General features: G+C 38.3%; 2 protein-coding genes and 2 long non-coding RNA genes across 10 annotated transcripts in view; 2 read left to right on the forward strand and 2 right to left on the reverse strand.

Annotated features, from left to right (window-relative positions):
• Positions 1 to 45,714: 45,714 nt before the first annotated feature.
• LOC113928907 lies at positions 45,715 to 180,562 on the reverse strand. 5 transcript variants are annotated; one of them, XR_003522000.2, is made up of 7 exons: positions 180,299 to 180,434; positions 179,543 to 179,654; positions 165,508 to 165,629; positions 164,422 to 164,524; positions 97,745 to 97,875; positions 53,542 to 53,642; positions 45,715 to 47,424 (listed from the first exon to the last, which is right to left on the reverse strand). It is a non-coding gene; the product is annotated as an uncharacterized LOC113928907 (long non-coding RNA). The 5 variants fall into 5 exon arrangements; XR_003521998.2 differs by lacking the exon at positions 53,542 to 53,642 and adding an exon at positions 122,738 to 122,826; XR_003522002.2 differs by lacking the exons at positions 53,542 to 53,642; positions 180,299 to 180,434 and adding an exon at positions 180,445 to 180,562.
• LOC113928909 lies at positions 180,511 to 188,455 on the forward strand. Of its 2 annotated transcripts, none has more exons than XR_003522003.1 (3): positions 180,511 to 180,651; positions 183,769 to 183,914; positions 187,890 to 188,455. It is a non-coding gene; the product is annotated as an uncharacterized LOC113928909 (long non-coding RNA). The 2 variants fall into 2 exon arrangements; XR_003522004.1 differs by having other exon boundaries at positions 180,537 to 180,660.
• A 5,992-nt stretch (positions 188,456 to 194,447) lies between these two features.
• NR2F1 (nuclear receptor subfamily 2 group F member 1) lies at positions 194,448 to 204,338 on the forward strand. Its single transcript, XM_027605205.2, has 3 exons — positions 194,448 to 195,242; positions 197,659 to 198,186; positions 203,267 to 204,338. Exons 1-3 carry the CDS (start codon positions 194,780 to 194,782, stop codon positions 203,545 to 203,547), a joined length of 1,272 nt encoding a protein of 423 aa, XP_027461006.1. The 5' UTR covers positions 194,448 to 194,779; the 3' UTR covers positions 203,548 to 204,338.
• A 20,679-nt stretch (positions 204,339 to 225,017) lies between these two features.
• The window catches only part of FAM172A (family with sequence similarity 172 member A), a 405,199-nt gene continuing 341,858 nt past the window's right edge, over positions 225,018 to 288,358 (reverse strand). For both annotated transcript variants that reach the window (XM_027605628.2, XM_027605625.2), the window contains one exon: positions 225,018 to 230,972. In XM_027605628.2, the coding sequence (XP_027461429.1) occupies positions 230,830 to 230,972 (143 nt within the window). In that variant the 3' untranslated portion in view covers positions 225,018 to 230,829. The remainder of the gene's footprint in view (positions 230,973 to 288,358) is intronic.

Consider the following 288,358-nt stretch of genomic DNA (forward strand, 5'->3'; position numbering starts at 1 on the left):
GAGCCAGCACAGAAGACAGCTGTTTCAGATGGTTCAGAAAATGCAAGCTTGAGAAAGCCCTCCAGGAAAAGATGAAGAGGGGGGAAGGAAGAAGCAAAGACTGGGACAAAGAGAGGAAAAAACAGGCAAACGCCGCTGCTCTTGCCTTTGAAAATGCTTGGCCGTACTGGCTTCTGTGGAGTCTGCTCTTAATGCCTCTGCTGCCGAACGGGAGCTGCTGGGCAGGGTGACAGGGCCCCCCAGGAACTGACACCTGCTGTGGCTACATGGTTGTTTCTTCAATCGCTTCACCGTACAATGACTTGAGAGCTTCCCAACAGAGAACTTTTTTGTAGACATCAATATGGAGAAAAGGCAGAAAGAGAATTGAGACTGAATGCTAACAAAAAATAATTTTTAAACATTTAAAATTAACCAGTGGCAACAGAAAGAGTGTCCTAATTTCCATTAGCTTCCAGAAAGTTCTCCTGTAAAAACAATCCAGGAACTAGTCCTTACACATGAATGCCGTATTAGTGTGTGACTGGAGGAGCTGTATGTGCTCAGAGTCTGAGAGCTTCTCTTAAGTGGCTAAGATCTGTCTCGCTAAGGTTTGTAGGTAAGGGAGAACTGGGGAAAACCCAGAAAAAAAAAAAAAAAAAACTCACTAAGGCTCTCTGACCTCATCCTTGAGCTAGATACACACCACCTACAGCTGAGTCTGCCAAAGCAGTGGGCTCTCAGGGCAGTGGCCAAAGGCTGCTACAATCTAAAAAGGACCCTGGATCTCCCTGATGGTTGCAACAGTCTGAAAAAAGGGAGAGAAGGAGAAACATGGATACAGAACTCCTCCCATGAAGACTACCACATATAGTTGGAGTACATTATTTGACAAACCTACGGCAGGAAATAGTTGATGTCTAATACCCAAGCTGAGAAGCCTGCATCCTCTTAAAGTAGTCAGATGACTAGGTTTGGGCCAATGGGGCCTAAGCAAAGCCTTGAAATCATGCCCATAAAAAAGAAGAGAAGTGGCCTCTCCCTCCCCCGGCCCTTTTGCTCCTTCCCATTGGATGGAGCGTGGATATGGTAGGAAGTCATCCTGGACCATGAATATGAACATCCTGCTGTAGGAATGGCACAGCAACAAGCTAGAGGGAGTCTGAACCCCTAACACTGTGGGGACACCATACCAGCCCTGGACTGCTTACATGCTCAACTTTTATGTGGCAAACTTGCTATTTGCAGTCTCTGTGGCCCTAGCTTCATCTACGTTCTAACTAAAACAGTTTCATTTGGTGTGGGAAGGTGGGGTGAGATCACAGGAGATGTACATGAGTTATAATAACCGGGCATAAACTGCCTTCAAAGGAGGGAAGGTGCCAGTAATGCAGGGTTTTGCTTTGCTTTTCCAAAGGAGAGTGAATTGCCACGAACAATAAGGAGGATGCTGAGTTTGTGTAACATCCTCCTTTTCGGCTCTTCCCACAGGCAGTGCCCAGCCTAGTCTTCATATAAATGTGACTAAATATTTACAAAATATTGATTTGAAGGCAGAGGCCCTCTGTGCACATCTCAGTCTCATCTTGCCTTCCAGGCAAAGTTTTTTCGAGATGTGAGATGTTTGTGAAAGCACTTAGCAGAGTGCTTGCCAAGTATTTGGGGCTCAGTAAATGTTAGTTTCCTTTCTTCTTGACAGCTGCCTCCTTTTTCTCATAACATACATGGGGTTTCTAATAGAGGACCTCAGTCAGTACTCAAAAATGCCTCAGAAGTTTCCTACCTATAATTGCCTATCCTATGAAAGATATAAATGCAGCCCAAGCCACCTGTGAATTACTGAAAGGCCAAGTAAAAATGTTTGCTCCAATTTACAAAGGATGAATGAGGCTTTCTGAAAATTTTGTTTGGGAACCAGTGGGTGAAAGGTTAACCCCATGCCAGGAGATGAAATTATTAATTAAGGACTCCTCTAATTTAATTATTTTACATTATTCTCCCAAAGTTTCTCTCCTCGCTGTACTGAAAGGAATGGTCTGGGTCAATGAGCCCGAAAGTCCAAACTGTGGGAAAAAAAAGAAAATATGACATAGGAAAGTGTCTCTCACCCATTTTGAAAATCGTCCTGCTGTAGTTTTACTGGTTCATCCCTCCATCTTCTAGTCACGGCTTCCACGATTCGTCCACCAGAACTTCATGAACACTTCCTGAGAGCCAGATCCTGTGCCAGGCTCTGAAGATACAAGACAAGGCCCTTGAAGAGCTACAATCCACTGGGGGTTCAGACCAGGAGCAGGAACTGAGTACAGCACAGGCGCAATGGCAGACAGCGACTTCCGCCTCCACAGAGACGGATTCACCATTCTGGCTAGGCCTGGAAGACTTAGAAGGACTTTGTGAAGGACAAAAACATTTTGACAGTGACTGATTACAGACCAATTTAGAGCAGCACAGACACTGAAGAGGACTGGCGAGAGAGAGACAAGTTAGATTATTATAACCGAGTAGTCAAGAATAAAGGCCTCGTTTAAGGAGGCGGTAAAAAGGATGTCAAAGACACAGAATATAATGACCATTAGATGTAAAAATAAAGAGCGAGGACGTGACTCCACCATTCTTGGTTTGCTATGTTAGGTAGATGGTGTCCAAATAAAACAAGACAAATAACAGAAGATATAAAACCAATTTAGAAGAGAAGACACCGAGTTCAGTTTTGAGACAGTAAGTTTGCAGTTCTGCAGGTCATATCCAGAAGGAGATGGCAGGGAAGCTGTTAGAAGGAAGAGTTCAGGCTGCAGGTTTGGATTGGGAGGTCTCCCCCACAGTCCTGCTGGCTGAGACAACGGGAGGAGACGAGAGATACAAGGAGAAGTTATGCAGAAATAAGAGGTAAGGACCAGAGACAGAGCCATCAATATTCTAACATCGAACCAATGGAAAAGGAATGAAGAAAAGACTCAGGAAGAGAACACAAAAATGGGGAATCCAAAAAGTAGAGAGTGATCAGTGGTCTCACAAACTGCAAAGAGGTCCCTGAAAAGAAGAACTGAAAACGGGCCAGTAGATTTGGCCACTAGGAAGACCCTGGTGACCTGTGAGAGCAGGTCTAGAGGAGCCATGGGAGGCGAACCCTGACTGTAGGGGGAGGAGGAAGGAGTGGGCATGAAGCCAATTTGGCAAAACTGAATTACTCCTTCAAGAAATGTGGTGGTAACTTGAAGGAGGGAAATTGAGTAACAGCATGATGTAAGGTTGTGTCAAAAGAAAATAAAACGAAAGAGGGAGATTTAAACGAGTCGGCAGGTGGACCAAAGCAGAACGAGGGGATGATGATGTGAGAAGAAAGGAACTGAGGGAAGGAGATCTGGAGCAGGCGAGAATGGAGGGGGTGTCAGGCCTTCATCTGACTTCTGTCTTTTAGCAGACACGAGTCTTGTGTTCCACAGCTCTTCTTTAAGCAGACTGCTATTTGTAATAATAATAACAAAAAACTAACGTAGGTTGGATCCTAGGTGCCCAGCATACCGGATTGCAAGATACCACCTCACGAAATCTAGAAAGTCTAGTTGCCTTCTAACTCTAGGAGTTTATGACTTTGACTTGAGAAGCCAACACTGTTTCCCACCTATACCTATACCCGTCTCTCCTTAGCATCATTTGTCACCTTGCCCCTCAGGTCACCCTCTACTCTTCACTCTGGTCTAGTAGGTCAAACACAGGCTCTGAGTTTAAATCCGGATTTCACCACTTACTCTTTGTGTGATTATAGGCCAGTTATATAATGTCACTGTGCCTCAGATTCCTGCTATGTAAAACAGAGATGTTGGCATGCCTCAAAGCTTGACCTTAGTTTTCATGGCAATTCACTAATAACTATAAAAACACCTTTATTTCCTAAACTCCTACAGGAGGAACAACCATGTTTTTGTGATTCAGGAATTCCCTACTTCTCCTATTGAAACTATTGTTTCTATATCATAAATTTTTGCAAAAGCAAAAAAATAGTCGGATCCCTCTCTCGATACATGACCCTGGCCCTACTATTTTTAGAAAAAGCTCAACAATTGTTGTGGTAGACTTAATAGGGGTTCACCATGTATTCAGATCCTAATCCCTGGAACTTGGGAATATTATTTTATATGGCAAAAAGAGACTTTGGAGATGCCATTAAATTAAGAAGCTCAAGATAGGGACACTAGCCTGGATTATCCAGGTGGGCCCAAAACATAATCACAAGTGTTCTCATAAGAAGAAGTCAGTAGAGATCTGTTCACAGACAACAGGAAGGCTGTGTAACAGAAGCAGAGGGAAGCTGAGTCGAGAACAAAGATGCTAGTCAGTGCTTTGGAAGAAGGAGGAAGGGGCCATGAGCCAAGGAATGCAACTCCAAGAGCTGGAAAAGGCAAGGAAATAAGTTCTCCCAGAGAGCATGACCCTGCTGCCATCCTGACTTTAACACAATAAAACTAATTTTGGACTTCTGACCTCCAGAACCGTAAGAAAATAAATTTGTATTGTTTTAAGTCACCAAGTTTGTGGTCATTTGCTACAGCAACAACAGGAAACTCATACAACTGTTTTCCTCTTGCTGATACTTAGAAGGCAAGTTATCAAGCCCTCTGCTTTCAAAAGAAGAAGGCATCAGTCAAGTTACTGATCCTCTTTTACTTCTAGACCACGAAAATGGATCCTCTGAGAGAACCTACCAATAGTTTACCCCAATCAGAGCAGCCTCTCAGTCTCTGTGGTGGAGGACTATCCATCCTCCTCTAAACAAGAACCAAAGAGGAGATTCATATGTGGTAGGGAGAACGGTTTTATGTTCTGATCAGACGAAATTAAAATAATCAGTTCAAATTTTACCTACAGTATAAAGGGAATCAGACTAAATTAAGGTTCCACTTTTTATTTGCCCAAGAAGCAGGGAAATTCAAGTTTATTTTTAAGTACTAATAAAACCTGCGGTGTAAGGAAGTAGTTTGCAAACACAACCCATAAAATAAGGATGTATTTAAAATGCTATTATTAGATATATGCCATCCCCACAAACTTCCCCTCATGCAACCTGACAGCCAATCACACTCTGAAGCAAAAGGAAGAGATGGTTTTATGAATAGTTTTTTTCTTGTGACATTTTGGTGAACAATAAAATCAGGAAACCAATAAAAACCTGCTCTGTGAAAGAAAAAAAAAAGCATTTAATTTTTATCAGGTGGTCCTAAGAGAACTCATGAAAAATGTACTTCTTCCAGGAGGGACTCTGGGAACCTTAGAGATACAGCCAGAACACAAAAGCCTGGAGATCTCTGTTTTTTACAGTTTACCTTCTTCCTGAGCAGTAAGGAAATAGCATTTTGTGGGTTGTCCTAAGGTGTGGTTCATGTGCCTGGATAAATGCCTATCTCTGTTTGTTCCTGATCTCACTTGGAAGAAAGATAAAACTTGGTTTTCATGTATCCTCATTCAGCATCCCAGAGACTTTTAATGAAATTTCATTTTAAACATTACTCACATAATTCTCTCTAGCTGGAAATTTACCATGAAACTTTACCAAGGAGATTTGACTCATAAGGAACATCTAGGTCTTATTCTCAATTTGATATATCAAACAAATTGAGCCCCTACTGTGTGCAAAAAAAATAAGCTAGATGTTGAAACTGGGAATGAAGCACAACAGTGAATAAGTCGCCTGTCCTGAGTGAGCTTAAAAGTAACCTTTTCTATTTTTTAAAAAAGATTTTATCCATTTACTTGAGAGAGAGAGAGAGCACACGAACAGTGGGGGAGGGGCAGAGGCAGAGGAAAGAAACAGACTCCCTGCTGAGCCCCACTTGGGGCTCAACCCCAGGACCCCAAGATCACGACCTGAGCTGAAGGCAGACACAACCTTTCCTAAAATAAAGATAGAAGGAAGCAAGTAGTCAAGAATATTCGATTCAAACTTCAGTTTGGTGCTTATTGGGTTGTACTGTGTGTGTGTTGTGTCACTTTGTGTTAGCCTCTACTCCCCACTCTTCTAGTAAGAGCTGTGATACCAATTTAGGAGATTCCATTTTTCAGGCTCTTCGTACATCTGAAATTCCCAGGTATTGCATATTTCAGCTGTTCCAGACCCACTCCATTCCAATACCATAAAGAACGAGGGCTAGCTTATATTTTTGAAGTGTGTTGAAAAGGGGTTTTTAATTCTTTGAGATCACAGTTCAAGTTATATATATCAAAAATGGAAATCAAATATATACATGCTGGCCTCGAATATAGTAAGAATAACCCTAGAACAAGGGTTTTGTTTTTTTTTTTTAATACAAATAAAAATTATAGAGTAAACATCCTTTTCCTGGGGGCACCAATAACCAGACGAATCAAATTCTAGTAGCATTAGTCTGGCCCGGTGGTTAAGAGCCACATTCTCAATTCCAAAATCCAGCAACAATCCCATTGAGAGTCTTCATGAAAATCTAGGCTATCCTTTCTGGACACTGACACACAGAAATACAGCTGGTTTATCTTCTGTTTGCTTTAACTGGATTCCAGGTTTTCTTCAGTATTTCTTTCTCCTGGTGGGTCTGCATCAACTCTGCTTCAGTTTTTAGTGTTCTTGTGTAACTTGTTCTCCTTTTTTTTTCCTTCTGTGCATCTCCCCAGCCTCACTAGAAGGCAGCCCTTTCTCTCCTTTCTCATTTGGCTTGTCCCTTTTGACTCACAGGTAGTCTGGGACAAAGCCAGGTCTGGATAGTAGCTCTGGGCCTCCAGTGCACCTGCTTGTCTGATAACCAAATAGATCTCCTACCTTTAAAAAAGATTGCCAGTTCAGATGTCATCTTTCTTGGTTCTTTAAATTTAAATTTTATATTTTAATTAATTTACAGATAATCTTGCTAAATTATCAGGCTTCTATGATGGTAAAAGACCCAAGGTTAAGGTTTCTATTTTATTTTCTTTCTCACCAATTGCTCCCGGCAAAAGAAGAGAAATATGTCAAGATTTTAAGACCTTATGAATTGCTGTGTAAACAATGTTATGTACTATAAGAAAAAGAAAACTTTGTGAAAACATTTTTAAAACACCAAATGAAATTAAACTTAACAAAGAGAGGAAATAAAGCAAGCGTTAGTAAGTTTAGTCACCTATTATTCCTAAGGTTTTACATATCGATACACATTTTTGGAGTGGCATGACCAGGTATTATAAATCTAAATACATATAAAACAACCTTTGGTTAAGTTTACTCCTAGGTATTTTATTTTTTTGGTGCAACTGTAAATGGAATTGTTTCCTTAATTTCTCCTTCTGCTACTTCATTATTAGTGCATAGGCACACTACCATGTCTGGGTATTAATTTTGTATCCTGCAACTGTACTGAATTAATTTATTGCTTCTAATAGTTTTTTGATGGAGTCTTTAGGATTTTCTATGTATGTTATCATGTCATCTGCAAATAGCGGCAGTTTATGGTAGCTACACTTGGGGTGAGCATAGCATAATATATATAAACTTGTCGAATTTCTATGTTGTACACCTGAAACTAATATAGCATTGCATGTCCACTATACATACGTACATACATACAGAAAACAACCCTTGGGAAAACTGTGTTAAAGAGAAGCATTAAAGTGAAATTAGATTTAGTGAATTTTGTGACAAAGAAAAATAGATATTTACTGGTCATTTTTTATACTCTTTTCAATAATTGAAGTTATATATAAATATTCTTCTTGGTAATAATTGAGAAGTTACAGGGCTACTGGGTGGCTCAGTGGGTTAAGCGTCTGCCTTCAGCTCAGGTCCTGATCCCAGGGGCCTGGGATCGAGTCCTGCATCAGGCTCCCTGCTCAATGCGTGGCTTCTGCCTCTCCCTCTCCCTCTGCGACTCCTACTCGTGCTCTCTCTGTCTCTCTGTCTCTCAAATAAATAAAATCTTTAAAAAAATAAAATAAATGAAGTTATATATAAATATTATTTTTGGTAATAATTGAGGCAGGAGACGCCCAACATTGCTTTCATTTGACCAAATGAGAAGTCTAATTTGGATCTCTGTTCTAAGAAATAGATACTATTTTTATTTGCCTATGGTCTCTGTAACTCCCTCTTTGTATATCCGGTCTTCTGAACAATTTTATTCATTTCTAGAGAGAAAGTTGTGGAATGCTCAAGAGCTAAAAGAGAACACAAATTTGAGTGGGACATTAGCCATGTACAGCATAGAAGGGGGTAGAGTACCAAGCCGTGTGATGTTGTGTGTGGATTAGTACACCGCTTAATAAGCTTGATCATCTCTTAAAATCGTTTTTTCGGGTGCTCCACTAACTAGTATGAAAGGAGCTCTAGAAAATCTTTCGTATACAGGAGGTGTATGACTCGGTTTTAGAGCCTCCTAAATCACAGATATTAACACTGCAAAATAATAGAATTTAGGAAGCTAATGATGCATCCTGGGATCATGGCCTTCTGACAAATACCCAAAACATACTGGATCCAGAGAGATAAGCAAGTGAGGTTGTAATTCTCACCCCACCCAGTGTATCCTACTCTACCTGAGTCAACAAAAAACGGAGAAATAACACGGATAGCACAGGGTAGGATATCTGTGTGCGTGGCTGCAGAATGCATTTCTTTCCTTTTCCTGTTGATGTTGTCAGTTATGAAATGCTGAGTTGGAATGTTCTTATGCTGAAGACCTGTCCGGTGTTTTCTCTTTTTCCTCACATTTCTCTTAGCCTTTTCCTTTAATTATCTCGCCGTTGTTATTCTTGGCAAAGCTGCCCTTTCCATTATGGTGTGTTTACCTTCCAAACAGCCCCTACTTCCTCCTTATCTTTGTGAGCGTATTAAAACTTCCAGCTCCAATGGCTCACTTCCCCTCTTCAGCATATCCTCACCTTCACAGCTCACTTCTCTTTCGTTCTTTTCAACCCTTCTTTCAGATCTCACCCCAGCCCTCTCACCCCTTTGGAATAACAAGTTATTTCCTCTTTCATTTCCTCTTGCAGAAGATGTTTTTGGACCCATTCCCGAATGTCTTTGGCATGAAACCCATGCCGCTCTGTGTTTCCACTGGGCACATTTCCAGAGGTGTTTCAACGGCCTGGAGCCCTTGGCCTTCACACCAAGTTAGGCCCAGCTCTGTCAATCATGTCCGCCACCGTCCGGCAGTCCCGGCCAGCCACCACGGTGGTTGACAGGACTGGCGGGTCTTGCTCCCCCTGGCAACAGGCTCTTGTTTCCGTATCCTTTTCAAAAAGTCTGTTTGAGGTAGGAGAATCTGGACTTCTTTTCCTGCAGCAAGTGAAAAGGCGAAGAGGTGGAGGGAGGGAGTGCTAAGTCAGCAACACCTGCAGAGCTGAGACACGCTTGGGAGTCTATGCAGTAAGTCTGTTATCCACCTGCTTTTCAGTCTTTACAGGTCAATGCAGAAGTAAACTTGACAGCACCGTCCAAGCCAGAGGAAAAACCTGTGAAACAAGAACTCTACCTAAAATTAAATGTTTTCCGTTTTAAGGTGAAAAAAGTTGAGCAGAGGAGAGTCATACTAATTTGTCCCTTAATGGGGAATGGAGTGTTATTCCGAGTAATGAGGCTATTAAACAGCCTAGAAACTTTACTATTCGTTCCCTGATAGTGTATTGAAGTGAACAGTTTCATAGCACATTTTGATGTTTGTTCTGAATACTTAGGTACCTCTAATATGATAATTTAAGAGCTAGAGGACACTGTCTTGAGAAGGTTTTTCTCAGGCCCTGAGACACAAAGACAAGAAGCCGTGATGGTGTCCTGGGTCCTGTAACCCTAAGCAGTCTCCTTGACATTTGATACCTTGTGCTCTGGCAACCAAGTGAGTAAACATGTGTGAGAACACACTTTTGAACTAATGGCATTGGAATCTGGTACCCATAAACAGATGCACTGAAAGTGAGAAAATAAGGAATTCCCCTTGGTTCAAAGCATTCTAGATTCAAAATCCAAACCTGGTCTTTTTTATGAAGCTTGATTGGTTTGGTTTGGTTTGGTTTGGTTTGGTTTAGTTTGGTTTGGTGCAAAGGGCAAAGGGCAGAGACAGACTAGAAGAGTCTGTGAATTTTAATCTAACTTTTAAATGCTGTTTAGTAAATAAGGCCATCAACTGGACCAAGTTATAAACATTTTCTAAGTCACTCCAGTACAATGTTGTCAGTACAATTAAAAATGCAAAGTCAAAGAGACTTCCAATTCGAAATGGTATTTGCCAAGCTGTTCTAATACAGCATCTCCCTTCAATCTTAGCCATATACTGATGAGGGCTCAGAAAAGATCACATTGCTTGTAAGGCCTGTGCTCAGGACACAAATAAATCTGCAGGAGAGGAAGGAGGAAGGGGGGATGTTTGTAGATCAGGGAGCACTAGTAAGCGCTTATTTCAAGGATGACTCAGTGCCCATTAAAATCCACCTCACAGCCCTGGAGCTGAAGAGGAGACCAGACCCCACACGTGGGACTGGAGAGCAAAGCCCAGAACAATCCACTTGCCCTCTCCACTAACAATGTCCAGTCTGCAGAGTTCACTCCTTGTGTGAGGATGAACAAAAAGGGGTGGGAAAAATACTGCTGAACAAAGGAAAAAGAGCAGCTTCCACAATACCCAAAGAAAGAGCAAGCTGGGTTTGTGTTTATCACTTGCTGGCCGCCTGAACTTGGACAAGGTACTTAAAACTCTCTAATCTTCAGTATTTATGAGAATTAAATAATGTATAAAAAGCAAAAAATGTTGCATCTAAGATACGGTAAGTACTCAATAAATGCTGATTAGTATAATGATTATGATGACCAGATATTAAGATGTACTATCAAGTTATCATTCACTCATTCAGCAGATATTACTGAATGCCTATTCTGTTCTGACACTGAAACCATACCGTGTTTCCTTTCTTATTATCATGCTGCTTGCATTCTAGCATAATTAATGATTAAAGTAGTTCTGCTCCAAGAATGATAAGCTAAGTGGAAAGCAATATGGTAATACTATCAGTTGAGTTCTGGGAGAAAGGGTCATAGGAATCTCAAAATCAGAGTCAAAAATCAGAGTTTAACTACACAAACTGTGTTACAAACTGGATTTAATATAAGCTTATGTAATTCAACTTTTACAGCCAATATTTAAGAACAAAATTACTATTGTATCTGCAAACATAAGTGCAACAATCTCTGAACATAGACCCCACATCAATTGTTTAATGTGGAATTTGGAACACTGAAGGAAATTAATTCCTTAAGATTTGCTATAAAAATACTAGGCCATCAATACAACAATATCAGTTCTAACTTTCTAGCAATCCTGATGTTCTGTAAGCCACTATGTCGGACATTATCTAATTTTACCCTCAGAGTGTCTTTGCCATTTCATTTAATGTTATCACATTAGTCCTTTTACAATAATTCAGCTAAAATTGATCTGTATCGATTTTCTTAGAGAAAATCACAACATGAACATCATTTTAAGCTGATTTTAGAATATGGCTTAAATTCATTGATCTCTTTTTTCCGTGTTGGGGCTAAAGAAGTAAGTTATCATACATTTGCCTCAAAGTAAACCCATTCTTCAAGTTGCTTAGAATGTTGTATGTTACCATTTCTGTTCCTCGCTAATTTAACAGATCTAGTTGAATTTGTTCCAAAAAAATCCTTGAAGCTGTTTATTTTGTTCTACGTATACGGAGTCCTCAAGCAGATTGCCACCCTAATAAAGTACGCTCGAATCCTGCAATCAAAGTGTTCTTAAGGTAAGCTTGCTAAAACAATCTCAAGTTGTCATTCAGACTATTTCATTTAATAGGAAAAATTGGGGATTTTACCTAATTGTGAACATTGAACTTACATGATTTTGTGTCCCCTGAGAAGTTCTGACTACATAGGTATTCAAGGAAACATAGCAGAGTATATAACAATTTCTAAGCCGTACATTGCATCAGATACTAAAATAGAATCATCTTTTGTTTCTAAGATGATCTGTCTATCCTTATTTAGAGAAGCTAAAAAAGAAAAATAACTTTTTGCCCCACACTAAGTACCTTTAAAATCATGAAATGCAAAGCCCCCTTGGACCATCTCCTATCTTTCTAACTCTCTCTCTCTGCCAGTAAAGGCTTTTAAAAAATGGAAAGGAATATCTTTATGTTCTTCCTAACTGTTCCCCACTGCCTCCTTCTTTTTGATGGGTAGGTTGGTGCTACTGTCAGCAGTCCAATTCTCTATCAGCACATTTTAAACTACACTAAAAAAAAAAAAAGAAGAAGAAGAAGAAAAAGGAGAGAGTAGGTATATCAGAATCCAGAGAGCTGACCACACTGGCTTCAACTTTGCTAATTGAAACATGACTCCCTGGAGCCACCGGTCCACAACTTTTATCTCCATAATTGCGTCTGTAGAGTTTGAAGAAAGAAAAATAGCGGGAGAAGAAATACCAAATACTCAGATATAAGTAGCTGACCACAAAAGGTTTCTACAATGTTACCAGCCAGCATCTTACTCATGTATGGAGTAGTGGGCAAAAAATAGTCTTTGGGAGGTGCCTGGGTGGCTCAGTTGCTTAAGGGTCCAACTCTTGATTTCAGCTCAGGTCATGATCTCATGGGTTGTGGGATGGAGCCCCACGTCGGGTTCCAAGCTCAGTGAGGAGTCTGCTTGAAATTCTCTCTGTCCCCCTCTGTGCCTCCCCCCGCCCACCTCTCTAAAATAAACAAATGAAATATTTTTTAAAAAGTAGTCTTTGGAAGCAAACAGTCCTAAGTTATAATCATGGCTCTGTACCTGGACAAGTTGCTTAGCTTCTCTGAGCCTGTCTCCTTATCCATAGAAAACAGATAATACCTCGCTATTTCTGTTGTTATATAAATGAAACTAAAATAAAATATGTGAGGTCTTTAGAATGGTAACTGACCCCAAAATAAGTACTCAGTAAGTATTAGCTTTTAGTATCATCAGTCCCATCATCATTATTTCTTTTAATTGTCTCTCTTGTGCATTCCTTGTTTCCCTCTATCATGTCAATCATTTCAATGAACATGTTTAAGTACATACCATGTGCCAGAGAAGCACTGTAGAGGGATTTGTGATACAAAGAATAACTGAAATGTGGAGATTCTGTACACAGGAGCTCACAATCCAGAAGATGGGACAGAGATGTAAACACATTAGCAGTCTACCTGCTAGTGAACTCATGACACTTTTCTGCCCTTATTTCTGTGTATGTCTGCATTTGCTAACAAAACACATACCCCTCATTGTCAAGGCCCATGTCTTAGTCTTCTCAATAGCCCTAGCAGCTAATCTGGCCCATGATTACATCCTTGTTCAAAACATGTTTGCAGAACAAACAAATGAATAAATGAATGCTTGCATTCAGAGCAAAAAGAGCTTACTTCACCTAGAGATGGGGTGGCCTCACCAAGGAGATCTCATTTGAGCTGGCTTTTAAAGAATAAATTGAAATTCAATATGTGAAAAGGGCTGACTTGTGAAAGAGCTTTCTGGGGGAAAAGGAACCATATAAAAATTCAATTATAAATTCTTTGAGGGTTAGAGTTCTAGTTTTAAATTCTCTTATAACAGCACACAGGACCTTGAAGAGTGCCTGAACAAGAAAAGTTATCCTTAGACAACTGAATATCAGCAACAATTAATATTTGTTGAACGCTTAAACATGCTGGTACTGTACTAAATGCCTTACAGTATTAACTCATTTCATCTGCAAAACACACCTATGAAGTAGGTATTCATCCTACTTAGGAACAGAGAGGTTAAGTGAATTGCTCAAGGTCACACAGCCAGGGACTAGCAGAGCCAGCTTTCAAACTTGGACAGTCTGGATTGAGAGCTTAGAGTCTTACAGGCTCTCTCACCTCTGTATTTGATTCACTCCATCATTCAATAAATACTGATCACTGATTTTGTGCCAGGCACTGTTCTGAGCACTAAAGCAGTGCTTACCATTGTGAAATTTGCATTCTAGTATGAGAAGAAAAACAATAAACTAAACAAATAAGCAAATAATATAAAATATGAGATGATAGTGCTATGAAACAATATGAAGGAGAGAAGGGGAGTGAGGGGTGTCAGATAAGGAGAGGTGTTCAGTTTTAACTACAAAACTGGCCTGTTGTGGAATCACAGGCCAATGTGGCTGAAGCCGAACAAGCAAGGAAAGAGGACAGAGCATGCAGAGTCTCCTAAGCACTGACTGATACTCAGTGGGGAAAACATTATTCAGTGGTTGATTTTGTTTGCATCACCACTCACCCAGCCTTCTTCCCCAGCCTGAGCCAAGCAATGGCACGGAGTTTTACAGCTGGCCACACCACCCATTCTGTTCTTTAGACCCAAGGAGAATGAGTCCACTTTGTGGCTCTTACAGACCTATCCCATCTTCTTCGGATCCCTTTCCACATACAATAAAATAGAACCACGGACAGAATTATTACTGACGTAGAAAAAGTCTCTGGACCCTTAAATAAGATTGCTGAGTTTAATAGACCAGAAGATTGGGGGCAGAGTAGGAAAGGAATGCCTACTTTAAAATAGCTGCTCTGAACTTGTAACCATTTTTTGATGACAATTTTCATGACTTTATCTTACCTCCTACACAGTGCTTGTGGGTAGTAAGTTTCATTTAGTTAAAACGGCTTTTTTTTTTTCAGATATTTTACAAATGTTTCAAATAAATACCAATTTTTTGGCTCCTAAAATTAGATTATTTTGTTTTATCTCAATTTCCAATTTGTAATTTGATACCAGAGTCCCATTTTGAGTGAAAATATTCTCCAAGGAAGAACCCCATTCACTGCTCATACAAAACCACAAAGAGTAAATGTGACAGGGAAACTTCAGAATAAGATAAAAGCAGATGTGAGTTATCAAGAAATTAATAATCTTAAAATCTATAATCTTAATAATTGTTATTTATAGGAAATCTGAAATCATTGATTCAATGAAATTTTTAATTATTTTTATTTAGGTAAAATTTACATATAACAAAATCCACAGACCTTAAGTGTGTCATTCAATAAGTAAATGTAAACATTCACATAACCAACAGCCTTTAAGTATAGATAAAGAAAATTTCCATCTTCCCATAAAGTTTCTCACATATCTTACTGATCAGCCTCTCCAAACTCTAAGACAACCACTGTTTTAATTTCAAAATCTCACTATAGATTAGTTGTACCATTTCTTGACTTTCACACAGATGGAATCATACACTATGAACTCATTTGGGTCTTGCTTCCTTTCCTCAACATATTGAAATTCATTCATAGTGCTTACTAGCCTTAGCTCATCATGTTTATTGCAAAGTCATATTCTGTTGTACGAATATGCCACAGTCTGTTTACTCCTTCGCTTGTTGATGGACACTGGGTCATTTCCAATTTTTTTTAAAGATTTATTAATTTATTTATTTATTTGAGAGAGAGAGAGAGAGAGAAAGCGAGAGCACACACATGGGGGTAGGGGCGGAGGGAGGGAATCTCAAGCAGAGTTCCCATTGAGCACAGAGCCCTACTCAGAGCTCGATCCGAGGACCCGTGACATCATTACCTAAGCCAAAACCAAGAGTCAGACACTCAACCGACTGAGCCACCCAGTGCCCCAAGGATCATTTCCAATATGAGGCTATGCTGAATAAAGCTGCTATGAACATTCTTGTAGAATTTTGTGGACAAATGTTTTCATTTCTCTAGGCTAAAAACACCGGAATGTAACTGTGCAGTTATAGGAGTTATTTATGAACATTTCACTTCATTAAAAAGTACCAGACAGCTTCTGCAACTCATGCCATTTTCTACTCCCACCAGTAATGCATGGGAGATCTAATTTCTACATATCTTCACCAATATTTGGTGCGTTGAGTTTTTTGGATTTTTTTTAAAGAAAAGACATTCTGGTCATTCTGAAAGGCTACCTTATTGTGGTTTTAATTTGCATTTCCCTGATGAGAAATGATTCTGAGCTCATTTTCAGGTGCTTATTGGCCATTTGCCTGTCTTCTTTTTGAAGGGCCTGATCTAGCTAGTCTTTTGCCCATATTTATAGAATTGCTTGTCTTTTTTTATTGATATGAAAAAGTCCTTTACATCTTCTTGTTTAATTTGGCAGTATATTTTAAAAAATGATTTACTTCAGTCTGTTGCACGCCTTTTCTATTCTTAATGGTGTTTTCTGATCATCAAAAGTTTTTAATTTTGATGAAGTCTATTTTAATCATTTAAAATTTTTTTGTGCTTCATGCTTTTTGCATTCTAAGAAGTCTTTGTTTGTCCCGAGTTCACAGTGATATTCTAAGTTTTCTTCTAGAAATTTTATATTTCTATCCTTAAGTTTATACACCATCTCAAATTAATTTGTATGTAGGATGATGAAGGGGTCAAGATTCACTTTTTTCTCCATACTTCTATCCACTTGTTCCAGCACCGTTTGTTGTAAGTATTTTCCATTTCCTCACTGAACGGCAGTGGCATCTTGGTCAAAAATCAATTGACCATATATATGTGTACCTATTTCTAGACCTTTCTGTTCGAATAGTTTTCTATCCTTATGCCATAATAATTGTCTTGATTACTGTAGTTTTATAGTAAGTGTTGAAATCAGGCAGTTTAATTCCTTTAACTTGGTTCTTTTTCAAAATTGCTCTGGCTCTTCTAGGCTCTTTTTACCTCCATACAAATTATAGAATTGGCTGCTTTCTGAAAAAAGCTATTGTAACTTTGATTGGAATTGTGTTGACCCTATCTATAGATCAATTTGTGCAGAAGTGACACTTCAACAATACTGAGTCTCCTTTCCATGAACAAGGCATAATTCTCCTTTATTTAGGTTTCCTTTAATTACTGTCAGCATTGTTTTTGAAGTTTTCAGTGTAGACATCTAGAACATCTTTTGCTAAATTTATGCCTATTAATGTTGTTTCCTTAAATTTTATTTTCAAATTTTTTGTTCCTATAATATAGAAATACAAATAATCGTATCTATTGGCCTTGTGTCCTATGACTTTACAACTGCACTTATTAGTTCTAGTAGTTTTTCTGTTAGTTTCTGAAGATTATCTACACAGATACAGATGCTATAATAGCATCTGCAGACAAAAAACAATTTGATTTTTTTCTTTTCAATATTTATGTCTTTCAGTCCCTTTTATTTAATTCATTTTCATTTCATTGCTTTGCTTCTTTTTTAGTTTTATTGTAGTAGCTAAGACCTCCAACATAATGTTAAATGGAACTTGTAAAAGTGGACATCCGTAAGAGTGAACATTCTTGCCTTGATCCTCATCTCAGGGTAGACCTGTTCAGTTTCTCATCATTAAATGTTGATGTTAGTGCAGGGTTTCCTTCTCTTTCTTTTTTGTTCTTCCTTCCTTCCTTTCTTTCTTTTTCTTTCTTTCTTTCTTTCTTTCTCTCTCTTTCTCTCTTTCTCTCTTTCTTTTTTCATTTTTTCTTTCTTTTGAAGGAACTGTTCATCACATTGAGGAAGTTTTCTTCTGTTCTTTCTGCATTTTTTTCTAGTATGAATCTGTTGAAAATGAAGTCTCGCAAATTCCATTCATCTAAAAATGTCGTTATTTCAGTACAATTTTCAAAGGATATTTTCCCTACATATTGAATTCAAGGCTAACAGGTTACTTTGTTTTCTGAACTTTAACAGTATTTCATTGTCTTCTGATCTCCATTCTTTCTGATGAGAAATCAGTCATCATTCCTATCATTGTTCCCCACCATGTAATGCCTTTTCTTCCCTCCTTCCTCTCCTCCTTCCCTTCTATCTTCCTTCCTTGTCTTCTTCCCTTCCTTTGTCCCTCCCCCCATCTCTCTCTCTTTATTTCTTCAAGATTTTCTCTTTACCACTGGTTTCCAGCAAGTTTATTATGCATCTAAGTATAGGTTTGTTTTGTTTTGTTTTTTATCATGCTTGAATTGGATCTATAAATGGATGCTTTTCACCTAGTTGAAAAATTTAGGACCATTATTTCTTCAAATGGCATTTCTGCCCCATTCTCTTAAGTCATTCTCTTAATTCTCTTAGTTCAGTGTGTCCTATACTATCGGCTATTTTCCCACAGATCATTGGGGCTCCATTCTCCCCCTGCCCATCTTTTCTTCTTTGTATTCTTAAGCTGAAGCAATTTCTATCAATTTTCCTTGAAGCTTACTGACTCTTCTATATTGTCCAATATACTGTTACACCCACTTAGTGAAGTTTTTTATTTCATAGATTTTATTTTTCAGTGCTAAAATTTCATTTGGTTCTTTCTCATATTTTCATTTCATGCTGAGATTCCTTTTCTTTTTTTTTTCTCCCAAGATTTTATTTATTTGAGAGAGAGAGAGTGCACAAGCAAGGGGAGCAGCAGGCAGAGGGAAAAGCAGGCTCCCCGCTGAGCAACGAGCCCGATGTGGGACTCAATCCCCAGACCCCAGGATCATGACCCGAGCCAAAGGCAGATGCCCAACCAACTGAGCCACCTAGGCCTCCCGAGATTCCTTTTCTGTCCATTCATTTGACCACCTTGTCCTTTAAATCCTTGAAAACATTTCTGATAGCTTTTATAAAATCTTTGTCACTAATTCCAACATCTTTACTATTTTAGGGTTTGTTTCTGTTGATTTTTATTGTGGATTATAGTTTATTGCTTCTTCACATATGTAATATTTTTATATGTTGGATATTTTGAATAATACATTGTAAGGAATTTGTCTCCCTTTAAAGTATGCAGAGTATAATTGTGGCAGTTAGATAATTTACTGGGAGATTCTCTTAGTCCAGTCAGACTTGATTTTAGGCTTTGCCACTGTATTTTCTAATTGAGGATGTGGCCCTTAGTCTAAGCTGTGGTCCTAATCCCTAAAGCATGGCCTTTTGGAGGTTTTAACTGAATGTCAGACAACTTTGGCCGGGCTAGAACTTCAGTATCTTTCAGCACTGCACAAACTGTGGGAGCTTCATTCAGCCTTCTGACCCACTAGCCTCACTTTGCTAGGCCTTACAGATTCTCACCCTGTGTATGTATAGCCAAACTCTTGGCAAAGAACCGACGGAGAATGTACCTACAGACTTCTGGGGCTCAACCTTTCCAGCATCCTCCTCTCTGCGACCCTGGACTGCATATTCCAGCCACCTTAGCAGACATGAACTCTGATCTTTGCCTTCTTAGAGCAAGATTCATACTCTCCACTTGGGCTTCACCTCCCTGAACCACAGTCTGAAAGGGGCCACCAACCAGAAAGTTGGGTTAAACATGAAACTTACCTTTTATCTTTTCTTCCAAGGATCACAGCCTTGTGCTGCCTATTTCCAATGCCTGAAAAACTCTATCTTCATATAGTTTGTTCAGTTTCATAATTATTTACAGTAGGAGGTTAACTCTAATACCAGTTACTCTAATATATCCAGAAAAAGAAGTCCGATTTACTAATAACTCATCAATTTATTATCTTGTGCCAAAGTTAATTCCCTCAGCCTCAGTTTCATCATCTCATAAAATTATGGGTTGCCTCTAAGAAGTCTACCTCCTCTAAGATCCTAAGATTCAGTAATGTCTTGCTTCAGAAGTTAGAGAATATCTCGGGTCACAGCCTCATTCCTCACACATGTGTAAATGGATTTAATTAGTGCCAGCATTTGGACTGCCACTTTGACCTTTGCCCATCAACACTGGTGTGGTGTGATTTTTTTCCAAAGGCTGAAAAAAAATAAATCATTTCCTTAAAGGCATTATAGTCAGCAACACTCTTACAAATCTCCTACATCATTGTGCTAGGGTAGAAATAAAAATTGTCCCAATTTTTCCCATTTAAAATGAAAAGTTGACACCAATTTAATAGAGAATTGTATAGGCTAATGACTAGAATATTGGGAATGTGCCTGGAATTTCTTGAGTGAAAAGGCCCCAGAAATATAAAAGAAAATTTTCCATACTCAAGAACTGTAATACTTCACATATGTGCCATGGGGTAGAATGAAGATGAAAAAGTGGGAAATGGTTAATAATCTGGCATACTTTCAAATGTTCCAAGAAAACACACACACACACACACACACACATACCTATTTTATATGCCTTTCATGAAACGATAGAATAAACTTACTATAAGCTACCTAACAAATATCCGTTTCCCCAATTTCCCTTTTTTCTTTTCTTCCTTTCCTTAAAGATACTGATAGTTACATATAAAGTATATTTAAAGGGTTTTTAGGCAAAAATAATTTTGTACCTATAAAGCCCTTTATTTAAAAGCTCTAAACTTTCTTTTGTTTAAGAGCACTTGAAAGTTGTCTTGATAAACATTATGTGTAGAAAACAATTTTTTTCTTGCATTAAGCATTTTTAATAAAATATTTTTAAACTTCATGTAGTCATTTCAGATGATCTAAAAGAACCCCAGAGACAATAAAAGAAGAGCACATCTGTTATCCTCTCTGTTAATATAAGTGTCTGATTGTTTCATGTCCCACAAGGCATATTCCCACATAAAACATGACAGGGAGAATGAGTAGTAATGACTAGAGTGCAATGACTGGATTTGTGAACATCCCACACAATGACCATCAGTCCACTTATGAGATGATGTGCAAACAATACCAAAAATGAGCAACGGCAACCATTGTACCACACATGACTATTAAACAACAGAGAGGGATATGTGAACACTGAATGCTTGTTGGATACAAGGCATTTACTAACTCTGCTCCTAGGACTCCCAAGGCCTCAGATCCCACTTTACAGCACATTTTTCTCTTTCTCTGTCTACAGGATGAGAATACCAATTTCGGGGCAACTCTTGACCTTGGGAGAGAATTTTTAGTGTGCAGTTTTTTGAGATGGTGAAATTTTGAGGTTGATTTTACATATACAGGTAAAGGAACATTTGCTCCATTCTGTATACAAACAGTGCTCACATTGCACAACAGTGGGGAACCATAAAAGTGGCCATGCAAACTGAAACCATGCAAGTCATTTTAATAACCATTGGAGGAAAAATCATGATTGCTCTGTGACCTCTAAAAATTTTTGTCAAAACAAAAAATCATCTCTTACTATCAGTTATAAATATAGATATATGAAAACAATAGAAAAAAATACTGTTTTATACATTCTAATATAAAACACTTCATTGAAAATTAAGGTTTTTATCTTTGTAAAAATCTTATCAAGAGTAGATTAAACAGTGCTTTCCCTCTTCTTATGGTATAATAGGATATGGAGTATATGTCTTTTCTGTCTTACTGAATTTTATACTCTTTCTTAAGATTGGGTCAGCTTTTAATATTTTGTTCCTTGTGATTTAAACATGATGTAATATCTTCAAGAGTACTTTAATGGGAGTTTTTCTGTTTTGGGGCTTGAGGTTTTTTGCCAATGTCACTTCCTCTAGGACACCTTCATCTTTTTCTTCATAACCAGTTTCCAATTTCACTTCCAGAGTCATTATTTTTTTGTTTCTATGCTGCACTTTCATCTTTGTTGGCCAATTCCCTGTTTCAATGATGTATACATGTAAAATGTCACATGGGTTCATCACTTAGGAGACAAAGACACAACACCACTATGCACTTCGCTGTCTGTGCATAAACTGAGTAATCGATGCACACTGACCAATCACCAACAGGCACTGAACAAGGTGATGTGATTGGTTACTGATCATGATGTGCATCTGCTTTTAACATCATGATTTTGGGACTGAATGGGTAGCAGTGAAATTTGTACATTAGACAATTACTCGAGGTTAATACACTGTGGGTAACTGAAATTTCGACTATTTTGTCAAGGGACTGGTGTTATTTAATTATACTGTGATAACTGAAATGCATGCGTATCTGAACCATGCAAAGTGAGGACTGCCTGTATTTGGAGAATTGGTTTGCCCATTGATTTGAATTGGCCTAAATTTAGTCATTGGGTATTTTCTTTCTGTTTTAATGGATTTTATTAAACTTCTAAGCAAAGGGCTTGTTGTTCTCTTCAGAATGTAGAGGAAATAAATCTCAGGCAAAACAGTTACATAAGAGATAGAAATATTCCACTTCTTACAGAACTTAATTTCTATTTAAACCCTATTTCACCAAGTGGCAAAATTTAATATTAGTCAATACAGAATTCCCTTTAAAGTACCTGTCTAGAGGGCACCTGGGTGGCTCAGTTGGTTGAGTATCTGCTGTCAGCTCAGGTCATGATCCCAGAGTCCTGGGATCAGCCCAAAACAGGCTCCCTGCTGAGCAGGGAGCCTGCTTCTCCCTCTCCCACTCCCTCCGCTTGTGCTATCTCTCTCTCTCTCTCTCTCTCTCTCTCTCTATCAAATAAATAAATTAAAAATCTAAAAAAATAAAATAAAATAAAATAAAAATAAAGTACCTGTCTGGAGCTTGTGTCTGAATTCAAGAGGCTTATATAATGCCAGAATTTGGTGGGATAGTAGAGTAAGTGAATTTCTGGTCTGAATTTCTGGAAAGCTTTTCTCAACACCAACATACAATGAGCTACCATCTTCCTGCCTGAACCTTGCTCTCACAGAGCCACATGTCTTCCCCTCCTCATCCTGACTACACAGACTTCAGGTGCCCTGGTTCTTTGGGCACATCTAGCAGCTTTCTGTAATCTAGAAAAACATTCTGTGGATCTACAAGCTAGGCTAGGATGCTCAGGGTCTCTTCAGGAGTCTCAAATTCAGATATCCCATTCAAAAGATGTTCTGTTCTCTCACTATCAATGAAAAATAAAAACAAAACAGAGTCTTGTTCCCTTTCTGAACCCTGCCTGAAAGAGGACACAGGCTTCTTCGTGGCTTTCCAAACCAATCTGGGTATTCTTCCAATGCTCTCAACTCTGTACTGGGACTCAATCCAAGATTCTCTTCTCAAGACTCACAAACATCCCTTTAGCTTCAGCCTGATTACCTTCTCTTTTATATATAGTCCCTCCCCTTCCAGCAAACATTACAAGAGGGGGTGGATTCTGACTACTATGTCTAGCATGAGGGGTTCTACTACAATGACCCCTTCTCAAGCAGTAGATGCTTCAAGAATGCAGCTTGAGTGGGAGAAGGGCCATGAGATAAAAAGAAATAGAGGAAAAATGAGCTAATGTACTTCTTAAATTTTATTCTATAGCAAAACAAAAAGAAACACAATGTGGTATGGTAGTTATGAACTTGAGCAAAGGTCTGACTGCTCCCTGAGTCTAAATCCAGGTTTTTCCCTGTATATATTACTTTATTTCTTTGAGCCTCAGTTTCATCATCTGTAACACTGGGAAAATAATAGTACAGACTTTGAGATTTTTGTGGAAATTAAACTTTGTCATAAAAAAGCATTTACCATAGTGCCTGGCAGATAGCAACTGTTCAATAAATGGTAGCCCTTGTTACTCAGGGAGACGGCCACCTGTGGATGATGGTAACTCACATTTTTGAGGCTACATATCCCCCCAAATACCCTTCGAATTATGCCAATTATATGTCACCTATGTGATTGCCACAGGTTTGCAAAAGACAGTTGTCCCAAAATTCTGTTTTAAGCTAAAGAACTAAACTTTGTTTAGAATTTTCTTTACACAAAATTAAAGGAAGGGGATTTGCTGCTTTTTAAGAAGGATTCTGCAATTATGTATTGCATGCATCCTGTGGTCTAGGATGGAGTAATAAATTGTATGAATTTCAGTGAAAAGCATTTTCTTTATCATCAACAGAGTCAAACATTTAGAAGGCTGCCAACAGGGCCAATCATGCTAAATCCTATTAGCTAATGCATGCCATTAATTCCTATGAACTAATAGATTGAGAGTAGAGTCAAGAATCACCAAAATTCAGATTTTTCCCTCCTCTACTTTGATGATTATTATGTCTGTGGCCCTGAGAAACACTCTGTTACTGCCTTCCATCATTTCCATTTTGTGTCTGGAACTGCTTCCCAGAACTGTGTGTCTGTGTGTGTGTGTGTGTGTGTGTGTGTGTGTGTACATGTGTACATGTACACAAAGACTGATGGAAGGAGAAATAAAAGGTTTTGAAATGATCGAATAGGATATAATTTATTGAAGCATGAAACGGTATCGACAGCTTTCCTTAGTTTTCCTTACAAGTGCCACACATCTGGATACAAAACAAAATCAAGAAAATAAATAAATGATCAGCATCTCCTCAGCAACTGCACCCACTGAGAAAAGTAACATTTATTAAAGCTGAACGCAGGGGTAACACAGTTAAAGAGGCACTAAGTAGGGACAAGCCCAGCAAATAAATCATAGATTCCAATCTATCCTGGGACGGGAAGAACCATCCTCTCAGCTCCTGCCTATTATTTCCAACTCTACATCTGTTTCTCTACCAGCTTGACCTCTCTCCCCCTTCTGATGGTAGCACCTCAGTTTTGCCTTGGGGAACTACCACTCCCCCAGGGCATGAAGCCTTGGGTGAAGAAAGCATCTCCTCCATTGTTAGCTAAAAACACTCAGACCTCTTCTGTAGGAATTCAGTCTTGAGCAGGAGAGTGTCCCAGAGAGCTCCTCGCCCCCTCTGCCATGTGAGCACACAGCAAGAAAATGGCTGTCTATCAACCAAGAAACCAGCCCTCACCAGACACCAAATCTGCCAGTCTTGGACTTCCCAGCCTCTAGAACTGTGAGAAATAAATGTTTGTTATTTAAACCAGGCAGTCTATGGTATTTTTGCTATAGCAGGCTGAAATAAAAATACAGAGAGTTCTTAACCTAATATTACATTTCCTTACCAAAAACACTTGGGTTTTTCTCCACATTAAAATAAACAAAAACAAACAAAAATAATAATAACAACAGAAAACACCACTTGTCTAGAGATTCATGGCTAGTGACAACTTGGTCAACCATCTTGGACTGAGATGTTGCCACAGCAGTTTTTAACCCATATTCTCGTACAAAGGAAAGGCAGGACTTGAGAGTCCCTGAGTCTTGTCTTAGCTTCCTAGACAGATGTCCCTCTCTGCCTCCTTGGCACAGATATGCTTCTTTATTTCTTTCACGTAGCTTGACTACCAGCAGCTCCCCTTCAGTTGGCCAAAGAACACTGTGAGGTGATCTTCCACCAATCCCCTGTGAGCAGCCCAGTACACTGTGAAAAACCAGAGCAGCCTCTCTTTCAAACAGCAAGAGGAGCTCTGGACAATATTTTTTTTAATCCTTCATTCCAGAACCCTTTGAAGCTGTAAAAGTTACTACTATTCCCACAAGACCTTTAAAGGGGTTTAACGTTTTTCCAAACTCTAAACAAAGTTGAGCCAAGCAGAAGTTTTGTTTTGTTTTGTTTTTAAAGAGAGTTACACAGCAGTTTTTTTCCCATTTTCCAAAGTTACTGCCTTTGGTAACTAATTCTGATATTTAATAATTCTCAGCTTGGTTTCTCTCTTAAATATGAAGGACAGTGTAGGCCAGTATTTAACTAACTTTTAAAACTACAACAGCTCCCCAACCCTGCTGAGTGAGAAGTGAGATGCCATACCAACATACTTTTTTCCTGACAGGCATAATGCTACCCCTTTTAATGCAGACACCTCAGACCCTCATTCACAATTGTCCCCTAGTGCAAATGACCATTCTTATATCAGTCTGGAATTCAGCAATCAAATTCCATATTAGGTACCTCTTATATACTTGCCATTATTTTAGGCACTCTGTTGCATATAATAATAATAGAAGGTAATGTTTGCTTGTAACATTGTAGTGATCCCACCAAATTTCAGGACTGGTATCTATTATTTTCCTGGGAAGACCACATCGTTCTCTTTCTCTGAGCTCAGAACCCCCTTGGATCACCAGCTTTTTCAGTGTCTTCCCATTCTTTGTCAAAGAAACAACAAGACACAGAAATGGCAAAGGCAAAAAAATAGTAATAATAGTAGTGAATAACGAATCACAAAAGAAAGGAACCATGATGCAGAAGAGCTGACTCGAACCCACTTGCTTTCCAAAGATATCTTGAATTATAGTGACTAATGTGTTTATTCTGAGACTCACATTTACCTATGTGATCACTTATTTCCTCATCCCTTTTGACTGACTTCAGGTATTCCCCACTTTTTGGATACAGAAAACCCTGTATCTAAGATGGGTAAAAGTAAAAAAAAAAAAGGATAGGAAGTCCACAGTCTTGTTACTCAAAGTGGGTCCCGGACCAACAGCATTAGCATCACCTGAGATTTATTAGAAATGCAGAAACTCAGGCTCCATCTCAGACCTACTAAATCAGAATCTGCATTCCAACAAGATCCGCTGGCTAATTCCTCCACACATTAAAGCTTGAAAAGCTCTGGTCGATAGTATTTGATCATTTGAAAGAGTTTTCAAAGCTACCTGGAGTTCCTGGTTGTAATTTCTAGAATATGAGAGAATTTATAATGCATGTGCACGTCTTCCTTGTGGTAGAGCACGAAGCCCTTCTGATTTGTGACTGAAGTAAGAAGACATAAGATCTGTCTCTACTGATATGAATTGCCCCACAGTGAAATTTTTCAACCATATACACATCCACTGAAAGAGAAGAATTTATGTGCATATCAAATTTAAAATAGTTACATTTATTTTAATAACACTTAACATGAACATGAATTATGCAACCACATTAAGGAAAGAATAAGAAAAATAAAACCAGTTCCTATAAAATAACTTTGTCCCCCAAATGTGCCCAAAACAAAATCTTGGCCCAACATGACTTTTCTTTGTCTCTTTTCCAAAATATTCCATTAAACAGATTTAACTTTGTCTTTCAGGCAAACTGCCCTTGCCAAAGAATGATTCTGTGGTATACTTAAATCCATATGGCTCATTCCAATACAAAATGACCATGAAAAATGAAGGGAAAAAGCACAGATTTCTTCTAAAGAATTTATCTGAGATGCCAAAATAGACTACAGTGAGGCTATTGCAAGGGTTAAACTTACATTCCATGTCCTCCCAAAAATCTAATGAAATTTGGGCCTTCTGGGAAGGATGGAGAAAATTTTATAGAAAATGAAGACTCTTAAGGAAAACAATCTCCACAGGTAGTTCAAGATGAATGAGAACCTATCTATAGCATTCAGGATTTAGGTTAAAAATATGGAAAAGTTTCCTGACAATTAAGATTATTAAATGCATAAATTATCATTATATGGGAAGTTAAGAGGACACAATCTTTTTTTATTGTTATGTTAATCACCATATATTACATCATTAGTTTTTGATGTAGTGTTCCATGATTCATTGTTTGTTCATAACACCCAGTGCTCCATGCAGAATGTGCCCTCTTTAATACCCATCACCAGGCTAACCCATCCCCCCACCCCCCTCCCCTCTAGAACCCTCAGTTTGTTTTTCAGAGTAAGAGGACACAATCTTAATAGAGCTTGCCTCCTTGAAATCATGGAGTTGATTTATTCTCAGTGAGGCTCTTCTAATAATAATTATAATTTGTTGTTGCTTTTATTACTATTACTATTATTATTATTACATCAGTGCCAATTGAGCAGCAGCAACACAGCAGGCATGGTGCTTTGTATTTTACATGCATTGTAGGTGCTATTTTTTTTTTGCTTTTATAAAATACTTTTTGAAGTATAATTGACATATAACATGTACCAGTTTCAGTCATACAACTGTAGATGCTATTATTATACTCATTTTACAGCTGAAAAGAACTGAATGTTTCCGGTTAAATGACTTACCCAAGGTCACAAAGGCAGTGTGTGGTAGGACCAGGATTCGTACCCAGGCAGCTTCCCTCCTGAGTCAGCACCCTGAACCACTCTACAATACTATTCTGCCTCCTAATACCCATACATCATGACAAGTCAGACTGGGACCCCAAAGTTCAGTTAACTTGGTTTGCTCTGACAAATGGACCTAAAGGGAAACTGTAATCAATATTGGGAAAGGCACTAAGGAATAGTAAGATAACGTCCAGTTAACCAGGTAGTTAAAGTATCAGATTTGTTCCTTGTCTGTTCAATGTGTCATCAGTCACCAGGAATAGCCCACCAAGCTGGGAGCTGATTTAGGCTGCCTCTGGATTTCCATATGCCATCCACATGGCCCTCACTGTATGGACACCCTCACTGTATGGCACTTCTGGAGACATTCTGACCCTCACTTCCCATTGCACTAACCAACCATGATCTGCCAACATGTACATGCACAACTAGGACAAACACATTCTCTCTCCCTTAATTACACACAAACCAAATCACAAAAATTTTCTTCAGAAGGTAGCTTCAAAGAGCCTGGAACTGAATCAATACCATCATAATATAAATACAGTGGAGGTAATGTTTCTAGTATCTACCTAGATCACATAAGATTACATATGGAAGGTCCAGCCTTTGAGCAGTACATCAGAGGTACTCGACAAATGTCTGTTCTTTCCTTTGCCCCCTCCTTAATCACATGGCTGTGACATATTTTATTTCACTTCTCAAATGCAGAGTGGAAAGGCATGGTCCCTTTAGAAGAAACCATGTGACAGCCCACTGTGAAGGAAACAGATTGGCGTTAGGAGTGACAGGGCAAGAATGGAGCTCTTTATAAGGTGTCTCCATATTGTAAAAGGCAGCTCAATTCCACAAGAGAAAAGGAAGGTAAGCATATATCAAGACTTAATATAAGATAGCATAAAAGACCAGAGAGGTATGCAAAAATTTGATGTCTATTATAAAACTACCTTGTGCAGGAAGAAATCATGAATTGTTTGAAAACACTGAATGCCTGAACTTTACTGAACTATTACCGAACTGACCAAAAGCCATGGAAATACCAAACGGACCAAAAGCCATGAAAATGACCCAAGTGTTCACAGGAATGTCCAAATAGGCTGATTAAAGACAGTTCAGATAACATTTTACTTTTGTCAGAAGGTACATTATTTGTCCTTACAGGTTTCAAAATGGATTCCTTGGTTATAGGAGAAATTACCAATTTATGTATAAATTTTCAAATTATATTTTATCTTATACAAGTCTTACTATAATAAGTGAGATGCCCTGTTTTTCTCACTGACCCATATTAGAAGCAAGTCTAATGTCTATGCCTCTATGCTCTAGTAAATCAGAAGGCAAACAATCTAAAAAGAACGAGAAATTCTCTCTAGCAAGGTATCTTTCACATTTTTGAAACTCACATCCTCTTTTGATCTGTATCAAAATCTCATGCCTTCTTTTAAGGTTCTTTAAAATTCACAACAAAATGAATATTGTTATTCTCATTGAGTCAAAGCAGTAGAACAAAGTGATGCTTTGTTTTTAATCCACATGGACACTGCCTCCAGTATGATATTGGAGGTAGAAGTGAAGGGGGGCAACATGCCCCCGCTCACTTCTGCTTGAAGATTCATTGCTCTCAACCTCATCTTCAAATACTGCTGGCTTTTACATCAGATAAATATCTCACTGACCAAATCTCAAAGTTCCAATCTGGCTCACTTTCACTGAATACTCGTGGTCTTAGAAGAAGCCTAATTAAAGTGCTAAGCAAAATACATAAACTCTGAAATAATTAAATCTTAGCAACTGTATTTGCAACCTTTGCAAGGTTTCTGTCAATCACTCTAACTCTTGCGAAGCTTTTCTAACATCGCCCATATTTTATACATGTTGCTGGAACATTTTATAGGTCACCATTTCCTGTCACTATCTGGATTTAGGCCTTCCCCCCACCTCCCCAGGATCACACTCAACACATTCATGCCTCTTGTGAGCTACCATCATTTGTTTACATGGAATGAGAAGGCAGTATGGAATGGTGGAAGGTTCCAAAGGCCTTTGACAGATACACATACATTCAAATCCTGAATCTGCTGCGGACTATCCAGGTGATCTTGAGCATTTTCCTTAATATCTCTAAGCCTCAATTTTCATATCTGCAAAATGAGTTTAATAATTTCCATCTCTCAGGACTATTGTGAGAATTAAAGTATATATTTAAAGCTCCCTTGCACAGTACCTGGCACCGGGCGGGTACTTACTATACTTTTTTTAGTATCTATCAAGCTTATGGAAAAAAATTTATTAGCATTATGATTTTTAGTACTGAATGATATTGAATATTCCTTTAAGAAAAACAAATGAGTTTGGGTTTTTAAAATGAAAAGTACTATGTGTCTAGATTTAATGAAATTTGATCTTTACTATCATAATAGTGATCATTTTGAATGAAATTGAAATATTGTTACCTAGGCAATACCCAAAAGCTAATTCCCCGAGACAGAGTGAAAAGAGATGCAAAAATTGCTTCAATAATTACCAATTTGTTTCTAAATGCTAGTTTTCTTGACACGTTATATAAATTAACCATAGTGTGCCTGCCACCAGTATATCAAATTTTTGCATTTTCTAATACACCAACTAAAATTAATTTAAAACAGTTATCTATGATTATCAAGACACCACCAGCTTCATAAACTTGGATCTTTTTCATTTTATCTCCTCTGCTCACATGGTGTGGTCTCTCACTGGTAGTGGGGGAACTTAATTCTCCTAGCATGGATCCTGCCTTCTTACCCTCACCCATAGGCAGTATGCTCTGCTCAAGAGCAAGGCAGGAAATGCCCACTGAAGGAGCAGGGCCCTGCAATTCCTGCTTACCACACCATAAGGTAGTGGAAACACACAAAGCATTACAAAGTAGAATCTAACTGTTTTAACCAGTGAGAAAAATTTAAGTGACAATTTCCTATCAACCCAGATAAACTCTGATTAAGTCTATGTTTACATACTGCCAAATGTCCAGAAGAAAAATGACAAATTCAATCATCTTAATAGTTTACAAATAGGAGAGTAACCATTGTATGGCCAAAAAAAAAAAAAAAATTACATACCTGAGAGATAATATCATATGGGTAAAGTATTCTAACATTTGATTAAATACATTGGGGAAATAAATATCAGCAGTTTCCCTTAGGAGTTAAAGTTTGACATATGTGAAAGTTCCTGGCATAGTACCTACCCAATACAATTGCCTAATAGAGAATATTTGAATGCCAGCCCAAAATATCCTTAACCTGCTGTTTTATGTCTAATGTACTAATTTATTTGATTAATCTTATAGCTACCTAGTTTCTTTAATATTCTGGTAAGAACCTATCCATATTCTTCTGCTCTGAAAAGAACTCTCAGTTTTCACATTTTAGTATAAACCAGTAACAGATACGCAATTTCTTATGAATGTTCATGGAACCAGAAATGTGCTGGATGCTTTGAACTCGATCTCAGCTCAGTGATGCGTCCAAAATAAAAATCTAAGTATAAAAAGCACTAAAAAATAATGGTAGTTTTTACTGTAGGTCTGGAGTTAGTAGCATAGTAGAATTGCATTGCATAATACACAGCAGACCTACTTCCTTAAAAATCTTCTTAACATTACCTAAAGTTACTCATAAAGGCAGCCTTTCCTTCTCTCTACCAATTCCCCCAAACTAATCCCCAGTCTTACCCTTGTGCTAATTCTCTCCACCTCTTTACTTTTCTCTCCCCTCTTTCATATGCTTGAGAAGAGAACAAAAAGGAAAAATTGCAGAACTGTTCTGAGCTTCCTTGTCTGAAATCCTTGGGGCTTAGATACATTCTAAACTCAGAACTTTTCAGATTTTAAGGTTGGTATAATGCATATACTGCAATTTATATTAAGGGAATGGAGAAGTACCCTAAAATCAAACACATTAATATTTTGGCACTGAAATATGTAAATATTCATATTAAGTGGGATAAATAAATATCATACATAAGACTATTCAAGCTCAGGGCAAGTTTTGGACCAAATGGATTTGCCAGAAAAGAAGAGAGCTTTTTGTTTTCAGAGCTTTGGTGACTCCAAAATTGCACAAGAAATTAATAATCTATACTTCAAAACTACTTTTTAAAAAATGTATTTTTCTTTTATTCCTAGCACATTTAATTTTATTAATAGTCAACTAAGGGTATTAAGAATGTTGGAATTGCATTGGCAGAGGATGGGTGATTCACTGAGCACCCACTCTGTGCTGAGCACTATTCTGGGCTCTGTACCTGCTGAACAAAGCAGATGAAAGTCCTGCTCTCATGCAGCTTGCTTACGCTTTGGGAAAGGCAGGGGGTAGGGACAGATAATAAACAAACAAGCAAAAGAAAATATAATCTGAGATCTAGAAGTTAAAGATGCAATGAAAAAAATAATAAAGCAGAGAAAAGGCCTACAGAGTGATAGAGAGTGGGGAGATGATAAAGGAAAGCCTTTCTGGGGAGGCAGAACTTGAATGGAGATGTGAAAGGCATGATGTAGTGAGCCTTGTGACTTTCTGGAAGAAGGCTACTCCAGGCTGAGGGGACGATAAGTGCAAAATTAGGGGTTAGTGTGGGAGAGGGTAGGGTGCTTTTTGAGGAAGCCAGTGTGGTAGAATTCCCTGACGGATTAGGAGAGACAAGGGAAGTGAGGTCAGAAGAAAAACATAGTATCTAGGCATGGTTCTTAAAATTCAAGAATGAGGGTATGGGACAGGTGATTGGAACCATCATTGACAGCAGATGACAGGAGGAAGACAGCCAGACAAGGTTGGTGAGTGAGAGGTACGAGCCCAGCAAGGAAGATAATGAGGTGAGCAAGGGGCCGCCACACTGCCAAAAGGCTGTGCCAAGGCTCTAAGCAAGCATGGTGGGGCAATGCCAGAAGGCAGGGGAACAGGCAGCAGAGGGCAGAGCCCCTTTCTTGAGAAGAACCGTGGGAGAGAGTGAACAGACACACTCATGGAGCTGTCAATCAAGGGGAAGCCCTGGCTATAGGACAAGGAAGAACCCACTGCCCAAAGGTGACATCTCAAGCAAAACAGGTCTGGCAGCCTGGGGTTAGCTGAGTTAGCTGAGTTAGCTGAATATTTACTGTCCTCCTAAACAGAGCTGGGATCAGCTCTGCTGGCTAGGGCAGGACCCAGGGAGGTGGGAAGTGGGATCATTACAAACCTCCCCTCCTGCTTCTGAATTCATGGGTAAAGTTTCTTAATATTTTCCTTTTCCACATACCTAAACAGTCCTAAAACAGTCTTAGACGCCTGGAAAGATCAGAAAAAGTGCTCTGCACTTACTTATGAACAATGGTACTTGGTTACAAGGAAGGAAACAGCTGTGGTAGTAATACAGCAGGAAGGATAGATTTTTGTAAAGAGTATGCTAGTCCATAATAGATGAAAATGGAGGAAAAAGACTTGCCAGCCCAGAGGAAGAATGATGCCCCCATGACCACTGTTAGTTGTGATAGAAAGCAACCATGACGATGATCATCATTAACTTAGCACTTACTGAATTACCCCTATTTGCCAGGCACAGTGCTAGGCACTTTACATATGCCTTCCAAACCTCACAGCCATGGAAGTATTAGAAGGATGGATAGGTGGTGCTATTCTTGGTGTTTTTATTGGCTGCTGGCACTCTGGGTATAGATGTAATTAAGAAATAAGACCCAAAGATCACACCAATGCCGATTAAAATGTCCACTTTAATCCTGAAAAACAGAACTAGAAAACTTGACATGGATTTGCTGTCAAATGGGCTTCTTAATTTATCTCCCCAAAATGAAGGCTTCCTCCTCAAGCGTAAGACTATTTCTGTAAGCTTAGTCCAAAGCAGAAAAAGAAGAAATGGAAGAGACAGAGAGTGAGGTCAAGCAAACACCCACTCAATAAAAGATTCTTTGTCCCAATGGGAAAAGTGAGAAAGGGAGAGGATGAGTTTCTCCCTTTTATCCTAAGAAGGGCAAATTACCTCCTTCGTATGGAAGAGTGAGGAATAATAATCATTTTGGTCTTATTATCCACACTTTACAGACTAGCCAACTACAGTTCTAAAGTGCAAGTAACTAGCCCAGGTCATAAAGCTAGGAAGTAAAAGAGAAGTCAGTATTTGAATTCAGGTTAGTCTGACTTAGAAATGCTAACTATTTATACTATGTCATCTAAGAAATTAATTTATAGAAAAAAAAGTCCTAAAATTTGTATGGAACCACAAAAGACCCCGAACAGCCAAAGTAATCCTGAGAAACAACAAAGCTAGAGGCATCACATGTCCTGACTTCAAACTCTATTCAAAGCTGTAGTAATCAGAACAGTATGGTACTGGCATTAAAAACAGATACAGATTGATGGGATAGAATCAAGAGCCCAGAAATAAATCCATACATATATGGTAAACTAATATTTGACAAGAGAGCCAAGAATATTCAGTGGAGAAAAGAGTTTCTTCATTGACGGTGCTGGGAAAATTTGATATTCACATGTAAAAGGATGAAACTAGACCCCTATCTTATACCACTCACAAAGAACTTGAAATGGATTAAAGACTTAAATGTAAGACCCAAACCATAAAACTCCTAAAAAAAACAACATAGGGAAAAAGCTTCTTGACGTTGGCCTTGGCAATGATTTTTTGGATACAACACAACCAACAGAATCAAAAATAAGTAAATTGGACTATATCAAACTAAATAGCTTCTGCAAAGCAAAAAAAAAAAAAAAAAGAATCAACAAAATGAACTGGCAACCTACAGAATGGAAGAAGGTATGTGCAAACCACACATCTGATAAGGGGCTTATATCTAAAATAATTAAGGAACTCATACAACTGAATAGAAAAAAAAACAAATAATCCAATTTAAAAATGAGCAGAGGATCTCAATAGACATTTTCCAAAGAAGATATGCAGATGTCAACAGGCACCTGAAAAGATGCTCAACATCACTAATTGTTAGGAAAATGCAAATCGAAACCACAATGAGATATTACCTTACACCTCTGAGAATGACTATCATCAAAAACATAAGAGATAATAAGTGTTAGTGAGGATGTTGAGAAAAGGGAACCCGTGTACACTGTTGGTGGGAATGTAAACTGGTGCAGCCACTGTGAAAAACAGTATGGAGATTCCTTAAAAAATTAAAAACAGAACTACCATATGATCCAGCAATTCCACTTCTGGGTATATAGTCAAAGGAAATGAAATCAGTATCCCAAAGAAATATCTGCACCCTAATGTTCATAGCAGCTTTACTTACAGTAGCTAAGACATGGAAACAATCTAAGTGTGTATCAAGAGATGGATAAAGGAAATGTGTATATATATATATATATAATGAATATATATATATAATGAAATATCATTCAGCCATTTTAAAAAAGAGGAAAATCTTGCCATTTAACAATGTGGATGGACCTTGAGGGCATTATTCCAAGTGAATTCAGTCAAAGACAAATACTGTTTGATCTCACTTATATATGGAATCCAAAAAAAAAAAAAAAAAAAAAGACTGAACTCTTGGAAACCGAGAACAGACTGGTGGTTGCCAGGGATAGGGTATGAGGGGTGAGGGATTAGAGTGTAGATGGTCAAAAGGCACAAACTTCCAGTTATAATATAAATAAATTCTGGGGATATAATGTATAGCACGGTGACATAATTAACAATACTATACATTTGAAAGTTACTAAAAGTTCTCATCACAAGAAAAAAATTCTATTACTACATGAAGTGAAGGATGTTAACTAAACTTGTTGTGGTAACCATTTCACAATATACACATAAATTAAATCATTATGTTGTACACCTTAAAATTATACAATGTTATTATTTGAGTATATCTCAATAAAACTGAGAAAAACACCAAATTTTGAAAGGAGACTCACTTATATTTTCAATTCTTACAAAGGTAATAAGGGATCACTGTACAGAATACATACAAATTAAGAGAAAGAAAATTAAGAACACCCATAATCACCCATAGCCTTTGTAAATATTTTGGTATAGAGCTTTCCTGCCTTTATATGAGATGCCTTATCTGAAATCAGGCTTGAACCAGGTTATTACTGGAAAATTTCTGAGGGAGTTGGAGGTCAAGAACTGTCAGGGAGACAGGGTTCAGGACTCAGAGAAAAAAGCTAGTAAATAGGTCCTGCAGACTCCTGAGACACACCAATCTTCAACAGCTGTCTACCAGAAGTCGGCGGTCGCTTCGGCAAAGCCAGAATCCAATTCCCTCCTGTGTTTGCTCCACCTGTGTATCTGACTGAGGTCCCCCGCCCCCGCTCTGGCACCTGAAGTCAGAAAGCTGCCTCATCTGTCATCCTTTTTGTTTCCAAGCTCTCATACCTGTGCTCTTGCTCTTTGGCCATTCTTCCTCAGCTCCCCAGGTGACTGGTTGCTGGCAATTGCCTAGTTTTGGACTACTTCCTCATTTGGACATCTGGAATTGGAGGCTCCCCTTGTCTTAATGTCTACCTGGCTTCCAGCTCACTGCTTGCTCTTATCCTCATTTTTTTTGGCACTCCCACGGATAGTTCTAATACCTGGCTTTCAGAACTAGGACATTCCCATTCCAGCCTGCTGATCTCTCAAAACCAGGTTTTACCCAGAGTCCAACCCATCCTTGCATCTACCATCAATCCAGACATTTATCCAGATCTGGATTTCAGAGTCCCAATGCCCATTCAATTCCACAATCAACAGCTATCAATGTCCCCAGAAAGACACCAGTCTTTTCCATTTCTACCAATAGGCTGATTAGAAACAAAGGACCGAAGACATTTCCAAACCCATATACCTTGTACAATAATTTGTTCTTATGGAGAAGGGGCATCTGTTGCCTATCACCAAGAGGTGAAGTCAGACCATTGCTGCCCAAGGCATCTTAGTATTTGAGTTGCCAAGGAAAACACAATGCAGTCAGGTACCAGATGGAGCAACATTTTAGTCACATGAAGAAGAGACACAGCAAGCTTAGCTTCATCGGTCCCTCATGGCCATGGTTATTGTGTCTATAAATACGCTGTCATTTCTCTTCAAATAACAATATAAATATATCTCATTAAGTGTAACATTTTTATAAGATATGGATTTAAAGAATTTTTTTCTGAATTTGTTTTCAGCACCAACTCTGCATGACATAGATTCTCTTAAAGTTACCTGAGGCCATACCTTTCCCTCTTCCTGAAAATAAACCACCAACTTGGCTTGAGACCATAACTCGAGTGGTTTAGACTGTCATTTACAAGACAATAAACACCAAGTGGAATAAATCTTAGCAAACAAATTAGAATGATCAGAAATAGAATGATTATATTAGAGTCAAATCAATCAATTAAATTAGAATTACTGATTTGGAAAATTAGCTATAAAAAATGTTCAAACCAGTGCCTTCATTTAGAACTTGACTAAAATGTCTACAACTTTTCTAGAAAGAACTTAAAGAACCGGTCCCTAAGCCCACACCATGACTATGTTCAGGGCAATGAAGAACTCTTCTGTTGACAGGTAGCAGATAGGTAGCCAACGTACATATAAACTGCCTTCCTCCTTCTGAGACATGTTTCCATCCTGACAGCAAGGAAGATAAGCATGGGTTTCAATCCAAGTGGAGGAGGGGATGAGTCTTGAATTCCCTCAGTGTCCAAATGTTCAGATTCATGTGGCTTTGGGATGTGTACCAAAGTTTTTAAGAAACTTGGAAAAGATCATCAAACCACTGGAATGTACTTTATCTTAAATTCACCTTTTGAAATCACTTCTTGTAACTTCACTAAATAGGAACATCTTCAAACCTGCTAAATACAAGCACATATAATTAGGTAAGCACCAGATTTGTCCAGACTGTAGCAGAATAAATGAATAGTATGATTTTACCGAGTTAGCACATTGCATGTTAAAGCCTTCATCCCCGAAACATCACCAGCAGTGTAACCATCTCTAGCATCAAAGTGTTAGTTAGCAAGAAGCTAAAAACACAAGCTTCTGAAACCAGTGAAGAATCAAGGATTTTTGAAAACTAACAGATTAACTTGTCCTCAGGCACTATTGAACCAAGCTGAAGAAGGACCTCAAGGAGGTCCTTTTTAAGCCACACAAGAGACCAGCAAAGTGGGGCTCTAGAAAATCATATGGTCTTCCAGGCCAGGAAAGTGGCCCTTGTCCCATTATCTAACACCAAAAGCACCATATTCACCCACATGGTAGGGACTGATATACAAGAGGTTCTTTATGGGGCAAAGAGAGAGAGAGAGAGAGAGATTCGGGTTGGTTTTTTTTTTTTCCACTTCAAATGTGTGGGATTTTATAGCACAGCGCTAGACCAGCTCAATACCTGATTGAAATAACCCAAGAGAAGGATACAGAGGGAAGGCTGAATTCAGAATGCTCTGTGAGAGTACATCTGTTTTATATGAGACACACAATCTGTCTCATTCCAACCTGCATTTCTGGGTCACTTGAGACATTTAAACTGCACTTATAATTAACAGCTATTTTTAAACAGTGAAAAAATAGAGCACTGGTAAGGTACAAAAGCATTAAAATTGCCCCAGTTTCGCTTTTGAATAGGACACACCACTGCAATATGCTTCAAGATCAAAGAGAGCTCAGAAAAAGAGAGAGCAAGAGAGAGAAAGAGAGAGACAGCCCGATCAGTGGGGATAAATTGTTCCCATTATGATGGTGTAAGAATAGGGTTCTTTCAATTGAAACAATTTAATAACCACATTCATTACATTGGTGTCCACTTGGTTTTATCTGAGCAGTTTTTGCATAACTGGGGAGCAAGTTCAATTGAGCTTATTCTCTAGAAATTAAGATGTGCAGGGTTTGACATTCAGAAATTAAGCACTAATAGCCGGCCAAGCAGTTGTCTTGAGATTCCCTCTGGATGTAGTGAGATCTGCCTACCACTAATTATGTCAAATGCAAATGCATTCTCTAAAAGACCTGCCCCAAATTTTCATTAGCTCATTTTAAAGCAGTTAAGGTTATATTGGGGTGAAGATGGGATAGCAGAGTCTCTTCCTTGGAATATGTTTACAGAATCACTTTGTAAAGCATCACTTGCATAGTATAAGTATAGCATTGCCATCTGTAAACTTGCTTTTCCCTCAGCTATCAACAGAGGAAATCTTTCAGAGCACTTTTCTAATATTCTGTGAGATCAAGACAACCAAACAGAATCAAGACAAACACTTGGAAGCGCTGATTTTGATGAACAAGGGGATCATTGATATCAGAGGGGAAAAAAGGACTAATTTTCCAGGGTTCACTTCAACTGTGGATAGCTCTCTGCTAGGAAAAGGGTTGGACTTTTTGCCAACTAGCTTTCCTGAGAATGGTTACATTTGCCAGTTCTCAACCGCACTATGGGGCATAACGTGTCATTTGAAGTGTAGTTTATCCTAACGAGCTGTTTAAGAAGATATTAGGACTGGAACTGCAGAAAGGCATACGGAGGAAAACTCAAGGTTTACAGATTATGTATGAGATATACATAATCCATTCCTGTCTGCTAACCTCACTAGGAGCTAAATCGTGTACGGGAACATTTAAAAGACATCTCCCAGTGTACACTAAACCCTTCTTTGTTTTCTTGCTGCTGCCAAACAAGGGAGAGAAGAGAAGTGTTGAAACATACATTGGGTGGCAACTTCCTAATAGCTGCACTTCTTCTTTCCTTTTTTCCAGAAGACAAAGTGTAAAAACTAAGAAGTTGCCTTACCTCTACAAAAGCTTTTAAATAACGGCTTTTCCAGGAGCAACTGCACTTCTCTCACTAGACCGTTTCCCCAGATGGGATGTGCAACATAAAAACCACCATACATTGGCTTATTGAGGAAAGGAGATAGACTTGTACAAATCACTGGAAAGATAAATAAGCTATAGAGATCAATAAATAAAATCCAGGCGGAAAAAAAATCAAACTCCAGCATTCCAGACCAATTAAGATGTTATTTACTGCCCATGTGATTGTAACTTCGATACTCTCCTTCCTTGTTTTCACACCATACGCATCTGTTTTGCTCAGAGAAAGATATATAACTGATGTGTAAATAGAAAATGATATAGATAGATTTTATGTCCCATAAAACTGTTAATCTGTGCTCCACATTAAATATAAAGTACATGTTTTATTTAGACATTGCACTGGTATAATTAAAATAAAGTATGCTAGCTTTATTTTTTTCCATAAGTCACTTCCAACCATAGAGATCAAATAACAGTACAACAGCAGCATGAAATGTGGTTATAATAGCCTGAGACCACATTTCCTGAAACTAAAACATGGGAGATAATAGTGTGAAGGTACAATTAAATGCAAATAAAACAGATTCCCTATTGTGGCTAATCCCTGTATTGGGTTTCAATGGGGAAATTTCACTCTAATGTTTCTTTGTACAGTAATCATTGACATGTTATCAGTTACATTTTGAGATGTCACTGATGGAAACTATCAGTGAAGGATTTAAGAAGACTACCTGACCACCTTTCAGAAAGAGAATGGAAGTGCCTAGAAAAAATTAAACAAAAATATACTGCCCAGACTGCTTCTGGGACACTTATGGCAGTTGGCAAACACTCACTGACTTGTTTCCTAATTGACGTACATTTTTGTGGCAACCTACTTTAATTTGCCAGCAGAAGTTCTTTTTTATTTCAGAGGTGTGTCAGCATATCTTAGCAAGATCCCATTTTTTGAGGGTGACTGCTCTAAAAACATCTCACATTTTAACACAAGGGGATTTAACAAAGTCCCCTTGTGTCACAATTTCTGGTTTTCCTATGTTGTCATAAGCCCATATGGCATGGAGATCAAGAGTGGCTGGTGTGATATAGATGTTTTCAAAGTCGAAAACTATGATTTAAAATGAACTTAGCAGAATCACCCTTTCTCTCAGCTCAGTTTTACATGGACCTTGCCACTAGTGTTTAAAATGGTCATTGAGCAATTGGCTTCTTGGGATTTTCAACTGAACTGACATGAGTAGCTGTTTGACGAGATGCAGTCTTATTCTAGAGCTTTTGGTGAACAATCTCTTTCTAGTCTTTTATAAAATGGCATATGTCTTATAATTCTGTAATTGACAGGTTTCAACTTTCAGGATAGTTTTGGGTATGTTACATTCCACACTGTTATACTCTGCAACTCCTCACTTCCAAAAACGACCAGAGACTACCAAAAAGTCTCTGTAGTCCCTTCCTCACTTTGAAGACTTCCATTTCTGAAAGAATAAAGAGCCACATTGACACAAGTTAAACCAAACTTCATTCTTTCCTCCTTCTCCTCCAAAATTAGGGGCACAAAGCCCTGGGGGCATACAAGATGAGGCACTGAGGTGCAAAGAAACCATTAGAAGATTTGTTTTTATTTATTTATATACTAAAAAGAAATGAAGCTTTACTAATAGTATATATACTATTAATATAGATAATGGAGGTTTAGAAGGAAATGTACATATACTGGGGTACATAACTGAAATTTTCAAACTATTTTCATGCATGATTTTGAAGTTTGGAGACTCCTAGGAACTGCAATTAACTCTCCAAATACTGGTACGGGAAAGAACTCAGAGACTCCATGTGGTAGGCAGATTAATGCCATCAACCCCACACCCCACTTAAAGATGTCCAAGTTCCATTCTCCAGAACCTGTAAATATTATATCTTGCATGGCAAAAGAGATTTTGAAGATGTGTTTTAGGATATGGACCTTGAGGTTGAGAGATTATCCTGGATTATCTGGGTAGGCCCAATCTAATCACATGATTCCTCAAAGGTACAGAATATTTTCCAGCTGCAGTCAGTGAAAGAGAAAGGTGACAATGGAAAAGAGTCAGACTGCTGCCATGTGAGGAGGATTCGGCTCACCACTGCTAGTTTTGAAGATGGAGGAAGAGGCCATGCGTCAAGGAAAGCAGGCAGTCTCTAGAAGTTGGAAAAGGCAAGGGAAAGGATACTCCCCTAGAGCCTCCAGAAGGAACGCAGCTTTGTCAACAAGTGACTTTAGCCCAGTGAGACCTCTGAACTACAGAACTGTATGCCAATAAACTTGTATTACTTCAAGCCACTAAAGTTGTGGTAATTTGTTATGGCAGCAACAGGAAACTTTACTACATCAAACGGATTCAAGCTGCCATCATTTAAACATTTTGGGTCAACATCTGAATTTGCCTCACTAGAGGAACAAATAACAGTGAAGTAAGTATGACATGAGAAGCTGTTGAAATATTACTTGCAAAAATGGGAAGAGAAGAGGAACAAGCTCTTTGGTCAAGAAGAGGTGAGAGTTTTCAGATATGATCTTTCCCATTATCTGAACATTATCTATAGTGTCATCAAATACCAAAAAAGAGTAAAAAAGTTGACCTTGGAATAAGCTGCATTTTCCCCCAAACTTAAGGCACTTAGAGAATTTTAAAATTCATTCTTCAATATTTGAACTTCAAAAGGTAAAATTTCCAGGAATGACAGTATCGTGCTGGAAACATTAATGTGCCAGCATGAAATAATATCATTCTGTAGGAGGTAATAAAGGTATGAATTATGTCAAATTGTATTTGGCTCATGGATGTTACTGTGCTTCTTATGGGCAGATACAGCTAACAGGCACAAGAACACCTGCTTGTCTCCCTCAGAAAATTGAAGTCATGTGCACAAACATCAGTCTATGAGATTAGGGGACCATTTGTTGCAAAATGAAAATGTGCCCTGTTACAGATACACCTCCTAGGAATGTGGAGTATCTCTTGTTACAGCAGAATATAATTTTTCTCCTGGCCTCGCTCACTATAGAAAGAACCATTAAGCCATTTACATTACAAGTGGTGGCTTCTACTCCTGTTAGGTAATATAATATGCTAAATGAACTTGCTGCTATGCTATATAGTGCTCTATTATGGGCTCTCTCCATTAATTGGTTTGGGGTCATTGGCCATCTCAGTTAATGTGAGGAATCTACTGTTCTTTAAGTAAAATGTTCAATAGCATCTCATATTGAAATGGGCCAGATTCAAATGATATGCATCATTATGCATGTGCCAATGTACAAGTGTATATGGGCTTTCCTGCATTTGTATTTAGGGTAAGAAAACAGAGTCCATTTTTTAAAGTTTAAAGAAAATATTTATAGGGGCCATTGTGTACCAAAGTTGTTTAAAAGTCTGAGGAAACGTGGCATGAGGAAAATACAAAATCTGTAGGCCTCAGGATGATGTAACTCTTTTGGAGCTAACACACTAAGGGGAGAAAGCTGCCTTTCTCTTCTTTGCCCCCAGCTGCAGATGCATATGGGTAACACTGCAAACAGAACCATCACTTCTGCTACAACCTGGGTAATAACGTGCTCAGTTAATCTACACAACACAGAGTCATCCTCTCAAAAAGTAATTCACTTCTTTAAAAACTGGAAGGAAAATAAATATGGTGCAGTAAAATTGTTGAGTAGAGGAATCTATCTGGACATTTCACAAAACATTTCATTATGCTGACAATTCCCAGAAGTACTCTCAAGAGTGCTTTAAGCTGAGGATTACTGCACTGGAGCTGATGGACTTTTTTTGTAGCCCCTTTAAAAGGCAGTGAACCGTTTTTCTATTTTATTTAAATAATGCCCCTTAAAATGGATTTTTAGAGGTATAATAACTCCTTAAGAGTCAGTTATGCTAAACAGTTTCTCTTGATAGAAATGTTGTAAAACTCGTTAACTGCACAATTTCAGATGCCGGCTTGGTGAACACTAACTGACATGTGAATGACCAGAGTTTGTAAAATAAATTGCAATAGTTGTTGTATCACATAGCTAGCATTGCACAAGCTGGAGGCCACGAGGGGCTCCAACCTGACAGAAAATTACTTCAAGATGAATGAAAAGTGCTTGTTTCTCTTTATTAGTTTTTAGAGAACAATGAAAATGTTGAATTGTTTACAGAGCGCTGATTAAATGTGGTCAGTAGGGCCATGTCCCTACTGCTAACTGTTGGCCTCCTTCTCCCGTTGGCCCGCAAACTACACACTCACACACCACCCACTCCAAGCACCCAACCCCCACCCTTAGCTCCCTTCTTAGAGGCTATTATGGCTGCACATCTGTGTGTGAAATGTGCTCATTCTGACATTCCACTGCTGCTCAGAGCTGCAGAGGCCTTTGTTAGGTAAAACACTATTGTCAAGTCTAACAAGTAGGTCATGCAATTTGCTGGACACTGCAGCAGAGAATAGCCCAGGATGAATTGCTTTGGCCTCAAATAATGCTCAGTTCCATATTGGAATACATATGTATTCTTTTCATTGGGCAGTACTATCAAAAGTCATAACATTTTTTTAAGGCTTTGATTTAAATATGTATATATATATTGCTAGGGTTAGACAACCACAAAATAGCCTATTTGTTATATTTACTTAGGATAACTACTGTCTTATGGCTAAAGGCAAAAGGCATGAAGTGCTTTAATTGCTCATTTGTGGTTTAAATCTCATTTATGTTTTACCAGAAAGCACAGTGAGAGGAAAGGCACTAGCTACCATTTTAGCTGACTATTTGGTGTACTTAAAGGGGTGGTCAAAAACCATGGCATTTAGGAGGATGTTGTGGAGAATGATTCTCACTTTATATTTCCTCAAAGTAAACAGCGTTTGATGGAAAGAAATATGAGAACTCATTAATAAGCATATGCCAAGCAGGAAGAAAAAAGTCCTTTTACCAGACCAAGCTAAATGAATCAGATCCAGAAGATGTTTTGGTAAACTAAAAAATTAAGGAAAAGCAAACCACTGTCACTCAGCTCAACAAACAGCCTCCCATGGCCCATCTCCTTCCTCACTCCTAACCTCACCCTTACACATGCACACACACACATGCGCACACACACGTTAGGGAAATAAACAGTAATAGGGAGCAGTTCAAATGCTATTTGTGGCATTCTGACACAATACATAGCACACACCCCTAATGTGCAAGCAGGATTCTCTTTCCCTCTGTGCAGAATATGCATTCTGAGCCTATTATGTGTATAAACAATGGCATATGTAATTACCTTTCTAGGGTGGCAATTATTCCTCAGAATCAACAACGAGAGTTAAAGCATGTTCCCCCAAAAGACATTTGGGGATCAATTCTGGGTCAATTACGTCAGGCTTTGATTTATCACATGGTGTCAGGCCATGTTAAAAAAAGAAAGTTAAAAAAAAAGGCATTATGAGATAAAGGCTAAAGGTTTGACTCAAATTGGTTTGTCTCCAACTTTGCTTTCTCCCAATTGCTCTTCCCTCCCCCTTTCTCAAAACAACTGTGATTTGCTGGGTTTTATCTGTTAGACAGTTTGCTGTTTGGGAATACTAAATGAAATGAATCTGGACTACATCCAGATTTGATCTGCCCCCACACCACCAGGCACTGGAAATTTCTCCTGGGATGCAACCGAGGGGAGAGGTTAATAGTTCAGGCTTTAGAATCTAAGAGATCTGGATTTAGATCCCTATGACTTAAGCAAGATATATACATATCTCTGCAGTAGATAATACCTACTTCAAATGGTTGCTGTAAGGTTTAAATGAGATAATTAAGTGAGAGGATATGTGTAAAACACTTAGCTCAGCGCCTGGCATGTCGTGAATACCCAGTGACTAGAGTGATTGCTCTTCTAGTGGTAGACAAGCCAGAGGAGGAGAAGCAGAACAGCCCCCCCAAAGGCCCACCCCTATGGAGCTGGCCAAGGGCCAGGGGAAGCAGAGTGGATGTTAGTACAAATCACAGGGCTAAACTGATGAATCCAAGACACCCATTAAGAAGCCCAGTGGACTAGACTGAATATAATAAATCTGGTTAATTTGGACTTACTCTAACTAGATTGACTGTAAACCGATGAAGGTGCTACTCTGTTAGCAAGACCCCTCTGTCTTTTATAGAGCCTTAGGAACCATAGAAAAAAAGCTACTTTACATGATTTGATCACCAAGTGTTTACTCAAACATACCTATTATGCACCAGGCACTGTGCTAGGTCCAGGAACACAGAGATGGTCCCTCCAAAAAATTTCCCAGAACAGGAAATAAATGTCTACAATTTAGTACAATATGGTTTTGGAACTCAGATTAATGAATAACCAGTAACACCATTGGAGTTTCGGGGCAGCACGATTCATCCTACTAAGGATGGATCATATAATTAAAGTCATTAGAACGATTCTTTACCGAGCAGCAAAATAAAGGCTTTTGGAAATTAAGTAAAAAGGGAAGGTATGAGAATTCTCATCAAATTCTTTAGGGAGCAATATATGTCCCATTCAAAGAACACTTTAAGTCCATTTTATATGGGGCAACATAAGAGGGAAACAGCACTTCACAATTCATTTCTCAAATGATGCGCAGTGCTGTTGGCAGTATTATTGGCAGCTTAATTAAGAAGTCTGTCGATGATATTTAAAAAAAAAAAGCTGGCACATTTTCCATTCAGATGGACACTACTCAAGACAAAGACATGTCTATCGTTACTTCATACATACTAAAATGTGTTACAAACACTACATAATATGTCTAGTATCTATAGTCATTTTTGTGTCTTCACACTGGAAAAATCATGACTTATACCCAGATCAGAAATAAGTTTTTCAAAAAACACCATACAGTAATTTTGGAGCATAGAGGACAAAACATGAATACTGAAATAGCCAAATTTTCTGACGGAGTCATTGCCTGGGTCTGTTTTGCTCCTATCTCTGCCCTATCTTGGCTCCATGAACAATATTTCCAAGTTTGACCCAAATCTTCCCCTTCCCCACACTAATAACTCACACAGGATGTCAGGCTCCTAGGGCACAGAAGGTAGAGGCCTATAGAGACAAAAGATGTAATTCACCTACTCACTCTGCAAGAAATGTACAAACACAATATATTTTTTCAACAGACAATCTACACCTAGGAGGGAAAAAAGAATTTAATTCAATTAATTCCAACTCTAATGTGTTAATATCTCTAAAGTCTACCAAATATTTACAGAATCAATAAAATAAATCCTACCTATCAAAGTCCAAAAAAAATGGAATTAAGATGTCCTGAGTTGCCCACATTAGATTGTTTTGTTTTGTTTTTTATTAAAGGGATTTAAAATACTTGTAGAATACACTTATGCATTCATTTGTTTTCTATCTTAGAAACACACTTAATTAAGAGCAGAAGAAAAAAAAAAAGGGTCCTGAAACTAATTGTAAATCCATTGAAGGCAGGAAACACAACTTACTTGTCTCCCTCATTTTCCCTCCCCTATTTTGTGCAGTGATCCACCCATGGTAAGTACTCAATTAAGTTGAAAAGGCAATGCAGGTTTCAACCCTCACTCATCTGGAGGGCTTGCACAGGTTTAAGAAACAGCTGAGACAAAAAGGATAGGTTCAGTCTTCCCTGATTTCCCTGATTTCCCTGATTTCCCTGATTTCCGGCTAGTGAGGCACACTGTCTTGAAAACTTTGCTGAAGCTTGTGTAACACTGGCATCGTTAACTGTCGGCCACGGTGGCATTCTTAATGTCTTGATTTGTTTGCCTTTTTGCTGATGGTAACAAGATGATTCTCCAACGGTTGTCTTTCCAACAAGAAAATGTGAAAGGTGCTGTGAAGCAGGTAGTCAGTGAAGCAGGTATTCAGTCTACCCCTGTCCTACAGACAGTACATCTGTGAACAAAATGGAAACAAATTATTAATCCAAGCCTTTCTAAGAACAACTTTTCAGAAGTACAACTGTTGGTCTCCCGCTGATCACTAAAATTGTTTAGCTCAACCTTTCAATACAACCAGGATCTTTTATGGTAAGCATGTTGGTTCAAGTTTTGTTTCCCTACCTTAAATAATGACTTTGAAATCCATGCCACCCCAGATGCAGATCCAAGCCCAATAAAATCAGAAACACCAGGTGTCTGTACATTTTGAAAACAAAGTTTCCCTGTCCAGGTAAGGAATCTGTATTTTCTTTCCTCAGCTCCATAGACAGGAATAAAACCCCTCCCAAAGTTCCAAGCCCTATCCCTTCCTGAAGAGTAAAGTCCATGCCTGTATCCCATCGTGGTGCCGCAAAGCTGCTGGCTGGGAACCACCAGATGCAGACAGCCTCCTGTAGTGAAGCAATCTGGCCAGGCAGGAGCACTCTTCAGTCAGCAAAGGCTCTGAACTAACCAGGTGAGTAAAAGAGGGACTCATAATCCCTTCAAACATCACCTCCAGCAACCGAAGCCCCGTGAGAGCAACACAGACAGATACAGGTAGGCCCCACCTGAGGCTTTTCAGTCATACTCATGTCATGTACATGTACACTACTAATACCATCTTAGAACAGGAAAGAAAAGCATCTTGGCAAAAAACATTTCTATTCATTCACATGCTCAAGGGCTCTTTCTCTCTGAAATGTCTCACTGCAGACCCACGGCAATTGAGATTTAAAGCCAACAAACTCACAAGTAAGCTTGGCCTTGACACACTTATTTATTAATTTACTTTATTTATTTGGGTTTTTAAAAAAACAGGCCAAAAGTATATGTGTTTAAAATGCCCTTCAGCTCTATCCGAGTTCTCAGTGGCTTGGCCTACCTATTGCTGTGGGAACGGGGGTTGGTTATTTAAGGAGAGGGAACTTTGCTCTCTGTGAGTGGGCAAGTTTCCTAGGCTCTCTCTTTTGCCACCCCACCCCCTCCTTGCCTGTCTCAGGGGATCAGGGATCCTCACCCTGCTGAGGCCCAGCTTGGAAAGAAAGAACACAGGAGCTTCAACTAATCTTGAATCTTGAATCTTGTTTGCCCAGCCTCTTCTATCCCACCCATGTCTGTGAGCCCAGGTCTGGTGTGAGTGTAGGAAGATGCCTACAGCAGGGGATCCTGGAAGTGTACTGAAGTGGAGTAGGACTTTTCCTTCCCATGGTACACTGAGCAGTAGAGGTGGTGAGCGGTGAGGGAGCCATGCTGCTGAATTCTGGTTGGCATTCCCCCCTTGTGCAAGATGGGGAGGCTGCAGATGGGGCAGCCTCTGCTTGGTTTGGTTGTGAGATAAACCTGGAGAAGCAGCACAGTTATCCCACTGAATTATTTGAGCAAAACACTGCTGTAAGTAACTTATGTTGTTGTCTTTTGTCAAATACAATTGGTTTGGTTTAAAAAAAAAAAAAATACAACACCCTTCAGCTCATGAACAAAAATGTCATACTACACAAGCATTTAAAATTGACCTGGAATTGTTTTAGGTTCTTCCTTCTCTATCCATTATATCAAACTTGTCACTGACGCCTCTTCTTAATTTGAAATGTCTTTTGCAGCCCCCTTTTCTTCTGAATTTCTACTAAATCCTCCCCACCCCTTTGACAAGGCCTGTTCTCCTCAGCCTGGACTATGACAGGCTCCTAGCTATGCCTACGTCTCCTATGCTGTAGTCTCCACTCCTTCCAAGTGATGCTACCTCCACAGGGCCTCCACTTCAGCCATTCATTCGAGGTTCCATCTGAGGTGGGGCCCCTGAAGGATCTACTTAAGAGGCTCAGCACATCTGTGACCTTCAGTGCATCTTCATCAGGCAGGCAAAAGAGAAGCAACCTCAGCCCACCACATAGCAGGAATGGTATTCCTTTCTTGGCCACAAATGCACTGAATCACACTGAGTTTACTCTGCACGGCTTCATCATCGTTCCTCCATTTCCCTAACTCCACACATGTTGGCTCAATCTCCAGAACTGGCTTTTGCCCTGACTAGGTTTCCTTTCTCCTTCAAGACCTTGTGCCTTGCCCTGAACTTCAATCTGCTTGACTAGGGCCCTGACACTACCTTTCCCCAGATTCTATTCCAGAACTCCAGCTGCCAGCTGGAATCCAGCTATGATGAGATTGCCCAACTTCCATGGCACCACCATTCCTGATGCAATCTCACCTGCTATCTATATTCTAGTTAACCAGATCTCCTGATGAATTGGATCTCCTCAGATCCAACACTTCCTCTTGTTCACTGAGGCCTAGACTGCTGGCTAGCCCTAGTGCAGCCAGGCTCCCAATCCCTGATAACACCTAGTCTTGACTTCTCTTGTTCCCTGGCAACCTATGTTGCTGAGATCCTGCGTAGGAACCCCATATTCCCAGCCTAGACAAATTCTACATAAGAGGCTAGTTTTTGTAATATCTACAATGTCTTTATAATTTATTTATTCATTCAGTCAGTCAGCAATTTATTAATTTATCCTCCCTTCATTCCATAAAAACTTAAAGAATTAACATTAACTTAGTTAAAAAAAAAAAAATCTTACCTGACTACCTACAACTTAACCCCTGCCTGATTCTTGAAGTATCCCACTTTCCTATTCCACTTCATTCCCTAGTCTCCAAAAGGAAGTCTCTGCTTCTGGCACATAGGTTCACTGACCTCTAAGCTCATTATGAATCTTTTTTCACTCCCTCTTTTCTGCCTTCTTAATTAGTTCCTTTAAACTTTGGCACCTCACTTGTGACATGATCTAGAAAGTCTTCCCCAAGAAACAAATCCACAGTGACTTATCCCTTATCTGGATTCTTCTGGAGTAATCAATAACACATAGTTCAAGTACTTCAGTTTTCACTAAATGTTTCCTATACATTAGCTCCCCAGACAATTAGTTCTTTGAAAACTGGGATAAAGGCCATGTCCTGTATTCGTTATAGTGCCTTCTAGAGCAAAGTTCCACTTCTGCTTCTCCCCAACCTTACTCCACTCCCCAAACCCATGCTCATGAAGGAAAAGAGGAAAGGAGACTGAATCAAGTTACTGAAATCAACTAAACCTCTTAATAGGGGCTGGAGCTTTGGGTGTATGGAGAAAAAAGGTTAAAGTTTTGACTTCTGTAGGCTGTGACCTCTTTGGAGTTCATCTCTTGGGATTCTCTCTCTTTAGATTGCTTCTCTCTACTTCCACGTGGCCAGTGAGGTAAAACAGGTCTAGAACTGCCTCCCACTTAGGAGATGCTTCCCAATAACCTTTACCCAAGATAAGGCTTAGGGTGAGCTAATTAGACCAGCTCTAACTTCAACTTTTATCTTTCTTTTTCTTGTTTTTCTCCTGCTTCAACCAGCCACTAGTAAAGTAGGACCTAGAGAGTTGGACCCAGGAAAAAGGACCAAGGACATCTATCTGTGTGCAAGACACAATATTTCCAAGCAGCTCCATGTGGACAGCTGAGTTCATCAGAGACTGCATTAGGGTTTGGGGTTGGGGGTTGGGCAGCACCTAGGTAACAAGAGTATATGTATATGTACTTGAGGTCTATTCTGTGCTTATCTCCTCCTGTGGACCCAGAAGATACCAAAGTAAGGATCTGTGGGTCCTTCTCAAAAGATATTCCCAATCCTTGTTAATTAATTTTTCTATAGTAAATATCTAAACTTTATCAGTATAGACCAAGAAGGGGCATCTGGCTGGCTCAGTCAGTAGGGCATGCATGATCTCAGGATCATGAGTTTGAGTCCCATGTTGGCCTGGAACCTACTTAAAAAGAATAAATTAAAAAGAAATAAAAGAATTGACCAAGAATTCTAAGAAACTCTGAAGTTCAGAGTCAGGATTGTTTATGATTTATGTATTGAGTACATGCTTCACTAAATTTAGAGCAATTTTATTTCTATAAAGCCATCTCTCTATGAACTCATCTCTTACAACATAGATCTCTTGAGTTTGAGATCTTTTTGAGTGAGGATGCAAGCAAGACAAATCCCAAGGATTTTGCAAGGCTTTCTGCCAAAGATTAAAGCCAGTGGACCTCTTGTATTATGAAATTTTGAATTAGCATTTGTAGATGAACAGAGCCCACTGAAGAATCATGTAATATTCATGATGTCTCACATATTATATTTAAGTAATTAAAATATATCATACACATGCTATATACATGTGTTTGTGTGTGTGTATATATATATACACACATATATATAACCTTGATATGCTACTTGGAAAGAAATGTATAATGGATGTAGGCGTATCCCAAAGTCATGAGATCATTCTTCACTTGTCTAAGTCTGTGGTCAAAACTCCATTTTGAAACAATGTCGTTAATTAGCATGGGATGCAGAGACTGCCAACTGTCCCTAATATCCCATCCTCCCCTTTTTCCTTTATTAATAGAACCCCTGAATTTTGAGAAGTACATGGCCACAAAAATATACGTTCAGACCTTCCTGGCAGATAGGTATAGCTAGTAGGATGTGAGTAGAAGTTTGAAGTGCAATATCTAGGAAATGCCTTTACAAAGAACGATTATAAGGGCCTCTGGCTGGCTCAGATGGTTAAGCAACTGCCTTCGGCTCAGGTCATGATCCCAGGGTTTTGGGATCAAGCCCTGTGTCAGGCTCCCCACTCAGTGGGGAGTCGGCTTCTCCCTCTGCCCCTCCAAACTGCCCCCGCTTGTGCACACGCACGCATTCTGTCTCTCTCAAATAAGTAAATAAAATCTTTTAAAAAAGGACAAGAATGATTATGTACTTTGGACATGTGAATGAAGCCAACACCCAGGAATAGCTGAGTAATAAGATAGAAGTTTACTTTTCCCTTACTCAACAGTATAAGCAAAAGCAGTCCAGGGTTGATATGGTATCTCCAGGATGTCAGGGAGCTCCCCCTAGCTTGTTTGAGCCACTATATTTTGGAATCTCTTAACCAAAACATACGCTAGGCCCCTGTAGCAAATATAGCACTGTAATTCTAGCTCTGACACTTATTACCTATCAAAACTTGGATAAATTATTTTAAATTCTATGAATTTGTTTCTGTCTATACCTACCTCATAGGTTGTTAGCAACATGAGACTGTCCTTTTTTTTTTTTTTTTTTTTGCTTCCCACTATATCCCCAGCTTCTAGCACAGTGTCTTCACATAGAAAGAATTCAATAAAAAATAATTATTATTTCTGTTCCTGTTGATATGCCAAATCTCAACACATAATGCCATACCTTAACAACTAACCATTAGGTTCTTCCAATAAAGATCTGAATAATGCAACTAATCAACATGGTGTGCATTAGAGTGATCACATTTTCTGACCCAAATCTTGGAAAACCTAGTCTGACAAAAGGTTTTTTCTTACTTGTGAATTTATTTATATGAAAATTCTTATACATTAAACCATTGGCTGTCAACTTAATAACTGACTTTACTTTTAAAAAATTATCTGCTTAAGGGGCACCTGGGTGGCTCAATCCCTAGGCATCTACCTTTGGCTCAGGTCATGATCCCAGGGTCCTGGAATCAAGCCCCAAGTTGGGCTCCCTGCTCGGCAGGGGATCGGCTTCTTCCTCTCCCACTCACACTTCCTCTGCTTGTGTTCCTGCTCTTACTATCTCTCTCTCTGTCAAATAAATAAATAAAATGTTTTTAAAAAATTATCTGCTTAAATTGGGCATCCCTGGAAAGTCAAAGGCACATAGCCCCAACATTAATGGTTCTGCTCCCTCTAGTTTTTATTACAAGGTTCCACTGTGCATGCAGATGACGGGGGGTGAGGGGGAAACAACCCTGATTTTTATAACACGTTTAGGGTTGTGAATGTGTATTGCAGTATTTCAGAATCTCAAGAAAAATCATTCTTATGTTTTCCCAAAGGAAGATGGGCACTTCTTGCTTCTGCAAAAATAGCATGGATGGTGCAGGTAAAATAAAGCTGTAAACAACACCTAATCTTGCCCCCATTCCCACCAATAAAGAAAGAATAAACTCGGGGAAAAAAAATAGCATGAATGAGAGAGTTTTCAGTAAAACACATTTTTTTTCTATTGAAGAGCACTTAATAAACACACACACCTGGCTGCTTTCACTTCTCCACGAGTGCCACCCATTTGCCAGTCATCGGAGTAATTCAGTCTGATCTGTTAAGGTGATGGATCTTGACAAACTGTGTAAGCCTGTCATTAAGGGGAGGATAGATTACAGTCTCTATGCAGGACATTATAGTGCTTACATTTCTCATCCATACAGCCTGTGAAACATACAGGGGAACGCAAGATGAAAGTAAAACTGAACATGGCCTTAACTGCTACTCTCTCCAGGGAATGATAAGAGCTGGTGACCAATCCACACTTTCTATCATATATATATATAACCTCTCACAAAGGACACAAAGATTATGCACAAAACTGACTATTCAGTAATTTAAGTCTAACTTCAGGCCTGTGCTTCCACTTTTAAAATATTATTCTTTCCTCTTTCGCCCTACCTATATATAGTCATTTTGCTTCTCTATAGCTTTTTACTTATGCACTTAAAATCCTCATCTAGAATGGGGATTATATCAAGAGTGAAATTTGTTAGTTAGGTGAATTGAAGAAGATGAGTCTGAATTAATAAAAAGTGTAAAGTATGGGCTGTTGTCCAAAAGATCATGACAATAACAACAGCTGATGTTTTGAGAGTTGACTACACGAAAATCAGTAGGCTGAACACTTTACATGCGTTATCTCATTGATTCTTCATAAAAGTCCTAGAGCAGGTATTATCATCCCATTTTTACAAATTAGAAAATAAAACCTGAGAGATATTAAGTAATTTGCCTAAGTCCATGTAGCTAATGAGTTACAAAAATACTTTCAAACTTGAGTTTGCCGGGCTCCAAAGCTCATGTTCTTTATCACCACATCAAACTGCTGGGTGTTTCCTTCAATCAATAATAATAATGATAAAGCAATACTTCAGATTAGCTTAACAAACTCTAAAGTGTGGAAGAATACTGCTTTAGTGAAGAAATGAGAAGTGTTTGAAATCAGCTCACCAATTATTTTAGGAAGATAGTTACTACCTGCCATTTATGGAGTATGTACTTCACATCAGACACTTTCTATACATTTAATCTAATCCTCACAGCAGTCCCATGAATTAGGTAAACTATCTCCCTTTTACACGTGATGGAAAAGATACTCAGAAAAGCCAAGTAATTTGCCCAAGGTCACATAGATAGAAAGTGGCACCGTCCTTGCACTATGCCTTTTCCCACACGACCTCCTTACCTCTCTTGCAAAGCCTTTCTCTAGAGTGCTTGAAAAGCTTGCTTTATAAAACAATAGTGCCATCCCCCTTTAATTGTACTTAATACTATTTATTAGCTCAGCAAAGCTTTAATTCAGAGACAATGCAAAAGTAAACTTTAACCCAGCCCTGCTCTCATTATCATATATTCCAAATTTAGTGAGGTCCACATTAATGGGTTTTACTGTATATAGAAAAGAGTTTAATAGTCACTTAGCCCTCCTCTATCTCCATTAACAAAGGTAAAAAGCCACACAAAGGTAAAGGAAGGAAGAACAGTGACCTTAAAACTAAAACAGGTAAGTGTCTGTAATTTGTACTTCAGCAAAAAAATCATAATACATATGCCAGTAAAACAATACAGTACACACATATGCCAATATGTAACAACAAATTCAACTCTACAATTTTAAGTGCCTATTCATCAATTAAAGAAAATTAATCCTAATCAGATGTTCATATTAAGGAATATAGCCATAGCAAATCGGCAATAATAATTAAAAGTCCATTTCAAATCTCTTTGGTGAGCAGGGAAATGATCTAACATAGCCAGGCTGCCCTAGTCCTTTCGGCAGCATTGCATAAATGTGCACATTAAGTGAAAATTCCTGGATGTTTAACATGGTCATCTTTGCTACTCACACTGCACTTGTTTCTAATGAAGACATGCTGCCATGTGCACCATGAACGGGGAAAATGTACAAGTTGTGACAGTTAAGCACATGTCTGATCTGAGAGTCAAGTCCTTAATACACAGAATTTTCCCACCTAGGTCATCACAGTGTTACAAAGATTCCAAACAAACCCTACCCGCTTTGGACTGAGCTACTTGAAGCAAGCTACTCTGGTTGCATCATGTTTTGTTTTGTTTTGTTTTCTTTAGGTCAGCTTGTAAATGAACTGTTACATGGCTCTCTCAAGGCAAAAGAAATAGCCTTGGGATAGAAGCAAAACAATCCAGATGAGAGACAGCCCCCCTAGTCTTTCAGGCCCAATGCTGTGAGGTGGGTAGTGGAACCCGATTTAAGATCATTGGTAGTTTGGTTAGACTCAGCAGGCCCCGTGCTTCCTGGTGATAGTCAAGGCTAAAGGGGGTCGGTGTGCTGAGCCATTTTGAAGGAGAGGTTTGCAGTCCTGGACACCCAGAGTGAACTAATCTCCCATTGCTACACTACATGAAGTATAAAAGTATAAACTTCCTACCACAGGAATGGAAATTAATACAAATATCTGAGACTGCCATAACTCTGATAATCCTCTATCTTGTGTTGCTTGGTTGGTTTGAAAAACAGGCTCACCAGAGTAGTACCTCAGGATTCAGTCTTTCACTTTCACTTTTGATTCTCTTGGCCAGAGCATTATAACTATGACTATTTCTTTTACAGTCTATTTCAATTTCAAGTCACTGGAAGGCATTACTGGAGAGAATATGGAGTCTCATTCTCTGAGCTTTTCAAAGTCAGAGCAAGAAAACAACATCCTTCCTGGATAAACTCTGAGCTCTCTCAAAATCCTCCCCATTCTGAGTCTCTGATCACTACTAATCAATTAAATCTTATGAGACAGCCAGCAATTCCAGTTCTAAGAATCTTTCCTACGGAAATACTAGCACAAGTTCACAAAAATAAAAACAGTACCATATTCACTGCAACACTATTTATAATCTCAGAAGTGTGAAAGGATCTAAATGGCCAGCAGTTGAGGAATGGTTTATTAAAGACCACTTAAACTAAAGAACACTGTGCAGCCATTAAAAATAATAATACAGGTTTCCACTTACTGATATAAAAATGAGTTAGTGGAAAAAGGAAGGTATAGAACAAAATGTATAGTGTGTTACTATTTTTGGAAAAAAATATAGCTGTGTATGTATACAAATAAATGTATATAGAGAGAGACTATATGAAACAAAAATATCTGTTTTAGAGAGCTATAGGTATAAATATATAGCTATGTATATTTCTGTTACATTACATTCAGGTAAAAATATTTCTATTATATACTTATACATACATTTGCATATGCATAGAAAAATCAGAAGAATTCATCAGCTTGGGCTGCTAATAACAAAATATCATAGACTGGGTGACTGAAACAACAGACATATATTTCTCACAGTTGTGGAAGCTGGGAAGTCCAAGAGCAAGGTGCTGACAGATTTAGTTCTTAGTAAGCGCTGCTTCCTGGCTTATAGACAGCAACTTTTTTCCTGTCCACAAAGGTACAGAAACAGAAAGAGAGAGGCCAAGCCTCTGGAAAATGAAATTGGGAAAGAAGACTAACTTACTATTTGTACACTGTTTATTTATTTAGGTTTCTAAGCAATTCCCTTCAAATTGAGACTCTCTTCTTCTCCTGGGTTGTAATCAAATTAAGAAGTAATACAAAAATAAAACAAATGAGAGGCTAGAATATATCCATCATTACTGACTGAGACCAGGGTAGAGGGGGTAAAAGCCAAACAAGCCTAGCTGTCCTCACTACAGAATTAGTCCATGTCCCCAGTGCTGGGCTAGGGTGGGCTCCCAGCCTCAGATAGAATGTAGGCTCCTGGTAGGGAGGCCCTTCCCCAAATAGGAGGAAGGTGGCAGTAGGCTAAGCTGGACCACTTATTCCAAATTTACCAATTAGGTAAGTCACTCTCTCCTTCTAGGGCAGAATGAAGAGTACAGTCTTGAGAAAGTAGTGCCTATGGTGGCTAAATCTAGACTACAACAGGTGAAAGTGTGAAAGAAGGAATGGTGAGAAAGCAAAGAGAAGAAAGAAGTCAACAAGAAAGAAAGGAAATAGAGTAGGGAATACAGGGAAGGATTTTTCTTTCTTTTTTTTAAGGAAGAGGCCAACAAAATGTCAAATGTAGAAAGTGGAAGGGGCAAAATCATTTACAGCAAGAGTCTAAGCACATTGACAGCATTACGAACACAAGTGAGGTGAATCCTTACTGAGACATGAATGAAAGGGAAGGGACAGGAGAAGTCACAGAGATTTGAGGCAGAGATGAAGGAAGGGAAGTTGAGTTCACAGCACGGTACCAGTTTTGTGAAAGGGTAAAAAGAATCTAGGGCTAACGTCAGGCAACAAAAATTAAACTTGCAAGGTGCCACAGGGCCTGGTTGTGCTAAAGTCCTGACAAAATTCAGCAGAACCAAGACCCACTTGTAAATGTTATATCATACTGTGAAACTTCTGAGAAATAGTGATTTATTATTTGTAAGACATCGCTATCTAAGCAATATATAAATATAGATAGATACTCTCTATATCATTCAACATTGTTCATCATAACATTAGTTGATTCACATGCTCGTCTCTGGGAACCCTAAGGAAGAAAGTTTTTCATAAATAACAGTTTTAAGCTTGACTGGCCCTGTGCAATTTTTCGTTGCAATTCTGGCTACCATTACAACCGTATTTCCCAAATCACAATGCAGTATAAAGTAAAATCAAACAGAAAGAAGAAGAAATTGGTGGAAAAATTCATAGTCCAAAAGTCTGGCTCCATACTTTTGACTGATAGAAACTAAAAGCTCTGCACTGGAGATGTTTCTGTATTCCCACTGATCTATTTTCATGCCATGGTATCAATGGCCATAGAAGTTCTGGCAAACTGATTCTTCCGGTAAACTGATTTCTGTGAGCTAATAAAAGAAGGAAAGCTGTGTATCTTTCAATAGTCCCCAAAGTTATTTTTTTTTTTTTAATCAGGGTTTAAAGCTATGTTCCGAGTCTCCATTTCTCTGTGTGATTTAGCTTTACAACCAGTTGCCCCCTCTTAACAGCTTTTGAGGTCATTCGGGTTTTGCCAAATGTGTGCCACAGCCCCCTGCTTGGGCTCCTCTACTGCTATTAAAGTCATACTGCATGGGGTTCAGTGTGAGAGCTGTCGCCAGAAAGGATCCATAAGGCTGATTATCAGGCAAATCAGCCTCCTCAAGTCCAGTATCTCCACAGAGGGCTTCCAGTTCTGCTTCTGCAGTGTCGCTTCACTGTCCCCAGGATAAAGTGAGCCATCTTCACTGCTGACACTAGACGCAACTGAGATTGGTTCTTCTGACAGAGATTAGTGGGCAGCAATGAATCTTTCACTTGGGGTAGAAATAGGATTTTATTTAAGAAAATAACCATACATAATTGGGCTTCTGTCACCTTAAATTTTAATGGTGAAAGTAATATGGAGGCTTCTGGTACTGTAAATTATGGCTTTCAGAAGCGTCACACTGAATCTTTCAATTATTCTCTATAAGTACTTTCTCAAAGCATGTGCCACCATGACATTGATATCACAATTCAAATCTAAATTCAAAACTGACTGCAAGGCTATGAGCTATGGGCTGGCTGCCTCATTTTATCTTTGAACATCTGACGAGGTGAATCAAGAGGCACTCTCCCAGAGCCCAGCCAGCTGTATGCCAAATAGTCAAATACCCTGGCATGCAGATGTCCCCATATCACAATTCGTGAAGACCCCCTATATTTCCCATTAGTTTCCGGCTCACCTACATCCTTTCACACAGGCCCAACTGGTCCACTCAGCAAAGTGTCCACGCTTGCTCGCTTGCTCACCTCTCGGGTTCTGCCACTCCAGCAACTGGATCCAGTATGTGTTGCAGAATGGCAGCCAGTTCAGACAAAACCATGGGGGAGAGTTTTCAAGTCTGTGCTTCCTTGAAGTGGATCTGAAATAGGGGCTGAGCTGATATTTGTGGTGGTAGGCAGATAAAAAGCAAAGAGGTGCATGTATTTTTACTTAAAATGCATTCCATTTGGCTGAAGTAAAAATGGGACTGGGAAGACAATAAGGGAAAAGTGAAAAGGCTTTCCTCTTTTATACTGATAACTTCCTTGTTATATACCTATTTTGATCATTTTAATATTTTTATATTCATATGAAAAGTAGAAATGAATATTTAATTATTTGTAGGTTTAGCTTTAGACTGCTTCAATTAGTTTTAAATGAGTCCCCTATCTCAGCAAAGGCAATGCCAAATTTACAACTGTAAATAACTAAATCCAGCTGCACTAATGAATCCACAATGAAAGACAACCCTTATTTCATATTTTAAAGGTCCTGAAGCAGTCTTCCTCAGCTGGATGACTTAGAACAAAGGCCATGGACAGCACATGGGAGTTCAGAAGCAGAAGGGGACAAAGGTGCCACAAGACAACAGCCCCTAACCAAATGGCTAGTCAAATTTCCTGAAGCTGGACCCCAAACCCCAGGATTCCAGCTGGGTAAGGGGATCCTGGTTCCTTCCAGAAAAGTTGGGTCTTTATTTGTTCATTTCCTGTGATGTGTTTACACTTGGACAGAAGGGGCACAGCAGGGATGCTTTCAGGGCACATTTGCAGGGAAGCCAATCTCACAGGAATCCTGACTGCCAGATGTCAAACCAGTGTGTGCTGCTGAGCATGCTCTAAGCAGGATGCACAGGCACCGAATCATGGTCTGAAGAAACCGCTAGCCCGATCTAGGGCCTTTCCTGAGATGCAGGGAAAGCCTGGTAGAAACTTATGTCATTTAAAAAATAATCATTTTAAAAGCTGATATGACTGTAAAAATTACCTAAGAACAAGACAGGCTGATGAAATTCCAGTTCTTCCAGTCACAGATATTCATTCCATCAACCCAAATCATCATAAGGCAAATCATAGCAAAACACTCCCAAACTCTGGGAACCACGGGTGGCAAAGGTGAGGAGGCCCACGTGTGAAGTGACCATAACAAAAATGGTGACTCTCATCTCTTGAAAACAAGCTCGGATGCCTGGGTGACTCAGTCGGTTAAGCACCTGCCTTCGGCTCAGGTCATGATCCCAGGGTCTTGGGATCGGGCTCCCAAAGTGGGCTCCCTGCTCATTGGGGAGTCTGCTTCTCCCTCTGCCCCTTCCCCTGCTTGTACTCTTTCTCTCTCTCTCAAATAAATAAAATCTCGAAAGAAAGAAAGAGAGAGAGAGAGAAAGCAAGCAAGCAAGCAAGCAAGCAAGAAAAAAACAAGCTCAAACATTGCTTTGCACTATGATCAGGACTATGGTGCCCAAGTGAGAACTCTTCTAAGACAATGACCATAGACAGAGAAACAAAATATTTTCAAATCCACATTGATTTTAAAGTCCAAAACAGCACAATTACAAATCTTGTCTGACTTGAATATTCAAGGCTCATGGAATGTTTCACACATAAAACAGTTCTTCATAAATCATTCACCCAAACATTTACTGTGCTCCTATTAAATGCCCATACTACAGTTTTGATTAAAGAATAATCCTCATACTACTGGACTTCTCTGACGAATTTAGTATCATGGCTCACCCCTTCATCAGTTCCTTCACTTCTGTAAAAGTTCTATCCCTCTTAAAGATGTAGATCTCTCAGGCCACTGTCCCTTTTTTCTAATTCCTCTTCTTCAGCACTGTCCTCATTTCACTCTAAATCAACAAGGGGTGAAAGGTAGTATATCAAAGTCACCTGGGAGAAGTTTTTCGTTTTCTCAAGTTATATGATGCTTTCTACCCCCATTTGAGAATCTTCACCTATAGGAACCTATTCACTATTTCTAGCTGGGATAAATCACATGTCTTAAGAGTTTGGGGATGAAAAAAAAAGCTGAAGATCTCTGTACTAAACACTTTCTAATAAACACATCCTCTTGATCTTACCTACTTCTGTAACTTGAACTACCTATCACCTATATGTTGATGATTTCAAAAATAACATTTTAAGTTCAGACCCACATATACAAATGCTTAATGGACTTCTGTTTTCAAATGATCTGTAACTCAAACTCAGCGCAACATATTATCTTTTTTTTCTCTCCCTTTCTTAATAGTATCCGTTCAGTGGATACTTCACACTCCCTATTCCCACCCCACATACATCAAATCTGTCACCACGTCCTTTCTCTTCCAGAACACATCTTAAATCTGTCTGCCACGTGCCATACCCTACCTGGCCCTCTACAGTAGCCTCCTCACTCCTCCCAGCTGCAGCCTCTCTACTTCAAATTATTCTCCACATGCTCCTGATTCATACTTAATAAAGTAGGTAATCCTGGAACGCAGCATTCATGATATACAAGATGATTTTTGATAGCACACAATGTTTTAAATATTTATAAATTTTAAGTTTTAGAAAAGTAAAAGTAACACATCAAACTGGGGTTCTAATATTAAGTTTGCTTTTAAAATTAATTTTGGTATAAAAATCAGACAATTTAAATAAAAATCTAGTTCAGGGAGTATGCAGATATCTTTAAAGAGATAAAAGTGGTACATTAATCAATAAAATTTGGGAAGTCTGGTCCTAAAAATAGATCTAAACTTCTCAACATGATGTTGCAAATGGTGTATGTCCTCTTCATCTTCAGCCACTGCCTCTTCCCACATTCCCTGCACTATTCAGACCCTCTGTATATCCGCTTTGCTGCATAGCAAAACACTCCAAACCCAGTGGCTAAAAGAGCATTTTATTTAGTTCATAATTATGCAAATAAGCTGGGTCATTCTGTCTGGGCTGACGACAGATTTCCCGTGGATTCTCCCATGTGTCTATGGTCAAATGATGGATCAGCTAGATGGTCCAAGATGAACTCACTCACATCTCTAGTGGTTAGGAGATGTCAGCCAGAGCCTCCATTTCCTGCAGGTGGCCACTTTATCCTCCAGCAAGATAACCTGGACTCGGGGCGCCTGGGTGGCTCAGTTGGTTGGGCGACTGCCTTCGGCTCAGGTCATGATCCTGGAGTTCCGGGATCGAGTCCCGCATGGCGCTCCCTGCTTGGCAGGGAGTCTGCTTCTCCCTCTGACCCTCCCCCCTCTCATGTGCTCTCTCTCCGTCTCTCATTGTCGCTCTCTCAAATAAATAAATAAAATCTTAAAAAAAAAAAAAGATAACCTGGACTCAATCACAATATGGTCTCAGGCTTCCAAGCACAGAATCCCTAGTGCATAAGCACTTTTCAAGTCTCTACTGGTTTCACATTTGCTAACGTCCATCAGCCAAAGTAAGTCATGTGGTCAACCAAATGCAATGATGGGGAAACAGACTTCAGATCTTAATGGAAGAAACTTCAATATCACATTGCCAAGAGTTGGACACAGAAAAGGTAAGAATTCGTGACCATTGTTACCATCTACCACTCTTGTCATATCCCAAACATGCCAGGCATATTCACACATGTGCTCATGTATTCCCATCACCTGAAATGAACTATCAACCTCCTTCTGTCTTTCTGGCAAATATTTATTTCTTGTCCTTCAAGGTTCTGCCCAAATACAGCATTTACTGACATCTTTCCTCAAATTAATTATTCCCTCCTATGCTCCCGTGATCCCTTGCATATGTCTCTATTATAGCATTCAGTGAATTGTGTTATAATGTTATAATGTCTCCCTAAATAGACAGTCTTTGTACCACTAGCACAGTGACTGGCAAAGAACAGGCATTCAATAAGTGTTCACTAAATTGAATTTAACTAAATAAATCCAAAACAAAAATTAAAATCTCCTTCAAATAAGCCTACATTTAAACAACTTAAGGTGCAAATATACAAAAATGGCCTTATGAGTTGGTAAGACTAATTAGATCCACCACATCTAATTTGAAGGGCACCAGGGCAATGCTCCCAGTCAGAAGCATTTTTGTTGTGCAACTGGCACAAAGCCTGACCTTTCAGCATAGACTATTCTAGGTCTTAAAATGTTTTGCTATAGTGCAAACAACATAGGCTTTGGAGTCTGAAACACTAGGACTCAAAACCTAGCTACTTGTGTGATCCTGACAATTTACTTATTACATTTCTCTGCACCACTCTTTTAATATCTAGTGTTGCAATAAATTATGCAAAGCACCTAGCATGGTGCCGACCATACACCCAACACACATCAAACCCCAGGGTCTCCTATAAGAAAAGTAAATCACCTGGGAGGAGGTAACCTCAAGCCTCTTCATTAACATCTGAGGAGAGTGGGAGAGGGAGAAGAAGAGTGTGAAAGTAAGTAAGGGGTAGTCAATAATTTCAGTGTTACTGAGAGCCAGAACTGTAGCTAGTATTAGACAGTTATGTCACTTGTCAAGGACCCAATCAAGGACTAACAGTTTCCCACTCCCCAAGTTATATAATGACTATCTCTCGTGATACAGGAATATGCAATCAATATTCATACGTCTACTAAGGAAGAAAAGAGGTTTCTCAAAATGATGCTACCCTAGTCTTTTAATGGATATTCCCTCACTCTTTTAGTTATTACATTTAAAAGGAGTAGTTACAGTAAACAAGTTTTTTTTCTCCCTAAGGATATAATTTTTAAGTGAAAAAAATGAAAAGCACGTGACAAACACACAATTCTAAGCTTCAAATTGTATCACTTCTGAAGGAAATGTTACCACTGAAACCAATATAAAGTGAGTTTTAGACACACTGAAGTCGTTTCAAAGTAAAGCCAAATTTAATACATTTTAATAAAATATTTAAACTTCCAAAATCCAAGTAGGAACTTGCCTCCTATAAGATGTCTCTACAGTTACCCTTCCTGAGGATGTTCTCATATCTCAGGGGCAGCTCTGAAACACTTATGTACTTACTGTTCACTAAATCAATCTACATTTGTTGATACCTAGCCCTGTAAATGAATCTCCATCATTTCCCCTGCAATCTTTCATACTAGCTACACTGCAAACTTCCTGATACCCATGATTCTACTTTCTGTATTTTCCTAATCCACTTCTCCCCACTCCCAGCACCCTGATTGTACTCAACAAATGTTAATTTATGACTGACAAGAAAATGTACAAGCATTTGCTGATGGTAAATTCATTGGTCATTCAAGTTCAGATCAAGACCTCTAGAGACCGTAAAGACTGAAAAATTATGGTACCCACCCATCCACCTGGAAATCAGAATGAAAATAATACTAAACCATAAAGCACAAAACTTAAATATAATGTCCAAAATTACATATATGTTCAAATTAAAATAGATTCTGCTGGCAATATTTTAGGTAAGCTCATCAAACGTTGAACAACTCTCTCATTCTCCCTCCCCTCCCCACTGTGAGGTGAGCCTGTGTGTGGGAGAGAGGAAGATATAGGGGCGGGGGGGGGACAGACCGAAGCAAGCATATATCTCTAATTTCCTCATGCTTGGTCTCCTATAGAATACTCCAATTCTTGGTGCAATTCATAAAACTATATCAGAACGTTAATTATGGTAAGTATGCTACAGAACATAGAAAGAGGAATCAAATGTTGGCCTAAATTCATACGTATATTCACTGTTCTCTTGTAAGTGCCCAAAGTCTATTGCAGATGTGTAGCAGGACAGCTTAACATAATATGAATAGAAACAACCTAACATATTGCCTTGCCTGCTGTTACGACGGTATTGTGGTTGTGTATAGAAAAGAAGGTACGATAAATGATTGTCAGCACAGCTCTCAGAAGCATAAGTTTTTGCATTTTATTTCATTAGACTTCAACATTTGATAAAAGCAACAAGCACCAAATTATATTTGGATAAACCTTCCATAAATAATGTTTGCACAGCAGTCAGAGTCTAGAATGCAGATGCTAATTACAGAGCCAAATCAAAACTACCATAGTTGCAATTAAAACTAAAATATTTTCACTTATGATTCTCATATTCATAGTAATAGATATTGGTTAATATTTCCATTAAATCTGAATACTCTATGCTTAGATATAATTACTTCAACTAATCTGTTTCCACTTTTATATTTTAAAATCTTAGTGTATTCTGTATGGGTTGAATATGGAATTTGATTATTTTAATGTACCCAGGTAGACCTTCTGCCTTTTGATGAAAAATGTTTGGATACCTAAGAACATGGTATAGAGAAATAAGGAAATTCTTATAATTATAAATGTCCTTTACATACAGTTACTTTAAAACACTAAGTTTTTAAGACCTATGCTGATAATGAAGTATAAGAATGCACATTTAGGAATGCAACTGAATAATTCAGTTAATTGTTATGTGATCAGATCTCATTGGCTCTAAGATGTAGTCCAATTAAAAAAAAATGTCCCTTGGTGACTTTGATCTAGGAGTAGAAAGTGTATTACATCCATTAAATAGTAAGCCAAGGATTACTTGAACAAATAATATTACAGGTCTGCAGAATGACTGATGGTCTTTGCAAAGGTCGAGACTGGTTTCATCTTTCTTGAGATTTTTATCACTGATTTGTTCTTAGTCATGTGCAGTTACTAGGGCCAGCAGAGGTAACAAGTGTTTGACATATGATAGTTGGGCCACTTTTGTCAGACTGCATTTATTTTAAGCTATACTCATACTTGGTACTCTTATGTGTATATGTTCTTGGGCTTTAGTTTTTTCTTGTTTCCAGCAATGGGTCAAACAAATATTATAATAACACTACCCTCTAAAGCTCTACAAAAATAATGTATCTGCTTCCTTGCAAGTGATGCCTTTACATTGCAGATAAAATAAGTGACTATAGAGCAAGCAGCTAATGTAAAGACTTACTCTTTGTTCACTGCCTTATTTGCACAGCTTACAACATATCCCTTACCTTTTAGCATATATTATCCATCTCAATTCAATCCATCTTTTACAATCTGCAGCAAGCCATGGAAGTTCTCAGTTAGTTGAAAGGAAATTTCAAGGGAGGAGGGGTGTGGAAAAACACATTTAATTTATGCTACTGAAAAGGGACTGTTCTAAATGGTTTCTGCACACTTTTGCATCTTCTTACACACTACAAATCAGCTCAGATATCTTAATCAGTGGCTAGAAACATATCCTTATCAGTAACATATTCATGAAAGATGGTATGTGAGCTGCAAAATGTTTGGCAGAGAATGAGGAATAAAAAAGAAAAAGAATATGGTAAATAGTTGATGGAATAGCTTTGTGTTTCAACCCTATTCATTTAGGAAATTTTCTATCATCTGTTTGTTCTATTTAGAAGGATAATAGACAAACCAAAAGAATGTCAGCTTTCTATGGATTTGATTTCACCTATACATCGATACACTTACTGTACAATGATCCAGATGGAAGCATATCTACACACAGTGGTGAATGTAAGAACATGTATACATTTTCGTGTCTCCTAAATTTTCCTATTCATGGTATTACCTTATGCAAAGTTCAGCACTTTTCTGTTTTGACAATCTAAGCACTGTCTAAACATTATTTCACAAAATCAAGAGTAGTTCTTGACAATTAATTTCTGCAGTCAATGGTCTTCACAAACTGGGCAACTCCCCTTGGAACTTAGGAGCCACAACAGCAGACTGCGTGCGTGAAAGAGCAAGACAATTCATTAGCCGATTCTGCAGCAACTCAAAGTGGCGGGGGATGTCAGCCCCTGCTCTGGCGCTTCAATACTAATGAGAGTCATTGCATATTCATAACCCCAAATACAGTCAGCTTCTTGTAAAAACTTTTGTCACCCAGGCTTCATGGCAAGAGCAAAGCACTGCACAATTCGTGTCGTGGCACTTCCGCCAAGTGAGTGCAAGAGCAAGATTGATTGTTTTGCAACGTAGCCTGACGGCGAACTAAAAGATGCTGCCCCAAGGGTCCTAAAATTCTGCTTAGTTTGATTGCAAAGCCCCAAATAATCAAAGAAACAAAAAGGAAGCGGTGGTGGTGAATGTATATGTCTATATATACAAATACCCACATATACACCATACACAAAAAATATATAAAAGAATACTTCAAACAAGGAATTTGGCTTATTGAGTGTTCAGAGTAATTATGTCAGGAATGTAAAACCACTCCCATCAATTCTTACCATGTTGAAAGAAGAATGGTGTGCCCCAGTAAACTTGTTCTTGAGTTGCAGAAACACCATGGCATATCTTAATAGAAACAGATTTCTAAAACTATCTGAAGTTTCCTGTCATTATCGATACCAAAGCTTAGTGAACTGAACCTGTCAGCTCTGCCAAATGTAGAGCAACTTGGAATCCAATTCCTCAGGCAGCTTTTTAAGTTGTTGTCAGTGCCTCCCTTGCTTTATCATCATCATCATTATGGTTAGTTTCCAGAAATGAGCCATTCAGTGTGCTTGCCAGGAAATCCTAAGGGGCCAGCACAATACCTACTGACCCCAAAATACTTGTATGTTTGGGGTAGCTACCAGCATCCCCTGGAGTCAGAGAAAGGAAATGTCTATTTCAGCACCCGCTTTGAAAAAGCCTTGAGCATTTTTTTTCACTTGTAATGATGTCTTCGACCAGAATGCCAGCACACTTCCACATTTTTTCTGACAGGCATACAGTCTATAAACTACACATAAAAATTAAATAAAACAGGACAGTGAAAGAAAAGTTTCTAAATTTGATCACACTTGAGTTGTTAAAAGTTATTTCCAGATGCATCCTGTGTATAAATATCTGCATAGCTAAAGACAAATCAGGAATATTGGGGAAATGGTGGGGGATAGATGATGAGGTGTTGTGGGGGAAGGGGCTCACCCAACTGGTTTACATCTCAGGCACAGACACACAAGCTTCGAAAATAGAAGGATTTGTGTTTATGATTGATTGAGGTAACTGATTATCCACAGATATTTTAAGTGTTGAGACATTAAATTGTCAGCTCTATCAGTTTGATTGCAGTAAAACATGAAAACATTGACTTTTGTCTAGTTAGAGAAATTTATTTTTCCCAGAATGACAATCCTTTAAGTAGAAGCCAGGCAGCTTGCCAGCTTTCCATGTCATACACTGAAGTTTGCAAATGCAACCCATATTTTCAAGTGTTTTTCAAGGTTCAGTGAATGGTGCATTGGTCTTTTGCAAATAGTCTTGTAATAAACAGATTCCTGCAGTATGCTTCACTCTTTAAGCTTGAAAGAAAAGTATTTATTCATTTTGAAGTAAAAAAAAATTGTAGCTTTGCATTCATGTTACCAGTGCTCTTCAGTTATTCAAAGTATCTCTCAAAAATAAAATAAACCTCTTTGGACCACCATGCTGTGAACAAGTTTGATTAATATGTTTTATAAGCCTGAAATAAATGCTCATCATAACTGTCAGTTAGCTGACAGCTTTCAAAAGTCTTTGTTCCCAGAATGAGTAATTTGTCTGATCTTTAAGATACCATATTCCAGCCGAAAAGGAAGATATAACAATCAAGTAAATTCTACTAAAATTTGATTGCTCTTAAATCAGCCTTATATTCTGGATCCTTGCATGTACTATATGTGTGCATACTATTTTACAAAATAAAAATACATCTTATTTGTTATTATTTCTTGTCAGAATACCTGTGCTTTTTCATTGGGCAGAATTGTGTGTCCAGTGTTTAAAATCTAGTCCATTACAAGAACTAAAAATGTCAGATACAGTCAATCCTTTTGTTTTTTTAATTTTTCATTTAAATTCAACTTAGTTAATAGTGTATTATTAGTTTCAGGGTAGAATTTAGTGATTCATCAGTTGCATATAACACCCAGTGCTCATTACATCAAGTGCCCTCCTTAATGCCCATCATCCAATTACCCCAACCCCTACCCACCTCCCCTCCAGCAATCCTCAGTTTGTTTCCTAAAGTTAAGAGTCTCTTGGGGTGCCTGGGTGGCCCAGTCAGTTAAGCGGCTGCCTTCACCTTGGGTCATGATCCCAGGGCCCTGGGATAGAGCCCCACATCGGGCTCCCTGCTCAGCAGGGAGCCTGCTTCTCCCTCTCCCTTTCCTGCCACTCCCCCTGCTTGTGCTTGCTCTCTGTCAAATAAATAAAATCCTTAAAAAAAAAAAAAAAGAATCTCTTATGGTTTGCTTCCCTCTCTGTTTTTATCTTATTTTTCCTTTCCTTCCCCTATGTTCATCTGTTCTGTTTCTTAAATTCCATAAATGAGTGGAATCATATGGTATTTGTCTTTCTCTGCCTGATTTCACTTAGCATAATACCCTCTAGTTCTAACCATGTTGTTGCAAATGGCAGGATTTCATTCTTTTTGATGACTGGGTAATATTCCATTGTATATATAGACCACATCTTTTTTATCCATTCATCTGTCAATGGATATCTGGGCTTTTTACACATTTTGGCTATTGTGGACATTGCTGCTATAGACTTTGGAGTGCATGTGCCCCTTTAAATCACTATTTTTGTATCCTTTGGGTAATACCTAGTAGTGTAATTGCTGAATTGTACGGTAGTTCTATTTTCAACTTTTTGAGGAACCTCCATACTGTTTTCCAGAGTACCTGCACCAGTTCACATTCCCACCAACAGTGCAAGAGGGTTCCCCTTCCTCTTCATCCTTACCAACATCTGTTGTTTCCTGAGTTGTTCATTTTAGCCATTTTGACTGGTGTGAGGTGGTATCTCATTGTGGTTTTGATTTGTATTTCCCTGATGCCAAGGGATACTGAGCATTTTTTTCATGTGTCCGTTAGCCATTTGTATGTCTTTGGAGAAATGTCTGTTCATGTCTTCTGCTCATTTCTTGACAGTCAATCCTTTTAATAAAATATGTGACTGGGAAATCAATACTAGGCCTGATGATTTAAATGAAAACACCAATCAAAAGACAAATGTGGTCATTAATTCTACTGAAATACCAACATTTCTATATTTGTTGAATATTTTCTAAGGATTACAATGATTATTAAAATACAGAATGTTCTAAAGGTCAGCAGACCGGGCGCCTGGGTGGCTCAGTTGGTTGGGCGACTGCCTTCGGCTCGGGTCATGATCCTGGAGTCCCGGGGTCGAGTCCCGCATCGGGCTCCCTGCTCGGCGGGGAGTCTGCTTCTCCCTCTGACCCTCTTACCTCTCGTGCTCTCTATCTCTCATTCTCTCTCTCTCAAATAAATAAATAAAATCTTTAAAAAAAAAAAAAGTAAAGGTCAGCAGAGCATTGGCCCCTCCATGTCTGAATTCTGCAGAGAGCAATAGATAGTACCTGGAACAGAGGGAACCTGCGCAGCTATCCAAGTCTACACCAATTAGATTAACACTTCTTCCTGACTCTTAGCCAACCACCTCATGTTCTGGAGCACTAGATTTGACTGCTCTTCTTATCATATCTTAGAGAGTAATAACTATTCTAAGTGGTCATTAAATTATCTCTTCTCCTCCTTTATTCCAACCACCACAGATGTTTCACTCCTTTTCTGTAACAGAACTTTAGGAAGCACCCTGTTTATACACTGCCTACATAGTTCCTGTTGTCAACATGCTTTCCTCCTTGATTTAGTCATACCTACTTTCATATTGTGCCCACAAAGATTAAAATTACAGATCATTTTACATTTAGCATCTTTTTTTAATTTTAATTTTTCCTAATCTCTAAGAAAGGATCATTTTTATAACAATTGTGCTTTTACTCCTCTATCACCTTTGTCTATAAGAAGTCGTTTTTCATTTTATTATTTTCCAAATTGCCCAAAAGCCACAGGTTCTGTACATACTATCATTGGGATAAGCATTATTACTCTTCTTAATTTTGATATATCCATTATTAAACTTTTAATGAAGTTTATGTTCATTCTTTATCTGCTCTCTATGCCATAGCCACCCCTTATAATTTCTAATATACTATGGAAGTTTTGAAACTTTGATCTTTCTGGCTTATATAAAAATTTCCTCACTTTTATTATATCTCATAATTATTTTATTATTTATTGGTTGCCAGGAACATTTATTCTGATGAAGAGGATGTTCAGGCTATAAGCAAATATTGCCTTCCTGTGACTAAGCTTGGGATAGGTGACTGGTCTTACATCTATCTTTTCTTTTTGATTTCATGACACTCAGTAAAGAGGTCTCTTTTTTTAAATGCCTGATGTTCACACTTAATTCAGGTAAATTAAGATGATTGGGCTGGAGAAAATTCAGATGAGCTTCATCCTGGCTTTTTGTCTGGTTTAACTCCTCTTCTTCATGACTTAGCTTAGATTTTCTCTCTCCCAGGAAGCCTTCTCAAACTCCCAAAGTAGGGTTAGATGTCTCCCCTGTGTGCTTACTCATGTTTTAGCATTTAATACACAGTATTTAAATTACCTATATATTTATTTATCTCTCCAACTAGATGGCAATCTCCTTGAAGATGTTGTGTAAGACTCATTGTATCCTCAATGGTGGCTTCATGCCTGGCACATGGTAAGTACTAAATAATTTGTTTAGCATAAATTAATAAATAATCAGATCAGGCTTTTAAAAATCAGAAAGAGAACTGTAGTCTTTAAAAAAAAAGGAGGAGAGGAATTTAGATTGTAGAACTTTTCTTATCTGCTACCACATACTCATATACACTGACATGCTGTATCACTGATGTTTTGCATAATTTCAACTGCCCTCCCACTCCTAGGTTTACATTTTCAGGGCTATCAGAAGTTTTGATGAGAAAAGAGAAAGTGCATTTTTTTCCCAAAGATCTGTTCGTATAAGGCAGAGTTTAGTATAATCTCTTAAATAAATCAAGTTTGCTTCCAGGCCATGGAGCACTAAGACAATGAAGGTAAGATGACAGCTCAACTGGACAATTTCTTCATTAACTTTTTAGGATCAAATATCCTCATCTTTGCCGTTATCCTCTCCAAAGAACTGAGATATTTCTGGCCTCTGGTCTGAATTTTAAGAAAAGAAACTTAGAATGCCGCTAAGCTTTCTTTCAAGACCGTACCCAGAACAGCCAATGTAGCCCTCCAACAAAGTAAAAAAGGAGAGACCTTTAAGGCAACTGGTACACCATGGAAGATTTCAAGAATGCCTATGATCCCAGCAGAGAAAGAAACTGGTGTCGTGGAAATTGGTTATAACAATTTAAATTTTCAGCATTTTCTTAGCCAATATCTGAACCATCAGCTATAAAATGATTTCCAATAAGATCACTGCTGCTGAACTTTATATTTTAACCAACCTGGTTCTTTTAGAATATAGAAAGCAAAATTCTTAAAACCCACAAAGCATTTTCTTTTATATAAAGAATAGCATCACATTTGGAGATAAATCTGGGTTCCAGTAATGACAATGCAACTTGCTATGTGACCTTGGAGTAAATAATTTAAAACCTTCTGAGCCTCAGCTTCCTCTGTTGTGAGGATTAAATAAATAACAATGCAGTGTGCTTTAACATTGCCCACTATGCTGTTAGTGCTCAATAAATAGTAGTGATAGTTTTTGTAAGGTTCTTCATAACAGGGGTTAGCAAACTAGAGCCTGCAGGACAAATTTGCTCACCACCTGTTTTTATAAATAAAGTTTTATTGGAACACAGCCACAATCCTATGCTTATATATTGCCTATGACTACTTCTGCACTATAATGACAAGAGTTAAGTACGAGGAAGATTAATGACAGAGTTACAGCAGAGACCATATATCCCACAAAACCTAAAATATTTACTCTCTGGCCCTTTACAGAAAAAGTTTGCTGACCCCTACCTATACCAGAGATTTCACTACAATTTCTAAAATAAAACATCATCTCCTTTTAGAATATTAATAAACCAAAAAAGCCTCCTTGGCTTTCTGTTCATAGAGTCCAAAATCACCTGACAAGATAGACCAAAATTGTTTTCATAGGGTGAAAAAAAATTTAAGAGCATTTTAAGGGTTTTCAGTATACTTAAAACTGTTATTAAATGCAGTATATTCAATTTCACAAAGAAAATGACTAATCTCATGGCCCTTCCTCTTCATCTATCCTCAATAGTGATGTGACATGGCTAAAAATAATAGAGATGGCTAAGCAAAATAATATGCGCCTGGGTGATTCAGTTGGTTAAACGTCCAACTCCTGATTTTGGCTCAGGTCATGATCTCAGGGTCATGAGATCAAGCCCCATGTCTGGCTCCATGCTGGGGGTGGAGCCTGCTTAAGAGTCTCTCCCTCTCCTTCTACCCCTTCCCCCAGCTCTCACAAAATTCAACTCTTTATAACAACCTGATAGCTTAAGTATACTACTTGCATAGCTCAATTCTAGGCTTACTCAAATAGACAGGAAGGCAGATATATTAGTCTGGGTTCTCCAGAAAAATAGAACCACTAAATGAGAGAGAAAAAAAAATTAAAATAATGAATTGGCTCATGTGAGTATAGAGGCTGAAAGGTGCCAAGATCTGCAGTCAGCAAGCTGTAGACTCAGGACAGTCAACAGTGTAGTTCCAGTCCAAGTCCAAAGGCCTAAGAACCAGAAGGGCCAATGGTATAAGATCTAGTCTGAAAACCAGCAGGTTTGAGACCCAAAAAGACAGAGCCTATTTCTCAGATCCAGTCTCAAAAGGAAAAGATCTATGTGCCAGCCTAAGCATTCTGGCAAAAGGAGCTCCTTCTTACACACTTTTTTTGTTCTATTCATATCTTCAACTGATTACATGAGGCCCACCTAAATTAGGGAGAGCAATTGTTTTTTCTTATTCAAGTATAATTACCATACAGTATTACACTAATTTCAGGTGTACAATATAATGATTCAACAATTCTATACATTATTCAAAACTCATCAAGATAAGTATGCTCTTAATCCTCTTTTTCTGCTTCACCCATACCTCCACCCACCTCCCCTCTGACAAACACATGTGTTCTATGTATTTTGGAGTCTGTTTTGTCTTTTTTTTCTTTGTTTATTCCTTTTTATTTCTTAAATTCCACATGAGTGAAATCATATGGTGTTTGTCTTTCTCTGACTTATTTTATTTAGCATTATACCCTCTAGATCCATCCATGTTGCTACAAATGGCAAGATTTAACTTTATGGCTAATATTCCATCATATATATATACATATCATATCTTCTTTATACATTCATCTGTCGATGAATACCTGAGTTGCTGCTCTATATTCGTTATTGTAAATAATGCTGCAATAAACATAGGGTGCATATATCTTTTCAAATTAGTGTTTTAATATTCTTTGGGTAAATACCTGGTAGTGGGATTACTGGATCATATGGTAATCTTATTCTTAATTTTTTGAGGAACCTCCATACTGTTTTCCACAATATTTGTACCAGCTTGCATTCCCACCAACAGTGCATGAGGGTTCACAACTTCACCAACACTTGTTCTTTCTTGTGTTTCTGATTTTAGCCTTTTTTTTTTTTTTTTTTTTTTGACAGAGAGAGCACAAGCAGGGGGAGCAACAGAAGGACAGGGAGAAGCAGGCCCCCCGCTAAGCAGGGAGCCTGATGCAAGGCTAGATCCTAGGACCCTGGGATCATGACCTGAGCCAAAGACAGACGCTTAACCGACTGAGCCACCCAGCCGCCCTGATTTTAGCCTTTCTGACAGATGTGAGGTGATATCTCATTCTGGTTTTGACTTGCATTTCCCTGATGATTAGTGATGTTGAGCATCTTTTCACACATCTGTTAACAGGCCATCTGTATGTCTTCTTTGGAGAAACATCTGTTCATATGTTCTGCCCATTTTTTTTTATGATCTATTTATTTGAGAGAGACAGCATGAATGGGGAGAGGAGCAAAGGGAGAGGAAGAGAGAATCTCAAGCCGACTCGCCACTGACAGCACGAAGCCCGACTCAAGGCTCAATCCCACGACCCTGAGATCATGACCTGAGCCAAAATCAAGAGTCAGCTGCTGTTAAGCCCCGAGGCATCTTCTGCCCATTTTTAATTGGATTATTTGGTTTTGGGGGTGTTAAGTTATATAAGTTCTTTAAATATTTTAGATACTAACCCTTTATTTGATATGGCATTTACAAATATCTTCCCCCGTTCAGTAGGTTCTCTTTTAGTTTGGTTGTTTCCTTTGTTCTGCCGAAGCTTATTATTTTGATGTGGTCCCAACAGTTTATTTTTGTTTTTTCCTCTTGCATCAGGAGACATAACTAGAAAAGTGTTGCTGCAGCCGATGTCAGAGAAATTACTGCCTGGCTCTCTTCTAGGATTTTACAGTTTCAGGTCTTATACTTAGGTCTTTAATTCATTTTGAGTTTATTTTTTGTGTATGGTGTAAGAAAGTGGTCCAGTTTCATTCTTTTGTGTGTAGCTGTCCAGTTTTCTCAATACCATTTGTTGAAGAGACTTTTTCTCCACTGCATATTCTTGCCTCCTTTGTCATAGATTGATTATATAATCATGGGTTTATCTCTGGACTCTTTATTCTGTTCCATTGATCTAGGTAGGTGTCTATTTTTGTGCCAGTACCATACTGGGTTTTTTTTAAGATTTTATTTTTTTGAGAGAGTGTGTGCATGCGTACAAGCAGGGGGCAGGGACAGAAGGAGAGAGAAGCAGACTCCCCACTGAGTGGGGAGCCTGACAAGATACTTGATCCCAGGACCCTGAAATCATGACCTGAGCCAAAGGCAGATGCTTAACTGACTGAACCACCCAGGTGTCCCACCATACTGTTTCGATTACTACAGCTGTCTAGTATATCTTGAAATCTGGAATTGTGGTCCCTCCAACTTTTCTCCTCTTTTTCAAGAGTGTTTAGCTATTCAGGATCTTTTGTGGTTCCATACAAATTTTAGGATTATTTGGTCTAGTTCTGTGAAAAATGTTGGTATTTTGATAGAGATTGCATTAACTCTGTAGATTGCTTTGGGTAGCATGGACATTTTCACAATATTGGTTCTTCCAATCCCTAAGAATGAAATATCTTTCCATTTGTTTGTGTCATCTTCAATTTCTTTCATCAATATTTTATAGTTTTCAGAGTTGAGATGTTTCACCTCCTCGGTTAAATTTATTCCTAGGTATTTTATTATTTTTGGTGCAATTGTAACTGGGATTATTTTCTTAATTTCTCTTTCTGCTAATTCATTATTAGTGTATAGAAATGGAAAAGATTTATATGTACTAATTTGTATTCCACTACTTTACTGAGTTCATTTATCATTTCTAGGAGTTTTTTTGATGGAGTCTTTAGAGTTTTCTATAATAGTATCACGTCATCTGCAAATAGTGACAGTTTTACTTCTTCCTTACCGATCTACATGCCTTTTATTACTTTTTTCTTTTCTGATTGCTGTGGCTAGGACTTCCAGTTGACTGTGTTGAATAAAAGTGGTGCAAGTAGACATCCTTGTCCTGTTCAGGACCTTAGAGGGAAGCTCTTTTGTTTTTCACCACTGAGTATAGTGTTAGTTGTGAGTTTTTCATATATGGCCTTTATTATGTTGACATATGTTCCCTCTAAACCTACTTTGTTGAGAGCTTTTATCATGAAGGATGCTGTACTTTGTCAAGTGCTTTTTCTGCTATTGATATGATCATAAGGTTTCTATCCTTTCTCTTATTGATGTAATGTATCACATTGATTGATTTGTGCATACTAAATTATGCCTTTATTTTTGGAATAAATCCCACTTGATTGAAGTGAATGATTTTTTAATGCATTGTTGCATTTTGTTTGCTCATATTTTGATTTTTTTCATCCATGTTCATCAGCGATACTAGCCTGAGTTTTGTTGCTTTTGCAGTGTCTTTATCCGGTTTTGGTATCACGGTAACGCTGGCCTCACAGAAGAAATTTGGAAGCTTTCCTTCCTCTTTCATTGTTGGTAATAGTTTGAGAAGGACAGGTATTAACTCTCCTTTAAATGTTTGAATGAGGAGCACCTGGGTGGCTCAGTCGTTAAGCGTCTGCCTTCAGCTCAGGTCATGATCCCAGGGTTTTGGGATCAAGCCCCACATCCGGCTCCCTGCTCAGCGGGAAGCCTGCTTCTCTCTCTCCCGCTCCCCCTGCTTGTGCTCCCTCTCTGTCTATTCCTGTCAAATAAATAAAATCTTAAAAAAAAAAATGTTTGAGGGCGCCTAGGTGGCTCAGTCGTTAAGCGTCTGCCTTTGGCTCAGGTCATGATCCCAGGGTACTGGGATCGATGCCCGCATCGGGCTCCCTGCTCTGCGGGAAGCCTGCTTCTCCCTCTTCACTCCTTCTGCTTGTGTTCCCTCTCTTGCTGTGTCTCTCTCTGTCAAATAAATAAATTTAAATTTAAAAAAAAAAATGTTTGAATGAATTCACCCATGTAGCCATCTGATCCTGGACTTTTATTTGCTGAGAGTTTTTTGATTACTGATTCAATTCCATTGCTAATAATCAGTGTGTTCAAATTTTCTTTTTTCCTGATTCAGTTTTGGAAGGTAATATTTCTAGGAATTCAACCATTTCTTCTAGGTTGTCCAATTTGTTGGCATATAATTATTCTTAACATTCTCTTATAATCCGTTTTATTTTTTGTGGCATCAGTTGTTATTTGTCCTCCTTCACTTCTGATTTTATTTACTTGAGTCCTCTCTTTTTTGATGAGTCTGGCTAACAGTTCATCAATTTTGTTATTCTTTAAAAACAAAACAAAACAAAACAAAAAAAACAGCAATCTTCTTTACCCAGTCTAACAATTCAAATGTTAATATTAATCTCATCCAAAAAAACCTTCACAGACACACCCAGAATAATGTTTGACCAAATTTCTGGCACCTCGTGACCCATTCAAGTTGACACATAAAATTAACCATCACAGCAGGCAGGCAGCTGAGAACAAACACTTCTATCAAGTAGAAAATATAGGAATGATTCTCATATACACAAATATATTCTGTAAAAACTTTTTATTGCTGCTACATAAATGGATACAAAAATTAGGATTTAAAAAACTACTTATATAAAATATCTAAGGGAGCAACTCTACACACTAGAAAACTAGAATTCAATATAAGAATTAGTACTTCCTGAAACTACAATATGTAAACAAGCATATTCATGACAAGACAGTAAAATTTACCCAGGGCTTCTTGAAAATAATGGGTTATTGCAAAACTAGATAACCCTCATTTTCTTGTAAGCATCATAAAGTAAACCACACCAAAAGCTCTCATTAAATCTGAACAGAGTCTATATTTACCAAAATATTCTCTTTCTTTCACCTAACACTCCAAATATGTGGTATAATTGTTAAGACCTAGTTACAGCCACAACATAGATCACCTTACCTTTCTCCTTTGTTCCTATAACTCAGTAGGAAATGTGTTTTAACCTTATAAAATACTAACACCAAGCCATTCATTAACTATCTTTTCCTAATGGTCACATCCTAATGTGTTTATTAAACCTAACATTTCTTCACTTTTACTTGAGAGATTAATAAAAAGGTACTATGATTATTGAAACTAATCAATTACAATTTATTATAAATCTCACCACTTTATAACAATTTTATTGTAAATCTTACACAAGAGCAAGTGTTTTACAGAATTACAGTATTTTCTGCTCTACTGTTTTGAATCCAGCAGAGTAAACACAACCTAGGAATTCTATTTCGAGAGGCCTGCTGGCATTACTGGTTTGTTCTGCATAAACAAAGAGATACCTATTGGAGCTGTGTACTAAGACCAAATATAAAATTGCTGGAGTGGGAGGCACCTAAAGGAAACAACTTTTTAAAGACCCTTCTCTGTTCATCAACAAAAATAAATGAAAAACAAAATATCATTTCTGTATTTCTGGGAGATTAGTGATCCAACCTGGAATTTCAGCAGATAGTTCTGATAAACCATTAAAAGTGTCTTGAGTAGACTAGTAACCTCAAAAAACTTGCTTTGCAACATATCAAGATCTGTGAAGTTGGGGCACCTGGGTGGCTCAGTCAGTTGAGTGTCTGACTCTTAGTTTCAGTTCAGGTCATGATCTCAGGGTCATGAGATCAAGGCCTGTATCAGGCTCCATGCTCAGCAGGGAGTCTGCTTGAGTTTCTTTCTCCCTCTCCCTGTTTCCCCTCCCCTATTATAAAGATAACTAAAAACTGTTTCTATTAAAAAATATACTGCTTTAAAGCAATTAATTATACTATAGTGTGGAATACATTAAAACTTTATTAAAATTCACAGATATTTTTATCAAAAGTACAAAAAAAAGATAATAACATAGTTACTTTTGAAGAACATTAACAAAACAGTTTGACAAGGACTTTGACTTCCACCCATGAAGGAAAACTGCTATGGAAATTGCCCTATAATCGTAAATATTAGAAAACTGAATAAAATATATAAAACAAGTTTTCAGACAGTGGGTAACACACAGCATAGAACTACAATTACTAAAAGAAGGAAAACAAACTAGTTGAGCCCTCCAGTTGCCCTTACTACCTGGAAGCATTTTCCAGGCTTAAGAGCAAAAACAAGGAATATAAACAGGGCCTTAAGCAATTAGCTTAAGAGATAGACAGAAAGGCATCTGGGTAATCTGACACAGCTAGAATCTGTGGGGCAGGAGGTAGCTAAACAGAAAGAGAGCTCTGATGTGCAGAGAATCTCCCCAAATCTTTGCATGAATACTGATCCACATTGGCATAAAGTCAAACTCCCCAAGGCAAAGGAAAGAAACACCAAAAACAACACAGTCATATTGAGCTAAGAATAGTTCATAAAGGCCAGAGTGGAAAGACAACTTAACACATGAAGTATCAGTAGAGTAGCATTGAGACTAACTTAGCAAATTTAAGTTAGTGAGACTAACAGCTAGACTAAAGGCCTCTCTAGAAACTGTAACAAAGTTCAAAAGCAAACCACTAAAGTATAAAACTGATCCCAAGTAATTTAATTGCATGCCAGAACAAAATCTAACATTCTTTAAAGAACATAACAAAATCCAGCACCCAGCATCATAAAATACATTATGTCTGGTATCTGATCAATAAGATTAAAGAAGTAGGAAAATATGGCCTATAACCAGATAAAAAGTAATCCATAGAAACATAAAGAAGGGAAAAAAATCAACAGAATGACAGAGATGGTGGCATTAGCAGAAAGGTAGATTAAAACAACTATCATATGTTCCTTAAGTTCAAGAAGGTAGTGGAAAACATGAACATATCGAAGAAAGATATAAGGTATTTTTAAAAAGACTCAAATTCTAGAAATGAAGGATAAAATCTGAAATGAAAATTATACTGGGTGGGATAAATCACCAAATAAAGATCACCAAAAAACAAAAATAAAACAACAACAACAAAACTCTGTGAACAAGAAGACAGCAAACCATCCCAAATGAAGCACAAACAGAAAAAGACCTCACAAAATGAATGCAGATTCAGTTACCTGTAGGAAAATATCATGCAGATTAATATACATGTAACTGTAGTCCCAGGGGGAACTGAGATAAGAGAAAAATATTTTTTAAATAATCACCATAAATTTTCTAAATTTGGTGAAAAATATAAATCCACAGATAAAGAAAACTCATGAAATCCTGAGTAGAATAAGCCTAAAGAAAACGACAAGTGATCATCACAAACCACAACATAATCAAGCTGTCAGACACAAGAAATAAAGAGAGTCTGTAAAACAGCCAGAGAGAAAGAGAGAGAAAAGACATTTTGTGCAGGAGAATAAAGGTAAGAATGATGGAGAACTTCTCATCAAAAACTAGGCAAGCCACAAGACAATGGAGCGACAACTTTAAAGTACTGAAAATAAAAACAAACCCCAAAATGAATTCTGTACCCAGAAGAAATATCTTCAAAAAATGAGGGCAAAATAAAGACCCTTTGTAGGCAGGTAAATACTGCCTGAAATCAATGCTAGCAAACTGGCACTATAAGAAATGCTAAAGTAAGCCCTTCATCCTGAAGAAATGATACCAGAGGGAAATGTAATTTTACAAAAAGGGATTGGAAGTATCAGAAATGTAAATGTGTAAGTAAAAATAATAGACAGTTTTTCACATTTTTAAATCTCTGTCAAAGATAACTGATATTTAAGTCAAAACAATTACAATATATTCTAGGATTTATAAAATATGAATAAGTAAAGTATATGACAATAGCACTGTGGTAAAGTTCTTACCCAAATGTGAAGTGGTATAATATTATTTACAGGTGGACTCTGATGGGTTAAAGAGATATATTTTAAACCCACAGTAATCACTAGAATTTTAAAGCAGAGAGGTAGATAGTTAATAAATAAACAAAACAGAGGATGAGATAAATAGAAAAAATATTAAGATGATATATTTACAACCATATCAATAATTAAATTAGAGGTTGCCAGACTGGGTTTAAATAAAGGAAGGAAAAAAAAGAGAAAATCTACTTGAAATATAAAGACACACATAGTTCAAAAGTAAAAAGTGCAAAAGATATACCATATAAGCATTAGCCAAAAGAAAGCTGGAGAGTCTGTATTGATATCAGATAGGGTAGACCTCAGATCAAGGCATATGACCAAGGATAAAAATAAACATTTCATAATGATAAAGGATTACTGCATCAAGAACACAAAACAATATTAAAGCTGTATGCACCTAATAACTGGGCACGTAAATACATGAAGCAAAATTAATAGACTTGAAAAAATTAGACAACTTTGCAATTATAGCTAGAGATTTTAATGACCCCTCACAGCAAGTGGATAGAACACACAGAAAATCACTAAGGCTATCAATACTATCAACCAACTTGACTTAATTGACATGTATAGAACCAACAACACTACAACTAACAATAGCAAAATATACATTCTTTTGAAGTAAATATGAAATACTCATCAAAACATCTCATAAACTGGGCCATAAAAAAGGTTTCAATAAATTTAAAATAATTAATATGCAAAGTAAATTCTCCACACTAAACAGAATTAAAATTACAAATCGATAACAATAAAATATTTGGAACACCTTCCACTTTAAGAAAAAGAAAAATAAAGAGCAAATTAAATTGAAAATTAACAGAAGGAAGAAAATGATAAAGAGTAGAAAGCAGTAAAATAGAAGAAGGTCTAACAATAAAGAAAACCTGATAAAATAAAAAGCTGGGTCTTCAAAAGATTGATAAAAATGATAAACTAATTAGACTAGTCAAGGAAAAAAGAGAAGATACAAATTACCAATAACAGAAATAGAAAAGAGTTCATCACCATAGATATTATAGACATTAAAATAGTAAGAAAAAATCATAAATTATTTTATGCCACTAAGTTTGACAACTCAGATGAAACAGACAGATTCCCTGAAAGATACAAATTACCAAAACTTAGTACTCCTACATCTTTTAAAAATTTGCCAAAAAGAATATCCCAGGTCCATGTGGCCTCAATGATGAGTTCTATCAAACATTTAACATAGAAATGTTATCAACTCTCCACAAACTCTTCCAGAAAATGGAAGCAAAGGAAACACTTCCCAACTCATTCTAAAAATCCAAGCAATGATATTGCAAGAAAACCAAAAACCAATATCTATCATGAATAAGAAAGGCAAAACTCCTTAACATAATTTTAGCAGAGTGAATCCCACAGTATATAAAAAGGATAATACATAATGATCAAATGGAATTTGTCCGAAAAAGCAAGGTTGGTTTAACATTCAAAATCAGTCAATGTAATTCATCAATCATAGTACCTAAAAAAAAAAAAAAAAAAAAAAACAGAAAAAAGAGAATCTCAAAAAATATAGAAAAAGCATGTTTCAGAAATATAAAATTTAACTTCTGAAAAATCAGTGTAATTCACCATATTGACAATATACATGTGATCTGCATTTGGGTTGGGGGTAGAGATTACTTTGTTTTTTCTTTGTTGTTGTTGCTGTTTGAGATTACTTTTTAAAAATTTTTTAATTAAAATTTATATGAAAATACAGAACACCTAGTACAGCTAAAAGAATCTTGAAAGAAGAAAAAAAAAAGCAAAGTCAGAGGACTTAGACTATCTTACTTCAAGACTTACATTTAAGCTGTCATAACCAAGATGGTCTAATACTGACTAAAAGAAAGACAGATCAATGTACAGAATATGTTAGAATATATCTATGATCAACCAATTTTCAACAAATACATTAAATTAATGCAATGAGGAAAGAGTGGTATCTTTAACAAAGACAGCTGAAACAACTACATATTCACATGTAAAAAAGATGTAACTCCACCCTTACACCTCACACTTTATATAAAAATTAATCCAAAATGGATTGCAGACATAAATGTAAGAGCAAAAACTATAAAATTTCTTAAAGAAAACATATAAGAAAATCTTTGTGACTCTCGATTAAATTCTTGTGATAGGACACAAAAGATATGAACTATAAAAAAAGAAAATCAGCAAATTGGCTTTTATCAGAAGTAAAAATTTAAAAAAAGAAGTAAAAACTTTTGCTTTTCAAAATACCGTTAAGAAAATGGGAGAAAATATTTGCGAAAGATTAACCTGATAAAGGATTTTAATCCATAATACTTAAGAGCTCTTATAATTCGGGGCACCTGGGTGGCTCAGTTGTTAAGTGTCTGCCTTCAGCTCAGGTCATGATCTCAGGATCCTGAGATGGAGCCCCGCATAGAGCCCCACATCAGGCTCCCTGCTCAGCAGTGAAGCCTGCTTCTCCCTCTCCCACTCCCCCACTCCCACACCAAACCCTCTCTCGCTGTGTCTCTCTCTGTCAAATAAATAAATAAAATCTTTATAAAAAAAAAGATCTCTTATAATTCAAAAATAAGGTAAGAACTCAATTTTCTAAAATAGACCAAAGATTTTAAACAGACACTTCTCAATATATACAAATGGAAAATAAGCACATGAAAAGATGCTCAACATCCTTAATCATTAGGAAAATGCAAATTAAAACCACAATGAGATGTAACTAGATACAACATATCCACCAGAGTGACTAAAATTAAAACACTGATAACACTAAATGATAACAAGACTGTTAGGTGAACTTTCATACATCGTTAGTGGGAATGTAAAATGATACAATCACTTTGGAAAACAGTTTGGATTACACCTTTAAAATTGGTGAACTTTATATAATTTATACCTCAAGCTGAATTTTAAAAATCAACTTGACAAAATATTTTTAAATAAGTAAAATTCTAATAATATCTTGTAGTGGTTTAAAAGTTTTTAAATACTAGCTAATTTTTTCCCCTATTCTAGGATTCTTCCTCCATTCAAGCAGTAGCTAGGCTCACCTTGCCTCAAGAAAAGCAGTGACAGCAGAAAGTAGAAATAAGGAGTCTTTTTCCTAACCTATGAATTTCAAAATCCTGGGCCTTGAGAATAAGTAGGAAGGATTCAAAACATACGCTTACCAAGTCAGGAGGGTGAGTAATACAAAACAAAAAAGGGAATGTGGGGATTGGAATGAGCAAACCCTGTTAAGGAGCCACTATACAGCTCCAACTGTTTTTTACCATATAGAAATGTGGGTCCAGTGTTGCCAGATCATTCTTTCCACCCCACCCCCAAAAAATCTGGAAATTCAGATTTTTATGTGAATTTGCCCAATTTTTGAAATACTTCCCAAGTAAAATGCACTTCTGTGGGTCAAATTCAGCCCATGTATTTGCAATATCTGGCACAGGAAACAGATTTAGAGCACTCTAAAAACAAAGAAAAATAAGACTTCCTCACCCTCTAGACTTGAAAATTCCCTGAATGGGGAAAAGAAAAGTCAAAGGAACGATGGATTTAGACAATTGTTCTTACAAGAGAACAGAGGCAATCTGTGGCCTACTTCCTAGGTACAGACTCAGGAAGGTAGGAAGATCCCACAGAACTGAAAGGGATAATGTAAGAGGCAAACAAAATACTATCCTCAGAATTTCCCAGGCCCCACTCAGGCCCAGAAAAGCTTAGACAAGGAGCAGTCTCACAGAATTCCCCATATCTTAGTGGAGTCTGGGGATCACAGAAAGATTACAATGTTATCAATAGCATGGAAATTCTAAGAAGAGTTGCTTTAGCAGCTAATACCTTGTGAATGAGAATAAGGAATGAGCAGCAACCTATGATGACCCATAACTTCAGAAATAAAATGAAAGGATGAGCATTTCTACAAATGCCACCACTGTGAAAAGATGAAGATGTCTAGTAGGACCCACCACTCCAAGAATTAGGAGAGGTGAGAGAAATTGAAAAAGTAAGAGACCCCTAATTAAGATTAAAATTTCAGTCACCTGGGCTGAATAGAAGTTCAAAATAGAAACTGGGAGTTTCCAAAAAAATAACAAAAAGTTATTTTAGAAAAATTAGGGAATCCCTTGAACATGTGACATTGTAGACAGATATACTTCTACCCTCTGTTGTAAGCAGGAAGGTTATCAAGGGAAGGGGGAAGCATTTTATCTTCTTTCTTTGGAATAATTACCCCAAATAAATATTGGATTTGGTAATATGCCCTAAAGATAGGCTATCAGAGCATAAGACTTCAAATCACTATTACTCAAGAGACTACAGAACTAAGCTCTTCAGATGACCTCCAGACAAAAGTCTGGAGGAACTGGATTAGCACCAGAGTTAGAGAGGTTTTTTAGTAGCTTGAGGATGATCGGCAGGATGGATGCAAAAGGAAGCCAGGCTGCAGTTGGTTGAGGCCTGAGCTGAAAGGAGAAAAATCTTTTTTTTTTAATCTCACCTATTCTCTCTCATCTTCCTTCCTCTAATATTTATTCTCAGCATCTATCCACTTTTCCTGTCTCTTTACCTCCTCCTCTTTTGCTTCCTCTGTCATAAACTGTTTTTTCACTTGTAGATTACACTCAAAGAGTTTCTTCCTGTGAATCAGTAGTCTCAGCAGAAGAAAAGCTCTCTAATGAGAAACTATTAAGAATATATTTGATATTCCTTTAAATGCCAAGGAGAACACCAACATCATTATCAGCAGTATCACACCCATCATGAAGGCAATAGACTGAAACAGAGAATCATAAAGCTATTCCCTTTAACAAAGTCTTACATCAAGAATTGAATGCTTTATGTCTTCATCTGTTTAATTTTCTTCTCTTCCTTCTCCAGAATATATCTTTAAAATACAATCAACATGCATTGCTTATCTTTATTGGGGTATAATTGATATAAAAAAATTGCACATATTTAATGTATGCATTGTGATGGGTTTGGACATATACATGCACCTCTAATACCATCGCCACTATCAAGGTACTATAAACATATCTATTATCTCCAAAATTTTCCTAGTATTTCTCTTGTGTCTTTATTTTGTTCTGTCCTAAGAACACTTAACATGAGATCTATCCTCTTAACATATTTTAAAGTTCAACTATCATCTTGTTAACTATAGGCACCATGTTTTACAAAAAACAATCAACATCTTTGATTTTTAACCTCCCACTACATTAAAAAACTCATGACATATCCACTAAAGTATATTTGCTAAAATCCTAAGCCTGACATTACCTTTTTTTAAGTTGATCCTGGTGCCTATTAACGGAAGAAGAAAGAAGAAGAAAAGAAAAGAAAATTGACAAAACCGTACCATCAGGCTTATAAATGATTGTATATCCCCACCCCTCACCAAATGACACTGGCATTCAACTGGACTTTTTGAAGAACAAACTCTAACACCTTAGCAGCAGCCAACATATTAATTTTAAATACCTCTCAAAATTTCTTATCCCAGAAGGTCAACTTACTCATTTGGAAACCTCCCATAAGTGGTTACAGGTAGAACATGATCTCTGTAATTCAAACTGAATCTTAAGAAAGTAAACTGTACATTGGGTAGGGTATGTGCTATGGTGAGCTCTGTGAATTGTGTAAAACTGTTGAATCACAGACCTGTACCTCTGAAACAAATCATACATTATATGTTTAAAAAAAAAGAAGATAGTAGGAAGGGAAAAAAGAAGGGGGGGATATCGGAGGGGGAGACGAACCATGAGAGACTATGGACGCTGAGAAACAAACTGAGGGTTCTAGAGGGGAGGGGGGTAGGGGGATGGGTTAGCCTGGTGATGGGTATTAAAGAGGGCACGTTCTGCATGGAGCACTGGGTGTTATACGCAAACAATGAATCATGGAACACTACATCAAAAACTAATGATGTAATGTATGGTGATTAACATAACATAATAAAATAAAATTTAAAAAAAGAAAGTAAACTGTAAATCAAAATTTTAGGAGAAATTCATAACAAAGTTCATGCTTTGCCCGTTAATCCTCGAGAGCAAAGAAAAATCCAAGCAAGGAGAAATGGGCTTATTTTTTTTTAATATCAGGCATATTCACAAATGACAAAGCATTAAGATTTATAAACTACATGATGACCTACTTACAGCTAATCAATATATTCAATAACAAACAAGATGTCAAGTCATAAATGATTTATTTCATTACTTTGGTAACTATGCTTAAATTAACTTCAATTATAACCGTAAGTTCAAGACTTAAAAGAAAAAAAAGTTAATTCTACAAATTAAAAATCAAATGCCTAGAGTATTATTCTCCTCTACATCTTTCCCTATTTCATCTTTCCAACTTCCCACACCCACACACCCTGTCTCTGTCACTGTACAGTCAAGTCTAGAATACTATTAAATCTGATAGAATTTGTATAAAATATGTGTAGCTAGCAGTGTGGCTTTATTACTTGCTTTTGTGAGTTTCAAGACTGAAGGATGTTATTACCAATGCAAAAGGGTGATCATTTCTGTATATGTCTTTCCCCAGCCCTTACCAAAGCTGTGCCTTCACTGACATGTATTCAGTAGAGAAAAAGACAAGTGCAGAATATGACAACTGTTTGTATTTGTCTGTATTAATACCACAACATATTTACCAACCATGAAGGGAAAGGTCCAAATTTACTTTATTTAGCAGCCTAATCTAGCTTAAAACAAAGCATTTCTATTCTGAAATAACTCATAACTATAAAACATAAGTATTTACAGGACAGAAATCTAGAACAATAGTAAGAGCAGCAAATATTTTTTTTTTTCATTTTCACTAAGTTGGTGTTACTGAAATGCAAAAATGCTATCGGTGTAGTAAAATAAACATGAAAAGGTGCTCAATGTACAAAGAAAACATGAAAATTCCTACCGACAACAATGAAAACAAAAATTGTATTTTCTCTTTTCCTTTCACATGCCCTTTTTGTTAGCTTGAGAGCTTATGATGTTATATGTATACTATCATAAAAATAATATTGGTTGCAGTGTGCCTAGATAGAGGGTTAAAAAATAACTAAGTAAAATTATATTTCTCTGTGTCCCATAAAAGATCCATCATACAGGACCCAGTTCTCGTTTCCCTATGTTACAAGCTGTGGTAAATGCAGCTAAACAAGAGAAAAATAACTAAATAACTCTCGGAAGTAGCATACACAGCAGACATTATATCTTTGTTGAAATCTCAAATCTTACATTATCTAAAGATTTAAAACAGAATTTAGTAAAATTCTAAACTCATATTGTGCATATCCTTTTTGTAAGTGGCTATATATTCCTAGTAACACGTTTGTATCTGATGTTACCCATATAAGTAAAAGCATAGAGTCATTTTAGGGATTAATAGAAAAACAGACATCTGCATGGAACATTTCCCTCATTAGATATTATCATGTTAGCATATTTTTCCTATTTCTGATTTTACTACAAAATAAAATGAGCTGACTTTTACCCTTAAGATTCTCTCTATATATTGCCAATAATGCAAATACTTTAATTGCACATTAGAAGAATCTCATTTTCCTCTAAAAATTGCTATAGAAATTACCCCCAGAGACTTCATAACATATAAAAATCAAAATATGACTAAGTCAAATTGGCATGCCAGCTACCACTTACACCAAATGTTACTTTAAACATTACTTTTAAATTAAAAGCTATCTTCAGGAAATCCCCCGTGAGATCACATGGGTCATTAAAATGTTATCTGGCCTCTTCCTAAATTAGTGCCAAACTGAATCAATTAGGCAAAAATCAATTAGCCAAAAACTATACATTAATCAACTGACTTAACAACTAGCCAAACTGTATATTCAAAAAGCAATTCACTCTTTTGTCAGAAGGTCATATTTGGGGATAGTGGGAGTATAAATTGACACTTTGCTAGAAAGCAAATGTTAATGTTAATTTTCCTTGACCAATAATTCTACTTCTAAGAATTATCCTAAAGAAATAATAAGAAATGCATATAAAGTTTATATATATAAAGATGTACATTATAAATTTACTTATTGGTAGGCGCCCGGCTAGCTCAGTCGGTAGAGCGTGAGACACTTAAATTTACTTATTGGAGCAGGAAAAAAATTCAAACTTCAAAAAGAACTTAGTTTAAAAAAATGAATACTGTGCAGCCATTTAAATCACAATTATGAATAAAATGTAATGAGCTAATAAAATTCTCAGCACATACATAGAAAGTACACCAAAATATTTACAGTGATTTCCTCTAGCTGGTACAATTATAGGCTCTTTTTATATATCTTTTTTACATTTTTAGAAGCTAATATTGCTATTCACGAATATTTGGGAGTGCAGTCAGTAAAGCATGCAACTCTTGATCTTGGGGTCATGAGTTCAAGCCCCACATCAGGCATACAACTTACTGAAGAAAAAAAAAAAAGAATATTTTAATATTCTATATTGAACTATTATAAACAAATGGTTTTTGTTAAAAGCCATTTCACTGAGTGATAGTCATAAAATATTTCACATAAATGGTGAAGAAAGGACTCCTGGTCCTAAGTAGACGATTGTCATAAGCTGGTTTCACTGGAAGCACTAAGGACAGAGAGATACCCTTCCCCTGTTAATATCTATTAACTATCAAAATAGTAGAGCATTCATGTTAACAATTTGTATTTCCATCTAGGGGTAAATTTATTTAACAACAAATTTCTCAGTATAGGCAATTAGTACAAAAAAACACTGCATTTCTCAATAGAGGCAGTTAGTACAACAAAACTGAGAAAGGGACAGGAACCAGATTTATTGAGTATGTAAAAGACAAGAAGCTAAACCCTTTACATATTCCATTTAATCCATACGACATTATAAAGTAGGTATTATTATCCCCGTTTTTCAGAGGAGGGAACTGAACCTAAGAAGTTAGGCAATTTATCTAAGTTTACAAAGCTACTAAGTACTGATACTGGAATTTGAACCCAGCTTTTCCATATGCCAGAACACCTAATGATATCAGTGAAAGAAATGAAATAACTGTAATGATGGGATTGTTCATCTTGCATAAGATAATAGTCTTGAAAATATTTCAACTATAAAGCACTAAATAATTTTGAAAAAGGCAACAGCTAATTTACTGAAAATTATTAGTTTTTAACAGATTCTACAGAGTCAAGAGAAAGACAAATAAACATTTTAACTAATGTTTAACAAGATAATACCTAATATTAACTATTTCTGAAAATAAGAGGTGTTTAATAAATATTTGGGGTACTGAACCAAACTAACCTGAGAATGGCTGACTATATATATATATACATATATATATATACACACACACACACATATATTATATATATATTTCCCTGTCACTTTCCAAAAGATACATGAACACACTCTCACTCAAGATATAAAAAATAAAGTTTACTAAATTATAATATTATATATAATTAATATTTTAGACAACTCTTAATCATTAGGTAGAAAAGATGTGTGTATGTCAGAGGTTGCGGGGGTGGGGATAGTTACATATATATGGAGAAAGAAATCCCACATACAGGATGGTGCATTTAGTCCCTAGTAAAATCAGTACCATATTGATTAAAGATCTAGAAGTGGATGAAATAATTAAGAAAATTTCCATTTAACTCTTAAAATCCAACAATTAAAAATTTTAATCTGAAAGCTACTTTCCTTTACATAAAGCATTCCAGTGATTTCTATAATTTTCCTATTTAGATAAAGCTATTTGAAATAATAGCTCCTGGGGCACCTGGGTGGCTCAGTCTTTAAGTGTCTGCCTTTGGCTCAGGTCATGATCCCAGGGTCCTGGGATCGAGCCCCGCATCGGGCTCCCCGCTCCGTGGGAAGTCTGCTACTCCCTCTCCCACTCCCCTTGCTTGTGTTCCCTCTCTCGCTGTCAAATAAATAAAATCTAAAAAAAAAATAAAATAATAGCTCCTAATAATTTAAATAATCTGTTAAAATGCTGCTAACCAAGTCAGAATTAAATGGCTATGGTTTTGATTCACAAACATATGTTCTGAATAATTTTTGCCTATTTTTACCAATACATAAAATCTACACCATCTATACCATTAAGATCATTAAACCAAGTTAAGGCTCATGTATCCTGTAAATTTCCAAAGGTCAAACTTTTTGTTGCTGATGAATGCACCAAAGGTCAACTTTACATATGCTGAAATAGGCAAAGCAATTTAAACTGCTACAGACAATCAAGGAGCAAAGTGGGACTAAAGCACACCAAGTATGTATACTTTATATACATATATATTCAACAGCACTACAGTAGACTCTTAAAGATTAAATGTGTGTGCACACACACACACCCCAAAAATTACCCCTCTGAAGATACAAAGGAATTAAGAGTATCTAGTAGAGGAACAGATTCTGCATGTGTTGATATTTCTCAAAACTGTGTTCAAATTTAAACCGTGACACAGCATGGATAAGTGAGTCATGGATAATCAAGAAATTAATTAGCACCACACCCAAGATTATTTGCACAGTTTAGAGTTTAAATAAGACCAACTTGTAAAAATTTTATCAGTATGCTTTATGTCTTCTTCATAAATAATCATAAATTATACAACTTAAGTGAATAAACAGAAAAATATGGACCAAAATTGTAGTATTAATATCACCTAAGATTATTAACCAAGATAGAATTACAATTAAGATGGAAATGATTAATAAAATCTGTTGAATTAAACTTATAAAATTAGTCTCATCTACTGTTTTCATATTTTTCAGGCAATTTTTATGTAAAATTGTCAATCTTGTCATATTTAAAACTTGTATAAGGTTTGTAAATATATGCCAATTTTTAACCAGTTCAGAAAGTAAAAAAGGTTAAAAAAAAAAAAAAGAATCACATAGTAATTTCTGAAAATGTTTAAATAATTTGTCACAGTTAGTCAGATGTTAAGGTAACTCATTTTACATTCCCAGACCAATCACAGTGCCTGTGACGCTACAAGTAGTCAATTACAACTGAGGTTTCATCCTTCAGCAGGCTGTATCAAATTATTTTTTATTAAGATTTACCACCCTGAACACTGAGTGCATGTATGCCTAGGCCCATTTTTCTGGTAAGAGGACTAATATCTTTAATCACAGACTCAAGTGACTATATGGCACCAAAAAAAGTTAAAAGCTACAGATTGAAACAAAATATGGAATTGTTAAATGTAAGCTGTGTCTCTCAAACACACAGTAGAGAGCTGAGGTACCTCTAAGAACAGTTCAGAAGAAAGAGGTCAACTCTGGAAGAAAAGGGGAGTTTTTTGGTTGCATTTTATTCATCTTCTTGTTTACTGCTCTTGTTGTTTTGCCTGTTAACCAAAAGTAGATTACTACAATTCATTTAATTCAACTGCCACAAATGCAGCTACTGGTAGGTATACTACAGCACACTTTAGAAAGGAACACTATGGTTATCATTAAGTTAAATGTACCTACCACAAGTGAACACATATGAGAGTACATACTAGATAATTCTCTTTGGAATCCAGACATTAGCTTTTTAAATACTCTGTTTTACAAAGAGGCAACCCACAGAATGGGAGAAGATATTTGCAAATGACACTACAGATACAGGGCTGGTATCCAAGATCTATAAAGAACTTCTCAAACTCAACACCCAAAAAACAAATAATCAAGAAGTGGGCAGAAGATATGAAAAGACACTTCTCTGAAGAAGACATACAAATGGCTAACAGACACATGAAAAAGTATTCATCATCATTAGCCATCAGGGAAATTCAAATCAAAACACATTGAGATACCACCTTACACCAGTTAGAATGGCAAAAATGGACAGGGAAAGAAACAACAAATGTTGGAGAGGTTGTAGAGAAAGGGGAACCCTCTTACACTGTTGGTGGGAATGCAAGTTGGTACAGCCACTTTGGAAAACAGTGTGGAGGTGCCTCAAAAATTTAAAAATAGAGCTACACTATGACTCAGCAATTGCACTACTGGGTATTTACCCCAAAGACACAGATGTAGTGAAAAGAAGGGCCATATGCACCCCAATGTTCATAGCAGCAATGTCCACAATAGCCAAACTGTGGGAAGAGCCCAGATGCCCTTCAACAGATGAATGGATAAAGAAGATGTGGTCCATATATACAATGGAATATTACTCAGCCATCAGAAAGAATGAATACCCAACTTTTACATCAACATGGATGGCACTGGAGGAGATTATGCTTAAGTGAAATAAGTCAAGCAGAGAAAGTCAATTATCATATGGTTTCACTTATTTGTGGAACATATGGAATAGCATGGAGGACATTAGGAGAAGGAAGGGGAAAATGAGGGGGGGAACTGGAGGGAGAGATGAACCATGAGAGACTATGGACTCTGAGAAACATACAGGGTTTTAGAGGGGAGGGGGGAGGAGGGATTGGTTAGACCGGTGATGGGTATTAAGGAAGGCACGTACTGCATGGAGCACTGGGTATTATACAAAAACAATGGATCATGGATCACCACATCAAAAACTAATGATGTATTGTGACTAACATAACATAATAATGACTAATGACTAACATAACATAATAAAATTAAAATTAAATAAATAAATACTCTGTTTTATTAATTCCTGTAATCCTTGCTTACTCTCTAACTCAGTAAAATAGTGGCTAAATCTTATGTGATAAAGTAAGCTAGATTTCACATTAATTTTCCTTTATACACCACTTAAAATCTTCTTTTGGGAAGCCTAGGTGGCTCAGTCAGTTAATCATCAACTCTTGGTCTCGGCTCAAGTCATAATCTCATGGGCTGTGAGATCAAGTCCTGTGTTGGGCTCCGCACTCAGCAAGGAGTCTACTTGAAGATTCTCTCCCTCTGCCCCTCCCCCACACTCGCTCTTGCTCTCTCTCTCTCTCTAAAATAAATAAATCTTGGGGCACTTGGGTGGCTCAGTCATTAAGCATCTGGCTTCGGCTCAGGTCATGATCCCAATGTCCTGGATTGAGCCCCGCATTGGTCTCCCTGCTCAGGGGGAAGCCTGCTTCTCCCTCTCCCACTCCCCCTGCTTGTGTTCCCTCTCTCACTGTGTCTCTCTCTGTTAAATAAGTAAATAAAATCTTTAAAAAATAAAAAATAATAATAAAATAAAATCTTTTTTTAAAAATCTTCTAATATTGGGGCGCCTGGGTGGCTCAGTTGGTTAAGCGACTGCCTTCGGCTCAGGTCATGATCCTGGAGTCCCGGGATCGAGTCCCGCATCGGGCTTCCTGCTCAGCAGGGAGTCTGCTTCTCCCTCTGACCCTCTTCCCTCTCGTGCTTTCTATCTCTCATTCTCTCTCTCTCTCAAATAAATAAATAAAATCTTTAAAAAAAAAATAAAAATCTTCTAATATTGAGTATACCTATTTTGTAGGTAAACACCATACAGCCCTGCCCCACCAAGTTCACTGTACATGCTCATTCTCATGCGAAATGTAACCAAGATGGTCCAATTCCACAATGTTACATTAAGAAAAAGCCACGTTTCAGATTTTACACTGCCTGATTACTAAGACCACATTAGCTTACTACTAGTGGGTTAGTCACCATATCAACTATTCATATTAAATCTTTGGATGCAATGAAAGTTAACAATGCTATTTTTATGTTGTGCAAAAAAAAATCATTCAGTCTGTTTTCCCTTTTTGATTACAGTTCATTTAAGGAAAAAATGTTGCTGTATGGCTTGACAATGTTTTATGTGTCTTCGGCTGATAGAACACACAAAACGTTTGAATAGGCCCATTTATTTGAGCAGACGTATTAAATAATACTTTAAATGTGAACATGCATGTCATAAATTTTGTAGTCTCTTTAAAGTAGGATAAATCTGGTATTTAAAATAGTCTTTGTTCAAAGCCATTTTTTTCTAACAGTCATAAAGGGACTCTGATTTGTGCTGCATGAACAATGCCAGCATCATCATTTTAATGTTATCCATATGGGCTTCTAATAATAGATAAGAGTCTACATTTGTATTATATGTCTTAGAGACATTTAAAATCTAGATAAGGAAAGGCTGATTTCATTGGCCCCATAGTTAAAGGAAAGCAGACCCTAATTAAAAGAATTCTGTTCTGAATTAACTAGTTTGACATGTGCTAATTGACAGTTCCTGTGAAATGGTTCTAATTAAAGTCAATATGTCTTTTTCAATTAAAAGGAAATTAAGAATATACTAATATACATTAACAACTTAATCTGCCTTCAATATCCCATACATCAGCTGCTTTTTCCCCCCTAACGTTATTGAAGAACCATCTGACATGAATCATCTACTGTTTGCTTATGGTATCTCATTATTACTTCACACAAGCACAGCAGTAGTATATGTCCCCTTGAGGAAGAGAGTAACCTGCATATGCTTTAATTTCCAGAGCTCCCAACTTTTAATTCTTTAAAAATAAACCCAACTTTTTAGAATTTAGAAAATGGACATTCTTATTAAGAATTTTTGCTAACTAAAAACAAAGACAAATGTTCTCAATTAGTTGGTCTTTTTACTATAGGCCTTAGAGGTAATTGCATTCTGCTGGAAAGAAGGCTGGACTATGTTTTCATCATTTGGCTTGATTCAAAGCAAAGCTTGATTTGAGCAACATATAGAAAACATCCTTCAAATTTGTTCTGTTTCCCAAGTGAAACTTTGGGGAAATCTCAGGTGGGAATACTTTTCATTGTATATACAAAAGGAAAATAGAAAGCAAGATTGTTTAAATGCCAGCACTAACAGAAGGCCCATCATATTCACTGAAAATATAACATTAGCAAAGCTGTTTATAGCAACATAATTAAATATTCAAATATGCATTACAAAGCTACGGTATTAACAATTTTAACGCTAGCAAAAGTAATATCAAACTCAAGCACCAATACTAATGTACACAGCATTAAAATCACATGGAAAACTATGGAAAAGATTAAAACTATTTTGTTTTGTAGATGATTATAATGTATACATTTTAATTATAATTAAAAATATTCTAAAGAAGTTTTAATACTATCAAGATACTATATGCAGTCCTTTCATATGATACAGCTGATGTTCTGATAGGAGTTCCATCACAGCCCCCTTTCTACAATTTAAAATTCAACCATAAAATGTGGCTACTTAGAGAAATAGGAAATTATTTTACTTAATTTCACTAACATTAATTTATGCATTTTCAATACAGAACAAAAAAAGGTAAACAAGTCATTTTCACTTTTCCACTTTTATTCACTTATATTTTAAAAACATTAAATTTGCTATCACTTGTAGCATTCTGAGTATGTGTGGGAGTGATGGAGAGACAGTCAGTCAGCCAATGAAAGATCTCTCATTGAAAGCATTTTTCCCAAATGTACTCTATTATTCTTTTCCAAGTAGTACCAAAAACTTTAATGGGGACTCTAAAATCAGGTGAAATCTCATAAATTTCCAGAATGAGTAAATGCATATTAACCCATGTTCAAAAAAGCACCTCCATGTGAGTATAAATATATTCAGACTCAATAGTCAAAATGCAGTGGGTCTTTATCACCATTTGGAGACCCTAGTTTGATTTTCAATCCCAGGATCTTGCTCCTCGAGCTGGCATTGACAAAATGCTGCAGTAACAGCATGTACTCAGCTTTCTGAAATGGGAGGAAAGCCAATGCAGCAACTTTTCTGCCCAACTAAAGAGCATTGTCTATAGCAGTCCTACACAACATAAGGCCTGCAGGCTGCACACAGCCATGAAGCAATTGTTCATGACCCACCTACAGATTTGAGAAGGGGATCAAGTAGAAAGACAGACAATATGGCACCCATGTCTGGAACAAGAGATACAGCTGTTCCACAGATTCCACCTCTTAGTTTACATGTTATAATACCCTGTATACAAACCCATGACAAAAATCAATGTGATTGGTCAATCCTAACAACAAAGGCATTCCTGTACCCATGCTAGACTAATATAAAAACTTCCTAACAGGCAGAAACTAAATAGAACTAAAACTAGGAAAGACCTGTAGCATTCATCTGACAGCTTATCTTTTTTGAGTAGTCAATAAATATTTACTGATGATCCTAATAGTTCATACTTTCTATAAGAACTTCTTTTCATTTCTGTCTCTTGTACTTGTCATTTACTTACCCATGGATGACCATAAAACTTAATGTCCGAACTGGAACACTTTTAAAAATGAACACAGTGGGGAGTAGTATCATGGACGATGACAGAGTAGGAAGTTCTAGAATCAGTCCCTCCACCAAACAACTATCAAGCTGGTAAAAACAAAAACAAAACAAAAACCTGTTAGAAACAACTATTTCAGAATTCTGGAGTCTAGTTGAACACTTGTAGCATCCAGGGGAGTACTTGATGAAGAAAGAGACTAAATTTTAGTGAATTTTAGCATTACACATAGCAGCTACAATCCACAAGCCCCGCCAAAAGTAACCATGGGGATGCAGCTTTCCGACATCAGGGAAGACACTAGAGACCTTCTCCTCTAAAAACTAAAGTTCTGTGTTTTGATCTACATGGCAGTTCACTGTGAGGCCAACACAGAGGCCTGGCCATTGGTTCAACCCAGCAGGTTGCTTTGCTTGCATCACTGAAGGAAGTCACAGAGACATAATACCCTTTTAAATTTTTTTCCCCTCACTGGATCCAGGTATTTAAGGAAATCTCTGTCAGGTCACTGGCTGACCACAGAGATAACAGACTATAGACTTCAGTGACCACACATGACAAGAAATAGTCTGCAAAAACAACATGGAAAAGTCAATAAACAAATAACTGACTGCAGCCTTCATCAAGTAACAATAGCAATCCTTGGTGTAGAGGAATGAATTTGATTTTGAGAATTACATTACAATATTCAAAATGTCCAGATATCAACAAGAAAATTATAAAGCACATAAATGAAAAAATATTACTCATTCATAGAAAGAGAAACTGACAGAAACCATCTTTAAAAAGCCCAAACACTGAACTTAGTAGGCAAATACTTTAATTTACTACCTTAAATATGCTCAATGAGCTGAAGAAAGCCATGGACAAAGAACCAAAGTAAATTAGGAAAAGTATCTACGAACAAATAAGGAATATCAACAAAGAGAAATCACTAAAAAATCAAAGTAGAAATTATGGGGCTAAAAAGTACAAAAAATAACACAAAAATGTCAATGAGAGGCATTCAACAGCAAATATAAGCAAGCAAAAGAGAGAATCTTCACATCTGAAAACAGAGCAATTATAATTGCCCAGAATGGGGAGAAAAATAAAAACAAAGCAAAATTAACAGGGCCTAAGATGGGACACCATCAACATACCAATATATACATTATGGGAGTCCCAGGAGAAGAGAAAGGAAAAGCAGAAAAAAAATTTTTGAAGAAATATTTTCCAAAAGTGTCCCAAATTTGATGAAAGATATGAATATACACATCCAAGGAGGTCAATAAACTCTAAGGAGGACAAAGAAATCCACATCACATTATTATCAAATTGTGGAAAGAAAAAATTGTGAAAGCAACAAGAGAAAAGCAATTCATCATATACAAGGCATCCTCAAGCGGGATTAATGGCCTATTTCTTATCAGAAACAATGAAGGGCAAATGATAGGAGAACAATATACTTAAAGAACTGAAAGGAAAAAACTGCAACCAGGAATTCTGTATTCAGCAAAACAATGCTTCAAAAATGAAAAAAAAATTACAACATTCCCAGATAAACAAAAGCTAAAGGAATTCACTACTAGTAGATGTTCTCTATAAGTAATGCTAATGGAAGTACTTCAAGCTGAAATGAAAGGATACTAGACTAACTCAAAGCCATACAAAGAAATAAAGATCACTGATAAAGTTAACCACATAGGTGAATATAAAACCTAGTATTATTGCATTTTTGGTATATAACTCTTTTTATTTCCTGTATCATTTAAAAGACAGGCACAAAATAATAATTATAAATTTATGTTAATGGGCACACAATGCATAAAAATGCAATTTGTGACAATAACAGCATAAAGGAGAGGATAAAGCTAGAAATACATGCAACTGAAGTTAAGCTGCTATCAATTCAAACAAAATTTTTATAAATTTAGGATGTTAACTGTAATCCCCATGGTAGCCACTAAGAAAATAACTAAAAATATACATAAAAAGAAATGAATACACCTGAAGCCAATGTAACACTGTGTGTCAACTATACTCAAATAAAAAAATGTTAATGAAGAGGGAATCAAAATGGTATACTAGAAAAAAAAAATCAAACACAAAAGGGAGCAATGAGGAATTGAGGAACAAAAAAAAAAAAAAAAAGACATGACACATAGAAAACAAACAGCACAATGGCAGAAATAAGTCTTTTATAGAATAATCACTATAAAAGTAAATGGGCTAAACTAATCAATTAAAAGACAGCTATTCAGCATTATCAACAATAGCCAAACTATGTAAAGAGCCCAAATGTCCATCAACTGATGGATAAAGAAGATGTGGTATATATACACAATGGAATATTAGCCATCAAAGAGAGTGAGATCTTGCCATTCACAACAACATGGATAGAACTAGAGTGTGTTACGTTAAGTGAAATAAGTCAGAGAAAAAGAAATACCGTATGATTTCACTCTTATGTGGAATTTAAGAAACAAAACAGATGAACATATGGGAGGGGGGATAAAGAAAAAAGAGAGGAGACAAATCATAAGAGACTCTTAAAGATAGAAAACAAACAGGGGTGATGGAGGCAGGTGGGGGGATGGGCTAGATGGGTGATGGGTATTTAGGAGGGCACTTGATATGACGAGCACTGGGTGTTTTATATAAGTGATGAATAACTGAATTCTAGTCCTGAAACCAACACTACACTATATGTTAACTAGAATTTAAATAAAAATTTGAAAAAATAAAATAAAATAAAAGACAACTATTGGTAGAATGAATTAAAAAAAAAAATGACACAACTATAACTGCATATAAGAGACTCATTTTACACCCAAAAACACAAGTTGAAACTGAAAGGAAGGAAAAAGGTATTATGTGAAAATAGTAACAAAAAGGGAGCCCAGTTCACAATATTAATATGAGCAAATGGACTTTACATCAAAAACTGTTACAAGAGACAAAGACATTTTATAGTGATAAAGGATCAACTCACCACAAAGATATAACAATTATAAACATCTATGGTGAGGATGTAGAGAAAAAAAAACCTTCATGCACTGTTCATGGGAATGCAAACTGGTGTAGCAACCATGGAAAACAGTTTGGAGGTTCCTCAATAAATTAAAATTAAAGAATTGAAGGGAGAAAGACAGTATATAGTAATAGTTGGAAACTTCAACAGCCTTCATATGTTCATACTTCAATAATGGATAGAACACATAGACAGAAAATTAATAAGGAAAGAGAGTACCTGAATAATACTATAAACCCAACTAGACCTTACAGACATGTACAAAACACTGCCAACAATGGCAGAATATCTATTCTTCTCAACTGCATTGTAATATTCTCTAGAATAAACCATATGTTATACCATAAGACAACTCAAATTTAAAAAAAATCATTCAAAGTATCCTCTCTGACCACAATGGAATGAAGCTAGAAATCAATACCAGAAGGAAAACTCAAACACCTGGAAATTAAGCAACATACTCTTAAGCAACCAGTAGATCAAGTAAGGAATCACTAGGAGACACAAAAAATACTTTGAGATAAATGAAAATAAAAATACAACATACGAAAATGTATAGGGGGCAGCAAAAGAAGGGTTCGTGGGAAATTTATGGCTGTAAATACCTCCATTTAAAAAAGATCTCACGTCCACAACCCAACTTCACACGTTAAGGAAATAGAAAAAGAACAACAAATGAAACCCAAAGCTGAGAGGAGGAAAGAAATAATAAAGATCATAGCCAAGAAAAACAAAATAGAGAAAAGCAACAGAGAGAATCATTAAACCAAAGGTCAGCTTTTTGGAAAAAAAAAATCAACAAAAATGAGAAAACTTTAGCTAGACTTAAAAAAATGCAAATAACTGAAATAACAAATGAAAGCAGGGACATACATTTACTTTTTCAATATTGTTTTGGCTACTGGAATTCTCTTGCAGTTTCATATATATTTGAGGAACGTAGATCAATTTTGTAGAAATTTAAAGGACTATAAGAAAATACTATGAACAGTTTTTCAGAGCAGGATGGTGGAGTAGGAGACCTGGATTTCATCTGCTCTCAGGAATTCAGCTGAATAGGGATCAAACCCATTCTGAACACCTACGAACTCAACAGGAGATTAAAGAAAAGAACAGCAACAACTCTCTGAACAGAAAAGCGACCACTTACTGGAAGTAGGACGTGCGGAGAAGTGAATCCGAGGCGATATTCGGGAAGATAGACGGCGAGGGAGGGGCCTCTGTCGGCCGCTTCTGGCAAGTGATAGAGCCGCGGAGCACAAAATCGGAACTTTTAGAAGTCGGCTCCGCTGAGGCACATTGCTCCAGTGGCTAAGCGGGAGGTGGAATCCTCGTGGGACAGTGGGGTTTCAGGACCCTCGGGGTCACAGAAAGACCGGGGGTGCCTGAGTGTGGCAGAGCTCGCAGGTATCAGAGCGGGGAATGCCAGCTGCAGAGACGGAGCCGAGGCGTGGGCTCTCAGCTCGGAGTGGCCATAAACTGATCCGCGGCACAATTGGGCCACTGTTCCCCCAGCAGGGACCCAACAAGTGGCAGATCCGGGGAGACTCCCCTTCCTCCCCCGGGAGGAGCGGCATGGGAGCGCACCGCAGGGATCTGCTAGGTTTGGAGACTCCATACGGGGTCCGGTGCCAGAGATAGAACCGCTTGGTCAGGGCGCCTGGGTGGCTCAGTTGGTTAAGTGACTACCTTCGGCTCAGATCATGATCCTGGAGTCCTGGGATCGAGTCCCGCATCGGGTTCCCTGCTGCTCAGCGAGGAGTCTGCTTCTCCCTCTGACCCTCCCCTCTTTCATGTGCTCTCTCTCTCTCTCTCTCTCTCATTCTCACTCTCTCAAATAAATAAAATCTTTAAAAAAAAAAAAGAAATGCTTGTTCACAGGCCAGGTGAGCACGGAATGCAGCCGGAGACTGGGGAAGATGGGAGTGACTGACTGCTTTTCTCTGGGGGCGCACTTAGGAGTGGGGCCCCGAGTTCTCGGCTCCTCCGAGGCAGAGGTTGGGAGGCCGCCATTTTCGCTCTCGTCCTCCAAAGCTATACCAAGAGCTTGCAGGGAACAAAAGCTCCCGAGAGCAAACCCAAGCAGATTACTTAGCCCGGACCGGCAAGGGCGGGGCAATTCCGCCTCCGGCAAAGACATTTGGGAACCACGGCAACAGGCCCCTCCCCCAGAAGATCAGCACGAACAGCCAGCCAAGACCAAGTTTACCGATCAATGAGAACAGGAGAACTCCAGTGCTAGGGGAATACTGCACATAGAATTCATGGCTTTTTTACCATGATTCATTAGTCTTTCAAAGTTATTTTTTTAACTGTTTTTTTTTTAATTTTTCTTTTTCCCTTTTTCAACCAACATCTTATCAATCCCTTTTTTAAAGAAACATTTTTATTTTTCATTTTTAGAGTCATATTCTATCCCTTCATAGTAGTTACCCTTATTTTTGGCATATATATATGTTATTCTCTCCTTAAAATTTTGAGATACAGTTTCTTCTAACACATCAAAATATACCCTAAATCACTAGTGTATGGCTTTGTTCTAGTCTCCTGCCTGATCACATTCTCTCCCTTTTTTTTTAATCTTCTTTCTTTTTTCAAACTTCTTATCAATTCCTTTTATAAAATCTTTTATAATTTTCATCTTCACAGTCATCTTCCATCCCTTCATTGATTCAACACTTATTTTGTACATATATAAGTCTTCCTTTCTTTAAAATTTTAGGAGGCACTTTCTTCTAACCAAAATACACCCAAAATCTAGTGTGTGGCACTGATCTATGCACTAGCCTGATCATATTTGATCATATTCTGGTTTTTTTTCTTTTGTTCTGTTTTTGTTTGTTTTCATCTTTTTCTTTTTCTTTTTTTTTTCTTTCTTTTTTCTTTCTTTCCCTTTCTATTCCCCTGGTTTCAGGTCTTTTCTGATTTGTTTAGAGTATATTTTCTGGGGATATTGTTAACCTGTTAGCATTTTATTCTCTCATTCATCTATTCTCCTCTGGACAAAATGACAAGACAGAAAAAATCACCTCAGCAAAAAGAACAAGAGGTAGTACCATCTGCCAGGGACCTACTCAATACGGACATTAGTACGATGTCGGACCTAGAGTTCAGAATCATGATTTTAAAGATACTAGCTGGGCTTGAAAAAAGCATGGAAGTTATTAGAGAAACCCTTTCGGGAGAAATAAAAGAACTAAAATCTAACCAAGTCGAAATCAAAAAGGCTATTCATGAGGTGCAATCAAAAATGGGGGCACTAACTGCTAGGATAAATGAGGCAGAAGAGAGAATCAGTGATATAGAAGACCAAATGATGGAAAATAAAGAAGCTGAGAAAAAGAGAGATAAACAACCACTGGATCACGAGGGCAGAATTCAAGAGATAAGCGATATGATAAGACAAAACATTAGAATAATTGGGATCCCAGAAGAAGAAGAAAGAGAGAGAGGGGCAGAAGGTATACTGGAGCAAATTATAGCAGAGAACATCCCTAATGTGGGGAAGGACACAGGCATCAAAATCCAGGAGGCACAGAGAACCCTTCCCAAAATCAATAAAAATAGTTCAACACCCCAACATCTAATAGTAAAACTTACGAGTCTCAGAGACAAAGAGAAAATCTTGAAAGCAGCTCGGGAGAAGAGCTATGTAACCTATTATGGTAGAAACATTAGACTGGCAACAGACCTATCCACAGAGCCCTGGCAGGCCAGAAAGGACTGGCATGATATCTTCAGAGCACTAAACGAGAAAAATAGGCAGTCAAGAATACTATATCCAGCTAGGCTGCCATTGAAAATAGAAGGAGAGATCAAAAGCTTCCAGGACAAACAAAAACTAAAGGAATTTGCAAACACGAAACCAGCCCTACAAGAAATATTGAAAGGGGTCCTCTAAGCAAAGAGAGAGCCTAAAAGCAACATAGACCAGAAAGGAACACAGACAATATACAGTAACAGTCACCTTACAGGCAATACAATGGCACTAAATTCATATCTTTCAATAGTTACCCTGAATGTAAATGGGCTAAATGCCCCAATCAAAAGACACAGGCTATCAGATTGGATTAAAAAACAAGACCTATCGATATACTGTCTGCAAGAGACTCATTTTAGACCCAAAGACACCCCTAGATTGAAAGTGAAGGGGTGGAAAACCATTTACCATGCTAATGGACACCAAAAGAAAGCTGGGGTGGCAATCCTTGTATCAGACAAATTAGATTTTAAACCAAAGACTGTAATAAGAGATGAGGAAGGACACTATATCCTACTTAAAGGGTCTATCCAACAAGAAGATCTAACAATTGTAAATATCTATGCCCCTAACGTGGGAGCAGCCAATTATATGAGGCAATTAATAACAAAAGCAAAGAAACACATCGACAACAATACAATAATAGTGGGGGACTTTAACACTCCCCTCACTGAAATGGACAGATCATCTAAGCCAAAGATCAAGAAGGAAATAAGGACTTTAAATGACACACTGGACCAAATGGACTTCACAGACATATTCAGAACATTCCATCCCAAAGCAACGGAATACACATTCTTCTCTAGTGCCCATGCAACATTCTCCAGAATTGATCACATCCTAGGTCACAAATCAGGTCTCAACAGGTACCAAAAGATTGGGATCATTCCCTGCATGTTTTCAGACCACAATGCTTTGAAACTAGAACTCAGTCACAAGAGGAAAGTTGGAAAGAACTCAAATACATGGAGGCTAAAGAGCATCCTACTAAAGAATGAATGGGTCAACCAGGAAATTAAAGAAAAATTTTAAAAATTCATGGAAACCAATGAAAATGAAAACACAACTGTTCAAAATCTTTGGGATACAGCAAAGGCAGTCCTGAGAGGAAAGTATATAGCAATGCAAGCCTTTCTCAAGAAACAAGAAAGGTCTCAAATACACAACCTAACCCTACACCTATAGGAGCTGGAGAAAAAACAGCAAATAATGCCTAAACCCAGCAGGAGAAGAGAAATAATAAAGATCAGAGCAGAAATCAATGAAATAGAAACCAAAAGAACACTAGAACAGATCAACAAAACTAGGAGCTGGTTCTTTGAAAGAATTAACAAGATTGATAAACCCCTGGCCAGACTTATCAAAAAGAAAAGAGAAATGACCCAAATCAACAAAATCATGAATGAAAGAGGAGAGATCACAACCAACACCAAAGAAATACAAACAATTATAAGAATATATTATGAGCAACTCTATACCACCAAATTAGATAACCTGGAAGAAATGGATGCATTCCTAGAGATGTATCAACTACCAAAATTGAACCAGGAAGAAATAGAAAACCTGAACAGACCTATAACCACGAAGGAAATTGAAGCAGTCATCAAAAATCTCCCAACAAACAAAAGCCCGGGGCCAGATGGCTTCCCAGGGGAATTCTACCAAACATTTAAAGAAGAATTAATACCTATTCTCCTGAAACTGTTCCAAAAAATAGAAATGGAAGGAAAACTTCCAAAGTCATTTTATGAGGCCAGCATTACCTTGATCCCAAAACCAGACAAAGACCGCATCAAAAAGGAGAATTACAGACCAATATCCTTGATGAACATGGATGCAAAAATTCTCCTCAAATACTAGCCAATAGGATCCAACAGTACATTAAAAGATTATTCACCATGACCAAGTGGGATTTAACCCTGGGCTGCAAGGTTGGTTCAACATCCGCAAATCAATCAACGTGATACAATACATTAATAAAAGAAAGAACAAGAATCATATGATCCTCTCAATAGATGCAGAAAAAGCATTTGACAAAGTACAGCATCCTTTCTTGATCAAAACTCTTCAGAGTACAGGCATAGAGGGTACATACCTCAACATCATAAAAGCCATCTATGAAAAACCTACAGCGAATATCATTCTCAATGGGGAAAAGCTGTGAGCTTTCCCCCTAAGGTTAGGAATGCGGCAGGGATGTCCACTATCACCACTGCTATTCAACATAGTATTAGACGTCCTAGCCACAGCAATCAGAAAACAAAAAGAAATCAAAGGCATCCAAATCGGCAAAGAGGAAGTCAAACTCTCACTCTTTGCAGATGATATGATACTTTATATCAAAAACCCAAAAGACAGGGGCACCCGGGTGGCTCAGTCGGTTAGGTGACTGCCTTCGGCTCGGGTCATGATCTCAGGGTCCTGGGATCGAGCCCCGCATCGGGCTCCCTGCTCCGCAGGAAGCCTGCTTCTCCCTCTCCCACTTCCCCTGCTTGTGTTCCTGCTCTCGCTGTGTCTCTCTCTGTCAAATAAATAAATAAATAATCTTTAAAAAAAAAAAAAAAAAAACCCAAAAGACTCCACCCCATAACTGCTAGAACTCATACAGGAATTCAGTTAAGGGGCAGGATATAAAATCAATGCACAGAAATCAGTGGTATTCCTATACACCAACAATAAGACAGAAGAGAGACAAATTAAGGAGTCGATCCCATTTACAATTGCACCCAAAACCATAAGATACCTAGGAATAAATCTAACCAAAGAAGCAAAGGATCTGTACTCAGAGAACTACAAAATACTTAAGAAAGAAGTTGAGGAAGACCCAAAGAAATGGAAAAAACGTTCCATGCTCATGGATTGGAAGAACAAACATTGTGAAGATGTCAATGCTACCCAGAGCAATCTACACATTCAATGCAATCCTCATCAAAATACCATCCACTTTTTTCAAAGAAATGGAACAAATAATCCTAAAATTTGATAGAAACAGAAGAGACCCCGAATAGCCAGAGGAATGTTGAAAAAGAAAAGCAAAGCTGGCGGCATCACAATTCCAGATTTCCAGCTCTATTACAAAGTTGTCATCATCAAGACAGTATGGTACTGGCACAAAAACAGACTCATAGATCAATGGAACAGAATAGAGAGCCCAGAAATGGACCCTCAACTCTATGGTCAACTTATCTTTGACCAAGCAGGAAAGAATGTCCAATGGAAATAAGACAGTCTCTTCAACAAATGGTGTTGGGAATATTGGACAGCCACATGCAGAAGAATAAAACTGGACCATTTCCTTACACCACACACAAAAATAGACTCCAGATGGTTGAAAGACCTAAATGTGAGACAGAAGTCCAACAAAATCCTAAAGGAGAACACAGGCAGCAACCCCTTCAATCTCAGCCACAGCAACTTCTTCCTAGAAACATTGCCAAAGGCAAGGGAAGCAAGGGCAAAATGAACTATTGGGACTTCATCAAGATAAAAAGCTTTTGCACAGCAAAAGAAACAGTCCACAAAACCAAAAGACAACTGACAGCATGGGAGAAAATATTTCCAAATGACATATCAGATAAAGGGCTAGTATCCAAAATCTATAAAGAACTTATCATACTCAACACCCAAAGAACAAATAATCCAATCAAGAAATGGGCAGAAGACATGAACAGACATTTTTCCAAAGAAGATATCCAAATGGCCAACAGACTCATGAAAAAGTGCTCAACATCGCTCGGCATCAGGGAAATCCAAATCAAAACCTCAATGATATACCACCTCACACCAGTCAGAATGGCTAAAATTAAGTCAGGAAATGACAGATGTTGGCAGGGATGCGGAGAAAGGGGAACCCTCCTACACTGTTGGTGGGAATGGAAGCTGGTGCAACCACTCTGGAAAACAGTATAGAAGTTCCTCAAAAAGTTGAAAATAGAGCTACCATACGATCCAGCAATTGCACTACTGGGTATCTACCACAAAGATACAAATGTAGGGATCCGAAGGGGTACGTGCACCCCAATGTTTATAGTAGCAACATCCACAATAGCCATACTGTGAAAAGAGCCAAGATGTCCATTGACAGATGAATGGATAAAGAAGATGTGATATATATACACAATGGTATATTATGCAGCCATCAAAATGAATGCGATCTTGCCATTTGCAATGACGTGGATGTAACTGGAGGAGGGTGTTATGCTGAGTGAAATAAGTCAATCAGAGAAAGACAAGTATCATATGACCTCACTGATATGAGGAATTCTTAATCTCAGGAAACAAACTGAGGGTTGCCGGAGTGGTGGGGGGTGGGAGGGAGGGGGTGGCTGGGTGATAGACATTGGGGAGGGTATGTGCTATGGTGAGCGCTGTGAATTGTGCAAGACTGTTGAATCACAGATCTGTACCTCTGAAACAAATAATGCAATATATGTTAAAAAAAAAAAGAAGAAGAAGATAGCAGGGGGGGAAGAATGAAGGGGAGTAAATCAGAGGGGGAGATGAACCATGAGAGACGATGGACTCTGAAAAACAAACTGAGGGTTCTAGAGGGGAGGGGGGTGGTGGGTTGGGTTAGCCTGGTGATGGGTATTAAAGAGGGCACGTTCTGCGTGGAGCACTGGGTGTTATGCACAAACAATGAATCATGGAACACTACATCAAAAACTAATGATGTAATGTATGGTGATTAACATAACAATGAAAAAATTTAAAGAAAAGAAAATACTATGAACAATTTTACACCAACAAATTAGGCAATCTAGATGAAATGGATGAATTCCTAGGAAAACACAAATTACCAAGACTAACTCAAGAAGTAAAAAATCTTAACAGACCAGTAACAAGAGATTAAATCAGTTAATAAAAATAGCCTAATGGGGCGCCTGGGTGGCTCAGTGATTAAGCGTCTGCCTTCGGCTCAGGTCATGATCCTGGGGTCCTGGGATCAAGCCCCGCATTGGGCTCCCTGCTCAGCAGAGAGCCTGCTTCTCCCTCTCCCACTCCCCATGCTTGTGTTCCTTCTCTCACTGTGTCTCTCTCTGTCAAATAAATAAATAAAATCTTAAAAATAAAAATAGCCTAACAAAAGAGAAGTCAGGACCATCTGGCTTCAGTAGTGAATTCTATCAATCCCTAAAAGAAGAATTAACAACATTCCTTCTTAAACTCTTCCAAAAAAACAGAGGAAACTCTAATACTTTTCATAAGGTCTGCATTAACCTGACACCAAAGCCAGACAAAGATACCATACGAAAACTATAGACCAATATCTCTTATGAATATATACAAAATTCCTCAACAAAATACTAGCAAATAAGCTCTGAGAGCACATTTTAAAAATTATACACCATTGGAGCACCTGGTTGGCTCAGTCAGTTAAGCGTCCAACTCTTGATCTCAGCAGAGGTCTTGATCTCAGGGTCATGAGTTCAAGCCCCATGTTGGGCTCCATGCTGGGCATGAAGCCTAGTTAAAAAAAAAAAAAAACAAAAAAAAACTTATACACCATCACCAAGCAGAATATAAATCAGGAATGCAGTGGCAGTTCAACATACGAAAATCAACGTAATGCATACCACACTAACAGAATTTAAAAAAACAAACTACATAATCATTCAATACATGCCCAAAAAAGCATCTGAGAAAATTCTAAACCCTCTCATGATAAAAATGCCAAAGAACTAGTATAAGAGGGAATTTCTTCAACACAGTAAGGGGAATTTATGAAAAACCCACAGTTAATATCATATTTTCTAGTTAAAGAATGAAAGCTTTCCCCCTAAGATCAAGAACAGGACAAAAATGCAAGCTTTGACCACTGCTATTCAACATTGTATTGGCCATTCTAGCCAGAGCAATTAGTCAAGAAAAAGAAATGAGATGCATCCAAATTGATAAAGCCTTTTAGAGGTAGAACAAAGTAAAACTATTTCTACTTGCAAATGGCATGATTCTATATATAGAAAATCCCACAGGATCTACACACACACATACACACAAACACACACACACACAAACGTACTAGAGCTAATAATGAATTCAGTAAAGTTGCGGGGTACAAGACCAACACAATTAGTTGTGTTTCTACATGGCAGCAATGAATAGTCTGGAAATTAAGAAAACAATTTCATTTAAATAGCATTCAAAAGAATAAAATACTGGGGAATAAAGCATTGCTGAAAGAAATTAAAGAAGCCCTAAATAAATGGAAATACATCCCATGTTCATGAACTGGAAGACTCAATATGGTTAAGATAACAATACTCCACAAAGAGAACTAAATTCCTCAAATTTATATGGAACTACAAGGGACTCTGAGTAGCCAAAACAATATTCAAAAAGTAAAATGCAGCTGAAAAACTCACATTTCCCAATTTCAAAATGTACCACAAAGTTACCCTAACCAAAAGAGTGTGGTATTGACCTAAGGATAGAAATAGAGACCAACAGAATAGAACTGAGAATCTAGAAATAAACTCAATCATCCATAGCCAATTGATTTTTGACAAGACCATTCAACAGGGGAAGAACAGTTTTCAACAAATGATGCAGGGATAAATGGATAACCACATACAAATAATGAAATTGGACCCATATCTCACTTCTTATACAAAAATTAACTCAAATAAATGGCCTAAATACAAGAGCTAAAACTATAAAATTACAAGAAAAAAACAGAGGTAATCTTCATAACCTGAGATTTGGCAATAGATTCATAGATTTGACACCAAAAGCATGAGCAATAAAAGTGAAAGACAAGTTGGCTTTCATAAAAATTATAATCTTTTGTTCATTAAAGAAAATTATCAAGAATGCCAATGAACAATCTAAAGAATGGAGAAAAATTCTGCAAATCATTTATCTCATAAAGGATTAATAGTGAGAATATATAAAGAACCCTTATAATTCAACACATAAACAAACCCAAATAAAAAGTGGGCAAGGGACCTGCATAGTTTCTCCAAAGAAGATATAAAAATAGCCAATAAGCACATGAAAAGATTTTCAGTATCTCTAGTCATTGAAGAAATACATGATGAAAAAACACTTCATATCCACTTAAGATAGCTTCAATCAAAGACTAAATTAATAAAAATAACAAGTGTTGGCAAGGATGTAGAGAAATAGGACTCCTCGTACATTACTGGTGGGAATGCAAAATGGTTCAGCTGCTATGGAAAACAATTTGGCTATTCCTCAAAAAATTAAACACAGAATAGTCATATGATTTAGAAATTCTGCCCTTAAGTACATACCTTAAAAAAATGAAAACATATATCCACACAGAAACTTGTACATGAAGGTTTATAGTAGCATTATTCATGATAGCCAAAGGATAAAAACAGCCCACATGCCAATCAGTGGATAAATGGATAAACAAATTGGGGTATGTATGCATTGTGTGTATATATATTCAGTCATAATAAGGAACAAAGAACTGACACATTCTACAACTTGGATGAACCTCAAAAACATTACACTAAGTGAAAGAAAGCAGGCACAAAAGGTCATATATTGTATGGTCTACTTAAATAACTGCTTATAAGTTTTGGTGTGGTTTTCTTTGATCCTTTCAAACACCATGCATTTTTCAAGTAGTGATATTGTAATCTACAGTCTCCACAGGGTTTCATATAGGAGGCTTTTCTCAGTACTTTAGTCTCTTCTATTTTAATCTCTTTTCTAATGCTTCATTTTTGTCTTTTCTCATTAAGAAAAAGAAAAGTACAATTATACATCCAAACCTAGCATTAAACTACAATTATTTTAAAGTGAGAAAATAAAGCCAAATACATAAGGAAAATGCAAACAGGGTGAGGACCTCTCCAAAATTCTAAGATGGGATCCTTAAAAGTACACAGTTTCTGTAATGAAATGTAAATGTTTACAGACTTCTCACCAAGAGACAGGAGAACTTAGGCTTGGTCAAGACGATGTAAGATAAGAGATGTTAAGAATCCTGATACTTTTCATTCTATTTGGGAGAAAAAAATGTATTCCCACAGTTTTTAATCTTTAATATATATTTGTACCATATAAAATTTTGTAATAAGGTATAATTGCATGTATAAATATGGCTATTGCTGGACATCTAATTTTTAAGAGAAAATAAATTTATTTCAAAATGTTACTTACTCAACTATTTATGAATTACTTTGGAAATGCTCTCCTCAAACAAGTTTTCTGAATTTATTTTACAACTTTAAAACCAAGTAAATAATTATAACAAGATATCACCTCACACGTGTCAGAATGGCTTAAAAAAAACAACAACAACACAAATAACAACAGGTACTGGTGAGGATGTGGAGAAAAAGGAACCCTCTTGCACTGTTGGTGGGAATGCAAACTAGCGCAGCCACTCTGGAAAACAACATGGAGGTTCCTCAAAAAATTAAAAACAGAACTACCCTATGATCCAGCAATACTACTAGGTTATTTACCCAAAGGATACAAACATACTAATTCAAAGGTATAAATGCACCCTGATGTTTATAGCAGCATTATCTACAATAGCCAAACTATCAAAACAGCCCAAGTGTCCATCAATCAATGAATGGATAAAGAAGATATGGTGTACACACACACACACACACACACACACACACACTAGAATATTACTCAGCCACAATAAAGAATGAAATCTTGCCATTTGCAATGACATGGATGGAACCAGAGAGTATTATGGTAAATAAAATAAGTCAGTTACAGAAAGACAAATACCGTATGATTTCACAATGATTTCACAGAATTTAAGAAACAAAACAAACAAGCAAAAGGGGGGGGGGGGAAGAGAGAGAAAAAGGCAAACCAAGAAACAAACTTAACTGTAGAGCATTGATGGTTACCAAAAGGGAGGTGGGTGAGGGAATGGGTTAAATTGGTGATGGGGATTAAGGAGTGCACTTGTTGTGATGAGCACCAGGTGATATACAGAAGTATTGAATCACTATATTGTACACCGAAACTACAATACACTGTATGTGAACTAACTGAAATTTAAATAAAAACGTTAAAAATAAACAAGTAAAGAATGTTTTGGGGCACTATAAACCAAATACAGCATACATTTCTAAAAATTGTTACAGAAGATAAATAATATTATTGCTAACAACATGACTATGATCTGAACATAAAGAAATTCAGTATCCTCATGCTGGAAAAAATTATTTCTCCAAGACTAAATATCTCTTTTCTAAATATCATTATTAGGTATCCTGAAAGTTAATAAAATCAAAGTGAAACACACAAAAAGAAACTCTGAATTCCTTTATTCATGTATAGACAGTAATATGAAATAAACACAAAACCCACATTTCATTTTGTGTTTATGTAAATAATTAGCAAAGCATTCTGTTTATGTCTTACTGTGATCAAGCAGGCTTGTCTGTGGAAAAAAAAAGAAACTTCTGTGTTGTCAATGCTAGCTAAACCCACCCTATAAATTCTAGAGTCCAGGAAAATATACTTTTGCAAGAAGTCTATTCAATCAGAAATCAGAATTGGGAACACGGAATGTCTTGGCCCTTATAGGAAAAAGCCCCCCTTTTGTCAAAATTGTTGTTATTCAAGCACTTCTGGTACTATGCCCTTCTTTCTCTACTATATCTCCTACCTTGACTATATAGAAGTAGTAAGGCATCCTCTTAATATATGCATTATGTTTAAAAGATAAACATGTTGGGGCACCTGGGTGGCTCAGTGGGTTAAACGTGTGCCTTCAGCTCAGGTCATGATCCCAGAATCCTGAGATAGAGCCCTGTGTCAGGGTCTCTGCTCAGTGGGGAGTCTGCTTCTCCCTCTGCCTCTGACCCTACCCCTACCCCTAAATAAAATCTTTAAAAATTAATAAAATAAAAGATAAGCATGTTTGCTACATTAATTTGTTCATGAGTTGAAAACAGAAATATAAGGTTTTTATTTTTTATTTTTTTAAAGATTTTATTTAAGAGAGAGAGAGAGCAGGCATAAGCAGGGGGAGTGGCAGAGGGAGAGGGACAAGCAGGCTCCGCACTGAGCAGGGAGCTCAGTGTGGGTCTCGATCCCAGGACCCTGGGAACATGACCTGAGCTGAAGGCAGATGCTTAACCCACTGAGCCACCTAGGCACCCTATAAGGTTTTTTAATGTCTTTCTGGTTTTGCCATATAAAATAATTGCTCCCAGGCACTCTTAATTTACATACCATGACTTTTGTGATACTTTTCTTTTTGTATTGAGTATTCATCTTAGGCATCTCAAAGCATAGCAACTTTTCTCCTGATTCTGATCCCTTTATAAGGATTCAAGATCCCTAGATACATGATAAAGAGACAGTCAATTCCCTGCCAGGAAAAGGATATGCAATATGCATGTACATAGGTCACTTTCTAAGTGTTTGCTTTAGTTAGCTTCCTCTTTACTGTAAATACACATAACTTCATTAAATGGTGCCAATTTTCAGTCAGGCAGCTTACATACAGAAAAAATTACGAGAAGAAACCCAATGACTGAAATATTCTGTCCAAATTAGTGTACTTCTAAAATGTAGCCCTTTCCTAAATTTTTGTAATACATTCAGTAGAGTACTTTTTTTAAAGATAAAATTCTTCCACATGCCTCAGTGATTCATAGTAGTCATTACCACAGACTGTGATAGATACCAAGTAACTCAAAACCCAGTTTTCTGGTTGAGTTTCTATTAATGCAATGTGTAGGACATATATGAAAAATGCTGAAGCAGGAAACAACATGGATAGCAATGGAGATATTATGCTATCTGTTTAGGTTGCTGTGTGAAACCTTCCCATTCTCATCACCAGAGCTGTAATTAAAACTCTGGCTGCCTGAAACGAAATATAAGGTTGTGTCCTCTTCACAGAGCTGTCAATTTTTCAACTAGCAGGTTTATAGGTTCTGAGAAAAGACATGCTCCTGTTTTAAACATGTGAATGAAAGAAACTGCTTTGGCAACTTTAATTAGATGGAAAATGGAGCTTTTTTTCCTTAATTCCACACCACTGTGGGAGAGTGACAACTACAGGACCTTGGATAGTTATCTGTTTTTACTTATTAATTGATGTGTGTTTTATTGTCACCACATACAAATTCATATTCAAATGTATATACTATACTCAAGTACATTTAATGTAATACATATTTATAAATCTGTTGATAAAACTTTGACACAGATGACATCATAAATGTGTGAAGAAAATGAAAGCAAATGCCATAGACTAAGATTAAAAAAAAAACAAAATTCTTATTAGCTCTCTCACATTCCTCATGTTTTCACTAAACATGTTAGTAAATGTATACACTGTATGATTTCATATAATTTGAATCAAGGGTCAGTTAGAAAACATTGCACTTTTAAATTTGGTGATCAATGCACAGGTTTAAATACTGTGTGCCATTTTTCCACTGGATTTTCTAAGTGTTCTTTTAAAAAAGAACTGAAAAAGTATTATGATTCAAAGTTTCTTTACAACGAAGTCTTATAACAAAATAGAAAGCCATAATGATAATACCCTTTAGGATACCCTGAAAGTTAACTCTCCTTGGAGCCACTTAAAGTAGTCTAAAGAAAGATTTAATAGTCTTTCTTGCATTATTTTTCACTCTGGTTAAAACATTATAAATAATATGAGTTAAAAGCTAACAAAAACAAGTAGGAATGAAATTACTATTATTTTTATCACTTAAGGAACTCAAAAATGGTTAAAACAATTTTTCCAATACTTTGCAAAATTCTTACCTCTAGTCAAAGTTCTAAGTAAATATGTCATCCCCAAAGGAGAATTTGTCTGAAAGCTACAAACCTCTTTAAGCGATCTGAAGATTTAACTATGACTTGTACATTTCTAAGCTGTTTACTGGTATTAATATTGCTTCTATATTTTAATTTGCAAAAATGAACAGCAAAAGATCTAGGTGAAATGTATGAAATAGAAAAGTTCCTCTGTGGCATGCCAATATCTGATAGTTTTAATGAAACACCTGCACTGCAAATAAAGGAATATAAAAGAAAGCAATGGGGAGGACACAAGTTAGAGGGCAGCACAAGTGAAACAAAGACATAAAATCATACAGGAATGAGTGTCATTGGATAAAGGTTCTTCAACGACTTAAAAAATACCCTGAACCAAGAATCTGCACTTGAGCACAAATTATACCTAGGTCATTTTTTGTTTTATTAAAAAGAATTTATATTCACCATAATGTGTGTAAAAAGCCTCATGACTGTTTTATTGCCTTTTTGAAAAAAGCACTAAGATTAGTTGACCAGGATTCTCAACACAGATTTTTCTTTGATTTAGAGGAAGATGAAAAAAGAGGAAAACAAGTAAGAGAGAGAAGAGAAAAAGGAAGAGAATGTATTAAAAAACACCTATAATAACGATTACAGAAGATTAATAATCTTTTCAAGCGAGAGAAAGGGGGGGACAGTTTGGTAGGAAATGCCATAATTTTAGTCATAAAGTACATCTTAAAAACTTGTTTCATATTTGTGAATGTGTCCGTATATTCCTTCAGCCAGTTACAAAAAAGGGGTGACAGACATGAGTGATACGAAATAAATGCTGTCAATCTACTTCCGGGAACATGACAAAGTGAATTTCTCCTGCTCCAAACACAAACACGTGGTGGAAAAAATACAACCAAGAAAATTAATACACAGCTTAGAAATATCCAGGCTCCAAAAGCAGAGAGAACTCAAAAGCCAGAGTTACAAGAGTCAAAGCTGAGAGCATGACAACTTAGAGAAGTACAGAGTAGAAATGAAATAAAGTTATGTAGGGACAGAATACATGGTTTGGAGCCTACACAAGTAAGGGAGAATGAAATAACTGGGATACCCGAGTAAAAAGTTCAGATAATCAAAAGACTGCTTACTCTATAAAAAAGAGTGTTAAAAACAAAAACAAAATCTCTGCTCACAAGCCCAGAAGAGAAGCAAGGAAGCTGTCTCTCTGCCAAAAGCTCTATGTAGGAAAAAAGTTTCCCATGAAAGAGCAAAACCTGAAGAGAGGTTTAAGGTCTGAATTTATATTACATGCATGTTCTGGTAATCCCATGCCAGATAAAAAAACAGATCCTAATAAGGAATTTTTACATACTATTATGGTATGATCTCCAGGAAATATTAAATGAAAAAAGCTGGGCGCTGAACAGTGTGAATAGTATGCATGTATTTATGTAAGAAAGGAAACAGAAATACATAGACACACACATTTGGTTCCATTTTTTTAAAAAGATAGATATCAAGCAAAAGCTAACTAAATTATTCATCTGTGGAAAAGAAAAAAAGAAGGTGAAGGAAGGATAGAAGCCAGACTTTTCCAAATTTATCTTATCTTCTAGATTTTTAATATGAAATTGTAAATATCTGACATAATTATAAAACAAAATTGAATCAAGAATTTTAAAAGTGCTCCCAAAAGTTTGAAAATAAAATCAAACAAACTAATCCATGTCTCAAGTCGATGGGTTTAATAAACACACAGAAAACAATTATTTCAAGTGACTTAAAAACAGAGTAATTTGATTACAAATCATCAGTGGGATATACAACAAGGACCAAAAGAACTGCAAAGAAGTTGTAAACTATTTCAGTAACCATATGGCATTGGTGTTGGTATACTGATATTAATATACAAAGAGCAATTAATTATATTAAGGTCACCAGGAACCAACATTTTCAGCATAAAAGAAAAAAACCACAAATACAAAACCAAGAAAAGTTAAAAACCCTTGTAATCCCAAATTTGAAATAGAAATATCAGGATATACTCATGAAGTATTTTTCTTTTAAAAAAGTTTGTATTTCCTAGCTGTTCATATTTCCACTAAAAAAGCCTAGAAACATGACAAGTCCAGGCCACTGAGCACCCCATCATCTAAACTGTGGTCTCTAAATATAATTTTTGCACTAAAAGAAAATAAGGTAGAAACTGATCCCAGTCCTAGGGTAGAAAACAGACAATATGAACCAAAAATACCTTACTGTACCAGAAAACAAGAAAGTTATCAAAAGCTGATGATGATGTGTCAAAAGGGCTCAGAAGCTAACCCTTAAAGAGATGGCAAAAGATGGGACAATTTTAGGAAAAAGATAGTATCTGTGGTTAAAATATTAAATGTGTTAAAAATCCATATGTTCATAGCAGTAAATAAAAATGAATGTTCATAATTGCCTTTGCAGGATGCCAGGGAACCAACTGAGTATTCTGAAAACTAGGGAAATAAATAAAAGGGAAAAAATGATGCATTTTTCCTGTCTTTTCTTTATTAATTGTACCTCAGAAAAACTGAATAGTTGATGAGGGCAATTATATATAAAAAAGAAATTTAGATTTTACAACTCTGAATGGCAGGATGAATCTGGGCAATGATCATCAACAGGTGCTAACATCATTAGCCAGGGGGTAATTTAACAAGGTACAGACCAGGCTGACAATACCTGAAACTACTGATCAATCTTAACATCACACACACAAAAAGAGCAACCACATGTTATATGCCTCCTGGTGTGATACAAAAGAAAGTATACAATACCACCTATGAAATATTCTTGCTAAAAAAAATCAAGCCTGTGTAAGCCTCTAGATCTAAGTACTGGTTTACAGGGAATTGACACAGAGTAACACATTTAACAACACCTCAGATGCAATTAGCAAAATCCTGAAGGTAGGTGTACAAAAAGGAGTTAAAACAGCAAGATTCAAACTGCTATCCTTTGAAAAGTCTGTTTGCAAGATTGGCCTTTGGCTGGTGTCTGGGAATTTGTATTTCAGCAGGGTTCCCACCAATCCCAGAATAGATAAGACTGCTCAATGTGCCTAACCTGTTTGTACAGTGGACAATGTGGTTTGTGCTTGACATCTGCTCTCCTTCTACAAGTCTAGAATTTTGGTACATGCCAGGCAGAAGATGCCTACACAACCAGCCTCCAGTAAAAACCCTGGGCACTGAGTCTCTAATGAGCTTTCCTTTTAAATATTTTACATAGTTTTCACAACTCATTCCTGAGGGAATTAAGTACAACCTGTGTAACTGAACTAGGAAAAGACTCATGCCTGGTTTCCTTCCTCCAGACTTTGCCCCATTTGTCTTTCCCCTTTACTGATACTACTCTGTATCCTTTTGCTATAATAAATCACAGCGTAGAGTACAACTGCATGCTGAATCCTATGAGTCCCCTAGTGAATCAATGAGCCTGGGAGTGGTCTTCAAAATCCCCAACACAAGGGGAAAATTTACAGATTAATAAACTGATTTGTTCAATAAACTGCACAAGAAAAAAAGGTGTAAAATCTATTAAGAAACTTAATAATAAATGTTTAATTACAGTATTTTGTTTCAGTTCTTGTGACTAAAGATGGAAAACACTAACTGAAAATTTTAATTTATGATTCAAAAACCATAAAACTTAAAAAGAAATTTAAATTAACTTCCAAATAATTATACAAGTCTGTGGCATTTATACCCTTTAAGTCATTCAAATTTAAAACTGCACTAAGACTTTTGGGACATTCTGTATAAATAACCAAAATCTGACTCAAATTACCAAATCTTAAAAAAACAGATAACCCTTATTTTAAATAAGATATTCCAGAGAATAGAAAAAAATAGAGAAAGCTCCTCAGCCCATTTTATAAAGTGAGTATAATCTTAATGCTCAAAATCACAACTGTATAAGGAAACACAATAGGACATTCAAATATACTAACATCAATAAAAGAAATTCTACACAAAATATTAGCAAATTTAATCAAATTAATAATGCAGTGTGTCTATATACATCATCTACAGATCTATATATGTACACACACATAATACTTACATGTATCTACACAAACTACATCATGATCAAGTAAGGCTTATCCCAAGAACTCAATGATCAATTAATGTAATTTGCCACATCAACATATAAAAGAAAACTCATATGATCTTTTAGAAAGATCCAGGAAAAAAATTCAACGTCTATTCATCATCTTTTATTAAGAATCTCTTAGCAAGTTAACAGTACAAGGAAATTTCCCTCACCTGATATTTAATGGGATAATTTTAAAAGCATTTACTTTAAAGTTAGAAACAAGGTGAGAATGTTTGTTACTACATACTGCTTGTATTCAACCTTTCCTAAGTACAGGAAATGCTAACCAACTTTAAAAGTATTAAAAGAATAAGGACTGAAAAAAAATAGTCATTATTTTCAGATAACATTATTATGTAAAAGATCCCAGGGATTCTACAAATTGCCAAAACTAATAAGATAGTTCAACAGGGTTATTGGATACAAGATCAAAATACAAATATTTAATACCATTCCTATGTACAAACAATAACCAAGTAGAAATGTAATAGACAATCTCATTAGCAAAATCATAATGTACCTAAGAGTATGTCTAACAAAATCAGAGTAAAAACCCTGTAAAGGAAATTATAAAACTTTATTGTCAGGCATAAATGGAAACACAAATGAATGAGAAGATATACTATGCTGGTAGACAGGAAGACTAAGTTTCATGAAAATGTCTATTTGCACTAAATTAACTCTATTAATCCAATTTCAAAAGAAATCCCATGAGGGTTTTTAACAGTACTTGACAATAGGACCCTATAATTCACATGTGAGAGAAGATACTGAAAATAGAACAATTTTCAAGAAGATGGACAAGATGGCAAGACTTACCTGAAACAGCCTTCATCATATTATAAAGCTCTTACAATTCAGATGATATAAGACAAACAAAGATAAACAAATCAACCACACAGAATAGAGAGCCCAGAAAAAGATGAAATACATATGGTTATTTGATGAATGAAAAAGCTGACAATACAAATCACTGGGAAAAGGAAAAATTATTTTAAAAAATGATCCTGAGAAAATTAGTTATACATATAGAGAAAAACTAGATCACTCGCTCACAAAATAAATCCCAGGTGATTTTAAAAACCTAAATCTAGAAAGCAAAATTATAACACTTGTAGGGAAAAAAACACGAAATCAGTCATATAGCATCAACTAAGGAAAAGCTTGTTTAAACAAGATACAAAAAAAGTACAAGCATTAAGGTGAAAGGCTAAAACTTTTTACACAGTAAGTTTTAAAACGTCTATATATCAAGACAGTATAAACAAAGTAAAAAGATAAGATACAAAATGGGACAAATTTATAATGCATACAACCAAAAATGAATTATTATAAAGAACTTCTAGATCAAAAGGAAAACAACAAAAAGGAAATAAAAATAGGCAATTCACAGAAAAGAAATTCCAAATGGCCAATAAACCTATGAAAGGTTGCTCATCCTCACTAAATGTTAGGTAAATGCAAATTAAAACAAAATAACATTTGATACTATAGTCTATATAGTCTGTAGTCTAAGTATCAGCAAGTATGTAAAGAAAAGAAAATCTTACATACTGCTGGTTGAGGCATAAACTGATACAAGTACTTTAGGGAATGATTTGGTCACAGTGTAAAGTTGATAATGATTATAACCAAGAAATGCGTACCCTAAAAAAACTTTCACACATATTTGTAAAGAAACATGCATAAAAGTGATCATTGCAGCATTATTTTAACAATTAAAAACTGGAAATGGTCTAAATGTCCATAAATCCCTGTGTCACTATAGACAAATCTCAAAAACATAATACTGAGTGAAAAAAATAAGCTCTCTTGGGACGCCTGGGTGGCTCAGTCAGCTGAGCATCTGCCTCTGGCTGAGGTCATGATCATGATCCCTGGGTCCTGGGATCTAGTCCCGCATGGGGCTCCTTGCTCAGCGGGAAGCCTGCTTCTCCCTCTGCCTGCTGCTCCCCCTCTTGTGCTCTGACAAATAAATAAAAATCTTCTTAAAAAATAAATAAATAAGCTTCAGAATATGAATAGTATAATATTTGTATGAAGTTTAAAACATACAAACAATGGTTTATATGAGAACTTTTTGCAATGATAAAGATGTTCTGTATCTGCACCATCCAATACAGTAGCCTGAGCTACATATGGATATTAAACAGTTGTAATGTGGCTAGTGTTTCTGAAGAACTGAATGTATTTTATTTTAATTAATTTAAATTTAAGAGTCAAATGTGGCTGGTAGCTACCACATTGGCAGAGCAGGTCTATATGATTTATGGATACATACATACATAGAAATATAAAAACTTAGAGGAAGAATACACACCAGCTTCAGGATAATGGTTACTCCTGGAGAAGTAAGATGGGTGGGAATGGAATGTGAAGGGATTCAACAGTCTCTGGGATCTTTCATTTCTTTAAAACAACAAAAACATATAAAGCAAATATGTCAAAATACTATTTGTTAAAATTGACTAATCTGTTTTTCAGTATGTTTGAAATATTTTCCAGTTTACTTTTTCTAATATTTCCTATTTCAAATGTTTCATTTTCATTTCATTGAAGTATTTATTAAGTTTTTAAATAACTTTTTGAAAGTAAACAGTGTTTAAATCTTTATCATACCTATAGACCTAAATCCAGGTGATCAACTCTCATACAAATAGTCTCTCTCTCTCTCTCTCTCTCTCTTTCTATATATATATATATATATATATATATATAAAACATTGAGAAAAGCAGACAACAGCAAAAACTGTGACACAATATACTTGCATGGTTTCTAACTTGATTTTTACAAGCAATTTTCAAAGGTCCAAATGAAATTTCAAAAATGTGTTATTTAGATTCTAAATATACCAAATGGAAATGACCATGTGTTTATCGTACAGATTAATTAGAAGTATTAAAAGTATGTTAAATAAAATATTGAAAATAGCACTGGACCAGGGTCCATGCAGTTCATATTAACTTTCTAATACCAGTTTGTATTAACTTTCTGTGTTCTAGTCACCAAGTTTGCTCATTTGTACACGATGACCCAGAGAATCTCTGCATTCATTGCCAATTTTTTTAAGATGGGACCTTTTCATCGAGTTTCATTTATTCTTTACATACATACTTTATAAGTTGTTTAGAATAATCACTTTGTATCAAAGTGTCAAAAACCTGCACACCTGAAATCCAAATTCCCTTACTGCTGTCTCATTGTCCATCAGATAGAAAAATAGAGGATTATATATATGATCAGCTAGTCAGTGATGCATGGCTCTCAAAAAAACCTCATTTTTGAAAGCTGAAAGCTCTTCTAATAGGTTGTTAATTTTCTTGTGTATAACACAAGATCCTGAACAGAATATGTGATTCACTATATAAACTGCATCTTTGCTCACATAAGTGTTTTTAATTCACGAAAATGTAAAACATATGCATAGTTCTAGTGAATATTTATGCCTCATTTTACAAAAAAGCTGAAGATCCTATTAAGAAAGGCAAATACAACTACTCACATGTGTAACATTAACCTGAGATTTCAATTTGTTCAGTGATCTACCCATGTCATCATGCATCCAAGGAATGTGGAAGAATTGAGTCTCCTTTGCTATTCATGCACACAACTTTTAGTTACATCACAAAGTGTGTTACAGAAACATCCAGAGCAAAGAAGAGAAGTTTAACTGTTTATGATCTGTTCTAAGCAGCATGACTATTATTAAATGGTGAGACTTTGAGGTTAAGTTATTTTGGCTGGTGGTACAAAAGGCAGGAAATGGTGGTAATTATCTCTTTAATTTATTTTGTGGCAAAATTATTAAGACATTTCTTAGTTCTATTACCTTTCATAAAATATGTATAGAACTTAATAAATACTCCTGAAATTAACTTCCCAACCTTGATGGGGGGTGGGCAGTATTCTTACTGAACATTAAGGGAATGATCTGGCCACACTGCAAAGTTGATAATGATTACAACCAAGAAATGTACACCCTAAAAATAGCATAGGGGAAAATTCAAGCTTGGAGTACAAGGACTGGACATTAGGGAACAGAATGCCCCCTACTCAAAGAAGGGGGGAAAAAAGCATTTTATGGTTCATTAATCCTAATTAGAACAGTTAACCCTCATGGAGACCACCATAAACCAGGAGTTAATAGGTAAGATTACAGTGTATATGAATATAAAATTACAATGTAGTTTGGAACATTCAACTTCCTTTCATATTCTATTATATATTCAAAGCAAGGATAACACTGCTGGTTGTTAAATACAGGGCTACTAAAGGGAACACTTTTTTTAAGTCCAAGGAATGAAAGAAAAGAGAGAAAACGTATTTTCAGCTTGATATTTCTAGTAACATCTAATACTAAATATTCTATACCAAATACTGACCATGCAAAAATTTGTTACTTTTTGATAAATCTAAATTAAAAATTGCCAAACAAGATGAGATAAAAATGAACAGAAGGGCACTATCTTCATAATTAAAATATAGAACTCAAAGACATACATTTTTCTTCTCCCAGCTTGCAACCTACCAAGTAATTTTTACCTCCGGTACCCATTAAAAAATGAAATTTATTTGGGAGTTCTAGGAGTAATGAAGTGAGAGGTACTGTCATAAAGTCTGGCCAGTTCCCCTGCAAATTCAGGAAACACTGATAGCATATAAACTTGAAATTATTTGTAAATTACCTGCCACTCACTCATCAGTAAGAACTTAAATGTTATTAAAATACCTCTTTTATTCCATTTAAGTTCAGGAAATATTTTAGTTGGGCTTCTTGCGACTGACATATTGAATTAAACACGGAAGCAGATCTATTAATACTATACAACAGTATAACTAGCAATCAAAAATGTTAAATAATTAATTTTAAGGAATTTTAAGCTTAGATTTAAGCTGTGATAAAAATAACGAGAAATATTTTAGAAAACTAAAAATCTTTTTTAATTTTTTAAGTTTCTTATTCAAACAGCAGTATGATTAGCTCATGTAACAAAGCAAAACTGACAAATTTAAAGTAAAACTAATGGGTTCTCTTTATAATGTTAAATTTCAAAAAGTAAAAACATTAATAAAAAATAATATAAATTCTTTTTTTTAATTTTATTATGTTATGTTAGTCACCATACAATACATCATTAGTTTTTGATGTGGTGATCCACGATCCATTGTTTTCAATTAACACCCAGCGCTCCATGCAGTACGTGCCCTCCTTAATACCCATCACTGGGCTAACCCATTCCCCTACCCCCCTCCCCTCTAAAACCCTGTTTGTTTCTCAGAGTCCATAGTCTCTCATGGTTCATCTCTCCTTCCGACTCCCACCCCCTTCATATTTCCCTTCCTTCTCCTAATGTCCTAAATAATATAAATTCTTAATGCTTGCATTAATATCTTAGGAAAAAGAATTATTGGCTATCTTTCCACAGTTATATTTTCTTACATTTCAAGGCAAAGAAACACCGTGTACAAGAAAGTGACATGTGTAAAGAAATAATAATTTAGCATATGGATTTATTCCACCAATTGCAAGCATATAAAACCATGGGGTTTTACTCTTATGGTCCAATTTTTATATCCAACATAACTTTTAAAAACTATTTTATATAATTCCTTATTACATCAAAATTGTTTATACCTTGCCAGTGGAAAATCACTTCCATCTATAATTTTATCAAAGTCTGTGCTATGTAAGATAAATGTAATGATGTTATTGATTACATAGGGTAATTTCCCACTTCTTTTTATCACTCAAATATATATTACTTTCCCTATTTCTCTCAACTGTTGTCTCTTCTCACAAAACTACATACCTCTCCTTAGTACTTATAAGTATTTTAATTTAATTCTGAAATTATTTGGTTAATGTTCATGTTCTCCACTAGAATTTACTCCTGATTTATTCTCAGCATCTACCATACTATCTGACTTAGAGCAAGCAATCAATAAATATGTCTTAATAAATGAACAGTACTAAGAACAAAATACTGATTATTTCTTTCACTTTTAGAAAATCTCTCCTGTTTGCTTTTGGTCCTCAAAAAATTGGTGACTGACTGTATACATCACACCAGAAGACAGTCCTCAAATTGCAGCTGTACATCTAAGAAATACACCATTTTTCTCTTTTGTATACCAATCTGTCCCTTTAATGTATAAATTTAAGGTAATAAACTGAAAACAGAATGCATCCTTAATAATACCTACATCCAGTGAAGATTTTGAGGATTTGTTGAAATGGCTCATAATGTGAATAGAAACCAATAGTCATGCAAACAACAAACTGACAGCCAACTTTTCATAATGTATTCAAATATTGGAGCCAGGACAATTAACTTGTACCTGGCACAGAAAAATAACACAAAAATGAATGAATGAGTAAAGTTTTCTCCTCAAAAGGAATTATCACTTCACAAAGTACTGCCTATTGCAGTACTTTGGTTCATGAAGACACTACATATATATATATATGCATTACATGTAAATATACTGCACACAACTACATAGACACTCAAATTATCTTCATACATGGTATACAGATAAACAAAAAGATTAAAAAGTAGGATTACAAGACTCTAGAGCTGAAATCAATTTCAAATATAAGAATATACATGACCTAAAGTCTATGTCCTATATTAAACTTCCCTCTAATCCTCTACTGACAATAGACAAAGTAGTATGCCTTTCTGGAGTATTCCCACCCTACCTAGTATTATGATTATTATCTCTCATATGAATGTTAGTAAACAGAAATAATAACAATTTTTCCTTTTTCCTTTTTTTTTATTTTAAAGATTTTCTATTTATTTATTTGACAGAGAAAATGAGACAGCATAAGCAGGGGTAGCAGAAGGAGAGGGAGAAGCAGGCTCCCCGCCAAGCAGGGAGCCCAATGTGGGGCTCGATCCCGGGACCCTGGAATCATGACCTGAACTGAAGGCAGACGCTGAACCATCTGAGCCACCCAGGCGCCTCTCCTTCTTCCTTTGTAACCCCTCTCATTCTATATCTAACAGCACTTTACAATTTAAAGGCATTTTCACATAAATTTTCACTTAAGCTAGATAGTAACCCTCTAAGTTATATGGGTAAGTAATATTCGCCCTATTTTACAAATGAGGACACTGAGGGCAAAAGAAGTTAAATGAATTGTCACAGACACAAAACTAGTAAGTAGAAAAGCCAGGACCATAGCCCAGATATTCTGACTCCATCTTTCCACTGCACCACAAACATTAATATAAAGTTAGAGATACTTGAAATGCATAGCCACAACACTAAGTATTAAACCAGCAGTATCCCTCTGTGAAGTTTAGAAACTAGAACAGAATAATCTGAGCCCTTCACATCATCAAAGAGATCTCACCATTTTATTCAGAATTATTTCACTATACAATGCACTAGTTAACAAAAAACTCACTAGAATAGCACCTATCTACCAAACTAGAAAAAGAAACCATCATATCATTTGTTTATAAAAACAACAGGAATATTTTCCTTTATCTCTCACTGATAGAATGCAATCTTTTCAATTAATTTACATTATCATTTTATATTTTTTTCCATGAAGTATATTTAGACTGTCTTATTTTTCTTCTCCCTAAAACTCTTAGACTTTTTTTAAAAAACGTCTAACGGTCTAAGATGGAATAAGTAATTGCTTGATACCTTCTTGCTAACTCTTTAAAGTGTTGTACAGCTGCTAATGTATGTTTGCGCTGGCATTGCAGAGTGGAGCCTGGGGAATACAAAATCTGATTTCAGAGAAACCAGAGCTTACTTCAAAGAAAACAGCAACTCTCCAGCTGATAAGATTTTTCCTGAAAGAAAACAACCACCAAGTAAGAAACACACTAGTGCTATCTCCTGTTAGTCTTCTATAATCTTTCTCAAGCCTCTTTTTCCCATTTATTTGATTACACACTTCCATTTCACATTTTCTCCTGTAATGGTTTAATTTTTGTTAGCTTATTTGTTTATTGTGGGCTTCAGAGTATAATCCCCATTGTTTCAAAGTACAATGAATTAGATATTTAAGACAAAAAGAAAAGAGCTAAGTAACTCCAGAATATCCTCAAAAATCACATCAGAAAGGGAAACAAATTTAAGAAATATGAAGTAGGTATTTTTCTTATAGATTTAGAATGTTACTGGGCAACAATAATTAGATAATTTGTTTCATATACTCATGCCATAAAACTTACATGTTATAACTAATCAAGTTTATATTCTTCTTTTTAGAAGAGATGAATGAAATAAACAAACTGGTAACCAAGACTATTCCATATTCTGGGAAACACCAGATTAAACCAGGAAGAATTAAACCGTGTGGGTAACCTATTACATAAATGTTTTTGTAGTTTACATACCCGAATAAATTTGAATTAGGGGAAAAAAAGAAAAAAAACATTCATTCAAAGGACTTCTACAATGTATGACAGGCATAAAGTGATCTCTAAAATTTGGGCTCATGGTAACAAGAGTTCTGCAAAATTGCATTTATGACAAATATTAGTAATGTGATGCCAAACTAGTAATAAATAGACCTAGTGCCTCCATACCTGAGGTTGTGTGGAAACAGAAGAAAGAGCACTGACCTGTTCCTTTCCAATATATTACTAAACTAATGGCTTTACAATTAGTAATATAAAATACTATAATCCTGGCTTTGTATTTGTATGAAAACTTACAGTTCAAAACATTTTCACCAGGATGATTTCATTCAACCCTCCCAATAACCCTCAAAACCCCATTTTACAGATGAGAAAAAAAGAGACTAAAAAGACAAGGATTTTCCAAAGATCATGTAATCTCAGAAATGTAATATGAACCCAGATCTTGTATTCTAAGAAAATACATTTGCCTTCTTCTGTACTTCAGTTTCTTCATCTTTAAAATGGGAACCATTATGAGGAAGAAGGGAAAAGATGGTGGAGGAGTAGGGGACCCTATTCCAACCAGTCCCCTGAATTGAGCTGGATATCTACCAGACCATTATGAACACTCACAAAATCAGCCTGAGATGTGAGAGGATATATCTGGATCTCTACAAACAGAATATTGCAGGTGGTTGGTTTCAAGGTATGAAGCGGGGAGCCATGATTTGGAGGGCAGATATTGGAAGATAAACAGAAGAGGGAGGGAGCTGCCATAAGCTCTTGAGCTGGGAAGGTTAAATAACACAGCACCACGAAAGCCTCCAGCGCTGGGGACAGGCCACAGACTCACAGACTGCAGACCAGTAGCAGTGGGGAAAGGACTTTAGGGCAGCCCCCCAGACTGAAACCTGGAGCAGCTGGGCCCCACGAGTGAACTGGGGACGGCTGGCAATTTTAGAAGCACGAAGGTCAGAGACGAGCACTGACCTGGAGGCAAGGACTGGGAGCGCTGCTGAGGGGCACACAACCCAGGACGCTGCAGTTTATAGCAGCACGGACAGAAACGGAGATAGTGTGGCCTAGAGAGCTCACTGAAGAACAGACTGCGATCTCTGTTCTGAGGGAGAGGGTTAGAAATGGTCTCTTCTGCTCTGACTCACAGAAGAGACATGGAAAGCGGCCAAGGAAAGCCACCAGAGAACAAAAACCCCCCAAAAACTGGTTTTCACTGAGCACATCCCCCCCCCCATAGGGGACAAGGCAACTCTGCCCAAACAGGGTTGCCTGAGTAACAGCAGCAGTCCCCTCCCCCAGAAGACAGGCTGGGAGAACAAGAGGCCAACAACCCTAAGGTCCCTATAAAACAGGTGCATCTTGCTTGGGTTGTGGTCAATAATTTAGACTCTGTACACTCCCGCAACCATCCCTCAACAGAATGACTAGGAGGAGGTACCCCCAAAACAAGAAAGACTCAGAGACTGTGACTTCTGCTACAGATTTACAAATGGATACAGATATAACCAAGATGTCAGAAATGGACTTCAGAGTAACAGTTATGAAGACGATAGCTAGAATGGAGAGATCAATTAATGGCAACATAGAGTCTCTAAGGGAGAAATGAAAGCTGAATGGCAGAACTTAAAAATGCTATCAATGAGATCCAATCTAATCTAGATACCCTAACAGCTAGGGTAAACTAGGCAGAAGAATGAATTAGTGACCTAGAAGACCAACTGATAGAAAAGAAGGAAAAAGAAGAGGCCTGGGAGAAACAGCTCAGAATCCATGAAAACAGAATTAGAGAACTAAGTGACGCCATGGAAGTTCCAATGTCAGAATTATTGGGATCCCTGGGGGGGGTGAAGAGAGAGAGAGGACTAGAAGATATATTTCAGGAAGTCATAGCTGAGAACTTCCCTAATCTGGGGAATGAAACAAACATTCGCGTCCTAGAGGCAGAGAGGACCCCTCCCAAGATCAAGGAAAACAGACCAACGCCCCAGCATGTAATAGTAAAACTCGCAAATCTTAGAACCAAGGAAACCACCTTAAGGGCAGTTAGGGGAATAGATTCCTTATGTACAGAGGGAGGAACACCAGAATAATGTCAGACCTATCTACAGAGACCTGGCAAGCCAGGAAGGGCTGGCAAGACATATTCAGGGTGCAAAATGAGAAGAACATGCAGTCAAGAATACTCCATCCAGCAAGGCTGTCATTTAGAATGGAGAGATGCAGAGCTTCCAAGACCGGCAGAAACTGAAAGAATATGTGACCACTAAGCCAGCCCTGCAAGAAATATTAAGGGGGGTTCTATAAAAGAAGACCCCAAGAGTGATATAGAACAGAAATGTACAGAGACAATCTATAGAAACAAGGACTTCACAGGCAATATGATGACAATAAATTCATATCTTTCAATAATCACTCTCAATGTGAGGGCCTAAATGCTCCCATAAAACAGTACAGGGTTGCAGATTGGATAAAAAGATAGGACCCATCTGTATGCTGTCTACAAGACTCATTTTCAACCTAAAGATACATCCAGACTGAAAGTGAAGAGATGGAGATCCATCGTCCATGCCAACGGACATCAAAAGAAAGCTGGGGTAGCAATTCTTATATCAGACAATTTAGATTTTAAGCTAAAGACTGTAGTTAGAGACACAGAAGGACACTATATCATTCTTAAAGGGTCTATCCAACAAGATCTAACAACTGTAAATATCTATGCCCCCAACATGGGAGCAGCCATCTACATTAGCCAACTGTTAACCAAAATAAAGAGACATATTGATAACAATATGTTAATTGTAGGACAAGACCTCAATATTCAACTCTCAGCAACAGACAGATCATCTAAGCAGAAAATCAACAAAGAAACAGGAGCTTTGAATGACACACTGGACCAGATGGACCTCATACATATATACAGAACATTCTACCCTAAAACAACAGAATACTCATTCTTCTCGAGTGCACATGGAACTTTCCCCAGAATAGACCACATACTGGGTCACAAATCAGGTCTCAACCAATACCAAAAGATTGAGATTATTCCCTGCATATTCTCAGACCATAATGCTTTAAAACTGGAACTCAATCACAAGAAAAAATTTGGAAGAAATTCAAACACTGGCAAGCTAAAGACCATTCTGCTCAAGAATGTTTGGAACAACCAGGAATCAAAGAACTTAAACAATTCATGGAAACCAATGAGAATGAAAACACATCAGTCCAAAACCTACAGGATACTGTAAAGGCAGTCCTAAGGGGGAAATACGTAGCCATCCAAGCCTCACTCAAAAAAATAGAAAAATCCCGAATTCACCAACTAACTCTACACCTTAAAGAACTAGAGAAAAAGCAACAAACAATGCCTAAGTCATGATTAGAAGAGAAATAATTAAGATTAGAGCAGAGATCAATGAATTAGAAACCAGAAACACAGTAGATCAGATCAACAAAACTAGAAGCTGGTTCTTTGAAAGAATTAATAAGATCAGTAAATCACTGGCCAGACATCCAAAAGAAAAGAGAAAGGACCCAAATTAATAAAATTATAAATGAAAGGGGAGAGATCACGACTAACACCAAGGAAATAGAAACAATTATTAGAAATTATTATCAACAACTATATGCCAATAAATTAAGTAATCTGGAAGAAATGGATGCCTTCCTAGAAACCTATAAACTGCCAAGACTGAAAGAGGAAGAAACTGACAACCTGAATAGGCCAATAACCAGTAACGAGACTGAAGCAGTGATCAAAAACCTCCCAAAAAAGGAGAGTCCAGGGCCTGATGGATTCCCTAGGGAATTCTACCAAACATTCAAAGAAGAAATAATAGCTATTATCCTGAAGCTGTTTCAAAAAATACAAACAGAAGAAAAGCTTCCAGACTCGTTCTATGAGACCAGCATACCTTAATCCCCAAACCAGGCAAAGGCCCCATCAAAAAGAAGAATTTATGACTGATATCCCCGAAGAATATGGATTCCAAAATCCTCAACAAAATCCTACCTAATAGGATCCAACAATACATTAAAAGGATCATCCACCACAAACAAGTGGGATTTATCCCCAGGATGCAAGGGTGGTTCAACATTTGCAAATCAATGGGATAGAACACATTAATAAGAGGAAAGAGAACCATATGGTCCTCTCACGTGATGCAGAAAAGCATTTGACAAAATACAGCATCTTTTCTGATTAAAACTCTTCAGAGTATAGGGATAGAGGGAACATTCCTCAATTTCATAAAATCCATCTATGAAAAACCCACAGCAAATATCATTCTCAATGGGGAAAAGATGAGAGCCTTTCTCTTAAGATCAGAAACATGAAAAGGATGCCCACTCTCACCACTACTGTTCAACATAGTACCTGAAGTCCTAGCAACAGCAATCAGACAACAAAAAGGAATATGAGGTATTCAAATTAGCAAAGAAGAAGTCAAACTCTCTCTCTTCGCAGATGACATGATACTTTATGTGGAAAATCCAAAAGATTCCACCCCCAAATTACAAGAACTCATACAGCAATTCAGTAATGTGGCAGGATATAAAATCAATGCACAGAAATCAGTTGCTTTCTTATACACTAACAATGCAACTGTAGAAAGAGAAATTAGAGAATCGATTCCATTTACAATAGCACCAAAAACCATATGATAACTTGGAATAAATCGAACCAAAGAGGTAAAGGATCTATGCTCCAGGAACTACAGAACACTTATGAAAGAAACTGAAGACACAAAAAGATGGAAAAACATTCCATGCTCATGGATCAGAAGAATAAACATTGTTAAAATGTCTATGCTACCCAGAGCAATCTATACCTTCAACACCATCCCTATCAAAATTCCAATGACATTTTTCAAAGTGCTGGAACAAACAATCCTAAAATTTGTATGGAATCAGAAAAGACCCTGAATCACCAAGGAAATGTTGAAAAAGAACAACAAAGCTGGGGGCACCACGTTGCCTGATTTCAAGCTATATTACAAAGCAGTGATCACCACATGGTACTGGCACAAAAACAAACATATAGACCAATGGAACAGAATAGAGAGCCCAGATATGGACTCTCAACTCTATGGTCAAATAATCAACAAAGCAGGAAAAAATACGCAATGGAAAAAAGACAGTCTCTTCAATAAATGGTGCTGGGAAAATTGGACAGCTAAATACAGAAGAATGAAACTCAACCATTCTCTAACACCATACACAAAGGTAAACTCAAAATGGATGACAGACCTCAATGTGAGACAGGAATCCATCAAAATCCTAGAGGAGAACATAGGCAGTAACCTCTTCGATATCAGCCATAGCAACTTCTTTTAAGAAACATCTCCAAAGGCAAGTGAAACAAAAGCAAAAATGAACTTTTGGGACTTCATCAAGATAAAAAGCTTCTGCACAGCAAAGGAAACAGTCAACAAAACAAAGAGGCAACCCACGGAATGGGAGAAGATATTTGCAAATGACACTACAGACAAAGGGCTGATATCCAAGATCTATAAAGAACTTCTCAAATTCAACACCCAAAAAACAAGTAATCCAGTCAAAAAATGGGCAGAAGACATGAACAGACACTTCTCCAAAGAAGACATACAAATGGCTAACAGACACATGAAAAAATGTTCATCATCATTAGTCAACAGGGAAATTCAAATCAAAACCACCTTGAGATAACACCTTACACCAGTTAGAATGGCAAAAATTGACAAGGCAAGAACAACAAATGTTGGAGAGGTTGTGGAGAAAGGGGAACCCTCTAACACTGTTGGTGGGAATGCAAATTGGTACAGCCACTTTGGAAAACAGTGTGGAGGTGCCTCAAAAAATTAAAAATAGAGCTACCCTATGACCCAGCAATTGCACTACTGGGTATTTACCCCAAAGACAAAGATATAGTGAAAAGAAGGGCCATATGCACCCCAATGTTCATAGCAGCAATGTCCACAATAGCCAAACTGTGGAAAGAGCCGAGATGCCCTTCAACAGATGAATGGATAAAGATGTGGTCCATATATACAATGAACTATTACTCAGCCATCAGAAAGGATGAATACCCAACTTTTACATCCACATGGATGGGACTGGAGGAGATGATGCTAAGTGAAATAAGTCAAGCAGAGAAAGTCAATTATCATATGGTTTCATTTATTTGTGGAACATAAGGAATAGCATGGAGGACATTAGGAAAAGGAAGGAAAAATGAAGGGGGGGGAATCGGAGGGAGGGATGAACCATGACAGACGATGGACTCTGAGAAACAAACTGAGGGTTTTAAGGGGAAGGGGGTGGGGGGATGGGTTAGCCCAGTAATGGGTATTAAGGAGGGCAAGTTTTGCATGGATCATTGGGTATTATATGAAAACAATGAATCATGAAACACTACATCAAAAACTAATGATGTACTGTGTGGTGACCAACAAAACATAATAAAATTAAACTGAATTTAAAAAATAAATAAAATGGGAACCATTATATCTATAACAGGGTTTTTCATATACGCTTCAAATATTTAGTATCAATTACATGACAGGCAAAATTAAATGGCATTTATGTTGTAAGTACTTGGCACACTATATAAAAAGGAAAACAAAACATCCACACAAAACTATAGGGTACTAATAGCAATAAAGAAACTGGTCTGGGCCGAAAGGGGATCAGTGTCAAAGCTGACAATTTAACCCTCAATATTATGCTTCTTTGGGCCTCCTACAAGATACATCTGAGAAATCATGATACAGGCTGGTGCAGGAATCTATTAAAGTAGAATTAAAGTAGATTAAAACAGTTTAGCAGACTATTAAAAACTGTAAATTAAACAAACAAACAAAAAAAACCACTAGTTAAATGGCCTTTTTCTCAGGGATAAAGATCTAAAGTCAACACATAAGAAAAATCTGCATATAGTCAAAATCCTTTTGCACAATGCACACTGAAGACCAACATACTTCCTCTCCCAGCCAGTTATCTTTTTTCTTTAGTTCAATACCAGATGAATTAGTTGGCTTGCATTTCGTATTGTACTAAAATACATATATATGTATATACACATGTATACATATATGTGTATGTGTATGTATATATAAAGAGATATATATATATCGCTAAACCCTAGAAACACCCTCAGCCTAGCACATATAAAGGAGCTGAAACCAACAAGAACAGAAGATTTACATCTCACATTCACTCCCAGCATAGATTCACTGAATGGAATACTTTAATTTCTTTCTTTGGCCAAATCTCAAGGTAAATGTATAATGTGAGTCTGCTATATAAGTCATTACAATGGAAAACTTGAAGATACATATCCACACTAACATTCACACATGTGGAAATAAAGATATACTCAAAAAACTGCCCACACTTTATGATGCTGAGAGGACACTTAATTTCTATTTTGACACTGTATATTTTAGTAATAACTTACTTGTTAGTCTATTTATCATACCCATTAAAGAATATGAAAGTAGGGGCACCTGGGTGGCTCAGTCAGTTAAGCATCTGCCTTTGGCTCAGGTCATGATCCTTAGGTCCTGGGGTCAGGCCCCACATTGGGCTCCCTGCTCAGTGGGGAGTCTGTTTCTCCTTCTTGCCCTGTCCCTGCTCATGCTTGTGTGCTCTCTCTCTGAAATAGATGAAATCTTTTTAAAAAATAATATGAAAGTATACGTAAGTGTATATTAAAATTTTCAAAGGAAGACCCTCTGAAACAATGCTTTCTGTTTAGACATGCAACTTAGAACCCCATTTCTGTTGCTATTGCCCAGTGATTCTTAAGAATTGACATAAAGGAAAATATCCAACTTGACTACAAGAAATGTGCTCTTTTACAAAAAAAGGATTCTACAACTGCTACTACATAGTTTGTTCAACAGAACACTTAAAATACAATATACTATTTGAAAAATTAGACTAAAATAACATTTAAGAAGTCAGGGCACCTGGGTGGCTTAGTCGGTTAAGCATCTGCCTTCAACTCAGGTCATGATCCTGAGGTCCTGGGATCGAGCCCCACATTGGGCTCCCTGCTCAGCGGGGAGTCTGCTTCTCCCTCTACCCTCCCCCCTCTCATGCTCTCTCTCTCATTCTCTAATAAATAAATAAAATCTTTTAAAAAAAGTTAGTATCCAAAATCTATAAAGAACTTATCAAACTCGGGGGTGCCTGGGTGGCTCAGTCGGTTTAAGCGGCTGCCTTCAGCTCAGGTCATGATCCCATGGTCCTGGGATCGAGCCCCACATGGGGCTCCATGCTCAGCAGGGAGCCTGCTTCTCCCTCTCCCCTACTTGTGTTCCCTCTCTCCTGTCTCTCTCTCTGTCAAATAAATAAATAAAATCTTTAAAAAAAAAAAAGAACTTATCAAACTCAAGACCCAAAAAACAAACAATCCAGTTAAGAAATGGGCAGAAGACATGAATAGACATTTTTCCAAAGAAGACATCCAGATGGCCAACAGACACACGAAAAGATGCTCAACATCACTCATCATCAGGGAAATACAAATCAAAACCATGATGAGATACCACCTCACATGGGTCAGAATGGTTAAAATGAACAATACAAGAAACAACAGGTGTTGGTGAGGATGCTGAGAAAGGGGAAACATCTTGCACTGTTGGTAGGAATGCAAATGGGTGCAGACAATCTGGAAAACAGTATGGAGGTTCTTCAAAAAGTTAAAAATAGAACTACCCTATGACCCAACAATTCCACTACTAGGTATTTACCCAAAGAACACAAAAAATACAGATTTGAAGGGGTATATGCACCCCAATGTTTATAGTAGCATTAGCAGCAAGAGCCAAACTATGGAAAGAGCCCAAGTGTCCCTCAACTGATGAATGGATAAAGAAGATGTGGTATATATATATATATATATATATATATACATACATACACACAATGCAGTATTACTCGCCATCAAAATGAATGAAATCTTGCCATTTGCAACAACGTGACTGGAACTAAGAAGGTATTATGCTAAGCGAAATAACTCAGTCAGAGAAAGACAAATACCATATATTCCACTCATATGTGGAATTTAAGAAACAAAACAGATGAACACAGGGGAAGGGAAGGAAAAATAAGATAAAAACAGAGAGAGAGGCAAACCATAAGAGACTCTTAACTATAGAGAACAAACTGAGGGTTGCTGGAGGGGAGGTGGTGGGGGTCAAAATAGGTGATGGGCATAAAGGAGGACACTTGTGATGAGCACTGGATGTTATATGTAAGTGATGAATCACTAAATTCTACTCCTGAAACCAAGACTACACTATATATTAAATAATGTAAATTAAAATAAAAACTTGAGGAAAAAAAGAAGATATAAGAAAGTATTAAACAGATTATCACAAAGCTGAAAAATACAATAACTAAACTGAAAAATTTAATACAGGAGTTCAACATCAAACTAGATAAAGTAGAAGAAAGAATCAGTGAACTCAAGGATGGGGTATTCACATTCATCCAATTAGAGGAGCAAAAGGGAAAAAATGAAAAAGAGTAAGAAAGCTTAAGGGACTTGACACCATGGAGTAGACCAAATACACAAACTAACTTTATACCTCAAGAAACGAGAAAAAGAACAAACTAAGTCCAAAGTTAGTAGGAGAAAGAAATAACAAAGATCAGACAGGAAATAAATGAAAGAGGGACTAAAAAGAAAATAGAAAATATCAGTGAAACCAAGAGCTAATTTCTTGAAAAGATATACAAAATAGACAGATCTTTAGCTAGATTTACCAAGAAAAAAGAGGGCTCAAACAAATAAAATTAGAAAGAGAAGACATTAAAACTCATACCACACAAATACAAAAGATCCTAAGAGACTACTATATATAATTATATGCTAACAAATTGAAAAACCTAGAAGAGATGAATAAACTCCTAGAAACATACAGCTGACCAAGAATGAATCACAAAGGAACAGAAAATCTGAACAGACCAATACTAGTAAGGGATTGATTCAGTCATCAAAAACAACAACAAATAAAAATCCAGAACCAGATACCTTCACTGGTAAATTCTAAGTAGGGCACTGGATGTCATACGCAACTGATGAATCACTAAATTCCACCTCTGAAATTAATAATACATATATGTTAATTAACTTGAATTTAAATAATTTTTTTTAAAAAAGATAAATGGCTTTGTTTCATTGTTCTACAAGGAAAAAATAAATCAGACTTTATGACACACACTGCAAAGTCCCATCTTTCCCATGCCTATGCTCCATAGTACAATAAAATAATGAAAGCCTGGGTATCACTGTTTATGATCCACACTGCATGCATTAATCCACCACTAGGAGTTACTCTAAATTTCCTAATAAAATGTATTTGCTTTTCCATTTATCTGGGTGATTTCTTTATAACTGCTACTATCACACAAAAGTTCATTCATAGTTAAAATGGTCTATGGCTTATACTTTGTGTTTGAGAATGATTATTTTGTCATTGTTTCACTGTCCTTTGCCCCACTTTTTTTCTACCTTAAGAAAATCCAGTGGTGAGGCACACCTGGCAGCCTCAGTCAGAAGAGCATATGACTCTTGATGTCTGGTTCATGAGTTCAAACCCCACAGTGGGTGTAGAGATTACTTAAAGCAAATAAATAAATTTTTAAAAATATATATCCAGTGCCTACATCTTTATTAACAAACCCAAGAATGAAAATATATCAAAATCGACCAAGACAGAACTTGTAGCCCTGAAGTAGTATATAAACATGAGAAAACAAACTAGTAATGCAGATAAGTATGATAGCCAAAAAACTGAAGAAGGCTCTTCAAGCTAAGCTTTAATGCCAGAGAAAGTAAATCTAACATTCACTTTGGTTTTTGTATTCCTGGAATGCATTCCTACTCTGAGGAAGAATAAAAACAGTAATAAATCTAAAGCAAAGCAAAAAGTTTTGAAAAAGACGAATTATATCCTTTTTCTTCATAATACAGAGCAAATACCACTCAACAGCATAACATATAACAGAAAAAGATCTCATTAACTAAAATATCTCACTAGTATTTAAAGACTGCTCTGGTGGTTTAGGTGGAACAGATATACAGTGCCTTTTTAAAAAGCCTACAACTGCCCCAAGTTTTTCTGCCAGTGTTTTTCGTCTTCTTTGTTAGTCTGATAAAACTTACTCTTTTTCTAAAATGTAATTTGCAATTAATTTTGCAAGTATTTATCATAATACATTCAATTTGTGGACCTCTGTCCCTAAAAAGAAAATTCTAAATTTATTTTATATGATATGAAATGATCTGGTTGTTTCATTTATATACTTAGCTTCAATAAAATTCCTTGTATTTTCATAAACTTCAGACAGCAGGACACACACAAAGAGTGTGAAAAAGAGAACAGGATTTTGTAATAGAATCCTGCCTGAGCCAACTCTCAGTAGTCTTTTGGCAAAAGGCCTTGTGCAAACTATTTCAAGACCTCAGACTAAGGCAGCCAAAGGTTCCACACAAGAATAAGCCCAAAGTAGCTTATAACCTTTCACATTTGACCTTTTATCCGGGTGCCTCACGCTTTGTGAACTTAAAATCTTATGAGAGAATACTTAGTCGTCCTGTTTACAAACAGCCTATTTATTCTACAGGAACAGTTTGGTCGGACATACCCAAGTCAACTGACCTTGAGTTGTCACAGAAACCATGGGTCTCACACTCCTTAATTAAGCCAAACAGCAACATTTTGACTGGCTGAAAACAGTGTTGAGCTGTGTAGCAATCATCAATTATTTATAACTCACTTTTATGTTCTACACTTCAAAGTAGTAACATACAAAATGTGAAAGCAATCATACATAAACTACAAGTGGTATAAATCATGCCTACATGGAAGAGAGAAAAAGCATAAATGAAGGTTAAGTTATTCTCAACTATTACACTGCAAAATTTGTAAGTACACAACAAAAATCACACAATCTTTTAGTTATTTATGTGTTTTCAAAACTCCAGTCTGTCTTAGTCAAGCTTTACCTTTATATTAGGCATTTACTGAAAGAAATTACTTGGTTAGGGGCACATGGGTGGCTCAATCGGTTAAGCGTCTGACTCTTGGTTTGGGCTCAGGTCATGATCTCAGGGTCATGAGATTGAGCTCTGCAATGAGCTCCATGTTCAGCGGAGTCTGGTTGAGATTCTCTCCCTTTCCCTTTACCCCACCCCCAGCCACAGCTCATGCTCTCTTTAAATAAATAAAATCTTAAAAAAAAAAAAAGAAATTACTTGATTAAGTTAATTTTTTCCACAGGCAGTCCAAGATGGCAGCAAAGAAAGATCCTGAACTCACCTCCTCCCACAGACAGACCAAATTTACAGCTACATTTGGAACAATTCCCTCTGAAAAGGACTTGAAAAGTAGTTTAACAGCTCCTTCACAACAAATGGTAAAAGGGCCACATCAAGTTGGCTAAAAAGGTAAAGACACAGTCTCACCAAACCCCTCCTCCACCAAGTTGGTGACCCACAATCAGGAGAGATCTCAAAATCCTGAACTTCTCCCTGAGGAGTAAGGGGTTCATCACTCTCCATATAAGGCACCCCAACCTTGAGACCTACAAGAGAGGGATAAGCCGCCAAAATGTCTGCCTTTGGAAACCAATAGGGCTTACATCCAGGAGACCCAAAGAGCTGTAGGGAACTGAGATTCTGCTCTAAAAGGGCTTATGGGCAGACTTATTCCCCATGGGGACAAGTAAAAAGCAGCAATTTGAAAAGTGTCTAGACTTTATGTGAAGGAGATTCATTTGCTAATCTTAAAGTGTCTGTCAGAGGAGGAGAGGCCCATTGGGACTATCTCCAGGGACAAATGTGCTGCAAGTTAGAAGGAGAGCACAAAAACGGTAATTCTAACTTGCTAATGCCGGTGAGCACATCCCAGTCCAGTGCTTCCTGCTGCCCTGCAAAAGCCAGTGGTTGCATGCTGGCCCTACGTTCTCCCAATGCCTTGCTAAAGCCAGCAGGCATATGCAGTACACACAGGGGACACTCCATGATCACCTGGCTCTGTTGGCCAGGATGGGTTACATTTCTGGGCTCCATGGGACTCAAATAGAGACAGTTTTGGCATGCTACCACCCCCAGGACACTGCACAGACACAGAATGAAACACACCCCAGTCCTCCTATGAAAAAGGCCTATTTACCTTTCCTGGGGCTTCAGCCTGACGGGCAGACTTCAGGTTTGCCACACATTTAGAGACTACCAAGCAGCTTAGGGAATGTACGCAGGGGGATGCCATCCTCACACTCTCCCTCAGCCTTGATATAGCTCCGAAGTACCTCCCGAAAAGGAGCTTACATATTCGCCTGAAGTCCCAGTTTTTGCAACTGTCACCCAGAGGTCACCTCCAGATCACCTTATCTGGAAGCCAGGAAGGTTTAACTTCCACAGGACAGTATATATTTGCATACTTTAAAAGCTGCTGCCTGAGGGTCTGGTTTCCAGTCAGCCTGAAAATAGGTGCTGACTGAGATCCCTCCCTTTGGAACACTGACAGGTCTTGGCACACCTTGACCTACCAAGTAAAAATCAAGCTGCTTAGATAATCACAAAGGTCTAAAAGACAACCAGAGCTACAGCAAGGTTGAAAGATAAGGTTTATCTCCAACACGAGGCCACCCTTTCCAGACTAGGAGAGATAGCTGTTTTGCCTAATACACAGAAACAAATCCAGAGTGTTTCCCAGAGGAAACAGAGGCTTATCTATCAAATGAAAGAACACGATAAAACCTCAGGAAAAAACCTTAATGAAACAGAGATAAGTAACATATATGATAAAGAATTCAAAGTAATAATCACAAAGATGCTCAACTAAAGGGAGAATAGATGAACAGGGTTAGAACATCCACAAAGAAATACAAAAATATAAGAAAGAACCAAAAAGAAGTCATAGAGCTGCAGAATATAATAAATGAACCAAAAAATGTAACAGCAGACTAAATCAGAGCAGAAATGATCATTGAGCTTGAAGACAGGCAGTGGAATTCACCCACACAAAGCAACAGAAAGATAAAAGAATTTTAAAAAGTGAAGGTAGTTTAAAGGACCAATAGGACAATATTACATGAAATAACATTAACTTTATAGGAGTCCCAGAAGGGAAGGAGAGAGAGAAAAGGGCAGAAAATTTATTTGAAGAAATAATGGCTGAAAATTTCCCTATGCCAGGGGAAGGAAACCAATATTCAGATCCAGGAAGCCCAGAAAGTTCCAAATGACAGGAACCCAAAAATATCCACACCGAAACATCATAAAACTGTCAATAATTAAAGAGAATCTTAAAAGCAGCACAAGAAAACAACTTGTCACATACAAGGGAATCCTTATAAGACTATCAGCAGGTTTTTGAGAGAAATTTTGCAGGCCAGAGGGAGTGACATGATATATTCAAAGTACTAAAAGGAAAAAAAAACTTGCAACCAAGAACACTTTACCCAGCAAGCCTTTCATTCAGAATAGAAAAAGAGATAAAGAGTATTCTAGATGAAAAAAAGCTAAAAACTTCATCACCACTAAACCAGCCTTACAAGAAATTCTTCTTTAAGCCAGAGAGAAAGGGCATTAATCCAGTATTAAGACTATGAAAGTATAAGCCTCACTGGTAAAAGTAAATGTATAGTAAAGGTAGTAGATTACTTACTTATAAAGCTAGTATCAAGGTTAAAAAATGAAAATAATAAAAATAAGTGTAACTACAATTATCAGTTAAAGGTAGGTGGGGGACAAGGTAATTGGGTGATGGGCATAAGGAGGGCACTTGATGTAATGAGCACTGGGTGTTATATGTAACTGATGAATCACTAAATTCTACCCCTGAAACCAATAATACACTATTTGTTAACTAAATTGGATTTAAATTAAAAAATTTTTTAAATTAAGGATATAAAATGTGACATCAAAAACATAAAATGCAGGGGGTGGTAAATATAGACTTTTAAAATGCATTCAAACCTAACCTGCTATCAGGGTGCCTGAGTGGCTCAGTTGGTTAAGCAACCAACTCCATCTCAACTCAGATCTTGATCTCAGGGTCATGAGTTCAAGCCCTGCATTGGGCTTCTTGCTAGGTGTGCAGCCAACTTTAAAAACAAAAACAAAACAAAGCAAAACAAAACAAAACAAAAACTTAAGCTGCTATCAATTTAAAATGTGTTGTGTTGTTATATATATATATAAACTGTTATATGTGAGCCTCATGTTAACCAAAAATCAAAAAAGTATATACACAAAAGATAGTAAGAAAGGAATCTAAACAAAACACTAAAGTCAGTCATCAAACCAAGGAAAGACTGAAAAAGAATAAGAAAGGAACAATTAAAAATAACCAAAAAAACACTTAACAAACTGGCAATAAGTACATACCTATAAATAATTATTTTAAATGTAAATGGACTAAATTCTCATATCAAAAGACAGAGTGGTTGAATGAATAAAAAAACAAGACCAATCTATACACTGCCTACAAAAGACTCACTTCAGATGTAAGGACACACACAGACTGAAAGTGAAGGGATGAAAAACAAACTTCCACACAAACAGAAATGAAAAAAAAAAAGCTGGAGTAGCTCTATCAGATAAAATAGACTTTAAAACAAAGACTACATAAAAGGAAAAAGAAGGGCATTACATAATGATAAAGGGGTGAATCCCACAAGAGGCTATAATATTTGTAAATATGCACCTAAAAAAGGAGCACTTAAATATACAAAGCAAAAATTAACAGACCTAAAGGGACATAATGACAGCAATACAATAATAGTAGGGGACTTTAATACCCCACTTACATGAATAGATTGCTCATTAAAACAGAAAATTAGTAAGTAAATCAACACATTAGATCAGATGGACTTAATATATATACAATATTCCATCCAAAAACAGCAGAATACACATTCTTCTCAAATGCACATAAATATTCTCCAGGATAGATCATATGATCTCATATAAACAATCTAACTTTATACCTATAGGAACTAGAAAAATCTCATAAAAACAATCTAACTTTATGCCTAAAGGAAACAGAAAAAGAATGAATGATGCCCAAAGTTGAAAGAAAACAAACAAGCATCAGAAATGAAATAAATGAAATAGAGACTGAAAAGACAATAGAAAAGACCAGTGAAATTAAGAGTTGCTTCTTTGAAATGATAAACAAAATGAAAAACCTTTAGCAGATTCACCAAGAAAAAAAAGAGAAATGGCTCAAATAAATAAAATCAGACATGAAAGAGAAATTACAATGATACCACAGAAATACAAAAGATCATAAGAAACCTACTATGAACAGTTATACACCAACAAACTGTACAACTGAAAAGAAATGTATAGGGGCGCCTGGGTGGCTCAGTCATTAAGCATCTGCCTTCAGCTCAGATCATGATCCCAGAGTCCTGGGATCAAGCCCCACGTCAGGCTCCCTCCTCCACAGGGAGTCTGCTTCTCCCTCTGCCTGCCGCTTCCCCTTGCTTGTGTTTCCTGTCTCATTGTCTCTCTCGCTGTCAAATAAATAAATAAAATCTTTAAAAAAATAAAAATTTAAAAATTTAAAAATATATATATAAATTTCAAGAAACATACAATCCTCCAAGATTTATGATTTAGAAATAAAAATGTAAATAGACCAATTGCTACTAAGCATACTGAATAAATAATTAAAAATTCCCAAAAAATAAAAGTCCAGGACCAGACAGCTTCACTGGTGAATTCTAGGAAACACGTAAAGAAGATTTAATACCTATCCTTTTCAAACTCTTCCAAAAAATTAAAGAGGAGGGAACATTTCCGAACTCATTTCACAAGGCCAGCATTACCCTGATACAAAACCAGACAAGGACACCACAAAAAAAATTGCAGGCTAATATCCCTGATCAATACAGATGCAAAAATCTTAACAAAATATTAACAAACCAAGTTGAAAAATACACTAAAAGAATAATACACCATGATCAACTGGAATTTTTTCCAAGGATGCAAAGATATGTCAACATCTGCAAATCAATCAGCATGATACACCACATTAACAAACTGGAGGATAAAAATCACATAATCTCGAGAGATGCAGAAAAAAAAACATTTGACAAAATTCAACATCCATTTATGATTTAAAAAAAAAAAAAACTCTCAACAAAGTGAGTATAGAGTAAATGTACCTCAACATAATAAAGGCCATATATTTAAAGTCCACAGCTAACATTATATACTTTTTCTCTAACATCAAGAACAAGACAAGGATACCCACTCTCTCCACTTTTATTCAAGATAATATTAGAAATCCTAGCCACAGCAATAAGACAAGAAAAACAAATAAGAAGCATCCAAATTGAAAAGGAAGAAGTAAAACTGTCACTATCCACAGAAAACATGATTTTAAATATATAAAACCCTAATAAAGACTCCACCAAAAAACTGTTGGAACTAATCAGCAAATTCAGTAAAGCTACGGTACAAAATCAACGTACAAATATCTAATAACAAACTCTCAGAAAAAGAAATTAAGAAAACAATTACTTTACAATTACATTAAAAAGAATAATAACTGGGAATAAATTTAACCAAGGAAATGAAAGCCCGATACACTGAAAACTCCAAAACATTGATGAAAGAAATTAAAGAAGACACAAATAAGTGGAAAGATATTCATGCTCATGGACTGAAAGAGTTAATACTGTTAAAATGTCCATATTACCCCAAAACAATCTACAGATTCAATGCAATTCCTATCAAAATCCCAATGGTAAATAATCAATCAACAAACAATCCTAAAATTGGTACTGAACCAACCATAAAAGACCCTGAATCCCAATAGCAATCAATGAACAATGCTAAAATTTATATGAAACCCCAAAACACCCCAAATAACCAAAGCAATCTTGAGAAAGAACAAAGCTGCAGGCATCACAAGCCCTGATTCCAAACTATATTACAAAGTTATAGAAATCAGAACAGTATGGTAATGGTATAAAAACAGACACATAGGGACACCTAGGTGGCTCAGTCAGTTAAGTGTCTGCCTTCAGCTTGGGTCATGATCCCAGGGCCCTGGGATGGAGTCCAACATCGGGTTCCTTGCTCAGCAGGGAGCCTGCTTCTCCCTCTGCCTGCCACTCCCCCTGCTTGTGCTCTCTCTCTCTGACAAATAAATAAAATAAAATCTTACAAAAAAGACACATAGATGAACAGGACAAAGAACCCAGAAATAAACCCACATATACACAGTCAATGGTCAATTAATCTACAACAAAGGAACCAAGAATATACAAAGGGGAAAAGAGGCTCTTCAGTAAATGGTGCTGGGAAAACTGGACAGCCACATGCAAAAACATAAAACTAGACTACTATCTTACAACACTCACAAAAATTAACTTGAAATGTATTAAAGACTTAAATGTAAGGCCTGAAACCATAAAATTCCCAGCCTACCATTACTGAAAATCTTTGGCCATAGGCTGGCCTTTATGGGGATTTGCTGACCAGGTTTTCATTACCTTGAATGACAAGAACAACTCAAGCTGTGATTTTGGTTGAAATGGTCCTAGGTTCTTTGGTATAAGTGAATGCAAATCGTCTCTATAGAAAGGTAGCTTTACTCTAAGCCACCAGGACTCTCCAAATAATTTTGCAAGGGCAATGAGAAAGATAACCAAGAATACAAGGGAAACAAACCACCAGGGGAAAAAAGCCTACATAAATGAAAAACAACAGCAAGAGACCATTAAGACTTTAAATATTAGAATTATTAGATACAAATTATAAAACTATGCTGACTACATTTAAAAGTAAATGAATGGCATGCTTAAAAATGATGAGGTAACTGGGTGATGGGCATTAAGGGGAGCATGTGATGTGTTGAGTACTGGGTGTTATATGCAACTAATCAATCATTGAACACTACATCAAAAACTAATGATGCACTATATGTTGGCTAGTTGAATTGAAATAAATATAAAAAATAATACAATATACAATAACACATATAACACAATATATAACATATAATACATATGATACATATAACACAATATATTATATATAATACATATAATACCTATAATAAATATATAATATATATTATATATACTATATATGTAATACATATAATACAATATATATAATATACAATACATATACAATATACAAATAATACAATAATACAATACTGTATTGTACACAGGAGATCTGCTATGCTAAGAAAGTAGAGTATTTTTTAAAGATTTTATTTATTTGTCAGAAAGAGAGCACAAGCAGGGGAAGCTGCAGGTAGAGGGAAAAGCAGGCTCCCCTCTGAGCAAGCAGCCTGATGTGAGGCTTGATCCCAGGACCTTGGGATCATGACCTGAGGTGAAGGCAGATGCTTAACTGATTGAGCCACCCAGGCATCCTGCTAAGAGAGTAGATCTTAAGTGTTCTCAACCACAAAAGAAAACTATCTAGGGTGATGGATATGTTAATTAACTTGGCTGTGGTAATCATTTCACAACGTAGGAGTATATTAAATCTTCATGCTGTATTCTTTAAAAAGTAAATTTTAAACACTACATCAAAAACTAATGATGTACTATACAGTGGCTAACTGGACATAATAAAAAAAAAAAAAAAACCTCTGCCTTTGGCTCAGGTCATGATCCCAGGGTCCTGGGATGGAGCCCCACATTGGGCTCCCTGCTCAGCAGGGAGTCTGCTTCTCCCTCTCCTTCTGCCCCTCCCCCTGCTAGTGCTTTCTCTCTAAATAAATAAATAAAATCTTTTAAAAAATAAAAAAGTAAATTTTTAAAAACTATGATTTTCCCAGGTTTCAGTATCAAAAAACAAAACAAAAACTATGATTTGCCATTAAGAAATTATTGCAATGGAGGGGTTCCTGGGTGGCTCAGTCGGTTGAGCCCCCAACTCTTGATTTCAGCTCAGGTCATGATGTCAGGGTCATGAGATCAATCCCTGCATCAGGCTCCCTGCTCAGCGGGGAGTCTGCTTGAGATTATTTCCCTCTCCCTCTGCCCCTCCCCCCTACTCTCACACTCTCTCTCTCTAATAAATAAATCTTAAAAAAATTACTGTGATGTATAATACACTCCAGAAAAATTGTTTAGAAGCTAATGTGTATACACAGACATACAATCTGACCTTAGTGAAACAAATATTCATAACTGAAACAACGGCCATAAATGAGTAATCATTATATTCTTGTGCTATGGGCTAAATACTTGGGTCCCTTCAAAGTTCATATGTTTAAATCCTAATCCTAATTTGATGGTATTTAGAGGTAGAGCCTTTGGGAGGTAATTAGGTCTTGGGGGTGAAACTCATGAATGCGATTAGTGTCCTTACTAGAAAAGACATAAGAGAAATGATCTCTCTCCCCACCATGTGAGGAGGTAACCATCTGCAAATCAGGAACAAGATCCTCACCAGACAACTGAATCTGTCAGCACCTTCATCTAGGTCTTCCCAGACTTCAGAACTGTAAAATGTTTGTCATTTAAGTCACCCAGTTTATGGGATTCTGCTACAGCAGTCAGAACTGACCTGAACATCTTTAAAAAGCAGCAACTAATTACTTACAGGAAGTAAGATACAAATAAATGAAATTGCGCTATGCTTTCTTAGAGATACAGATAAAAAATCTATGCACAAAGCAATGCAAATGAAGAAATGTTTGCCAAATCCTTTGGGAAAATGACAAATTTCTAAGCAATGAGGTTATGACCAATTCATTCATAATACTATTATTTTTTTAAGATTTATTTATTTAAGAGGGGGGGGGGTGCATGGGTGGCTCAGGATCAAGCCCCGCATCAGGCTCCTTGCTCGGCAGGGAGCCTACTTCTCCCTCTCCCTTGCCACATCCCCTAGCTTGTGCTCCCTCTCTCACTCCCCCTCTGTCAAATAAATAAATAAAATCTTTAAAAAAAGAGAGAGGGGCACCTGTATGGCTCAGTCGTTAAGCGTCTGCCTTCAGCTCAGGTCATGATCCCAGGGTCCTGGGATCAAGCCCCACATCGGGCTCCCTGCTCAGTGGGAAGCCTGCTTCTCCCTCTCCCACTCCCCCTGCTTGTGTTCCCTCTCTTGCTGTGTCTCTCTCTGTCAAATAAATAAATAAAATCTTAAAAAAATAAAAATAAAAAAAGAGAGCGAAATCTGGGGGAGGGGCAAAGGGAGAGGGAGAGGATCTCAGACTCCCTGCTGAGCGCAGAGCATGACATGGGGCTCCATCTCACCACCCCGAGACCCAACCTGAGCTGAAACCAAGAGTCAGATGCTTAAATGACTGAACCACCCAGGTGCCCCCACATAATACTACCATTAAGGCATTAGTAACATTTTTTTCTCTTTTGGTGGTGCATAAATGTTGCATTTTTTTTTTTAAGGATTCCTTTTTTTTTTTTAAGATTTCATTCATTTATTTGAGAGAAAGAATGAGAGAGAGCATGAGAGGGGGGGAGGGTCAGAGGGAGAAGCAGGCTCCCCGCCGAGCAGGGAGCCTGATGTGGGACTCGATCCCGGGACTCCAGGATCATGACCTGAGCCAAAGGCAGTCGCTCAACCGACTGAGCCACCCAGGCGCCCTAAATGTTGCATGTTTCAATTGATGGTATTTTAGATTTATAAAAACGGTACTTGAAGAGATCGACAAAATTTCCAGAACTGATCAAAGACACCAATTCACATAATCAAGAAGCCAAAAATTCCCAAGCAGTATAAATAAAAAGAAATCCACACTTAAAGACATCACATGATTACTTAAATCTAAAAGGAAAGAGCAAGACCTTAAAAGCAACCACAGTGGAAGGGAAAAAAAAGGAAGTTACCTTCAAAAGAAGGTCAGATGCCAGGTTTGTGAAGTAGAAAGTTCAAAAGTGTTACAATGGCAACTCTCCCCGGATTGATTCAAATATTCAACACAATCCCTACCAAAACTTCAGCAGCCTTTTGACAGAAATTGTAAGATAATCCTAAAATTTATGTAGAATTGCAAATTACATAAAATTGCAAAATTTGTATAGAATTCATAGAGAGGGATGCCTGGATGTCTCAGTTGGTCTGTCCTTCTGCCTACTTCTCCCTCTCCCTCTGCCTGCCACTCTGCCTGCTTGCGCTCCCTCTCTCTCAAATAACTAAATAAAATCTCAGAAAAAAATAAGTTTTAGCTCTAACATTTAGCTCTATTTTTTTTAAAGATTTTATTTATTCATTTGAGAGAGATACAGAGACAGAGACAGAGACAGCACAGCAGGAGGAGCAGCAGAGGGAGAGGGAGAAGCAGACTCCCCACTAAGCTGGGAGCCTGACATGAGGCTCGATCCCAGGACCTGGAGATCATGACCTGAGCCGAAGGCAGACACGCAACCATCTGAGCCACCCAGGTGCCCTGCCCTGTGCTCTGATCTATTTTCTGTTAATTTCCGTATATAGTATGAGATAAAGGTCTAACGTCATCTTTTGGCATATAGATATCTAGTTTTCCTAGCACCATTCATTAAAAAGGCTATCCTTTCCCTCTGAATTTCCTTTACACCTTTGTTGAAAATCAGTTCACCCTAAGTATAAACATTTATTTCTGTACTCTCACTTCTATTCTAGTGATCTACATGTCTATCTTTTGCCAGTACCACATCATGTTGATAACAACTGAAGTAGTTTTATATTAAATTTTGAAACTGGAAAGTATAAGTTGTCCAGCTTTGCTTTTCTTTGTCAAAAGTGTTTTGGTATTCTCTATGAGTTTTTTTTTTTAAAGATTTTATTTATTTATTTGTCAGAAAGAAAAAGGGCACACAAGCAGGGGAAGCAGCAGGCTCCCTGCTGAGCAGGGAGCCCAATGTGTGGCTCAATTCCAGGACCCCGGGATCATGACTTGAGCCAAAGGCACACTCAACTGAGCCACGCAAGCGCCCCATAGAGCTAAAACTTTTAAAGGAAAACACAGTTGATTACCTTCAAGACGCTAGGTTAGGCAAAAATTTCTTAGATATAACACCAAAAAAATATGATAAACCAGACTTCACCAAAATTCAAGTCTTTTGTACTTCAAAAGACACCATTAAGAAAATTAAAAGACAAGGAACAGAGTGGGAGAAAATATTGCAAAATTTTATCTTATAAGGGACCTATATACAAAATAGTCAAAGAATCCTTTATATATGAGAAAACAAATAATCCAATCCAATCCAATGGGTAAAATTTTCAAAAATAAATTCCCATCAAAGAATATATACGAATGGTTAATAAGTATATAAAAAGATGTTCGATATCACTGGTTTAGAAAATGCAAATTAAAACTACAGTAAGAAGCAATTTCACACCCACTAGGTGGCTATGATAATTTTTTTTTAATAGATGATAATAGGGATGTCTGGCTGGCTCAGTTAGTAGAGATGCTCTTGATCTTGGGGTAATGAGTTTGAGCCCCATGTTGAGTAGAGATTACTTAAAAAAAAAAAGAAAAAGAAAATAGATAACAAATGTTGGCTAGGATGTGGAGAAACAGGCATCCTCACACTACTGGTAGAAAAATAAAATGATGCAAACACTTTGGACAAAAGTCTAGAAGTCTCTTGTAAAAAGTTAAAAATAAATTTGCCAAATGACTGGGCAATTCTACTCTTAGGTATCTACCCAAAAGAAATGAAAACATATGCAAAGATTTATACATGAATTCTTTTAGCAGCATTATTCATATTCATAGTCAAAATCTGAAAAAAACTAAATGTCCAACAACTGATGGAGAGACAAAATGTAGTATATCCATATAGTGTAATACTATTCATCAACAGAAAGAATAAATTACTAGTACATGCTTCAACATACATGAACCTCAAAAATATTATGCTAAGTGAAAGAATACAACTACAAGAAATCACATATTCTATGACTGATTTATATGAAATTTCCAGAAAAGGAAAATCTACAGAGACAGAAAAAATGGACTAGTGTTGTCTGGGATAAGGTGGGAGGAATGAGGATTAACAGTTAATGGACATGAGGTTTCTTATTAGGCTGACAGAAATGTTCTAAAACTAATCAGTGGTGATGGCTACACAAAACTAAATTTACTAAAAAAAAAATCACCAAATTATATACTTGAAATGGATGAATTACATGATAAACAAAGTATGCCTCAAAGCTATATATACACATACATACATACATATACACATATATGAAAGTCAAATCAATAAATAACATCACAAAAACAACAATGAAAACCAGAAAACAGTGGAATGAGATCTTAAACATAATGACCAAAATTACTGCTAATCCTGAATTTTATACCCAGCAAAATATGGCTAAATAATTAACAAACTAAAACAACTTTGTCAAAACAATAAAACAGAACGTGTCATCAGCAGACAGTCTCTAGAAGAAATGGTCAAGAATAAACTACTAGAAGCAGGAATGTATTCCAGATATAAGATCTAACATGGAAGAAGCAACAGCAAATACACTGCCAAATATGTATTTGTACACAAATATAAAGAACAGTAACATTAAAGTCTCAGGGATTAAAAAGTATACAAAGCACAATAACAATGTGTCAAGAGGGGAAGAAATGGGGTTAAAAAGTTGTGAAGTCTTTATATTATCCAAAAGGAGGTTAAACGTACTGATTAACTTTAGGCTACGATCATTATGTTATTATTTCTAGAACCAAAAAATGAACAGAAACAGACTGTAAAACTTCTAAATTAGAGGAAAAATTGAAAATTTTTAAATTATCAATTGTATTACTCAGGAACATCCAGAGAAACAGAACTAAAACCAATAGAATGGATGTATGTGTTGATTCATGAAATTATGGAAGCTGAGAAGTCCCAAGAGCTGCAGTCAGTAAACTGGAGACCCAGGAGAGAGCTGATGGTGTAGTTCCAATCCAAACCCACAGGCTTGAGAACCAGAAAAGCCAAAAGTCTATTTCTTGTCTGAAAGCCAGCTGGCTTAACACCCAGAAAAGCTAAATGTTTCAGTTCTATGCAGATCCTCAACAGGTTAGATGAGGCTCACCCATATTGGGAGGGCAATCTGTTTTACTCAGTCTACCAATTCAAATGTTAATCTCATCCAGAAACACCCTCATGGACATACTCAGAATGTTGGACCGAAGAATGTTTGACCAAGTAGCTGGGTACCCTTCTAGCCCAGTGAAGTAGACACATAAAATTAATCATGATATCAATCCAAAGAAAGCAAGAAGGGAGAGTAAAATGGAAAACACATGTCAAATAGAAGATGTAAAGTAAAACAGCAAAGTCTACCACTTTGTATCAGTAAATACATTAAGTGTAAATAAATTTAAGTTCCACTTGGAATCAGCTAGATGTCTAGGAGAAATAGATTAATTCAATCCACTCATTCACTAATATCTACTCTGTGTTATCTACTGTTTTAGGTACTTGGACATATTAATGAACAATCAGATTACAAAATAATAAATATTTTATATTCATTTTTGTCTATCTAGAATCTTTAAAAGACTGTGGTGATTTATAATTTAAAATATTTTTATATAACAGGTTAATTTAAAAATAAGAGCTTAGCAACTAAATGAACAAACACAGGACATAATTACATGAGGAACCACAGATGAGAAAATTACTAAAAGTGAGTATTATTATTAACCATGAGCTTATGAGCAACCAAGACAAAAAGGGAAATGATATATTTTAATCATTTGGCAAAGTTAAATACGCTATGAAAGACAGAAACCTTTATTAAATAAGCCCTAAATTACAATGAAAACTAACATGGATCCTTACATATTAAGGAATATATAATTATATAGGTTGTCTCAAAAGATCCAGTAGCCTTGCTAAGTTTCAAACAAAGACGAGCTGAGTAGGGTAAGAAAAAACTACTGGCTTCAGATTCAAACAGCATCTGAATAAAGTCTGAATCCTGTTCCATCACTTACTGCTTGTATAACCATGGGCAAGTCACTTAACCTCTCTGAACAAGGGTTTCCTGATCTCTGAACATGGGTTTCCTGATCTCTAAAAGAGAACTATGACTGAAGGAATTAGACATTTCATAAAGTATCTAGCATAAATAAGTTCTTTACTTTAAAAGAATGTTTATTTATTATAATGGCACATAATCAATAAACATAAGGTCAATGTAAACTATGTGAACAATGACAGACTAGAGTTTCTACTTCTAGATTAAAGGACATGGTGCTTTTTTTTTTATTACCATATAATTAATTTTAATGTCCAGCGTTTGTAATACAAGGCCAGAGCTCTCTCCCCAACTCAAGTTTATAGATTTTTGATTTGCTTGTGAGGCCAAAAGGGATATTTCTTCTTGTCTAATTTGGTTTCTGGGAGAATTTCATTCAGGTCCTCAATGATCATCTGATCAAATGGAATTATGTTCTTCATCTTCTCCAGCTTGTTCTTCATATTCCTCAATCCTGGCCTTTGAGAGAGACAAAAACTCAACATAACTTTTCACATCATCTTTTTATTCAGCATGTACCTGGACAGTATATTCATCCTCCAGCACAGGAAACTTCCGGGCATTAAACTTTTTCTCAAAGTCATCTACCAAGCCAGGCTTCACCACACTGGCTTTGTAGTAAGTCCCAGTCGATAACAGGTAGATTCTCAGGGACAGCAGCCAATATGGAGGTTAGGGTCTTATTATGGGATTTCAGGGAGTTAAGAAGGCCCTTCTGGTTGTGGGGTATGATCTCCCCAAAAGCTACCCAATAAATGGTCTTTAGAGCAAGTTTTTGCCCAGCTATCTTGAGATCCTTCACCAACCCTGGTGGCCCAGCAGGACATAGTGCCTTAAAAATAGTCAATTCCACAGTACCAATGAACTAAAATATGAAAAATTTCCAAAACTGTTCTTGGAAATCTCTAAAAAACAATATCAAAGTAATATGAATTATTTAATTGAAGAGAAAGTTGACAATTTTAGACCTTGAGATAGAAGGTTTATGTAATAAAAGTTTACATAAGGCAAGCCAGTAAAATTGGGCTTTTATTAAATGGGTATGTCTTTGGGTTAACCACCACTTTTTGTCTCTTTTCTAAGCATTAACAATAATCAGTATACATGAAAGTAGAGTCCATTTGTAGTTTTGCATGCTGTTCTTTTCCAATGCTAGCACTTAAAGAACATTCAATTAATAATTCTTAATAAGCAAATGGCTATCAGCTACTACCTCTGAAATTGAAAGTTTTCACTTCAAGGAAGTTGCCTAATATGTTCTGTGATGACAGTCTGATAGCTTGACCCCAGGCATTTTTGTGACTTACGACATAAATATTTTTTAAAAAGGCCAACTGTGATGTTTAATTTTATATGTCAACTTGGTTATACTTTATATAGTACCCAGTTATTTAACAAAACACGAATCCATGTGTTGTTATGAAAGTATTCTGTAGAAGTTGCTACCATCTACCATCAGTTGACTTTAAAGAACAGACTTTATCCTCAAAAATATGGGTGTGCCTCATCTCATAATTTGAAGGCTTTAAGAGCAAAACCTGATGGTTGTGGACAAGAAGATATTCTGCCTCCAGCCTGCAGAATTATCTCCTAGGTTTCCAGCCTGCCCTGCAGAATTTAGACTTGCCAGTCCGCACAAGTGGGTGAGCCACTTTCTTAAAATAGATCATAAATACACATGTGTATATGTATAATACTATATGTATCTTATTGGTTCTGTTTCTTTAGGGAAGCCTGACTGATCCACCAACAAAAGTGAATGATGTTTTTGAGGCTTTAAAGTACTAAGAAGACACCAAAAGTAGAACACACCAAATGATACTATATATTGCTTTCAACCTTTAGTTTTAACTAAAACAAAAGGCTTTTTCTTTGATACCAATCCTAGATTACAGATCCCAACCAACATATATCCCATTTAACATTCATGTCCTTTGAGCCTTTTTGCATAATAACATAGAGATTTCTCAGAATCAAAACTATGTATCATTAAATCCAATTAAAAAGGGATTCTAAAACAGAATTCTTTAAAGATTATCCATAACATCAACAACATAGACAACTGAAATCATATAGAATGTACTTATGCCATATTAGTAATAAAAACTAAGATAGCATAATTGTGTACTCCATACCTATAAATCTGTAGTTCCACCTGTTAGCATATGCCTAAGGAAGAGAAATAGCTTATCAAATCCAGGCAAATGAAGGATTTAACCAAAAACACCCAATACTATTTACTTATTTATCTTTAAAGATCTTATTTTTAAGTAATCTCTACACCCAACACGGGGCTCGAACTCACAATCCTGAGATCAAGAGTTGCATGCTCTATCAACTGAGCCAGCCAGGTGCACCTCCAAAACTATTTAAAAACTCACTTTATATCACCAAAATAGAAAATATCATTTTTAGCATTAAAACTAGAATAGGTACACCAATGTAATGTTGGTATCGAGAAATGCAGTATATTTATGTAACCTGAGACTGTGGACCATGTTACAAAAGTGCTCATTTTATTGTCATGTATATTTTGCAGGGTAAGGGAAGGAGAATAAATATCAAGTGTTAAAGTATAAACTGTGGAACACAAGCCTTTGGCTGATTTTATTTATCCTGGACATTTTAACCCCTTTATACACTTACTGAGAAAGACAAATACCAGAAATTCCTTCTTGAGTATTTTCCTTCAGTTTTTCCATAATCTCCAGATACTCCCATTCCCTCTCACAATGATTATCCTAATGCTAAACTGTTCAAAGGAAGCAATTAAGGGAAGCAATCAGGTTGTATATCACAAAATGGAGACAATCTAGCAATTTCTTTTATTTAAACACAAAAAAAATGATCAAAAAATTCAGTACATTTCTGTGGCCTGAAAACCTATTTTTTGTCTCCTCCTTTCTACCCTCATCTTCTTCTATTCCCAAGTCCTATTGCCCGGTCACAGCAACAAAAGCCCATTTTATCATATATTGTCACCTCAATCCGTGTGAAGAAATAATGCTGATCCAAATGTACAGCTATGTCGAAGAAGTAAAAAGTCAAGCCAGCCTGGAAAATGGCAGCATTTTATGACCCCAGTTTTAGTTTATGGTCATTTCACAAAATCTACTGAAGTTATAAAAAACTTAAAGTTTTTTCTGTAATTAATAAATTGATCCTCTGTCTCTCCATTTCTAATTCCTTAATTCCAATCCTACCAGGGTGGTTTATATTGCTAAAAATATCTATGGAGGATTAATCTTTTAGTCATAATTTTTAAAATGGATGTAATAATTGATTATATATATATAATTCACTGCCTAATCAGAAATAAAATTTTAATCCCATAAAAGATGTTTAATAGCAATTTTATAGTTAAAATAATTAATGGTTAGGGGATTAAAAATTAAATTTTAAGGTGGCTAAAGCATAAATTCAAAAACTTTAGACAATTTTAAAGAGAACAAAACATTAAAAAGCTTATAATTGTGTTTCTAAAATTATGTGTAATTACACATTGCTATCCTACATTTTCATATAAATTAATATAGATGGATATCATTCAAAAAAATTTTGTAAAACATTTTTAAAGACAATGGAAGGACAATAAAACAATTTTTACAACTGAATAGCCATAAAACAATTTTTAGTTATAATATAAAGAAATCTTATTCATAAAAGAAAACAAAGAAAGTTGAAGGCACTGGAATGCTGAAATACTAATTACTCTCCTTTTACATAGGGAAAAAGTATGGCAGTACAATTCTGTGACTGTTATATACGCAAAGCTTCCACTAACTTTGATGATTTTGTCTTCATAAGAAACAAAGAATTGCTTTTACCTATGTAAAAAATTACATATGTAATTTTTTTTATTAGTAAGAGGACCTCATAACACTGTTAAACAAATGGGGGGCTCTACATTCCAATGCCTGACAATTTTCAACAAAGGAACTTCACTTTTGCTAAGACAATGACTGAAATCTGCATAAGATTCTCAAATTTTGAATATATCACATTAAGGAACACCCATTTTATTTTCAATTGCTTGAGTTGCTTGATATTGGGTTGGGATGGGATTAAAGCAAATGCAGTTGTACTACAGGAATTTTCTGCCACCCAACTGCCAGTGAAGTAATGCATAAAGAATTATTATTAAGTCAAAAGAGAAGAGAATGCATTTGAAAGCAGAATTTACCCCCCTGATTAAGTTTTACGAATGGAAAGATCAAGATTCAGGTCACTATGGACCCTTTTCCCAACTCAGAAAGAGACTCTCTTTATTAATAACCATTATTAAAGTATGCATCATGGCCTCATTACAAATTAGGTATTTAGGAAAAATTGCATTTCCTTCAAAGAAAAATGTTAAAAACGTACAATTCCTTCATCACTCATTTTTAAATACTAAGGAAAGATATGCAACTGTTTTTGTAACCTAGTCTCAAGCAACTGCCCAAGAAGCCTACAGAACTGATATCAACAGGAGTTTTATGCCTAACGGAAAATCAGTCTACAGATTTATCTTAATCTCAAAAATAATGTCATCACTGAGATACAAAAGTAGGGATTACACTGTGTTGTTAAAATGTTAGCAACTGCACTTCATTTTTTGAAAAGGCAATATAGTTTTCTTAAAATAGAGTTGATTATATCTCTTATCACTTTTATAAGAATTTGATATATCACAAAGCATAAGAGTTACAGCATGTGCCAACTATCAACCAGAAAAAATGAACCTGATTCATAATTCACTTTAAGAATGTCTAGTTAGTCAATCAAATGATTTGTAATCATGAAGAATGCCAGAAATGTAGTGAATAATGAGCTAGTGTAAAATCCCTGGATTTTTTTAGTATTATTTCATTATGTGACTTTTATTGCCATTTTTGATCACTGTTTCTCAGCAGCACACATATTTACTTACAAGTTTCTGACTATTAAAGAGGCTTAAAGGATATACAACTTGAATGACCAGAGTATTTAATGTCTTCCTACAAAATTAAAAGTCTTACTGTTTAGAGCTTGAGCAAAGAAATTTCATTCCGTTCAAACCCCTTGACACTTCCCTAATAATATAAATTATTTAGTGACTATGCTATTTCAACATAGCAAATTTTAATTCAGTATATTTTCTTAAGTTGTTTCTACATAGCCTAAAACAAAGAAACTCGCTTAACAGAATATAGTTAATATCAGAAGCTTAAGCTTCCTTTTACTATCTTCATAGTATAATATTTCCTTAGTTAAAACTAATGTAAGCTGATGGTCAAAGAACATTTGACCTCAAATAAACAAAATATAAACCAACTTGAAATCTGGCATATTACTAAAGCAGTAATATCATACATTAGTGTTTTTCTTTTTTTAAGATTTTATTTATTTATTTGTCAGAGAGAAAGCACAAGCCGGAGAAGTGGCAGGCAGAGCAGGGCAGAGGGAGAAGCAGGCTCCCTCCCGACCAAGGAGCCCGACACAGGACCTAATCCCAGGACCCTGGGATCATGACCCGAGCCGAAGGCAGAAGCTTAATAGACTGAGCCACCCAGGTGTCCCCATTAGTGTTTTTCTAAATGTAGAACTACTAACCTATGTTAGAATTTGTCATTCTGATAATACTGGCCATTATAACCTTTTTAATCAGGATTCCATAACATAAGAGTTACAGTTGCAAAGGAAATGGAACTTTAAATGTAATAATAAGTAGGTTCATTCCTTGATGTATTTTTCCTTATTTTTCAAGCAGAAGGGTCCTTTTCCAACTTTAGACTGATTATAACACCAAAGCACATGTGGATCTCCTTAAAGGAAGTGACAGTCTTTAAGTCAAGACCTATATTATTAAAATATATTATTCATGAAAAAATTCAACTATTGAAATTTCGTGGATAAATTTTCAATAAACGGTTAGTTGCTCAAGATAACAAAACTCCAGACATACACTATACTGACTGTAAGAAGCTAGTATGACTACTGTCAGACCTCAGGAAAGATACTGTTTTTAACACTGAATATTCCCTGATGAGTGTAGTAGCACTCCACCTTAGAAGGCACGTTATCACCATTATCATACCAACTGTGAGGATAACGTTTTCTTTCCTTTATAGTTTAACCATTTGTTTATTCATCCATTTAACAAATGCTTAGTAAGCATCTATATGTACCAGGTATTGTGCTAAAAACTGGGGACATAAAAATGAATTAGACACATAGCCTTTGTACTTGCCATTAAGAAATCTACAGTCTATCTACAGTCTAGTTAGAAAAAGACATATAAATACTATAAGTGCAATAAAATATAAAGGTATATAAATATAAAATATAAGGTTCTAGAATAGAAGTATGCACTAGAAAGGCTCAAAGAAGATAAGGTTCAATGATAGAGGTCAGTAGTTAAAAACGCCTTAAAGAGAAACAAACCTGAATCTTGAATGAAAAGTTGGTACTCAACAGGAACAGAGAAAAGATCATAATGGTAAGAAGAAAAGTATTAATGAAGACAAAAGTGCTGAATACCTAATTATGATAGGATAACTACAAGGTATTCAGGGTTTTTTTTGGGGGGGGTAAGATTTAATTATTTATTTTAGAGAGAGAAAGAGAGAGAGCAAGCATGAGGGGGGGTGTGGGAGAGGGAGAGAGAGAATCTCAAGCAGACTCCCTTCTGAGTGTGGAATACCAGCCCCGATCTCACAACCCTGAGATCATGACCTGAGCCAAAATCAAGAGTCAGCCGCTTAAAGAACTGAGCTATCCAAGCGCCCCCAAGCTATTCATTTTAACTGAGGCAGACATGTAAGGAGTACACAAGACACTGGTTGGTAAGGAAGCGGATTGCTGGAGGTAAGCTTGAAGCAATATGCAATGGCCCACTAACAAAAGACCTTGCACGGATGCTAAAGACAACACAATCTGCATCCTAAAGTCCTTCAATGGCTTCTGTCTGTAAAAACAAAAACAAGAAAAAAAAGAAAAAAAATCCATAATGTCTACACAATTTATGCATTTGTCTTTCCTCAACAACGGTCAAACTAACACTTCACACTTTATTACAAATCTGTTAGAGAACTAATATCATCATTTTAGCCTCCCTGTTTTATATGCATATGTAAATAATCCCCCAGAACAAGGGTCTCAGCCTCTAGCAAACTAAAATATTAAACAGCAATTCTACCACCTGAAGAGTGGGGCAGACACTAAAGATACACCAAGTTTTCCCAAGGAAGCATCCTGCAGCACATACACACAACATTAAGTATACGTAATATACTGACGGACTGTCAAAAGTTATGTCCACATAGGGGCGCTTGGGTGGTGCAGTGGGATGAGCGCCCGACTCTTGGTTTTAGCTCAGATTGTGATCTCAGGGTTGTGAGATAAAGCCCCATGTGGAGCTCTACCTTTAGCACGGAGTTGGCTTGAGACTATCTCTGCCCCTCCCCCTGCCCTGCCCCAGCGAGCGTGTGTTCTATCTCTAACATAAATCAATAAATCTTTTTTTTTAAATGTTATGTTCACATAAAGTCACAAAAGCAAATGTTTCAGTCAGATACATTTTGGTGTACCTCAGTCAGTAGTACAAAATCACTGTTAACTAGGCTGACTGCCTCAAAAGTGAAGGAGCCCATTCTCAAGTTGCACATGTAAACCTTTCATACAGCTTAACACCACACTTATAAACAGGAGCTTTGAACAGAAGTTCTGAGTTCACATGGTTGAAATCCTGGGTCAGTCACTGGTCAGTGCAAATTATTAAACTGAGTCTTAGTTTCCTTGTCTATAAACCTGGGATAATCATTCCTACCCCACATAACTGTTACAAAGACATAACAAGATATAAAAAGCACTCAGAATAGAGCTGAGCAAATTATTAATTTTAACTAATTTTACCAATTTTAATTAATAACAATTATATATAATAATTATAAGTATTAATTATTTAAGTAGTATTTATCATAATAACTACAATATAAATTATTCTAGTTAAGACAAACTCAAGTTTAGACACTAAATAACTTTGACTTGCACTATAATGTTAAATTTCCAAAGTCTAATCCAGCTGAAAATGTTTGAGGTAGGCTTAACGTGAAAATAATAATACTGAGACAAATCATCTTAAAATAATGTTTTCAAGAAACAAGATTTTTAAAAACACACTGAGTTATGGGGTGCTTGGGTGGATCAGTTGGTTAAGCGTCTGCCTTTGACTCAGGTCATGATCCCAGAGTCCCAGGATCAAGCCCCGCATTGGACTCCCTGCTCAGTGGGGAGTCTGCTTCTTCCTCTGTCCCTCCCCCTGCCTGTGCTCTCTCACACTCTCTCTCTCTCAAATAAATAAAATCCTTAAAAAAAAAAAAAACCCACACTGAGTTATACTTAATAATTACTTATAAGGCATGGGAAGGGAAAGCCCAATCTTACTACAGAAATATTTGAGTCTTTTTGAGGAAAAAAAATTGTACAATCACTTTTTCATTGAATATAGTGCCATCTTAATTCCTTTTTTTTATTTCATGGCCTCTTACAAACCATTTAGTATAGATGGTAAGGCTGGTTATAATGGAACATCATACCTGCAAAGATCCTCTCCCTACAGTTAGACCTTTCTTTTGAAGTCAGTGAGCATCAGCCCCACCAGTCTTTGACTTTGGGATTTGTTTATGCCTCAAAAGAAGAAAAATTAAAAGATAATGATAACATTGAAAAAAGAGGATTACCAATAAAGCAAAACTGTAAAAGAAAATGGACTTCGACAACCTGATAATGGAGATAATTCAAGTGAAAACAACTTGAATAAAGAGGGCCAAAGCAACATCAGCAACTGTATCAAGTTACTTATATATAATGTTATACAAACACACACACATATATATACACATATTTCATGGTTAGGTAGGGCTGGGTCAAGTCACAAATGTAATGAGTAAAGTAAAATGAAGTGATGATTAATAAATATGCACTAAATGATACTGAACTGAACTACGGATTGCTATTAGATACCCTACTACTTCTTGTAATAATATTACACATGTATAGTCATCCACTGTATCTCTGGGACAGCAAGCCTGTGGCAAGCATTAACACTGGCTACCATTTCAAAGACCAAATAATGTATTTGAAAACAGAAGAGTATCTTTACATTGACACTGTAGTTATATATGAAATTTCCTAAAATTCATAATATATTTTAAAATAAATATGTAACATGTGATTCTGATCTAGCCAATATTCAAATAAAAGTCATGAATTATAACTTAGCTAGCACGTATTATATGGAAATAATAACAGAGGTGAGAAAGAATAACTAAATTGGGGTGTGTGGCTGGCTCACTTGGGAAAGCATGTGACTCTTGACCTCGGGGTCATGAGTTCGAGCCCCACATTGGGTGTAGTGATTACTTAAAAATAAATAAACATTTAAAAGAAAGGAAGGGAGAGACCCAAACTACTTTTAGGTATATTCATAAATACCAAATTATTACTTTCATCTCTTTTCATTGTCAGGTTGATTTCTGTGTGAATCTTTACACTCAAATAATAAAGCATAACAGCTCAACATCCCATAAAACAAAGTTCAAACCAAACTGTTGTTTGATAACCCTGAAAACATCAAATAACACTAGCATGATCTTCCCTGTGTGAAGATGACACTAACTCACCTTCAACAGAGATGAGCTTCAAGTTGTTTTTCCACAATGGAGATGAACTTGTTCATCTGGCCAACTCTCTTGCCAAAGCTCCCTGATGAACAACATCTTATATCTGCAAGATGAGTGTTACCAGTGGTCACAGAAAATAACAAAATAAAATTGTTAATATACAAATGAAACCTATGCCTTAGTCCGAAATCACCTTATTTTAATGAACTAAAAATAAGGTCAAAGAAATATATAAATGTTATAATACTTACATACAAAACTGTACGTATATTTACTCCAATACATCACTATATTCTATATATCACTGACGTAAAAATACAAATAAAGCCTGACCTCTATCCTTAAGTAAAACTATTCTCAGCTATCTTACCTAAAAAACAAAGATTGCTTCTGACATATAAAATCAAAAGTGTATAATGAAAATGCTCAAAACATGAAAGCATGCCAACTTTACATCCCTCATCAACAGTAGCAATAACTGAGGAAATTAAGGAATATTTTTGTTAATGTTAGCAACATTCTCAATAACATTAAATACAGCATGACTACAGCCAAAATTACTTTGACATTTCCCAGAATTCTGAAAAATACTTCTATTTTTTATGAAAAAAATACTTTCGTTACTAGCTACAGTGTTTATTCATGTTAATACAGAGGGTTGTAATTAAACATTCCTGATATGGAATTTTATCGATTGCCAGTTGAATCTGGTTAAACATTACCTGAAGACACAGTTTTTAAGTAGAAGTAAACTTGATGTTATGTGCCTCTTTATCATTTAAGAGAATAAAAATTAGATTAATATCTATTAAAAATCAGTAAGGAACTATTTACAACTAGATACAATTCAAACCGATCACAATGCTAAGTATCTATGATGAGTAAGGCACTCACTATTCAGGGGTTCTGTGAGCAGGTATAAGAATAACAAGGCATTATCAACAATCTCAAAGAAATCACAGTATCAGTTTAATTGAAACATTCCACTTCCAGTTCTACATAATTGTTTACAATAAGAAACAGTTAAATTCTAACCTAGCCTCTGCTAGAACAGGAAGGATGAAGTAGAAAAGCATAGCATCATACCAGAGCATGGTAGCTACCACAGGGATGAGGCTCTGGGGCTCCTCTTTCAAGGGAATATAAAGAAGTTCCAATAGAAACGTTGAGAACATCTGCTACAACCCATGATGTAGGCCCACTGCCACCTGTAAACAAATAAACTTTGTTAATTTAAAGGCTCTATACAAATGTTTCCAGTCACAATCCTGGGGTTATTCTTCTTAACAACTCTTCACTATATTTCTTACCATAATTCCCTAACAACTCACCAAAACTGGAAGTCCTCCATTAGGCTGCAAACTCTTAAAGGTCCTCTTCATTTTAGTTTCCCAATTCCAAAATGCCCAGCAGAATAACTTACAAATTGTAAATGCTTAGTAACTGTTTGATAAGTTGAAATGAACTAGTCAACTTACTCCCTTACCTTCACTCCAAAAATTATCACTTATTCTAGCTATATTCACTATTACTGGCAGGACAGTATTAGATGAAAAGACAAGATTATTTATTCAGCAAACATTTTCCTCAAACATCTACTAGGTACCATGCTAAGTGCTAGAGATACTAGTATAAATAACACATGATCCTTGCCCATTCATAACCCAGTCTATTAAGAAAGATAAAGATGCTGGAATATGATTATACATTAGAAAAAATTAAGAATTATTAATTTTTTAAGTGTGCTCATAGTATTGTGATTATGTAAGAGAACATAAGATTATGTTCTTATTGGGAGATGTGTGTTATAATATTTATGGATGAAGTAGCACAAGATCTGTACCTTACTTTCAAGTGGATCAAACTAAATCTGTGTGTGTGTGTATATATGTAAATATACATATACATACATATTTATAACTGTTGACTCTAAATGGTGGAAATATGGGTGTTCATGTTACTTTCTCTGGTATTTAAATTTTTCACAATAAAAGTGTAGACAAAAAAAAGAAATAAAGACAGTGTACTCTGAAAACTATAAAACACTGATGAAAGTAATTGAAGATGACACAAAGAAATGGAAAGACATTCTATGCTCATGGATTGGAAGAATAAATATTGCTAAATGTCTGTATTACTCAAAGCAATCTACACATTTAATGCAATCCCTATCAAAATACCACTAGCATTTTTTACCGAGCTCAAACAAACATTCCTAAAATTTGTACAGAACCACAAAAGACCCCAGATAGCCAAAGCAATCTTCAAAAAGAAAAGCAAAGTTGGAGGCATCACAATTCAAGTCATATTACAAAGCTGTAGTGATCAAGACACTTTGGTACTGGCACAAAAACAGACACATTGATCAATGGATCAGAATAGAGAACCCAGAAATGGACCCTCAACTCTATGATAAACTAATCTTCAACAAAACAGAAAAGAATATTCAATGGGAAAAAGTCTCTTCAACAAATGGTTGGACAACAACATGCAGAAGAATGAAACTGGACCACTTTCATACACCATACACAAAAATAAATTCAAAATGGATTAAAGACCTAAATGTGAGACAGGAAACCATCAAAATCCTATAGAACACAGGCAGCAACCTCTTTGACATTGGCTGTAGCAACTTCTTACTAGATACATCTCCTGAGGCAAGGGAAACAAAAGCAAAAGTGAACTATTGGGACTTCATTAAGATTAAAAAAAAACTCCTGCACAGTGAAGAAAACAACCAACAGAACAAAAAGGCAACCTTTGGAATGGGAGAAGATACTTGCAAATGACATATCTGATAAAGGGTTAGTACCAAAATCTATAAAGAACTTATCAAACTCAGGGCGCCTGGGTGGCTCAGTTGGTTAAGCATCTGCCTTCGGCTCATGTCATGATCTCAGGATCCTGGGATCAAGCCCCACTTTCGGCTCCCTGTTCAGAGCAGGGAGTCTGCTTCTCCCTCTGCCTGCCACACCCCCTGCTTGTACGCTCTCTCTGTCAAATAAATAAATAAAATCTTAAAAGAAAAAAAGAAAGAACTTATCAAATTCAATACCCAAAGAACAAATAATCCAGTTAAGAAATGGGTAGAAGACATGAACAGACATTTCTCCAAAGAAGACATACAGATGGCTAACAGACACATGAAAGGATGCTCAACATCACTCATCATCAGGGAAATACAAATCAAAACTACAGAGACACCACCTCACACCTGTGAGAATGGCTAAAATGAACAACATAGGAAACAAAAGACACTGGCAAGGATGCAGAAAGGGGAACTGTCTTACATTGTTGGTGGGAATACAAACTGGTGCAGCCACTCTGGAAAACAGTATGGAGGTTCCTCAAAAAGTTAAAAATAGAACTATCCTACAACCCAACAATTGCATTACTAGGTATTTACCCAAAGGATATAAAAATACTGATTTGAAGAAGCAAATCTACCCCAATGTTTACAGCAGCATTATCAACAACAGCCAGATTATGGAAAGAGCCCAACTGTCCACTGACTGATAAATCGATAAAAAAGTTGTGGCCTATGTATGCAATGGAGTATTACTTAGCCATCAAAAAGAATGAAATCTTACCATTTGCAAAAATGTGGATGGAGATAGAATGTATTATGCTAAGTAAAATAAGTCAGAGAAAGACAAATACAGTATGATTTTCCTCATGTGGAATTTAAGAAATGAAACAGATGAAGATAAGGGGGGAAAAAGAGAGGCAAACCATAAAACAGACGCTTAACCATAAAGAATAAACAGAGTTGCTGGAGGGAAGGTGGGTAGGGGATGAATTAGATGGGTGATGGGAATTAAGGAGGGTACTTGTTGTGATGAGTGCTCGGTGTTATAGGTAAGTGATGAATCACCAAATTCTACTCCTGAAACTAATATTACACTCTATGTTAACAACTAGAATTTAAATAAACATAAAAAAAACAAGAAAGATAAAGATGGAAATTAGTCACTAGCATACCCTGTAATCAATTTATAGCAAGTTTTCCAGAAAGTGCTACAGGTAGTAAAAGAAAGGGAAAACTGGCTTAGAATAAACACTTTAGAGAGGAAATGTCATGTGAAATAAAAAATTAGCAGCTGCTGGACAGACAGACAAAAAGAAAAAAGGCATTCTTAATGGAGGGAAGAGGTAAAAATTATAGAGGTTCAAAAGGGTACACAATATTCTGAGAACTTCAGGAAGCTTTTTGGAGAGTAGTAAATGAGAAGAGGAATGAGAAAGTTCACAAAGATGCCTATTATGCTAAAAAGCTGACCTCTGTCTGACTGAAGGAGATAAGCCAGGAGAGTGATGTAATCATTAAAAAGATCCTGGCAGTAGTGTGAAAGACGGGAGGAAGGACAAGACTGAGGCAAAGAACTAAATCACATGAGACAAAACTGTCTTGACCTAATGGTTTATGGAATTATGGTGACCCGATTCATCATCAATGATCATTGGGTCTTTTACCCCATGGGTCTCAAATTCAGATAGATATTTAGAGACTCCAGATGATTTATTTTAGAAAACTGTTTATGTGGTATAATCTCAATCAAAAATCATGGCAGGAATTTCAAAAGAATTATATCAAGATGTCAAAATATTAATAACAAGTAGCTCTGGGTAGTGGGGATATAGGTCATATTTTTCTTCTTGTTAATTATATATTTCAAATTTTCTACAGGGTAAAATTAAAAACAAATCCTACAGCAATTCTTTGAAACTTTAAAGTTAAAACTGGCATTAACCCTACAGGGCCAGAGATTCCTTCACAACATAACTGACCCAAAGCCTCCCTTCACCACCATGGCCCACTATACACAAAATACTCATTCCTACATCAGAGTAGGAACCTAAACCTAACCTATGTTTAGAACCTAAACCTATGTCCTCTGTTACTGTAGCATCCTCTTGTTCTGAACATCTGTCTAAATCCCAACTTCATACCACAAGCTATACTGACTTTGTATATTATCAAAAGCTCATCATCTGCCCCATACATTGTGACACTTGATCATATCATTTATTGAAAGTCTTTCTAAATAGTTCTCCAGTCTGTTCTTCCAACAGTTTTTTTACAAGAATATTAGAGCAAAATCAGTCCTATTCCAAAACAAATATTCAGACATGACTTATTTATGGGTATCCGTGTAAGTAATTACACCAATGAATTGATCAACTGCAAATTTATGTATATAACCACTACCAGAGTTTTCAAGTCTATCATTTCAGAAAAAAACTGCCTACTGTTAATGAGTTGAATTGTGTCCCCCCCAAAATATACCAAAGTCCTAACTTTCAGTACCTGCAAATGTGACCTTACTTGGAAAGAGTGTCATTGCGGATGTTCAAGTTAAGATGAGGTCATTAGGGTAGGCTCTAATCCAACATGACTGGTGTGTTTATAAAGGAAAATTTGGACATAGGTCAGCACACACACAGGGAGGTCACCACATGAAGATGAAGGCAGGGATCAGAATGATGCATCTATAAGCCAAGGTACACCAAAGATTCCAATAAACCACCATAAGCTAAAAGAGAGGCATGTAATAGATTATATTCCTCACAGCCAGTGGAAGAACCAACCATGATGACACCTTGACCGTGGACTTCCAGCCTTATAACTAGGCAACAATAAATGTCTGTTGCTTAAGCTACCCCTTTTGTAGTACTTTGGTACAGCAGCCCTAGCAAAATAATATACCTACTAAGGGAAACCATGATATTTCCACCCCCCCCGGAAGTCACTAAAGACAAAAACATTCTGAAGGAAGACTGCAAATCAGAAATAATAAACTTTCTTGTATTCACTTTTCAATCTGCTAGCAAAGGTGGTATTTAATAGCTAAGCCAACCTAGTGCCAAAAAATTCTAAGGATAGAGTTTCATCTAGATAGTACCATTTACACATACAACAGCACATAATCAAACAGAGAGAATATTATCCTATAACTACTGGGACATGAAAATAACATGAAATTATATAGATTTCCTTTGTTTTGTATAAGAGTTGCTCTATGCTTTTTTACGTGCCTCTGAGAATACAATTTGACCCTATAATCAAAAAGTAATATAATCAGTTACTTGGTAAGAAGCAGTGAAATCAGCATAGACCAGGAGTGGGCTCTGGAGTGACACATACTTCATGTCAAATCCTTGCTGTGTTACTCACCTTCTATGTGACTTGACTGAGCAAGTTACTTAACCACATTTGAGCCTCAAATTCTTCACCAGTAAAATGAGAACTTTATATCCTATATAAACTGATTAAATAATATATAAAATATGCTTAGCATATAATAAGAAGGTTTTACTATTTACATAAAATGTAAAATTCATAAATTAAGGATTTTTTACACTTCTCTTGGGTAGGATAACTATTAGGCAAGTTTATGTAAGAACAAAACTCTCCATCATACACACTATATATAAAAATACAGCCTTTGGCCAGTTCCTTACTATAAAATGCAGGACCTTTTGGAATTTTAAAACTATTTGTCAAAATTCAAAACACAGGGACGCATGGGTGGCTCAGTCGGTTAAGCATCTGACCAGCTCAGGTCATGATCCCAGGGTCTTGGGATTGAGTCCCGCATCAGGCTCCTTTTTTTTTTCTTTTAAGATTTTTATTTATTTATTTGTCAGAGAGAGAGAGAGAGAGAGAGAGCACAAGCAGGGGAAGCAGTAGAGGGAGAGGGAGAAGCAGGCTCCTCACTGAGCAAGGAGCCCGTTGTGGGACTCGATCCCAGGACCCTGGGATCATGACCCGAGCCGAAGGCAGACTCCTAACGACTGAGCCACCCAGGCGTCCAGGCTCCTTGCTCAGCAGGGAGCCTGCTTCTCTCTCTCCCATTACCCCTGCTTGTGCTCTCTCTCTCTCTCTGACAAATAAATAAAATCTTTTAAAAAAATAAAAAATTCAAAACACATTTAAAAGTATTAATATTGGAACTAAAATAGAAATAGGATCTTGGTGACTTTTGGCTCTGTCACAGACATCGGTCAGTATGTTGCTTTCAAAGCTCTATAATACCACTCCCTTATTCTAGTTCTAGCCAGTCCAAAACAACTACCTTTACAACTTAGACTGACATGAGACTGAGTCTAAATGTATAGCATAATACAATGTAATCCTCTACCAGATATTACTGATATGTTTTTGTCTTTTTTTAAATATAAATCTTATAAAATACGCATCTCAAAAATGTAACTAAATAAAAAGGGACTTATTTTGGAATTTGTATATTTGTTTTGAGAAATGTATAAATAATGCAAAACCCAATCAATCCCCAAAGTTCAAAAGGATCTTATTATCTCATGAGAACACTCTACACAAAATACAAATTATACTTTGTTTATTGCAATACTTATAAATTGAAACTTATACCTATATAAAGAGATAGAAGAAACTACATAATTAAGTCCAAAAAGACTGTAACTATTATACGGAGAATAGAAGTATTTTTTAACCTTTTTATCAAAAACCGCTGTCTACATTGGTCAAATTTGTTAGCAAATATATCAACAACCCACCTTTCCTTGTGTGACAGGCAAATGGTAATTATTTTCAGCATCTTTTAATAAACTTTGGTGAGCTATAAAAACATGTTCATGTGTAATGCTATAAAAATTCCGAGATCACATCAGGAAATTATGTATCGGCTGTGTCAATAGAAAATACATAGCCAACGCTAGTTTTGAAATAATCTCAATGTGGTCTAAAGTGAAGTCATTAAGGACTGAGTAGAAACAGTGCAGATATTTAAGCACCTATAATCCTGGTAGTATATATGGCAAAAATACACTATATACATATACACATACACACACCTTTTTTTAACCATATTCAGATGTTTCTGTAAACAACACATCACCTTTCTTAAAAAAGCTATATAACTAAGAGAGTAAAATAATATATATGGGCTATAGATTGTTGTGTCTCACTGGGGTCTCTCTGGTTTTAGCATTGCTGGTCTGGTGGTTAAGATTCCTTATTCTCACCACTACTGTCCAGATTCATATTATGGCCAAGGAGAAAATAAGTTAGTCAGGGGCTAGTTTCCCCTACCCACACCTTTTCTGTTGAGTTTCACCTACCCGCTAGAAGCAACAAGGGGAAATTTAACCAGTATAGAATATTCCTTATATTACACATTACAGATGTTCACCAGAACTTTCAACTAGATAAGAAATGCCTTTGAAATATTTACAAAGGCAGGCAGGCAGACAGACACACAGACACATACACAGCTTTCTCTCCAGACAGAAATGCTACAGAAATGAAAGAAATCTTATTTAGTGAATGTGAGCAAATAAAGCAATGCTAAATAAAAGGTGTACTGAATGTTGATATCTGATCACACTGGGTCTCTCCTCCCCAAACTAATATGCTAGGGAAAAATTCCTACTAGAAGCTGCTGAATACATAGGATAATTGACCTAAAATAGAGAAAAATGTGTTACCTGGTTTGCTTGTTAAAACAAAACTACCTTGAGAATATTTATAGCATTGACAAAGCTACTATTAGTAGCTTCATCTTCCCTTAAAAAAATGATTACTACTATCACAAGTTTCTTAGTATGTATTTATAGAAGGAAGCAAATAATTTATTAAACAAAGGTTTTGGTCTTGAGGCAACACATTTTGGGAAAAGATAGTTTTACAATAGGATACATTAATTCCATCTCTAGTTATATTGATATTTTTTCATAGGAGAGGCATGGCACTGTGCGAATATTATGACTCAAGCTTACTCATCTCAACTAAGAATGAATTAAATTTGTTAGAGTAAAAACCTGAAAGAGAACGTACATGCATGTAATTCTAGGTTGCCATTTTTAGAATAGGGTTTTTCTCCAAAGAGATTTTAAAAACATGTTTCCACATTATTCTATTTGTGCTATTCTCACTTTAGTGCTCTGGTAAGTTGGTTGCTAAATAGAAACAAGAAACAAACTCATTTTCAAATACAAAGTCATTTGTGATTTGACCATAGTACAAGCTACAAAAAAAAAAAAAAAGCAATTTGTCAAAATCTTGACTGCCAAAATATACTGAAAAATAGATACACGTACATGTAAAAAGACACTTAAATTTAAGCCCACCCTATTGTCCTGATCCAGTTATCAGGAGAGATCAGAAAACTGACTACATGGTAAGAAACCTATAGAAAGCTTCCTTGTACCCAAACTATCATTTTTTCCAGGGAAGTCCAGAAAATAAGGAAGAAAACTACGGCTCTGCAGGACACATAGTCTTCTCATTCCATAAGTAGCTTTCAGGCTGATAAGGCTTCAATGTTTTTCCCTACAGAAAAAAATATATATATATTCTAAAAGTCTCTCCTGCACACAACAATCACAAAGTTTAACAAGCCTGCAGATGGTCTTTAATCACAGACTACCAAAGTGGTCAGTCAGCCAGTGCCCAAAGATGACAATGTGGACTGAAGAAAAGAGTGATTTGAATTGAAGTCAGAACTGAGCTTTATTCCTGGCTCTGGATTTACTACATGGTCTTGGGTAAGTTACTTAAACTTCTCTGAGCCTTTGTCTTTTGTTATATTTTATCTCATATGGAAAATAAGAGGTAATCAAAAAACTTTAATTATGGCTAGACGGACATCAAAGAACATGTGGATCTATACACAACTTACAGATGAGGACAGTAAACCAGAGAAACATGACCATTCACAGGTGATTAGACTAAAAAGTTCCAACAGCCTTCATAGGTCCAACACTTTAAATTTATTTAAAAGGACAAATCACTACATCAAGTTTTTTGACATGTTAAAGAAAATACATAAAAGAAAAATATACAAAAAAGATAATCATCAAATTTAGGATGCTGATCATCTCTTCAAGAAGCCTTAAGGGAGGGTGCCTGGGCAGCTCAATCGGTTAAGCGTCTGCCTTTGGCTCATGTCATGATCCCGGGGGCCTGGGATGGAGCCCCATGTCAAGCCCCACATTGGGCTCCCTGCTCAGCAGAGAGCCTGCTTCTCCCTCTCCCTCTGCCATGCCCCCCACCCCACTTGTGCTCTGTGGCTCTGTCTCTCTGTCAAATAAATAAATAAAATCTTAAAAAAAAAAAAAAAGAAGTCTTAAGGGAATACGACCAGGAAGAGGTTCAAGTGCACTGGTAACATTTTATTTCTCAAATTGAGTCTGGAGTACAGGGCTGTTTATTTTTCTTTATATACCACATTTTGTCTGAAATACTTTCTAATCATTTTTTTAAGTAACAACTAAAACATCTTTAACCAAAAGCTGAATGAAATAAATGAAAACATTTCTCTGGAATATTAAAGGTCAATGGAAATAGTGCATGGGTTTCAAACATTCTCCTGCTGAGCTTAAAAGGTAAATATGACAATGCTCCCCTAATATAACACACACAAAAAAAAGAGCACTGGGCTGTAAATATATTTATACGTGTGTGAGTATATATACACACACACATACATATAAAACTATTTCCAATTTCCAGCTTAGTAAAATATTAAAAGTATACAAATAGCACAAAACACAAAATGAACTCTATTATTAGTAGCATGATTAAGCCACTTAAGAACACTGAGGTACCTAATAATTTGTACTCTAAACATCTGCCTAAGAAAAATACTTTCAAGAGTCACATCTGATAGCGTAGAGTTTAATCTTCAGGGTTCTTTGTTTGTTTATACTAAGACTACAGTGATTTACCTAAAGTAACCAAAGCCCTTTCTAAACCTCTACATGGAACCTACCTGTAAAAACTAAGTGCCTCTGAAATCTCTGAAATTTTCCAACAAGAAAGTATAGGTCATTCAGCAAAATATATTTACTGTATACTACCATAAAAGCTATTTAATTGTTATCATTATGATGCAGATATATAATGGAAACAGATGTTCCTTTTTCCTTTCAGCAAAGCACAGGAAGAGCATAAACTTGCTGATATTGCATGGACTACTATCATAGCACAATAGAGGAAAAAAGACATTAGCACATGACAATATTAGTTTTTACTACACAACTAATTGCATAAAAAGTATAACTTAGATCATTAAATCAATATAATTTTCAGCACTACAGAAGGGAAACAAATAGACTTGTATAACCAGCCTATTTCACATCTGCAGTTGAGAAAATACTTCTGAGAGACTAAGTATATGCAAAATGCTGCCACTACTTTCAGAAGACAAGGAAAGAGTGTCATTCTGTTTTCTTTGCTTGTGTAACATAAATGAGAATGCTGCTGCCTCTACAGAGACAGTTTTTAAACAGTACCAGTATAAACTGGAAAAACCTTTCTGGAAAACAATCTGGCAATTGATATCAAGAACCTTAAAAAAACAGTCTATACTCTCATCCAAGTAAATTCTTTTGTAATAATGTATTGTAAGGAAATAACCACAGGGATGAGTAAGATTTATTTAAAATGTCATTCATTATAACTTTATTTACAATAATGGAAAGTTAGAAATCTAACTCTCCAATAGAACAGTGATTAATTAAAATATACATGTTAAAACATTAAACAGTCAATATAAATGACTTTAATAATAATTTTAATTATACAGGAAATTTTTCACTGTGTAATACCAAGTGAAAAAGCAGGATATAAAGGGGTATCTATCTATATATGTATAAATAAAACATGTAAATGCTTGGAGGAAAAAGGCTTAGAGAAAATGTACAAAATGTCATTTTTAACTTTTGCAAAATTATTATGAGCAAATACCAGTCCTTTAGTCACAAAGTTATATTTTCTTCAAACAATTAAACAATTCTCTTTCTATCCTCTAATACTCCTTGTCCAAAGTTTCTAAAAATTCTTTGCATCAAATAATACTATAAATATTTATAAGTAAATTGACTTAAAGTTATGTTGCCATATTATTTGATCCTAAAATCTGGCATATAAAGAAAAGTGTTTGTCAATCACATAAACAACACATCTTTTCCTGAGTTAAATAAGATACTACAAATTTGAGAAAATGTTTATGGTAAAAATATTATAAATGCTTACTTAGGAACTATTAATATGATGTGTTTTAAGTCACCAAGCCAAAGAAATTTTTCAATTCAAACTACTTCTAAACCAGATAAAGTAGCCTATTAATTGCTCTTCCCAATATGCCAATAAAAAGTTTGCCAAAGCTCTCTTATTAGGATTCCTGGTTTCATGATTCTATTTTTACAAAAAGGAGCTGATTTGTCTTAGGCTATTACTGTCTATTACTTCTAGAAGTCTTGAGGAAAGGTGGGAAGCAGCAAATTCTGGCAATCTGCCTAAAGAGAAATCAATGAAACAAATTAATCCTTCGCAGGCTGCAATGACACAGTAATCCATCATTCAGAGCTGCTTTTATATACCAAATCAGAGAGCAGAGGAAAGAGCCCTGGGGGACATCACAGACAACAACTTACACCAACACTGGGAAAATACTAAGGAATCAGTTTATTTAAAGAGGATAGATTTCAGTTGATTGCCTATTTCGTCAAATAAAGGTTTTTTCTTTCACAGTGTAGTGAACCCAAGGCCCAATGACTTTATCTTCAGAATTCAGTACCACAAATATGCTAGCTGACATCAAAAGGGCTGAATGTTTTTAAATAATTAGCATCATTAATCAGTATAAACAAATACCTGGCTAGAGTAATATTACTTTTTCCATTAAAATTCCAGGTCTTAAACACATTCCTTGTTTTCAGTAGGGACTAACTCTAAAATTCAGCCACTAATCTACAACTTAATTAACCAATTCCTGGTAAACTTCATATGAACTATTTTTTTCACACATAAAATGTAACCATTCACAATACACGTAACTTTCTAAGTAGTCTGTTAGTTTTAAAGACTTGAAAATTTTAATTTCATCTCTAGCCACATAAGTTTCAACAGCAAATCAGATTACAAATAACTTGTTTTGAAATAATAAACAGTTCTTTAGCTTTCAATTATCATTGACAATGCTGAAAGATAAAATCAAAAGTGGTGTCTTTTTAAAAAATAAATGTATATCAATGTACAGCAATACAGTCACACTGAGTATATTTATTTACATATACAAAAGAACATCTAAATTTATTTATGCCAAGTAGAAACTTCTGCACCTGAGTGTCTTACTAGAGTAATGTATTATGAGTGGAATTATACTTCCTAGATGAAAACTAAGGACAAGAAAAATAAAGCCACAGTATATTACTATTGTTAAACATGTATCATTTTTGTGGTTAAATGTGAGATGTGAAACTGATATGAGGAATTCTTAATCTCAGGAAACAAACTGAGGGTTGCCGGAGTGGTGGGGGGTGGGAGGGATTGGGTGGCTGGGTGACAGACATTGGGGAGAGTATCTGCTATGGTGAGCGCTGTGAATTGTGCAAGACTGTTGAATCACAGATCTGTACCCCTGAAACAAATAATGCAATATATGTTAAAAAAAAAAAAAAGAAGAAGAAGAAGAAGATAGCAGGAGGGGAAGAATGAAGGGGAGTAAATCAGAGGGGGAGATGAACCATGAGAGACGATGCACTCTGAAAAACAAACTGAGGGTTCTAGAGGGGAGGGGGTGGGGGGATGGGTTAGCCTGGTGATGGGTATTAAAGAGGGAACATTCTGCGTGGAGCACTGGGTGTTATGCACAAACAATGAATCGTGGAACACTACATCAAAAACTAATGATGTAATGTATGGTGATTAACATAACATAATAAAAAAATGTGAGAGGTGAAAGAAAAGAATTTCCAAGAAATAAAACAAAACAAAAAACCTGTCAGAATGGTCCCTGAAATGTTAAAACCCGGAATATCTAATCACAGATGCAAAATAGAAAAAGGTTAAATAAATGCTACCTCGTCAATTTTTGAGTGGCATCTTTGATTCTGCAGTCCACAGCCATATGATTGCAATTCCTGGCCATGCTGATACATTTTTAATTCAATACATGGATCTAGTATTTATTGATTTAATAAGGTTAGGATATTACATTGTTGCTGCTACTGATGAACTGTCAGCAATTCAATCTAGTAAAATCTTACAGAGGAATATATATTTTAGGGGAGAGAGAGACAATGGCTATGTAAATGTAATCCCTTCACTACATATGATAGTGCAAAGAGCAAAGCTCCTTCTTTCCCAGACTGCTTTGAGCTCCAGACATTTGCTTTTACTAAAGATGCCGGCCACCAACTGATTGAGGTTACAGTGAAGAACTGCAGCAAAGCCTTACAGGTACACCTTCAAAATTAGGGAAAGCAATGATTTATCTCCCAATTTCCACCCTCTGGCCTCTCTTCACAGGTTCTGAGGCATGTACCCATGCAAAAACATACACATGCACATACACACACACACACACCCAAAGACCTGAGCCCTTACCGTGTCACCTAACAGACTTTAAAGGAGCCTTCAGTGATTTCCCTCTCTGGACCCTAACACTGTCCACAGCTTCATTAGCATGCAGGTGTACATAAAAGAAGGGAGAGAACTCAAAAGCAACTCTGCCAAAATACAACCAAAGGAGACAGGCTTTAAAGGCTATGTGAAAGTAAGGAGGTATTATAGGATCCAGAATCAGAAAAGGGGAGAAAAATCCACCAAAGTTGCTGAAACACTTGGGGACTATTAGAAAGCTTTTTGCACAGCTGTGCTACCCTGCTTGTGGGCTTATTTTCCCCCCGTAGACACCTGGGAAGCATGTTGTCCTCCAGCTTTTCCCTGACTTTGAAGAAATGGATAATCTAAGGAGTGGTGCTGCTGCTGGGGTCAGTAAAAGTATGCTAATTGGTGAACCTAATTGCTTCAAGCAGTCCTGCCTCTAAACAGGGAGAGCAGAGTTGATGGAGTCAGTCTGTTCCTAATAAAATGAAGAAGCACTGAATTAAATTCCCAAGGAAGGCACTATAAAAGTTTCCACAGTGTAACCAAATGACTTCACCTATGCTATTACCCCTAAGATGACATCTTTGAAAGAAAGCAGAGCCCAGTCAGGCTCCATATTCATAAATTGGCTGAGTTTAGGCCAGTGAATCTGGATTGATTTAAAAAGGCTTTTTCATCCTTCCAATCAAATGAAGTCACTGTTAATTAGATACTTTCTGTTAACAATGTCACTCTTCTCCACATTACCTGCTCACACTTGCAGCGCCTCTAGTGCAACATCTGGAGCACCAGTTCCCCTGCAATCAGTCCTCACAAGTTTGGCTGGAGGGTGGTGGTATTTCCGTTTCTCAATCCCTGTCTGAAGGAACATACTATTCAGTGTACTGATGGCAAGATACATACCAACTCTCTAATTTGCGAGATTATAAAACAATCTCTGGGAAAGCTCTCCAGATACGGTCCCCCCCCAAAATTTTTTTAAGAACTACACAACGGTTTTTCTGTGTAGTTCCCGCCTTGTAGATAGATGTTTTCAAAAATGCCGAAGGCCACAAAGTTAACTCCCACTGACTTTTCAGCTTTTTAAGACCGAGCTCCTCCTTAAACTAGAAAACCGGGTTTGAGGTTTCCTAGCCACGCCCCAAGCCTTGCTCCTTACCCCCTCTCAGCCCAACACCTGAAGAGGACTAGGTGCCCAAGGCAGGGCCAACTGTCAGACAGCTCCGGAGCACGGGAACACCGCAAAGGCTCAGAGCGCTCTAGCCAGGGAAGGCAAAAAGCGTAATGGGGACGACTGCCAAGGCGGTCTCTTTCGACCGTGAGTCTCTGAACTTTACAAAGTTGAGCCAAAAGCCGGCTCACACTCCCTCTGGCCCATACCAAGGAAGTTTGCTGCACCGACCCTGGGACGCAAACTGCCAGCGCCGACCGAGGGCGTGGGCCTAGGGTTCCGCAGCGTGCGCCATTTCGCGGGTTGAGCCTGGTTTCCTTCTTAAATCTTACCCCGCACCGGCCCAAGACTTTGTCACTCCGGCCAGCTCTCGGGGTAGGGACCTTCAGCACCGGCGAGAGCGCGACCCTTGCCCTCTGGCGAGGTCCCGGCAAGCGGATCCCCCGGCCCGGGACCCTCGCCGCGCGAAGAGACTCACTTGCGTCGAGCGCCCGGAAGCCAACCCTGCGAGCGAGGCTTCGTGCCCGGATGTGGGCCTCGCTTCCGGGAACTGCTCCCGCCGGGGCCGTTGTCAGGGCTAAGGATCCCGGGCACCGAGGGAAGCAGTGGGAGGGGCCCCGGGGCCCTCCAAGGGAGCCTGGTTCGCAGAGTGCAGGATTCGTTCGCAAGGGAGCGCCCTTGTGGGGTGAGAAATGTGAGGAGACACAAGGGTGTAAGGGCCCTTGACTGGGACGCGGATGGCGCGGACTTGGGCCAAATGCCTCCTGGCCGCCCTCAGGGCCCACACCGCTCAGGTGTGATCCGACGGCTTGGGAGGACAAGAGGCCGCCACAGGCAGTTCAAGACCCTGGCAGTCCTGAGGCAGCAGGCCTTCAGGAAAGCCTCAGGGACCTGCCGCCAGGTCACAGACTTCATCCTGGGCAGGGAGCTCCTGAGCGAGAGTCGCCGGCCAGGGCGTGAACCTGCACCTGGGACCCTGTCCCTGACTCCGAAACGCCCAAGGATCTTGGAGACCAGGGCCTTGGAGTACTTCCCTGATAGGGAAGACGGAGGGGCAAGGGTGGGGGGTCGAGAGCCAAGCGACAGTGAGCCTTGATTTCCTCGACATCGCAGAGGGCAGAACCACACTAGATGAGGTTAGACAGTCACGGTGGAAGGACAGAACCATACCGAGACAGGCACACTCTGGGAGTTGGGACTCTTAATTACACTTCTTCAAATCTTTGACCTAAAAGCTTCGCCCGCGACAACGTATGCCTTCTCCGCAAGAGGGTTTGGGGAAATTAACTTTCCTGGGACTCTTTCATCCCTGGTATGTGGGCTCAGGGAGGAAGGCAGACAATAGCAGCCGCCGAAACACCTGCGATCTCTCAATATAATAAAATCTGGACAAGGATTGGAGGAGTTGTTTCTCCTTCCGATTCCAGAGGGAGCTCAAACCTGAAGCATCAAGGTTATCCTCCAAAGAGTAAAACAGGATACTCGCAAAATCTGCTAGGAACACAACCGCCCGCACCTGAAGGGCGTTCCCCCTCACAAACGGAAAAGGCGATCTGGATTTTTTGTTTTTTCATTTTAGTGCCTGAGGGAACCTAAGTTGGGGGCTTGCTCAGTGTAATACAATCTTGACCCTCTGGAGACTAAACCAGAACTGAGCAAAGAGAAAACAGGCGAGAGAACGGCAAGGTGTTGGGGAGAAAGTGTGGGCAGAAGTCTGGGAAAGGTGGTGCGCAAGAGCTGCTCTGACCCGGCGGCGGGACCCAGGGCTGCTAAATCCCCGGGACGCCCGGCTCCAGGACTCTGGGCAAACCCGGTAAAAATATGGCCACGTGCTTTGACTCTGCGGTTTGGGGCAACACACACACACAGAGGCACTTGTCTTTCTCTCCTGGTCCTGGGGTCCCTCTGAGGTTCTTCAGACAGCTGAACCCCGGGAGTTCCCGCCGAGCTCGGCCACTTGACCACTTCGCTCATGCTGGACGAGGGGTGACTCTAAAGAGCGCAGAACAAACTGCTTGCCGTATGGGGACCCAGTTCCGCGCAGAGGAAGGACTGATAGAGTGACAGAGCCCAGGTAATAGCGGCCAAGGCTCCCCACCACCACCCCCACCACTCCCCTTCGATCCGGTCACTTGTCATCCCGAGCTCTCCCGGGTCCTTGTCACGCCCCGCTCTCCGGGGCCACACGACAACCCCTTGACAGCCCGAGCTGCGCGCCCTGGTGGCTCCCAGGTGCCCCAGCCCTGAGAGCCAGGGCTCAGCCCTTACTGAAGCCTCTAAATACAAACGACACAAGCGCCGCTTTTCCGGCATCCAGATCTGCGTCTTCTACTCCCACCTAGCAATGTCTCGCCGACGTTTGGGGTGGTGGTTGTTCTTTTTAAAGTATATTAAAGGATCATTGGCGTCTCCCCGTCAAGTCATTGCGCCTTTATCCCCATCAATTAACTACACCTCCGACGGCTGCTTTTAGGAACTAAATTGAGCTGCAAAAGTAGGTATACACTTTCAGGCAGATGTTGTCATCTCCCGCAGAGATAAACGGCCGGCGGGGCCAGCCCCGCAGCTTCAGCAGCTGCCCGAGCAGCGCTGGACGAGGCTAAGCACTTGCAGCTACGGGACTGGGGACTGGAAGGGAGGTCCCCAGCCTACGTTGCGCTAGTGCGCCTGGAGCCTGGAAGAACCGGGAGGGCCCTAGCTCTCGGACCTCAAGCGTTGTGCACGTCAGGGGGAAGTGTGTCCGGAGTTGTGCCAGGGAAAACGCCCAAAAACGAGCCATGCGTTTTCGCGCGGAGAAGTAGAGTGGAGAATGTTCGCAAAGCCCGAGCTCCCCGCCAGAAGAGGGGCGTGGAAGACAAGAGGACAGAATAATGAGTTTGGCTGGCAGCCCTCCTCCGGCAAACCTCACCTCCTCTTCCCGCCACTGTAGCCTCCTTCCTCCTTGCGGTAGCAGACCCCCGGAATCCCAGACCCCCTTGTGGAGGAAAGCGCAGTGTTGTATAGGGATGCTGGATACGGAACTAGGGAATCCGGGACAGAAACGTCGCATTTAGGACAAAGGGGTTCACTAGGGACAGCCGAGGGCTTCCGCACAGACGCGTCTTTCCACTCTTTCTCACCCCCAATCACTCCCTAGGACTTGGGGCAAGGCTGTCGCACGCAGCTGGGAGGCCCCAAGGGCTAAAGTTAGGAGGGAATAGGGGACGTGGCCCTCACTGCAGTTACAGGGCTTTCCTCCCGACAGTGACCACAATAAATTTAGCCAAGGCTAAAGGAGATTAATTTCCCAGCATAATCCAATTAAAAGATTTCTAAAATAATCTTTTGCGAAAATGAAAAAAAGAAGTGTGCAGCGAAAGAGGGGACTGGTTTTGATGACAGTGATTTATAACCTCGGCACAGCTGCGCTGATCCCTCGCTCTCATGCACACGATTTGACCAGAGCATTCAGTCGGTGCTTCCATTCCAAAACCCTAGCCTTTCTGAAAGACAGCCATCCATCACCCCAACCTGGGCTAGGGTTGCTTACAAGCACCATAGACTTTTTTAAGTGCTATTAGATTTATGGTCTCTTTTTCTACGCCCAACCAGAGTAATTAGCACATATGTTCTAAATAGATGATAGTTTTGTGAGCAATAAAGCAATTACCCATCGTTGGAGCTGACAGTTCCTCCAACTAAACTCCAACCAGCAGCTAATTGGAAAAGTCATTTCAGCTCCATTGTCTGCAATTAGTCCTGCTAAACTACTACACCCCAACTAGCTAGTTTGAGGTTAATTTATTCAGTGTTGTATTTGCAGGAACGAGGCATTGGCACGAAGGGACTTGCCTTTTGCCCCTCCAGACTGCACCCTGGAACTAGAGAAGCAGGTGGGAGTGAGAGGCCAACATTTTGGAGCCGGAATGATTCCCAGGGGAGGGAGTGCCTAGCTGCCTCAGCTTCAAGGTCAGTGTCCACCTTGCTGAACGCGGTAGACAGAAAAAGCCACTGTTTCTCCTACTGGGCAGTAACTGAAAAAAATTGCTCAGTGCGTGCTACCAAAACCTTGGTTAAAAGTAAGCACAGAAGAGGTGACTACGTCCTGAGCTCACCTTTCCTCCCGCATGCCCAGTCCTGACCCTGAGCCACCCAACTGTCCCTAACGGATAAATGTGGACTCAAACCCACCAAAACAACAAAATTCTGAGCCCTCACTGGGGAGAGGGAGCCTCCAATTCTTGGAGGAGTTCGGAGAAAGAAAAGACTAGAAAAGTCAGGAAGCCCTGCTCCTGCTTTCAGCCTCTCTGAACACAATCAATTCACCCTTGATACTGGGGTTTCTCCTTGACTTTTTCCTTTCTTTCTTTTTTCTTTTCTTTTCTTTCCTTCTTATTTTTTTTTCTTCTTTCCTTTCTAAAGTTAAGCCCAATGAATCCAATACTCGTGCACAGTGAGTGGAAAAAATGTGTTAAACGTCGGTTTGACGCCCCACCGGAGCTTCCAAATATCCAGCGGCTGGGATTCTTCTACTTAATTTAATCTTTATTAGACAGGGCGGCTCCTACCCTCCTATTCACTAGGAAACACCAGGAAACACCAGGAAACGGATCCGTTGGGGTTCAGAATTGAGGAGAGGAGTTAAAGAGGGATTAATCCTCTCCCTCCCAACCTCGAACTTTGGAACATCGATCTCCTGTAGGCTGGGGTAGAGAGGAGGGGTTCAAGGTCCTGGCCCTGACAGCCAAGGGTCTCTGCAGTCTGGAGCAGGGGGCAGGGAGGCTGGCAGGTTGAGATGGGAACTTGTAGCCCCGGTAACCGTGTATTCCTCTACAGGAATTTACAGCAAAGTGACCCAGGCTCTGGGAGAAATGCGAATCTTACTTAAAAGAACATGGTGGGGTGGGGGGGGGAGTGCGGAGAGCTTCTTAGCAGGTAAAGCCCAGTACTTTCAGTCCTGGAAATCAAATGTCCTTTTCTGGATAGCCATTTATACTTCAGCTGTGGACTGTTTCTACTTTTTAAAATAAATGTAATGCTTAAGGAAGACAACTTAAGTGGTATTTTAGTTAGCATATGAAACTTAACTAGAATAATTCTAATTTCAAAACAAATTGTAATCAGTTGCTCAGCTTCAAAGTTTTGGAGGTATGTATCTATAGCAAGAAAACCTTTTAAGTTGCCGAATGTCAGGCTCTTGTTTTCCACTTATTTATTGTATTTTAACCAATTTAATTCCAAGAAAGACCGAAAAGAAAAAATACTGGGGAGAAATTGAAAGTAATGATCTCGCTTTACCCCATCATCTCTCACCTGTCACACAATCTTTACCCTCTGAAAAGAAATCCTCCCGTGAGTGTGACTTCCAGTTGAAAACAGAAAGGAAATAAGATGTTTTCACTAAAAAGCTGTCCATCGTGCTCTCAGTTATTTGCTTTCTTTGGGGGGACTTAAATATGACATCTCAGAGAGCAAGGGCAAGAAAAAGCTGAAGGAAGAGTCAGCTGAAAGTATCACCAGGACCTGGTGGGGAATCCTCATGTGGGTGTGTGTGTGTGAAAGCAAAATAACCCACCCAAACCCTGCCCCCAGAGTGTAGAAGAAACTTTTAGGTATATATCCATGCACTCTGAAAAATCTTTAAGCATACGAGTGCAGAAATGTAGTCCTACGCAAGCTCAGTTAGCTATCCACACACATGTATTCACTTCTGGAGTAAAGGCATTTCATTGCTCCCATAGTTTCTTTCCATTAAGAGCGATTAGATGATGTCTATTCAAAGTTGCTGATCCAGAGAGAAAATAAGAGCAGATAAAAGGAGATTTCAAGTGACCTCCTCGTCCCTTTCACACCAACCTGAGCCCTAGAATAGCCAAGGATCAACTAACACAAAAGCCCTTTCCTTTTTCTTTTCAGCTTCAGAAGATTTCCTGCAAAGGGTTAACAATAAAACAGAACTATCCTCAAGTTTTGTTAGATCATGCTTTTGGAATACTTTATTAACTCCTCCCATAGTTGAGCTAGGTTTATTATTCACCTCTGAAACAGGTAAATAAAATATACATAGCGTAACAGAGGGCATAATTATTTACTGCTCCATGTAGTTTGTATCAGTGGTGTGTACTATGCTCATACTTTTTCATTTAAACTTTACCTAACCGCCCCCCACACTGATGGAGGACACTGTAATAAACGTATCTTTCCACTGACAATTTAAAAGGAAATGTTAGCTTTATTATTTAGATCAACCTTCTGATAGGTAAATACTATTGTAATATGACCATAGTTACCAACAGATCTGCTGGCTTTGTGAGTCAATACTTTTTCACTAATTTATTTTATAGGCCGTTAAGAAAGTGACATTAAAGAATTAAACATATTTGAGCAGACTTTAATCAGTTAATGTCCAACTCAGATCTACTCTGATGGGCTAATCCTGCAGTAAAAGAAATTGGTGCCCTGACAGGTAACTATTACTAGAAATCATTATATGGTTTAGTAGATTGTATTGTCAGGGAACTTTAGCAAGCTTCAAAGTCATTTCAGAATTCCAACTTTTCATCCAAGCCCAACCCATTTTCCCCCAGGAAAAAGAACCACACAGTTATTCTTCACTGTAGTCCAGCATTTAAAATAAAAAAGTACTCTGCAGCATAAAAGTCTCCAGTTCTTTCCTTCTTTTGCATAAATGCATTTAGATAGCTAAGGTTTGATTTTTACAAAAAGTAAATATTTGGCCTTGGCTTCTCTAGTGTGCTAGGAATGATTGTCACTTTTCCTCCGATAAAAGGCTTGGATTTGCATCCAAAGGTCAGCCCTTGCTCTCCTGCCATCCTCCCGTGGCTACTCGGGGCCCTCTAACTAGAGGCCCAAGCAGAATGGGGAACTGCTGCCCTTATCTCTCGTTCCAAAACACATGCTTTGAATGGCTGGTTTGTGATAGAAAACTAAACCACTTTCTAAGGTAAAGCACTTATCTCTGGGCGTTTTGACCCAAAGGTGACAAAGAAAAAATGCCTACTAGAGTGATAGTGAATATGCAAGCCTACTGATCCGTGGTTTAACTCCATGGGCAGGCTAAAAGCAGGCAGTCCAGCAGAAGCCCAGCTCCCAATTTGGCCTTTCCATCCTTGTTTTCATTTTAACAAAGGCAGAACTTTTTACAACTGGGCAGCCACAATACAGACTGAGTTCAGTCTTGTGAGGAGGGATTTCTGACATAGGCAGAGTCTTTTGTTTGTTTGTCTGGGTTTTCATTTTGACTTCTTAATAATCATGAAACACTGGGCAGGCATTCCTGTGCCTCTCTCCACCCTCCTCTTCAAAGTATCATTCTAAAGACCATTTTAAACATATCTTCTTCAACTGTGTTCTTCCTGGCCTTAACCTCATGCCAAGGGAGACTAATTGATTTGGCACCTTTAAAACAAGCTCTTTGGGAAAGGTCTGCAGTAAGAGCAGAAGAACTGACCTTTCTCCCAATGGTTGCAGGCATGTTCATCTCTCCAGATGGGCGTGATAAAACAGGGTTATTTCTGTTCTCTGGTCTCTCTAAACAGAAAAATATCACCTTTAACAATTTAGGGGGTAGGGAAAAGGTATAGGAGATAACTTTCTACACATACCCTACACATGGTCATTTGTAGGGTCTCATCACCCTTGAACTAGATGTAGAAAATGTTTTCACAAGGTCACCTTTGTTTAGTGTGATTTACCAAAACGCCAAAATGAATGATCTGGTGAGTTTTGGAAGAGCAAAATACCAATATCGAAAAGGTAATAGGATGAATGAAGACTGATTGGGCCTTCCTGGAAAGAAAGATTTGGGGTAGGAGGATGTTAATTAACTAGAAAGTCTGCTTAGATCTGGACTCTGGGGCCAGCAATGCGAGTCAATGCAGTATATGCAGCCACCAATCTCTGCTTCTCTCCTTTTCCCACCAGGTCATAACTGTTTACTGGCTCTCCAGTTAGGAGAGATCAAGCGTTGTGTGGAAGATCTTTCAAAAAGTAATTAAGGCTGAGCCATGATGCTAACAAGCCACAAAGGAGAGTAAGCCTACAGCCTGATTCCTCTTTCCCAAGCAGAAGGGTAAATTCCCATCATCCCTTAGGAGAACCACACCGGAGACTGTTTGAACTGAATAGGCCTGTGGGGACCAGACTGTCAGAGGAAGAATTCAGAAAGGAAGTTGGGGAGTCCAGACCCTGATAAGCATTTTCCCATCCCTGGATGGGCCTCACCAGGAGAGAGAGAGACCTTGGAGAGGACACAGTATATATGGCTACTGGGCTGGCAGTCTCAAGTAGGATATTGAGGCAAGGGCCGCAGTGGGTCTAGGTCCCAGAGCCACATGCACACGCTTAGACCTAAAGGCAACCGCGGTAGGGGGCTGGGGTGAGAAAGGAGGGAAAGAGATCTGGAGAAGAGGGGTGAAATAAGGGTGGATATTGCAACTGTGTTTTCTTCTCCTGCAGCTGAGTGTGCCTGGACACGGGTGGAATGTAAGTTGGGGGACCTACATGCTCCCACAAAATATGATCATTTTTCTGTTCTACCCAATAAAAACAGATCTCTTATATCGGGGTTGAGTGTGGGGTGCATAAGGCCCCAGGACCAGTGTGCCAAGTTGAACCAGTAACAAAGGACAGCCTCACAGAGAGAAAGCAGAGCTGCCCAGGACCTGAGCTGACCCCCCCCCCAAGTCGCTCCATGGAAGCCATTTTGCTAGGGCTGAGGCTGCGAGCACAAGTAGAGGCACACCCACAGAGTGTGCAAACGCGGTAGGGAACACAAGGTCCGTAAGAACAGAGCCCTGAGTGCCGCCTGGGCTAGACGAGTCCCGGAGGAGGACTGCACTCTTCCTCGAAAAACCTCGGTTTCCACCTGCCTGCCTGCCCTTGAGACAGAAATGTAGCACACAGGACTGGCGGAAGGGCGATCTGTCCCCTGCTCCGAAAAGCCGAGAGTTTCCACTGCTACAGGCACCAACCACCAACAGCCCCCATCTTCGGGACTAGGGCCGGGTACTGCACGCCTTCTTCCCTTCCTTCTGGAGGAGCGGGAGCCCTCACTGTCTGAAGCCTCGAGGGCCCCAATTGTCCCCACCCCCAGGGTCTCTTTCAAATTTGGAAGCTCAGGGTGGGGGCTAGCGGAAAGAGCCCATAGTGAGGGCGAATCAGAGGGCGAATCAAAGAGCCCACAGGTTCCGCCGCTCCGGGGAAGTCTCGGCTTGTCCTCGCGCCCTGCCTTCCCTCTTGCCTGCGCGGCTGGACCAAGGCCAACCTTGCCCGGCTGGCTGAATCTCTAGACCATCTAGCCCCGGGGCGCGGCCCCCGGCGTCGACTACCCCCGCCCCCTGCGCCAGCCCTGCGCGCCCTCTGACGCAAACGCGCGCCCCTGCCCAGCGCGGAGGAAAGCGCTCTTGTGGGTTTTAATTGAGGCTCTTCCTTTCACACACACCCCCTCCGTCCCCACCCCTGGGAGATGACCCCTCCCCGCCCCAGCCCTCATGCTGCGGCTCGGAGTATGGCTGGGCTGCGGAGCTGGGGATCTGATGCTCTGTCACCGCCGCCGCCGCCGCGGGTTCTCCACTGGGGAGAGCGGCTTGGTGTCCCTTTTAATCCGCTGACACTATCGCCCACATCAAAGAGGCAGCCATCGATCGCGTTACATTAGGGGATCCCGTTACACACGGCGCCCGCAGGTGGGCGGCTGGAGCCGAGCTCGTTAGGCTCTGGCCGGAGCCAGGCAAGGCGCGGGCAACAGGGCCAGCCCAGCGAGACTCGGCAGCCGGTTCCACCGCGGTTCCGGCTCTGCACCAGCGGGACGGCGGCGCGGGTGTTAAACGCCGCCCTCCTCCTCTGCCACAGGGCTGGAGGCCCGGGAACCGTCGCCCACTGGTTGGGGGGAGGGTGGCGGTAGGGGGGTAGAGGATGGGGGTGGGGAGACCTGTTTCGAATTTGAACTGACGCTTGGCTGGCATGATCCTCAGCTCCAGGAGGGCGCGGCGGCCGCGGTCCCTGTCTCCGCGCCGTGGCGGGACAGAGGCCGGGTGAGGGTAGCTCCTGAGCAGGCCCCGCGGAAAGTTCTCCTCATCCCGCCCTGGTTGTCTGGACTCCGGCCCTGACCTGCAGAGGCCAAGAGAGCCAACCTCCCGACCTGTCCGCGTTGCCAGACCCGAGTTCAAAAGAAAGGATAATCAATTGCGTTACTTGCCTGGTGGGAAAGGACTTGGCCAAGTCTCGCTTCTGGTGCCCACGACTCACGATCCAGGGTCCAAGGGTGGCTGGGCCCGCAGACTCGGCGTCCAGCGGGCCTCCGGTTCCCTGGCGCTCGCTTTTGCCTCCTCTTCCACTCGCTCCGTCTCTCTCCACGTTCTCTTTCTTTCTCCTTGTCTCCCTCTCTCTGCCTGCTTCCTCTGCCCTCGACTGCCTGCCTCTGTACTACATGGGGAGTAAAATTTAGAATTTATATATAGAAAGCTTGTTCTCTTTTTCTTTCTTTTTTCAATCTTTTCTCTTTTTCTTTCTTTTACTTTTCTTTCTTTTTTTCTTTTAATCGTGTTCGTTTCCCCTTTTAATTGACCAGGAGACGTGAGAGCGTTTATTTGGGGAGGGGGCCGAGGGCAAGGAGCCCCTGCCTGCCCCAGTCGCCTCCTCTCCGTCAGCTGCGTACAATGGGCCGCCTCTTGCAGAGTGCATTAACTGTCTCTCCATTACTCGAGCTGGAGGGGCTGTGGGGCAGGCACGGAAAAGGCTTTATTCTGCTCTTTAAAGTCGTCTCTAGTCACTAAGCGGTCGCTGACTCCCGACTTGTAGGCTGGAGAGACCGGGAAGCGCAAAACGCACCCCAAACACGCAGCGCTTCCCAAACCCCTCCCTGGTGAAATTTAAAGTGAGAACGAGTATTAAAAAACAAACCCTACCTCTGTCAATACAGCGTGGCCATTTACACCCACCTTTACCTGAGGGCGTGTTGAGGATCGGGATGCTGGAGCTGAGACAAACTTTTACGCTCTCCCGAGTCGAGGGGCGGGCGGGCGAGCGCGGCTCCTACCCCCAGCGGCTGCCGCGGCGGCTTTGTCACTCCGCACAGCTCCGCACCCGCCTGAGCCTGCCTAGGGAGCGATCTCAAAACGAGGGGGGTGCGAGTGTGCTATTGGAGAATATGTAACTAATAGAAGTATCATTTTCCCCAGTACGATCTTTCAAGGAAAAAAATCCATTGAAAGAATTTTCAAAGTGCTGTCTCCGTTTGGAGAAAAGGCGCAGGCTGCCTGCGGGGAGGGGAGGAGAGACCCGGCTGTGCGCCTCCCGGGCGCGGCTCCCGTCCGCTAGGTGGCAGCCGGAGCCAGCGATTCCTGCAGGCCCCGCGGCGGGACCGCTCCTCCTGCCCGCCCCTCCTCCCACGACCAATCGCCTTCGGGAATCGGGGTCTCTCTCTCTCTCTCTCTCTCTCTCTCTCTCTCTCTCTCTCTCTCTCTCTCTCTCTCTCTCTCTCTCTCTCTCTCTCTCTCTCCCCCCCCCTCCCCCTCTCCCCCTCTCCCCTCCCCCTCTCCCTCTCCCTCCTCTCTTTCTCTCCTCTCTCTCTCTCTCCCTCTCTCCCTCTCTCCCTCTCTGCTTCACCCCGTCTCCCTCTCCCTCTCTCCCGCTCTCCATCTCTCTCTCTCCCTCTCTCCCCCTCCCTCCTCCCTCCCTTCCTTTTTCCCTCTCTCTCTCTCCCTTTTTCCCCCCTCCCTCTCTCCCTCCCTCCCCACTCTCCCTCTTTCTCCCCGGCTCTCTCACTCTCTCTCCCTCTCTCCCTCTTTCTCTCAATCTCTCCCTCTTCTTCTCCTTCTTTCTCTCTCTCTCCCTCTCTTTTTCTTTCCCTCTGCCTCCCTACCTCCCTCTCTCCGGCTCTCCTCCCTCTCCCCTGCCTCTCTCCCCCACCCTCCTCTCCCCACTCCCCTCTCCCCACCTCTCCCCATCTCCCTTTTTCCCTTGTCAGTCGCTCGCCCCTTTCCTCTTTCCTGGGACTCCGACTTGACCGCACTACCCCCCCCCCCATGAAGACTTACTACTGTTTTATTAATAATTATTTAAGCGTTGTTTAAAGTTTGGAACAGCTTGAGACTACCAAAGAGGAAAAAAGAAAGAAGGAAAAATCGGATTGATTGTAAAGTTTATTTTTAAAATCATCATGGGAAGAATAGGAGCCGTTGATTCAGATTGATTTTGTGGCAATAGCTGCATATTCCAGGAGTGTGTTTTGTCATAATTAAACCTTTAAAACCAATGTATACTTTGGGCCAAAAAATAGGGAGTCCCTACCTTGTTTCCTAAAAGGATCTAAAAAGAGCAGAATCCACACTTGGATTATGCTTATATGTGAACGAAGAAAACAATTCAAACCCAGCATATTTCATGAATCACTAAAATGGTGAGTTTAATTCTCATTAAAAAATTTTCCTAACATTTTCAACGACACTCTGTTCATGTTCATAAAACCTAATTTTAAAAACTTTTCAGAAGAAATCAAAATAATTTCCTTCTAATTCTCTTTTAACCATTACAAGGCATTCTCCCCCTCGCCATCCCTTCCCCCTCTAGTGTTCGTGTGCGTGTGTGTGTGTGTGTGTGTGTGTGTGTGTGTGTGACCATAGACGACCCATACTAATCAGGTCTCAGAGTAAATAGCAGCGCAGGGCGATCTCAATGTAAATTGCGCTTGTCAGAAGCACACCCCCCTCCCTCACTTTCCCTCCTCCTCCCCTCACCATCCCCGTCAGTAGGTAGCTAAGGGGGGGGGGGAAGAAAGAAAGAAAAAGAGGAGGGGGGAGGGGCTCTCCAACCAATGGCGTGCTGGAGGCTTGGCTAACCTTAGACTCCCATTTTCTCTCCCCCCCGATTCAGGGCTCTGACCAGTCAGTCGCCTTTGATTATCAGTTGCCAGCAGCCCTTCTCTTGGCTCCTTGACACGAGCTCCATATAAGGCAGCGATCTCCATAGAAACGTGTCAGTTTCAATAGTAGTGTCAAAGTTCACTATATACAGACATTCGCGCAGATCCCCCTTTCGGAAACATTGCTCTGCGAGTCCTCCCGTTTAAACGCATTCAATTTTGGGGTCTCTCTCTCTCTCTCTCTCTCTCTCTTCTCTCTCTCTTCTCTCTCTCTTCTCCTCCTCCGCCTCTCTCTCTCAATCTCTTTCTCTCTCTTCTCTTCCCTTCTCTCCTCTCTCCCTTTTCTTTTCTTACATATTCTATTAGTTGTTTCCCTTGTATTCCTCTTCTTTCTCTTTTTCTCCCTCCTCCTTGTCTTTTACTCCATTCCTGCAGAAGAGAGAGGGCTAAACTTAAAAAAAAAAAGGAGGAGGAGGCACCCCCTTCGTATTCTTCTTATCGTTATTTTATACATATATGATTTTTTTTGGAGGGAGGGTGTTGGTTCCCGGCTGAAGAGCACTTATTTAAAATACTAAAAAAAGAACATTTTTGGGCGATCTCCAGGGTTTTTTTAACTAGCTCTGTGTGTTATAGCAGAAGAAGCAGAAGAAGGAGCAAGAAAGAGGAAAAGAAGAGGATTATTTATTCGACCTACTTTGGATGTCTCTCGCTTTTTTTTTAATTGCAATTCTTTTTCTTCTGATTTTTATTTTTTCGATTTCGCTGTGAATTCGTCGCCGGCGTGAATTATCTCGTATTTTTCTCCCTCTCCGTCACCTCCCGAAAGAAGAAGGCAGCGAGAGCCCGGCGCCACCGGCACAACAAAAAGAGCAAAGTGTGTGATCCTCCTCGCCGGCTGCCTCCCTCTCTCCAGCGCTGCCTTCCTGAATGGCTGGCTGCGTCCAGCCCTGGACCTGGCCCCCCGACACCAACGCGCCCTGATCACCGCCGGCAGCCTCGCCCCGCGCCCTGCTCGGCTCACCGCGCTCCCCTCAATCCCGAGCCCAGCGAGGGCTCCCGCCGGGACAGCGGCGGCGGCGCGGGCGGCCCCGACACGGGCTCGCGCTCCGGCTGCGGCCCCGACTCCAGCTCGGACTCCCGCCCGGGCCCCGGCTCCTCCAGCGGCGCTCGCCGCTGCAGCTGAGGCGGCGACTCCAGCGGCGCCTGCAGCCGCGACCTCCTCCTCCTCCGCCTCCGCCTCCTCCGCCTCCGCCGCCGCCCTCGCCGGCTTCCTCTATGTCGGCTCAGCCGGCGCGCAGCGTGTAGCCGGAGCGGCCGGCGGGCGGGCGGGCGCCCGGCGCGGGTGAGCGAGTGTGTGTGAGAGTGTGTGTGTGCGCGGGGGTGCGGGCGAGGCGGAGGGCGACTGTGTGCGCGCGCCGTGGCCCATGCCCGCCGCCCCCGGCGCTGCGCCCCGCGCCGCTCCCGGCTGCCGCCTGTGCCATTTCTGATTTTGCAACTTGGGGAAGAAGAAAAAAGCGAGAGAAGGGAGCTTGCTCGGTGGGGGGGGGTGGGGAGGGGGGGAAGGAGAGCGTGGCCCCCCCAGGATCGGAGCGCGGGGGGAGCGGGCGAGGGGAGCAGGGGTGTTGGGGGGGGAGCCAGAGAGCCTGGGGGGGCTGCAAAAAGAGAGAAAGAAAACAGCAGGAACCACAACAAAACGCCAGCAGGGCGGGCGGGCGCGCAGCAGCAGCGGGGCGGCCGAGGCAGTAGCGGCGGCAGCGGCGGCGGCGGCGGAGGCAGCGGCCGGTGCCCGGCTCGGGCTCGGCTCCCGCGACCCCGGGGCGCCCGGCGGGCCCCCCGCCCCCTCCCCCTCCCCCCCTTCCCCTTCCCCTTCCCCTCCCAGCGCGCCCGCGCGCCCCGCGGCCCTCGGCGAGCAGCTCGGCTCCCCCCAGCGCTCCCCGGGCCCAAAGATATGGCAATGGTAGTTAGCAGCTGGCGAGATCCGCAGGACGACGTGGCCGGGGGCAACCCCGGCGGCCCCAACCCCGCAGCGCAAGCGGCCCGCGGCGGCGGCGGCGGCGGCGGCGAGCAGCAGCAGCAGGCGGGCTCGGGCGCGCCGCACACGCCGCAGACCCCGGGCCAGCCCGGAGCGCCCGCCACCCCCGGCACGGCAGGGGACAAGGGCCAGGGCCCGCCTGGCTCGGGCCAGAGCCAGCAGCACATCGAGTGCGTGGTGTGCGGGGACAAGTCGAGCGGCAAGCACTACGGCCAATTCACCTGCGAGGGCTGCAAAAGTTTCTTCAAGAGGAGCGTCCGCAGGAACTTAACTTACACATGCCGTGCCAACAGGAACTGTCCCATCGACCAGCACCACCGCAACCAGTGCCAATACTGCCGCCTCAAGAAGTGCCTCAAAGTGGGCATGAGGCGGGAAGGTGAATATTTCTTCTCTGCTTCTTTCCCTGAGCTTCGCCCGCCTCCCCGGCCCTCTTTCTTTCTCTCGCGGGGGTGGCTGCTGTATGGGGCTGGAGCTCCTGCGGTCCCGGCCCTGTCCCAGCTTCCCTGTCCCCGCTGCCTTCCTCCCCTGGCGTCACCCCCCCTCCCCAACCAAGCTCGCTGCCGCTGCCTCCCCCTCCCGGCCTGCGCTCCTCTCCCTGGCTCCTCCACCCCTCCTGCTGCCTGCTCAGGATTGTGTCCCTGGGATCGTGAGCTGTGGCTTAAAATCCCTCACTTCCTCTGTCTTGGATATGCTTGGTGTGTGTCTCTTTCCCGCGTGTGCGTGAGGATGCTTGGGGGCTGTGCTGGCATGAACTTGGGGAGGGGTGCTGATTTCCCCCAGAAAACTCTTCTGTGTTTTTCATTCCACTTTCCCCTCCACCTCTTCATACCCTTTATTTAAAATTGGGGAGGGCTGGGGACTGGAGTACCCTGAACCATAGATTCATTGCTGCATCACCCTTTTGGAAGCTTAGCTTGGAAAAAGAGGAGTGAGATTTATTGCACTTGTAGGTCTAATTAGGGGGGAAGGGGGGCTTCTGGCCTGTTCACTGGTTCCCTCTCCTCTTCACCGAGCTGGGGGCCGCCTCCTCCAGAGCTGTGGCCTTGTTTTCACCCCTCTACTTTGAAAGGAAAGTTTGTGACTGAACCGTCCTTTCATAGTTGTGTCATTTTTTTAAAAGCATGATACTCGTTTTATTTCTTCATCAAACTCCACCCTCTGCTTAAATACTGCATACAAATTACAATTTACAACGGCATTTACCGATCCTTCTGATTTGGCTATAATGCATAGACTGCAGCTGGCATGAGCTTCCACTTCATTTAATCCCTGTGTTGTATGGGTTTGGTTTCTTTTAACACAACTTTTGATGTTGTATTTAGATATGCTTCATGTTCATGTGGCAAGAGATGCAGCACTTTTCTTATAAATATATTTAGCCGTTTACAGTTAAAGTTTATCTCCTGACAATCATTAAAGATGTCTTATAGTCAAATTAGCGAACCAGTCAATTTTGCAGAATGCAGATTACTCCTTCTTGTAATTGACTTTAAAATTATATTTTATATGCCACAAGAAAAGAAATTGAATTCCTTCAGATCTCAAGGAGCAGGCAAATATGACGACTTCATTTCTAGCTCCAGGGAAATTTTGTAGGCATCTGAAAAAAAAAAAACTGAATTGTGCTCTCATTTAATTGAAAAATAACTGCCAAGTTCAAAACTATAATTAGAAAAAAGTATTCTAGCTGTTATGTTTCAAGAGCTTAAATTGCATTGGGGTTTGCGTTAAAATTAGAATCAAAGCAAACTTAAGAAAATAGTGCACAACCTGAAATAAGACAGCTATGTGTACATGGACATATCTATATTAATTTGTTGGGGGGAGAGTTCAGTAGCCCTAACTTTTCCTAAAGTTGTCTTTGTTTACATGGCAATTTAAAACGCTGGCACTGTTGAAGTAAAACATACACATTAAAAAAAAAAAAACTTTGGTCAGCTTTAAGAACTCAAAGCATGCTTACGTTTTGCATTCAGATGGTTAATGAATCCAGTGTTTTTGCAGTTGCAAGCTCGTGCATTCACTGGGCAAAAGCTGGCTGCAGGTTGCAGTGGCACCTCACAGGACAGACATTAATTATATTTCCCACTTTTTTCAATAATGTTTGGCTACTGTAAGTTCAACTTTTTCTTGAAATTTTTCAATTTTCTGTTGCTTTTAACAGTGAACTTTGTGTGGGGCGAAGGGGAGGAGGGGGTAGGGGAGGGGTGCAGGATACTTGTTTTCTATTCAAAAGTTGTAAGTGGTTATGTAACTTGTATCTATTTTAAGGATAATTCTATAGCATTTTGAGAGAATATGGAAACATTTTGAGCAAAACACTGCTTGCTTGCAAATGAAGAGGCGGCTAGGCATTTGCCTAGAACCACAACCTTCCTCTGGTTTCGCCTGTTCTTTTTTGTTTGTTTTGTTTTACTCTGATTTGTTTCATTCTGGAGGGGTGAGTGGGATTTCATTAACCTGTGTATTGCACCTTGGTGGTGGAGGGGGTTGGGTGGCACTTTCTTGGCCATGCCGGGCTGGGGGCCCTGAGATCAGGCCTAGTTCTGGCAGGGCTAGGGTGGCCAGGGGTGCAGGCGATGTCTGGGCATACTGAGCCGCGGAGCTGGAGGCTCTCACCCCAGATTTCCTCCCGGTGTGGGCTGTGAGTGAGAGCGAGCGCGAGAGAAGATGCGCCGGGCGCGTGTGGCTGTGGGAAGAGCCTCCGCATTGTGTCGGGTGCGCTGCGGCGCGCCGATGTTCGCAAGCCCCCTGGATGCACATTGCCTCTTTTCTCTCTTTCTTTTTGTCAGCGGTTCAGCGAGGAAGAATGCCTCCAACCCAACCCAATCCAGGCCAGTACGCACTCACCAACGGGGACCCCCTCAACGGCCACTGCTACCTGTCCGGCTACATCTCGCTGCTGCTGCGCGCGGAACCCTACCCCACGTCGCGCTACGGCAGCCAATGCATGCAGCCCAACAACATCATGGGCATCGAGAACATCTGCGAGCTGGCCGCGCGCCTGCTCTTCAGCGCCGTCGAGTGGGCCCGAAACATCCCCTTCTTCCCGGATCTGCAGATCACCGACCAAGTGTCCCTGCTGCGCCTCACCTGGAGCGAGCTGTTCGTGCTCAACGCGGCCCAGTGCTCCATGCCGCTGCACGTGGCGCCGCTGCTGGCCGCCGCGGGCCTGCACGCCTCGCCCATGTCCGCCGACCGCGTCGTGGCCTTCATGGACCACATCCGCATCTTCCAGGAGCAGGTGGAGAAGCTCAAGGCGCTGCACGTCGACTCGGCCGAGTACAGCTGCCTCAAAGCCATCGTGCTGTTCACGTCAGGTGAGGCTGTGGTCGCCGGGAGGGCAGGCCGCGCCGGGGACGACAGCAGGCCGCGCTCCGCCCGGCCCGGCCTCCTACGCCGCGTCGCCGCGCCGGCCTGGCCCGCCCGAGCCCGACCTTGGGCCTGGCGGGGACTTGCGGCCCCCGGCGCCCGGACGCGGCCCGCCGCGCCGCTGCCATCTTGGGAGCGCGGCGGTACGGGAGCTGAGGCGGCTGCGAGGCGGGCGGCAGGCGGCCCGGCTCGGGGGCCTGGACCCCACGCGGGGCCGCGCCCGCGGCGGGCGCGCGTCCTGTGTGTGTGTGTGTGCGTGTGTGCAAGGGGGTGGGGGGGGCGTTGGAACTGTCTGGCTGCGCGTGTGTGTGCGGTGTGTATGTGTGTGCGTGTGTGTGCGCCAGCGTTTAGTGTTTCTGGGGGAGGAGAGGGAAGGAAGAGAACGTGGGAATGTGCCTTTCTCCTCTGTGTGGCACGCTCCCTGGATGAGTTTCCCGACACAGAGCGACACACACAGAGGTGGAAAGAGAAGAATACGCGCAAATAAATCATAAATAATCCCGCTTTATTGCTGCCTGATTTTCCCTTATCGGAAACCATTCATGTTTGCAGTTGTTGAGGTTATTGAGGGTTGTAAAAAACGGATTCAATCTAAACAAGAAAGATAAAAAACAAAAGGAATACTGTAGAACCCGCAAGTATGGGAGGATTCCCACCCCAGAGATAAATCTCACAGCCATGCAGAACACACGAACATTGGAAATTTAACAGAGTGTCTTAAAAATATCAAATTAAATGTAGGTGGTGGTAACATGCATGTTAACAATTTCTCTTATGATAGATGGTTCAAATTAACTTCCAGGAAAGTGCATTAACGTTGCCTTTGAAGGCTCTAGTCAGAGCCTCTGAGAACACTGCCCGCTTTTTATTATTGTAACCTGCAAGAGGGAAACATATAAACACCCGGGACAGCAGGTAATGGGGGGAAATATAAACAAAGCCAGAAAGGAGGCTGGTGGGGAACAGAGCTGCTCAGATTGGGTCCCGGGCCCTGCCCACTGTGAATAGGGTTAGCTGCAGTTTTACTCCCATTATTGGCACTATTGTTTTTAATTCCTCCATTCAGAGAACAAATAAACCGTCCTAATAAATCTATCCTAGAGCCAGGACCTCCAAAGGCCAAATTAAAACCATTCCTGAGCAGAGATGGCAAAACCCCTTTCCCAAGGCCTTGTTGAACAGTAAGCAATGGTATAATCTATCAATATTTCCTGGCTTTCATGCGTGAAGAATCGTATTTACATTGTATTAAAATGCCTCTTAAATTTGCACAATATTGTAACGTAGCAAATGTAGTATTAATATCGATCTGAGCAGCAGATAATTTATTTAGACAAGAGCATCTCATTTGTATGCAGGGTGGCCAGAGCCGTGGACTTGGACTGCCCCCCTTTTACTTTCAGTGCAAATGCAGGTCTGCTAGTGGGAGAGGGAGTTATTCTTTGCAAGAGGATAAAGTGCAAACCTTAAAACAAATGGAAGATTTATTGAATAGCCTCCTCAGTGTTTGAATGCATTTTATCTTAATAAGTCTTCTTGATGGAAACGTGTTTTTCAAAAGTGACAAAGAGCCTGGGAAGCAGCGACGGGGCTGCTTTAGCTCTGGCAGGCCTGGGGCCTGGCTGGCTCTCTACTCCCCGGCTCTTTAGCCAAATTAATCAGGAAGCAAGCCAGTGTCGGGGAGGCAGGGGTTTTAAAATCTCATCCAGTGAGGTGTCTTGAAGCAGAAATGTGACTTGGAGCTGGACAGAGGTCTTCTCAGGAAAGGTCTTTGCTCCCTTTTCCTTGTCCCCTACTAAGGTTCTTTGAACTCCCTGGACTTTTCTGATCTCCTGCCCTTTCCCAGAGAGAGGCGAGGACGGTGCTGGCCGCAGGGAAGATTGTGGAATTATTCATGCTTTTCTTTCAACTTTCCATCCTAAAACATCCCCGTGAAAAGTGTTCCTTTTTTAAAAGTTTTCCCGAAGAAGTTTCGGAACCATGTCTTCAAGGTGCAGGGGAGGCTGAGAAGTGAACACTAACATTATTTTGTTGAAAAATTGCAAACAGAATATCTGAACATGGAAATGGAGCTGTCAGTAGTAAATTCACCCCCCTCCTCCCTACAACACATTTCCACTTTTGACTAAACGTGTTTTGATTGCTAGCCAGAAGGGAATTCATGGGAAGCCTTCTCAAAGTCATCCAACTTTTAAGCAAACTTTGAATGATGGAAAAGACAGTTTTAGACATATTGTCCAACGACGTTTGCTCCGGCTAAGTATTTGAAGCTGGCACGGGGGTTCCCTGTGGTGGTTTTCACATTTGGCCTCCGGATGGTATGCTTAATCCTTAATATTCTGGACAGCATCCAAGGACTAGGTCATGACCTGAACTTACTTTTTTAAAAAATTCATTAATTCATACACCTAAATATTCCCTCAAATAAATGGGACCTCCTCTGAAAAGAGCCATCTAGTTAACATAAATACAATAAATCCATTTCAGCACAATAATAACTTTGATTTCTAGTTATGGCAGCTGATTACATCTATATTTCCTGAACACTAAACTCTTTTGAATGCACACCATGAAATACATTCTCTGCACTACAAAGGCTAAGCCGGGAGGGCCTGAGCAGTAGTGGTTATTTATTTACATAATTTCTTTTCCATATACTCTAGGAGAAATATTGAGGGTTCCCACATTGACACTACCACATAAAAAGTGAGGCATGGATTCTATATATTCTACCTCCTTGTCTGACCTCGGGTCTATCTCATGGAATGTAAATATGTACTGCATTACACCCCTTGCTCACCTCGCCTTGCTTCCACAGCCACCTAATCGATCTGAGAGCTCATACTAACTGTCCACAGTTGGGAGACTCCTGTTGCAGGAATATCCAGAGTGGGGATGAATATCTAGAGTGGGAATCCAGGCCTGAAGTGGGACTCCTGCTGGAGGGAGGCCACGGAGCTGGCCGGCTGACACCTGGCAGCCAAGCCCCGCTACAGGCATTCTGCCTTCAAAGGAGGAAAGAAATCCAAGCAGCCAGCACAGGGCCCAAGCAAGCCCTTCCCCTGCTTCTCTCCCTTGGAGTGGCCTAGCTGGGAGAAGGGTAGTGTCCTTGTGCTCTGGGGGCCCTAATTGTAAATATCAGATAAATATTTTACGGACCTGAGGGGATGCCATATGGGTCTTTAAAAAAGTCTGCTGGAGTATCCGTGGGTCCTTTTCATACTGCATTGTCTGACGCTGAAAGGGATCCTGTGGCATAATGGGCAGATAATGCATGTAAAGCAAGATATATGTAAATATGAGTCTGCATGGTGGCCACTCAGCAGGGCCAGGTTAGCCAGCATGGCCAAGGGCAGACCTCAGGGCCCCCCTCTCTAAGCAGTGAAGCCCCAGAGTGCTTCTGCCCTCGCCCTGCTAGCCTCTCACTGGCTTCCCAGATCAGGACAGTGTGGATGCGCCAGAGTGGCTGGCAGGAGTAATTAGACATCTGAGAGGAACCTATTCTGGATCCAGGGTCAAAGGAGACCCACCTTAGAAGTTCTTGAATTAGCACTAGTTTTATTTGTATTTTTGCTCAAGGCCGTTGCCTTGTAGATGAAGGTGTCAGAATGCTTTGTAAATCCCAGTTCTTGAAATATAAAGACCTAAACCTCAGAAACTCAGCAGACACGGGTTTCACTTTGAATCGTTTGGTGTGACTTCTTAGGGTCACACTTGCCCATTCACAATTATATAACGTCCTGTTGGGGGCATTGCCATGCACGAATTTCTTCCCAGATCTATATATTAGCAAACTCTGCCTTTGATCTCTAGTCAACCTCCTGACTGGCTAAGGGCTCCTCTGTGATCTTCCTGTTTTTTAAATATTTATTATTAATATAAGAAAAAACACAGGCGTTTGAACTAAGAGAGGAAGTTTTCACTTCATTCCTCTGATTCCACCTTCTTTTCCATTTCTTTGCCTTTAGTTAGTTGATAGAGTATAAACTGCTGTCTTGAAATATTTTTAGGAGACCGTGAGGAGCCTTGGTTGATACAAGATAAACACACAGGTTTTAAGATGCTGTCATTGTGTGTAAGTGCCTTTTTCCCCTTGGTCCTGCAACAGGAAGCCTATCTCCCAAATCCCACCCCCCCCCCTTCACCTCCCCAACTCCCAGTTTGGAAGCTGTAACAGCAGCTGTCTGCAGCCCAGCTTTGTGTCTGATCGTTGAAGATGTCTCCTTTCCTCAGCCTGGAGTAACTGAGCCATATTCCTTCTGATTATTATACAGCTTACAGAGATGTGACCAATTTTCAATTACTTGATCTAAAGCACAGATTAGAAGTATACACCCTCACTGAGGATTTGCTGCAGAGTTCTTGCCTGCATAGATCGTGGATCTCAAATCCTGTATTGCTGAAGCCTGGGCTCGATCTGAGTCCACACACTGCCAGCCCACGATTCCTTACCCCTCCCAGGTGTTTGTTAACCAGACAGTCTAGGTTCTCCTTGAGGATTTTTGTTGGGGTCATTTGGGTTTGAGAGGGAGGACTCCAGGAAGCCTGCAAGTACTGTCCCCAGGCTACGTATTTCTTCAGGGCTTCTGAACACCCCGAAATCAGGGGCAAAAGTCCTCCCTTTAATGAGCACAGCGGAAAGATGCTCCCCTGCAGGCGGAGGACAGGTTGCTTCGCACAGCAAACATGGCTCCAGCATCGTACATTATTTAATCCAAAGGTGAAAGAGGAAAAACAAAGGGACTAGAGAGGTTGCTGCCTCTGCATGTGTGTGCTTCCGTCTCCAGCTCCCCTAGGCTTGGTGGGGGTGTGATTTATTTTCATTTGTGTTGGGGGCTGAGGGGAGGGAATGGTAAAGAAGGATTGGGGAGGAATGGAGAGGAGGATTTTTCCCCCCTTTTCCCTTCTATTTTGTTTTCCCCCTCTTATCAACTTAAGCACATTTCTCATGGCTTGTTCGTGCCTTTGCTGTTCACTAACCTGTGTGTCCCATCCCCTTTTCTGTCCTTCCTGTGGCCGCACGGGCAGATGCGTGCGGCCTGTCGGATGCCGCCCACATCGAGAGCCTGCAGGAGAAGTCCCAGTGCGCACTGGAGGAGTATGTGAGGAGCCAGTACCCTAACCAGCCCAGCCGCTTCGGCAAACTCCTACTGCGACTGCCCTCCCTGCGTACCGTGTCCTCCTCGGTCATCGAGCAGCTCTTCTTCGTCCGTTTGGTAGGTAAAACCCCCATCGAAACTCTCATCCGGGATATGTTACTGTCTGGGAGCAGCTTCAACTGGCCTTACATGTCCATCCAGTGCTCCTAGACCTTGGGCGCTTCCTACCTGCCCCTGCCCCCCTAGAGACTCAGAGGACCGGCGGGGGGCCATGGACTCCAAAGCTGCGGGGACATCAGGCGGCTGTTGCGGGGTACAGCTGGGCAGGGGGGAGGTGGGCCGGGCCAACAGGAGCAGCCCACCTTGCAGAAATGCAACCCGAGCTGCAAACCAGGAGAAAAAGAGACTCTCTTTAGGATCAGATCTGTGAACATGTTGGAAAGGAAAGAAAAAGGACCTTGTGTCTGGTGAGAAAAGGAAAAAAAAAAATTGGAAGAGAGGACCATGAGAATTTTAATAAAACAGAAGGAGACTAATGGACCTTCCAGGATTTATTGTGGACGGATGTGGATATATTCTGTACAGAAAACAACACACATGGAAGTGGACTGAATTCTATGTAGAAACACACACACACACACACACACACACACACACACACACACACCCCAAACATTGTTATTCATTTTGTAAAATACTAGTCTTTATTTTCATTTTTTTGTAAAATTTAAACATCGTATGCACATAAAAAAGGAAACAAGAATTAGGGGAAAATAACATTTTCCAAATAATTATAAAAAAATTGTCCTGTGTCTATGTATCTATATCTGTTTTGTATTTTTTTCTGGTTCCAAACCAGATTTCCTGTGATTCTATACTAATAATTTTTGATATAACCCTTTGCTTCTTATAATGAGTGCGATATATGTTGTCAAGGCTGTTCTTCAAGAATTAAAATTGAAGTGAAAATTTAAACAAAAAAATAAAAGAATTTAGCAAAACCCACGTGTCTGGTTACTTGACAGATGTCATTAAGTGCAAGAGAACCCTCCAATTAATTTCCACTCCAATTATTATTAGAATTGGGGAGGTGAGGGTGGAAACTTTTAAGGTCCATTACTAAGTTGTCTAGACTTAATTCCCAAAACCAAGCCACTGCCTTGGTTTTGTAAATGCAGAGGGTCAGGCTCTGTGTGGGCTGGGGTGGGCAGGGAGAGGGCAGCACACCTTGTTTGCTCCCAGCAGCTCTTAAGACCTTGTGGATGGTTAGTGCCCTGCATGGACTTAAAGCGGGAAGCTGGGGTGGGCTTGGTTGTAAGTGGGGGTCGAGTCTGGGGACCACCTGCTTCAGTGACTGCAGGGTGGGGACTTGCCTGGCTGGAGAGGCTGCAGAGAGGCATGGAGAGCTGATGTGGGGGTCGAGGGCAGGGGAGGGCTGCTCAGAAGCCTCTTGTGCCTGTAACTGGACGATGGGCTTCTCCCCAGCTCTGGGAGAGAGTTAGGGCCTCAACACTGCCAAACCTACTTTACTTCCCCTTATGGTCCGCTGCAGAGCTGGCTAGGGTTTACCTTTCACTCCTGACCCTGTGACAGGGGTTCCCGGGAGGGCCCTCAAGCTCAGTTGGGTGAAGGGAAAGCCCCACCCCCACCCTGCACTTATGGGCGTGGACCTGGAACTTGGGAGTTGGTGAGCTAGGCTAGAGCAGGTTCTTTCCAGAAGCACCGTTTGGGCTCTAGTGGCCCTTCCAGGGCAGAAACCTGCTGCTGAGGCCTCTCTTTGGGTGTGCGTGGGGGGCTGCTCTCTTGCAGCTTTCGGAGCATGAATGTTTTATAGGGTTCTAGTCGGCGCTGTGAGAACACATACTACCAAGGGAGCTTTTTTCCAAACGTATTAATAAAGCCAGATCTTTTGAAATAACACTACTCTTACTTCCTCCCCCACCCCTCACCCCCAAACAGGCCTTGGATGAGGCAAGAGCTTCATTTTCAGAAGTCATTGACAAAGTTCTGCTTTCATTTGCTGTCTAGAAATCTCCAGGTTCCCCTACTCCTTTAAAAAATGTATTAACAAGCTCCAAGCCACCTGAGGTTTTAATATTCTAGGTGCAGGGCAGCGGAGCGGGGGTGGGCAATGCCACACTCTCTGTGGAGAAACCCCCACAGGTCCACCTGCCACCCGACCTGAGCCTTAGGGAGGTAGGACAGGTATAGTGTGTGGTGCCTTCCTGCCCTCGCATGGGTCCCATCCCTCCCTGGGCTTATCCTTTGCACTATACCCATAGGCAATGTCTTTGGGCCCAGGTTGACTTCCCTGCAGAGTGAGCACCCAAGGCCAGATGGGCAAGGGAAGAGATCATATTTAACTCCCGACCGCCTCCCAGAAAGTCTCAGAGAGCCCTCTAGGGCTGCCGGATCAGGGAATGTGGGGCTTGGGGTGGGGTAGGCTGCAGCCTGGCGCTGAGGGGGAGGGGAGACGAGTTGGCTCCAAGCGCTCACCGATCTTTGCTGCCTTTCTTGAAATGAGATGTAAATATATTCATTACAGTGTGATCCTTCTGATGAAAACAGATAAACATTTTTGTAGGTCGGAAACGTATTTTCAATTAATTTCAATATGGAGGCCCAAGCACAAGGTGCCCAGTGTGGGGACCCTTCCGGAAGCCAAGGCCTGGGATGTCTGAGGCACTTGCTCCTGGGTCTAGAGGTGACAGTGGTAACTTGTCTCTTGCGGGACTGGGCTGGGAGCATTGCCCATGGCCTGAGGAATCCTGCGACCTTTCTAAGCCTAGGCCTAAGCCCGGAGCCGAGCAGCCCAGCGTGGGAAGAAGAGCAGGCCTTCCTCTATATGGCTTCACGGACTCCCTTGCAGGCTCCGTGAGGGAACCAGGAGGCCGAGGTGCTGAGCAGAACAGAGAAGGAAAAGGTGGTCTGCTCCCATGCTCAGCGGACCTGGCTGGGGGCGGCAGGCAGTGGGTTTCTCCTGTGCAGTCTCCTTGGTAGCATTACACTCATCTTCAGAGGTCTCTATGTGTCTCAAGCAGAGAGACAGAGCCTCCCTAGAGACTCAGCGGCTCTGTGGGTGCTCCTTGGGGCGCGAGACAGGCTGCCTGAGTTCCGTGGCTTTTCACTCTCAGAGAGCGAGGTCGGACCCACAAATCTGCTCATGCTAACGGGAGGTTGAGGAGCCGAGACTGCACTATTTAAGCCACGGGTTAAGCCTTCCAACAGCCAGGAAGCGCCCTCTCTGCTCCCTGAGCATTCTCAAGGCTCCCCGGCCGGACTGCCCGGTGCCCGCGGCCCAAGAGCTAAGGACCCGCGAGCAGTCGCACGGCCTCCTTGCTGTGCAGAAGGGCAGCCCCAGTAGTGGCTGGGCTGCCCCTGTCCAGTGCCCTGCATGCCCTCGGACCCTGGAAGCCACTGGACAGAAGGCGACATGGAGTGGGTGGGACTCTCGCCTGCCTGGGTGGCCGCCCAGAGGCCCCTGAGTAATGAGCCGGCTTTCGAGCCAAGCGCCAGGGGGAGCCGTGGAACTTGGGTGTGAGGCCGAAGGCAGGTGTAGGCTGGATGGTCACCTTGGAGCGCGCAGCCCCGCCTTGGCCTGCGGAGGCGTAGCAGCCCTAAGGAGTTGGGAGAATAGGATTGGGGTAACTGGGCAGGATAGAACTGACAGGGTCCCCAAGGCTGGAGGAAATACATCATAACTGTTGGAGAGCAGCCCACACAAGGTGACTTCCTTCTCAAAATTACCTGTGACATATGAAAGCCAACGCTCCCCTTCTAACCCAAACACTTGCTGGGCGACTGAGAACTTTAGGGGCTTTGAAGTCAGTTTAAACTACTTTAGGCCACAAGCTTTTCTGAAAACATCAAAAAAAGCCATCTTAGGACGTCCTCTCCTCTGGGAATTTCTAGGGCACAAGGCTGCACCTCATCTGCAGCCAGGGGACAAAGAGTGGCCTAAGGGAGTTAAAATGTGGCCTCTGCCCCACAGGCACACCCCAAACCGCGACCAGGCCTGGGGGGAAGCCCCGGGGCTGGGGATGGGGTGTGCCGCCGGCCGCCAGAACAACCCTGGGCTTCCGGGACTCTGCCCCTTACGTTGGTTCAGCCTCATGGTCTCTGGCTGCTGCAAAGGGTCTGGGTGGGCTTCCCAAGGCCCCATCGCCCAGCTTTGAGGTCAGGGGCACTAGGGCTATGGAGCCTCTTAGATCCAAGCCCACCTGAGCTCGTCTGCTTAGAGAGTGCAAAAAGTTTATTTTTTTAAAAAAATCCTCCTCCTCCGCTCATAGGCAGTCCTTATATCTCCTCCAGTGCCAAATCACCTCCGGTAAGCTACTCGAGTCTCCAGAACAAACCACCCGAATGTCTCTGCAAATGGAAAACCATGAAGGAAAACCATGAAGGGGGAGGGTAGGCAGGGAGACGCAAGTGGAAACTAATAAAACTCTTGTTAGAGGGCCTGCTCAGGATCCGAGGCGGTCACTGGGCCTTTTACTTGGAAAGCCAAAGAGTTGTATTCCTAAATGAGTTAAAGACCCATTTACCTCTGTCGTGTTCTATTCATCAAGCCACAAGTTGAGAGTTCCTAACATGAAACTATTTGTTTGCTTACACAACCAGCTGGGCGCAATTTCACGTCTGAGATATCTATCTGAAAGCGCCTCTCATTTATTATCTCTCCTTGTCAGCGAATCCATTTTCCAGCTCCCCCTCCCCCCTTTGGAGTTTATTTATTTATTTTTGGTGGGACTTCTTTGCCTGGGAGGACCTGGGTCTAGAACGCTCCCCAGGGAGCAGCCGGTCCCTGCGGGGCTTTCTGCTGTGCCCAGGGCGCATGGACCAGGGGGCAGCAGAGGCGCGCTCAGGGCCACCGCTGACCCCTTGCAGGCGGCCCGAGAAGGCCAGGGTGAGGGGGCGGGCAGCGGGTGGGCCTGGCGGGGACACTGCGAAGCTGCCTTTCTCCCTGGATGTCCTCCCTGCTAGCTCTCCCAAGAGAAGCCACAACCACCTGTGTGAGGAGGGGGTGGGAGGAGGCCCGGGAGGGGAGTCCAGGAGCCTCTCTCCCAGATGGGGGCCCGAGATACGGATTGAGAGATGCTTTTACAAAGCCTCACCTAATCCCATGGGGCCAATTTCTTCTCCCTGGCTGGGGCCGGAGCGCAGAGTGAGTAACCAAGATGTAAATAGTTTGTGTGATGGGTTGGGGGAGGGGGGCAGCGCATTTATTGTGTGTGCGGAGGGAAGAAGGCTGCACGTGGTTTCAATTTTGAAGCACAAAGAAATAACATGCAATGCAGAAAATAGGTTTATGAATGTAATTGAGAGGGAAAGAAAACAATTAACACGGTGCACGTTTGCACACTCTCGATTCTCCACCCCTCGCCTTCTCTTCTACCCCAATTTGAGAAATCCGGGTCATGTGAATAGAGTGGGTCTAGGCAGTTGGATCCGGCTGACAAGGGAACCCCTGATGGAGATCAGAGTGAGTGGGTGGATAATGGTGTCTATCCATCTCCTAGTCTGCTAAGGCCTCTCCAACCAAGCTGAAATGCGAGGGATCAAATCCCCAAGTCCATTGTATAAAATATCAGTAGTTGTAAAGGGTGGAAAGGAGAAGGGTGTCTGTAAGGAAGGGAGAGGGAGAAGGAGAAAGAGATAGCCAGGGATTTCTTTAAGACAGACCAGGCTGGTCTCTGCAAGCTATCCTATTGTGTTGATTTAGGAGGACATTTGCTGTATATAACGTTTAAGGCTGATAATATCATTGCGCAGCCAGATAAATAAAGCGTTGGCCCAACAGTGGGGTCAGCGATCGATCTCCGGGCTCAGAGGAAAAAGGAGAGAGACAGGATGGAGCACGAGGCTCTGTCTGTGTGCTTGTCAGTCGGCATGCAAGAGCCCGAGTGTGTGTGAGCGTCAGGGTGTGCGAGAGAGAACCAAGTCTTGAGCTGGCCAAGCGGCTCATTAGCATTCCTAACCCATGGACCTGTGCTGACAACTAACAGAGATATCCCGCTCGCCACCAGGCCTCCTCTCCTTTTGTCTTCAGATCTGGAGGAGAAAAAGATTTCTCGGTGGAAGCTGGAGCCTGAACTTCCATGTGGTGGATAGAGAGTCAGGGTATATAAAGAGATGTTTCAGGATCTTGCCTGATCTTTCACTCTGCTTTTAAAAACTTCCCTCCTAAAGAAGGAAGTTTTTGTTTTGTTTTGTTTTTTTTGTTTTGTTTTGTTTTTTTGCTTTTCTCTCTTTAAGTGTAATATGTTTGTTGAAACTCCAAGCTTAAATAAGAGAGAAAATTCTCTGAAAATATTTTGCCATTTCTCCTTGTTGACATGCAGAGAGGTGGATGTTTATATGTTTGGCTCACATACACATGTAAAGCTGGTACTTTTAAAGATTTCTAGAACATAGCAACCAGGGGTTGTCTGAGATTTTTGTTTCTCTTCTTTCTTCTGCTTGGTTTTGTTTTTGTTATGACAAAATTCACTTGATTTTCTATAATAAATGTTCTGCTTATTACTTTATCAGTCCGTCATTGAAGTACAGTACATCTCTCAAAATGAAATAGGGTCTAATTTTTATGAACTATCAGAAATGAGCAATTTTAGAGGCCTCCACTATTCTAAGAAACATTTTAAGATTATACTCATTCGTGCAGCTTTAATCACCTTACACCTATTTTGGGGAAAGTGTCTTAGTTAACTATATCTCATAGGGATAAATACTTATCTACTGCTCCCCTAGATCCTGCGCCTTGAACTCCATCAAATGAGGCAGATAGTTTTACATCGGAGTGTACAAATTATCCCATGTTGACAGATGTTTGTCACTTAGTAACTTCTTTCCAAGTTTCCCCCCCCTCCCCTAAGCCTTCTTTCTTCCTTGCTTTGTTGTTTTAAAATATGCATGTCTCTCACTGGAATGCCAGTCACGAGTGCAAACTTTGTGTCCAACCTCCCACATGAAATGATCCTTTTAGAGGGAACTCGATATGTCTCAATCTGCACTTCACTCAAAGCCTGTGGGTACGGGCCACTCACTCACTGGTCCTGGCTCCAAAATAACTCAGCAGAAACGAGTTTCCATCTAAAAATCCCCTCGAATGTCTCCCAGGGAAGAAATATAGCTCCTATAATTAAAGGAGGCAACGGCCAGAGGGGGAATGCAGCCGGCAGCCAAAAAAAAAGTAAGAGTTTTATTTATTTGCTGATTGAACTTGGGTTGTCACGACCAGCAGGTTTAATGCACACTGGAAGTGCTGGTGGTTTGTACTGTGTGCGCACCAGAGGGTGAGGTGGGCAGGAAAGAAGGGGAAGGGGAGGATGACACGGAACAGGGAGAATGAAAGAGGTGAGGACAAATTTGGGAGACAGAGAATGATCTCTGTGGGACAATGTGAGGCAATTTCCTAGCACTGGATTTGCGTAAAAACTTGCAGTTGACGGACAGGGGTGGGGGGACCTCAGAGGAGAGGAGGGGGTAATTATAGTAAACTCTTAAATGTGGGGTATCGTCAGGAAAAGGAGGACTCTGATTTCCCTAGAAAAGTAATGTGACAGCAGGAAAATTATTAGCTGTGCTGTGTGTGGCGGTTTCTGTATGTGGGGGGTGGAATTATGAAGAGAGGAACCCGAGAGTAGGGAAGAAGTTCCAGGACTCAAAGCAGAAGTGCCATGGAGCCAGAAGCCCTCCACCCTCCTTGGCAAAAGTTGCCTAGTAGGTGTGGATGTGGAGTCTCTAGAAGACATCATCTTTACATCTTATTTTAATTAGTTTCATCTATTTGAACTGATTCTGGCATTAGAACCACTTATAGGATGATTCAGCTCCCAGGATGAAGAACACCTCCCCATCTCTTTGACCCCCCCCCACCCCCCCCCACCCCGCCAAAGCTTCAGAACAGAAGGAGTACTCAGTCTGGGCAGCTCATTTCTATTAAAAAGACAAAACTTTAGCACTGATGAAAAACAGATGAATTTTTTCTCCCTCTCTCTGAAACAGTTACTCTCTTTTACTGATGTGAAGTGACGTCAGCAAAGCCTGTCCTATCCCCTTGGAGAGAAGGGGGGGAGGAGGAAGGGGATGGAAGGAGGGAGCTGGGAGAAAGAGCTAGAGAAAAAGAGAAAGAGCGAGCTGAGAGAAGAGGGGAAGGGAGGGGTTGGGAAGGAGAGATTGAGAATGAATATTCTCCACTTTTTGACCAAAATCCCACAAAGAGTGGGCAAAACAATGCTTTAGAAGCCCATAATTGATAGGACACCTTTCTCTACTCTCACCCGATCTACATATTCTAACATATGGAAAGCTTACAGGCCCTGTGCACTTATAGAAGCCGATAATGCATTAGCTCTCAGCAATATTTACAGCACCACTTTTAATACACACCAGATGGTTCGCGACTGTGCCGCCTCAGCCAGCTCGCTCCTCGATTTTACTCGGCGGCACTTTGTTGCAATTACGCTCCATGCTGAGACCAATTTTATTGGTGACCTATTTTTCATATTTGTAGCATTTTATGTTAAAAACCTCCTCTCTGGCCTTTTTGTAAAGGGCAGCGCTCAGGAAAGGAGAGCTTAGGAGGACGGTGGGGCTGTCTAGGTGGATATTAATATTTATCATGATGTTACGTACCTCAGGTTTAAGTGAGTAAACCGGATAGACATAAATACTCTGGTCATTACGTTTGTTCACTCACCTCCTGTTTGTCAGACCCCCACGGACTGTCTACACGGCGCGCTTGCCTCAGAGTCAATACACCGGACCATAAATATTGTATTCCATTAATTATCACGCCACTGGCTTATCCTGGGCGCCGGCGTCCTCGAGCGACGCAGGGCAAATGAGGACGCTTCCCGAGCATATTTCTAGGCTGGGAACCCCGCTGAAATTTCCGCCGTGCCTGGGAATTCCTAGAGCCTGAGCGCCTGGCTCAACCCGGGCTGGGCCTGGGGCTGGCTTGCGGGGGAGGGGTGTGCGGCGGGCAAAGGCCCGACACCGCCAGGAGCGCTCAGTACCTGTTATCTTGCGGCGCAGAAGGCCACAGGGAGAATCCCATTTGGCACGCCAGGAAAGGCTTTCAACTTTATCTCCCGCCATGTAAATATCCCCGAGTGCCCGACTCCGGGACTTTGTTTTGCTCCGAACAATATAAATATCCTATTTGCTACAACGCAGGTGTGCTCTTCCTACCCAAACTCTCTTTTCCCCCTCGTTTATAGTAACTCTTTATACCCCCTTCCCCTGGTTAAAAAAAAAAAAAAAAATCACAGATGTTTACTTTATTGATATAACCTATACCATGGTTAGGCTGAGAATAATATGCCTCAACTAACAGTCATTTAGCAAATAATAGAGGCGTTCTGGATGCTTTCCAACGTTACACATGTACTTGGTCATAAAATGATACGTGGAAAAATTAACATCTGCTTTCCTAAAATAAAGTGTGCCAAGTAGCTCTTTATGAATGCTTCCCTCATTTTAAAAAGAAATATGGAGAGATAAACTGGCACCCAGATGTATAGCATATTTATAATGGTTTTAGGATTTAAAGGTAGCTATTCATTGCACAAACCATTTGAAAACTGACGGTTTAAAAGCTACTTAACCCCAGACATCTTCGAATCCTGAAGAGTCTTCCAAATTTTATTATTTAAAGAGGAATTTACTGTAATTTAATTGTGTATCAAAGCAGAACTATGTGCAAGTCGGGGCACTGCAGCCTGAGCTCAACAGAAATTCCAGCCCGCCTTTTATTTACCTAATTTCTCAGCAAGGTTCCCAGGCCCTTAAGAAAGCAGAGCTGGAAAGTTTAGTTGGGCTCTTTTTTGTTGTTGTTTAATTCCACTATTAGGAAATGAGGCCTACCTTTGAATTATTTCATTAGGGTTTGGCCTTTTGGGGGAAGGGGTGGGAACCATAATCATTAGTGGCTTTTTATTATTTCTACAATAAATGGCTAGATTCTTTGTTGAATAAGCTGCTTGAATGTTTTGCAGATGTTCCACTTAGACCAAATCTGACCCCCTATTTCCTCCCAAATAAGTCGCTTAAACTCTCCCACCAGTGCATTTACTCGAGAGCGCATACTCCCCCATCCTGGCAAGTTTATAAGTGTAGAACATATTCTTATGAAATTTCCACCTAACTGCACACACGCACACACACACATTTACACAGACACACACACACACTCCCACCCACCGAGCCTCTGAGCGTGGCAGAGGGTAAGGGAAAAAAAGATGAGAAACTGGTGAGGCGGAATGGAAAGGAGGAGGGAAGTCAGCCCAGTGGTTACTCCCCTGTGCGGAGGCGCGCCCTCCTTGGGCCTCTCACCCCCCTTTGTGCCTTTGGTTTGAAACATAGGGGGTGGCCCGGATCCGTTTCCCCCAAAGTGCTGGGAATCTCGATTTGCCAAGCGCTCGGGCACGTCCGCCTAAGGTGCTTCGGGGCTGTCCGGGCGAGCCGAGGCCGAGCCGGGCCGGCCCCGCGGTCAGCTCGGAGCCTCGGGCGGGCGGCACCGCCCAGCCGCCACGGCCGCGCGTGGCCCGGCGGGGCTAACAAAGGGCGCCGTGGGGCGCGGGGCGCGGGCACGTGACGGCTCGAGCGCCGCGTCGCGGGCCCGCCGCGGGGAGGGGCGGCCAGCTCGGGGTGCCTGGTGGCTTCTTGACAGAAAAAGCCCTGCGCGCCTCGGGCTGGCTGCGCGCCGGGCCGCGCTCTGCCGCGAAGAGAAGTACTTGTCTGGCTCTGCGGTGGAGAAGCCGCACCTCTCATCTCCAGCTCTCACTTGAAAAGCACTTGGGAAGAAACTGTGTGTGCGGGGAGGGCCGCGGGGTGGGCCGGGGCCAGGCTGGGAGGCTGAGGGGGGCCGGCTTGTGGGTGGATGGGGAGGAGGTTGAAGAAACAGCTCCTTTCTGAGTGACAGGACTCCTTTTCAAAGGGCAAACAAGGAACGGGGGTGGGGGAGAACCTCCTAATATGAATAGGAGAATTTTCAGGGTTTCGCAGTTACTCCCACTCCTCCCCTTTTTAAGACAGAGATCTCTCTTTCTCTTTCTTTCTTTCTTTCTTTCTTTCTTTCTTTCTTTCTTTCTTTCTTTCTTTCTTTTTCTTTCTTTCTTTTTCTTTTTCTTTCTTTCTTTCTTTCTTTCTTTCTTTCTTTCTTTCTTTCTTTCTTTCTTTCTTTCTTTCTTTCTTTCTTTTTCTCTTTCTTTCTTTCTTTCTCTTCCCTTTTCTCTTCCTTTCCTTTCTATTTTTAGGTAGGAAGTGCGTGTGCAAACGGGTCTTGATGCGTTTCAGGAGAAAGACTGATCTGTTAACTTTTAAACATCTTTTGGGGTTGGTAAAAATTGCTGAAACATTTTAACATGTTTTTGTGGACTCTCTGACCAGACTGGATGAGGCAGCAGAGTCACCCTCTCAGACAGAGGTCTTCAGTTAAAGATGGTGTGTTTGTGAGGGAAAGCAAGGGAATACCTTGCACAGTTCTCCCTCACCCCAGTAACAAAACCTGTCACCCCTCTACTTCTTACTAGAAAAGGGATAGTGCCCTTATTTGTACACCTCTAAGGTGATTATTAGATGCCTCTGTGAAAAAATCAGGTTGGGAGAGGACAGCTCATCTCTCACACACATGGATTTTTAAAGCCTGCCTGTATCTATAGTTTAATCTTAGAAACACTTTTATTATGTCCATTCTCAACCCTAGCTATTTTTTTTAATTGTTGAAGGGCCATGCCTTAGAGAGGAGAAAACTTTCTTTTTAAAAAGATTTAAACCCACAGTACCAGTTGTTTGTTGTTGTTATCATGATTATGATGGTTATTATGTCATCCCTCCTTTTTGCACTTGATCTGATGAGAGAACTTTTTAAAAGAGTGTGAAATGAAGGACACAAAGACAGTATATCAATGAAAAGAAGAAAGTGGCCCTTTTAATGAGAACTAAAGAAAACCCAAATGTGATGAAGTGTACCGTAAAAGCTGCTTCAAAGTCCATCTTAATTCCCTTGGGCTCAGTCATCACGAACTTGTGGTAATTGGGAGTTCTTCACGGAGGTAAGGCGGCCATGGGTGGGAAGTCAGGCACATGCACCTCCCTGCCCTATCATTCCAAATACATTTTAACCAGGAACTTGGAGATTTTACAGAACTCAGGTTTGGCTACTTCACTTTCAGACGCTACCTGCCCATTCCAGTGATTTGTTTCCTTCCCGAGGAATCGTCCTCACTAAGGAAGCTTCATCCTCCTGCTCCCCCGCAACCCCCAGCGGGTTGGTATATGCTGGGCCATATTCTAGGTTTTGACTATTATTTTGTGATCAACTCTGTTTAATTTTTCTATTTATTTTTGGACCTCAGCCTTTCTGGATCACAAAAGTCCCCACAAGCAACACAGCAATAAATCCAAGCAAAAATAAGACAGATTTCCTCATCGATGTGTAATAAAGTTAAAGGACATTGTTTTGTCAGACAAGCGCTAAGTAGAAAATAAATCTCAGAGTCTGGGGAAACAAAACGGAGCGCTGCTGGCGTGTGTGTAAATTTACTTTTAAAAGCAATAAATCAATGTTAAATTAAACAGCTGGGTACCCTGTCTAGGAGAAGGTTCAGTGTTTAAGAAGACCTTGATGGGAGAAATGTGCTATTTAACAAGACACCAAAAAAAAAAAAAAAGTTAAATTTTTATTGTGAGCTGAGGCAAGACTGGCCTGGGAACTTCTCTGAACTTCATAGAGGAAGAAGAAGCAGCGTGAATTGTATCCACTTGCCATCCTGAGATCTTTACATATGTTTTCAGGCATCAGGAGGCAACGAGGTTTTGTGGAAATGTTTTAGATGTTTTGGAAATTGTCAATTAAGCTCTCAGATCCTCTCTTTATTGGCTTAGGTTTGTTGGAGGAGGGGTTATGATTTTTCTGTGATTTTTTTTTCTGTAAATACTATAACCTGTGGAGATATTTTAATGAGCACATTGAACATATTCTTATCAAATGGTTCCTTTATTCTCAATGTGGCTGTTTTGCACAGGAAATAGCATAGTAGAAAATAAAGAGATCTGTTATTTCATATCTATCATGCTTGTTTTAATTGAGAAGTAAACCTGGGAGTGGAGTAGCATTTAAAATTCAACTGGAATATTGTGATAGTCCTTTTCTAAGGTTTCTTTCTTTCTTTCCTTTGTGGTTGGTTGTTGTTGATGGTGGTGGGTTTTTGTACAAAACACTTCACTGGGAAAAACTGTATGTGTGGGGTTGGGGCAGGGGCCAGAACAATAGAAAACCTAAGCTCTGGCTCTGTATTCTAAGAACAGTGCGAATCAATGAGTTATTACAAAGGCAATCATCAATAGCAGGAAATTAGGAGAGTTTAAGCCTAGCATATATGTACATTGGATTTCTGTCCCTCCACTCCGAATCTTAAAGTAAAATTCTGGAAGGGCTCAACAGAAGTACTTTAGAAAGCAGACATATTACTGAGATGAGCCCTCTTGGTTTTTCGAATTCAGATCGACTGGCTTAAAAGAAAAATAGGGGGTTCTTGCCTATACAGAAACCAGTAGATTATTCTTTATTCTTTACTTTCTTCATGTCACAATCTCAGCTTTGTTTTGTTAGCCCAGTTCCACAGAATACTCATATAATTAGGTAACATCATTTAAACCTTAAAAAAAAATGGAAAAAGTGCTGTCTTTCCCCTCAAGCTACAAACTAACAGGCGTGTTTGGCAGCATCCTAGCTACCTTTGACTTTTCTTCAGCCAAAGGAACTATCAAAGACCCGGTTGCCTAGAGAAGACTGAAGTTATACTATTTATATTTAGAAGGCAGCATTCAGTTTCCATGACCATCCGTGGCATGTTAAGTAAATCTGTGTCTTATGCCACTCAGAGATAGCTCAGATTGCCCGTCAGGAGGAGTCTGGGCAAGCCTTATAAACTCAGAATGACTTCTCAAATCCTGCTAGGTTTTCCCAGCGATGTGCTTTCCTGTGCGCTGAAGCCCTGGGAGTCATGTCAGCCCAAGGTGAGCCTTTCAGGTGCTGCTCTTTGTCCCCATCTGGATAGGAAGGTGCAGAATTAGACACTGGGCTGGTTTGAGGGGGGCGGTTTGAGTGGGAATGGAAAGGCCGCTTGTTCTAATTAAAGACAATAAGCAACCCTGTGAGGAGCTGTCCTTTAGCCTTAGCTTGAGGCAGAAAGGGTCCTGTCTCACCTCAGTAGTAAGCCTGTTTGAACTGGCTGGTGGGGCGAAGAGTCGAAGACAGCAGGTAGACCTGGGCTCAGGTGACACCAGGCCGGTGTTAAAGTCGCAACAAGTACATCTCCAAGTCCCTCTTTGCCTCCCAATTCCCTGGTCTCTGTGCTCTGTGCTTGACTCAGGCGCACTTTGATTCTAACTTTGCTTGCTAGATGGCGCTCGGCGTCTCAGGACATTCCATTTCAGAATTGAAGCGGCATTTTAGCACCGTTGTTCTCAACTAGTTGTGGGTATTCGATTAGCACAGCGCTAGCAGTGTTATTATTGCCCTTGTTTTTGACACCCTTGTTCACTTTTTGATTAAAGTGGCGTTCAGGTGGGAGTTACCCATCTTAATCTGTGTAATAATAAAATTCAGTGAAACTCTGCACCTGAATTGAGGGCATATTTATGACTCAATTACTCTTTGTGATGCATTTCAGAAAGCACTTGAGTAACTTTTCCTCCAGTAATCTGATTGAGGTTTTCAGGAAGAAGATAAATCAGCAGGTCCAGATGGATACTTACAATCCTTGAGGTTTACCACAAGAGTCCACCTCCCACTTTACCATTACTACCCATTCCCATTTCAAGATGAATTAAGCTGATCTTAGGGAACTTATTACTTTCATTTATCATTTGTGGTATACCATTAATTGATTTTAAAAGTGTCATAATTTGTTTAAAACCCAAATACTGAAATCCATACCCACAGAAGATGTTTTTTAATATTGGTAATAAAAGCCTATACAAAGCTTGTTTCACAGGAAGGGTGATTTATGGATTCTAATGTATATTTATTTCAAACACTAGTGACTCTTCTTAGATATTCAAAACACTTTTTAAAACTCCTTTGTATTGAAGCACAAACAGAAAATCAATAGTTCTAAGTTTCTGATGGAAAAAATTAAGATGAGCCAGAAAGAATTGTATATTGTTTTGTCGAATGAAGATGTCATTCTTACAGCACGCACTGCTCTCACACTAGTGTGTGTCCCTTAAAGACAGGGATGCAGGTGAGGAAGGCAAATGGAACAACAAAAACAAAAAAACCACCCAATCCTCTACATAGGCATCTTACAAACACTTTAACAAGAGAGAGTTTAACTTGTTACTTGCTTTTAGGATTTAGAGAACTAACTTGTATGGAAATGTTCCACCTTTGGGAAAATCAATAACAGAGCTGTGTGGTTTGGAAACCTTTTATCAAACCTTGGCTGCTTTGGTGAAGAACCCCGCAAAGTCTCTCTCTAGGTGTTAGGCTGAAACTAGCAGGCGCTGAAAACCTAAAGCGGAAAATTTACAACTTGATCAGCCCCAGCCACACACCAAAAACCTGCTACTGCTGCAAACATATGTTCCAGATTAAGTTAAGCAAATGGCTCTTGTTCCTCAGGGTTGAAAGTTGATCATGAAAATTCAAATTTGAGTGAGTTGTGCTTCCAATGGATCACCGGATCCTCAAAAGCTTATAAATCCCTCCCAACTGTTTACTCGAGAGATTTCATATACTTTCTTATCTTCTTGAGAGCTTAATTGGGAATCTCCTGGAAATTTAATCCAATCAGGTATTATTTTCCGGGAACACATATAGTTTTAAAAGTTGGCTAAGTTGAAAACGAGGTGTATTCTTCCTTCTAATGTTAAAATGCTAGATAGCTAACATGTAACTCAGTTGTTTTAATGCTGTATTTCCTCACATACATACTAACTTTAAAAAGCAGAAATTAAACTGCCGATTTATTTTCAAGTTCCTTGAAAGTTTCATTCTCCAGAGGGGTAGGTGATTTTTTTTTTTTTCACAGCATGAGACAAAATAAAGGAGTGTTATCAGAGCCTTTAATTATGTCAGGAAAGACTAAATCATCGTGTTTCTTTTACTGGGGATAACTGTCTTTTGCAACCTCCCTGTGGTCATCCAGCCAACTCCCAGCTAAATTATTTGAAGACCAGTCTGGCTACTAAGGTGTCTTGTAAGGAAATTTAGAATTAACTCCCCGACTCTTCAAAGTATCTGGCTCCTTGGGTAAGTTGCAGAGGATGGAGGCAGGCATCAGGCACCTCGGCTACCTTCCTATGTAATCGCGGGAGTCCGAAGTCCTTCCCTACCACCGCCCCGCATTCAAATGCTCATCCTGCAGATTTTAACCGATATTGTCATGTTGAAGTTTGGTAGTTGTTGTTTACATTTCTCCCTTCCCCAAGGGGTCTTGGCAAGTGTTTAAGAGATTATTGATTTCCAAGAAACCAAATAAAGAAGGCTGTTCTTTTAAAACATATGAAATACACACTTTTCTTTAACTAAATAGGCAGTGTATATTTGACATTGACAAATGGACAGGAGACAAGAAAACTTATTTTAAAAGATTTTGAAAGGGAAAAAATGGACAAGACAGCAGCAGTCCTACAGAAGAGGAGGATTGAAATTAAGGGAAAAGCTTGGAGAAAAGTGGGGGGATGGCTATCTGTGCTGTAAGATAGTTTAAAGTTTCATCGGACACACACAGGTGGTAAGCAAATATCGTTGAAGAAGCTTCTTTTAGGGGGACCTAATCATAGCAGTTTTTGTTATTTATTGTTAAAATGAGCTTCTTGTACTTCTTTTCTCCACATTTTTCTCTGGCATTGTGGTACTGAAATGCCCACCCAGGTTTGGTAGTTTCTGATTTACTTAGAATCAGTACCGAGAAAAGCCATTCTGAAACTGTGTCAAGAATACATTAAAAAAAAAAAAAGTAATAAATACCTGATAGAGATCTTAGCTATCCCTTCCCCCAAGTCAAAAGGGAAATACCCAGTGAAGGAAGGAAATTTCCGAAAACCCAGATTGAGAGAACAAATGGTAGGCACCCCGGAGTTCAGTGTTATATATCCCAACCCAAATCTCCACAACTTCCCTGCACCAACAAAGGAAAGCCCCATGTCCTTCCCTGAACCTGATCTCTTTTCTTGCTCCTGAACATTAGGAAGGTGAGAATGAAATATTTCATTTATCCAAAGATGGAAGCTCAGTTTATGGAATGAGCTGCCCCAAAATATACCAGCCAAAGACACGCAAACATTATGGAGATATTTTGCTTGAGGGTTCAGATCTAGAATCTGCAAGTCTCTGGGTCACTATTATTCAACAAGTCCCCTTCGCTACCCTGCACACTTCAGCTGGGAAACTTTGTCAACCCAAGTTCTCCCCAGTTTTCGTAGGAGCGTGGCACCCGCAGTTTAAATAGCTCACAGCATGGCCAAGTTTCTCTAGTAGCACAGACTTATCTTAGTATGTGGGCAAAACGACTCTTGAGACCACAAGAAGGACCAAACTATGAGGGAAAATTATCTTTGGAGAGAACTCAGCAGTGATTTTGCACACTTAAAAAAGGGGAGAAAACTTTGTGTAAGCAGCGCTGTGTGAGAAAACAGTCTAAGTTGTTAACCTGTGAAATATTTAATAAAATATTTGTATGTTTTAAGGGATAGGAAAATAGAGTGTTTTGAAGCTACACTGCTACTATACTGAGGGACTCAAGGAAATTTTTCACTGTAATAGGATGCCAAGTAGAGAATAATTTTATCCTGGAATGTATTGTAATCCGTGTTACTCTGCAAAAGCAATTTTGAAAGCGGTTTATAGAGGCTACTTTATGGGGGGGAACCACTTAAAATACGAAGGTTCTCTCCTTTTTTCTTTGTTGGCCCTTTCTGGTAAAGTATGGATTAAGTTGGTTTGAAAGTATATTTGTACAATCAATATTTAATAGAAGTTTGCTTTTGACCGTCTCACCTGCTTTAACCGTATTATTTTCCTCCTCAAAGTCGGTTCAAGAGAGTAGATGACTAGAATGGGGTTCCAGTAGGAGGGAAGAGATTTTACTCAAACCCCAACAAGTGTGGTGAGTTTCAATAAAACAAGGTGCAATTTGAAATCTTTAAAAACTAGTTTTGTCTAAGGAGTGGTGACTTAAGTGTTGCCAGGGAGACCATGCAAGGAAAAAGACGCCACACGGAAGTGATTTTCAGTTCTTGTACTTTGCTTAACGCGACAGTAAAAAAAAAAAAAAAAAAAAAAAAAAAAAAAAAAGAGAAAAAAAAAAAAAGAAAGAAAGAAAGCCAACCAGGAAGACACGCGGACATTTGGAGCTTGGAGTTGAGGTCTGCAAGTAGGAGAAGAGGTAGCGGTGGGTACTGAGCCAGACGCGCCCCCTTTTTAGTGCTGTCAAATAAGTTGCTGTCAGGCTCTTTAGCGACCCGAGGGCCGGGCGCCCCGCTGCACAGCCACCTCCCCGGGGGCGGTAATTAACCAGTACCTGGGCGCACACGACCGATCCGACAGCATCAGCCACAGGCAGAGCCGTGGGGACCAAGGGCCCGGTGGGTCTGGATGTACATTTCTTGGAGCACAGATCTCTCGTGTTTGAGATCACCCCGGGAGAATGTGCTCATAGTACAGAGCTCTTAAACTGGAGCCTGTGTGGAGCTGGCCCGCTAAAGGGTGGTGGTGAAAAGTTAGGCAAAGAATAGTTGTGGGGGTGAGACTTCTACCACCAAAATGACTGAGAGTGGCGCTGCTTTCATCATAAAGTAGATGCAAATTCGGGGAGCAGGGAAATGGTGTGTCAACTCTGGGGCACTCTAACTGATTAACACTGGGCATGGAGCAAGCAAGATTCTCCACCCACAAACTGTATACTTTTTAAATTCATTGTCGCTTTGGGCTCAGATCCTAAGATTTCAAGAGCCAGTTTCCTACGGTGAGGGAGTGGTCGGAGAGAGGAATCAGGCGAGGGCCGGAACTTCGGGGTTCTGGCGGAGGGGAGAGGGAAGGGGGCGGGGGCGGGGGGGGCTGGGCGCTGTCCATGGTGCTGGGAAGAAAACGGCTTCTCTTCGCTGTACCCAAACCAAGATCAGGTGTAAAAAGGGGAAGATAAACCAACAACTCATGCGGCAGGGGATATTTTAATTTCCGCGAATGTGAAAAATACGCATGTGGCTGTATAATTTAAGCAGTACTCTAGGAGTGCTCTGCTCTATCTCCCAGTCTGTACTGTATAGTCAGACAGCAGCGTTAACTGGTCATTATAGGATGGTTTTCTCCTTAAAATGTTCCATATTTCAAAGTAATGTAATCATCAATTTCTGACATACAAAATAAAGAGGAAGGCGGGAAGAAAAAGGGCGATTTGAGACTTTAAACGTATCCAAAGACACTTATTTTCAGATTTGATAGGATATAGAAGCAGAGCATGACTTAGCCTGCTAGATAACATGGATGTATTAAAGTATTAACACTATATAGATCCAATTTCCTTTTAATAATTCTCCGAATTCTACGCTGGCCAAATGCTGCAGTTATATTTTTGTTAGCAAGAATAACAAGAGCGATTTACCTATTGTGGTGTGTGTGTGTGTAAATTTGAAATGGTTAAGATTTCATTCTAAGTTCTAAAATGGTACTCTAACAACTGCCTGCTCTTAAAACAAATTTGATTTCTTAAAAGGTGGCCAGGAAGAAAGTAGGATGCAGATAGAAATTATTTCAAAATGGGGATAAAGAACTAAATGGAAACATAACCTACCTAGTAGGTGAATCACACTTTTGTAAAACACACACACACACGACTTTAAAAATATATACTGTTACACTGGTGTATAAAATACATGTTTTTTTTTTAAAACACAAAAGTGTGTATATCTATATATCCACAAATATATGAAATCATGTAACAAAATTTCAGGTAAACTATTACCTATGCTTGGCCAAATCAGAAATATGAAAAACAGGAAAAAAATTGTCTTAATTGTGTTAATCATGAAAATCTTACTTAGCCTCGGCAACTTGAATCCATGTGACAATGAAGAAGGAAAAGGACAAAAACTCAAACAGCTGACACAATGATCAGCAGCAACTGACAGCATCTCATTTGATATTTGATATCAAGCACTAGATCAATATTTGTGAGATCAATGCAATTTTAATGGTTTTTCTTTCGAAATTGTATGAAAGCCAAATCATGACACTCTGTGCTAGGGTTATTTTTAGAGCTGATTATTCCAGGGGATGATATTAAGTAATTTACTGAGGCAAGGAAAAGAAAAAAACAACTAAAAACCAAAAAACAAAACCACCACAACAAACCATCAATATTTCTTCAGCTGATAAATCCTGATTATCTAAGTACCTAGAGAAGGTGTGAACATTTATTGGAAAAAAGCCATTTATTTAATTATGGTTAAGAAAAACAAAGAAGAAAGTAAGGCTTTGGAAAATTATTTGGAGGTACATGAAGATGAACTGGATCAGAAATATCTTTCTCGCTCACAATGGGATTAGGTGGTAACTTGAGCAACAATAAATGAAAATGATAAAAAGAAAAAATCTAGGCCTTTCAGCTACACAATAGGGATTCAGTGGGAACTAACAGATTTTTCTGTGTCCCAGGCAGAGTAGAAAACTGAGAGCCCTATCTGAAACTCATACACAGCAAGGTTTCTACAAAGGTCAAAAAGAGGGGGGAAGAAAGTAATTAGGTATATGGTATTGTCTTTTATTTTCTTTTGAAGAGTTTATACCTTAAAAAATAACATGCAAATTAATCTAACTCAGAGGTATATAGGTCCTTAATCTATAAATCTTTAAACAGTAATCTAGGAGGGTTCTACACTTTTTCAGTCTTTACTGCTTAAACAGCAGTGTTAACCCATGTGCCTACCAACACATTTTGTTTGATAAAAATGCTAAACTTTATTTATTTGTTTTCACAGATTCAATTTTGAGGAATTTTCACCTAGAGGAATCCAAGACCTTCACCAAACAGCAATTTCTGGGGAGGCAGATGATGGGGGTGGTGCAGAGGGAGTATAAGCAGGTGAACATTTCAGTAAGACAGTAAGACGGTGAGATGTGGTGATTGTGGACAGTGTTCCTGATAAGCAGATGTTTAGGTTTTCAGACTAAAAGAGAAAGAAACTGTCATTCATTTGTAATTCAACTTTGATTAAAAACTTGGGAGAAGTTAGTTTTTCACTTGAAATAATAGGAATATTTTAGGAAATTTCTAATGCCTGACCTAAAGATCTCTCATCTTTGTTCAAGATAAAGAATAAAATACTTCAAAACTATGCAATTTTAAACTTTTTTCCTCAATGTCTCTTTTTTCCTAATGTTTTTCTTGATGGCAGTAAGTTGCCTAATAATGAAACTTAATATATTATTACAAACAGATAACTTCAAATAAAGGGTAATGCATTATATGCTTTTAATAGTGAAATTCACATCTAAGTCCTTTTGCAGGAGGATTAAATAATGCACTGGGTGTATTCCTTAAGTGCCTAGGTAAAGACATATTTTCCAGGATTTTAATGACTCCGTAACAGTCACTCTCTTATGTGTCTCTATGCTCTCTTGTATTTCAAGTCTGGCAGACTGCCTACAAACTAGACACCAACAGTTTAAATCAATTTTTCTTTAATGAAATAAAGCCAATCTTACAAATACACATCACATACAAACAGAATTTACAGACGCAAATGACCTTGAGGCATTTAAAAATATTACAATGCCTTGAAGAATTTGAGTATAAATTTATTTAGAAGAAAATAAGTTTACAAACAATCCTGGTGACCAACATATATTGAGTCCCTACTATGTAACAGGCACTGCAAAGACATACACACACTATATATAATGTTTATTTCTGGTGGGATGGGCATATGTATCCCAAGGAGGGGTGTGTATGTGTACACACACACACATATATATGCATATATACCTATTTTTCTATTAGGTCTTTAAAAAAAAACCTTGAGTTATCTCAAAGAAGGAAATCAACTTTATGGTCAATTGTAGTTAATTCAGACTTCATTTTGACTCATCATAATTTGACAAATAATTTTTTTCCTCATAGCATGGACAGTACTTAGAATTTAAAATTTAGTGTTCCAAAAATGCTGCTCTTCTTAAGCCACTTTGAAGTAATGCTAGTGAGTCTAAGATCCAGATCTACATGTTAATCTCTAGTTTTGCCTTCAAACAGAATTCAGTTACAAAGAACTTGGAAAGATTTTGAATCTATTCAGAAGAGGAAAACTCTTTAATTTTCTGAGGAGTAAAAACTCCCCAAGAAACTTCATATAGCTTCTTAGATTTTGCTTAGCATACGTGATAAAACATTGATTGTTGCAGTTTGGTGACCCATGAAATTTGGGGGTTAGTTTTCTCTTCAGACCAGAGCATATAATTATGCAAATAAAGAGCTGTCACTGATCTAGTGAAATACTCACAAACACATGCACTCTGAAATTGGACAGAAAAGTGAAAATGGTTGGTGATGTGATGGTGCCATGGTTTGTTTTCCTGCCAAGTTTCTATCCAAGTTCATTATTCAAATTGTAAACTTTAAAAAGAGACATATCATTCTTGGGGTGTTGGTTGTCTTTTCATTTCAGATTCTTTGTATTGGTACTGCAGGCTGGTTACAAAGTACAGTTCAACATTATTTTACCTATGACAGTCTCCCATATTACCCTATGTAATGGGCCAAGGAAGAAAAACTTGAACAATCTAGAAAGATGCAGGGCCTCCCTGGATTTTTTTCTAGAAACATGTTTCATCTCTGTTTCAAATAGAACTCAACCCAACAATACAAAGAATATAGTGAAATGTTGTTCACAAATCTCAAGGCAAAGGGCCGGGAAAAGTTGCCTGGAAGGCCTCATGGATTAAGTCAAATTTCCATTTTCAACTTTTTACATTGAAGGGGAAAATACTGGTCTCTGCATGGTATCCTCTTAATGGTCAAACTTGCAGGACGACTTTCTTCTATCTAGCAATTAAAGCCCACTATATAATATTTGGTGACTTTAACCTTTATGGTTCATTTACAATTACCACTCTCTAAAACCATTGTGCTAAGAATTAACAAGAGTTCTTCAATCTAGCCATGCTCTTTGGCATCGAGGTCTCCCAATTCCAAAGTTACCACTGCACAGGCTGTTGCATAATTTTAGATGTCATGGAGAGTCCCACTGATGAAATCTGAGAAGGCTCATGTCAGACCACTGACTGCTAAAGACATCACTACATGAAAGATCAGTGGTGTGAAACTTTAAAAACATTGATCCAAATGAATCAATTAAATCAACATTCATCCCTCCTAAGTGTGAGGTTTAAAACTATCATTGTTGCTTTTTTTTTTTTTACTCTACATAGATTTTGAGATAAACGTTGGAATGCTTTGATGGCTACTTCTATTCTCGAATCTCCGTTAATCGACTTTGTGCTATTTCCTTCTTTTCAACATCTTCCACTCGGTGTACATTCTTTACTTTTAGTACAGTGCATGACAGTTGCAATGCTTTAAATCTAAAACCGCCTAACAAAGCTGACGCTTTAGGTAGGGTAGCTTTAAGCTCTGTGAAGTGTTGATTAAAAACCCTTTCCCAGACTCAAACTGATCTTTTTGGAGATTAATAGAATATTAGATAAAAGGAAGACGAACAATTCAAGAGACTCCCACTCAGTCACTCTATACAAGGAAGGAAGGAAGGAAAGTATTCAATTTTTGAAAGGGAGTACCTCCTGGAGTCTTTTATTTTATATTATTACAGCTCCTAATAAGTAATCATAAAATCACCACTATTATCCTTTTTTTTTTTTTGCCACCCATATTTCAAAGATGAGAATGTCTCACATTTATTTAAAGACATTTTCCCCTATAGAGGTATGGGGAAAGTTTTTGAGAAATTTTTACTTTCTGTAATAGTAATCTTTCTTAAATGAATCAGGATCACAGGAACCTGTCAGTTTACAGTTATAAACTACGATTGTAACAGGAGACACATGTGTTTGGATTGGGACTCCAGATAATCCAGAGAAACATGTGAAAAAATTTAACTTATTAGCCCTGATAATATAGTTAACATATTTTGTCACCCAAACTCTCTCAAAGGAGTTACAGGTTTTAAAGAAGGAAAAGCAGTAAAATAAATGTAAACAGGATATTTTCAGATTAGATGTAAACATCAAGGACCTATATAGGGACTTGGGAGCAATGTAATGTCACTAGATTCCTTCTGGAAAACACATTTCTTTACAGTATATTAAAGTGTACTTTATAAAAGCATAGGCTTAACAATGGGTTCAAATTTCTTTGTAGCTAAGGATATTTTAGATATTAAAAACAAACACCTTAAAAAAGTGCTGGCTTTGTGAAAGGTCCAAGCCAAATAGTAAGTAATCAAGTGAAGTTAGGGTGTTACCTTACAGCAACAGTAATAGTAATAAAAGCAGCTATACGGTTTAAGATATTGATGAATGCTGTTCCATCATTCAAGTTTCTGCTTTTATTAACCTCTGCACACAAATAAATGAACTTCTGAGCAAGAATAATACACCGCTGCTTGTTGGGAAAATTGTTTTTATTTTAAAATGATAAACAGAAATATATATGAAACTCCTGTGCTTTACTTTTTTTTTTCTTTTTGTATAAACAATAATGCAATCCAGGTTGAAGCACAAGGCAGAAACTTGAGAAAACAATTATTACAAATAGATTTTCTCCCCCCTTCAAATATCCATGAAAACTTTTAACGGCTGCATGGTGAGATACCTTTATAAAGTTCTAGAGCCAGCATCTGGCTTTTAAGTTTTAACAGGACTATTTTGAATCTCAGATTTATCAACAACTCCTTCCTTCCCATTCCATTTGCTCTAAGAACTGAGTATATAATTTTTAAAAAAGTCTATATCGTAACTTTAAGCCTCTACTCTCCTAAAAAACCTGTCTAAAGAAACCAAAATGGGAAGATCAGAGCAGAAATACTGTTAACACTTGTCACCTCCAAGCAGGCGGGCTACTACCAACTGATTGTTGTTACTCCAGGAAAATTGAGGTGGATGATATTACTACATTTATACCAACAGATACATAATCAACAGGTTAAAAAAAAATCCTACATTACGAGGAATCTTACACTTATCAGTTGGAGGTCTCGGATGGTTTGCCTAGCTCTCTCCGGGTTGCTGCAGCTCAGATCCACAAGTAGAAATTACATTTGCACAACTTAAGTTTGCAAATAGCTCTCTATAGATGGTTAAACAAGGCTAACAACCCAGTAGTTTTAACGTATTAAAGGCAATTAAACAGTGATTCACTCTAGTTGCAAGTAAAGGTTTTCAAAAAGAGAAGTGAGAAAACCGAAGAGAAGGAACAGGAGTGATTTGATGTCTAAGCTGAGCACGTTTACTTTGCTCTAATTCAGGTGCATAAGCTTCAATAAATTTAGCACTGCACAAGTGCTGATTAAAAAAAAACACATAAAATTAGTTTTCCTGTGAATACTTTCATATAGTCAAAACACCACACAATTTATAACATTTTGAAAAATATATTCAATCCACATCAATTTTCAAATCCTCTCAAAGGAAGGTCCCATTATTGCATACAGTTCACCATTACTTCTAATACAGAAAAGATTGCAGACCAACATGCTTGACATTGTTGGGGTTACACATATTAAGTCATCCAGGCGTGGATAAAATGACGTTTTGATTTTTCCTGTGTTGTTTCTGCTAAAATAATATCAAAAGATACATATATATGACCACTGAAAAAAGATCACTTTAATTTGCCATCATTAAAACTATAAGAACGAATTAATGTACTTACATACCAAACACAGATATTATCAGTTTTAAAACTTGCTGAAATCGGTTCATAATATAAAAACATTTTATCCATGAGGTGGTTATTTTGTTATTTTTCTGAGGAGTCGGACAGTTCTAAGTCATTTTGGGTACATTTTATCACGTCCTCAAATAAGGCATGCATATTGTTTCATATAGTTTAAAAAAGGATGAAAAAATATTAAATTCAGACCATCATCTGCTAGAAACAGAATCTTTACTAGGTAATTAAATTCAAGTAATTAAAAATTGATAATGTTAAGATTTAATATTTGAATTTAAAAGTCAGCAAAATCTTAACTTATTTTACCTCTTATATTTCACAGTGTTGGCCAGATATCAGCTGGATTAAAGTAATTGTTGAAACCCTAGGGCGAAACCCTACAGAGGAAGTGGACTACTAAAAATTATGCCATTGTATTGACAGGAGAAAATCTTTCACACCAGTTCTTTCTTTCCCTTTCTGTTGGAGCAGAAACCTAGAAGAATCATTTTAGTTCCACTTAAGCCTTTCAGAAGGAAAAGGTAGAACAGCACACAGGTTCATTTTCCTGATGACAATAAATACTATCCCTAACAAGGTCTAACTCCATGAAAGCTCAGAATAGATCACGCTAGTTAGGATTATCAACAACAACAAACTTTCTGCACATTAGGATTTAAAAAGCAAAACAAGTGTGTGATCTAAATTACAATGCCACTCAATACACATTATACATTTAAAAAAGTCAATTCTAATGATAAAGTTGGAAATTCCATTGAAAATGGGACCTTTCACAACTTAAAAGATTTGCTCATCATTACGTTTTGGTTTAAACAATCTCTTCTGAAATTCGAGACTTGTGTAAAATCTCATATTCAAAATGGCAAGGATTTTCAGCGGTAATGTGTCATCGGTACTTTATATTTACGCAAAGTTTTTCTTCTGGTCTCGAATCGAAAATAGATTGTTAGAGAACAATTTGCACTCCCAAGACGACATAGCACATCACGGCATTCACGTTCTGAATTTAAAAAAATTTGGCTTTTCTGGGGAGGTTGGGGGGTAAGTTCCTTTAAAAAAAAATGCGTAAGAGGCCCTTAGGGGAAAACCTACCTAAAATGGAAGTTTGAAATCTAGAATAAAAGTTTGCTTCTGTTCGGAGAAAAAACCTGGACATGATTGAGGGGGGCCGGGGGCCGGTGCCAGAGGCGGCTGCGCTGCAGCGGGCGGTAGGACCGCGCAGACGCCGCTCGCCCCGCAGCGCCGGCGCGGGCTCCGTCAGGGCAATTAGAGGCGCGCCGGCCGCGCCGAGCAGGGCGCCGTCAGCCTTAATCTGCGCGCTGACGGGCAGCGCGAAGCCCGAGCTCAGCCCGCAGGAAGCACGACCAGTGAACCCATATTGCTTTGACAGTTGCACTCATCTAGAAATAATGCAAAACGCTATTTAGATGTATATATCACGACCCTGTGCTCTAGGAAGAAAACAATCTAATGAGGGGCTGGGAGTCTGCTCGCCGACAACAAGCAGTTAGGAGACGTGTGGATGCATGCTCGAGTGTGGTGCCTTGGCTTCCCCTCCCCCGTCTCGCTCGTTCTCCTCTTACAGCTCTTCGTGCTTTATTCTGTGGGAGCGCCGCGTCAGAGCCGGCTTGAGGGAACTGGTCTTTGCCTCAGAGGCTTCGGTAAAGAATTTGAAAATAGACGGGAAGCTCTTCCAGGAAGTTAGCTCGTGACGGTCGGTGCCTGCAAAAAAACACAGATTCGGTTACGAGGTGGCCTCGCTCGGTGCCAAGGCACAGGCCGCCCGTCTTCAGCCCCTGGAGCCCGAGCCCCGCCCTCGGAGCCCGCGTCCCCCGCGTTCGGCCCGCGCTCCGGCGCCTGCTCCCCTGCCGGCGCGCGTCTCCAGGCCCCGGGCGCGGCCTCTCCAGGCCACACCTGTGCCCGAGGGTTCACTCTGCTCCCAGGGCCGAGGGCTGTCTACGTCGGCTCACCGCGCATCTCTGCCGGCGGCGCCCGGGGCGGCCCTCCAGAGACCTCCGCCGCCTGCCGCCCGAGCCCCCTTCCCGCCCCTGACGCGAGGACGCGGCTGGTCGCCCCCCGCGGCTTGCCCGAGGCGCGGCCAGGCGGCCCCGGGGCCTCAGCCCCTCCGGGCCAATCGAGGCGCTCGGAGGGAAGGGCCACTCCCTCTCCCGCCTCGAAACCACCCACTTCCCCCGGCTCCGCGCGCGCGCGGGGATTGGTTTCCCCCAGCGCGCGGAATCCGGCTTCTTCACCCACCCTGGAGCACCCACGTTTCTCGCTTCCCAAGAGAATAAAACAAATCGGATTTTTCTTGCCTCTCTCGGAAGCTGTGCTGTTAGACATCATTTGTCCCAGGGAGGTCACCGCGACCAAATTATATGGGATGCTTCATGAAGGTTCAGATTAAAAAAGAGACTGTGCCCAGAAGTGTCCTAGGAGGCTACATTTTTAAAGATTTTAGGGGACAGTTTTAGAAAAGCTAAAAAAAGTGTTTCAAAGCAGTGACTACAAAAAGAGCATTTAGGCCTCCTATTTTGTCAGGAGGAATTGAACTTAGAAAATACAGGTTTAGTTTGTCACTTTACAGGGTTATTTTATTTTACTACAGCTTCTTTCTGTGGCTAAATTTGATACTGATGTACAGTGTTTTTCAAGTCAAACCTCCCTTCAGTTTAACACAGGCAAAAAAAGAAAAAAATAACAGTGATGTAGTCATAAGAACAGATGATATTAATCGCTTTCGACTCCTTGAGATAACATATCATTTTACCAGTCTCTTCATAACAATTTTTTAATTAAAAAATAAAAATAATAACGAAGACTCTGCCATAGAAATAATGAGTGAATAGCTTTGAAACAGCTGAAATCTTTTCCTACATCACTCAATTATGCAGAGAGATACTGCCTGGAAGTCTTGGGATTCAGGGCCTCTGTCTGATACTTTAACATTGTTAATGATAATTCTTTAGTCTGTAATAGTAGGTCATTGCTATGGTTACTCTACAATGGTGCAACACTTTGCTTTCCCCTTCAGCTATTCGCTGAGACCTGGTAACCACATTTGTTGCCTAGCAACAGTTTTGTGACAGTATCACAATCTGGGAGTTACAACAATAAGGATGCTATGGCTGCAGTCGACCAGAGAGCAGAAAGCTACAGTCTGTGCATGGGACTTAGATGTGGGAGCTGGCCCTACTAGAGAACCCCTCTCTTTATAGGTGCCCTCACAAGCATGCTCTCTATCCTCTCCTCTGCAATTTGGCCTTATGAACCTGCATTGGAAACTATGATCCAGTACTGAAGTCATATCCTTGAGAAATACCCTCCAACACTACCGTATTCAGGTTAAAAAATGAGGTCATTTCTTTATCAGCTTACTCATTTTGGGCAAATTTCAATGTTACTCAATGGGAGAGAGAGAGGAGTGTAGTTTTATCCTGGCAAATTCTAAAGTGCCTTGACTTGATTTTGACAAGTCTTCACAGAATTCTGGGGAATAAAAAAATTATATACATGCCTGCCCGCATCAATAGGTGTGCAACTTTCAAGTTCTTTAAAATATATGTAACATCCAGGTATTTGTTATTATTTTTCCACTGATTTATTCATGACAATCCTAAAGAATTCTTTTGAATTTGGAGGCATTTATATTCTCCAAACCCAAGTAAGCAGTTCTAGATAGGCTCAGACAAACCTACTGTGGGTATATTTGAAAGGGGCCCAGTTTCTGGATAGGTTTATGAAATTCCTGTTCCTATTTCTATGGTGCTTGCAAATCTAGTTTCATTTCAATAACTAATTGCACTTATGATAAGATACCTTAAAATCAATTGTATTTCTTCCTTTTGAAAGACTATTCTCAGATGCATACTACACGGCAACACCCATCCCCAAAAACAATAAGAAAAGAAAGAAAGAAAAAAAAAAAGGTGTTAATTGTCTTCTTTTCCCTCTCATTTTCCATGCTTCCAGACTCATTTGGCATTTCCTCCATAGTGATCACACTTACACTTACTAGTGTTACCAAGGCTATGATCAATTTGTAAGCTTTCTCAGGGAATTCTTCTCATAATTCCTCCCACCCCTTGAAAACCAATTCAATCTAGGAATCTAGGGGGACCTAAGGAGTCAATGGTCTGAAGCAATTTTAACTCCTTTATTTTTTCTTTCCTGGTGACAATCTTTCTGAAAGATGAACAAATTTCCCTGGTGATAAAATCACCACAAAGGCTTTTTAGTTTTAGCTTACGATTACTCTCTGCTTGATTAGTCCTGGGCTGAAAAGACCAAAGTTCCTGAGATAACTGAGTACCTGCACTGGCTCTCAACATTTACCCCTGCAATTTAAGAGTATAAATAATGAGAATGTGTGCTCTGTCAGACGAAGGGAAACTGCTGGGAGTAAAGGTAATAAGTAAAGTGGGTTAGAAACTGAACTATAGAGAACTGAGTGGGGGTGGGAGAATTCTCCCTAAACTAAGGAGTAGTAAAGTGAGTATTTTATACAAGTGGCTTTCTTTTAAAAAATTTTCAAAGTAGGTTTTTAATAATTTTATTAAAATAGCAGTTGGAAGTTAGGTAACTGCATTTCCACCTGGGGCTGCATATATACATTTCAAGAACATGTCTGGAGACGATTTTTGAAAAGTCAGAGCCAAAGTTCAATGAAAAAATTTACAAATTAATATGAATATCTATCCATAGCAACGCTTAGAGAATGGAAACTTTTGAGAGCAGCTTTCTAGTAGTTAAAAAATACACCACTTTAGGAAAAATTATCCCATCAGGACAGAAACACTAGACCATTACATTATCTATTCATAAAAGGATATAAAAGTGGAAAATACAGGCCAATCAAAAAAGCAGCCATATATTGAGAAACTGTAATGTGTAGGTAATATGGAAAATCATTTCAAAATAACTTAACCATGTTATTTAAAGGATATAAACATGATTCCTAGTTTTTCCTCTAGCACAACTTTACCCTAATCAAAAGCTCCTTTTTTTAGGGACTATGAACTTGTTTCCACTTTTCAGACCCCTAATCTAGAGAGGTTCCCACAGTAGAGGGAGTAAAGGGTTTCCCATATTAAATACCCGCCATGTTCACAGGGAAAGATTTTTGTATCTTCTTGGATTGGCAGGTTTGTTCTTTCTGGATAATTCACCTTTGGGGCAAATTTAGTTTCCTACTCCATAGAATCAATTCAGTATCAAAATAAAAAGTACAGGGTCTCAGTGCTTCATTACAAAAAAGTGTCTTTGTTCAGTCTCAATAAGTGATTCTAAACGGGCATGGTAGTGGCCCCTGGGGCATTCTGGAAATTTGTAGGGATATTTTTGGTGGTCAAGATGATTGGTAAGAACTATTGGCATTTAGAGGAAGGAGGCCAGGGAAGCTGGAAATCCTGCAATTTGCAGGGCAGTAGAGTGCAATGAAGAATTGTTTTGCATCCCACATGGTTTTCTTTCCTCTTTTCTTTCTTCTTCTTCCTTTCTTTCTTTCTTTTCTTTCTTTCTTTCTTTCTTTCTTTCTTTCTTTTTCTTTCTTTTTCTTTCTTTTCTTTCTTTCTTTCTTTCTTTCTTTTTCTTTCTTTCTTTCTTTCTTTCTTTCTTTCTTTTCTTCTTTCTTCTTTCTTTCTTCTTCTTTTCTTCTTTCTTTCTTTCTTTCCTTTCTTTCTTCTTTCTTTCTTTCTTTCTTTTTCTTTCTTTCTTTTCTTTCTTTTTCTTTCTTATCTTTCTTTCTTCTTTCTTTTTCTTTCTTTCTTTCTTCTTTCTTTCTTTCTTTCTCTTTCTTCTCTTTCTTTCTCTTTCTTTCTTCTTTCTCTTCTTTCTTTCTCTTTCTCTCTCTTTTTTCTTTTCTCTCTCTCTCTCTCTCCTTCCTTCCTTCCAAGATTTTATTTATTTGAGAGCACATGAACATGGGGGGAGGGGCAGAAGGCGAGGGAGACGCAGACTCCCCACTGAAGAGGGAGCCCCACACGAGGCTCAATCCCAGCACCCTGGGATCATGACCTGAGCCAAAGGAAGATGCTTAACTGACTGAGCCACGTAGTCCCCCTCCCCCACACCCCACCATGGTTTTCAAATGTTCCACCAGCTATTCATGTAGTTGAAAACCCTGTTTATAATTATATGGGCTTAGAATGTCGATGTGTTTAACCAATACTCTCAAAGTACTTTTGGCATCATTTTAACATATACAGAATTTTCTAGGAATCTGACACCATGTAAATTGAAGGGATTTTGTACTTTATGTTGTTCAGAATATTAATAAGCAAGAGTGGTTTATATAATTACCAAAGTGATTTACCATATGAGAAAAATCTCATCACTGATGGCATCACTGCCCATGAAGCTTGAGTCACTGATAAGCATACCCACATTAGCCTGCATTTGTAGCTGTTGAATCCACAGTGATTTTATGTACAGAACTAAGTATCTGACTACTATATTATGCCTTCTTATGTAGATTTTCTAGAGCACTTAAAATGTTGATATGCATATTATTTTTTATTATGAGCTACTTTTCTTTTATTCCTTCTATGTGTTAACTAGAGCATTATAATAATTTAGCTATCTTAAAGTAGGTGGATCATGTTATCTTTAGAATTCATTTCAAGATAGTACAAGCACTACATAATATTTGTTTTAGGGGAGATATTTAGATGATCAAGTGTCAGCTTAAATAAAAATGAATAGTTAATTCTTTTTTTTTATATTAGAGATTAATTTTCCCTATAGTCTGAACCCTACTCTATCTCTTTTATCCTATGCAGAGTAGAAAATGCCTTTTATTTCTCTTAATGTTCCTTCCATAAATATTGTTTGTCAATGATGTTATTCACTGTGAAATAACCAAAAGGCAGAGGACAGGGGATCCTCCATAAAATACACTGAATATTTATCCTTTACCTATTCTTGTTTTAAAAAAATGAATTGTAGCAAATTTCAAAGTGGTAAAGATAGCACACATGGTCAAAAGGATTAGAAACTTAAAGTATGAAGTATGAGACTGTAAATCATATGAGAAAGATCAAATTGCTAAAATGTGTCATTTGTTTTCCCCAAAGACTATATATTTTAAAAAAGTGTCTTGTAATGGAACTGAGAAAGAGGGAGGCTACATTTATATAATAGCATTTAGAAATTAAACAAAAATCGTTGGAAATAGCACTGAGAGTGGAATGCTTAAAGAATAGGGTAAGAGAGAAGAAAACATTGCTGTATCTTCTGTCTTGTCTATTTCCTTTACTTCTTCCTGTGATGACTTCAATCCAAGTGTTTCTTACAAGTCTGCCTTGTCCACACTCCTCTTCACTTGATCTTAGTGCTTACATTTTTTTGGGCAAAAACTATGCCAAAATATGCTAGTGAGTTAGCAGCCAAAATCCTGATGTTTACTTTGGCAGATGTAGACTAGTCTGAAGCTGTACCTCATTTTATGCAGTAGATGTCTTAAAAAGTTATATGTAAATAGAATTTCTGTAAATAGAATTTCTTTAAAGGAAGAAGTGGGTTATTTACCTCTTCAGCGAATCTTTTAATAAAGCGAAGAAATGTCTGGGAAAGCAAATAATCATTCTTCAAGTGATATCACACATACACACGTATGCATGTGCAGATCCACACACCACACACACATCAAATTTGCCAGAGATGAGGTTTACTAGTATAATGATGGACAGTCTTAAGTTCTCACCAAAGAGATAATTTAGAAGAATTTCTTGGTCAGCTATTTGCTATTCTAATTATTGCTAGTCACCTTATTTTACATGGCCCTAGACCAAAAGGTCATGGAATAATTTCAACAATCTACGCATAATTTACATTTTTACAGTCTGGCTTAGAATAGGGAATATAACTGTTGACAGAGTCACTTTTGAATGCAAAATATGATTTTTATGTCTTTGTTCTGGGGCACGGGAAACTAGCACGTGCCCCTACTCTCTCACTGACATTCCCCAATCCCTCCCCCCACCAAAAGAGTTGTTGTTTTTTTTAAAGCCAAAGGTAATGAATAAATTTTGTTCCCTAAGATAAAGGGGGAAAGAAAAAAAAAACCTAGAAAGATATGAAACATTAATATTAACAAGATAACATGTCTATGATACCTTCAAAATGACAAGGTTTGATTTAAAAAAAATTGATCTTTAACAAGAAAAAGAAATATGGGCAATTAGGAAGTAATGAAGACCCTGTCAATATAGCTATGTTGATAATAACAGGTAAGGGAATTCTTGAGAAAATCTAATTTATAAAAATCAAGAGGTCTGTAATATGCATTACTGAGTCCCACTGGGATTAACTAATGAACTTATGAGCTCACCAGCAGTTATTTTTAGAGAGTTATAAAGAATTAGAGAAATACCAGAGCACTGAAAAATAATGTGCCTTCTAAAAAGAAATAAAATGTAACTACTCAAACTCATTTTAAAATGAATTCTAGAGCTTCTAAGAAGAACATCATTAACCACCCGCCCCCCACAACTTACCAACATTTGAACAGAGAAGGGCTCCTAATGGAGACTCTCCCAAGTTAGAAGGCGAAAGTGTGAGACTCAGCCACTGTTGGGAGTAGTAAGTGGAGTGAGCTGTTCATCGGGACTGTGTGAGGGAAATGCCAAGAGCAGCTTAGTAAACATGCTGCATTGCCTTGTGAAATTGTGTAAGAAGTAGGCAAATCTCTTTGCATTGCATGGAAAATGCAATACGGTTAAAGCTGAAATTGTGTGTTGAGACCTGAAGGCAAGTTGTCAAGCTTAACCAGAAATAAGAGACAGGCTGAAACAAAGACATAAACTCAGTGTTAGAAACTTTTGGGTCACATGCAGCTTCTGGGCATCCTGTCCTTTCCTTCACCTTCTCTCCTAGATTTCTCACCTATGGAAGGGGACTTGGGGGAGAGGTGGGGGCTGGGTACTGCACAGGGCATCTCAAGACCCAGGAAACAACTCTGGGCAGCAAACTTACTCTTAGGCAGAGTAGACAGCCTGCAGTAGCTGTGGGTCTCTGACATTTAACCTAGAAGACCTCTCTCTCTAATCAACCGCTTAACCAATAAAAAATGGATACATTTTTATTGCTTCAATTGCCTATCAAACCCAGACAGCCGGTGTAGAAGTGCTTTCTTTGGTTTTAATTCTTGTCTCATGTAACACTCCTAATGTTGCCACAAGGCCTGACCTCCAGAGATACCGTTTCCCTTTCAAAATCTGAGTCTAGGTTTGGGCAAATGCTCCCTTTTTCCAGTTTCCCTTTGTCATTTTCCAAAGTAATTTTACTAAGGGATTGTAAGAGGATAGAGTCCTGGACAAGGGAATGCGAAGAACCACAAATACAGTCATTTCCATAAGTACAGGTTCCCAATTCTATTATTCCCAACACAATCATCAGCAAAGAGCTTTACTGGACTTCATTTTTTAAAACAGTGCTCTGTCCAGCAGGGCTGGTACAACCTGACAGGTATCTTGTCAGGCTTCCCTTTCTCCTGGCTTCTCTGTCTGTTACTAGATAGATACCAATGACTTATGGCTGCTAGTTTGACTCTCCATGTATCAGGGGAAGGTGAGGAGCTGGGGAGTGGGGAGGGAGGGAGGGAGGGAGGGTGAGAGAGAATGAACTGCAAAATACTTTCCTTACTTCAAACCAAACCAAACCATTTACTAGTTCAAATATCCAAATCTTTTGTGGTCCTCCTTTCTCAAACGTGGAGTCTACTCTAAATGATATATTTTGTGGGCAGATAGTTTTTCCAGAGGTTCTGTGATTGATTAATTCATACATTCATACATGTATTTATTATATGCCAGGCACTATTTCGTGGGGCTGAGGATACAGTGGTGAGGAAGATAAATAAATGCACCACTCTTGTAGCATATTGCTAGCGCAGATGACAGACAATAAACAAGTAAACCAGCGAACATGATAATTTTGGAGAGTCAGAACACTGTGAAGAAAACACAGCAAGGGGATGTGAAGAGAAAGAGGCAGGAAGATGTGGTGGGACGAGGAGAGATGGTCATCAGTGTAGACGAGGTGAAGACTTCTGACCTGAGACCTGAAGGGCAAGGCAGACAAAGGTCTGGGGGCAGAGTGCAGTCGGCAGAGTTCTGGAGGAGCAGGAGCAGAGGCTCTGAGGAGGAAAGAGCTTGTCACAGTTGAGGAACTGAAACGCTAGAGTGACGGGAGCACTGTGGGTCAGGGGAAGTGGTAGAAAATGATTCAGAGGTGGGCAGCCTCCAAGCCATAGGAGGTATCGAAGGCCGTAGTGAAAGGTTTGGCTATTATTCCAAGTGCAGTGAAAGGGCTGTTTGCAGAGTTCTGAGCAGAGGAGAATTAAATGTGACTTGTGTTTAAAAAAAGAAGACAGGTTGGTATGTGAATGGTGGATGGATTATGGGGAGTTAGAATGAAGGACTGCGTTTACCCTCATTGCATTTATCGACTCCACCCACCTCTAGAGCGTTCTCTGGGGCACACTCTTTGGAGTATAAAATCCACTTACTGATAGTTCACATAAATAAATTAATGATATAGCAATAGTAATATGCAGTAAGAGTTGAAAGAGACTAATAAAATAGTATTTCCAAGAACTGAATACAAAATGGAGTTGAACTAGGAAAAACGGTTTCCTAACAATTTTGCTCCTGTGATTGATGCTGATAACTCTGCTTTCTCAGCCCTTAGAAGCACTGTTGTGTGTGGAGGGAAGATACTGGGAAGGCGAATATGCTGTCACAGCATTCCATTTCTGCAAGCAGTCCAGAGGAGACTGCTGGGTTTTCTCTTCACACAGGCATTTCCCCGGAGTTCTTCATTTCTATGAATGGACACAACATTCTCTTAACTACTGCAGCTCAAAGCCTCTCAGCCATCTTTGATTTTTCTCCTCCCTTGTTTGTGGTCTCCTGATCCAGTTACCAACTCCCAGCGATTACACCTTAGCAAAGTTTTTCTAGTCTCCTTCTCCTTTTCTAATCCCTCTGTTATCACTCTAGATTTAATGACCTATCATTTAGAATCTTGAAACTTCCTCCTAACCCATTTCATTGCCTTCAACCTCTCCTCCTCTATTTTGTACCTCACTTGCTACCAGATGAAAAATTCTAAAGTATCATTTGTGTCACATGCCTCTTTCTCTGTTCAAAAATATCCAATAGCTCTCCATAATCTATTAAATCAAGTAGAAATTCCTTAATATGGTTTAAAGCGCTTCATTCTCTGGCTCCAGCCTTCTATTCTGAGTTTATTTCTCAATTCTTCTATAGGTATCCCCTATCCTCCCAGGACCTGCTCAATTGACATTTTTAAAACCTTTTCAAAATCTCAGGGACTGGACATCTGTGATTCTGAAGTTCAGCCAGAGAAGAAATTATCATTGTAAAGTTTTGAAGAGGCAGGGGTCAAACTTTATTCATTTTGAATGCAGATTGATAAATACACCTTACATTGAAGTGTATGTTAGCTTTTGGAGTTAAGAAATAAATTTCTCTAAAATTGGAATATAATGACAGTTGGATACTCTATAACTAAAAGCTGAAGGAAGTAGAATGTTTTTCTTGCTCTCTTCAAAAAACTGATGAGGTGATGATCCACAGTCCATTAGCCACTAGTTGATAAGCACTGACAAATACTCAAAGTATCTTCCAGATCTCTTTAGCTAAAATGTTGTGCTTATCTAGTAAACACAATTTGCTAGCATCAAAAGAGGTTTAGATAAGTGTCAGAACTGAGGACTCTAGAAAACTTTAACTGTAATTGTTCGAGAGCTTGTATTCCCAAGATGTAGTTGGCTTGGTCTAAATTTAGATGCAGATAGAAACATACCAAATATAAAAGAGTAAAGATGTGTAAAGGACCCTGGGTAAAATTTTATTCAATAGTTTCATTTCCAGATAAGAAATATAAAGTTAAGAGAGGTTGTGATAAGCCAAAGGCACGCAGACATTTTGCCCTAATATAGTCAATATTTACAAATCAGTAAAACCTTGGAATAGTAAAAAATTTCAGAAGATGTGTGTCTGATTGCTAAGATCCAGTTCAGTATTTACTTCCTCTAATAAGCTGTCTTTGGTTAGCTTTATCCCATAGTAGCTACCCCCTTTCCTTATGTTTCAGTATTTTGTATACAGTGTATACTATACTGTCATATACCTGTTTTGCTTAACTAGTTATTTCATGTATGAAAAATACCTTGCTTTATCTCCAAATCCTTTGGTGGGGGATAATGCTTCAAAACATTTTAGTCCAGAAATCATGGTTGAGGATTAATAGATGTTTGTTATATAAACAACTGCCTGGAACAGAATTCACCAGAAAACTGATGCTTATTAAATGCTATTAAAATTTAATAAAGCATGGAATCATAAGCCTTTTCTGTGATTTTTGCACTATTTTAATGATAATTCCCATTTTGAAATTAGGGAAAAGGAGGCATACAGAAGATCATGGCAGTAAAAACTTGTGAATTTAGAAAGCAAAGTGCTACTGGTATTCTGAATACGCAGATAAACTACTATATGAATTTTTGTAACCACATCATCATTTGTATTGCTTTGTCAGGCTTTCAAAAGGAGACATGTTTGTTTCGCGGCCAACAAAGGGAGCAAGAAAGCAGAGAGTCAGGAGGAGGTAGTAAAGTAGTCATAATAGACTGCCCAAGTTACTTAAATTATTTTGAATTACACTAAAGCCTATAGGCCAATTTGGGGAGAACTGATATATTTACAATACCGAGTGTTCCAATCAATGAACATTACATATTTTGCCATTTATTTAGATCATCTTTAATGCTTCTTAATAAGGCTTTATCATTTTCTCCATAGAGAATTTGAACTTCATTTTTAATTAAGCTAATAAGTACACTTTTTATTTTGAGATAATTGTAGATTCATAAGCACTTATAAGAAATAACAGATTCATCCTGTGTCCCTTTTATACTTTTCCTCAATAGTAGCATCTTGTAAAACCACATTATAATATGACAGTGCTCTAGTTAAGATACAGAACATTGCCATCACCACAAATATAACTCATGTACCCTATTATAGCCATGCTCACTTCTCTTCCAGCCCCTCCCTCACCCTGGCAACCACTAATCTGTTCTCCATTTCTATAATTTTGTCATTTCAAGGAAGTCATATAAATGGAATTATACAGTATGTAACACCTTGGGATTGGCTTTTTCATTCATCTTAGTTCTTTGGAGATTTATCCAGATTGTTTTGCATCAATAACTTGTTCCTTTTTATTGCTAAGTAGTATTCCATGGTATGGATGTACTACGGTTTGTTTAACCATTCACCTGTTGAAGGACATCTGGATTGTTTCCAGTTTTTTGGCTACTATGAATAAAGCTGCTATAAACATTCATGTACAAATTTTTGTGTGAGATAATCTTCATTTTTCTGGGATAAATGCCCAAGAGTGCAACTGCTGGCTAAATATTAGTTACATGCTTAGTTTTTAAAGAAACTGCTACACTATTTTCCACAGTCATTGTACCACCAGATGGTCAACCATGTCAATGTAACTGAGTTCCAGGAAAAACTTGGACACCAAGGTTTAGGTGAGCTTCCCTGATTTGCAATACTCCATGTGTATTCTCACACATTGTTGCTGAAAAAAGACAGCACTGTTTGTGACTTGACTTGAAGAGGACCACTGGAAACTCATCCTTGGAACTTTCCTACACTGTGCCTTAAGTGTCTCTTCCTCGACCGATTTTAATTTTACCCTTTTGCTATACTAGACTGTCGCTGTGACTATAACAGCTTTCAGTGACTTCTGTGAGTACCTCTGGCAAATGCTCAAACCTGAAGGCAGTCTCAGGGACATGCGCTTACATTGGTATCAGAAGTGACAGTGGTCTTGGGGACTCTAGAAGTTTGTATCTACAAAAACATCTTGCTGGGCTTTTGACAGGAATTATGTTAAACCTGCACAGCAATTTGGAGAGAAAGAACATCTTTACTATGTTGAGTGAATCTTCGAACATGACGTATTTCTTAGCTTTATTTTTTAGTACAGCATATTTGGCGACACTACTATAAATGGATCTTTAACTACTTGTCATTGGCATATAGAAAGACAATTGACTTTTTTATTTTTTTTAAGTTTTTTTTTTAAGATTTTATTTATTTTTGTTGACAGAGAGATAGAGAGCACAAGTAGGCAGATAGGCAGGCAGAGGGAGAGGGAGAAGCGGGCTCCCCGCTGAGCAGGGAGCCCGACGTGGGGCTCGATCCCAGGACCCTGGGATCACGACCCGAGCCGAAGGCAGCCATTTAACTGACTGAGCCACCCAGGAGCCCCGACAATTGACTTTTGTATAATGATTCTGTACCCCAGCAACCTTGCTAAATTATACATTTCATCCACATGATTTATCTACAGCCTTTGAATTTTCTACATAAATAATCGGATCATATGTGAAAAACTTAAGTTTCTTTTTCTAATTCTTTTAGCTTTTACTTCCTCCAGTTATAAATTAAGGAAAACTTTTAAAAAATAGCCTCAAATGTATTTACACCACTAATTATTGAGATGAATAAGATATCACATGAAGCAAATTATTATAAATAATATAAAACTGGCATGAAATGACCACATTTTTGATTTTGATTGATTTCTTGATGTTAGACTTACAAAAGACCTAGCTCTGTCAGGTAATGTCATCTAGTTGCTGACTGTTGGTCATGAAAGTTCTCTGTTACCTTATAACAGACACTGACAGCTTCTGGGGTGTCAGTTATGCTCCTAACAATGTGATTTCTTTTCATCCTCGTTAGTAATGTAGAAACAGACTATTTTTGTTACCTTCAGCCTCCAAGTCTAGAGTTACCTTCACGCTGTCTGGTAATACTTTAATTTCCTTACCAGTTCTCTTCCCCAAAGATTTCCTCTCTGAATATCTTAAGAAAAAAAAAAAATCCCAGGATGCAACTGCGTTGTACATGGCAAGAATCTTTAAAGGATCCCAAACTTATTGACACAACAGCATTAATACATAAAGAATAACATCTTCCATTAAGATAAAGATGGACTGATTTTTAATTAAATACATATATTCACAAATATGTAAACATAGCAAATTCCTACTATGGACTAGTTTAGAAAATGACATGGAAACATATTACACAGGACTGAATACTAAATACCACATAATATTTCAGATTATCAGGATAGGGAAAATTCATGAGCACTCAAATTAACATTAAGTTCCCCTAGGGACTTATTTACAATAAAGATTGAACAGAACTAGATACGGCTAAACAATTACTAGAAAGAGTTATGAAAATTATTTACAATTGTAATCCTTATTGCATTTATACTGAACTTTATCCTAAAAATATTTCAAAACTCGAATTGGGCTTCCCATATAGATTTTTGTGCAACTGTCCAGAAGACTTCTAGACTGAAATCTTTCATTATTGTTCAAGGAACTTCTTCTCAGGAATTAAATTTACTTCTGGGTTTGTAAGAACTCTTTCTTTTTCCTTTTCTTTCTCTTTCTTTCTTTGTTTCTTTGTTTCTTTGTTTCTTTGTTTCTTTCTTTTTTCTTTCTTTCTCTTTCTTTCTCTCTCTCTCTCATTCTTTCTCTCTCTCTCTTTTAGAGACAGAGAGAGGGAGGAGGGGGAGGAGGAGAGAGAGAATCTTAAGCAGGCTCCACGCCCAGTGCAGAGCCCAACTTGGGACTTGATTTTGACCCTGAGATCATGATCTGAGCTGAAATCAGGAGTTGGACACTTAACTGAATGAGCCACCCAGTCGCCCCTAGGTTTGTAAAAACTTTTAATTGAGGTTTGAGATGCTGTAATGGATGGAAAGTATATTTTACATGTGTTACAGAATTTGGCAAGTACGTATTATTCCCCCTTCTTTGTTTTGTATTCTGGCTCTAAATAACATTACAAATTTAATTTAATTATAAATATAATTTTAAAAAGTCCTCCCCCAAGTATTTTATTATTTAAATATTTTATTTATTATTTTATATAGAGAGAGTCTGACTAGGGGGAGGGGCAGAGAGAGCAGAAGAGAGAGAATCCTAAGCAGACTCCACACTGAGCTAATATGGGACTCGATTCTAGGACCCTGAGATCCTGTCCTGAGCCAAAATCAAGAGTTGGGCACTTAATCGACTGAGTCAGCTAGGCACCCCATCCCCCAAGTATTTTAAAATCAGGGTGAGAATTATTACTTGGATCTTTTTAAAGTAGCAATGGATAGGCATTATTTCCCAAAGAATCTCAAATATATCCTTTGGGTATCACTACTAGGTGGATAGAATCTATTATTTTATTTCTATTCCACAGACAAAATTTAAAAAGTCATGCTGATGGGAAAGCCCATGAATCCACTTACAAGGTTAGCTAAGGTGGAGGATTAATCTGCACAGTAAAGAAGAAAGATGTTGATTATTGAAAATAAGACGTCTTCAGTTATCAGATTTCAATGCTTCTGGGTCAACAATTTATATCCATTAGTAGAAAAATGAAGACTGTGGTAAACTTGCCTAAAAGAAGCTGCATCTGAAGGAAAACCTACATTATCAAGACAAAAGTACTTTAGGAGTCCCATTATTAAAGAATGCTATAACCCATTTACTAGAAAAATATATTTACAAATTGTGAAAAGGGGGGGCTAAAAATTATACACCTTTACAGTGATTTAACAGTGAAAAATTTTAATAATATCATTATGTAAGAAAATAGTAGCAGAGTTACTTTTGCTTGTTTGTTTGAGAGTTACTTATCCATATCTGTTACTGGAGAAGCAGGTGAGATGACTTGTATATCTATATTATCGTAGGGTAGAAGAAGAAGGAGTGAAGAACAAAAGGCGTTGGAGAAATAGGATAAAGGCAGGAACAAGGTGAGATTACAACCTAGTGCCGACTAATACAAAGACCTGTACAACTGACAGACGATGATCGAAATCTGACTGCACTTCCTGTTGACCAATACAAAGAAGGTTACACAACTGATCATGATGCACTGTATCTAGGTGTGAAGAACAGCTGTTTTTTATACCTGTGTCCTTCGTGCAGACTTACGCTACGACACTACAGAGCAACTTGGGAGAAGTCCCTCAGAGGACATCCAAATAAGGTTTTCAGGTGACCGACAGTCCGTAATACTCTGGCTTGTTCAAGAGAAAAATTAATCATGTCTAAAGGAATGGATGGACAGTATCTCCTTGATACAACTCTATTATTTTTTAGATAATTGTATTATTTGTATTTTTCACCAATAAGATTTGAGCAACAGAATTGTTGCTGAGGTTACATTCTCTGGCAGAACTTGGATGACATTATTTTTGTTATTTTGGGGTTATCAATATGCTTTAATATCTACTCCAGAGGTTATAAAGCCTAACTAGGATATGTGCCCAAATAGATGATTCCTCTATTAAAAATGGGGGCTAAGGGAGTGCCTGTGGGAGGAAGGGCCAAGATTTGCTCAAAAAAAAAAAAAAATTCTGACTTCATTTCAATAGGTGAATAAGTAATTATAAAGGTCCTGTATTGGATAGCACGTCTGTAAAAACTTTCAGCTTAGGTATTACTGCAGCCACAAATCATTACTAATAAATAGCCATAGAGGGGTGCCCTGGCTGGCTCAGTTGGTGGAATATGCCACTCTTGATCTCAGGGTCATGAGTTCAAGCCCCATGCTGGGCCTAGTACTTAAAAAAAAAAAAAAATAGCCCATAGAATGTGGAGAATTTTAAAAATTGAATTTTAAGCTAGTAGGTTTAAATTTGTAGTATGGTTGTAATATGTATTCCTAGTAATTATCATCATCATTAAGAAATAAAAGTTAAGGAGCGCCTGGGTGGCACAGTCGGTAAAGCATCCGACTCTTGGTTTCGGCTCAGGTCATGATCTCCTGGTTGTGGCATTGAGACCCACCTCCGGCTCTGAGCTCAGCATGGAGTCGGCTTCAGATTTGCTCTCCCTCTCTCTCCCCCTTGCTCACTGTCTCTCAGATACATAAATAAAATCTTAAAAAAAAAAAAGAAGTAAAAATTCAAACTAACTGAGTATTTCCTGTGTTCCTGGCATGGCACTAAACACTTTATCATATTAATTCATGTAAACCTGAGAATAATTTTTGCAAAGCAGGTGGTGTTGCCCTCATTTTGCTGATGAAAAAACTGGAGTCTGAAGAGGTTATGGAGCTTGCTAACGGTCACAATGCTAGTAAATAAGAACTAAGGACTTTGTTTTGTTCACCCTTTATTCCTATTGCCTAGGGCCATGCCTGACACCTAAAAGCTTCCATATAAATATTTGTTGAAAGAGTGGAGTCCAAATGCCAGACTGTTAAACTACAATACAGGGCTACCAGGGTATAAGCCAATACATGGTTTCAGTTTAAGGCAGCTGATCCCTTACTTCTTTCTTGAAGTAATGAGCCCTACTGTGTTGACTTCTTGTTTTGGTAAGTTAAGGGGGAAATGATCGCTATCTTTGGTATGCCAATGTAGACTTTTAAGACATTTTGGTGCGTTCAAGATTTTTTTTTTCCATTTTCATATTCTTTTCCTGAGCTAGTAAGCTCAACTAGATCAAAGAATGGGTTTGAGTACTAAATGATTCACCTAACTTTATAGAATAAATATCCTCTACGTATCACAATACAGACTGAATCCTGTAAAGGGTTCAGGAACGTTCGCAATTACCCTCTGTTGAGCAGAGGGAGATAAAACTGGAACATATGGATGCTCCAGCAAAAGAATAGCCCAAACTGGAAAGCACTTTTCTTACTAGTAAGTAACCAGTATACCACAGGTAAAAAAAGATTGCAAACATTTAATGCATCTTTCTATTTAATTTCCATCAACTCTCTTCTCCTGTCCTCATGACCTCATGAATTTAATCTTTTAAAGCCAGATGAAAACCTGCTGTAAGCTCTGTTTTGCTGGTTAGATTTTAAAAAGGTGGGTGTTAAACAGAGAAGTTAGCATGGGAGCCATGTCACCAAATGAAATGACCATGCCACAGTGCTATGGTATGGAAACAGGTAAGTCAGTACGGGTGGTAGGTTAGCCCAGGACTTTGAAGAAATCTGTGTATCTGTTCTTTCTTTATATCCATATCATTATCTTTTTTGCTAAAAAAGCACCTTGAATGTGTCTTGACTGAGGGAAGATGAGCATTTGCTCCCAGATGACTATGGATAGCAATCTTTCATAAACCATAAATGCAAACCTATTGGAAAAAAAGCCTCAAGGTCAGTGCTTCTAACTTTAGACAGCCAATCAATAGGTCATTTCCTAAACATGAGGTTTCTATGCCACCACTCCAGAGCAGTATTTTTAACAAGAATAATTTTTTCCAACATAGTGCAAAAAGCTTGTTGTAGACTTACAACATTTTCAGAATGTTGTGAAAGAAATCTTGTAACAGAAAGCAACATTTTCACTCTTATATAACTCACATCTCTTCCTCACAGGAAAGAGCCCCCAAAAGGATGAAGGGCAGTATGGCCTCAGTGAAATACGCTGAATTGTAAAAATCTAGATTCTCATCTTTAAAGGTGAAATAATGAAAATGTTAAGAATCTGGGATGATACAATGCACAAGACACTGAAATGTAGTATCTACAATAATTAGTAGAGAACATTTTTTGAAATTTTGGGAATGACTTTTGCTTAAAATTTAAACTTGTATTTTACATACGCAAGTCAAAACACTGTACTGACTTTGTAACTGATAATACTTCCTGCTTTATTTCAGATTTACACTGGACCTAAATATAACAGTTCAAGTTTTATGACCACAGAGAAAACATCCAACTTATTCAGAAAAGTGACTATCTTACAAATTAAAGTTATCATTAAAGAAGGCAGTTCTAGAAAAAATAATTTCATTAAAAGTGAGTGTTAATATTCATAACTCTGGACTCAAAAAATTCTCTTCTCATAGTCAGACAGCATCGCGGACAGTCATATTAGCTCATAATTACATATTTAAAAAGAATATAATGTACTTAAAATTATCAAATTATAAAATAAGACAAATAAGATGTATCATTATGAAGTATTAGTAACTCTTCACTTTGAAAAATTTCTCCTAAAAGTGACTGGAATAATCTTATACAAGGCAAATTAAAACTTGTGGATTAAAACTATTTTAGATTTTCACAAGGGGAAAAAATAAGAATCTTTATATTTCTTAATCTATATAGTGACGGTCATTCTTGTATTATTCAATAACCTATCAAAAAAAGAAATCTTGCTCTTTAATGAAGTCTCTGGTTAAACCATTTAAGTAGTGAAGTTTTAGGCCCCAGAACAAGACTATACAAATTTAAAACCGCTAGAAATGTTGACAGATGCTTAATTACAGTGTTACATATGGTGGAAAACATACACAATTTGAGTGGATATTTTTATGAACAATTATCATTTAAAACAACTTTGGAAATAAAATTCATTTGTAACTATGTCATTCTTAATAAAAATTGTTCTGTTCAGTCAGTATTTTTTCTATATTTCTACTTACCTAAGTCCTAAGTTCGTCACAATTTTTGCAAGTAAATTCAAACAAGAAGATATTCTTTTGGTCAGCATTTCAAGTTCCAAATTTTCTTTTATTAAAAAATATAAAATTCAGTGATACATTTTGTATAGTGATGTGATTCTGATGCTTTATATTGAGAAATGAAAAGCACTGATTTGAATGTATTCTAAGAACCCAGAAGTATTAAATTTAAAAATAAATTTATTTTAAAAATAACTTCAGACTCACAAAAAAGTCACAAAAATAATATAGTTGACGCCTAAATATCTTCAACCCAGATTTTCAGTTTTTAGAAACATTTGTCATATTTGTTTTATTTACTCTTTCACTTTGTATACAAATATACATATGTGTATACACAAATATTATTTTTTTCTGAAGTATTTGAGAGTAGGCTGCAAATATCATGCCCTTTAGTATGTATTTCCTACCAACAATGAAATTCTGCTATGTAACTACAGTTATAAAATTCAGATTTTACATTGATAGGATACTTTTTTAAAAACTCTACCATTTGTTTGCCAATTTTGCTAGTTGTCCATACGGTGTTTTTACTGTCTAGTACAGAATCTAGTCCAGGATCACAGAATGAAAACTATGAAGGTTTAATAATTATTTCCTTTTATTTCCATCCATTTTTATAGATGTTTAAAAAGATAGTTTCATTTGGTTTCAATTTGAAACTTCAGAATGACAACACTAATTCTATCACTAAAATCTATGATAGTTTTCGTCAATTATCTGCATAAAAACATACAAATATGATTAAAATATTCCTGTTGAAGGTTATATATCTACCAGTGAGTAACAAATATCCATTTGACTCTATTTTAGAAAGAAGCTTGCAATTCAGAAAGAAGAAAATTCCTATTTCAAGGCATGCCTTCCTGGGATTTTCTTGTTAGCTCTTGGAAGGTTATCCGAATTAAAATTTAAAAATCAGTCAAGTATTCTATTTGCTAGGAATTATAGTAAAATATTTATTTGATGAAGGGAAGACTGAAATCAGTGACAAAAGTCAAGTTTCTAAAATACCTGAGGCTTATATTCAACTATGACAATCTTCTTCCATACCCACTAGAAAATACAGAATTAACTGCATACATTGTTGCTAATGGCCTAGAAATAGTTTACGCAGCTGAACTGAGGGACTTAAAATTTAAGATCTATTTCTGGCTACTCTATCAATATGCATGAAATTCTAGATAAGCCATTTAACTTTGATTTGTCCTAATTTCTCTATTTTTAAAAGCAGAAAAAGAAATGTTTGCCATACAGATATACTGCTAGGATTTTAGACACTTAATCTAGTGAAATCATAATATTAAATGTATCAAAGATCATAAATAATCATGATAAATATTATAAAGAGTAATGATAAATAAACCATTTGCTTAGAAAAGCAAGAAAGGATTTTACCATTTAACTGATGTTTGTTGTAGTAAAAAGTAGAAAACACAAATGAGTAAAAAGAAAAAAAAAAAGAATAACGGAAATCACCAGTAATCCTACCAACCAGAAACAACAAACTGGAATATATATATTTCAGACATTTTTTTCTATACATAAGCATACATATTTGTTTACAAAATGCATTACTTTAAGAATATAAAAATTAATCATATTTCAAAATAAATACATTAAAATGCATTATACTGAGTGTTCTTGTTCTAGTTATCAGTTAACCATTGGTAACAATGATAAACTCTGGACAGAATATAACATACAGCTATTTGATGGCACTGAAGAACAACGTAAAGCAGACAGAAACTGAAGGAGATTAAACCTTTCAAATAGTTGGGTAGCTCTTCACCCAAAAGGTATCGGGTGGTTAGAATCCAAGCAAAAGGCTGCAGTCATTGGCTTGAAGTGTCCAGAGATGGTGTTGGGGGATACCAGAACAGCTGGAAACCAGGAAGGGAAATTCCTGGGGGGTAAGAAGAAGGAGCCAACCAGAGGGGGAAATTCGAAATCTGGGTACAAACTGCTTTCAGGTTTTTAGTTGAATTCTGAACTGTGTTTGCAGGAGAAGATTCCAAGGAGCTGGTAGAAGGGCTACAAGTGGGAAGTTAATTAAGCTGTTGCACACCATGAAAGAGAAAGTTTAGAGTTTTAAACTGTTGCACATCATGAAAGAGAAAGTTTAGAGTTTGAGTCTTGTCAAATTAGAGAGGCTGGATTAACACCTTGGTCTTTCCACTGTGAAACCCAGAAAGAGTAAAGATAATGTGCCAGGTCTAAGGGTTTACCCTAAAACCAAATGAAAAACTCACCATAACAAAGTGTAAAACCACATCTGAAGAAATTCAAGGTCATTGACAGAATCCAAAAACTCAACAACTCACCACCATAATGTCCATATAATAAAAACTTACTAGATATGCAAGAAAAAAAAAAGAGTAAACTGTGATCTGAAGTGAAGGGATGGGGGTGGTGGGACAAAACAATAGAAATGGGTTTAAAGATGACCCAGACATTGGAATTAGCAAACCAAAACTTCAAAGCAACTATTATAAATATGTTCAAGAACTTAAAGAAGTGGCTCTAATAAGTGAAAGACATTTTAACAGACAAGTCAAAACCTTAAAACAAAAGCCAAGCGAAAATACTAGAACTGTAAAGCATAATAACTGAAAGGAAAATTCACTGGATGGATGAATACCCAACTGGAGAAAGCAGAAGAAAGCTTTAGTCAACTTGAAAACTCATCAACAGGAATCATCCAAGCCAAAGAACAGAAAGAAAAAAGATAGCTGAAAAAAAAAAAAAACAACAAAAAAACAAAGCCTGAGTGACCTGTGAGACAACATAAAGCCACTTAATCTTTGTGTAACTGGAGTCCCAGAGGAGAAGGAAAAAGGGAATAGGGAAGGAAAAACATTTGAATTAATAATATCCATGAATTCCAAATTAGGTAAAAAAATTAATTTATGAATCAAAGAAGTCCAGCAAATAATGAATAGGATAAATAAAAATAAAACCACATGGACACATCATAGTAAGACTACTACAACTCAAAGATAAAAAAACCTTGAAAGTAGTGGGGGTAAAAAAGACATAATACATACAGCAGAATAATGATACAGAGGACTGTTGATTTCTCATCACTAACAATGGAGGTCAGAAGGCAATGAAATGACAACTTTTAAAAACTAAAAAAAAAACCCAAAAAACAAACAAACAACAACAACAACAACAAAAACTCTCATCAACCCAGAACTCTATTTCCAAACAGGAAAATACCTCTTAATTAAGTGATCAAGCAGAGAAAGACAATTATCATACGGTTTCACTCACATGTGGAACATAAGGAATAGCCCAGAGGACCCCAGGGGAAGGGAGGGAAAACTGAGTGGCAAGAAATCAGAGAGGGAGACGAACCATGAGAGACCATGGACTCTAGGAAACAAACTGAAGGTTTCAGAGGGGAGGGGGTGAGGGGATGGGTTAGCCTGGTGATGGGTATTAAGGAGGGCACGTACTGCATGGAGCACTGGGTGTTATATGCAACTAATGATTCATTGAACACTACATCAAAAACTAATGATGTACTATACAGTGGCTAACTGAATATAATCAAAAAAAACCTTTCACAACTATTAAAAAAATTAAAGTGAAATAATGTTAACTATGCTGGAATTAAAATATAAAAAAAGGCAAAATAAAGACATTTTCAGGTAAGCGATAAAAGGGAGAATTTGTGGTCAGCAGACCTGCACTAGAAGACATACATGCCAGAGGAAGTTCTTTAGGCTGGAGGGAAATAATACCAGATAAAACTTCAATCTACAAGATATGCCCCGTAATGGAAATGGTAAACATAAGGGCAAAAATAAAGACCATTTTTTTCTTCCATTAATTTAGAAGAATACAATAGAATCTTTATTATTTATTTACTTATTTGTTTATTTATTTTTATCACAGAATCTTTAATGCAAAAATTATAACAATGTATTTTGTGGTTTTAGGGTACATGGATTTAAAATATGCCAACAGGGACATGTGACTCTTGATCTCAGGGTCGTGAGTTTGAACCCCGCATTTGGTATAGAGATTACTTAAATAAATAAAACTTTAAAGTAAAAGAAAATATATGACAACAATAATAAAAGGATAGACGGATAAATGGAAATACAATGTTGTAAGCTCCTTACATTTTATATGAAAATGTACAATATCAAATCTAAGTAGACTATGGTAAGGATGCACAGATCAACCCTTAATCTCTAGAGCAACCATTAAAAAATAACACAAAAATGCATACTAAAATGACTTTTAGAGCAATTAAAATACAAAAAAAAGAACAAGAAAACCTAGACAAATAGGGGAAACAAACAATATATTAATAACTACATGAAATTTAAATGGGCTAGTTACTCCAATTCAAATTCAAATTAAAGAGGCTACAACACAAATGTCGGTGAGGATGTGCAGCAACTCAACTAGAACTCTCATAGGAGTATAAAATGGTACAATCACTTTGGTAAAAATGTTTGGCAGATTTTAATAAAATGTATATATATCTATGTCATGACTTAGCTATTAGCTATTGATCCAAAAGATAAGAAATAGATAAGAAAACAAATAGATAAGAAAACAAATGTCTACAAAAAGGCATGTAAGAAAGTGTTCATAGAAGCTTTATTCATAATAGCCAAAAATCAGACAGAGCCCAGCTGTCCATCAATAGGAAATGGATATAAAAATTGTAATATATTCATAAAATGGATACTTAGTAATTAAAAAGAATGACCTAGTGATACATATAACAATTTGGATGAATCTCAGTTAGGTAAAAGAAGCCAAACACAAAAAAAGTATATGCTCTAAATGGCATTTATGTAAAGTTTAAGAACAGGTAAAAAAATCTATGGAGATAGATTATAGCTCATTAGTCTACACCAGTCTTTCCTCTTCTTCCACAGTCTGCAATGATGTAAAATTTAGCGAAAGAATATGTCTATATTAATTGGATGGTGTTTGGTAACTCTACCTCAAAAAGATGAACTCATTGACTAAATTGCAGAGAACAGTCTAAAATTACTGCTAATAAGATTACAAAATCACCTTATTTGGCTTATAAGATGGTGACATTCTAATCATGTATTCTTGGTGACTCTCCAAGTAAGGAACTTGTCAGATCAACTTGGTGTTATGTTCAATATTTACAGGTAATAGACAGTTCTGGTTCTTAACAACTTGTCAATGATAAAGACGGTACTGTAAGAGCACTTTATCACTAAAGGATTTACAAAGCTTCCAGAGAATGTTAAAAATTATAGTCCCAAAAGGACAGTTCAGTAAAAATTCACCAACCCTTTTTATTACATAGACTACTAATATGAGTCATTACATCCCAAGGCAGCAGAACTAATGGGCATATAATAATAATTTAAACTCTGACATTTTAACAAAATATATGACAATGAAGTAACAAAAACAGGCAGTGTACCTAATGTTTTCCAAGAATAAAGGAAGAAAATGTAGTATTTTTTCTTTGAGTTGATTCAAAAAGTATTTGAAGTTCAAACACAGTCTGGGACCAAAGTAGCCTCACTCAAAAGAAGTTTTAAATAACTCTTAAGTAATTGGAGAATCCTAGTCTGATAGGACTAAATGAATTAATGTTCTTAATTTTTCTCCTGGTTTTAGAGGAGAAAATGGAAAGAAGTAGTTTTGACTATCATTGGCTTCTCCTCCAAGTAGAAATGCTTATTACATTGGTTTAAAATTACCAATTTCAACTAATATTTAATAATTGGGATAATTTTCAGTACCAAGAAATACAATCATTTATTACAGTACAATTTTTACACGAAAAAATGACCTGAATTTCTGTCATCTTTCGTTACAATGTCAGTTGCTGTCAGAGTTAGGAAAAAATTATTTTGAAGAATCTCTAGGAAACTGGTTGAACACAGGAATATTATCAGATTGTATATTTCCAATAATTTTACATATATTTTATGGAGAGGATTGTGTTCCATGTCTATTGGCACAGTGGCATAATGATTGGCATAATGATTACTGCATTTACTGTTTAGCTTATTCAACATTTAATTTTTCTTAAAGTTTATTCTGTGGACTTCTGGCTTTGTGGGATACTAACAGCTGTTGCTTCAAGGTTATGTTCAAAGGAAAGCTCCTTATTGTATACTTTCTTGGAGGTATCAGTGTGCTAATGTGCACTGTGACACAAGGAAGGGAGGATTTCTTTTTCTTTTTTGTTATTTTTTAAAGATTTTATTTTTAAGTAACCTCTACACCCAACCTGGGGCTTGAACTCACACCCCCAAGTTTAAGAGTTGCACACTCCACTGACTGAGCCAGCCAGGCACCCCACAAGGGAGGATTTCAATGTGCACTATCTCCCAAACATATCTGGCCAATGAGTTTTCTTGGGACAGTTTTCTGGACTTCTATTTCACAAAACACACTTTGGAAAATTTTGGTTTAGAGGAAATACAGGTATCAGCTAGAGTTGTAGCAGGTTGGAAAAAAAAAGGATACTGTTTTAAGTCACTTGTTTCTCAGTGCTTATTTCCTTAACTGTAAAATGCTATTTACTAGCTGTAACCTTGGGCAAGTTCTGTAATCTCTCTTTCTCTCTTTCATCTGTATGAATGGCACTACCAGCAACAATGCCTACTTCTCAATTTGTGATGAGCACTGAAGATGACATACGTAAAGTGCAAGTGTAGTACCTGCCACATGGTCCTGCTTGACAAATGAGGGTGACTGGTATTATTGGAACATTTTGGTACAACCTATATGAACTGGAGGCTTTCTTTTGAAAAAAGGCTTTCTTTTATATAGAAAAAAAGACATTCATTCCAATTTTAGCCTGTTCTCCTACTTTCACAATACTGACTTCTAAGTGAAAGATACTGAGAAGACCTGCTCATAAGAAGCCTGCTTATCTTTCTGGAACCCAGCATTTAGGTTTGACCAAGAAACCTGCTGACCACCGGAGCATTTTGGCACTATTGTTTCCACAGAAAAAGACAGTTTTTTGTATAGCACGTGGTAACTTCTAGTTTATCTTCACATGTACTCTCAGATTCTATATAAACGAGTGGGGTTAGTAGGACAGAAACTGTTCTCTCTAAATCATGGACCTGGAAACTAAGGCTTGGAGAGGTTACCATTGTGAACCGCCCAAAGTCACCGAATTGGCAAGCGGCAGTGTCTAGACTCAAGCTTAGGTTTTTGGCTTTGGTTGAGTATCTGAATGAATGAGTGACTCATACAGGGTCCCCTGATTTTGCATTTTAGAATACTTTAGTTGAGTTCAATAAACATTTATTGAGTTGCTCCTATATGCAAAGCACTGTGCTAGGTGTGAATGAGACACTTGTTTTTGTTCTTGAAAAGTGCATAATCTAGTGGTATTCAGAAAATTAGAAAACAGAAAAAAAAAAAAGAAAATGAATGATTTGGAATAGTTTTCTACGGTAGTGACCTCCTTGAAATGCTTTTTGGCATTAGTTCCCCAGAGGTCCACCAGAAGAGAGTTTATGGTGACCACAGCAAGGGCCTAATGTAAGAGCGAAAATCTGAAGATCTCCTCCTGTGGTGAAGCCTGTTGTTCTTTCTGTGTTCATTCAGTCACTAATAATACGCCAGCCAGTAACGGCGACTGCCGGGGAAGCATTTGCTATGGTGCCTGTAACTCTTTGCTTGAAATACCTTCCTTTCTTTGCGTCCATCTTTCCTTTCCCAAGAGATCACAGAAATGTACTTTCTACTTTAGAATGCCTAGTTGTTGGAACATCTCACGAGAAATGTATATTTCCTTTCTTTGTTATCATTATATTTCTATTGTATTTTCCTCATTCCTTTTAGCATCCTCACGGTTCCCCAAATTTATTACTTATCTTGACTACCTATTGAACTGCTAATGCCTATTTGTTCACAGAATTACTTGCACATGCTCTTGGCATGAGAACCCTCTATTAAAGAAAAAAAATCTGTCCCTCCTTGATAACTGCAGAACTTTTATCATAGCCACTTTGCTGTTTAGAAACTTTGCTTTTAAAAATCATTGATTAGTTTTCCGACTGAATCTGAGATCCATTTTTCTGTTCTTATCCCCGCAGCCTTCTGTTGTTAAAAAAGACACTGTTGATTACTTCTCACGGATGTGTTAGCCACAGCATCAGAATCACAATCCTATCAATTTCTATTTTTTGTGTCTGCTTCCTCTTGAAACTATCTACTTGTAGCTGGAGTGTAGTGGAAAGCACCCAGCAGCCTCATAGACATAACTCCTGGGCACCTAGTTCTAACACTTCCTGGCTTTATGGTTCTGTGCTAATCTCCAGGCTGAGTCTCAGTTCCTTCACACAGAAGATAATACATGAAGCTAATAATAGTACCTATTTCACATCATTGTTCCTGAGGACTCCATGAGATGAATATGTGGAAGTATTTTATACATCCTAAAGCACCCTACAAATGGAAATAATAATTTCCATTAATATTAATACTGAATGGAAATACTAATCTGAAAAACTGATATTCAGATATGAAGGGTTTTTTTTAAAGATTTTATTTATTTATTTGACAGAGAGACACAGCGAGAGAGGAACACAAGAAGGGGGAGTGGGAGAGGGAGAAGCAGGCTTCCCGTGGAGCAGGGAGCCCGATGCGGGGCTGGATCCCAGGACCCTGGGATCATGACCTGAGTGGAAGGCAGATGCTTAACCGCTGAGCCACCCAGGCGCCCCCAGATATGAAGGTTTTAAAAGAAGTTTGTATTTTAATTCCAGTTAGTTAACATGCAGTGTAATATTAGTTTCAGGTGCATGATATAGTGATTCATCACTTCCATACATCACCCGATGCTCATCACGACAAGTGCTCTCCTTAATCCCCATCACCTGTTTCACCCATCCCCCACCCACCTCCCGTCTGGTAACCATCAGTTTGTTCTCTATAATTAAGAGTCTGTTTCTTACTTTGTCTCTCTCATTTTTTTCCCCTTGCTTGTTTGCTTTATTTTTTATTTTTTATTTTTTTTTGAGAGAGAGAGAGAGAGTGAGAGTGAGAGAGTGTGAGCTGGGGAGGGGAGAGGCAGAGGGAGAGGGAGAAAAAGAATCCCAAGCAAGCTCCATGCCTGCAGAGCCCGACATGGGACAATCTCAGGACCCTGAGATCATGACCTGAGCCAAAATCAAGAGTCACATGCTTAACTGACTGAGTCACCCAGGCGCCCTGTTTTGTTTCTTAAATCTCACACGAGTGAAATCATATGGTATTTGTCTTTCTCTGACTGACTTATTTTGCTTAGCATTATACTCTGCAGCTCCAACCATGTCGTTGTAAATGGCAAGATTTCATTCCTTTTTATAGCTGAAAAATATTCCATTGTATATATATATGCCACATCTTCCTTATCCATTCATAAGTCAGTGGACACTTGGGTTGCTTTCATACCCTGATTATTGTAAATAATGCTACTATAAATATAGGGCTCATGTATCCCTCTGAATTAGTGTTCTTGTATTTTTTTGGGTAAATACCCAGTAGTGCCATTGCTGGATCATCAGGTAGTTCTATTTTTAACTTTTGAGGAACCTCCATACCAGATATATTAGATTTTTATGTTCTTTACTCTCTAGATATATTCCAAGAGCTTGTTTTGTAGTTAATATCATTTTCATATAAATGATTATATGTATATATTATATACATCTATATATGTAGGTTTATATAGGTATAAAAATATACAGTAGAAACTGACCTGAACCAAATTACAGGACAGCTTTACAGTTATAATCTACTGGCAATGGAAAACTTAATGCTTTCTCTTTTATCTATGTAAACATGAACAGGTGGGAAGTTTCATCTTTTACATCCAGTGAGCAATAAAGGAAGGGGCAAGAAATGTGGTTGGACTAGTGTATTTCCACTCACTTCTCCTAGAGAAAATGACTCTGTTGGTGATGTTGTATTGCTCTGCGGTACAAAGAAAGCATGTTGTTTTCAAGTAGTTCAATGATGGGCAGTAGTGGTAACAGGACCAAGCAGCCTCAAAGGGGGAAAACAATTAGCTCAAGGAGAGTCACACTGCTCTCTCACTTCCTGCCCAGTCAACTCTTCAACCCATTGTCATCTTAAATGTTTGTCATAACACAACACTTAACTAGCAACTGAAATCATTTATTTGTTTACTAGCTTTATTTTTTGGCTTGCTTGTTAATTGTCCATAAGCTCTGACTAAAATGTAATCCCCTTCAGGTCAGGAACTCTGCTGTGTCTGCTGCTGTGTCCCATCACAGTGCCTAGAACAGTGTCTGGCACATACCAGGTGTGTACTAAACATTTGTTGACTGACTGACCGACTGACTGGTAAAGTCTTCTGAAATAGTTGAGAGCTCAGTAAATGCTGAATTGAATTAAAAATGAAATACAGACATTTTTCTGAGATAAGTACTTAACTTCAAATGTTGTCTTCTCCAGAGAAAAGAATGTACTATTATGAAAAAAATTTAAAAAAATTCTTTCAATGCTTTTCAAAAAAATATAGGTGCTACGTTCCAAATACTAAAATGACAAGATAAAGCAGGGTTTTCTTCTAATCTGCTGATAGGTCTACTATTTTCAGGAACACAATCCTTTGAGTAAAATGATCATAAAAAATATGATTGTTAAAAGCTTCTGGATATACAAGAAACATAATTTTAACTGTGTATTGTTAAAAATGGAATTTGCTGCTTCTTTATGGCTTTGATATTAATAGGACTCTCACTAAAAGCAGCTATTTCTATTCCACAGAAATAATTTTAAGGAGTCATGTACTATTCACATGTATTTTGGAAAAATATGGTAAAAAGAAGAAATAAACCACTGTTCATTATTTTCATCTTTAACATATTTTCACATTTAAAAAGATTTTAAAAGAAATAAAACACAAATGCAACAGCCTACACATTTTTCTTTTGTTTCCCCCCAAAAAAGAAAACCCAACACTACCCACAACACTATGGAAGATTTTTTGAAATTTGTTCAGGCATGCAGCTTTAAGCCCTTTAATAATCACTTACATGGTAAAACAAAACAGAAACAAAAACAAAACAAAAACTGAAACCATAGTTTAGTCCAAACACTAAGTGCCTATATGCCAGACATTGGTGGGTAGTGGGGATATAAAGCAAAACAAGACACAGGGCCCATCCCTGAGATTATGGTACGATGCCCCCTTGGAGGGGATCCAAGACACACCTGTCTTATTCCAAGTTGTACTTTATGGTAAATGGCATTAAAATGAAATTTCAATGTTATATGAGAAATTATATTTGGATGCATAAATTCTGCTTATAATGAAAATGACATTGCATTACAAACCTTCTAATTAAATTGAGAGACTATTTGTACTCTATTGTACCTTCAGCAAAGTCAACTAATATAGAGACCCTTCTGCTAAAAACAACAGTAACATTTGCTATACAATGTGTACTGTTTTCTTTAAAATGATGCTTCTTAATTCTTCATAGATTTTTAGTAAATAAATGGCTATAATCTACATTAGATAAGCATGAGGATCCATATAACTTTTTCTCTGTAAAGGGTGAATGGCCATCTTTGGTTATAGTAAAGTTATAGTAAGTTATGGTAAAATTAATGCAGTCTTCTATATGAGCCTCATCACTGAATCATGTCTTCCTGTTATCTTACAGGCATTTATTTTATTGTATTTTATTTTTTTCTCCATTCTCTCCTCCGGGCTTTTATTGGTCATCAATAAAAAAGTTAACTGTATCAGGAAGAAAAATTAAGGAAATAATCCTATTTTTAATCTCATCAAAAATACTTAGTAGTAAATTTAACCAAGGAGGTAAAAGAACTACACACTGAAAATAAGACATCGATGAAAGAAATTGAAGACACAAGTAAATGGAAAGATATTCCATGCTCGAAAATTTGAAGAATTAATATTGTTAAAATGTTCATACTTTTCAAACAATCTACAGATTCAATGCAATTCCTATCGAAATTCCCATGGCATTTTTCACAGAACTAGAACAAACAATCCTAAAATTTGTATGGAGCTGCAAAAGATTCCGAATAGCCAAAGCAACCTTGAGAAAGATGAACAAAGCTGGAGGTATCACACTTCCCGATTTCAAACTGTATTACAAACTTAAAGTAGTCAAAACAGTATGGTATTGGCATAATAACAGATACATAGATCATTAGAATAGAACAGAGAACCCAGAAATAAATCCATGCATATTTAGTTGAAAATTTTTGACAAAGGAACCAAGAATATACAATGGGGAAAAGACAGTCTCTTCAATAAATGGTGTTGGGGAAACGACAGCTACATGCAAAAGAATGAAACTGGATCCCTATCTCATACCAAACCCAAAAATCAACTTAAAATGGATTAAAGACTTGAACTTAAGACCTGAAGCTGTAAAACTTCCAGAAGAAAACACAGGGGGTAAACTCCTTGACATCGGTCTTGACAAATGATTTTTTGCCTTACCAAAGCAAAGGTATCAAAAACAAAAATAAACAAGTGCAACCATATCAAACTGAAAACATGTGCACAGCAAAAAAACCAAAAACAAAAACAAAAACAAAAAACAAGACCACGCAGACAAGCCACCAACAAAATGAAAAGGCAACCTATGAAATGAGAGAAAATATTTGCAGATTACATATGTGATAATTAGGGATTATGAAAAAGTGCTCAACAGGGAAATGCAAATCAGAACCACAATGAGATAATACATTGCACCTATTAGAATGACTATCATCAAAAAGATAAGGGATAAAAGTGTTGGCCAGGATATGGAAAAAAGGGAACCCTTGTGTATTGTGGGGAGGAATGTAAATTGGTACAGTCACTATGGAAAACCGTATGGAAGGTCCTCAAGAAATTAAAAATAGAACTACAAAGTGATCCAGCAATCCCAGTTCTAAGTATCTATCCAAGGGAAATGAAAACAGGATATCAAAGAGATATCTGCACTCCCATGATCACTGCAACACTGTTCCCAATAGCCAAGATATGGAAATAACCTGGGTGTCCATCAACGGATGAATAGATAAAGATATATGACACACAGGGGAATATCGTTCAGCCATGAGAAAGAAGGAAATCTGGCCATTAGCAACAACATGAATGGACTCTGAAGGCATTACAATAAGTGAAATAAGGCAGACAGACAAAGACAAATACTGCCTGGTATCACTTATATGTGGAATCGAAAAAAAAAAAAAAAGTCAAACTCCTAGAAACAGAGAGGAAAAAAGTGGTTGCCAGGGGCTGGGGTTGGGGGAAATAGGGAGAGGTTGGTAAAAGGATACAAACTTTCAACTATAGGATGAATAAGGTCTGAGGGTCTAAAACATGGTAACTATAGTTAATAAGAATGCATTACGTAAATGAAATTTGTTGAAAGTAGAATTTAAATATTCTCACCAAAAAAAAAAAAAAGATAAATATTCAAGTTGATGGGTATGTTAATTAGATGGGAGGAATCCTTTCACTTTGTATATCAGATCGTCATGACGTACATTTTAAGTGTCTTAGAATTTTGTCAACTCTACCTCAAAAAAGCTGAAAAAAATGAAAATAAAATATTTAAAATATCAACAGTATAAGGAATGCTAACTGCTAACATTCATGGAAGATATGGCCCATTATGTTAGTCAGTCTTTCTTGGATAAGAATCCCCGTGATTTCATTTCATTTCAATTTCAACCAACAATTTTTTCTAGGAGTTGGGGTCATGGGGATTAACAAGACACATGTGCTCACTGACTTCAGGGAGTTTACAATCTAGTTGGGGAAGGAGACACTAAAATAATTCCATAAATAATTGCTCATTTACAAGTAAATATGTGATGATTTCTTTGTTATTGCAAGGATGATCTTTTCAGAAGAGTGTATATGCTTTAGCTTTTCCAGTGAAGAAGATATTGTCAGTTATTGTTTCCTTTTCCCTGACTGTAGGAAGCTAGAGATAAATTTTATTCTAAATTATATAATTATCATACCATAGGGTGGTGGACAATTATCTTTACCTTTAAGTAATTTTTTATATTATAAAATCCTCACTTTAATCATTATATCTTGTATAAGTCTTATTGCCTGTATAAGGCTGACCAAGGAAGTAAAGAGGGACAGGGTTTGGGGAGGGGACTAAACTGTACAGCATAAATAAAAACAACTATGTTTTCTTGAGGTTTTATTTCACAGTTACATTTGAAAACCAGAATTGTTCTATCTATCCACTGTTGTATAAAACAGTATATAATTATTTTAGTAGTTTCAACTCAAGAGTTGTCTCTAAACCTGTAATGGTACAAAAACTGGGGGATATTAATCGCTTTTAGCCCCATGACAGAGACAAGGGACTCATTAAAATTTCATGGAAGTACCATAGAACATATTATGTTAAAAAATCAGAATTTCCTAATCTTTTGAAGCTCTGCAGTACTTTAATGGTACTTCTAATAGTGCCTAACACTTGGAAGGGTTCCACAGTTTGGCTCCTATAAAGTGGTTTTTGACAGCAAATGTGCAGGAACCAGAATCTATACTGAAACTTGAATCTGAGCCACTTAGACATCATGATGTTGCCCAAATGTGAAGTGGTTTCCATTGGCAATACCATAATATCTTCTCACTGAAGCACGAAACTGAGTTTGGGGGATATTTAGCTACCAAAAGAAGCAGACATTATCTAAGCCTTCATCAGACAGAAAAAAATTGAAAATGACTTCCTGGCATTCATTCAGTGGAAAATGAAGACAAGAAGAAGCCAAATAAAGTTAACAGCTCTAAAAAGAGGCTAGAAATTGTGGTGCTCTAGAGTCTTCATCATCACTGCCATGCTCTTTGACGCCAATAAACGTTTATTGAGTTCTCACCATGTGCAAAGCACAATGCCAGGGGCTTTAGTTATAATGGTCTTGAAGGTCATGGACTTCTAATTTTTTAATTTAATTCCAGTGTAGTTAACATGTCATGGACTTTATGTTATGCCTCCCTGTAAATTCCCTGTGCCTGGCACAGGGTTTTGAGGATAGCAAATATCAGTAAGGATGTATGGATTATGTGAATGTGACTGCAAGGGGCTTGGAGTCTAATTGGAAGTTAGGAGAGAAGTGACTTCCTTCCTAGCAGAGGTTAAGATAACAATCTTAACCCCTTTATACTATTTCTATCTAGGACAGTATCTAGCATATAACAGGTACCTAAAAATAGCCAGTTAATCAATCAATAATGAGCAAATAATTTTGTAAAAAAACATTTACTGAACACTCACTATGCTTTAGATGATTTACTATGTTGAACTCTCACAAGAGGAAAGTGCTATTATCCCCATTTTAGAGATGACATAGCTCAAGTTTATAGGGGTTGGGCAACTTGCTCAGTTTACCCAGATGTTAACTTGTGGAGGCAGGATTTGAACCCAGGCAGTCTGATTGCAGTTCACACTCCTCACTATCATACTGTACATATAAAAAAACCCCAATACTGTCAGGTAGCCTATGGTAAAGGTCAGCTGAATGGCAGAGATAGTCCTTTAACTTTAGAATAAGAAGTGATTACTGAGGACTTGTGGGCAATAGGAACAACTTTCTGAAGAAAGTAGAACTTGAGGTGGGTTTTGAAAGAATAAGGGTAATAGTTAAGTCCTGTGGAAGGAAGAAGAGAAGCAGACAAGGGTGGATGGAGATGCTCAGATGCAGAGAAGAGGTAGACTCATTTGGATAGAATGAAAGAGTTCGGGTAGGACAGTAGTTGAAAACCTAATTAGAGATTTAGCAGGACCAAGAGAGTGAAGGACTTAAGAATTTGGATTTCATTCTTTAGGCAGAAGTGGAGTCAACAAAGTTTTTCTCACAGAGAAAGAGGTGTGAAAAGCTGCTTTTTAGGAAGCTATGTAGGATATATAGAGGGTGAGAGCTTAGAGCCCAGGAGACCAGGTAGGTGGGGGTGAAGAAGACCTGGACTGAGATAGCTGGCAATGGCAATGGAGAAAAAAATTACAGAGGAAAGAGAAAGAAAGAACCAAGAAAACTTGACTGCCTTGGTGATGAAGAGAGGGATGAATCAGTACCTGTGTGACAAATACTGATATGGTCACTGTCAGAAATGGGGGACATTTAGGAAGAAGAGTTGGTTTTTGGATGATTACTAAACTTCTAATTTAAACCTCTTGATTCCTAGAGACTTAAGGCATTTATTAATCAAATAACTTAAACATTTGGGTACTGTTATAAGCCAGGAACCGGGCCAGATACAGGGGACAGAATGGTGAGCAGGAAAGATATGGTTCCTCTTTTCACAGACTTAGAGTTTATGAGAGGAGAGAGGCATTAAGTAATTATAATAATACTGATGAGTTTTATGATGGTGATGAAATACAGAGTATTATGGGACCATATGGTAGAAGCATACAGGGAGTGTAGCCTGAGACTTTGTTGAGGAGTGACATTTAAGCAATGGATCATGTTAATAGTTTGGTTAACACTTAATAGTTTGGCTCATAGTCCCCATATCAGGGAGTTAACCTGTGTGCTATATAGCACATGTTATATATATGTGTATATATAGACATCATGATGTGTATATATACGTGTGTATGCGCACACACACACACACACACATACACACACACACATATACTAGAGGTGTCAGTGATGGTATCTGCTCACCAACCACCCCTTGTAGTGAAACTAAATTGATTACAGACCTGTCTCAAAGGACGGCAGAAGGGGTGTCTTTTTTACCATATAATCCTGCACCTTCCATCCACAGCTGACTGAGCCTGGGATGGATACTGATCTAAGTGCAGCCAACTGATAGGACCATTGTCTATGATCTGAAGCAAAGAGATGCAGAAAAAAAATAATTTCCTTAAGAATTGAATGGAAGAAACCAAGGTATTGGCAGGGGACTGCAGCTGAAGTAAAGTCAGAACTGGAGAGACCAAAAGGCTATTCATTTGCCAAAGTTCTGAGTGGGCAGAAAGAATAAGCAAGAGGAAGAAGCTGGTCCATATGTAGTGACTAGAGGCATGACAGAGAGAAACAGATTCCTCTAGAGAGATATATCTCTCATGAGAGACAAGTGGCAAGAGTAGGTGCTTTGAACAGCAGTATTAATTGTCAATGACTTTCCAATGACAAGACAATGAGTACCTTCACAATAACTCTTATTCTGTTCCTTTCACTTTAGAACAACATTAAAAAGTCCAAATGGCTTAAATTACAATTTCAGTACAGAGTTCAGTTCTTACATTCTCTGTACGAACCTTCTTCAGAAGACAAACTATAAATTCAATCCAAGCTAGCTGAGTGGATCTCTATTGCTTATAGACAAGAGGGCTTAATTAAACACATTATCCCCTCATGGATAAAAGTAAGCTAAAAAGGAGATACTGCGTTGAGTTCAGCTACCAGGGTAAATAAATTATTATATATAAAAACAAATCTGTTTGCTACCTTTAAATGTCTTTAATTGTCATAATTATAGCATGCCTATCTCAAAACAGATGCATACGATATATTCTTAGGAAAATTGTCACAACTGTTCATACTTACACTCAAGTGTTATATTTGTATGCAGTATACCATACACATATACATGACATGTATTTATACACACCTAACTAAATATCTGTGGTAAGACATCAATTATACAAACGTACAAACAAAATTATATGACTTCCTTACAACTCTGTGTGCATGCCAGGAACACCAAGATGATGATGCTCTTGATATAATCACCGCCTCTTTGCACAGCCTCCTAGTGTATCACGGGGGAGAGATGAGACTCAGCAGGCCTATGTGCCATAACTTCATCTTTTGAGTTTTACTCCTATCCTCTTATTCTGTCAGCCACTCTCCTCTATTTTCCTCAACTGTGCTTTCTCCATTCTCTCTCCTGGTTAAAACAAAACTATAAACACTGTAGTCAAACAAGTGATAAGACAAGGTTATCTGTGCCAAACAGTTTTTATACGCTAAAATATGCACTCTTCTATAAAGTGACCATTTGGAACGAGGGTAAGGGAGCTGAACCAGTGGTTGTCCTTCCCCTGAAACGAAAGCTCTTGGTTTTTCATTTTCCATTTGGCCTAAACTCAGTGAATTACTTCAGCCTAGAAGGAGATGAGAAAGAAAATTAGGAGAGAACAAGAAGTGATTTTTAACTGGTCAAGGGGAAGGGATAAGTAGGCTTAACATAAACCCATCTCTCCTCTGTTCCATGCACGGGAGGCTGTGGGACAGACTGCACCAGGAAAAACTTGTCCAAGAGCATTTATAACAACGGGGTGGGACTGTCCTCCTTCCATAGCTCAGCTGGGCTTTGGTCATGGAAAGTGGAACAGAAAGTGAAAGGAGAAGGAAGGAGAAAGATCACCCTGCTGTTCAGGCCTTGGTGACAAGGAACTAAAGGTAATTTACCTATGGTTAACTATCTGCGTTCTCAAAACAGTGGGTTGTTTCCTCAATGGAAGAGCAAAAGTTCCAATGAAAAATTATACCTTTTTGTCCAAGTACAAGGAATTTGGTTCCAGATATAATTTCTTCAACAGTGAAGATAACTTTTGAAAAAAATGAAGGCAGTATTTTACAACACTAACTGCATTATTTAAAACTCATTTAATTTTACTGTAATAAAGGAAAGCTTACCAAAGGGGCTATGACTCAATAATGTTCTGATAAACATCAATTTAGCAAGGTAAGTGTTATAAAATATATTCTCTTGGTTTCTAACATACTCTAAAAAATCACATGGATCGGGGCACCTGGGTGGCTCAGACGTTAAGCGTCCGCCTTCGGCTCAGGTCATGATCCCGGGGTCCTGGGATCGAGCCGCCACGTTGGGCTCCCTGCTCGGCGGGAAGCCTGCTTCTCCCTCTCCCTCTACCCCTGCTTGTGTTCCTTCTCTGTGTCTTTGTCAAATAAATAAAATCTTTAAAAAAAAATCACATGGATCATAACATGACAACATATATACATAATATTAATTACACAATAAATAAAAGCTGCAGAAATAGATATATCAGCTCTACCCTTCTGACACATATTATAAGACCTACATAATAAGAGTAGACTGAAGGTATCATATCATTTTGGGATTTATTAATGCATTTCTTAGTGTTTTTTATACACACACAAACACACACACACAAAGGGATTTACCTTATGAATTCACTTTAGCTGTACATCTAGAGGGTTGATATGTGGTAAAAAAAAAAAAAAAAAAAGCAGCCCTAAACCTTTATTTGCCTCCTTTAATAATGAAGATAATAATGAGTGCATGGTAAGCAATTTTATTTTAAAGGAAACCAACTGAGTCACAGAGAACAGATTTTGCAGTTTCTGCAACTATCCAGTTTCTGCATAGTGCCTAGAAGCAGCTATACGTACCCCAACAGCATTTTACATCTACCTGGGTTAATAGGATGTGTTACTAAGATATTATCCATGCTTCCCAACAACCTGGACAACATTCAAGTTTGAAGAAAGGAAAACATGAGGTAGAAGAAAAAGGAGATAGACTGTAGCCAGAAACATAAAGATCTCAGTTCCAACTTCAAGAAAACACAAACCAGTTTTTCTTATTTAGGATGTGAGCCAACAGAACAAACGGGGGACAGGTACATGGTGTTCTATTACTATAGAAGCGTCTTCCGCGTCAGAGTTTATTTTACACAGAAAACTGCAAATAAATAATGATAAGACATCATAGCGTGTCTGATAATCTGTGACAACAATTCTAACACTGTCACTGGAGCCACTGGAGAAACCTGCACATACTGAGCCCTGACCCACCGAACCTTTTATCTGCATGTGCACTCTCCACAGGCCAAGCAAATAAAGGCCAAATGATAATTTACACATGAATCAACTTTCTTTGCAGCATGGGCACCAGAGACATTTCTTTTCTCTGTTACTGAGAGAAAGGCAGCCAGGTCTAAGCTTGTCTCACTAGAAATCATACAAGGGAAACAGAGATTTGCAGGAAGATGGCAGATAGGCAAAGGGAAGCTGTTCTAAAAGTGTGATAAAAATGGCAGCCACAAAGGACTAGATGAATATTTAGTTTGAAAACAGACCTGACAGTAACAATGAGTCTTTATCCTATTCAAAACAGGTAGTGTCACACAAACTGAAATGGAGATACAATCCTGATAGAAGATTACATAAGATACCTGGGTGGATAGCTTTAAAGACTTCCACCTTCATTTGAATAAATGTACACTTACGGGTCTTTTGCATCTAGATCTTATTCAGAGTACATATAGTTATTTCACGTGAATGACATGTAGATGGTATGTTGCCCACTTTGATAATAAGAAATAAATCAGTCAGGATGATTAAAAAGAAGGCTTGCTCATTAAAAACAGGGTACACATTTTATACCATGGAACTTGTAAAGAGAAAACAAAAAGTATTTTTCTTCAACCCAGACCCCTTGGTGCTTAGGTCAACTTTTACAAATTCATTAAACCATCAAAATATTCCTATAGCCTTTCTTACAGGAACATAATAATGAACAAAACTTGTCCTGGCTCATTTAACAGGGGAATGGAGATTTATTATTAAATTTGTGTTAATAGGCCATTCCAAAGACGATTATATAATCTCCTAGCAAATGACAGGTACTAACTAAATCAATACAATTCATTTTTATTCCCTTATTACTACTTCTCCAGCTTTGTGTTTGCCACATTCTACCTGTGCCCTGGAATGCTTTCCTACTCAACAATGTATATCCCTCATTTTCTTCAAATTTGGTTTACAACTCATGTTCAGGAACCTTTAGCTTAAGGTTCCAGCTTTAGTGTGGTACTTATATGTAGAAGACTATCAGTAAATGCTGTGATGTACATGGACTCTCAACATACAGTGATAGGCCGAAATCTTAAAAATAAATTTTACTCATGAGATGTAAATATAGGAAATGTGGTATATTTTGTGGTTCATAAAGTGAAATTTTGCATTTTTATTCCTGTTGAGTGCAGAAATGGATCTGTAAACTCCATGCCACAATCCATGCTCTAAGACAAAGCCAAAAATACTAAGTGTTAGGGGATTAAGTCATATCAGTTCTTGGCGATGAGTTGCATATGTCAAAAATCCTGGCAGTGAGCAGGTCTTTTATATTACTTAATTGTTTCTCTCTACCGTTTATGAGTTTTTTTTTAAAAATAGTATGAGGTTTTTTTAAAAAAATCCTTTCAACTGCTTCTCTTACCTCTTTTCTCCTTGAGGTTGAAACCCTCTTTTGACCCACCTCTCTTCTCAATTGCCTATTCATTTCCCTACAGTCTGGCTGTCTAGTAGTTTTTGAAGTCAAAATTAGCATTTTCCTTAAAATGAAAGCTCCATTACTACCATTTTTACATATCCACAATCTCTTAGAGTGTCTAAGATAGTGTTAGCCATCAGAATATTTTTGAGAACTCTCAACAAAATGGGTTTGGAGGGAATGTTCTCCAACATAACAAAGGCCATATAGGACAAACCCTCAGCTATTATCATACTCAGTGGTGATATGCTGAAACCTTTTTCTATAAGATCAGGGACATCTTAAGACGTCCATTCTTGTGACTTTAGTCAACACAGTACTGGAAGCACCAGATTAATTAGGCAAGAAAAAAAGACATAAAAGTCATCCAAACTGCAAAGTAAATATGTTTCAATTTTCAGATGACATAATAGGATACATAGAAAACCCTAAAGACTCCACCAAAACACCAATGAACTAAAAATACTGAATTCAGTAAAGTTGCAGGATACAAAATCAATATACAAAAAATGAGTTGTGTTTCTATACATTAACAACAAACTATCAGGAAGAGAAATTTAAAAAAACAATCTCATTTAAATTAGTATCAAAAGGAATAAAATACTTAGGAATAAATTTAACCAGGAAGGTGAAAGATCTATATAGTAAAAACTATGAGACACTGATGAAAGAAATTGAAGACATAAATAAATAAAAAAATACTGTGTTCGTGAATTAGAAGAATTTCTATTGTAAAAATGTCCACACTACCCAAAGCAATCCATAGATTTAATACAATTCCCATCAAAATTTCAATGGCATTTTCCACAGAAATAGAAGAAACAATCCTAAATGCTATATGGAACCAAAAAGACTGAATAGCCCATGCAAACTTGAAAAAGAACAAAGCCGGAGGAGGCATCACACTTCCTGATTTCAAAGTATATTACAAACCTATCATAATCAAAACAGTATGGTACTGGCATGCAAAAGAAGACACACAGATCAGTGGAACAGAACAGAAAGCCCACAAATAAGCTCATGCATCTATGTCAACTGATTTTTGACAAAAGAGCCATGAATATACAATGGCGAAGGGACAGTCTCTTCAATAAATGGTGGTGGGAAGACTGGGAACCATTATCTTGAAAAGTTACCTGCACTCCCATATTCATTGCAACATTATTCACAACGGCCAAGGCACAGAAACAACTTAAGTGTCCACAAACAGAATACATCAAGAAAATGTGGTCATATATATACAACGCAAAAGTATTTAGCCTTAGAAAAGAAGGAAATCATGTCATCTGTGACAACATGGATGAACCTAGAGGGTATTATGTGAAATGAAATACGCCAGTTGGAGAAAGACAAACTGCATGATATCACTTATATGTGGAGTCTCAAAAAAAAAGAAAAGTGGTTGAGTTGCCTGGAGCTGGGGGTGGGAGTGGGGTAGGAAATAGGGGGAGGGGTTGATAAAAGAGTACTTCATAGAAAAACAACGAAAAAACCTCTTGAGAGATGCCTACTGTTGAGGGCTCCTCAGGATATATTTTTGAAAGTCAAGTCACAACTTACCTAGTGATAATCATTCTTTTATTAAGCTAATGAAAAGGTAAATTCATAAAACAGTTCTTACACACTTCAAGACGAATTTCATGACCACCAGACATGACAGCCTGAAATGTCACTTTTAGTGACCTCAAAGACATAAAGTTTGGATGGTAAAGCAGGAGCAAAAAAAGACTAAATTAGAATGCCCATGATTGTATACTTAAATTTATGAAATCTTTGATGAATAATGTCGGTTACTAAATTTCTCTTTATATTGCTTTCTCACAAGTAGATTTACTTCTGCCCTTTTTTTTTTTTTTTTGGTTAAGAAAAATTTACTCTGATTTGAAAAGTGATATAAAAACATTGTGTTGACCTGTTATTTTATTTGTAAGGTATAAAGGACTATGAACTGCAAATGCAAAGCAGGTGCCTCTTCCCATAGGTAAGGATAACAAAAGAACAGGGATAGATTTTGGCTGACAGAAACTTTTTTTTTTCCTGGGTTTAGAATTTATTTTTTTTAAATTAACATACAATGTATTATTTGTTTCAGGGGTACAGGTCTGTAATTTATCTGTCTTATATAATACCCAGTGCTCATTACAACACATACCCTCCCCAATGTCCAGCACCCAGTTACCCTATCCGCCCCCCCTCAAGCAACCCTCAGTTTGCTGCAGAAACTTTTAAAAAGCAACATGGGGGAAGAAAGCAGGAGCTTCCCAAAGTACAAAACAAAGCCAGAGAGAAAAGAAAGCATAAATTTGAATCAATTTAATTCAATGCATTTAAGGTGCTATTTAAGTTTGTGGTTTTTTTTGTTGTCTGTTTTTTTGAGTTTTAGGAACAGGGGATGGCATGTGTATATAAACCTAGAGATATTCCCCAACTTCATTTCATTATGTATTTTGTTCTTCAGCATCATTACATTTGGTAAGACTACCTTCTTATCAAAGTCTTCCCTCCTTGTCTTATCATTCATCCTGTTCCCTCCTTATTGATAATCAGACAATGAAAGAGACAATGGATAGCTTTACTAGTGTCAATATATAATGCAGACATCGCATCCACTCAATCTACCAGGTCTGTCGATCTGCCATGGCGGAAACTGGACTGGTCTATAATTTGATGTTCATACAAGCAAGCTGATAATTGCAGAGAAATTTGTGATCCTCAAATGTTTCAGTAATGATTTTGGATAATACCGGTACTTTCTGAAGTATCTAAATTAACTTGATGGGACTATAACTCTAAAAGTCATCCTAATTTGCATCTTTGAAGTAAAGCACCAAATCTGTCCTTTCTCAATTCTGGTTTTATTACTGCTATTATATCAACATAAAAAATGAAACTAAGAACCACTCTGCCACAGCAAATAACCTTGCTCCTTAAGAGTTGTGAACACATGAAAAATATACCAAATACACACAAAAAGTTACCTTTTAAAGAGGTGATAAAACTCAAGAATTGAAGGATATGATTTCCAGACAATTATACCATAACACTAAAATGGTAAAACTATGGTCATGGAAGTGGGAAGAACTATTAAGAATCTGGGAATGTCTCTTCTTTATACCTGACTGCCAAAAGGTATGAGAAGCTCTTTTTTCCAAGTCTGAATGGGGCTGACTGGGAAAAAAAAAAAAAAAAACCCTGTTTTTGCAAAGGTTACTTAGTGACTGGGAAGAGAAGGTATAAAACAGAGTTTCTACATTTATAAGGCAACATTAAGCTGTGAATTCTTATATTAAAATTCTCTAATAGAGAAATCAAAGGAAAAAGAACCTGCTTTCAAATTATGTGTTCATTGTTGGGGCTACTGCAAACCTGCCCATCACAGCAGCAAACGGTAGATCTGCATCCTTCGCGTGAAATCTGCATTGGTTAGAAGTGGTGAAGTTGGAGGGTGTACACAGCCTACAGTAGTCAATGATGAGTTTTATAGATCCTTATATTCTAGTCAAATAACTTCTAGTTCATGTTACAAGTCTCAGGTACTGGTGAAAGGAAAATTTTAAAGTCATGCATTTGCTGTCTTTCTTTCTTGCCATGAAACTTCTCTCTGATCTCTAGAATGTTTCCTTAAATAAGTGTTTAAAGATAAAAACAGAGCATGGTTCAATGTCAAAATTTTACTTGCAATTTTCCTTCCCAAACCTATTCTTCTCCTAGCACTTCCTCCTCTCAGTAAATGACACTGCCCAGATGTTCAAGCCAAAAATCTAGGAATCATCCTTCATTTTCCAATCCCCTCACTTCCCGTGTCTGAAGGACTAAGGCATGTTGGACTGTTCTTTCTATCTCTACTGCTACCATCATCCAAGCCACCATAATTTTCTGCCTAGGCTATACTGCAACAGCTTCCAAAGTAAGCAGCTGCTTACAGTCCTGCTACCCTACCAATCCATTTTCTCTCTATGAATTAGATCCAACACTCTCCAACTCGAGAACCTCCAACGGCATTCTGCTGTACTTAGAATATAAACGCAATTCAGACTCCAGGTCTACAGGTTCCTGAATAAATCTGGCCCTTGCCTTTGTCCCCTCCTTGCTCTATGTGCTGCAGCAACACGTGCCTTCTTTCTGTTCCTTGGTCTGTGTAGAGTAAATCTGTGGATCTTCATGGCCAATGTAAATCCAGCAGTCTTTTTGAGGGTCCAGGAAATATACTTAGCATAATTCAGGGCCACACACCGTGTGCGTTAGTTGCACTTAGAAATGCTCTTAATGTCATTAAGTATAGGAAAAACCCTAGATTATTTTAAATCCCACAAAATGAATATCCACATAGGAACAATTTAAAGTACCATGTCATTCTTTATTTGTCGTATTTAGTTATGTATAATGAATGATGTAAGATTATAAACATAATGTCTTACAGATATTTCTAAATGTGTAAAAATTATGAGTTTAGGAAGAGACAGACTTTCTCAAGGACTATAGGCTTCCATTTATATATATGAGAACCAAACTGTGATTGTACACTTCGTAATGCTGAAAAGTTCCACATTACTTTTATTTACTGTCGTACTATTTAAAATAATTGTACTAATGTTTCTTGTTACATGAGGTTTTGTAAAAATGCTTTACAAGAGGAAAGTGATTTTCTTTTGGCTCCTCATAGGAGCATCTTGAATGCCACTGTTTGAAGACTTTCACTGTGATACACAAAATGCTGACACTGATTGTACATTTGAAAATGATGAATTGTTTTACTTGTTAGTATGGGAAGCATTACAAACCCTTAAAAACAAGATATTTTGCATAGATTTTATATGACAGGACACTGGTAATTTTAAACCCTCCAGAATCTCGAAGAAGCCCAATTAGTCTAAGAAAATAAATATGGACTGTCATTATTACTGTAATGTCAATTGTTACTGGGTAATAATTGTCACTAATGATTTTACTATTAGTTTTGTAGTCAACTAAAAAGTATAGAACATAAAGAATCATGATAGAGAAATAGAAACCCTAGCATTAATTTTTTTGTAAAGTAAATAATAAAGACAAAAATTGAAATGTAAAAAAATAATTTTGGATGATAAAGTAAACTAAAGTAGAATTACAATGTTGAGAATCTGTTCTGAATGGCAAATAATAAGAGCTCATCTCCTTAAAAATCTTTATGTGTGGGGCACCTGGGTGGCTCAGTCGTTGGGCGTCTGCCTTCGGCTCAGGTCATGATCCCAGGGTCCTGGGATTGAGCCCCGTGTCAGGCTCCCTGCTCAACAGGAGGACTGCTTCTCCCTTTCCCACTCCCCCTTCTTGTGTTCCCTCTCTCGCTGTGCCTATCAAATAAATAAATATTAAAAAAAAATCTTTATGTGTAATTGAAGCCATCCCCAAATTTGATTAATAAAAAGTAGGATTTACAACTCTAATCAGAAAGTGAAAATACAATCAGACTTTGTATAGTATTGAAAAATAAAGCAAAATTTGGTTTATAGAAACAATTTTTGGAAATGTAGCAGGTGTTTCTTTCCAAAAGTTTTTAGGTGACTTTGCAATTTTTCAAACAAGCTTATACTGAATAAGAGATTAAAGCTGAGGAAAATACTCTTTATTAATTTTTAAAAGATTTATTTATTTATTTTAGAGAGAGAGAGAGAGCATGAGCAGGAGGGGCAGAGGAAGAGGGAGAGGGAATCTTAAGCGGACTCCATGCTCAGTGTGAAGTTGGACGTGGGGCTCAATCTCACAACCTGAAGATCATGGCCTGAGCCGAAACTAAGAATTAGATGCTTAATTGACCGAGCCACTCAGGCACCCCCCCAAAATACCTTTTCAATGTATGGACTCTTTTTAAATTTTTAGACTTACTGTTTGATAGCTGAAATCAACGATCATTTAAATTTCAATTTTAAATGGGAGGAAAGAAAAGAACTATCTTGGAAAAGAATCGAGGTCTAAGGTAATATGAAGAAAAATAGAAATGTTAGAGATATAATAAAGCTCATGATTTCAATGGACAGATGTGGTAAGTACACAGGCACAGGAGCAAACAATGGCTAAGGAGACAGTAATTCCTAAGAAGAGTCAAGTGAGCCTTGCTCAGCATCAGTTTTTTTTTACTGTCCCCTTCTACAGGTGGGTCTAGATTACCTCTAAATCTTAAATAAATATTTTATTATGTCATTATCAATTATGGGTCTTCTAAATAACACAATATGCTTACATATGAAAAATCAAACTGTTCCATGTCTCTTCCTGGTTCTGGCTTGGGCATGACAACATTCACGATTTTTAAAATGATGTGATGAGCACTGGGTGTTATACGCAACTGATAAATTACTGAACACTACATCTGAAACTAATGATTTACTATATGTTGGCTAACTGAATTTAAATTAAAAAAAAAAAAACCCAAAATGATGGGACAAAGAACAATAGGAATGAAAGGGTCAACTGCATTTTTAGGCAGTGGTTTCAGAAAAGGGAGTGACAAAAACATTGTACACATCACTGATATTCTAGTGCATAGAAAGCACTTCTTAAGATAATGAGGAAAAGAAGAAAAAACAAGGATGATGGGCAAGGAATACTTTAAAAAACAATGACCACAAAATTTAGTACAGAACTAAACTGTGCTCAAATTTGAAGAAAAGAGAATTAAAAAATCTCCTTATTTATACTTAAACTAGGATTTGCAAGTACAATCTGGGCATTAGCTATTATTAATCTTTAAATAATTAAGAAAACTATAGAAAATCACAATCTGATTTGACTCTTTTAATCACATTATCAGAAGTTTAATGTTTGACTATGGAAGTTATCCTTAGTCTTTTTCATTTCTACTAGGTCTGTCATGTTACCAACTGCAGAAACCAAACCAAACCAAACCAAAATTCATTTTGTTCACTAATATCAAAACACATGAAACATATTTGTCTCTAGATACTGAAATGTAACACTTTTCTAGTATTACCTGATAAAGAAAAGTCTTCCAAAATTAAAAGGATAACTTTCATTTCCTCCAATGCCATTAAGTTTTTCTACTTTACAATTGGGTATACATAGTCAGTGGAACTACTCTTCAAGTGTGAGGGAATTTTAAAGAAAATACTTTAAAGTGGAATGTTTTTAAGTAGCACTATTCTCTGACACTGATGGTTTTGTTTTGGGATACAGAATAGAAAACCATTTCCTCAAGATATTTTGTGTTCAGCATAAAATATTTAAAATGTCTCATTTCCAAGAGATCTGGTGGGAGTTCATGACAGATGTGTTATTTCTTTCTTTTTTTTTTTCAACAGCATTATTTTGTCTAATTAGCACTGATGATTTACCCATGGCAGTATGAACTTATTGAAAGGAAAGAAAAGTAGACCAGCTTCTTTGGAGAAAAGAACAGACCGGGTAAGATGGAAGAAAGGCACTTTTTTTTTAAGGTATTTTGCAGCAAATGCCCACAAACAGCCCACAGAGAGTTCACTTATTTATGCATCACCATATGATCAATCTGATTGCCTTTAGTCTCAAACAGAGAAAGCCTCAGTACAAAGCATTCTCCAGGTGTTAGTTCAGGTTTGTCATTATTTCCTATTTATAGACTCTGTCTAGTAAAAGAAGACAAATTACTGTAAGTGGGGGTAAATGTGATTAAATGAGTCCTCTGAAGATAAGAGGGTACATGGGCAAGGGTCATTAACACAAGTGACCTCCCTTTGCCCAGACCATATTTTTATTTTGCGGATTTGAAGGAAAAAAAAACCAACAAAGAGCAAGAATAATTTCTACTACATATATCCAAAGAAAAATATATCCTTTTATCCTAATAAGCATTTTAATGCTTTTGCAGTATTTGAAAAACACACTGATAGTGCCAAAATAGTCTCAGAATACACTAAGAACAATATTGGAGAAATTATTCATCCTAAGGAGACTAATCAGAAATACTGAAGAAACATAGTTATAATCAGACAAGATATAAAGGCTAGAAATGTAAATTAGTGGATACCAAGATCTTCTGATCGAATGAAAAGTTTAAATTTGTAAAGTTTCAATTAAAACATTTACACTCTTTCTTCCACCTGATTGTAGCCCCATATGGCAAGGTCAGCCCTTTCAGTGAACAAACAGCTCAGTCGCCTCCAGTGTAGCTGTTATCTTCCTCAACAAGGGGAGACATTTGGCACAGCCTAAAGCTGGGGCATGAACCCTGGCTAAGCTTAAGACATTTATCTGACAGCATCAGCTGACACTCCACAAACACATTTGCTCTCCATGACCTCAGAGCATTCGTGATTAATCAAAAATGTATCTTGGATCTTGAGAACAAGCTACAACCAGGCACACACAAAAAAGAATATGCTCTCGATCTCGCTTATCGACTCAAGAGGTATATTGAATTTAGAAATAGCAAATAGAATAAAATGATCAATATGTTCTCACTTGTCCATGGAAGAGCAAACTTTATCCCTCAAGCAAAAGACATTGATCATGTAAATGTTTCAGAACTGCTTTCAAACTAAAGAATGTAAAATGTACATGGCTTATTGGGGGTGGGAAAGGAGGCCTACCAAAGAGGAGCTCTTGCTTAAACTTAAAAAAAAAAAAAAATCTATAGCTTAAAGACATAAAGTATATGTTTGTATGTAGTGTGTTTTACTTTTAAAAACCTGTGTGTTCCACTTAAAACCTTTTTTGGTAACATGTTGCCAAATGTTCTTAACAAAACATTATAAAAGAGACTTTAAAACTTAATGAAGGAACATTATTTGTGCAGAGAAAACTCCCTGTCTCAATTTAAATGAGACACAGTTATAACATATCCCCTATGCACTATTTGCAATTTATAATTTATGTCTCTTGGTTCAAACTCACTATTTTCTGTAGTCATCTGCTAAGTGATATGATTAGCATATGAATATTGTAATATTCTGCTTCTTGATACAGTATAAATTAGTATATTTTTATTTTTCTTTGTATTTTTCACTTTCAATAATGATACTGAACTCTAATTAAAGCAAAGGGAAACAGAAGTCATATGCCCCACCCTTGATAATATGAAAATGATTATTAAAAAAAAATCTCGACAATTGAACTTACTAAATCCCATTCTTGCCTGGTTACCCACTGGTTAGGTTACAGTTGTTCACGATCTTACGGCAAATCGTTCCACTGAAGAAAAACTACATGTCCTGGTCCCTGTTGGCATGGCGAACCAACTTTCATAGCATGTGCTCACTCTATAAAATGGTGGTACTAATTAGAAGATATAAACTCATGCTGAGACATGATATGAATCGGCTTTATGTATCTAGTAAGCTCACAGCAGTACTAGATTTATACTGTTGTTGCCTTAAACTAACACTAAACAGAAAATTCAACTTCTAAATTTGTACCATAAGAAAGCAAAAGTGATTGAGTTGAAAAAACAAAACCTCAGCCCCTCAATTTAGGTTTCACTTCGAAAATGTTTCCTGGGCACTTAGAGGTTGCCCAGCACTTTCTCCCATATGTTTACCTAACTTAAATTCTTCAAACATGAATTGCAAGTACCAGATAGCACAGCTGTATGTTTTGACATCCATGGTGAAAATGAGCAGAAAATCTAACTGTTCCATATCAAGAAGTATTTTTACTAGTGCTAATGTGCCTTAAATACCTTGTTCCACAGATGAGTGGCCTGGCACCTGCTGCATGAGAAATAGCCAATTACTGTTCAGTGTCTCTAATTTTCTGATTCAATTAGCATGCTTCAGAGCTTTCCAGTTTAATTGCAAACTACTTCACAGTTAGCTCTCTGATTAATCATTGCCCATCTGCAAGCCATCGGAAAACTTAGTGGAACAAATTTGTGTACTTTGGAATGCTGGGAGCTTAGCAAATCAAACTTGTTTTGGTATATAAAGCTTTAATTTTGTTTGCCCTTTTCAGCTGCACTTGTAAGAAGCTCTGTACTGATTAAACAGGAAGTCCGGACAATAATATGCTACATTATGCATATAATTACTGTAAATACAACCGAGATTGTAGAAACATCATTTAAGGTTAGGCACTAACATGAATGGAGAAGGAGGTCAAGAAAACACATTTGGAATCAATTTCTTTCCATTATGACCAAATGTAAGTATCAAGAAAAAAAAAAGGCCGTGTGACACACAGTGATGTCATTACAGCACCTGTTCCCCTGAAGGCATTTTTAAATTCTGGCTTTTCGTGTATTCATAAAATCTTTCTTGTTATTTAATTAGTAGAGTACTAAGTTTTATAAGCTTTGTTTACAAAACATATATTAGGGATTTTAAAGCAAACTGGCATCACATTGTTTATGCTTCATTTTCCAAGCTTTCTTGCTGGTCCACTGAACGTATGAATGATAGTGTCAGAAAACAAAACTGTTTTAATTGAGCTTGGAGTGGAATTTAGATCATTTCTTAACCCATAATTATGATTTCTTCATTTCTGAACAATGAAACATGAATTGCATATTTTGTTCACTTCTCTGAACAAATACCATGGAGAGGATTCTGCAAGAAAGGAACTCTAGGAAATGAACTTTCCAACTCTCAGTTTCTCTGCTTCACATTTCACAATATCGGAAATTATTCTAATATAATTTTGAAAAGCATCCACATATGTCTATCATACAAGAGCTTTTATTTCCAAGACTAAACTGTAAGCTCAGGAGGGTAGGGACTGTGTATCTAGATCACCACTGTATTTCAGTGCCTCAGAGACAGCCTCACATCCTTGGTGCTCAATTAAAAATGGAAGCAGAAAGAGTTCTGAATTTTCCACATCGTGTCACAGTGCCAGGTTGGACACCATGCTCTCTTCTAACCTCAAGAGGATGCAGTCATGCGATCTCATAAAGATGTTGACAAGTATCATCATTCTATAAATATTTGGCTGAAAGAGTAACACAGAGAGAAGAGTACTTTGCTAACTGTGATGTCCTGTAATGATCTGTTGTTAACAACAAATAACGAAAAGTAGAATTTTCCCATCTTTTATGAAGATCCTGAACATGTTATGGAAATGTCTAAAAGCTGAAAGCTAAAACCCAACTGATAACTCTAAAAATAACATTAACGTTGGAAAAATGGTTTTTGGAAATTGTACAGCACAAAGTTCACTTGACAAAATTTCAGCATGGAGTGACTTTCTGATTCTGTTAACAGTAGACACATATGAGACCAAGATTCCATGAGCTCTCTAATAGTTCCTCTTCTGTCCCCACTTTAGACTTCCCTGAACTTCACAGGCAGCCAATGCAGGAAATGCTGAGAAGGCATAATCTGATCATAGCAGTTCAGGCAAGTGAGCAGGCATGCTGCCACATTCTGCTGCCCACGAGCAAGCGGGGAAGCGCGGCTGGAATCCCCACGAAGATCAAATTACAAAATAATCAAGCTTTGTGGCCAGGCGGGCATGACAGGCTATTGTGAGGTCATGACATAAATCCGGGACTAGCATAGGTAAAACTGGGCAGTCAAAAATAACATTTTTTTTGGGGGGGGGGTACACACTTACAGCATAGTTCTCTGAGGAAAATAAACTGTTAATGACGTTCAGTTTTTTTAAATTCAGGGAAAGGGCAAATGGCTCTCCCCACACAAGCTCCCACCAATTGAGCCTTATGTTTAGAGATAAGCAATTAAACGCCACACATTGAAGAAAAACAAAGAGCTGTCCAAAATGGAATTTAGCCAAGAAGAGACCAAACTGGGCCTTGTTCCCTGTCCTGGGGTTTTCAGTCCTACCTCTACCTCTTACCTACTGTGTAGCCGAATGTCAGTGTGTCCCAGAGAGTAATGATGAAACAACTGAGTGGATAATGAATGAAAATGATTGCAAAGCACACCGAAAATGCTTAAAGGGACCAAAGATGATTTGAGAGGATAGCACATCTTGGGCCAAGAGAGCCATTTCCAAAAATAATTCTATGATACAAAAAGAGCGGAATATACTTTGGGAAGCTGGCTGATACACAGATGTTCTATTATGGCACCAAACCCCAGACAATGATATTTTACAGAGAAGTGTTAACTTTTGTACATGGTTCCCCAAACTGAACCTGCTACAGAAATAACATTTTAGTTCGTCAGAAGTTTCAACATGATTGCCTGTGTCATACTGTGTTTTCATATTTATGAAAGACAACAAAATTATAGAATGCAGTTAACCTTTGAAAAGAAGAAAAATACAAAAATCAGGAAATTAGAGGACAGTAACAGGAATTCTAGGGAACTATCGTTTGGCAAACTTTGGCTGGGGCAACCACAATCAAGGTGGGCAGAGCTATCTCAAAGACAACAAACAAGCAAAAACTTAAATGCAGTGTAATCTAGGCTTTTTGGTAAACAAGTGTAGCAGGCATACCAGGAAATCAATGGCAAACCATTTTGTAAATATTTTCAACAGGGGCTTCAGAGAAACACTTTCAGGTGGTTGCATGTGAACTGAGGGCCACGTGTTGGTTTTTCACTTGTACCCTTGCAGCACAGATAAATTATTATCAGTAATGTTTTTTTAGCCATAAAAACAACCTACTAGCACACTACAAAGAGTGTTCTTAACTTTTAAAAGGCAAAAGAGAAGTGACTGAAAGTTCACAAGAATATTTTAAAAATGAAAATAAAGGCAAAAAGTAGTTGCTTTTACATAGGGAATCTTACAAGATATATGAAATTTAACATCCACTGTACTTTAAGCCTATATCTTATTGATAATTTAAAATTATAATTAGTGTTCTTGGGACCGAATGCTACACAGAAAACTAAATATGCACATATGTATGAGATGTGAGATGCTGCTGCAAGAGAGAAATACCCTATTTTTAAAGCAAAAAAAAAAAAATCCTAGTGAAGTCTATCCTTTCATTTATATGTCTCATGTAAATTACACATAATTTTAAATCTTCAACACGTTGAAAATGGCCAGGTCTCATGGCACTTCTCCTTTATTGTCTTCCATTTCACTTGGTCATGGCAATGGGGATTTACTAGAGATATTTATGGAATAAAAATTATATACTTTGAATTGAACCAAAAAATGACCACTAGAAAAAAATTAATTTTTATTTATATAATCTGGTAAAAAATATATAATTTTTCCACTCTAAAGGCATTTTCTTATGCAGTAACACCACAAAAATAGCTTAAGTTTAAAATAGTGGGTTTCCCATATGGTTAGTCCACAGCAAGATAAAGTTGTAAATGAGGGGACTATGTGAAGAAAACATAAAAAAGCCTTAAGGGCACATACAAAAAATGTGATATTGCATGATTTACATATACAATTTTATTTCCCAAAATTCAAAGAGAAAAGCTTAATATGTCATAATTTAAATTGTATTTCACATCAAGTATTCCTGATTACGTATTTAACTCTAAGATGCATAACTCAATTTAGAGCATAATGTGGGAGAGGAGTTAGTAAGAATCTAACCTTTTGAATTTCTTGACTTTTTTGGGCTTGTGGTAATGTTGTATTTATAGAGATTCTACACTTTCAAATTTAAGTCTTGAAATGTCAGAAAAAATCCCAAAGCTGAGATCTCACAGAAGGTGATTTTTAACAGTCCTTAAAAGTAAAGACTTTATGATCTTCTGACAACTGGAGCTTTCACATTTTAAGATTTAAAATTTTCAGTCCTAATATTACATAAGCACACACATTGGTACACTTTTAAAGATTCCATGATCTTTGATAAACCTTGAAAAAAGAGAAAAATAAGAAAATAGAAAAAGTTAAGGAATTCAGGAATATTATATAAATACAAATATAAAGAAGTAAATACTTAAAAGGTCTTCTGTATTTAAATTCGGTCCCTCATAAGAATATATTTCCACTGTAAAAGAAATCACAACATCCAGTTAATTTTTGACTATTTATAGTAATAAAAAATGCGGATCTCCCGATATTCTGGAGCTGGATTTTAGATGAGGAAATAGAGGCCCAGAGAGGTCAACTGACTTCTCAAGATCATACTGCTAGTTAATACTAGAGTTATATCTGGAATATACTAGGTCTCTTATTTCCAAGTTTCTTTACCACTCTCATAGCTAATATTTTATACATGATTCTTGGAATTAATTTTTCTTTTTTTTTTTTAAAGATTTTTATTTATTTGACAGAGAGAGAGTGAGTGAGAGAGAGAGAGCACAAGCAGGCGGAGAGGGAGAAGCAGACTCCCCACAGAGGAGGGAGCCCGACATGGGCTCTATCCCAGGACCCAGGGATCAGGACCTGAGCTGAAGGCAGATACCCAACCAACTGAGCCACCCAGGCACCCCGGAATTCATTTATTTTCAATGTATCCTCCGACCATTTGTGTGGCCATGGACAGTAGCAAACTCTCTAGTTTTTTTTCAATTTTCAACAAGTATATTGCCACCACCTGCTATAAGCCAGATGTAGAGATTAAAAAGATGGTAAGACATGGGTTGATCTTATTCTTCAGTATTTTATGATTTAGTCGGGGAGAGGACTGGCATACAGATATCATTAAGGTAATGTGATATTGCATGACTAGAAAGGCATTAAAGTCAAAGGTGACGTTTAGTTTCTGATTACCAGGATTAAAGATAGGGTCTGGACTAACTGATGTCAAAGTTCCTCTCTAAAAATTATCTGAATTTCATTTTTTCCCTCTACTCTTATTATTTCTTAGTGGACTTCTTAATAAGTAGGTATTTGATAAGACCAAAATTTCTAAATATTGAAAGTGATTTCAGTGGAATATAGTGATATGTTTATGAATAGATAATGAACAAAGCCTTTTATGTGCAAATAAGTTTGTGAAATTACAGGTTTTTTTGGTATAGGCCTTTAATGTGTTAATGTGCATTGTAATTCCAAGAGGGAAATTTAATATGCAACGTTTCCTTTCTTTCATTAAGAAAAAAAATCACTCCCAAAGGAACTTTCATTACTACCTCTGTATCTCAAAATTAGTATTCCAAGAAGCGAAATTTGGGTAACACTATCCCCCGACTCCTGTGATATGCTTTTAACTGCTCTTCCCCACCCACCCATTTTATACATGCACTGGCTAGTTAATCCTCCTAAAATGTTGCCTTCATCATATTTCCCCGTTCAAAAATTTTCAATGACTCTTCATGACCTATAAATTTAAGTTCAAACTCTAGATCTTCAGGATGCTGCTTATACATTCCACTTCAACTTTATATGTCACAATTTCCTTGAACAAACTCCAGCCAAAATATCACTGGATTTACCAAGCTCTTTCTGTCTTGGATCCCACTACTTTTCTTTGCCTAGAATGCCTTCCTCTCTTTACAAAATTATCAATAACTTCTCTGACAAAATTCAGCTTAGGCTTTATTGTCTCCATAAATGAACACAGTATCCAACCTCTGACCTTGTTATCAGAATTGTTTTTTATAAAATTGTAATGATCTCTTTTTACTGGTATTTATCATTAATGTGTTTTTTATGTCTCTTTTGGCTACATTTGGGTAAGCTCACTGAGGCCAGGCATAGGCCTTACATGCCAGAATTTAGCACATTCTCTTGTACCTAAGATCATTTAAAATGATGATAATGGTGACATTATTTGTGACACAGTAAAAACCACAGAAAAGAGAAGGACCTAAACCAGGGGCCTGACTGCTCATTTACAAGCTTCGTACATAGTGGTTTACAACAAAAATATTAACCACATTTTCCAAATATCAAATCATGACTGCTCAGGCAAGAGTTTTCAACTTTGATTGTTGACATAGCATAAACATATAATTGAAATAGTTATTAAATATTAAAACCCTACCTAATACTAAAACTCTCGTCTTTCTTAATTTAAATACTCTTAAATAGCTTTGGCTTATTACCCATAAAAGAATAGTTTCATTTCCAAAAACGGTTTGTACCCCAATGAGGAAATTTTAAATAAGAAGGGTGATCAAGTAACAAACATTTTAAAAGGTCATCAATTATAATTAATATATTAATTAGATAAAACTGCAAACTATTTAGCAGTGTCTTACTTTTGGACTACAGTGAAACTTTTTTCAAACATTCTTCACAATTCATTTGGTCTTGCCCAATGAAAAAATGAATGTTGCACAGTAATATTTGGCACTGCAATTATAAATTATTCTGAAATTTGGATAAAATTTAATGTCAAGTGACACAAGGCCTTAGTGACTTTTCACCTCATGAAATGTTTGCATTTTTAAATATAATTTTTCCCTTTTTAGTAACTGAAAGAAACAGCTCTTGAATAAGTTTTGATCAAGCAAAAAGTTTTTTTTTTAAAGTAAGATATACAGTTTTAACCAGGATTGAAATGAACTATTCAAGTACAAAAATAGTATTGCCCTTCCTGAATATATGAATGTACAGTTATTTATTAACACATTGCACTATATTCAATAGTTTTGTAATTCTTATAAATGTCATGATGCTTATTGCTTGTGTTAGTATGTGTCTACTTCCTTCCTTTTTTAACACTTATTAAAGGATTTGGAAGATTACAAGTCATGACAGCAAATGATCCCATTTGTCTCTTCATCACTGTGCCCCAGGTCTAGAACGACACCTGGCACATAACAGATGACAAATATTTGTGAAGTAAATGAATTGCTAGAATATATGCTCTATCAGGAAAAGGAATAGATAGCTGATAGTTTATTAGTTAAAAATCTGGCCCTTGGATTCAAATATGTAGTGTTTGAATTCTGGTTGCACTATTTATTAGCTCTGAGACCTCCCTAAACCTGCTTCCTCACCTGCAAAATGTAATAGTAACAGAATCTGCCTCTTACAGTTATTGTGAGGATTAATTCACAGAAATACTTGCACATAGGGAGCATTCAGTACACATTAGCTGCTATTATCGTCATCAACATCATCATTACCTTCTTCATTTGTCTCATTCGCCACTTATCTCCTGTTCCAAGCGTGTAACATATGCTCAGTAAATATTTGTTAAATGAAGAAATGAATCAGTGAAGTGCAGTTGAATCTGCATACACAAATAGGCCTGACTTCCCTTAGTACACTTCTAGGCAAGATGCAGAAAGATAGCACTGAAAAAAAAAATGACTCTCCAAGTTCGGGTGACTGAATTACTCTTACCTGAACCAGCTGCTTGGAGATATAGTCACAAAGTCCCAGTCATTCTCTGTTCTTTCTAGAATAGGTGTTCCTTTATTTCCTTTTTGAATTTCTTATAATGCCTAGCACAGAGATTTGTTTCATTTATACTAAAAGAAACCCCCAAATCCTATTTAGTAACCAAGTCATATAAGGTAAAATTTGAAAACAAAT

This window comes from Zalophus californianus, chromosome 5 (assembly GCF_009762305.2).
Source record: "Zalophus californianus isolate mZalCal1 chromosome 5, mZalCal1.pri.v2, whole genome shotgun sequence".
NCBI lineage: Eukaryota > Metazoa > Chordata > Mammalia > Carnivora > Otariidae > Zalophus > Zalophus californianus.

Coding starts and splice junctions, on each gene's coding strand:
- NR2F1 (XM_027605205.2), top strand. CDS start 194,780: ATGGCAATGGTAGTTAGCAGCTGGCGAGATCCGCAGGACGACGTGGCC. Junction 195,243..197,658: donor AGTGGGCATGAGGCGGGAAG/GTGAATATTTCT, acceptor TCTTTTTGTCAG/CGGTTCAGCGAGGAAGAATG. Junction 198,187..203,266: donor CATCGTGCTGTTCACGTCAG/GTGAGGCTGTGG, acceptor CCGCACGGGCAG/ATGCGTGCGGCCTGTCGGAT.